The sequence below is a fragment of the Anomalospiza imberbis genome, chromosome 16 (assembly GCF_031753505.1).
Source record: "Anomalospiza imberbis isolate Cuckoo-Finch-1a 21T00152 chromosome 16, ASM3175350v1, whole genome shotgun sequence".
In the NCBI taxonomy this organism is placed as follows: Eukaryota; Metazoa; Chordata; class Aves; order Passeriformes; family Viduidae; genus Anomalospiza; species Anomalospiza imberbis.
This window is the reverse complement of record NC_089696.1, coordinates 1,351,888-1,595,414: the sequence shown is the minus strand read 5'-3', so window position 1 is coordinate 1,595,414 and position 243,527 is coordinate 1,351,888. Positions and strand designations below refer to the sequence as shown.

The following is a 243,527-nucleotide window of genomic DNA, read 5'->3' as shown; positions in this document are numbered from 1 at the left end:
GGTCCTGCACCCCAAACCCTGCACCAGCAGCTGGGCTGGGCAGGGGGTGCAGGGCTCTGCCCCTCTTTGTCCCCCAGGTATTGGGGGTGGCAGGGGGGGTGGGCTGCCCTGGCACCCTCCCAGCCCCCCCAGCTGGGGCTGCTGAGCCAAGCTTTGTCTGTACTTCTGTTTGTTGATCTGTTTTCTCTCTTTCCAGCTCCTTCCTCCTTGGGATGATTTGTCCTTCACTTTTTTTCTCCTCTCTCTTTCTGTCTTTCTGAGCTGTGAATATTTTTAACCCTGTAAATACTGTCCAGCTCTTCAGAATCATAGGATATTTTATCAATTGTAAATCAGATCAGTAATCCCTGTATGATATGAATTATCCATGGGTGGTTTTCAAACTCAGGTTCTGATGGACCAAATAAAGTTTTGTTTTTTACTGAAGCTGCCTGGTTTTGCTGTGGAAGAGACAAAAAAGATGAGTGGGCTGGTTTGGGGGTCAAAGCAATGAGTCTTGAAGGCATTTCTGTGGAGCAGTGACGGTGCTGGGGGGAGAGCTGAGCACCAATAAAAGGGGAATTTGAAGTTTTCCCGCACTTGGGGGTGCGGGAGCGCAGAAAGGGGCGGAAATAAAGCAAAACAAGCAAAATCCAGAAATTCCCATAAAATGAGCGGTGTTCTCCCGCAGGGCCGAGCAAGGCTGTGCCGTGGCCGGGAGAGGGCACCCACAATCCGCCTGGATGCTCTCCCGCTCGTGCCTCAGTTTCCCCACCCGTTCCATACCGGGCGGCGCGCTGGCCGTGCCCGCTGCATGCCCGGCACCGTGCCCAGGCTGGGGGTGCAGGAGCAGCTCCCTCCTCGCAGCACCCAGGGCAGCACCCCTGCTCCCTGCCGTGCCTTTGTCCGGCGGCGGGGCCGCCTGGCGCGGGGAGAACTTTCCGGCTGAGCGGAGGCGGCCGGCTGCCAGCCCGCTCTCGCCCGGGGTGGGCACCTTGAGACCAGTAGGGAGAGACAGAAGGAGAGGATTTCGCTCTTTCTTACAGCAACTTGTAATAGATTTTTCCGGGCGAAACATCTTTGCATTCAGGAGGCCCTGTCAAAAGCCATCAGCCTCAGCCAGGGAGAAACAGATGGAGAGTTAATTTTGGCGGGGAGGGCACTGCCACGCTCCCTCCTCTCCCTCAGTCTGTTCAGGGAGAGGAGCCGGGTTTAACCCTCGCGGCCGTGCAGCCCCTCGCTGTCGCCTCCTGGCGATCCCGGGGGGTTGTGGGGCCACCACGGGTCCCCCCCTCCCCGTTCTGTGCTGCTCAGTGCCAAGGACACGCCGGGACATCTCAGCGCAGTGGCCTGGTGGTGGCTCTTGTCGTGATGACCAGCCCAGGTGGGTGATCGTGTCCTGCCTTCCCACGGCCACGGCTCCACGTCCTGGCGAGCCCCGCGCCTGCCAACGCCCTGGGAGCAAATCCTGCCCTGCCAGGAGCTTGGCACGGCAGTGCCCGGTGCAGCCGGGGACACTCGGGTGGGCTGGTGGCGGAGGGGACGCCATCTCCCAGGAGAAGGGCGATGATTCTGTCTGGACACTGGGAGCCCTCAGAACACCCCCAACATCACAGATCGGGCTGAGAGCTGCGGTGTAGCCATGGAAGGAGTGGAGGTGAAATCAAACCCTAATTGTGCCCAATTCCCAAGGGCTGAGGCAGCATTAACTGCTTTATAATTACAAATAATCGTGTGGCAAAAGATAAAATTGTGTTTGACACATCAGCTCTGGAGGAGGGTGTTGCTTCATCAGGAAATTTGTCATCCCCTGGCTCTGTCAGTCTTAAGCCTGAGGTCTGAAGGGGGAGATGGAGATGGGCAGAGGGAGCAACGGGTCAAGGGAAGGATGGACGGAAGGGAAGGATGGAGAGCAGGACACTGTGGAGGGGAGATGGAGGAGGAGTGCTGTGGTACCAAGCCGTGTGAAGAGCAGAGGCACACGTGTGACAGCTGAGGCAGGGGCTGTCCCACTGCCCTGGCACGGCTGTGACTCCTCACCCAAGGGGCTGTGGCTGCAAAAATGGCAGGACAAGTCACCCCAGGGGTGTCCACACACCAGCTCACCTGGTGGGACAGCATGAGCACGGCAGGCTGCCAGGGCCGTGTGAGCCCACCCCACTGCTGCTGCCGTCCCACTGGTCCCCTCCAGCCGCAGGGCTGGTGCTGCTCCTCCCTGGGCACACACGAGGGTGCTCAGGCAGATGAAGGTGAAGGGTGGTCAGGCCCTGGCACAAGGTGCCCAGAGAAGCTGTGGCTGCCCCTGGATCCCTGGAAGTGTCCAAGGCCAGGCTGGACGGAGCTTGGAGCGGCCTGGGATACTGGAGGGTGTCCCTGCCCATAGCAGGGGGTGGAATGGGATGGGCTTTGATGTTCCTTCCATCCCAAACCAGTCTGGGATTCTCTGAGGCAGCCGCCGTCTCATCAGCACGGTCACCACCGCTTGACCTGCTGAGCCCGGGGAAATCCCGCGGAGGCAGAGGTGGGAACGGGGTCCTTGCTGAGGGATCCGGCCGGGCTCTGGCCGCCCGTCAGGCCCTGCTCGGGAGGGGGCATGTCAGGGAGCGAGGGCTCCAGCGCTCTCTGTGATTCACTCTGACTATAATGGGAGCTGCTGGTGAATATTTTATGGCTCCCACAGGGCAGATAGAACATATTGTGCATTTTACGCCACAAATCTCCGCCTGGAGACAGAGGGATGCTTAAAAAAGAGCAGCACCAGCGCTGCGCTGGGTTGAGGGGGGCAGAGCTGCAGCGCCGGTGCCAGCGTGAGCATCGCAAGGGTGTTGTCGCCCACCTCCATCGCCCTCCCGGGGGTGCCGGTGGGTGTCCTGAGCCCAGCACTGGCCCGGGCACGGGGGATGCTTTGCGGCCGCAGGACCGGGCTGCGGTGGGTGGCTGCGGCGGCTGCGGCCGCTGCCCCGGGCCAGGCCCGGCAGCTCTGCGGCTCTGCGGCGCAGGCGAAGTGCTTTGCCCGGGGCTGAGCCCTGCAGGAGGGTCCCTGCCTGCGCCCCGGCCTGCCTTCCCCTTCGTCAATAATGCAGCCGCTGCCCCGGGCGCCCGCCGGCGCTGCCCGCAATAATGGATCGGCATGCGAGCGGCCCCCTCCTCATCCTCCGCTGCGTCCCGCGCTCTGCAGGAGCTGCCGAGCCACGGAGGAGCGCTCACCTTCACCGGCACCAGCCGCTGCTGCTGGCCGGCCGGCAGGCCCAGGGACGGGGGGTCCCTGCAGGCAGCCCCATCCCCACGCCGGTGCCCCCGGAGGGAGCGGGCGCCGCTGGGGCCGGAGCTCCCTCCCAGAGGGACACAGGGCACGGTCACCACTGGCACCGTGTGCCAGCAGGGAGGCTCGGGCTGGGACCCCCAGCCTTGCTGAAGAGCCGGGCGTGCACGGGTGAGATCTGGGTGCCAGGGTGCTCATCCCGCTCCCCTCGAGCACGCCCCATGGCAGGCAGGGAAGAATTACGGATCCTGCAGCTGCCTGCACCCACCTGGGCTGGGCTGGAGCGGGGGGAGATGCCTCGGACCACGGCAGCAGCGGGAAAGAGGAGGAGGAGGAGGATACAGGCACAGGCACCAGTGGGGCAGGGCCAGCCCACGGCTGCTGCTGCAGGTGGTGAGCGGCCCTTTATCCTCCCACCCCAGAGACCCCCAGCTCCCCCCCAGCCACCAGCCAGTGGGATGACGACCTGATGCTTGGGGTCAGTTTCTTCCTCCTTCAGATGAGGGAGAAAGCCTCCGAGATCTGTGTCAAACCCAGGCTGCCTAGAGAGCAGTCCCCAGTCCCCCGACACGACCGTGCAGGCTGGGAGGGCACAAGCAGCCACCAGAGGGGACCAGCCTGTGCCTCAGCGGCACCACGGACCCACCACCTCCCACGTCCCCAGCTCCGATGGGTGAGCAGAGCCCTCCAACATCCCCCGCTTCCGAATGGAGACACGGCAGAGCTGCAGAGGGCGGGGTGGAGCTGCTCTGGGGTGCTCACCTCGGGCTCACGGTGGCACATGGCTGGGTGACTTCACAGCAGGGCTGCCATGGCATCCTAGGGTGCCACGCTGTCCCTCGGCTGGGCTTCCCCAGGGATGAGACTCAGGGGGTCACCCAGACAGACAGGAGGAAGGAGAAGACTTTGCCGGGATGAAGAGGAAGACCCCATCCCAGGGCGGCTCCTCTCCTCCTCCTCCTCCTCCTCCTCCTCCTCCTCCTCCTCCTCGCGGGCTCCATCCGAGGGCAGCGGGCGCGGGGCCGCGCAGGGTCCGGGCCGGCACAGCTGGGGCCACCCGGCCGGGCTGTCACGGGCTGGGCTATCGAATCTGAAAGCAATTAAAGCCATCACCAGCGCTCGCTCGGGGCTGGCTCCAGGCTGCAGGGAACCTGCCACAACAGATCATGTGCTCGATGCTGCTGGCCCGAGGACCTGCTCCCACCCGCGCCCCGACACGCTCCGGTGCCGGCCCCGCGCGGGGGAGGACGGGCCCGGGCAGGGCGTGAGGCCACCGCGAGGGGCCACGAGGTAGCCCCGGCAGCCACCTCGCTCCGCTTCCTCTCCATGGGGTTCTGCTGCACGGGGGCTCGGCACCAGCCACCAGCTTTGGCCGCCGGCTTTGGCCACGGCCGCTCGTGGTGGCGAGGGGCTGGAGGTGCTGCGGCGCCTCGGGGGGTTCCCGTGGGTCCCAGGGAGGGTTTACACCCTGCTGCTCTCCCGTGGGCACAGTGGGGCTGGGGTGGGCACGGCTGGCAGCTGCCTGCACCCATGGATTTTCCTGGCAGAGTGGCCATAGCTCGTGACCCACGGCTTGTCCCACATGGTGACAGTGGGGACAGCCCCAGCAGGTCGTGTCCTGGGCTGGGGGCAAAAAGCAGCAGAGCCTAATCTCGGCAGCTGCTGGAAGCAGGGCGGGTGACAGAGGGGTGCCGTGGAGGGGCAGCACCGCTCTACCGTGGGGTGAGGAGGGGGCTCTCACCAAGCCCCTTCCACCCTGTCATTCCCTTTCCCTTTTCCCGATGGGAAACGGTGCTAGGATCTCCTGCCATCCCCCCCCCCGCCCATTTTGGAGAACCTGCGGCCTCCTGCCCCCCTCCCACGGCTCAGGGCCTGATCCAGCCTTCCAGGAGCATCTCCCGGGGCTAAACCCACCCCGGTGCTCCCGGCGGGGTGCGGCGGGGCGGGGGGTCCCCCCTCCTCGGGCACCGCACAGTTAAGCAGAAGTTTGCTGGTACGGAAGTTGCACATTGTCTTGAGGCACATTTTCTGTTTTTTCACTTGTGAAATATTTCTGTCAGAACCAGTTAATGTACAAATTAGCAGCGGTGGTCTCTCTTACGTCTTCTGACTCACTAATTTGACAGGGGGTGTTTCGGTGGCGGAGCTCGCTCTTGACAGGCAAACGGGAGGTCAGGGACCCGCAGGGGGAGGAGGCACCGAGCCGCAGCTTCCCGGGGGTCTTCTCCTTCCTAGCCCACCCCACCGCTCCCGTTCGCTCAGCCCTGGCTGGAGAAGTTAAGCTTGGGTTTGGTGTTTTTTCCCCTCAAACAAAATTTTTCCCAAAAAGGCTCTTGGGGTAGGTGGGGAGTCCAGGGGTGGGGGTTATGCTTTTGGTGCCCTACCGGCAAACCCGAGGGATCCAGCATGAGGAGGGAGCACAGACATGGAAAAAGTTCCCTGCGCCGCAGCCGCGTCCTTCACCTCCTCCAGCCTGGGAATTCAGCTCTGCGTTTCAGGACGCCCCCCAACCCCTCAAGAGCCCCCATCCTCCTCCTGTCATTAGAGAAAAACCAGCTGATGTTCCTCTTCTCTGTGCACATCACAATCCTTCCAGGCCGGGCTATGGATGAGCCGAGGGGCTGCACAGCCCCCTTTTACTGCTCCATCTGTATCCCTGGGATATTGGTCAGAATATCGGCACCGGCTGTGGGGGGAGCACCCCGAGCCGGCCGTGCCCGGGGACGCGGCTCCGGCGTTGAGCAATGCTCTGACCGTGGCGTGCAAGCTGTCCCTGGGCCAGCGGCTGCTGCGGCAGATGGGCCCCGCGCCGCGCCCGGAGCTCAGCGGCTCCCGGGGCCCTGTGCGGAAAACCAGCAGCCTCTGCCCGTGCCACCCTCCTCTGGCATGCAGGCACTGCAGCCACTTGGCCCAGGATGGAGCTGGATGGAGATGGGCACCTCCTGGAGCAGGGGAAGGAGCTCCACCAGCCCTGCTGTCCGCAGCCCTGCTGTCCCCACTGTGTGGCTGCAGGGAGCTGGAAACGAGCCTGGGGAAGTGACCCTGGCTGTGGCAAGGGCACGTGGGTGCAGCCCTGTTCTCCTCATGTCTGCGTTTCTACTGGTGTTTGCTGAGGTCTCCTGCTCATGGAGTTTAGTCCTAAAGAAATAACCTTCCCTGGATGTTGGTGTTGCTTCCTGTGACCAGCAGGCCCCTGTGTCAAGCAGACCCCTGCAAAATCCTCCCTCTTTGGGTCAAGCAGGGTGCCTGGGTGACCAGATTTGATATTTTATCCCGAAGAGTTCTGAGCTGAGGTCTCAAACCAGCCTGACCACAGTCCCCACCTCCCACAAAGCTCAGCTCTGTTTTCAGAGATTCTGTACCCAAACCAAACCCCAGAGACATTGCCCTGTACCAGTGAGACAGCAGCAATAGTGACAAAACTGGTTTTATATCCCACTGTGTAGAAACAGTGCCCAGCCTCTTCCCAGGAGCCCCTAGGCAGCAGCAGCAGATCTGGAAAGGAGCTGGAAACTCCCACTTCCTCTTTCTCAATGAAAAATGGAAGTTTGCTTTCCAGGGATGAATCCATGCCCAGCTGGCAGAGGAACCAGTCTGTGGTAATGCTGGCAAGGATGCCCAGGTGGTTCCTACACAGCCCTGCACCACAACATGGAGGGGACTGTGACCCTTGAAGGAGCTCAGCTCCAGCATCGGACCCTCCTTGCCACAACAAGGCCAAGATCAGCACGATTCACCCACCCCAACACCTGTGGGCAGCTCCATGGAGATATCCCACTTCTTCCCATACCTGAGAAATCCCCACTGGCCATGAACTGGCATGGAAACCACCATGCTTCCAACAGGGAGAACTGCCTGCTGCCTCTACGGCTTCCTGGCTCACTTTTGGCAAGAGGATTTGGACAGAGGATGGACTGGGAGAAAGCTTTGGAGTGAGGCAGCAGCTTTCCCTCTCAGCCAGATCCTGGCCACCTTGGGGCCACCTGAAAGGCCACATCATGCCAGGGTGTCAGTGCATTGGAGACACTCTGAGAGCAGGGTTAGACTGCATAGTAGACAAAAATTCATCCCTATGGTTTGGGCAGGCCCTGGCACAGGGTGCCCAGAGAAGCTGTGGCTGCCCCTGGATCCCTGGAAGTGTCCCAGGCCAAGCTAAACAGGACTTGGAGCATCCTGGGACAGTGGAAGGTGGCCCTGGACATGGCATGGGTGGAACAAGATGGGCTTTGAAGCCTTTCCAACCAAAGCCATTCCAGGACCCTACAGATGGCTGCCCACACACCGTGGCTCAGGAAGGCTCTGTACAGGACCTGTGGTGGCCTGGAAGCTCCAGTGGGGAATAGCCCACCTTCAGGAAAGCCTGGTGAGGCTGGAAAGCAGAGACAGCTCAGAGCTGATGGATAACCCAGGGCTGCTGCAGAGACCTCCCCAAACCCAGCCCCTGCCAGGGTGGATGTCCTGCTCTGCCCAGGGTTCCTCAGGGCTTCTCCATCCCGAGGTGCCCCAAACTCATCCATCGCAGCACCCCTGGCACATCCAGCTCCCACCGCCGCCCAGCACCGCGCTGGCCGCTTCCCAGCAGGGACAGGGAGCGGGACCGCGGCTGCCGCAGCCCGCGGAGCCGGGAACGCGGCCCCGGCACGAGGAACTGCGGGAGCAGCGGGCACCGAGCACCAGCCCCGCCGCCGCCCGCGAGGGAGCCGCCGGATGCAGAGGCGGCCGGGGCGAAACAGCTCAGGCAGCACAAATCGACTGTGACAGCCCCAGAAAGGCTGAGCCCGGGGGTGCGGAAAAATACAAGTTAGTTTCCTTTTCCTTACCATATGCTCCCCTTCAGCTGTGGGCGGCACGATAATTACTGCCATCCACCATGCTGGTCTGGCTTGTCACACAGGCTGCCGCCTGCTCCGCGCCGAGGGCTGAGCCCGGCACCGCCTCCCGGCCGCTCGTGTGAGAGGCGCTGGGATCTGGCTTCCTCGGCCGCACGTTTGGTTCTCCCCGGCTCCAGGGACATCAGTTTGAAAGCAGCGGAAGTGGGGAGAGAGATGCAGCCCCTCTCCTCTCAGCTGTGTCACCTTGCTGTTGGCTTTGGTGTTAGTTCCTCGTCTCCACCAGTGACCCGCAGCTGGAGCGAGGTGAGGACACCTCTGTCCCTCTTCACAGGATGCTGCTGGGGCTGTCCCGGGCTAGATTCCCTGCCTGGGTGCCAGGAGACCTCTGGGGACAGCCACTTCTTGGGCAGATTGGAAGACAAGCTCTGCGGGGCACCCCAAGTGTCAGGGAGGGGGTAAGGCTGCGAGCAGGAGCAGAACGTCTCCAGAGGCCCTTCCAAGTCCCTGGAGTGCTGGGGCTCTGTGGGGGGCAGCTGAAGCCGTGCAGGGGGAGCACCATGGGCCGAGGGATGTGCTGTCACCCTGGCAGGTGCAGGGCACCCTCCTCCAGGGCACCCTTCTGGCCAGCAGGAGCAGCTGGGGGCTGGCAGGGGGCAGCTCTGGGCCTGGACAGCCCCCGGAACATGAGGTCCATAAAAATGTGATGGAGCTCTGCTACAGTCCCTGTACAAGCACCCGTGGCTGTGTCCTCCAGGACGGTGTAGACCAGAAACCTCGCATCATGGCTGGTTCCTGGTACCCTCAGAGATGTCTCTCTGGGTCAGGGACAGGTTTGTCTTGGTCATCATCACCCTCCCTGGGCATGGGTCAAAGTGGATCTTCATTTCCCAGTGAATGCCTGGCTTGAACACAAACTGCTTCAGTGTCTTCATTCAGGAAGAGAAGGGCGAAGCTGTGGCTGCCCTGGATCCCTGTAACTGTTCAGGATCAGTTTGGACAGGGCCCGGAGCCACCTGATCAACTGGAAAGTGTCCCTGCCCATGGCAGGGGGTGGAACAAGATGAGCTTTGAGATCCCTTCCAAACTGTTCCAAGATTCTTTGAGGGGCCTTGGCACACGCTCAGCATCTTCAGGACTTGTTTCTCACTATGGACAACGGACCTGGATGGGGACACGGTGCCACAAATCGGTGTGGTCCTTCCAGACTGCCACAGCAACCACAGGCTGTGCTTCCACCCCTGCAGCAGCTCCTTCTGTGGCTCCTCTGGTGCCAACAGCATCACAGCCCCAGTCCTGAGCCCCGTCCATCATGTCTTTGGACAGCATGTGTACTCAAGCACCTGGCCCCAGCCTCAGTTTCCCCATCTCCTCAGATCCCTCTCCCTGGCCACAGCAGCGTCCCAAAGAAGCTGGACAACTGCAGCTGAAACTCTGGGAGATGCAACAGCTGAAAAAACCAATCCATGCCCTGGCAACTTCCCAGGGATCCCCTTGGAGGCTGTGCTGGAGAGCAGAATGGATCTGGCCCCTGGCTGAACCCTCCTTTCCCAGTGCCCCTGGGGCTCAGATTTGCCGGGAATACACCCGGTAAAGCAAAATGTAGATCTGAGGTCCCGCGGGCTCGGCACCTCCTGGACAGGTGACATGGAAGACAAACTTTCCCACACACCGAGCAGGGCTCTCACTTCCCTTCCACATCTGAGAAGGCAAACTCCCGAAGCCCATCTCCCCGCCCTGCCCATCCCTGGGAGGTGCCCGTGCCCGGCGGTGCCCGGCCACCCCTGGCTCTGCCAGCCGCTTGAGTGACTCGCTGACTCTTTAACCGGTTCTGCGGCAAAGGACCTTAACCGAGTCACCGCGCGGGGCCGGGAGCTGATGCGATGTGACAGCCGGCCGCACACCTCCCGAGCGCGGCGCTCGGGGCGCGGCCAGCGCGGCACCCGCTGCCGGGGCTCCGGGCAGCGCCGGGGCGGGGGCACCCACCCGGGGAGGGCTGGGGGGCTCGGGGCCGAGGGGGGCTGGGGAATCCTTCGCCATCACCCAAGCGACCCCTGACGTCACTGGAAGGCGGTTTAATATCCGTCAATCGCACGGAAAATCGCATGTTTGGCCCCAGAGCCCTCCTCCCCACGCCCCCCCCCCAGCCGCCTGTCCTATTTTGAAGGGCTCATTTTCCCGGCGCTAATGAAAGCGACAGCCGTGCAGGACTGGTATTTGGGGCTATCAGTGAGAATATTAATGGTGCTGCTCGGCGTTAACTCTTTGAGAGGCCGGAGCTGGGCAGCCGCCGCCACTGAGCCCGGCCACAGCAGAGCCTGGACTCCTCAGCACCACATCCGGGACTGGGGGTGGGATGGAAACCCCACTTCCACGAGGGTTTAATTGATTTAATCATTTTTGAGCCCCGAGGAGGGGACTGACCCAGCTGCCTCCTGCTGAGGAGGCTGGGGGAGCCGAGGTGGAGGTGAAGGGATGGTGGTGTGTGCTGTTACCTGGAGCAGCAGCGAGGTTTGGGGCAGGAGGGGAGGGTGGGGACACTAAGGGACCTCCCCGGGGGAAAGGCAGGTGCCAGAGGTGACCTGTCATAGCCAGGACGTGGGCAGGGAGAAGGGATGAACTCACCTTGCACAGAAGACTCTGGCAGTCTGAGTGTGTCCGTGTTTGGCTGGAGATGTTCATGGTTGACTGGAATGCAGAGTTACCCACGAGGGCTTTGCAAACAGCTGTGCGCAGATGTTAGAAAACAAACACATCCCAGAAAACATCCTATAACACTCATGGTACAGAGATGAGCCTTTCAGCAGGGCCTGTTGTGATAGGATGAAGGGTGGTGGTTTTAAACCAAAAGAGGGGAGATTTAGGTAGGATATAAATAAGTTTTTTACAATGAGGGTGGTGAGGCCCTGGCACAGGTTGCCCAGAGAAGCTGGGGTTGCCCCATTCCTGGAAGTGTTCAAGGCCAGGTTGGAGGGAGCTTGAAGGAGCCTGTTCTAGTAGAAGGTGTCCCCGCCCCTTCCAGGGAGGGGTGGAACTGGATGGGCTTTAAAGATCCTTTCCAACCCAAACCTTTGTGTGGTTTTGTGATTCACATCCTCACTCCACTCGCGTCTCGCTTGGTTTCAAGGTAATTCAGGTCACTGCCATGCCAGTGGAGGTTCTGTGTGAAGTCCCCAAGCCACTGCCCCTCAGTGGCACCTCAGGGTGGCTTCTCCTTGTGGACCCCATTGGGCATGAGCTCGTTGGAGTGGTGAGGGGTGCTTGTGGTGGCACCCCTCAGTCACAGCCTGCAGAGGAATTCTTGTGCCCATGGAGGGCATGAATGTGCTTCCTTAGACTCCCTAAGGTTCCACCCTAAGGAATAAAGGATCTCCTTGGGCTGGACCTCAGAAAGAGATTATCAAAGAACCATAGACTATCCTGAGCTGGGAGGAACCAATTTAGTACAAAGATCACCAAGCCCAACTCCTTGATTGTGGTCACGGTGAGAACTGGCACATCAGCCAATGTGTGATACCCATTCAGAACCTGACAGCAGAACCCCACAGTGGGGAAGGGACAGGGGAGTTGTGCTGTGTCCAAAGACTCCGGGCAGCAGCTCCCTTGGAGATCCAGGGCTGCTGAAAACTGGAGCAAACACTGACTGATTTCATCCCAGAATCTACCCAAGCTTTGAGTACAACCGCATTCACTGGCAGGTTTCTGGGAGAAAAACCAGGCAGGATGCTGTGAATGCCACCAGGGCCACAGCAATGACAGGTCCCACCGAGGAGAGACTGGTGTTTGCCAGGGGGAGAGCAACTCAGCCCCAGCCTCCAGTGAGGACACGAGGTCTCACAGCAGCCCCTGCACTCAGGAGCTGCTGGCTCGTCCCTGAAGCCCCTCTAATTGGATGCATTTAAAGATGCCTCCTGAGCTGTCTGTGTCTCCAGCAGGACACACATCCCTAAAATGACACCAGCTAATTAAGTCTGTGGAAGCCCAAGGACTCTTCTGTGCCTTGTTTGTTATCCAGGAGCCTGAGGCAACGCTGAGGCCAGTAGGACCCTGACAGGCAGCTGGAGAAACCTGGTAATGACAGGGCCACCAAACCGGTCAGGGAGAAAGAGGCAGGAGAGCACAGAAATCAGCAACGACAATAACAACCAGCCATGCTGACGGTGCTGAGACACCTCCTGTGCCTTGGAGAGGTGGGATCAATGAACCAGAGAGCTCCTCACCCTCTTCCAGGCACCTCCAGGCCAAACAGGATGGAGTGTGGGGGCAGTGGTGGTGCACTGGGAATGGAGTTTGCTGCTTGAAGGTCAAGAGACAAGTCTCTTATCAGACTGTTCTCGTGATTTCTGGGAAAACATAGCAGCACCCCTCTAGTTTGGCTGGAGAACTGTCCGACTGCCCAGCTGCCCAGGGTGATAACCTGGAAACCCCTTCCTGCTGACCTTCAGGATCCAGAAACCAGGGCAGAAGGTTTAACATGGACAACTGCAAGGCTGGACCTGGGAGAGCTGGTTGTGAGAGGACATCACCTGCCTCCCTTGCTTTCAGCATCTCCTCCTGCTATTCTTCACTCTCTGCTTCTGTATTCTGGGACAAAACCCCTCCTGCAGCAACCTGGAGCCCATTCCCACCTCCCTCACCCTGCACTGCTCACAAAACGTTGGACCAGGATTCCCATTGGACCAGGATTCCTCTCCTCATTGCTGGAAGGGTGAAAAAAGCCATACAGGTGTGGCACTTGGGGATGGTGCTGGGTTAGTGGTGGTACCCAATGACCTCAGAGGGCTTTTCCAGCCTAAGAGACTCTGTGATTCTGTGAGATCTCCTTTACAGGGTGTGTGTCCACTCCACCGCTCCCTTTTCTCTGACATTACCATCCGGGAGAGAAAAAGAGATGATTCACGTGTCTGCCATGGCTGCAGCAGCTGGGCAGACACCAGGAGTGCAGCACCACACCACGGCTAATGGTTCATGGCTCATGGCTGATGGTTTTGGTTAAGGGCCTGCTCGTCCCTCTGGCCCTGTTCTGGTGCCACAGGAGCTGCTGAGGAGATTCCAGATTTTGTTTTGAATTATTCTGAAACCAAACCAGGGAGAGGTGTCTGGAGGGGGCTTTTAGCCTTTCAAACAAGGTTTCCCCAGCAGCATCTCATGGTCAAGAGAAGCCCATACAATTCCACGATTTTTATGTTACTCCTCCATCTTTTGATCTTCTCAGGTCTCCTTTATACAGGTGATGGATGCAATGGTGAGTGAGACAGTGCCTGGAGCAAAGGTACCTGGTAAGCATTTTGGGGGACAAGAAAGCTTCAGAGCAAGAGCAAAATTCATTTTACCCTATTTCAGATGCCTGGATGGTGCTCACAGTCCCATGATTTAGCTCTAGGTGGTTCTGAGAGGAGCAGGGAGCTGCACTTGGTGATCTTTGTGGGTCCCTCTCCAGCTGGAGATGCTCTACAATTCTGTGTCTGAAGGTGGGAGGAGGTGCAGAGTTCTGGGTGTACCCAGCATTTTCCCTGTCTGTGGTCAGGGCAAGGAGCAGCCCCAAACCTGGTATTGCTGTCAAGAACTGTTTCCAGTGAGGGCTGTTTGTCCCAGTTTCTCTGGTGTGAATGATTATTTGTGTCCACGGAGGGACCTCCAAATTCAGCACTGAGCAGTAACAGAAATACACAGATTGCACCTGAGTGGGGTGACCTTGAAATAAAGGAGACAAACAAGGACCAAAGAACACCAAGGATCTGAACCAGCAGAGAACTCTTTTGCCATGAAATCCATACATTTGTTATAATTTAAAAAAACCCCTCAATTTTGGCTGTAATGATGACTTTTTTCCCCGGCAATAAGCACGTGGGAGGAATTGGATGTGCTCAGCTGAGGAGGGGTCAGAGGTTGTCTCAGCTCTGCGTGTGAGTGCAGTGTTCTCAGAGAGGCTCTGGGGAGCCTGCAGCTCTCCAAGGAACCACGTTACATTTCTTCTTCATTCTTCCAGTTACTGATGACTCCCTGAACATCCAAAGCCTGCAGTTTACAATATATGACAGAGCAAAAATGTCCTATGGGCAAGGGTCTAGGGAATCACACAAATAGCAATTTACTGATTTCATGCTGCCCGTAGAAATCTTAAAGGCCTGGGGGCCTGGGGGTGGCATGTGAAGATTTCTATTTTGGGGCAATTAGTTTCAATCCAACCTTTCTAATGACTGAAGGTTCCTGCTTGCCTGAAGGGACTTCAGAGGCCTGAAGGAAAAGGGTCAGGGTCTCTGTGTAGCTCAGGTCTCCAGACCATCAAACCCACCTCTACACACTGGGCTGTCATGGGCCAAGTCAATGAGATTTCACCCTTTAAGATGGTGAAAAGATTCCTAATAAAGGTGTGGAGAAGCCTCAGCTTTCCACATTTCCATGGAAATTGTGGTCCCGAGTGACACTGCACAGAAAACTCCTGCCTTGGCTGCAGGGTCTCTACAAAGAATTTTTGTCTAGTCTTGGCCAGACACAACCAGACTCCACATCCCATTCCACAACCACAGCAGCAGTGACTCGCCAGATGCAGGAGCAGGTTTCTGCTCTGAGCTGGAGCCCCCAGGGTGCTGAGCTCCCCTGCCCAGAGCCTGGGAGCAGGACCTTGTTGCTCCCCTGGATTTTGCTGAGGAAGGCAAGCAGCAGGTCCCAGCCTGCTGTGTGTTTTGTTCCTAAGGAGGTGGCATTCATGGGATGTCGTTTGGAGTCTATATTTTATCCTGTGCCAGTGATAGATGAATGTTTTCCTGAGTAAAGGAATGGTAAGGACTCCAGGATCCTCAGAGAAGATTTGGAGTGTTTTGGGGGGTTGTCTGACATGGGATTTTTGGCCAGGGAGCCATTCCCACGTGAAACTGAGAATAGACCCTTGGGAAAGGCAGTTGGAACCAAAAGACCCTTAAGGTCCCTTCCAACCCAAACTATTCCGTGATTTTGTGAATCTTTTAAAGAGAAGATCTGATATGGGACAGAAGGGCCTTCTTTCCCTTGCCTCAACATCTCCCATCTCAGCACTAGTCTGAGCAGAAAAGGCCATTTTCTGGGGATCATTTCAACTGGCAGTGCCCCAGCACAGGACCTTTCCCGCAGGGAGCAGGAGTGACCGCGTTCCTGTGGCAGTCACAGGACAATCCCCCAGCCCATCACTCCCAGCTCCATGGCTGCACTTTCGCCGTGTTGGTTCCTGCAGGTATTTTCCCTGTGGCCTCTCCAGGGGCTGGGGGTGCTGCAGGGGTGCTCTGAGCAGCCCAGCTCAGCTCCAGTTGCAGCAAAGCAGCCCCAGCTCTGGCTCGCAGCTGCAGAGAGCTGTTCCCATCTGTTGCTGTCCCCAGCCGCTGGCTGCCCTCCCCCGCACTGTCACAGCACTGACACTGAGCTGAGGGCAAGAGGGAGGATCTCACCCACTGAGACGGGATTTTAGCTTCTTTCCTGGCTGGGGTTGCTAGGAGGCTGAGCCGTGCCTTTAGCGAATCTGCCGACCGGCAGGCTTGGCTCCTTACAGCTGGGAGCATCTCTTGTCTGGGAGCGCTCGGCCCAGACAAAGCAGGTGGTTGGAATGAGAAGAGGAATGGTCTGAGTGTGGGACACCGGGAGAGCCCAGCTGTCCAGAGGAGACACAGACTTTGGGGGGCTGTGGCTGGTGCCAGGAGACAAGCATCCATCCAGGCCAAGAGTGTGGGATGCTGCCCATCCCCATCCCACACTCCCAGGGACACAGACCCTGCTGGCTCTGCCTCACCTCCTCCTCCTCCTCCTCAAAGCCGCTCTTGGTTTACCTCTTATCCAACCACCGCTGCGGGAAACACAAACGCGGGGCACATCCCCTGCCCCCAGGGACCCTGTCCCAGCCCCACGCGTGACGAGGAGCCAGGACCCTCCCCTCCAGCCCTGTCTCCCCCGCGCCGCCGCCGCTCCCCCCGTGCCCGTCAGCGCTGATGGGCCCTGACAGCGCTGCTCTTTTTCTCACGCCCCGCCGGGTGCTGCGAGCGGGGGGACCCGGCCCGGGGGAGGTCGCGTTGCACCGAGCAGCTGTTCCCCATCACATCGCGTCGCGCTGCCCGCGCCGATGGGACGCGGCTGTCGCAGCGCCGACGCCTCCCGGGAGCGGCGGAGCGCGGCGGCGTGGGATCGGGCCGGGCAGGATGGACACACTGGGGATGGATCAGTTGGGGCAGGATGGACACACTGGGGATGGATCGGTTGGGGCAGGATGGACAAAATTGGGATGGATCAGTTGGGGCAGGATGGACACACTGGGGATGGATCGGGCCGGGCAGGATGGACACACTGGGGATGGATCAGGGCAGGCAGGATGGACACACTGGGGATGGATCGGACTGCGCAGGATGGACAAAATTGGGATGGATCGGGCCGGGCAGGATGGACAAAATTGGGATGGATCAGTTGGGGCAGGATGGACACACTGGGGATGGATCAGTTGGGGCAGGATGGACACACTGGGGATGGATCGGGCTGTGCAGGATGGACACACTGGGGATGGATCAGTTGGGGCAGGATGGACAAAATTGGGATGGATCAGTTGGGGCAGGATGGACACACTGGGGATGGATCAGTTGGGGCAGGATGGACAAAATTGGGACGGATCGGGCCAGGCAGGATGGACACACTGGGGATGGATCGGTTGGGGCAGGATGGACACACTGGGGATGGATCAGTTGGGGCAGGATGGATACACTGGGGATGGATCAGTTGGGGCAGGATGGACACACTGGGGATGGATCGGGCCGGGCAGGATGGACACACTGGGGATGGATCAGGCTGTGCAGGATGGACACGGTGGGTATGGATTGGGCCGGGCAGGATGGACACACTGGGGATGGATCAGTCCGGGCAGGATGGACACACTTGGGATGGATCAGTTGGGGCAGGATGGACACACTGGGGATGGATCGGGCCGGGCAGGATGGACACACTGGGGATGGATCAGTTGGGGCAGGATGGACACACTGGGGATGGATCGGTTGGGGCAGGATGGACACACTGGGGATGGATCGGTTGGGGCAGGATGGACACACTGGGGATGGATCGGTTGGGGCAGGATGGACACACTGGGGATGGATCGGTTGGGGCAGGATGGACACACTGGGGATGGATCTGGCTGCCCGGGGCCTGGGGCGTGCAGGTGCGGGAGCGGGCAGGGCTCTGCCCAGCACAGCAGGGTTCACCCTCGTTGTGCTGACCCAATGCACTGTTCCCACCTGTCTGCAATCCCTCATCCATGCCCTACAAAACTCTCCTCTCTCCTCTTTATCTGCCTCCTCCAGAGCTGCATCCGAGCAGATTGTACCTTGTCTTTGCTATTCCTGGCTCGTCCAGCCTACGGTCAGCTCTGGTCAGGAGCATTTTGCTGCTGAAGACGGAGGGTGCCCTCTGCTCCTCCACTTTGCATCCAAGCCTACTCCTTTTCCCTGAGGACAGCAGCAAGGTTTGCAAAGCTGCTAGTGGGTTCAGCTTGGAAACAGCAGCCCCTAAAATGTGTGGGGCACAAGCCTGGTGTCTGGAGCTACTCCAGCTCCTGCAGAAAGGAGGTAGAAGATGAGGGGAGAGATCCCTTCCAGTCCAGATCCTGAATATAAATAAGGCAGAGCAATGGGACTCGTGCAGGTCCTGCAGCCCAGTGTGGCTGCACAGCAGTGATGTCCACGCTGCTTCCCCGAGCTCAGTCTCGCTCCTCCCGGCCTTCCTTGGGCAGCAGAAGTTCCCATTCCTGGTGCTTGCAGGAATTCTGCAGCCTCACTGCACAGCTTATCAATTTTTAACAAGCCCACCTCATAAATACTTTGTAAAGCACCTTCTAGCCAAAGTGCTTTTTTTGATTATTTTTTCTTCCCTGGCTGCTTGAAAGAGCTGCTCACCCTCCCATTTCTCTCTGGTCTGTGGCTCCTGCTGTTGTCTTGCACACATTTGCTACACTGAAGTTACAAGGCTCTGCCTCCAACGCCTGTGGTGGGTCACAGTGAAGGATCACAGTGCTCCCCTTTGCTCCCTACACCCGTCCCAGCACACTGCAGGCACCCTGGTGCCTCCATCGACCCTACTGAGCGCTGGGAGCAGCCCAGGTGGGCTCCTTCAGACTCTCACCCAGACCTTCCCCACCGTTTCTGTCCCCCAGGGGCTCCTGCCCTGCTGTCCACCCTGGGCTCTGGGCAGGACTAGAGAGCAGGACCTGCCCTCTTCCTTCCCCATGGCTCTCACATCTTCCCAGTTGCCTCCAGCTCTGCCATTTTCCCCTGAATTTCCATGGTAGGTTAAGAAGCAGGTTGTGTGGTGGAGCAGGAGAAATGACAACCCAAACACAACTTGCCAGAGCTGACTCCCTGCCTGGGAGATGTTCCCAAGCCAGGGCCTGGCTTGTTCAACGTGCAGCAGGTTATTTTTATCTTTCCCTCTTTTCTGAATCAATGTGCTGCATGGATCAGACCAGTGCTTCCAAGGCAACTGGCCACAGAGCTGTTCTGTCACTGGCCAAGCTTCATCCTCTCCAAAAACCTGTCAGAGCAGCTGAAGGAAGCCAGGTTGTGTCAACTGACATGGACTTGTCTCTAATTCCTCATTATATGGCTCCAGCAAGCCTTGACTTTGCCGGGTGCTGGTGTCCAGTGTGCAGCCCAGTCCATCCCTGTTTCCTGCTCCCAGCTCCTGCCTGTCCTGGTCCCTGTCACAGCTTAAATGTAGTGCTGTGAGTGCAGCTTGCTGGACGAGGTTCACGTGGCCGTGCTGGCTGCCCCAGCCTTCCCCCTCCCTAAATGTTTGGCCCCGTTTCAACTGAATTGGACAACATAGTCAAAATCTGAAAAGAGGTAAGAATTTTTGTGAGGTTTCTTGGGATTTGTCCAGTAAGAGACCCAAATTTCCAAGGAAATGCTGCCATGTGAAGTCACCAGGACCTCCTAGAAGCACCACCAGGCCGCTCAGTGTGTGCATGGCCACTCAACCAGCACCAGGACTCCAGGAGATCCTGCTTCAGGTCCTGCAGGATAGGATATGACAAGGGACAGGAACAGGAAGGTCTCATTACAGCTGGGGAAGTGTGTGAATGCAGTATGTCACAGGACAGAGAGCACAAAAGTGAGGTGGGAAGAGACTGGGATGTAAATCCAGGAAAGCAGCTGCTCCCACCGTGGCTTTTCCCACCCTTTAGAACCTCTTTTGCTGGCCTCTGAACCTGATTTCCTCTTCCCTGGGTGGCAAAAGCATCCCAGACAGGTTGCAGGGGCTTTTGCCATTTTTCTTCCGCTGATTTTTAATTTTGTACTTATTTTTCAGCAGTGAGAGCCTCACTCTTGCCCAACACCTGTCTTCCGCAGGTTTTGCCCCCCCCCCCCCCCCACAACCGGCTGAGGACTTTCCCAGGCAGGAAAGGGACAACTTCAGAGCCTTTTGCTGCTGTTCTCTCCCTGCCTTGGTGTTAATGGCTCGTGAAGGCAGCCGGAGCCCATCAGGCAGCGCAGAGTAACCCGAGCATCGAGCGGACACCGCCGCCCCGGGCGGCCCCGCCTGCGCGGGCTGCGCTCCGCTCCCGTCACTGCCAGAGCCCGCGGGGACGAGGGGGCTGTGCTGGGGGCACAGGGCTCGCCTGTGCTTCTGCCTCGCTGCTGAGCCGTCCGTGGTGCCCTTGGGCGGGTGGTGGAGTTCTGGGTGGAGATCCTGCATCCTGCGGGTGCCAGGCACCGCCAGGAAACCGGGACTGGGGCAGGGGACACAGGCTTGAGTCTGCAGCTGGCAGGCGGCACAGATCTTCCCCACTCGGCTGGGTGAAGGGGTGACAGAGGTGCAAACCCTCATTTGGCTTCTCTTGTGGCTTTGAGGTTGTTATAAACGCCAATCACTTGGTTTTTAAAATTTTAAAAGTTTAATAATAATAAAATAGTTATAAAAATAGTAATACAATTAGAGTAATGAAAATTTAGAGTTAGGACAATTACAAGACAATAAAAAGCAAAGAATTACGGACGTCCGGATGCTCTCGGGCACTTAAGCCCGATAAGCATGCCTTGTGAACAAAGGAATAACCTTTAAAAGCAGTAGCCTGTTGCATATTCAGACATCTCATACATGATGCATAAATTCCTTGCAAATTAAGAACTTTTCTGGTTTTTGTCAACTTCTTCCCCTTAATCCTGGTGGTTCCATAAATACGGAGAGAAGGTGGAAGAATGTTTGTCTTTTCCGATAAGGAGGCAGTAATTCTTTATGGGCCCCCATCATTGTCATCTCTGTGTGAAGAGTTTCTTCATTATCTCATCTCTTGCTTGAGCTAGTAAAAAAAAAAACCCACATACATAGGTTCTATTTTAACTACAAAACTACATTTACCATACTATTAAAATGTTAATACAGCACTTCTAATCAATATAACATAATACATATAGTATTCAATTTAATATTTGCGAAAAGCCAATCATAAAATATGCATTTTTCACAGAGGTTGACAAGCCCCTGCAAGGGGCTGGAAACCAGCACATGGAATAGGTCCCTGTGTGTGACTTGGGGACCCAGCAAGGACTCTGTCTGCAAAGAAGGGAGATGACATCCCTGCCTGGTCCCACATTAGAAAACCAAGCTGTGAGATCCAAACACAGAGAGGGAAAGCAGGGTGAAGGAGATCAGTTTTCAAAGGAGTCTGGGTATTTACTGGGCTGAGGAAAAGCATTTTTCCAAAAGATCAAGCGTGGTGAGACCCATGAGGCAGGAGTTTGTCCATGACAGCTGCTCTTCAGGGTAAACAGTGGGAACATCCCACCAGGAAAACAGCAGGATCAGCTCTGTCTGCAGCCACAGTCCTGCAGACTGGTGGCTCCACTGAATCATGGAATTGTTTGGGCTGGAAGAGATGTTAAAGCTCATCACATTCCATCCCCTGCCATGGGCAGGGACACCTTCCACTGTCCCAGGATGCTCCAAGCCCCGTCCAACCTGGCCTTGGACACTGCCAGGGGTTCAGGGGTAACCACAGCTTCTCTGGGCACCCTGTGCCAGGGCCTCCCCATCCTCACAGGGAAGAATTTCTCCCTATTAATTAATATAATCCTGCCCTCTGTCAGTTTAAATCTCTCCCAGCTGCCAAGAAAATGGCCAGGCCACCAAACACAGACCGCAGCTCAGTCCTGGGAGTGTTTTGAGGAGAAAGGATTGTAAGCAGTGGAAGGACCTGCCAAGGGGAGCCTTATTGGTATGCAAGTCACATGTCCCCATGAAATGCTGCCAACCAAAGACCTGTGGCAACGAGGACATCTGTGAAAGCATTTCACAGTGATGAAACAGAAGATCAGATGGGTAAAAAAGCTCCCAATGTCTCTGTCCAGCCTAATCTTTCGGAAGACATGGCACAAGGGATGATGCACCAGGTGAGCGGGATGGTGAAGGTGCTGACTGGGTCCTGTGCAAAGCCTCTCACAGCTCCTGTACTCCTGGAGGGGTTTAGAGATCAATCCCTGAAAAAAAAGGCAAAGCCAGTTCCTCTCTCTGGGCCACTGAGCATTTCTTTACCCATCCTGTTACTGCATTTTCTGGACAAGTGCACGTTCTCTGGTGGTCTCAGTTGCCCAGATTTAATATGAAATACCTCTGGGTATGTGCTTAATGCAGGCACAAGATAGAGGAACTTCACACTAACAGAATGGAGACTTCAGCTTTCCATTTTGTCTTACTCAGATTGTTGTTTCAGCCACCTTTGCTCAATTTGGAATTGAGGACACCTTGATCAGAGCAGTTCTTGCTTTATTGAATTACTGGAATTACTTTCCCCTTGAACGCTGCTGTGCTCCTTCTTCCCCTCTGTTCTTCAGGGTTCCACACCCAAATTAAGATGCCACTTGCTGCTGTTTTGAGAGCCCCTCACAGATCTGCACATCTGTTCTTTGGAGTTCCTTTGGAAGCCACCTGAAGAGCAGGAGACTCCTGCTGCTCTGACCCAGCGTCCCTGTGCTTTGTCCCTCATGTGATCATCCCTATGTGTTCAGAACAAACACGGGCTGGGCATGAAGGGCTCAGGTCCCAGTGCCAGCAAGGCCATCAGAGAAGCTGCAATTTTAATGATATGGAGGAAATCTCTCTTTTAGAGCCTGGTTCGTGAGGCTCAATTACTCGTGACAGCTGATGCTGCGACTATATTTGCTTCTGCTCTCACCTTCCCACGTTTCTGGGATAATTTTTATTCCACAGATTACTTTAACTCATCTGTCCTGATTCCCAGTGGTCCTTACTTGGTTGAGAAATACAGAATTAATCCTTCTATAAATTGTTTCACATTTTCAACAGTTTTATCCCCTGTGTTCATAAGCAGAGAACTCACCTCTGCCAGACCAACGTGGCTTTTGGTAACCCAATCACTGAACTTTCTCATTTACTTTTTTCTGTACTTTTTCTGGAGCTCTCCCTCCAACCACCCTGGGTGTTGGAAACCAGCTGGGAATTACCTGCATGTCTTTTCCATGTTTTCCCTGTGGAAACACCTTTCACTGGCTTTGTTGGCTGACAGGTTCCTGTCTCCCAGACAGGGTTTTAGCTGTGTTCACTGCTCAGTTTGGTGCTAAGTGGTGTTATAAATAAGCACTACTAGAGGGATTATCATTCAAACCCAACGGGAGGAGGAATGTGTTGCTTATTCTGGGATTTAAACTGTAATTAGCTCTGATTGCATAGAGTTTTTGGCATGAAAAATGGTTTAGATCACTGATCTTCCACATGACGCTCCCTTTTCCCAGCTGGTGGACTCGTCTCCCAGCCCCCTCCTCCCTGCCCCACTGGCTCCACTCCTCTGCTCCCATGAACATTCCCAGCCCCCTGCTCAGAGCTGCCAACGTGGAAATGTCACTGCCTGTGCTTTGGGGATTCCTCAGCAGTGCTGTGGCAGTGAGGGAAATGTCCAGCTTGGCCTAGCCAGTGCCAGGGATTTCATGCTTCCTTTGTTGGAAAGTTTTCCTTGCAACTCCAGTGGATTCAGCAGAAATGAGAGCTTTGTCTTGCTGTAATTCCCAGCTTCGGATGTTAAATGTTTGAAAGGACTTCAGCTGGACTAGATGGCCACTGTTGGTCTCTTCCAACGGAACTATCCCATCCCATCCCATCCCATCCCATGCCATCCCATCCCATCCCATCCCATGCCATCCCATCCCAATTTCCTTCTATACTGGAGAATGGACAAAGCTCTTCACAGTCATTGCAGCAGCACTCTGGGCCAGGAAATGCCCCCAGGTTTGTGGAGATGTCTGGCCCAAGTTTGGGATCTGGGGCAGGAAACTGGTGTTTTGTCATTACAGAACCCATACACCGGTGTTGGCCAAGTTTCCTCTCTGCAGTGGGTGTGTCCTGCTGGAAAACTTAAGGCTGGAAGTTAAATTGTTCCTGTGGCCCCACCTGTGACCAGAAACAGCCCAGTTTACCATTGTCAACTGGAATCTGGAGTTCAGCTGAGCCATAAAGCAGAAATATCTACAGAGAAAGACCCAGGTCTTGACCTCCTATGCACCTCCTTTTAATTCTTTCCTCCAACCTCCACAGGAGCAAGGGAAGGCTCTCCCCCTTCCAAACAGCCCTGAAGGTGCCTACACAGTGCTTTAGTCCAAGAATGAAGTCGGGATTTTGGCTGCTGGAAGACTCAAGCTGTTGTTCGCTGTCAGGGTTGAGCTGGTGACAAGGTGTGTGTGCCACCGATGGCTGCTGGCCTGGAGCGTCCAGCTCCTTGGTCTCTGGGAGTACCTGGATGATACTCCAAGCAGCTTTCCATTGGGAAGGCTCCAGTTCATAATTTAGTAGGTAGCTCCCCAGAGCTGGTACAACAGTTCCAAGGTTTTTTGTGCTGATGATAAATTTGTGGTAGAGGATCTCAAAAGGTATTTTTGGAAAAGCATCAAAAACACAGGCCAAGTGAGAAGATTGAAATTTTTGGGTATCATCTGAAGAAGGACCGAGTGGTTTGCAAGTACCAAGTTTGTTCCAACACAAGAAATCCTCTCTTCAAGCACATTTGAACAGGATGAGTGAAGAAATTCAAAGGAAGAGCGTCTCCATCAGCTTTGCTCTGTTAACCATATGGACCTGCTTCAGAAGCATGGTAAAACAAATGCTGTTCCCCTGGCTGTGATGTCCCACAGCACCAAATTCAGCCAGGATGAAGAATTCGGTGTGGTGGAAAGAACAGGAGGAGAGAGGAGAGAAAGGGGAGGTGATACCTATCAGAGGAGAAGAGACAAGTTGTCCCACCATGGCCCCAGTGCCCAACCCTTTCCTTGGTCCTGAGCAGCATCAGCAGCTGGGGTGGTGCTGGGACTGCTGCATCCTCTCCCAGGCCTGCTGCACCTCCAGCTGTCCTCCTCCCTCCACTGTGGCAGCGGTGACTCCACCTTGTGTGACAGCTTTGTGGCATCATCAGTGTTTATGGTTTGGAGCTTCCTGGGTTGGGAGAGCAAAGGGCTGTTGTTTAATGGACATCTCCACTGAGCACCGGAGGTGCCACCACACAACAGCCCTTTGTTCTCTCTTCCAAGACCACCCAGGACCCTTGGCCTTGATGGTTTAATATGTTGCTGGTCGTAGCCCCTGTTGCTGCCACGTTTTCACCCCTCTCCCTTGCCCTCACTCCCCCTCTCTCTCTCCTCCTCCTCTCCCAGCTCCGTAGCAGTTTCCTCGGGAGTGTTCAGCTAGCTGACACATTTGCCACAGATGGATGGTGCACACGGAGACAGCTGTCACTCCCGATTTGTGGTCCACTGCGTGACAGCAGGGCTGATGCCTTCTGAAAGGCCGTCTCGCGGAGCACATGCACTCTGACATTCTTCGAGATGAGCCCTACAGACACCTCTCAGTGGACCTCAGGAGAAGCTGGCAAGCGAGCCCTTCCCGCTCCCCCTCCCCGGAGCAGCCTGCAGGCTGGAAGAAAGCAGCCACTCTGGTGTGCACACACACACAGGCACGGCCAACCTCCTTGGGTAGTTCTGTGCCACTACTGGTCTGCCAGGTCCCAGCCCGGCTGTTTGCTCCTGATGCTGGTGTATGAAGTGAGGCGGGCTGAGATTTGCAGGAGGGAAAGGTCACCAGCGAAGCTGCTCTTTTCCCCTTTTCTGCCTTTTTAATTGCAGGAGGGAGGGATATGGGCTCCAGATTCATTCTGTCACAGCAGCTGCCTCCAGCCTCTTGAGCTCCTCTGTCACAGCAAAAGCTGATGGACTTTGCAGCCACAGCCCCTTTAGGCCTCTCTGTCTTCATCACCTACGATGGTCTCCATCACCTCTGAAGCACACAGAAAAATGGAAGTCCCCCGTCTTGGCAGGGGTTTCCTCCCACCCTCCCACCTCAGCATTGTACAGGGCAATGGGGCAGCTGCCCCAACAGGACCCCAAAAGCTCCCAGGAGTTCCTCTGACCAGCTCCAGGCCAGCTGCAGAGGCAAGGCTGACTTAGGCAAGGCTGGCTCCTTGGAGGACAAGGCTCTCCCCTCTTAACCAGGCTCAGGCTCATAATTTCAGGCCCCAATCACAGATACCTGTCCCAGGCACTGATGTGTAGACACCTGAGTTTTCAATTCTGAGACCTTCTGGTGGGACTTTCAGCTGAATAGACAAAGCAGAACAGCGGGAACTGTCTTTAGTTCTGGGCAGAAGAACAAAACCCTCCAGATTCAAGATTCCATGGGAATGGGAATTGGTCGTTCCTTTGGTCCTCAGGGAAATAAATTCCTTCCAGAAAACAGAAACTCCCAGCTGTTAATTGTCCATTTAATTTGTAAAAAGATTATAATCAAGGGAACAGGTCTGCCTAAAAGGGAAAACTTTAACTAATTCTAGAGAACATCATCTGGGTCTCTCTGGAACTGGCCTGAGATTTCCCCACCTTCTCCAGTGTCTGAACCCACCACAGGGGACACCTTGGCTGCACAAGGTCATGACAAAAATCCTTCTAGCAAGGTCACTGGTGGTGCTCAGCAGTGGAAAGGGGAGAGGACACAGGCAGAGCAAACTCACAGGAGACTTTTCTTGGGCACTTTCCAAGTTTCCAGCTGGTCAGAGCTGGGGAGTTTATGAACCAGGTGTGATTTGTCCATATTCAGTGACTCCTGCTGGAGCTCCCACCTCAGCAGTGCCTGGCTAGGTCTGCCCATCCCTCCCATTCCAAAGTCCTCAGCTTCTGAAGATTCACAAGTACGGAACCACAAGGACATCAGTTATCCGGGTTGTTTCATCCCTTGACTCCTGTTCCCATCCCCTGGGAGCAGCCTGAGCCTGCTCAGCAAGGAGAAGGTGTGATTTACACCAGGACTCAGATTCCCTGGATCCTGCAGCAACAGGAACAGCGTCTCCCACCAGGGTCTGAGCTGTGCTGCCTTTGAGCTTCCCAGCTGGATGCAGCTCTGTTATCTGAGCAGGGACACCTCCAGCCTGGTGGGAGGTCATGTCAAAGTGGCATCAGCATGAGAGGAAGGTGTTCAGTGGGATGGGGATCCTGGCAGGGGGGATGAGGCCATTACCCAGCCCCAAAGCTGGGAAAGCATGTTTGTGAATGGCAAAATACTAGGATAAGTGTGGATCCAGTAAGAATTTCCACAATCAGAACTGTGAGTTCAAGATTGCTGAAAGTCACTGAGAACCTCGGGAAGAGGCTGGAGTGGAAGCCAAGTGAAGTTCAAACTGAAGAGAAAGGAGCAGTGCCATTCCCCTCCTGATGAGAGCACACAGGAAGAGAGAGCACCTGCTCTGTCTCCAGAATGACTTCCCTGTACCATTCCATCAGGCCATCCCTAAAGAAGGTGGGACTGCCCTGCTCTGAGATCACAGCTGTGGCTGAGAGGAAGAGCCCCAACAGGGGACTGACTGTGCTCCTCAGCTGGAAAGGACTCACAAAGCCTCAACAGGTTCTGGCCTGACGCACAGCAGCGCATCCCTGGAGATGGAGATCCAGGGAAACATCCTTTGCTCTGACACAGATATTTTAACTGAGGTTGGGAAGACCAGACCTCCTGGCATTGCCATGGGCCCCCATACAACACCACCACAAAGCTCCAGAGCACACAGAGACACCAGCAGCAATTATGCTGTGAGAATGTGGCACTCTGAGGAAATCCTGGTCCATGTGGACAAAGCATGCTCAGACCAAGCACTGGCCTCTCCATGGCTTTGCCTCTGGGATCCTCAGAATGATGAGAACTGGTGAGGCTGAGCTGTAGCAGGATGGAGGTGTGAGCTCCAAGGGAGGAGAGCTGAGCTCAGCCCAGCTTTGATGAACCAAAGGCAGTAGACACAACCCCAGCTGGAGTTCTGGGGGCAGTTTTGGGGACCACAACATTAAAAAGATCTAAACCTAATAAAGAGCCACCAGAAGAGGGCCACGAGGATGGTATAGAGGGGAATAAAGGCAGGTGAGGAGTGGCTGAAGTTGCTTGGTTTGAAAAGAGGAGACTGAGGGGAGATTCACTGGGGGCTGCAGCTCCTCCTGAGGGGCAGCTCTGATCTCTGCTCTGTGACCAGGAACAGGACCAGGGAATGGTGGAGCTGTGTCAGGGGTGGGTCAGGCTGGATATTAGGAAAAGCTCCTTCCCCCAGAGAGTGCTGGGCACTGCCCAGGTTCCCCAGGGAATGGGCACGGCCCCGAGGCTGCCAGAGCTCCAGGAGTGCTTGGACAATGATCTCAGGGATGCCCAGGGTGGGATTGCTGGGGTGTCTGTGCAGGGCCTGGAGCTGGGCTCATGTTTCTTTTGAGTCCATTCCAGCTGAGGATATTCCGTGGTTCTATGATTCCAGATGCCTTCTGCCCAGAAAGACCCTTCAGTGTAGCCTGACCCTTGGCCCTTCAGCTCCTAAGGTGGCATAAGGAAATCTTTGCTCATGATCTCGTGGGGCTCCGCTCCAGATGCCCTGTATTTGGAGGTCCTATCAGACACCACCTCAAATTCCCCATGTCTGTGCCACCTGAAGATGGGAATCCCTCACCCAGGGTCAGCTGTGAGTGTGCCCAAGGTTCCAGAATTGCTTCAATTAAATGGTGTAACACAAAATTCTTTTTCCCCCACTATTTCTGAAGAAGGTAGAAATGCAGTTCAGAAGAAGATGCAGGTTTGTGGGCAGGGTCTGGGACCTTGGGAGCACACTGTCAGCTCAGCCAAGGCTGGGATGTTTGGGAAGGGAACAAATGAAAATTTTGATGAAGTATTCTTAGGTTTTGAACCTTAACAAAATACAAATGAAAACATTACATAAAACCCCCACCATATTTGAAATTAAAACAGGAACCCATCATCACAGACAGAGAAATGACCCATCCGTGCTCTATGTGACCAAGTGCACCAGAGGACATCAGGCCCCAAGGATGACTCTGGGTTTGGGAGGGACATCATCACCCCATGTTCCCTTTCTGAGGACAGGGAGGCCAAGGCTTTCCCAGGGAAGCTCCAGCCAGGAATGCCCTGCCCACAACAGGAGAGTGATGTGGCCTGCTTGGCTCCCAGCCTAGAGACACAGGAGGCAAGCGGGAGGCAGGACCTGCACATTGCCCTGGGGAGCTGGTGGGGTGGTGGCAGTGATGCCAAGGACTGAGAAGACACCAGGTAAGATTTGGTGCAGAAGATGATGAAACTGAGATTTCTGCAGCCTCTGCTCTGCGCAACCAGCTGTGCACTCCTGCTGGGGAGGTGAGACAGGGGAAAGGGAGGAAACTCCTGCTTCTTCTGGAGAAATGTCCTCAGACCCTTAGGACATCTGGCAGGACAGTAGGTGCAGCAGCCTCCCGCCTGCCCTTCCTGTCCCCACCACGGTGGTGTCCAGGACACTCACGCCTGACTGTGCCAGGAGCTTCCCACCAGCCCCTTTCCCTTGGATGGGTGAGGGAAGCAGCCCCCATTCCAAGCACCACACAGAGCTTTCCTGGCCAGCCCCCCACTCCAGGAGATGCCACCTCAGTAACATTTCCCCTGTGTGGTGGCCCGGATGCCCCAGGATGTTGAGTGTGTTTGGGGCAGAATGGTTGGGAAGCCTTGGGAGTGCCCCATCCCTGCCCTGCCTGGCAGCACGGGGGGCATGGCTGGGGAGGGATAAATATTTAGTGCTGGAGAGCTGCGGGTGGACGGCAGCACTCGGCAGAAGCTGCAGCCCCTCACCTGCTCGGAGGCGAGGCAGGAGAGTGATCAAGGTGAAGGCACCTTCACATCTCCCTGGCCTTGAACAGCAGATGAAAGGGGCACTGGGAGCCAGGGATAACAAAAGGAGAGCAGGGAAAGTTCAGGTCAGGCAGGGATTTCTGGCTGGTGGGTTTTCCACTGAGAAATTCTCCCTGCCTCTTTCATGGTGATGAAGATCCTTTTAATTTTTTTTTTCTTCCCCCTTTCTCCTCTCCTTCTTCTTTCCCTCTTTCGCCAGGCGGATAGCTGGGAGCCGCGGAGCATGTGATGCATCTTCCATATAGGGGCAGGAGCAAAGCAAGACCAACTGATGGACGCCCTAGGGCCAGACTTGCAGACAATATATAACCTACTGCATGATCTAAAACGCTTCCCACTTCCACAGAGCGAACATCAGGCAGAGCGGAGCCGCAGCGAGGGCAGAGGACTCCTGTGTGCAGGTAAGTGCCCCTCGCCTCCTTCTCCCAGAGAGGGTCCCAGGGAGGGGGAAGGTGCGAGGGACCCGCTCCGTGGCCGGCTGCCGTGCAGGCAGGTGGGATGGGGGCAGTTATTGCTGTTATCAGCGGGGATTTTTAAAGCATTTTTGGTGCCAGCGGAGTTCAGGACAGTGGTGGAGAGATTGGCAGATGGACTCTGGCAGAGCCCATCCTCAGCCTCTGTCCCCTGCAAATACGGACACCACGAGTGGGAGAGCATCCCGGGCCAGCCGACGTTCCTTTACTCGCATTAATTGCTGTCGAGGTCCGCCTGGGCTGCGGGAAGCGCCTGGCTCCTGCCGGGCTGCTCTCCGGCATCTCCCGCCCATCACTGTCCCATCCCACCCGGCCCCCTTGGGGTCCCTTTGCCTTTGACAAAGCAGAAAAAGGAATCATCAAACAACTTTAAAAAGCACTTCTGCTCAGCCCGCCGCCTCCAGCGCCTGCCTGGCTGCCTTCACCTTCCTGCACTGGAATTTCTTTTGCAAGGGAAACCGTTCCCAGCTGGGACTACGGGGGGGACGTGGGTTGGAGGCGACGAGGTGGCGAAACACGAGCCGAAGTGTGCCAGCGAGGGTTTGTGTGGGTGCGGGGGGTCTGTGCAGCCCAGCTGCTGCGGCGTCCCCGTACCACACGCGGCCCCACGGAGGGGGAGCAGGCTCTGTGCCGGGGACAGTTTGTGTCCTGCTGAATGGAAAATCATCCTAGCAACAGCTCCGCGCTCCGCGGGGCCTCGCCGAGTTTATGGCAGGGAGGGCTTTGTTTGCTTTGGGGCATCGGCTGCGCCTGGTGGGGATGTGGGGGTTGAGGAGCCCTGGCTGTGTTTGGGGCTGGGGAACCTCCACAAATTGCCAGTCTTGGATAAGCCCTGGCAGTCCCAGGCTAAAGGGACTTGGTAATTGTAATCGGGATAAAGATGGACAAAATCATTAAAATGAATGTTTGAGCATTTGAGCTTATACACCCCCAGCAAGTTCAGAGATGATAAAACTGCTCTGCGGGTGCGAGGCTGAGGACGTTCCCTTGCTCTGTGCCTCAGTTTCCTCCTCTCTGGGTCCCTGGGTCAGCCCCGTGCAGGGGCAGCGCTCGGTGCAGTGCCCCAGTACACGTAGGAAGGGTCAACCCAGGGGAGCATCAGAACTCAGCCACTGGGTGTAATTCAGATTGTATTTAGATAAGGGGACTCAGAGAACCTGCAGCAGTCAGAGGCACGTCTGTGAGAAGAGCCAGCCCCGTGGCTGCCACGGGCGGGAGGGGACGGCTGTGTCCCCAGCACCCAGACTGGGACAGGCTCACCCCGGCAGCACCCGGGGCGCTGGGGAAGAAGAGGTGTTCTCTCCTCTCATCTGCTGTGGTCCGAGCCAAGGGCAGGGAACTCCCCGAGCCCCAAGGCCCTGTGCTGCCTGATCCCAGCCCTGCTGAGCTACTGTGAGCCCTCAGATTTCCACCCCTCACTCAGGAAAAGCTCATGGCAGCAGAGGGACACCTTGGCCCAAATCACCCACCCCACGCCTGGCACAGACCCTCGACTCCCTACCAGCCCTCAGCACATCTCTGGCCACACGTGGCAGACCCCGGGTCCATAACCCAACTTGAGCACACCTGATTGCCTTCAGGATGGGCATCTCCAGCCGTGCCCGCAGCCCCGGTGCGCACAGCAGGGTGCGCATCTTGGTGCCACTGGTAAAGCAGGAGGTCCCCAATGCCATACACTAGTGCCCAGCCAGAGGGAGAAGCAAAGATGTCAGGATTTTTCCCCCCTCATGGGATCAGATAACCCCTTTCTCCCATCTCTTTTCCCCTCATTGTTTTTCTCCTCTCCCACCCTACCTAAATCTCACATATGAGACAAATTTTGGGGCACTTTCAGCCAAGGTGATGCCTAAAATCAGCCCTTCTGGTTCTCCCAGGCTCCAGACTGGTTTTGGCTAGCAGTGTTTAGCTTAGTGGGGGAGACACTGATAGCATGAAGCATCTACTCCAGCACCTTTTCTTGATGTTCCCATCTCAATGAGCATGATCTGGAGAAGGTTTTACTCCTGCACTGCCTTACCCTGATACAGGGATTGTAGCCTGGGTTTCTCAGGGACACAGCTGTGAGGGCACTGCCTGTAGGAACCACCAGCCCTGCTAGGAGCACCAGCTTTGCACCAGACACAGCTCCTAAGCCGAGAGCAGGACTTGCGTCCCTGATCTCCTGCCAGCACCAGCTCTTGCTGGATCTGGAGGTGCCTCAGCTTGCTCTTCTTGGTGTGGGAAATGGGCTGGGTTACCCATCTTCGTGCTTAGTTGCCTGCCTTGGAGCCCACCCTCGAACTTGGGCTGTGTCCCTGTTTGCATCAGGCTCAGGATCATTATTATTTGCAATTATTATAATTATTTCTGATTAGAGTGGTACAGAGGTGTGGGGCAGGCAAGAGGGTTGATGGGCACAGAGGGCAGAGCTGTTGCTGTTCCCCAGATCCTCCTTATGGTTCTGTGGAGCTTGGGAGGAGAATCCCTTGGATCTGGGGGAAAAGGGACCGGCCCCATTTCTGACATGCCGTACAGCAAGGAGCGAGCTGCAAGGCTGGATGGAGGGAGCCGCACACAGGGCGGGGATCGCAGAGGATCCGATCGCTCTGCGGGATCCAGGGCGGCTCCCTGACACTGAATCCCAAACCCGGCAGTGCAGGCACTGAGCCTGGCACTGGCACTGCTGGAAAGGGCTGGCAGAGGCATCTGCAGCACGGGCTCCTCTCCGGGAGCCAGGGGGCTTTCCTGGGCACAACATCAGGCGTCCCATCCCAAAGGTAGGGCAGGCACCGAGCCCGGCACCGGGAGCGCCGGGAAGGGCTGGCAGAGGCAGCGGGGCTGGCACAGCTGCGTGGCTTTCAGAGATACTTGATCGATAGCTCCTTCCTCCCACTGCCCCCGCTCCCCCAATCCCCACATGCATTTTTCATGCTAACCCCTCCTGGGCAAAGACTGTCTGCGTAGGAAAAGAAACAGAAAAAAACCACAAAACACAACAAACCGCAACCAAAATCTACGTTTGTTTCTCTGCTCCCCGGAGATGGTTGTAGTTTAAGGGCCAATCTATAGATTCAGGGCTGGGAATATCTTTGCTCCATGAACAAAGAGGGATGAAAAACCTCCCCGGGGCTTTTCTTAACCTTCTGCAGGTTGGCCCAGAGCTGGAAAAGCCTCTGTACTATGAGGGGTGCAACTGCCTGGGCAAACTGGGGAGGCTGGGAAGGGGAGCTGGGCTCCTCTGCAGCTCCTCCTGGGTTCACAACCCTCCCAGGACACGCTGGGATGCTGTGAGCAGTAACGGGGGTCCCCCTCTGGGGTACAAAGGGTCTCCAGGGCTCCTTGTGCGGCTGAAAGTCAACCCCTGCATGCAGAGCTGGGTCCAGGGTGATCCCAGGCCACAGCGGCTGGGAAGGCTGGTAGATCCCTGGGCTGATCCTGCCTGGCCCCCAGGAAGAGCTCAGATGAAGGTTTTGGTATTTCTCAGAGTTAGGAAAAACCTGCAAGGTTTGAGCAAAGGGCAGTTTTCAGGGTGAATCCCTTTTTTCGGTCTCCTGTTGTCAGCGAGGGGTGTTCCCTTTTCGCTCCTCACTTTGGGGTGGCAGCAGTAAAACCCGGGAGCATTGCACAGCCCATCTTTCCCCAGTGCTGGAATGCTCCCGTGACTCTCCCTCCCATCACCGGTGCCTGCCAGCCTGTGCAGGGCAGCTGAGAGCTGCCCCTGTGTCAGTGCTGAAGGACCGACCCTGGGCGAGGATCCCGCGATCCCTCCCGACCCACACTGCCCGCTGCACCCCTGGCACCCCGCCCCAGGCACAGCACCGACTGCTGCAGCCCCGGTGCCTCGGGAGCGTGTCAGTGCCTGTGACACCCGGAGCCAGACCCACCTCGTCCGGCTTTGGAGCACGGTGATTCCTGCAGCACCCCCAAATTCCCATTATTTCCCGTGAAGCCGATGGCACACGGCTCCCCCCGCCCTGCAGCGGTTTCTCTGCACCCTGAACAGCCCGGGCGGCGTGGGCAGGCACAGAGCATCATGCCCGTAGCGCTCCCACCGCCCCCGGGACCAGGCGCCGGGGACGCGGCCGCACCGAGACGGCGCGTCCGGGGTCCAGAGCACGGGAGCGCTTCCCGTCTGACGGCGAAAGGGCACGGGCCAGAAATAGAAGAGGGAGGAGGACGCCGTGACCTTTCCAGCAGCCGGTGACGAATAAAACTTTCCGGCTACCTGTAGGAAGGCGCAGGGCAGGCTCTGTTATCGGCTCATCAAAGGACGACGTCCCCTGTGAGCAGGACAGGCACAGCCACGGCGCCCGGGGGGATGCTGGGGTGAGCCTGCCGGTGCCTGGCTCCAGCGGCTGTAGGGCTCCAGACACGCGATGGGCTCCGGCCGCAGCCGGGAGCTCTCAGGATGCTCCTGGAGCTGAGCAGGGAGGGAGGAGAGGATGGTGGCTGCCACCAGCGTGAGCGGGAGGGCAGAGACATCTCTCTGCCAACAGGGTCCTGTGGCTGCTCCCCTTGGGACATCCTTGGGCAGGAGGGGACGGGATGTCCCCATGCTCAGCCACGTGCTCAGTGCAAGGGGGTTCGGATTCAAGGCAACCCCAAAGACCCACCCGGGATCCACCTCTGCGTCCCTGCACCAGGGGACACCCAGAGGCGGCAGGGAGTGGACGCTGCAGCCAGCCGGCGCAGCCGGGGTGCCCACTGTCCCCACTAAAGGGCTCAGAAATGTCCTCGCAAGCCCCACGGCAGCAGATCCCAGGAGGAACCTGCGGGGGGGCTGCTCCCATCCCCTCCTCTTCCCCGCTCCGGGATGCAGTGGCATCCACCCGGACGGAGCGAGGCAGCCGTGCTGCCCCCAGCCCAGTTGTCCCCTGCTCGCTGACCCGGGCGGGGGGATGGCAGCCGCCCCCCGGCCCGCCCCTCGCAGATGGCGTGGGCAGCCAGCACAGGTGGCCCCGCGCCACGGCAGATTGGGGCCGGCTGCCTGCGGAGAGCCCGGCAAGGGCTGTGTCCCTGCCACGCTCCGGGGACAGAGCAGGGCCAGGGCCCCCTCATGCACAGGGGGTGCGGAGCCGGGGGGGTCCCCAAAATGCTGTGACCACTGCTGGATCCAGCACTTCAGCACCGACACCAGAGCCCTGTGAAATAATCAACCGAGGACATGGAGCTGGTGGGCCAAGTGTGAGGGGGGACACAGGGTGTCCTCTCTTGGCCCCGAAGAGATCAGCTGGCCCAGAGCATCAGGAGGTTTTGGAAGGGTCTGATTTTAAGGAATTGCGTTAAACCATGCCATGCAGGGATAGCACAATGCAGATGTCTGGACTGGATCTAATATCTTGTGAGAAGATTCTTGGGATACCGCTTCCCACAGTCCTTCCAGCCAGGGCAAACACCCTGGTGGGTGCCAGACACCCCAACTGGATGGTCTGGGACTCACTTCTAGGAGAAAAAGACCTGCAAGGGGAGAAGGGAAGCACCCAGGCTCTGAACCACCCCCACGTGGGGCTTCTGTCTCTCTCCATGGGTGATGGTGCTCAGCCCACACAGGGCACGAGGATGGGCACGACGTGGCAGTGACGGTATCGGCTCCAGGGTGGGGATGGTGGTGGGACTGTCCCAGCTCCAGAGGACCCATCTCGTGGCACAGAGGGGGATCTTGAGCCGGAGATGTGGTGCAGGAGATGTCAGGGCAAGGGTGGTGGTGGGAGCAGGTAAATCATTAATTCCGGAGAAAACCAGGCTGGCATCCTGCCCATCATTTGTCGATAGGAAAAGTTGATGTTGGAAGGGGAATTTTTACATGTAACCTTCCCTTCCCTTCTCTGCCTTCCCTCCGGGGGCAGAGGGCTGGAGCAAGGAGCCAGCCCGGAGCCACGCACGCACCCAGCCCCAAACCAGCCTCTTGCCGAGCACGTCCTCTTCCAGCCCAGCTGGTTTTGCTTCCAGCCTGCTCCGTCTGTGCACATTAAAGCTTTTTCTAGGTCTGAACTGCTTTTGGCAAGCCAGGCTCCTGTTGGTCCCCACCACCCTCCCCATGGCTGCTCCCCCCGATCCGCTCCCCGTCTGGCTCCCGCTCCCCCTCCCCGGTCGAAGCCCTGCCAGGGACATGGCAAATCAGCGCGAAGCCTGCGGGGCAAATCGGTACAAATGAGACCAAGCAAGAGGGTGGGGAGGGACGGCGGGGGCGATGACTCCTGGGCTGGAGCTTCTGTTCCCGAGTTTGATGTTTCCTGCAAACAACCCTGTAAATGCTCAGGAGTGGCTTCGGACATCACCTGCCCCCTGCCTCGGCGGGGTTTGGGGACGCTGGGTCCCAGACGGGGGGGAAAGCCCTCACCCTGCTCCCACAGCCTCCCCGCAGCCTCCCGGCCCTGAGCAGGGACCCAGCCGGGACGGGGGCCGAGCTGTAAGTCCTGACATTTCAATCTCTTTTGGGGAGGGATGGGGTGGGCGGAGGGCGGACGGTGCTGGAGGCAGCAGAGGGACTCACTGCGGGTCTGGGCAGGGAACAAAACCCACCGAGGACCTGGAGCGGAAAACAACCCCCTGTTAAAAGCTGCCTGCTCCTGCCAGTTTTGCACTCTCCCAGATAAATTTCCGGGCATCTGGCGGTGCCCAGGGGAGCCCTGTGCCACGCCACAGGCAGGGGCTCTGCCGGGAGAAGGAGCCGGTACCCGGAGCAGGGATGCGCAAACCCGCTGGGAGCAGGGAGCCGACTGTTCCCAAGTGATGCTCTTTGATCCCGCTCTCCGGTCTCTTTGCAAGCCGTGTAACTCCTGATTATTAAAGGCACTCGGCACCGGAGAGGTCATATGGGGCCTTTCTGCTTGGGTTGCTCTCCTAATGACACGTCCGACTGCCTTCACCGGGGATCTGCTCACGCGAGTCCCTGACAATAGAAAGTTTGTGGAGGATTTTGGATGCTTTCCCCGTGACCGTGTGGTGACTGCAGAGGTCTGACCGGTTTCCCCACTGAAAAATGAAAGGATATATCAGGAAAAGGGGACAGAGGGAGGGCAGGTTGGGAGGGCACAGAGGGCAGGTGAATTTTAATATATTTATCTCTCCACGTTTGGGTAATAATCAAAAAGATCAATGGTTTGGAGATGTAATGTGTATTTGCAATTGTGAAAAAATACAAACCAGGGGAAGGGGGAAATTTAACAGTAAGACATTATTATACTTGTTATCCATATTTTTTTCCCTCTAAATCTTTCTTAAAGGAAATAAAAACTAAACTGAACTGTTGAATTGCCAGAGGAGGTGAGTTACTGAGATGCTTAATGGTGTCAACTAGGAATATACTTCCTCACGCCAGGGAATGGGTGTTTGTAGGAATTTTGGCAATTAAATCAAAAGGTCACATAACAAGGAACAGTCCACAGCAGTCAGGGGCTTCTTGAAAAAAAGGGAAGGAAATCATGCCAGTGAGGTCCAGCTGTGCATCAGGGTGGTGGGAAACCCTGGGACTGGCACGGGGAGAAGTTTCTGGTGCCCACTGGATGCTGCTGCCTGCTCTCACTCCTCCTCCATGACGAGGATTTAGGTTCTCCTCCGTGAAGGTCTGGGACAGGAGGTTTTGGATGTGTCACCCCCCATTCCCTTAGGTCTTCTCACCCTTTCCTGGAGATCCCAAGGAATTTCAGAGCGCTGCCCTACCCAGAGGCAGTGGGGGGACCCCTGTGTGGAAGGGGGTTGAAGACAGACCCGTTTCCTGCACAGGCATCCCGGGGACTGTCACAGCGGCACTCCCGGCGCCGTGCGGGCACCCGGGACCCGCAGCAATGCGGCTGCACGGCCATTCCACCTCGTCCTGCGGCACAGCACAGGTTAACGAGCTGCACTCCCGCTTCCCGCACCAGCTAATAACATCCCTGCCTCCTCCCGGTGGCTTTGCCTCGGGCCCTCGTTACTCCTCCGGTCATCCCTTGGCCAGTACAGACCTCGCTGGGCAATTTGGTGGCCAAGTGCAACCCGCCCGCTCGGCGTCCCTGCCTCCACTTCCAGCAACATCCCTCGGCTCCCGTCCCCACGCTGCAGCCCGGGCACTTCCTACGGTGTGGGGCAAGGGGCTGAGCAGCTCAGCCCATTTTTGGGGTGCAACGGAGCTGGAAACACAGGGAGGACCCCAGCAGGCAGCCCCACCCTTAATCTGCATTAAAAGCCCAACTAACCACCACCACCAAGTACCAGGCAGAAGGTAGAGAGGTGCCTGCTGCCCATGGGTCAGCCCACAGCACTGCAGGGGCTCCTGACCAAGAATACATATGTATATAATAATAAAAATAAACAGGAATAAAGACATGATTTGGAGAGAAATCTGCTTGCAAAGTGGCTGCAGAGAGATATGATGAGCTCAGGGTGTGATGTGCTGCCTGATGTGCTCTGTGTCCCTGTGGAACAGCCTCCTCCCTCCTCTCTGCTGGGAGCAGGGTATCCCCCAGGAGCAATCTGAGCTCCTCTCCTGAAGGGTTTATGGGTGTCCTTGTGTACTGGCCCTGTGCCAGGGCGTCCCATCCCTGTGAGAAGGCTTCTGCCTGGCAGAGCTCCCCCACATTCCCTGGGGCCCATCCCAACCAGCTTTTCTGCTCTGCAATTTCCCTGCTGTTCCCAAGCTCTCCCAACCAGAGTTGAACCATTTCCCCTTTAGATTTTTATTTAGCAGGTGGAATTGTTAGTGCTCCCCTAAGGATGGGGAGGGAGAAGCAGGGGATGTTCCTATTTAGGACAATTTTGTAATGGATTTTACAGTGGGCTGGATTTCATGGATGTGATCACAAAACTGCACACAGCATATCAAGCCCTCCCTTCCCAGTTTATTTTATTGGCTTTAACCTTAAACATAACAAGTCTTTCCCAGGTGGCAGTTCCTTGGTAGCTCATTGGACCTTGCCATGACTTAAATGCCTCCATCCCAAAACAGCTGGCTGGAGCCAGTGCTAGGAGCTAGCAGAAGGAGCAGCATAAGCCCATGTCCTCCTGGGAGAGGCCCCAGCATTGCAACAGCATTGCAGCCCCCCTTTCCCAGGAGTGGCTGGAGTCATGGCCCCATCTCGGCCATGCTTTGGCTAAAAAGAGACCTGTCCAGTGACTTAGGGGAAGGAGGACCTCTGGAGATTACCCTGGGAGAACAACATCCCAGCCAAGAGAACAAAGGGGTGTACTGGGCAAGGTCTGTTCCCTGTGACCTGTGGTCCCCTTTCCTGCCCTCCCCTGCCCACCTGAGCTGGCAGGAGAGTCCATCAGGAGGGAGGCAGTGACTGAGTGACTGAAGGGAGCTGGCAGGTCTGTAGCGAGGGTGTAACTGAGCAGAGTTGTTTGGCTGTGTGGGGTGACCCCAAATGAGGGCTGGGTGGCTGTCACCAGCAATGCTGTGCTTTGCAAGCCCCTGGGGACACACCCAAGTGAGAAAGCCCCAAGAGGACCAGTTGCAGGCACTGCTAGCTCCATCCCAGTCTCTGCTGAGATGTGCAGAGATCCCTGCAGGGACACAACGGCCTCTGGCCCTGCAGCACACACAGCTCAGACCCATCAGGGAGCACCCAGAGTGAGCCAGATGTAATCTTGGTCTCTGGGACAGCTTTGAGCTCTCCTTGAAGTCCTTTCCATCTTTAAGGATGGCAAGAAGGTGCCAGGGTGAATTTACTGGGGGCAAATCTTGCCAGGGCAGCACAACTGCCCACTGTGAGGAGAGGACTGGCTGCCAAAACAGGGGAGGGAGAGAGAGATCGTGTTTAAGTGACCTTAGCATGGCCCCTGACGTGGTCTCCCACAGTGTCCTCATGGCCAAACTGGAAATGTAAAGACAAGGTGGGTCAAAAACTGGCTGGACTGCCAGGCTCAATGAGCTGTTCAAGGTGCAGCTCCCAGCTGGAGAAAGGGAATGGCAAAGTCCTGCATTTGGGATGCAGTAGCCCCCTGCAGCGGGCTTGTCCTGGGAAATGAGCTAAAAAGCAGCTTTAGAGGAAAACGAGACACATCCAAGACACAAGGAGAGCCAGAATCTTGACTGCCAGGAACTGGACCAATAGAAGAGAGGATGGGAAAGGCTCTGAAGACAGCAGAAAGAACGGGACAGGGAAGGGTGAGGGAAATGCCTGGGATGTCCTTGTGTGAAGCTCCTCTCCTGCAGCAAAGGGTGAGGACACAGCAGTGGACACATCCAGGAGCAGGAGAGGGCTGGGCTGCAAGGCAGGAGGGGGACAGGCAGAGGAGGGTTGAAGACTCCCTGTTCCTGTCCCCAGAGGATATGGGGTAGATCTGAACTGCAAGAAGGTGCATCTTCTTGCAGCTGCAAGACCTGCACCTTCTGGTGGGAAGATGGAGAGTGATTTGGTGGAGCAGGACACCTGAGCAGCAAATACAAGAGCAGCAGGTGGGAGAGAGCTCGGGGTGTGAGCAAGGTTGTGTCAATATGGGAACCTTTGGCCATCTTTGGTGTGTCTTAGGAGACACAAAAAGAGCTGGGCTCTGCCAAGCCAGGAGAAGCAAAGCAGAGGACATCTCCTTCCCTTTTTATCATTCCCATCCGCAGGGCATTTATGGAACGTGAACTGTCCAAGGATAGATGTAAAGTGGATGAGAACATTTCTAGTATGGGGAACTGGGCTGTAGAAGTTTGGGGAGTCTCAGGGAGCCTTTGAGTTGGACAAGGGGTGACTAAATGCACCTCAGTGTATGACAGAGCTCGTTGTTTTGCAGGGGAGGTGGCAGAGGAGGTGGAATCTTGTCCATACCCAGACTGGGGATCTGTGCTCGTGTGGGCAGAGAGCTGATCTAACCTCTGTGTCCACACTGAGGACACTCATGTGGTTTGGTCTGTGGTGGGTGGGAGAAGTGGATTTTGGTAATCAGAGCAGAGTTGAGCCCCACATTGCCTGTCTTTGCTGTTGGTGTGCCACAGCATAGAGAGGGGACAGGTGTCAGTGACCAGAATGGGCTTCTGGAGATTGCCACCATCCCCAGAGGTCCTCCAGATGGAGGGCTGAAAGGGAATCTCCCTGTGCAGGTGGTCACAGGCAGTGGGATCCATCCTTGGCTCCATCTCCTTCTCCAGCAGGAGAAGGAGAAACTTCTAAGTGGGGAAAGGAATTTCAGAGGTCATAGAAACTGGAAGAAGCTATGGAATTTTCTTCTGGATACAGGAAATTCCTGCACATTACATGCATGACACAGAGCTTAGCACAAAGGATGGCTGGACCTGCATTCCTCTTCCAGCTGCACACACTTCTTAAGCCCCCCAGGTTCTCTCCAGCTGTCCATCATTTTCCCATTCTCACCATGGCAACCTGGACACCACCTCCTCTGCACATCCCTGCATGCCAACCACACTGTTGATCCTCCTGAGTTGCACAGACACCTTTCCCTCTATCCAGCTGCACATTTTCATTCAGACACTGATGATGTCTTCACAAGTTTGGAGATCATTTTCCCAATGAGCTGCTGACTCCATGGCTGGAAGCCTGCGGTCTCCTGAGGCTCCATTAGCAGGTAGAGTGGAGGTGGAGGAAGATGTAGGAAGCTCCCACAGTGGGGCCGAGGCAGAAGCTTTGCGGGTGGTTGATATAATGTGGAGAGACAGTCTGATATCTCCTCACCAGGACCTGCCTCTTCCCTGAAGGGCTCGCAGCAGGAAAGGCTGTGGGAGGAAAGCCTTTTGCGGTGGAGGGCCCTCAGGTCTCTGGAGAGTAGCCTGGAGGCTGTGATGCCCTGATCTCATCTCTCAAGGAGCCTGTGAGTTGTGCTGTGAGTGTCACAGGCAGACGATGATGACTCCAGCCCATTGCCACTTGGTTGAATGCTTTTCACGGGGTGTTGGGGTTGCCACAGGGAACCTTCAGGCCAACTTTTTGTAGATGGAGGCTGGAGGAGAGGTCAGAGACATAGCAACACTTGTTGAGGACGTGCATAAATGGGAGAAGATTTGACATAAAATGAGGGAAAACTTTACATGTGGAGGTGCTGTGACTACAGGGAGTATGTTCATCATCTGGCTGAAGGACACTCCAAGGCCAGGCAGGAGATGCCAGACAATCTGCACATCCAAAGGCAGCAATGCTCACAAAGATGGACCCACTCCATGTCTGGGCTGGGGTTTGGGTCTCATCAAAATCCACCTGTGAAGAGAGCTAAGCTTCCCCAACCAGAAACTCCAGATTCTCCCAAACGCTGGAAACCCAAAGGCTGGGAATCCAAATGCTGTCAGATTTGTAGACCATGACTCTGACTTTGTCTTGCCCCTGCGGTGTGAAGCACATGGTTTGGTCAGCCCACATATGGAGACACAGCAGTGGTGATGAAGAACCCTCTGAGCAGCAGAGCCACGCTGAGCTACAGGACATGGGCCACATCCTCTGGCCTTGGACATGAAGATGTGGTGGGTGGGCAGCCATGGAAAGATTGACTGTTTGGAGGAGACAGGAAACCTCAGCCCTTCTGAAGATGTAGTTTTGGGAAGAGAAGAGATTTTGGTGCAATAATCGAGATCAAGCTGGAGAAAGGCACAGCTCGAGGTGGGAATAGTTTCAAAGCTGCTGATGTAGGGAGACAGAGGCAGAGGTGGTGGGATGGCCCCAGTCACTCACACAGTGGCTGTACAGGGTGAGGCTGGGGAGGGGCAGAGCTCCCAGCCCCACCAGCCACGCTTCCCTCCTCTTGCCGAGTGCCCGCTGCTTTGCCATGGCCAATTGCCTTCTTCCCAGCCCCGATAAACGTTTAAAAGCTCAAATCGCACCACTCCAGGCTATGAAAACGAAAAGGGACCCGATAGCCGCTAATAGCGGAGCAGCCCCTGCGGCAAAAGCTGTAGTGTAGGGAAAGTGGCTTGCATTGATCAGTGGCTCCCGCCCCAGCCGCTCCCCTCCCGCGGCGCTGCCTGGCTGCTCCAGCCCCGGCGCTGGGGAAAACGGGATAAAACCCACGGGAATTTCCAGAAAGGCAGAGTCCAGGTAATGGCAGGAGCAGGAAGGTTTGTGGGGTTGGTGTGAGATCCCATCAAAGGGCCGTCCTTCTGCTCCACACTGTCCTGTCCTGGCATAGTCACCAGGGCAATGCATCCCTGGATGACAAACAGCAATGCCAGGGCCACACAGGCTGGAGTGATGCTGAGCCCTGGGAAATGAGTGGCCTGGACAGCCTGAAAGGAAGCACCTGGTGGATGTAGGAGCAGGGAAGAATTGTCCTGTGGTTGGTACTGGGTGTGCAGGGCACCACCAATGAAGTCCCGCCTGTGGAGGGTAGGACCAGCTTGCAGGAGACCCCAGGAATCCTCAGCTGCAGGACAAGGTGCAAAGCAGGAGGTTCATCATAACAACAATGACTGGAGAAGAACTTCAGTGCCTTTCCTCAGCTCATTCCTCCATGCTATGTTCTACAGACATCTGGGAAAGGTTGAGGGCAGCCAATTTCCATGGGAGTGTTGCAGCTCCCTGGCAGCCTCCCCGTCAGCACTGGAGCACTTGGAGGTCAGCAGCAAAGAAAAGACATCAGTTTGAGAGATGGGGTCTTCGTCTCAGTCAGAAAAGCTCTTAGGAGTCTGCAAAAGCAGATCAGGGTAAGTTCCCATGCCCACCTATGGATGGAGAGGGTTTGTATTGGTGCAGGAAATCCACTGGACTGAGCCCCTTCCTGCAAGTGGCTGCCACACACCAGAAGCAGGCTCAGGGAAAGGGATGGGATCTGGCAGGGTTTGGTCCTGGGTCCAGCCTGGAAAGGAGATGGTGAAGCAGGAGTGTGGTGGTGAACCATGTGTCTGGAGGGTGGACAGGGACTGTGGTTGCTGCTTCTACTGGTGAAAGAATTGGGGGGCATTAAATGAGACTTGTGGAGACAAGTTGGAGGATGAAGCTCTGCGTGGTGTGCCAAGAACTCCCTGCTGCTGCATGCTTCAAACATTTCCACAGCTTCCAGAGAAGCTCCTGCAGATTCAGAGTGGGGATGTGCATTCTTTGTGCTTCATCCAGTGGCACCTGGTCTGGTGGGACGGCTGATGGGTTAGGAAAATTGGAACATCCTGGAAATTGAGTTTTGTCTGTTACTCGAGATGTGAGCTGGATGGATAACTGAGGTGCTGTGGCTCAGCTGCCCCAATGGCTGTGTGCCCTTTCCCCCGCATCCCTGTCCCTGGGGATCAGGCTGGCATTTTTTAAATACCGGAGCACCAGGGACTGCAGATCTCTTTCGAGGGCATCTCTCCCTTCTTTCTTCCCTTTGTCTCCCCTTCTCTTTCTTCTCCCCTTGCCGCTTGGCTCCCTCCATCGGAGCGTGCCCCTCTCCCCTCGGCAGTCCCGGGGAGGAGAGCGGGGATGCTGAGCGGGGATGCTGCAATTCCCAGGCACAGGTGCGCGGTCCCCGCCGTGCGCTGCCCCCAGGCACGGCCCCCGCCGCCGCAGCTGACAGCCCACTGGAAGTAATGTGTTGTGGCAGAGAGAGACTCAGCAGACCACGAAGATCTGCTGGTGCGGGAACTGCTCAGCAACCAGGAGCCACAACGCCTGTCTCCCGGCTCCGCAGGGCCTGAGCCGGCTCTGGGGATGCCTCCGCTCTGCCGGAGCCTGCCTGGCTCACACGCAGGGCATTTCCCCACTCTCTCCCGTTCTTTCTTTTTGCTCTTTCCCCTTTTCCTCCCTTGCTGTTCCTCTCCTCAGCGTTAAGGATGTGGAAGCAGCCAAGCTGCCTGTCCCTACACGGGACATCTCTCTGCCATCCTCTGCACCACCGGGCACAGGAGGGGAACAAACAGCTCTCGCAGCAGCCTTGGAGGAGGAGGATCAGGTGTGCAGGAATGGAACAACCAGTTCCAGTCTTCCAGCAAAGATTTAATCTGCCTCTGGCATATAAACAGCAAATGTTTGTTCAACTGACCTGCAAGCAGGCGACGTGCATCGCAGCAGGGCCAAGGCGCCCCGCTTCCCGCTCCGCCACTCTTGGTTTCTTGCCCTCTAGCAGGGTGACAAGGGGCAGGGGACCAGGGACAAGCAGGTCCAGGATGCTCAGGGCACCCCAAGCTCAGTGGCTGGAGGCAGGCAGTGATGCTCGGAGGGGCCCCATCCTGCCCAGCTGCTGCTGCATCCCTTCTGCTCCCCCGGGCAGCGCAGCGTGTGTGCAGCTCTCACTGCTCACAGGCGTGACGCACACACAGCGTGGCTGAGGGCTGAAGGACAAGCGTGTCACCGCGGGCAGGCTGTGAGTGCTGAGGTGAACCTGCAGGCGGGAGGCCCCAGGCTCTGCCCGCACATCCCACGGTGATGGGAGAAATCAGCCTGGGCTGCTGCATGTCAGGCGGGCACCCCCGGGGCTCCCCTCCGCATCCCAGGGGACGCGGGTTCGTTACAAGGGGACGTTTTTGCCTATTTTCTGCATGAGCAGATCTTCGTGTCAGAGTCAAGTACCAGCTCAGCCCACAACGTGGGCATACAGGGGTTGTCCCCCAGCTCTGCCTGCAGCTCAGTCTGCCCCTGAGAAAGCCATAGTATGGCTCATTCCCTGTCCCCATGGCAGGTGGGAGATACTCCACTGTTTGATGTCAAACCTGAGAAAGAAATTTGAAAGGGTTCTATGCTGGTAATTCTATCACACAAACACTCTCATCATGCTCCCAGGGGAAGGGGATGTCCCTGGGTGCCCCTGGTGAGGAGAGTGGGTACCAGAGCATGGGAGCATCCTTCAGCCCAGCACAGCCACTGCCTGGGCATGGGGCTGGTGGGACTGTCCCCACAGGACTGTCCCCCCCAGGGCCACCGGTATTGCAGGCTGCAGCCAGAGCATCCCTGTGTACCAGGAGCAAGATGATTAGGGAAAAAAGCACGGGGTCGTGGGGCTGCAGGGCAAGAGGCCAGCCCCAAGATGTGGGCTCACCAAGGGGAGCAGCAGGAATGCCATCCAGCCGTGGGAGGTGGATGGCACTACCATAGGGCCACATGGCAATCCATCTTCTGGTGTGGTGCTGCTGCAGGAGCGCCTTCCCTGCCCATCCCACTCTGATCCCAGCCCCTTGGCACTGCTGTGCCGATCCCCCTGCCCTGGGAACTGCAATGGTGCCCCCAGCCCCCCAGACCACATGCAGAAGGATGTGGGCTACGGCTGGCTAGGCACACTCCAGGCCCCTGGGGAGCAGGGCCCGTACAGGGGCTGTCAGGTTCTTGAGCCACTGCCTGGGCCTGCCCCCAGACAACTCCCCATCCCAGCTGCCCAAAGTTGCAGAGACACACACTGTTTCCCTTCTCATCCTCCAAATCTTGTCTCCTTCTTCCCAGAAGCCAGGGAGCAGATTTTTTCCCCAAATGGCTCCAGCTGCCACATTGGTGCCAATATGGAGCTGCTTCTGGCCTTTTCCTTGCTGGGTGCTGCATTCGTACACCAGCCTGGCTGCAGGGTCTCTGGGGCAGAGCTCTGCCCTGGCACCTGATACATGGAGGAAGGGATTGGCCCCTGAGAAATGAGCCCCAGACACACAGAATGAGCCCTCAAGTTCGCTGCTCTCCCCAGGAGAAGATGACAAATCCCTCCAGAGCAAAGAAGTGTCTGGAGGGGTGACACAGGCATTTGCATCAGTGTTGGGTGTCCCGTGACTGCTTGGCCATGTGTGAAGGAGCCCAATTTCATGCCTGTGGCGCCTCTGCAGTCTGGCTCCTCTGTGAGATGAGGAGTGGGGGAGCTGTGGCCCCTGCCCATCTCAGAGCTGGTGGGGGCCGGGCTCTGGGAGAGGCATGACACTGCTGTCCCCAGGGAGGTTGTGGTGGGAAGCACAGAGGGGGCAGCCCAGGGTCAGTGTCCTGCAGGGAATATTGCCTGGACATTTTTATCTTGGCACCACCTGGAAATGGGGGACGTGTAGTTTAGCCTGGATTGGTTTTCCAGGCCAGGTTATCCCTGTTCTGTCACAGGACAGTGTCAGTCCCATGGGGACTGGGAGGCTGGACTGCTTTTCCAGCAGTAACACCAGGTTTCGGGCAGTCAGTGTGCAACCTCTCCCATCCAGTCCATCCATCCCACTGCCCTCTTTGCTCCTGGGTCACACATTCACGTGCAGGGTTGCAGGTATCAAATGTATCAGTTTGGTGCCAGAGCTTTGGAACACCTTGGTAGGCTCTGGCACTGCCGTACCCCAGGAGATGGCAAAGCCAAATGAGTCCGTGACCAGCATGGTATTGGGGCTGCTGAATGTTTTCTTTTTTATCCCCTGCTTTCAGCAGGGAAATGGTCCCTGACCTGGGCTGGGGCTGCCCCAGAGAGGCTCTGGCTGGCCAAGCAGGTCACCTGGGCACCTCAATGTCAGTTTGAGGTGGTTTAGCTCCAACGCCTTTAATAGTGTTTGTTTTCCTTTTCCTCTGGGGTGGTTTGAAAGTAGAGGGTTGATAATGGGATCAGTGTATACAGGCATACCTGCAGGGTTTGGGCAAAAATTCCATCAAAAATTCCATCCAGCCTGGGTTTAAATCTCAAACCTGGGAGCTCCATACTGATCTCCCAGAAGCTGCACTCTCTGAGGCTCCACTCTCTGGGTCCAGAAGTTGCCCACAGAGCAGAGCCATCTCCCTGGGAGCTACAGGCACCGCTCACCACCTCCATGCTGTCCCTCTTCCAGGGCACATTGTGCTTCCCAGAGAAGCGTGGGAAGATTCACCTGCCGTGCCCCTCCATTCCCACCAAGAGCCATCTCCAGGCAGCCTCCACCATGTCCAAGGACGACGGGGGCTGCAAGCTGACCTCAGTCTACAAGCACAAGGAGAGGAAGCCGAAGAAACCTCACTACATCCCAAGGCCATGGGGCAAACCCTACAATTACAAATGCTTCCAGTGTCCCTTCACCTGCATGGAGAAGTCCCATCTCTACAACCACATGAAGTACAGCCTGTGCAAGAACTCCCTGTCCCTCCTCATCGAGTCTGACTGGCCCTACAAAAAGGGCAACCTGCTCCACCCGGAGCTGCGGCTGCTGCACACGGAGAGCTCCCGCCTGCGCGGGCGGCGGGACGAGCAGGACACCTGCGACCCCGCGGCCACCCCAGGAGGCTCCATCCGGGCCAAGCAGGTCCCCAGCAGGGATGGCCACGAGGAGAAGCCCATGACAGGGGTGGAGATCCTGCCTGCTGAAGGGGCTGCTGAGGAAGGTGGCCAGTTCCAGGAGGAGGAGGAGGATGTTGCTGGCCTGCTGAGGGAGATGGATGCGGGGGAGAAGAAAGAGAGAAACGAAGAGCCAGGTTGCCAAGGTGACCCCGCTGAACCAGAAGTGAACACTTTGGTCTTTGGCTTCAAGAACAAGAGGGACAACAAGCCTTGCAAGGAGGTGGAGCCCGACTTCATCATCACAGATGTCTTCTCCCTCAAGAACCATGTCATGAAGAGCAGGGAAATGGCCTCCCCTGACCTAGATGCAAAGCCAAAGCATTGCAAAGTGCCAAAGAAATGCCTGGCCAGCGGTGGGATCTTGATGGAGCAGTGGAAACTGGTGGCAAATGGGCAAAGGAGGAACACACCTGAGGTCTCCCCAACTTGTACCGACAGCAACATTATCCCGTGCTACCCCCCTCCAGCCTACAGTGACTACCACGAACCTCAGGGACTGAACCTCTCACTGCTGGGTATTAACTACCCTTTGAACCCCAGTCTCTTCTCCTACCTGAGCCCCACCATGGCCAACAGCACGACAACACACCCTCACTTGGCTCAGCTGCCCTTCCTGGCCTCCACAGCCCAGCTGATGCACCCCCATGCCTCCCACTTCCAGCCTCTGCAGAGCCCCGAGCGCTCAGCCTTCCTCCCCCGCTTCTACTACCCCCTGCTCTTTGAGCACACCTTTGGCTCCACAGAGAGCAAGATGTCCTCCAGCAAGCCAGACTCCCAGCAGCTGGTGGGCTCGGTCATGGCCACGCCACCCCAAACAAAACCTTCCAGTGAGCCAAACAAACCCGGGCTGCTGAAAGTTCCCGTGCTGAAGACAGGTTTTCCTTGGCCTAAAGGTGTCCGGGAGGAGCCAGGCTCTGAACTCGGCCACTCTGCCATGGTGGGGCAGGAAGAAGAAGAGAAATGGCTGTCCCAGGAGAAGGAGAGCAACCCAGCTTTGGGCCTCAACAACCTACGCAAGAAGTCAGCCACTGACATCTACCAAACCGTGCTGGGGATGAAGGATGGTGCTTTCACTCACAGCAGTGTCAGGAAGACAGAATTGCCAGTGGGGACCTGTCTGGAAACCAGCAGCCCTCCAAGAAACCTGCTGAAGAGGAAGTTCCCTGCCAATGGGCTGGATTTGATAGGACCCGAAAGGATGATGCCTGGGAAGCTCAGCTACCAGAGCAGGTAAGGTGCCTGAGATCTCTCTGCCTCTTCCTCACTTCAGGTTGTTATTGTTTATCTCCATATCCTGTTGTTTCTCTGTTCCCCCCACTAATCCATGGGATGAGTCCCAGGGAGCTGAGCACTCCTCAGGCTGGTGGTCCACACCAGTGCTCACCCAAGCAGAGTTCCCTGCCCTCCAGGGCCTCAAAAGCGCCCAAGTGCAGCCAAGCACCTGGGCTATGTCACACTTGCTGTCCCTTGCCTTCCCCTGATCGATATGGAGCCAGAGGTGATGTGGTGTCTGTGTGGGGTGGACCTGTGCTTCCCAGGCACCAGGAAAGCACCTCTTGTGTCCCCAGATATCCCAGGTTTGCTGGAGCAATCGTTGTCTATTTTTAAACATATGCATTTGCATTCCTTTGATTCACCTTCTGGTTTCAAAGCCCAGAAGGAGGGTCACATTCCCAAACATTTCCTTTTACCTGGGGCTAGAAATGTGCACAGCTCCTTTAAACAGAATTTCAGTTCCTCCCCTGGTTGTGCAAGTCCAGCTGTGACTCCAAGACAAATGTCACAATAAACCCACTGCTTTGACACCCAGAGGAGCTTTCTGTGGAGAAGATCTCTGTCGTTTTCTATCTCCACTTGCCCCTTCCATGCCCTCAGGCTGGCTGGACAGATTCCCTGCAATTGGGCCTTCAGGACCGTGGGGCAGTAATTTCCATCAACATTCTCCAGTGCTCCAAGAAGAGGGGGAATTCAGGTTGGGCTAGTGGAGGTGGGATCAGCACCATTTCCCCAGGTTGGCCTCTCCCTTTGTCGGTGCCATGAAATAGTGTGTGTCAGGATCCAACTTCCTCTGGGAGAACTGTACCAGGAGCAGGTCCAGCCAGGGCTCTGCCTGCTCTGACCAAAGCCCTTCCTGGAAGGGTCTCACGCTGGCAGCAGCCAGTGGAGGAAACCTGGCTAATCTGGTAATGCTGGCCCTGGGCATAAGCGCGAGGATTTTCCTGTCTTTTCCCCTACTGATTGTATCCACTTCTTCTCTGCAGTGGTCCAAGGGCCAACCCTGGCCACATCCCCAAGGCCCTGGACCACTGGCACTCAGATGTCCTCACAGGCCAGCCTGAGGAACCAGAGAGGGGCATTGACACTGAAGCCCTTCCGTCCGTGGGTGCTGCCCTGGACCATGGCCTCTACAAGCAGAGCCGACCCCAAGAGACTTCTGCCATGACAGGCCCTGAGGCCACAACCGTGCTTATCGGAGACCTGTCCAAAACCTTGGAGGAGTACCAAGAGGTGGAGAAGAAACTGTCTGATCTGGCAAAGGAGGACACCCCTGGGCAAAAAGAGCTGCGGGACCAGCTGGTCAAAATCCGAAGAGAGCTCTACCACATCCACCAGGCACTGGAGAAAGCCACTAAACCCCACGAGGGGCCACTGGACCTGTCACTGAAGAGATCCTCCGAAGGTCTGGAGAAGGTCCAGCAGACCAAGAAGGAGCCTTGCAACATGAGCCTAGGAAGCGAGAAGCTTCATGGCAAAGACCAAGGGCCCCTCAGCAAATGTCCGGCCACTGGGGAGGCTGGAGACGAGGAGGGGCTGCCCAACTGCCTCCTTGAGGCTGAGAACAAAACCATTGACCTGCTGATCAAGATGAGCCGCTCCGAGAGCCTGCGGGTGGCCTCCTCCGAGGCTCCTCTGGGTGCTGTGATCAAGGCAGAGGTGCTACCCCTTACCGTGCCCCTGGAGCTGCACCACGTCATGGAGCCCTACTACAGCCGGACCACCAAGTGCGAGGCAGACTCCAGCGTGCTGCTCTGCTCCGACGGCAGATCCGGCAGCACGCAGGGCCCGCAGCTCCCGGTCAGCGCCGAGGATGGGCCCCTGGGCTGCCGGGCCATGCAGCGCTCCCTGTCCTGCAGCCTCCCCAGCGACACCGACACCGTGTGTGTCCACAGCCCTCTGCACGCTGACCCCTAAGTTCACCTTGCTCAAATGGTGCAAGGATCTCACTGACCACCTCATGCTTCACCTTCCCAGTGTCCCACCTCTCCACTCCTCCTCTTCGCCATGAATGGAAACTCCACCATTGCCTGGCTGGGACCACGTTGTGTGGGGTTCCAGCAGCTGCCCCGGCTGAATCCCCCAGGTGTAAAAATCCAGTCCCTGTGCTCCCCAAAATGTCACGGACAGTGCTGCTGGGCTCTGCATGCTCCCAGCCTCAGCACCCCAGTCCTGGAACTCCCTTAGAAAGGGGAGTCACCAGCAGGCACCGAGAGAAAACTGCTAAAAGCACCAAGAGAAAACTGGCAAAAGCACCAAGCTTTCATCAAAAGGCTCACCCAGCCCTCTCATCAGGGACACTCAGGGACATTTGCAACCCAGTTCCCACAATCTGTAGACAGGGGAAGGACTAGAGAGGGCCAAGCCTTGGTCCAGGTTGTGCTCAAACAGACCATGGCTGTCACCTTGTACAGAGCAAAGACACAGTAGCTTTGTCCCACAGAGGCTGGAGAATCACAGACAGGAAGCTGATGGCCAGCTGGATTGGCCCAGAGGCCAAGAGTTTTCTGCACTGTGGAGACAGGAACATCCTGCCAGTCACAATGACAAGTGCAACACAGGAGCCACCTTGCCAGCTCCACACCTGGCTCCTGAGCTCTCTTGCCCGGGCCATTTGCCACTGCTAGGCTGTGGGGACTCGTTCCTGTCTACTGACCATCCAGTGTCCTGGTCCTCCTTTTGCCTTCACACAGAAAGGACCTTCCCTCCCTCTCTCCCCATGCAGATGTGATACATGTTCCTCACCAAGACCCCGATCCTGCAGAGTTCAGCTCCCAGGAGCTTCTGCCCACTAGTCCTAATTCCCCAAATGCTGACACGTGGGACAGTGAAATGGGTGAGAAGGATGCTGCTGTGAACCCCAGGCCTCAAGGGACACAAACCCTCAAAACAACTGTGAAGGGACAAACTTGACCTGTCCCAAGCTGGAACAATTCTGAGCAACCACTCCGGAGTCAGAGCACTGGAGATCAAACCACTCATGCAGGTGCCTACTGCTGGTGGGATCAGCAGTGTGTTCACTGGGGACTCCTGACTCTGTTGGGCAGACTGGGACCCACTGCAGGGCAGTCACACGTCCCTGTCCCCACCACCCTCGTGAGAAACACCTGTTCTGGCTCAGGATGCCCTGGGCCAGGAACTCCTGGAGTCCCTGCCTGCAGTGCTCTCCTGGAAAAGCATTTCCTCTCCCATCCACACTTTGTATTCAGGACATGGTGGGGTGTTCTGTTAGCACCCAGGGCCTTCACCAGCTTGGTGGCTTGTTCCTTAAAATGGGAAATGCCGGGATGGGCGCCAGGAAGGCAGGATAAAGAGGACAGTGGAAAAGCCACAAATAAGGGACGTACACAGCACATCCCAGGAGCTTTACACACTCTGGGCCCAAAGAGGACAATTCCACTGTGGTGGCTGAAGAAGGCAAGGCCCCATGTGGGACCTGGGACTCCCAGGTGCTTTGGTGGACCCAGACAACATGAAGAGATGGCTCTTCTCACCTGATTGCTCTCTGGACAAAGCTTCCACATCACTAAAAGGGTTTATTTCTCACTGCAAGAATTTGCTTAGGACACAGGGCCCTTGTGGGGTTATTGGTCTTTTCTCTCTGGAGGAAAGTGTGGGGTGGGGGGAGGGAGACATTCAGAAGGAGAGATGCTTAGCTCAGCAGTGTAGCCCTTTTGAGCCAGCTCCAGATCTTCCTGAAGGGCAGTGTCCTGCTGCTTGCCAGCATGGCCTTGGCTCCACAAGAGAAGGTGAGAAGACCCCACCAGAACAGACCCCAGAACCTGGATGGAAGTTCCTCAATCCCAGAGCCCAGGGAGGTGGCATTGCCAGCCTTTCTGGGTGTGAATTGTGCTGTCATCTCTGGATGCCAGAACACCATCAGCACAACAGACCCTCCACACGTAAACACCTTGCTTACATTACCCTCCCCCAACAGCCTCCCAGTCTCTCTCCAGCCTCTTCTGCCATCCTGTGTCCCTCTGTCACACCATGCCCTGCTGTCACCTCCTCGCCCCAGCTCCCTCACTACCCTGGCAGTCCATACTCCCCCTGCCAGCACCTCCCTGTTCCCATATCTCAGGGGCAAGATACTCTCCTACTCTCCCCAGTCACCTCCTCTTCTTCCATGCCTGGACCTTCACCCCAATCACAGCAGGAAACCCACAGGCACAGCCAGGAAGTTGGAATCCCGTTTTCCCAGGACATCCTTCTCTGCCTCTACCTCCTCTGAGGAACAAGTCATGTACGTTTCTCTGCCTACCTGGAAACCACATCTCCTCCCAGTTCCAAGCAACATCCCGTATTTTTTAGCAGATCCCCATCTGAACGTGGGCACCTTGGAGGTCCAGGACACCAGAGGGGTTGCTGAGCTCTGGGACCATCAGCCCTGAGCTTCAGCAGGAGATCCACATCCAGATCACCAGGCCGTGCTGCCTTTCACCCCTTTTTAGCTGAGATGTTGCCTGCACACTGTCACCTCTCTGTCCCCAAACCCTGACTCGATCCTGCTGCCAGAGCTGGGATTCTGCCTTGCTCTGTGGTGCCCATGGTGTGAGCTGGGCACTTCCCATGAGTAGAGCAGCCCTCTCTGTGTCACTCACTCTGTCCCTCACCTCTGCAGAAAGCTGGGGGGAAAGTGGAAGCTGGGGGCCGATCACAAAGTATTTATTGTTCACAGTTTTACGAATGTACAAAACAAAAACCAAACCATTAAAGAGAAAACCTCTGAGTGGGAGTTGCTGCTGGCTGCTTTGTTCTTTCCTGGGAGTTCTGCCTGCTCTGGCTGGATCCTGCAGCAGTCTCATGCCACAGCTCCTATCACAGAGCCTCTGTTTTTGAGGTGCCAGGTGAGCCACCAGCAAGATGTGGCCAGATGTTGACACTGGCTGAGTGTGGTCTGTGTTTACATGGGTGGGCTTTGACTCTTTCGTTCTGCTGGATCAACACCAGGATCCCACTGGCTTGTCCTGTGCTACGGAGAGGGGCTGCCCATTATGTCTGACAGCAGAAATCAGCCTGAGACACGTCCTCACAGAAGCCATGAGTGTCCTAATTCATAGAATCCCAACATTCCAGAGTGGTTTGAGTTGGAAGGAACCTCAAACCTCATCTCTTTCCACCCCCTGCCATGAACAGGGACACCTTCCACTATTCCAGGTTGCTCCAAGCCCTGTCCAACCTGGCCTTAGACACTTCCAGGGACGGGGCAACCTGTAGCCAGATTCTCTGGGCTCTGAGTTCTGGTGCAGGGAAGAGCAGAGAGAGGGTGCACTGTCATACCCCGTGTCCCCAGTTCCACCCTGTCCATCAGCCTTTGCACCCCAGGGGTGCTGGTAGCACCCTCACAGAGGGGATGGCTCCCTTCTCTGCCCTGCCATGGCTATCCAAGCAGTCCCCTCCCCAGGGACTCTTTCCTGCAGGCCACCGGGGAGGTGGCTGAGCTGGTGGCACCATTCCAGTTGAAAAGATGAAAGCATTTACCCTTGCATTTAAATAATGGATGGGAGTTGAACTACAAGGGTGGCTTATCCATGTTGCAATCTGCACCCCCAGGGCCCTCAGCCCACTCCAGCACAGGACCCATTACACGGCTATTTGGTCACCCTAAAGGCATCTGATAGCGAGCCATCACCCACCGTTTACACGCAGGCCCGCCCGATAGCCATCTTTCCTGGCCATGGTTGGCCACACTCCCCCTACTTGCATGTGCCCCCCATTTTCCTACCATCCAAGCCCACTCCCAGTCAACAGATGGAGGACCCAGCCAAATCCCTCCCCTGCCCTGATAAGGCAGCAGCCCCCCCTGCTCCTTGGGCTGGGGGGATAAGGGGTCACAGCAGGTGCCTGGCACAGCTCAGAGCCCAGCAGCTCTTGGTCAATGGAGCTGCACAACTTTTATGGGTTTCTAACCCCAGGTGGGTACAGCTGCTCCTGCTCAAGTATTCCTTCTCCTCCAGCTTCAAGAGCAACAGAAAGCTCGGGGATGGGGAAGGAGGGAGGTTTCCTAATAAACAAACCCTGAGGGAAGGCTTATCTCAGGCAAGGCAGTGGAAGGAACCAGATTCCAAGGTTCCTTGTAAAAGAGGAGTTTGTTATGCTCCCCATCCCACTGGCACAAGGATATGGCCCCAGGGAAGTTGGGAGTGGAGGAGGGTGGGTTTGCTGCCTCCCCAGCCAGATTTCCAGCCACACTGGTGTGACTGTGAGCTCTGGCTGGATGCCCTGCCAGGGTCAACAGCAACGGGAGAGAGTGCAGGGGCAAAGCAGACACCCAGGGACACAGGGATGGGACCAGAGCTCCTGGGGAAGGATGGCAGGACATCATGTCAAGCTGCTTATTGTGAGCAGGACAGCCCCGAGCATGAGGTGGGAGCATCCCAGAGACCCCTGAAAATGCTGTGTCCCCAGATTTACCTGGCTTGGTGACAAAATTTGGGGAGGGGATCCCATGCTGGAAGTACAGTCAGCAGGAGTCTCAGGAGTCATCCACCTGCATGGAGGATGGCTGGGGCTGTGGTGGGCATCACCTCTTCCCACTGCACTCCAGCCTGGCAGGGAAAACATAGTCCAAGGGATGGAGCTGCAAACTGCCTTGGGTTTGCCCACAAGTAAAAGATGTGGTAGACCCAATGCCATCTCCAGAGTTAGATGCTGCCAAGCATCAGCAGGATGCTGGGTGTGACACCAAGAAATGGGGACACATTTATTGCCAGGTGGAGTTCATCCCTTGCACAGAGCAATGTGCAGCTGGGTGGGGGAGATCCAAGTGATTTGGGACCACACAAATCCAGAGGCTGTGACTGAGATGACCTGGAGGGTGAGTGCTGAGGTGCCCCACCCTGCTGTGCCAAGGCACCCAGGACCCACCTGCGGCAGGCTAGGGAGCTGGGCACTCACTCGGAACTGTGGGCTACCAGGTGGAACCAGCTGGGGACAAGAAGTGGTTCCTGCCCAGCACAACCAGTTTTCTCTTACCCCAACGTGGGCAGGCCAGAGCTTGGAGCAGTGGAAAGTTACCAAACGTGGGCTCAAGAAGGGCCAAGGTCGGCCAGGAGATTTCTGAGCAGACATGCGAAGCTGCAAAGACAACCTAGAGCAGAATTGCTCCGTCTCAGGCAGGAGGGAGGCAATGACCTGGCCTTGCAGCGGTGACAAGGCAACTTTAACTGTGAGCCGAGGGCAGGGAAAGATACCAGGCTGAGAGGACTCTGGAGCTGGGAAGATAAATCAGGAATTGACCCCAAAGGGGCCTCATCACTCCAGAGGGCCTGTCCCAATCCACCTTGCACTTCCTACTGGGGGAAAGGCTGGGAAGGTTTTCTTTCTGCCAAATGACTGCATGTTGGGGGGTAGTTTCCCCATGAACTTAAGTAAGGACCGGTGTTGTTCTTGGGAGCTCCAAGTAAAGTGTCCTGGAAGATACTAACAGTGCCAGGAGAACGCCATTCCGTCTCTTCCCCACATTTCTTCTCAACATTGCTCCTCCTTGGAAACTTTAGCACAGTAGGAGTAGGCTACTGTGGGAGGCTGTGAGTCCCCTTGAGGCACAAATGTTGCCCCCAGGGCTGGTAGCACAGCAGGGAAGCCGCACAGATGTGCTGAGACCTGGCAGGAGCTGATCTGCCAGAGCAATGCAGATCAGAGGGACAGCCCAGCCCGGCCTCCGCCTGCTCTCACCCAGGCTGCAGCTCCTGGGGAAGAACAGCAAGCCCTGCTGATCCTCCTGGGAGCTTCTCTGCGGGAGGAAGAGGAGCAGAGGCAGCCAGAAGCATCAATCCACACATTGCCTGTGGCTTATCTTGGATCCTCTGCTCCCAGCTGTTTGTGGAAGCAGCACTACTGTTCCTCACCACTCTCCCCACCATAACCACTCTGGTGGCATGTGTGCCTCAAGCCATCTCGCTGTGCCCTGGTGACTGTCCCCTGGCTCTGATGGGAACACTGCTGCACTGCTGGTGTATTTCAGGGCTCACATGAACTCTTCAACCCCCCTCAGCCACGAACAGTGAAGTGCAGAGCAGTCCCTGAGACTGCAGCTCCAGATCTGCTCTGGCAGCAGCCGTGTTCTCCAACCCTCCATAGCATGTAACCAGTGTGGAGGAGTAGCTATCCCACCTCCTCAGCTTTACATGAGGAAAAACAGTACAAAAGGCTACAAAATTTCCCTGCTCAGTTTTCCCATCTGTTGTTGCAATTGGAGGTTTCCTTTCCCTGCTCTAGATGCTTCCGAATGGATCATTTCCCTGGGTATTTGCCCAGGGCAGAACCTTTCTAGCTTTGGAGCTGGATCAAAGGCCCATGGAGGGAAGCAGTGAGGGTTTAAGTACTTAAAAGAGCTGGGGCGGGTGAGAGCAGTGCTCTGGCTCTCACCAGGGCCAATGCTTCCAAAGGCAGCCAAGCTGAGCAGAGAGAAGGTTTCCCTCAGGCTTTGCAGGCTAAGGCAGGGTGAGATCCTGGCCGCTGCTGCTGCTGTTTGAGCAGCTCCTGCCTTCCTACCCAGTTCCCTGCCTGGAAGGGGCCCATGCCTGCTGGGACTGGGGCAGCACAGGAGATGCCAAGTAGTGCCCGGGCACTGTGGCTGAGTGTTCCCCACTGCTGCTGGGATGCAGAAGATGCTGAGGGTCAAATGGTTGAGAGAGAAGGAGCAAACATTCCTGCAAGGCAGAAGCTTCCTGAAGACCCAGGAGCACCTACATGGCCAGGTACTGTGTCTGGGCAGCCCTGGCTTCCCCATCCGAGGCAGCAGCTGCTGCAAAACCAAAGCATCCACATAATTTTCCCTGATCCAGGGCTCAGGGAGTAAAAGCACTCAGCCACTTTTATTTCCTCCCTGATTTTAGGTGCAGGGTACCCAAGGATGTTTACAGTTTGTGTTTTGGGTGGAAAGTGGGAACAGAAAGTGGAGGTGCAAGTGCATCCTTGCTCAGTTGTAGCCAATGGCCACAAGCCTGTGACACACCAGCAATGCCAGCCTGCACCCTTCCTCTCCAGAGGAAGAACCGGAGCAATTCCTCATGGAAGACCAATTGGCTCAGTATCATCCATAAGGGAATGCTTCCAGCACATCACTTTGCTCCAGTAATAGCCATGCCCCTGGGATTCTACAGAGCTCCTGGATGTCCAGAGCTCTCCTCAGCAGGCTGAGCATGGAGCTGTGTTTGCAGAAAGCTTTTGTTTGTTTCCCACCTCCTGCATGGCCTTGGGATGCTGTTCCCTGCCAAGACAGGAAGATGTTTCTCTTTTCTCCCATCACCACCCTTCCAGACCAGGTGGAGAGGCCAGAATGGGGTGGAGGGAGACAGCCTGGGACCTGTCCAGCTCCCATGGCCCTGGGGACAGCCTTGTGCTCCAGCTGGGTGGAGAAGGGGGTGGCAGCAATGGAGAGGCTGCCACCAGGACAGGGATTCATCCACAGGGCTGCTCCTGGCATGAAAGGGGCTTTGTGGCAGTGCCCCACCGTGCTTCACAGCTTCTGGCCCTTCCCAGAAGTCTTAACAGGGAGCTTGATGTCCCAAAGAGGATTAACTCCCTAATCCTCTGTGAGCCTTGTGAGCAAGGGAGGTTGCAGAGGAGGACGGAGAAAGGCAGAAGCTGAGGTGTCGGCTGAGCCCTTATCAGACTCGGGAGAAACTTTTCCATTGGTTATCTAACCAGCAGCAGGGATTCCGGGGTGTCCATGCTGGTCAGAGGACAGGGCCAAGTCAGTTTTATGGACCAGAGTAGTTACAGCTTTACTTTCTGGAGGGATTTCTGTGATGCCGAAAGAGGAGCTGAATTCTTGCTCTCACCTCCATGGAACCAAGTTTAGGAAGCCCCAGCCCAGTCTCAGTCTGTGTGGGGGATCAGATTCCAAGAGATGTGTCCCCCAGTGTCCCCAAGTCCCTGCATGTCCCCAGCTGGACACTGCAAGCATTCCATGAACAGTGGGGGGTGCAGCCAGGACAGAGGCTCTGCTCAGGCTGGGGATCGTGTTTTCTGTGTGTAGATGTGCAGCAGATGCTCCAGCTTCCCACGGAAACCTCTTGCACCGTCCTGGGATACGACTTTCCCTCGCACACACACGGACACAGATAGGGTGCATTCCAGCTGTTGGATGATCAGTGCCAATCACTCCCGGTTGTTCGGACAGACGGGGCCGCCTGGTGTCCGCACAAAGCAATGACCAGCCCGTGTCCAGCCCGACACCCGCCCGTTGCCATCCTGCTTCCTCATCGTCCCTTCAAAACTTCAGTCCCAGCAAACCACCGCAGCCCTTGGCCGCAACCTTCTTGTGCTGACAGTGGTGTGGAGCAAGCTGGGGACTGCGGGGATCCTCGGGACCGGAGTGCTCTGGTGTCCAGCAGGGACGTTTTGCCTTCTTCACAAGTGACACCGGACTGACACTGTGGACTTTCGAGTCCCCCCACTCTCCCCAGTCACAGAGCTGCGCTCTAGGTGGGGAAATATCCTCAGTGGATGGGTTTGGGTTGTATTCCCTCAAGTCTGTGAGTGGTAGCAATGACCTTGACTCCTCCTGTGGGATCTCCTGCTGGCTCCCTGCACACTTGTAGTGTGCCAGGCAAGCATCATGCCTGTCTCCCGAGGCACAGGGACTGGCAGAGAGCCAGGGCTTGTGCGTTCCTTGTGGACACACAACCAAGAGCTGCTGCCCCTGCACCAGGGGAGGAAAAGCCACAAGGGGTGAGGTTTGCCACATATACCTGCAAGGAATGTGCCCCAGGAAAGCCTGAACTGAACACGACCTCTCTTTCCCTTGGTCCATCTCTGGCAGCAGCAGGCTGACCATGCCCATGTCCTTGACTCCTGCAGTTCCCGGTGCTGGCGTGGGCAAGGGCTGTGCCAGGGCTCTGCCATGACACGGACCTCTCCTGGGGTCCGGGGTGGCTTCCGAACAGGTTGTGACAGAACCACGGTCCTGGAAAGGTGAACGGGAGCCCCAGGGCCAGGCTGTGTTTGTTTATCCTGGTGATGGAGCACACAACAGCAAAACAAAAGGTCAGACCCTGTTGCCCTGGGAGATGGTTTTTGAAGCTGCCTCCCATCCTGCTGGGGCTCGGATGGAGCGGCCCCAGCACTTGTCATGTCAAGTTAGTTTTGTAATTTTGGCTAGTAATAGGTCTGAGGCAGGCAGTGTGAGCTTCAGGGATACATTGATCCAGGACCAGAAGGGCCCTAAACACCTGCTGAGGAGAGCACCCAGCCCTGAGACTTTGGAGGCAGATCCCCAGCCCACATCTCCTGCAGCCAGACAGACTCAACCCGCTTCCTTACTCCTAAGGGAGGCACACGCAGCTCCTCCAAGCATCCCAAAACACGGCTGAGTCTGACCAAAACTTTGCTCACATTTAGCCCATCTGATTAATCAACAGAGACAAACTTCTTCACGTCTTGGCCGGGTTTAAGGTGGTTGTTTTGATCTCACTGTGGGCAAAGGTGGGGAGGGGACTCTCAGGAATCACTGTCAGGAATCACTGCCAGGAAGGGAGGGCAGGTTTTGAGCAGCCCCTTGTAGGCGGCTCCTTGCTAACTCTGCTTTTACTCCGGACCCTCTCTGTTGGGGCAGAACTAATAAATGCCACCATCAACTCCAAGCATGGTTTTGTGCAGTTGTGGGGAGCCTGGGTTGAGCAGTGTGGAGATGGAAAGCGGGGCTGTTCCAGCAGTCCTGGCTGATCTGCCTCTTCTAGAAATGCTTCTTCATCACTGAACCTCAAAGCCTGACATGCCAAAATTCACCAGTGTCCTTTTTGTAAGCTGGGAAACTGAAGTACACAGCTGCACTGTGCCCAGGCTGGGGCACACAGGGAGGCAGTGGTGAAGTCATGAGGAGCCCTGATTCACCGTGTGAGCATCCCTGTCCCACCCCAGCAGCTGCCAAGGGTGAGGAACAGCAAATCAGCCCTTTTGCCTCTACCTAACAGCCCCAAATCCCCTGCGCAGCTGGGTACCTCCCTCTGGCAGGAGCAGGCAGGTGGGACACAGACTTATCCTGGGAGAAAGGCACCTTGTCTCTGGGCAGGAGACCAGCAGGGAGTAAAAACCACGTGGAACAGCCCTTGTCTTGCTGCTTCTGGTTGTCAGCACAAGGAGTTCTTGTGTTTACCCAGACTTCAGGGCAATCGCCCGTCACTAACAACACAACGTCCCTTGGTCCCACTGCTCTGAGCCCGGCGAGGGAGCAGGACAGAGCCGGTGGGAGGCCAGCACTGCCAGGGAAGGACAGGCAGCCGCCAGGACAGCAGAACTAAGGTACAGGATCTGGGGTGCTGAGCTTGTATCCACAGGTGGTTGGCCTGAGATCTGTGGGGGTCAGTGTCAGAGCCCTCTTCTTGGGTTTGGACCCCAAAGTAGTTCAAACTAGGCTCAGGACACAGCATCAAGGGTCTGATGGCAGCTTTGGGTGTCCAGTGCCCAGGAAGTGAGGTGGATGCTCCTGATGAGGGGTGTGTGGCAGCTGGCACATCATGTCCCTGGCAGTGACTCAGCTTCCCCATCTGTAAAATCCAGCTTCTTGGACTGAGGACTCAGTCCAGCTCTGAAGGAGAACCCTGACAAGCAGTCCTGGGATATGGAGGGCTTGTTTCCACCCAGAAACAAGCAGCAGATCTCTGCTGCTGGAGACACAGGGCATAACCACCGTGGAGAAGAAAAAGCTGTTCCCAGGCCCCAAAACAGCAGAAATTGGATTTCCATCTGTATTCTCTCATCCCCACCATTGCGTATTTGCATTTGGTAACTCTGCAATTATTCAGGGATGGCTTTTAGATAGTTGAAGTATTTGCACATGAGAAGGACCATTTGGCACTGTATGTCTTAGCTTTCTTCAGCTGTGGTCTGGGGAAATGTCACTTTTGTGAGCAGCATAAGGCACATGATCCAGGCAATCATGGGACATGAGGCAATAAAAGTGGAGTGATGGATTGCAAACAAATCAAAACAGTCAAGTGTGCCCATTATAATTTTAATTATAATCACATTCAAAGCAAAGTAAAGCTATGTCTCTCCAGGAGCTTTAATGAGGTCATATTTCTCTTAACATTTCACTTGCCAGCTCCCAGCTGTGTGTTGTAAGCCATGCTCCAGCCAGGCCTGGGGAGAACATAGCAAAGCTGGGCTCCCATCACTGCCTACTTTTAAGACTGAGGAAGAGTGTGCAAAAGAAAAATTTGGGTTCTTACAGTGGCTCTCTTGCCTGAAAAAAATGGTGAAGATTGAATGTATGTTTCAGAGCAGAATCTCCCCTTTTCTTCCTGATAAGTTGTTGGCTACTTCAGAAATAACTTGATCGGCAGGTGCAAATCTCTGCTCCCTGTGACAGGGACAGAACCCACGGAATGGCTGGAGCTGTGCCAGGGGAGGTTTAGGTTGGAGATCAGGAAAGGTTCTTCCCCAGAGGGTGCTGGGCACTGCCCAGGCTCCCCAGGGAATGGGCACGGCCCCGAGGCTGCCAGAGCTCCAGGAGTGCTTGGACAATGATCTCAGGCATGCCCAGGGTGGGATTGTTGGGGTGTCTGTGCGGGGCCTGGAGCTGGGCCGGATGATCCTGATGTGTCCCTTCCTCCTCAGGATATTCTGTGATTCTGTGAAATTATTTGGATGGGAAAGGGGCTGCCCTGAGCGAAGACATGCACTGGCCACGTTTGACATCTGACATGTGGGAGTCAAGGAATGGTCACCCTGAGTGACTCAAGTGTTATCATGGATTGAGCTTGGTTTGGAGAGATAAGGCTCACAGAAAATAGGGGTAACAAGTGTTAAAGACCTGAAAGAAGTCACTGTCTCAGGAACTGGGGAGTCTGAGGTCCCATTCAATAAGTTCACACACAGGGCTCATCTTTACACATAAATCTTCAGGCCACATCTGACACCAGTTGAGCTGTTGGAGCTGTTGGACCTTTTTGGGTTGCTCCTCCAGCTGCAGTTCCAGTTTGCTGACATTTTAATTTCTATGCCATGGTCCTTGTTTGTCTTTATTTCATAATTAGCTGGCAATAAAGTGACGTGGTCTCTCTGGCATGAAGTGAATCCAGACTAGCACCAACACCTTGACCCTGGGTAGATCGTAAGCACCATAGCATGGCCTCAGAGATGGCAGCAGGCAGGGACAGTCATGGTCCTAACTGCTTCCCCCAAACAGGGACAAGAGATTTGTCATGGACTACACGCTGGAGACCAGCCAGCTAAAGCAAAAGCTTCTGAAAACCATCTACAGCCTCCAGCTGAAGTCATTTACCACACTGCAGTCAGCCAGCCCAGTGCTGCACAGCCAGCGTGGCATGGGCATGGTGACCCAGCACCAGGTCCACCAGCTGGCAGATAAGGCCAAAAGCCTGTGTGGAGATCTGGACAACATCAAGAACCTCCTCCACTATTGCCAGGATCACTTGGTCCGGCAGATTCCCAATCCCACTGGCAGCCGCTACGGGGGTGTCAGAGGAATCCATTGCTCCCTGGATGGCTCCATCTACGTGACAGCTGAGAGTGCTCCCTGGGTCCACGTGCTCAGCAGCACAGGTCACACACTGCAGTCCTTGCCCTGCCAACAAACGGGCAAGGGAGGCAGCATTTTCTTGCCGGAAGATGTGACTGTGACTAGGATGGGAATGGTGGCTGTAGCTGACATGGTGAATGAAGCCATCTGGGTCTTCAACCCTTACACCAACCTCTCCAAGGGGGAATGGATAAAGATCAGGAAGGTTGGTTCCCCCAGGGGTATTGGAGTAGATTCCATGGGCAAGATCCTGGTAGCAGACTATGCACAAGGCCAAGTGGACAGCTTTGCACTGGACCATACCTTCAGGACACTCAATGTCCACTCTGTCCCAAATCTGCAGGGACCTCGCTACGTCAGTCCAGTGCCCAGTGGAGGCTTTGTGGTGAGCGAGGAGTGTGGAGACGTCAAGGTCTTCATGAGCAGCTGTAAGCTCCTCTGCTCCCTCAGCAGCAAATATGGACACCAGTTTGGCAACCCTGCTGGGGTCTGCGTGGACAAGGATGGCAGCATCCTGGTGGCAGACGAGCAGCGCCGTACAGTCCACTTGTTCCCAGAGCATGGAGCTCCCATCTGCCTGGTGTCCACAGGGCTGCGGAGGCCTGCTGGCATGGCTTGCTCCTCCTCTGGGCACCTCCTTGTGGCAGACACAGTGGAGAACTGTGTCAAAGTCTTTAAGTACTGTGTGAGGCCCCCGTACAGACCCACCAATGCTGGGGCATCATGTGCCGATCCCAACCAAACGCACAGGTGGGGAGGGGGGGTCGTTCCCCTGCAGCCCCACTGAGCTGTGCATCTGCTGGTGCGCTGAGAGCTCCACTGCTCTCACAGATTCCTGTAATGGAATCATGGAATGGTTTGGGTTGGGAGGGACTGTAAAGACCATTTCACAGCAGGGACACCTTCTACTAGCCCAGGTTGCTTCAAACCCTGTCCAACCGCCTTGGACATTTCTAGGGATGGGACATTGCCCCAGACCTGATTGCCTGATGGCCCCCAGCTTCTCCGGGACTAGACCAGCTCTGGACCCACCAGAGTGTATAAAGGATGACCCAGCTACTCAGAAATGGCCTTGCATTGGTGCCTTGGCAAACTTATCACCACATCCTTGATTCCTTGTGTGTTTTCCAAAGCTGATATAAATATTTCTCCTCTCTCCATGTGATTTTGATGTGCCATGGTCCCATCTTCCTGATGCCAGAGCATGACTGGAGGGGTAAGATCACGCTAGAAGTCTATGCTCCATCACAGAATCATGGAATCACACAATGGTTTGGACTGGGTCCTTAAAGATCAATCACCTAGATCTACACCCTGCCATAACTAGGGACACCTTCCTCTAGATCGGGTTGCTCCAGGCCCTGTCCAGCCTGGCACGATTGAACCAACTGGTCTGTCCTAATTCGTTCCCAGGCTGTTAGTGTGGGTTTTGCAATCAGAGAACAGCACACTGGATCTGCAGCAGACTTCAGGAAAAGGGTAAGATGAAGGTAACTCCTTCTGTGCTGCATTCCTGACCTCTACAGGGAAACAACAACCACTACACGGAGTAAAGTCCATATGGAATCGTGGAACTCCTTACACTGCCTCACATCCTGGGGTGGACAACATCTTCTTGTCCTCTGGAGAGGAGGGCTCAGTGCCACTTCTGCTGCCTTTATCGGCAGGGGCCAGGGGAAGGCGGGCAGGGTGTGCCGGCACAGGGACGGGCGTTTTCCTCTCCCTGCTCCAGCACTCGGTGTGGGCACGGAGCTTAATGACTCCTCCGTTTCTGCTGATGTCCCAGACCCAAGTCACCGCCTCTCATCCCAAATGATCCCTGGAGAGGGCCTTGCTCCCTCCTGGCCCTGGAACAGGCATTGGACACAACAGACACCCCGTGGGGTTCTCCAGGAGCCCTCTCCCTGCAGAGTGAGGCAAGCAGCAGGGAGTGGGGCTGCATGGTCTGCAGGAGCGGGGGGATCAGCCTGTCCCATTGCAGGAAGCTGAGCTCCCTCCCACAAGACCTAATGTCCCCCATCTTCTTTCCAATTCTGTGGCATCCAACAACAAAACTAAAACCCCAAATCTTCTATCTAGCCCACCCCCACTTCTGCACCTGCTCTCTCTTTCCATGTGGGACCTCCTCATGCTGCCCAGCATCTTCCCAAGCTCACTGGCCCAAGCCCACTGCCCGATCACAGGACAAAGCTCTTGGGTGCCCGTGGGCTCCCGTGGGTCTCTGCTGGGCCAGGCATCCACTGAGGCGGTCAAGATGGGGGTCAAGAGGGTCCCATCAGCACAGCCGAGTCCCTCGCCAGTGGGAAGGGGGACAACGGGGTTCCCTGAGGAAAGGTGAGTCCTTGGACTTTGGGGATGAGGGACAACGGGGTCCCACATGGAAAGGTGCCTGGCCTGTGGGATGAGCGACAGCAGGGTCCTGTGAGAACAGCGGGACCCCTCGATTTTGGTAACAGAGGACAGCGGGGTCCTGTGAGGACAGGTGAGCCCCTGGCCTGTGGGGATGGAGCCAACAGCGTCCCGTGAGCACAGCCGAGACCCTGGCCCCGCTCCAGCCCGGGCGGTGGCAGGGCAGGCGGGGGGCACTGCCGCTCCTTATCGCGCGGCTCAGGCGGCCCCGCCGCACTCGGGGCCCGCGGGAAGGCGCTGGGACGAGCAGGGGAGCGGCGCTGCCGGGAGCGGGGCCGGCGGAGCCCGACAGGCCGGGAGCGGGGAGCCGGGGCACCACGGAACGCGGGCGGCGGGTGGCGGCGCCGGCCGGGCCCGTCCGGCTGCACGACCCGGCGGCAGCGGCGTCTCCGAGCAACCGCGGGCGGAAGCGGCGGCGCGGAGCGGGCGGTAGGAGCGGGCCGGGCCGGGCCGGGCCGGGCCGGGCACCGGGCACCGGGCAGCCCCCGCAGGGCCGGGGGCAGCGCCGGGCCCCTCGCGACACTGAGGGGCGGGAGCGTGTCCAGGGAAGGGAACGGAGCTGGGAAGGGGCTGGAGCACCAGGAGCGGCTGAGGGAGCTGTGAAAGGGGCTCAGCCTGGAGAAAAGGAGGCTCAGGGGGGACCTTGTGGCTCTGCACAGCTCCTGACAGGAGGGGACAGCCGGGGGGGTCGGGCTCTGCTCCCAGGGAACGGGGACAGGACAAGGGGAAATGCCTTTATGTTGTGCCAAGAAAGGTTTAATTTATATATAGATAGTATAGATGGGGAATTTTTTTCACGCAAAGCATGCTCAGGCACTGTCACAGGCTGCCTGGGGCAGTGATGGAATGCCAGCCCTGGAAGTGTTCAAAAAGCCGTGTGCATGTGGCACTTGAGGGCATGGTTTAATAGTGGTGCTGGTGGTGCTGGTGGTGCTGGGGGAATGACTGGACTTGATGGTCTTAGAGGGCTTTTCCAACCTTTACAATGCCACGGTTCTGTGATTCTTTATATCCTGGCCCTAGCCCCCCTGCAAGGATCGTGGGATGCTCAAGTGTGGGTCTGCTATGGGATCAGTCCCCCTTGGCACCCTGTGGCCACAGGACAGCCTCTGGGGTGAGACCATGGCCACATCCCACCATTCACCTTTGCTTTTCTAACAAAAGTTCTGGAATTAATCAGTCCTGGGGTCCTGTATTCATGTGTTGGTTGCATTAACACATTTCAGGTGGTGTTTATTTTGTTCATTTTGGTGACCTGAGGTCACTGCATTGGTGCTCTCAAGAAAAGGTGGATGTTTTCAGCAGAAATAGGTGGATCTCAAAGATTTTAGGCACTTGATGAACAGGGACTGCATGAGCATTGGTAAGATTTTTCTGTTAAAATTAGCAGCAGTGAAGCAGTTGACTGTGATGACATTTGATATGTCACTCTATTGAAATGAATGAGGTAGATGCATGGCAAGTCGTGGATTTGGGAATATGAGAACATTAGCATAACAATAGTTGATCAGCCAGGTTTTCAACTATCAAGATATTTTGTGCAGCCTTAAAATCATACCAGAATCTTCTCTGCCATGTCTCAAGCAGTCAAAGGGCAGATTATTTGACCTGAGCTATAGCCAGAGTAGTTGGGTGCATAAAACTATATTAATTTTAAAAGCTGGGGAAGGTATAAGAGGAAAAACTCACAAACTAGAGAGGATAAGGATGACAAGTGTTTCTGCTCCATGAGAGGTTTTCCCAGAAGATTGTGGCTATCTTTAAAAACAATTTCAGTGAAAAATAAGTGTGTGCATGAAGAGTCAGTTGACAATTCCTCTCTGAAATGTCCAGTGGATAGACAGACATTTCAAGACAGCTGTGCATAGACACTGATAGTCTCTTGTAGCAATACTCACAACAACTCTCTCTGTTTCGATGGGAAAAACATCACGGTGCTGTCTTTGATGTTTTTCCTTGGACTGAATTTTCCCTTTTACTGCAAAACTGCAAAGTACATCCCAAGACTTCCCTCTCCTGAGGAATTTTGTTGGCAGTGTGGTGCTGGAAGCACAGTGTTTACAGGTCCTGAATGCACCCAGCACTGGCCCTTGCTGCTCCAGAGATCCTCCAACCCCCAGCAAGATCTAGAGGCCACAGAGGGACTTCATTTATCCCTCTTTGACCAGAAGGATAACCTCAGAGACCTGGAGTCTGTGAGGAAGCAGGATCTCAGAAGAATCATAGATCATAGATCACAGAATGGTTTGACATGGAAAGGACCTCATAGACCATCTCGCTCCACTCCCTGCCATGGGCAGGGACCTTCCACTGTCCCAGGTTGCTCCAAGCCCCATCCAGCCTGGCCTTGGACACTGCCAGGGATGGGGAGTCCACAGCTCCCCAGAGTACCCCGCTGGGAGTGATTAACTCCAGAGGTTAATCACTCCCTATAACTGCTCCTCCATCCCTCCGTGCTGTAGGAAATTCCCAGGTGCTGAGCTTTACTGGCTCTCCTAAGGGAGAGGAAAAAGCCACCAGGCCCTTCCCGCTGTGCATCCTCTCTCCGTGTTGTAAATACCCTCTGTGTTCCCTTTCCAACTGACTGGTCCCTCGCAGAGGAGCAGCCTCGGGGCCCTGTGGAGTTTCACACCCCTAACAAAGCACTGAAGGACGGGAAAGGACAGCGGGCGCCGGATGCTGCCTGTTCTGCGCCAGCGCCCTCCTTACTGCAATTATATTCCTGTTAGAAACCTCCACCTTATTTAAAGAGACACTGTCAACTGCCTCAAAGCTCCTTTCTGGAAAAGTCTCCCAAGGCCACTGAGATGTGTTCTTAGTGATGGGGAGAAAAGCACTAAAGATAAAGAGCGCTGATAAAGTAGAGGTGCTTCTCATTTTTTAGGTTGTTGAATCTAATGAATTAAAACTACTTCAATTAATCACTATAGTCCCTTCTGACAAAATTATTATCTCAGTTTCCAGATGAGAGGAATGAGGCAGGAGGAGCTGAGTGATGGGATCAAGGTTTCTCTGTGAGTTTGCTGCAGAGCTCTGGGTTGTAAGGTGGTAAAGGAGACTGAATGGCATGAACCAGCGTTTGATTGTTGGTAGCAGCAGGAAATACTCCCCAGAGGCACCACGGTGAGCTATGATGTAGTCCCTTCTCTAGGAGGTGCTCCAGCACATCCAGCATGGGATCCAAGATCTAAGGCTGGGTGAATGCCAGATCTTGGCTGGTCTGATGGGCTGTGCTTATCTGGCTACCACCATGAGAGACCTTTCCAGGACTGGGAGAAGGGCTTTACTGGGAAACTCCAGGCTCACCTTCCCTCACTTCAAAGACTGCAGATCATCAGGAACTTCCTGAATGTGTGTATGGCTGTTGGCTGTCACTAATGGCATTACTCAAGTGGTTGGGCTTCGTGTTTTCAAGCATGCTTAATTCTCCTCTCTGGTGGCTTTGGCCAGCTCAGATTTTCCTTACGTTTACTCGCCATCCTCAAGTTTAATTTTTGTGTTTATTGGCAGGTGTACGTCCCTGCAGGGTCACTGCCATGGTACTGAAGGTGTTCTTTCCATCGTGCTGCTCCTCAGCAGACAGCGGCATTTTGATCGGCCGCTGGATCTCCGAGCAGAACTCTGCTGTCATCCTTGCTGTGGTACACTTCCCCTTTATTCCTGTCCAGGTGAAGCAGTACCTTGGGGAAGTTCAGCGCGTGACTAAAGTCACTGTTTCTGTGCTTGGTTCATGGAGCAATAGCAAACAGGAGAAAGAAGAGAGTCTCAGTGAGTTCTTGGAAGACCTTGGGACCATATTCTGCCATGAGCCATGGATCCAGCTAAGCAAAGAAGGAGACAGCAAATTCTGGAGCTGTTCTATCCTTCAGAAACGCTCAAAGAACCCTCAGGAGGATGAAATCATCTTGGTATACTATGACCAGCGCAAGGTCATGCTTTCCCATCTGCACCCCCCTTTGGACACAGCTGGCCAGAGGGCAGAGGATGCCTCAAAGCTCTCGGCCATCTTTGACACAGTGGCCAGGAGCCAGGTCCTGTTCATGACGGACAGGTACGACGAGGGGCCCATCAAGCTGACCCACTGGCAGTCGGATGGGGTGGAGGCCAGTATCATCGTGGAGCTGCTGAAGCAGGCCTCCGTGCCTGCCTGCATGCTGCTGACATTCCTGCTTTCAGTGGTCTCTGGGATCTGCAGGAGCAGGTAGGTGATGTGACATCACCCAGCTTGTTTTGCCTGGAAATGTAATTCATGTTTAGGCATTGCAGGACTACTGCTCAACCCCAGTGAGAAATGTGATACAAAATTGTTCTGTTGGAAACAGGCTGCTGCAAGAGGTCCTGTTAGAGCTCCACTCCAGCAGAAAAACACAAGGCCAAAGGCTCCCTGAGAACTCTTCGTGGAGCTGGGAGGTTTTCTGGGGAGGCATTCATGTCCTCCCCATTTGCAGCAGGGATAGTTCAGCCCTGCTTCAGTTTCATCACAGCTGAAACAGTGGATTTCCAGGTATTCTGTGGCTGACAGAATGACATGAGGCTCTCCTTAATGGCTCCATAGCTGGGGACTCCCTCCTCCCTGTTTGCTGTAAGTTCCTTTGCAGCTGTGAACCATCAGCATATACTGTTTCTAAATCCATCCTCTCTCCAAGAGACTGTGGTGCTGCAACCTTGGCACTTTACAGAAGTTTAGAGGGATTGCTGCTCAGCCTGAAACTTTGGTGAAATCCTGTTCTCACAACTGTGAGCCTGAATAGGATGCTCCAAATGTAACACGTGGCAAGTGCTTGGACTGAAAGCTAATTCTGAGCAGATTTGCAAGGAAGAAACTTAGAATCATGGAATAATTTACCTTGGAAAGGCCCTCTAAGAGTCCAACCATTAACCCAGTACTGCCAATACCACCACTAACCCGTGTTTCCAAGTGCCACGTGTTTTTTGAATACTTGCAGGGATGGTGATTTCACCACTGCAGCTGCCTGGAGAGGTTGTGACAGAGAGGAGTAGAGTTCTGGTTCTAAGCTGCAAGGGGACACTGTAATTGATGAAATTTTGATAACAGCTACTACTGTATTCATGGATAAATCTTTTTAAGCACAGCCTAAAGGAATGGAGGTATTTCACAGATTCCCAATTGTGTGATACAGTTGTAAAATAATTACAGTGAAACTCTTCCCATGCAAAGATTTTCTGAGCAGTTGGGTAACACGGTCTGGTACACAAAGGAAAAACTGTCCAGTTTTGGGTTATTGGAAGAGATTGAGATTCAAACCTGATATCATCAAGGACCCGTGTCCTGGGACTGCTCTGTAGATACTGTGTGTTACTGGTTCTTAATGGTGATTAAGTCACAACTTTGTGGTTGGGCAGAAGATCTGGAGTCAGCTCCAAGGGTCCTTTTTCTGTCTGTGTGCCACCACCAACAGACAGGATGATTCTTTTCTGCACAGGCATTTGGTCTCACTTGGTCCCACCTCAATTGGTGCCAGGATTCAGGCCAGGCTTGGAGTCAGGTTAAGCCCAGGCCTTGCCAGCATCCAGTCGCAGTCTGCAGTCTAAACATAAGTTGGGAGCTCAAGCTCAGCTGGCAGGTTGGGCCCAGATAGCTGCTACCAAGCTTCTCAGGAATTCTGACTTCAGCTTTTCCTAGGGCCAGGATGTTTTGAGGTAGAGCAGCAGCCAGCTGTACCTGGGGCAGCAGGCAGAATGCAAGGCTTGCTGTGCATAAACCTACACTGAGCCTGTCCTTAGCCTTGGGAGGCAGAGCTTTCTCTCTCCCTTGTTTTACTCACCCACAGTATCAACTTTATATTTACTTATCTCATATGTGTTTTTTAACAGTCTTGGAGAACAGAGTACCTGGCTTTATAACAAGTCTCCTGCTTGACCTTCTAAGTCATTTCAAGGAATTTGGTTCCATTTTGTATCACATGATGTGTGGTACAACCTCCTTCATGCCAGCATACTCAAGGCAGGGAGGGTTCAAGACGTCACGTACAGGTGTCCTTCCAGTCCCCTCCTCCCCATGCTGGGACAGGACATTCCATAAAATAAGATTCACTGGTTTTTTTCTCCTTCAGGTCACAGGACTTCTTACTTTCTGTTTTTTGTGATGTTAAGGGATAGTCAGCTTCGAAAGGCTAAAGAAAGAGATCAGCAATGTCCTCTCAGGCTGGGGAGGTTTGGGCATTTTTGGATATGCCCCTGTTGTGTTTGTGTATTTGCATGAGAGAAGCAGGGCAGCAGTGTTGGCAATCTCAGGGAGTGAGTCGCTGCCATCCCTCCAAGCTCATCCCGTGTTCCCAAGTCCTGCACATCCTGAATTAAGGCATTTCTTCAGCACCACCGTGTGCTAAGGGGTGGCCATTGCGATTCTGCTTCATAGGAACTTGGGGGCAGCATTCCCATTGTCCCTGAAGATCTCTGCTCTTGGGGACATTCGGATGTTTTAGTCTTAAGGCAATAAATTCCATGTGCTTGTTTTAAAAAAAGTCTGTTTGTAAGCACCTCCAATTCCTCATCCAAAAGAAGGCACTGCTCCTGCAGTTTCTAGCACACGCAGGAGTTCTGGTTAATGAAGCTTAATATTTGCATGTGATCCAGATTTGGAAAGATTGCTTTTCATCTGGTATCTGAAAATTCCCCTCTCACTCTTGGGAAAAAACTGAATTGGAAAATCAAGACTTACTCATGGAGGCTATGTTAATTTATTGCTAAAATTCCATATATTTGGAAATACCCCAAAGATCTCCTGCTGCTTAAACAATGCAATGACACAACGTCACTGGATTTTTGTTGAGGTTTTCTATCTGGTTGGTTTTCCGTTGAAGTTCTGAAAATGGTTCTGTATACTGTGTTGTAAACAAGTGGGAGTATTTCTAGCAATGCACAGTCGATGTGCAAAGGAGTAGGAGACCACACAAGGAATATTTTTTTACTTTCTTCCTCAGTCCTCACAGAGAGGAGAGTTCCCATAGCACACCTTGCAGCTGCTCTATTGAGCTTTTTGCAGTGTTTGTATTTTTATTTCAATAAGTATGTGTATGTATTTCCAAAGAAAGTATGTGAGTGGAATAGAGGTTGTTCTTGTGCTGGTGAGTGAAAAGAGAGTCAGTTGTAGCACAGACAAGGACATCCCTGTGATGTGTTTTTGGCCCCATGGTGTCCAGTTGAGGAGCTGAACCATTGCAGGCTGCACAATGTTGTGGTGCTCTGGGGATGAGGCTGCTTTGGGAATCATTCCCACTTGTGCAAGACATTGCTCAGGCAGAAAACAGCAGCCTGTCCTTTCTCGTGGCCAGGGGTGTCAGACTGGGGGTGGCCCAGGGACTGGCTGCCTCCACCTTGAGGAGCAGCCATGGATGGTGAGAGACACCCACTGCTGAGAGAGGATGAGACTATCACCCAGTGAGTGTGTAGTGTAGCACAGGGCCCCAGAGCTGCTGCTTTCTGCCTGAGCTGACAGGATCTGGCAGCTGGTGTTTGACCCATAATTCTTCACCTTCAGCCATCTGTACATAATCCCACAGGTAGAGCTTCCCCTTCTTTACATTTCAAGTACAATCTCTGCTCTAGTCAAGTTTTGCCACACCAGAGTTTGTAACCACTGAGCTGGGGCATAATTGGAAGGGAAAACGCGTCTGCTCTCGTGCCTTGGTGAATCTGTGAGCGCAGGTGTGTGTGATCAGTGGCCAGAGCAGTCACCCCCTCTCCCTCCCCTGCACGGTGCTCTTTTCTCCACCGCCTCAGCTCCCTCCTCCTGACAAGTCAGCTGAGGAACAGTGCATTCATTTGTCTCCAAGGTGGGAGGCTGTAGCGCAGAGCTGAGTAACTTGGAGACCTCAAATTAAGAATGATTCACAGTACACTGCGTGTGTTTCAAACCCAATGTGTCTGAAATTTGAATGGGAAGGGAGGGGGAAGAGGGGGATTTCAACACTCTGGTCCTTAAGCTGACAAATGATGCACAAAGTGGGGTTCAAAGGGCTCAGGAGGGTGCGGGGAGGAAAGGGACAGCAGCCCCAGGGAACTGAGCAGGGTTTGGAGGAACCATACCCTTGTGATTGGTGTGAATTATATAAATAGCAGTGGCACCCCAGTGTGCCCATCATGGGCAGTCATGGAGGCATCTGCTGCTGGGCATGGGCTGGCATGCTCCGGGTGAAAACCGTGGAAGGCACGCACAGTTTGCAGGGACATCCATCTCCAGGCCATGCTCAGTAATGATCCAAGCAGCAAGAAGCTGTGCAATTTCCAGGGTGAAGCAGGATATAAGGAATAATGGTATTGTGTGAAATGAATGTAACCTGAAAAATTGTGCCAAAGCAGCACAGGAGAGTAGACAAAGTGACTAAAAGTGACTGTGGATTCCTGGACCTGTAACAAAAAACAGTAAAACACTGTGAAAGTAGTGAAACAACTGCACTGGCTGGTGGAGTGTACTCCTGTGTACAGGAGAGAAGTGATCCAAATTACATCCACATTAGAATTTATCCCCCAAACCAAACCTGGTGCCATGTGTTGCTGTGGTTTCTGTGACCAGCTTGTTCCCAGTACTGTGTCACTTCAGCCTGCACAAATCACCAACTGTCCTTGCTTTATAGGTTGTGTGGTAATAAAAGTAACTCCCCAAAATAATTGAGCATCATTTTGTACTTTTCTTCTGAGTCATAAGAAAAGAACCTTGTGACTGTTTCCTCCCCTACAGGCCTAATGTGGATGTTCACTTTGAAACCTGATTAAATGCTAAATGTTGTGTTATCTACATAATGCTGGTCACTGCAAGGCACTGGAGAGAAAGTAGAAGTGAAGACCCTGAAAAAAAATTTGGAAGTAATGAAGAAAAAAAATAAGGGAAGGGTCAAGTGGAAAAAAAAGAAAAGAGGTGGGGGAAGGGACATAAACTGCATGTAGGGCACAGCTGTTTGTTATATGAGGCTCACACCACACAGAGACTTGTGATCACCTCTACTCTGGAGCCAGGCTGGGAGAGCTGGAGGGGTTCACCTGGGGAGCTGCAGGCTCTTGGGGGACCTTAGAGTCCCTTCCAGTGCCTAAAGGGTCTCCAGGAGAGCTGGAGAGGGACTTTGAACAAGGGATGGAGGGACAGGACACAGGGAATGGCTTCCCACTGCCAGAGGGCAGGGCTAGATGGGGTATTGGGAAGGAATTGTTCCCTGGCAGGGTGGGCAGGCCCTGGCACAGGGTGCCCAGAGCAGCTGTGGCTGTCCCTGGATCCCTGGAAGTGTCCAAGGCCAGGCTGGACAGGGCTTGGAGCACCCTGGGCTGGTGGAAGGTGTCCCTGCCCGTGGCAGGGGGGTGGAATGAGATGAGCATTAAGGTCCCTTCCAACCCAAACCATTCCATGATCCGTGATGCATAGCGCTGGGGTTTGTGCAGCAGTTACACCGTGTTGTATTGTTGCACTGAACACAACTTGACTCTGCTCTGCTGGAGATTGGAGCATTGTGCAAGCCCAGTGATGCATCCAAAAGCAGAGGTTGGAATCAGGATTGCCTTGTGGCTTCCTTGGAAGAGTGAGACATGGTTTGGCAGAGTGCAAATGAGAGCTTGGTTTGTCTGCATGTCTTGATCTGGCAAGGCTGCCTTAATTCTGTTAACCTTTCAGAGAGTCATTAACATCTAATCACCAGCTCTGGTTGCACAACCTTAACTTCACACTGACTGTTTTGCATGGATGCTGGCCTGCCTGCTGCATGGCAAAGGCAAGAGGAGACATTCCCATGTGTTTCTGCAGGGTGCTGAAGTTTTGGCCTTTGTCTTTCTTGTGGAGCAAACTCTCAACTTGTGAGCAGCTGGGACATCGCCTGCAGCACCTCCAGGTCATCAGCAGCAACAAGAAGGCTCAAAACCAAAATCAGCTGATGAGGTATGGAGTACATGTAAAGTTGGGTGTGTCTTGGCTCTATTCTTATCTCCTGTGGGGAACCCAAACCACGGATCCCATGCCTGGACAGTACTAGGTCCTCACTGCACCCTATCATGTTGCTCTATTCCCTGTTAGTTTGCATATTTTTACTCTGCGCTGTATTCATATGCATATATATTTGTATTTTTATGTGTTAATCATGCCTTTTGCCAGATACCTGCCTTTTTCCCTAGCCCAGGAAAGGCAACTGGGATATTGCACCCCAAAAGCTTGTACTGCACTCATGTGTGAGTGCTTTCCTGTCACTACTCCCACAGGCTCATTGCTTTCACATGTGCTGCTGTCAACCACGGCCATCCATCAGTGTTCAGTGGCACTTTCCATAAGAGCAGAAAGGTTTAAATGCTCCCCTTTTTCACCCACTCTTTTGGGGAAGCTTTTTGTGCAGAAACTGCAGACCAGAGACTCCACTTACACTGATAGAACAGTAACAAAGTGTAAGAGAAAAAGCAAACATGCAGCACAGTGAGAGGAACAGAGCAGAGATCTGAGACAGATACTGGATGCCCTACGGCTCTTCCACAGCCAGCCTTGTTCTGTGTGGTTCTCTGATCCTGCAGTAATAGACTCCCAGGGAACACTTAAAATAGATTAACAGATTTGAAGGCCAAAAGTAACTGTGGTTGTTCAGTCTGATTCCTGAGTAGCTCACGTAATGGAATTCCATTCAGAAACTCTAGCAAGGAAGGGGCAGCTCAGCAGCCCTTCTGGGTTTGTGTATGAACCCAAACCCACTATTTATTGCCTTGTCTGGGAAAGCCATCTGATCTCAATGTGGATGTGCCAAGTGCTGCTGCCCTTGGTACTGGTAGTTGGTAAATCCCCCCTGAGTTTTCTGTCTAACATTCCTCTTTGTAGCTTCAATCCCCTCTTTGCTCCCTACTAAGAAAGGTTTTGTGATGCGGCAGGCTCTGAGTGGCTCTGAGTTTAGAATCATGGAATCACAGAATATCCTGAGTGGGAAGGGAGCCACAGGGATCATCCAGCCCAGCTCCAGGCCTTGCACAGACACCCCAACAATCCCACCCTGGGCATGCCTGAGAGTGTTGTCCAAGCACTCCTGGAGCTCTGGCAGGCTCGGGGCCGTGCCCATTCCCTGGGGAGCCTGGGCAGTGCCCAGCACCCTCTGGGGGAAGACCCTTTTCCTAAAATCCAGCCTAAACCTCCCCTGCCACAGCTCCAGCTGTCCCATTGGGTCCTGTCCCTGGTCACAGATCAGAGCTGCTCCTCAGGAGAGAGCTGTAAACAGCTGTGAGGTCTCCCTTCAGTCTTCCCTTCTCCAGGCTGAACAAACCTCTCCTGTGCTTGGCTACATAAGGGGCAGCACACCAGTGGAAGTGAAAAGATTCCAAAATTGTTCCTCTTCCGTGAGTTGTCCTGGTGTCCCTGGGACATTAAAGGTGCTACATAAGCGAAGCAAACAACTGTCATTGAAACATTAAACACTTTTTCTCTAACTCTGTTTCTCTCTACCCTGCCTGCAGGAAAGCCAACATCTTTGTGTCTCTGCTGATTGATGTGGCCCTGGGGATACTGCTGATGTCGTGGCTGTACAGGAAGAACCGCATTGGTCACCTTGCTGATACTCTCATCCCTGTGGCTGACGTAAGTCTGGCCAAATCTGATCCCCTTTCACCTGCTCTGGGTTGGTTGTTAAGGAGGCAATGCCTCACACACAAGCTTTCAGAGAAACCTGTCTGAAATCATGCAAATTAGGTCTCCTCGAGAACAGTGAAATCTTCAAATCAAGCCTGTTGGGGCTGCTCAAAAGAAACTCAGCTCTGCTTTGCATGTGCTGTGAATAGTAATTAGATGTTTATGGGAGGGCTCCTCCAGCTTCTAAAGACCAATTATGGCTTGGACAGAGCTCTGCAGCTGCAGGTTGGGTGGTTATGGAGCCATAGTGCTTTTATTTTTTTTCTGGAGTCAACAGAAAGTGTCCTCAGGTTGTTACTATATGGGTTGTTCGTGGTGAAAAAAAAGCCATAACCTGGGTTGAGTCTGATAAACTGCTGGAAAGTCAAATATGATAAGCAGTGCAGCTGTGCTTGTGGAAGGAGTTTCATGGGGAAGTCCAAAGGCTTTGCTGGTCAGGGTACAAACACCTGAAATCCTGCCTAAGAGCTCTGGGATATGGCCAGACTAGGAAAACCTGCTGTGTGTTGTGATTTTCTTAAACATAACTCCTCTTGCCCACTGAAGTCCCTCAACATCATCAGAAATTCACAGATAGCGGGTGATTCACACTGTCCTGTTCTTCTGGTGGTTCATTTTAGGTGCAGAGCTCCAGTGTATCTGTTTAGTGGCAGTAAGGAGCATACTTCAGAGGCTGGAGACCAGACCACTAATCTGAGGTCAGGGTCAGCTCTCTTTTAAGAGCTTCCGTGTCTTGGGATTACATGTGCAGCCAATTTTGAGCCCTGCCATGCAGCTGCACAGCCTAATCATTTATCTGCCCACTTTTCTTTCATTTCTGAAGGGATCTTTCCATTGGTTTCTTTCTAGCAGCTGGAGAATGTCTTCTCTCTGCTCTTTCTCCAGCTTCTTGGTTGGGAAGAATTTGATTTTGATCAGAGAATTCCAGCAGCGGTTTCTTTTTCTTACTTATGCTGCATTTCCTGGGAAGACCATTTCCCTTGACGATGATCTTTTTGGTTCATGTCTAACTCCTTAATTATTGCAAGGTCTCTGATCATTCTTGTACATGCTGGACTTTCAGAAAGCATGCATGGATTGTTCACCATAGCTGTGGATCAGAATTATTGCTGTTTTTTTTTATCTTTCATAGTCAAACTTTTAAGGACAGCATGTGTGCTGTAGACACTACTCAGCAGCAGTGGTGGGTGGGGAGAGCCACATCTATTGCAGGACACTTGGTCTTGTGTTTGAGCTATACACTGCAAATATTCTTCTAAGCCTTATTCCTACATCTTTTCCCTTACAGATATTTCAGCTGGAGGAGTTTTAAGTTCTCTAGAGCTTTCCCTTTGGGATTACTGGAAGTGCCCAGCTCTCAGAAATCTGATTTCTTAACAAGTCTGTAGGGAAGTGGCTTTGGCTGCATTCCTGGTTGCACAGGTGGCTCTGGGAGGGATTCCATCTGCCCAGTGTCTTTGGCAGATGGACACTCTCTGTGCTCAAGGTGTGTTCAACCCCAGCACCTGTCCTGGACAGGCTTTCTTGTGAGAGTTGCTTGTTTGTTCCTCTTCCAGTAATTTAGCTCATCTTTCACTCAACTTTTGCATCACAGTGACAGCTATCTTCACCAAGTCTCCTCCATGTTGGACTCTGTTACCTGGCTATCACCAAGAGCTGTTTGCTTTCTTTCCTGGAAGTGCTGACTCCTCCATGTCTGGGGGGGGGCTGATAGCCAGTCAGTGCCTTTCTTCCCTGTTTTTCCAGGCTTATCAGTTCAGGCCAGTCACAGTTCTTCTTTTTTCCAGCCTTACTTTCTTCTTTCAGGCATATGAGATTGTGGACATAAAATCATTTGGAGTCTTTTTACACCCTTTGCTGGGCATTGATTTATATGCATTACGTGCAGGCCTTGAAAAATGCAGATCTGAGTGATCCCAAAATATACCAATGACTTTAGCATGTGGTGTGCAAGCCAGCACCACTTCTTTTCCAGTATGACAGCAAAATCTCCCCTCAGCCATTCAGCAGTAGGTTTCCTCTCTGCTGCTGAGTGTCCATCTGGTCTGCATTATTCCCATCACTGGGCTTTCTCAAGTGCTTGTGTGTTGCCAAGTTCAGTAACTCAGCATTCCCTGTGTGCAGAGAGCCCCTGTTCCTTCCCTAACACTCTTCTGCTTTGAGCTGTGCCCAGATACGCTGATAGCATTGACCCTACACCTCTGTGTCTGTTGGTAAATAGAACATTGGCTATCTCACTTGCCCCAGAGGGAGCTGGGCACTGCCCAGGCTCCCCAGGGAATGGGCACAGCCCCGAGGCTGCCAGAGCTCCAGGAGTGTTTGGACAATGATCTCAGGCATGCCCAGCGTGGGATTGTAGGGGTGTCTGTGCAGGGGGGCCAGGAGCTGGGCTGGATGATCCCTGTGGGCCCCTTCCAACTCAGGATATTCTGTGTTGCTACTATAATAAGATTGTTATGTATAATAAGGCTATATACATAACCTCACTTTAACCTTATTGATTTTAATATTGACAGGCTGCCTTTATATAACACAAAACCTTATTGGTTTGATTGATTGATTTTAACATTGACAAAATCCCAGCTGTGTGGGGTCTGGATACAGTGCTTGGGTTTTTTCCAACCAACATCTCTCTGGAAGGAAGCAGTGCAGGTTGTTTATTTTGACTGTCAGCACTGCCAGGGTCACAAGCTCAACCTGCTGCCAGGAGTTCAAGCTGTGTTCCCTAGCCATCCCTTGTCATCCTCTGATAAAATGGATCTCAAATCAGCACTTGGGTGGCAATTGTTGATGCTGCACAAGACATCCTTGAGTGCAGCTCCCACTTTCCCAGCATGGTGAGCTGTATTGTGCTGGCTGTAATAACAAGCTGCTTTTGTCACTCAGTGAGGCAGATGTGATTCAGAGACACCCAGGGAGTAACTGGCAAGGAGCTGTTAGGAAAGACTGATTTTTGAAGCAGACTTTCAAATCCAAAATGGAAAACTTGAATAATCTCTCTGTAGATGCCCTCACAACTCCTACCTTCCTCCTTCTCTTGATCCCACCAGGCTTCCCAATGGTTGTCCTTGCTTTTGCCTTCCACAAGACAGCCTTCTTTCAGAAATACCTGACTCAAAGCTCTGCACTGGTTTTAAACAGAACTGCTTATAAATTATCTCCTTTTTTTTTCTTTCCCCTTTATCTCTTTTATCCATGCTGATGCCTCTTTTTCCTAAGTTGCAATCTGTTTGAAACAGTTACATATTTATCATAGATTGTGCCTGCAAAAGCTTTACTGGGGCTTGGAGATAATTGGATGTATGCTCCTAGTCAGTCTTGTTCCACTGATCTATAAACAAAGCAAGCAGAGAGAGCACTTCCTGAAAAATATATAAAATAGTGTATCTTAGAGGCCCAACCACCTGCAACAGACACAGGGCAGGTGTGTCTGACATGGAGAGCTCTGGCTCTGCATGCTCTGACTTGCACCAGATAGAACCCTTAAAGCTGGAAAAGACCTCTAGGATCACCAAGTTCAACCATCAGCCCAGCACCACTGTGTTCACCACTAACCCCTGTCCACAAGGGCCCCCAGGGATGGTGACTCCACCACTGCCCCAGGCAGCTGTGCCAGTGCCTGACCACCCTTTCAGTGAAGAAATTTTCTCAATGTCCAATGTAAACCTCTGCTAGTGCAACTTGAAGCCGTTTCCCCTTGTGCTGTCCCTATTCCCTGGGAGCAGAGCCCGACCCCCATGGCTGTCCCCACCTGTCAGGAGTTGTGCAGAGCCACAAGGTTGCCCCTGAGCCTCCTTTTCTCCAGGCTGAGCCCCTTTCCCAGCTCCCTCAGCCCCTCCTGGTGCTCCTGACCCTTCCCCAGCTCCATTCTCTGGAGTATCACAGTGCCCTGTGTGTCCTTCTCCAGCCATGTCACATCAGCATTAGTCCTCTGCACATGGAAACTAGGAGGAAGAGCATGACAGGAAAGAGAATATTTCCACAGTGAGCTCATCTAACCCTCGTTAGCACCAGTCTCTCTCCAGCTGGGTCATGTCCCAGTACCCTGTTATGAAACACTTCCAAACCACTGTATCTGATTTATTAATATGCCCACATTCAGTATTCATGACTGAAGGAGGAGAATCGGACTCACTGTCACCTTTCCTGAGTCTACCTGCTATTGATCACTCCTAAAATATCTGTCTGGAAAACAACCTGCAAGGTTATGCCTCAGGACTCTGTTTTGAGATGTCTTGCCCAGCTAAATAACAGCAAGGTAGGGCACCTTCTCAGGGCTACGTGCCCCTGTCAGGGTTTAGCAGCACCTCTGGGACTGGCAGCCTCCAGAAATACTCCATGCTAAAACTCAGCCTTGCTGAAGGACTGCTTTCAAGCATTTAAATATTTCATTAAAATCCCCAAATGCTTTTTCTAAGTTACCAATCCAACACTTTAAATATTAAAACCAGTCTATTTATAAAGCAGCAAATGCTTTTCAGCCACAGAGGTGAGCTCCATGGGATCCAATCAGTCCTGACTTGCAGTGAGACAGATGGAAAAGGAAGGGAATAGAAAGACAAACCTTTTGGAGAAGTTGAAAATGGAACCATTAATTTTGCCACTGCACTAAAAGTAAATGTTTACAAACTCATTCTGCCAGGATCTGTTGGTTAATAAAGAAAATGGAACCATTCCTTGGAAATATGTTTTCCATAGGGAAGTTATACATGTGAATGATAAGGAAAGTTGGCTACAGTGTATCAGCTTTAGGGAGTGAGACTTGGTGGTTCTGCACGTGGGCAGTTTTCAGTGCATGAAAACTTTCATTTCACTTGAAATGAAAACATGCATTTCACTTGCATGGGCTGTAAGTGGAGAAAGAGGGCTTTTCCTCACAGTCTCTGTCCATGTGGGACAGTGTAAGAGGTCACTTCTTCCAGACATTTTCCCCACCTGTTTGCTGAAGGTTATCAACTCCTCAGTTCAGAGCTTGGTAACTGGACCTCAGCAATGGTTTCAGCTCAGGGGAGCAGGGCAGGTGTGAAGTTCTGAGAAGAAAAATCACCCAACTGCAAGGGAAGTGTGGAGTAGTGGAGTGGAGAGAGAAAATCAATAACACCAGCCTGGGCTAAAATCACCAGAAGCAGTGAATAACAGCCCCCAGTGAAGGGTTTGGAGCCCACGTTTGAGGTAGGGAAGAACAAGCCCAAAGCTGGGATTTGGTTTGTTCTGCAGCAGTGAAGTGACAGCACATGGGCCCGGAGCAGGTCCAGAGAAGGGAACAGATCTGGGAAGGGGCTGGAGCACCAGGAGGGGCTGAGAAAGGGGCTCAGCCTGGAGAAAAGGAGGCTCAGGGAGGACCTTGTGGCTCTGCACAACTCCTGACAGGAGGGGACAGCCAGGTAACAAGGGACAAGACAAGAGAAAACAGCTTCAAGTTGCATCAGGGGAGGTTTAAATTGGATATTGGGAAAATTCCTTTATGAAGAGGGTGGTCAGGCATTGTAACAGGTTGCCCAGGACAGTGGTGGAGTCACTGGAAGTGTTCAAAAAGCCATATGGATGTGGCTCTTGGGGATGTAGGTTAGTGGTGCACCTGGCAGTATTAGGTTCATAGGACTTGTTGTTGGAGGGCTTTTCCAAACACAATGATGTCCTCATTCAGTGATGTGGGGAGGACCCCCAGTAGTGTTTTTCTTCAGTGATTCCAAGGCTGCTTTGTTGCTGGGATGCCATGAGTACCTGTCCATGAAGCCTGCAGAGAGTGATAAGCAAGATCAGGGCTATTGCCTAGTACACCACTAAGTATCAAGAGAGTTTGTGCATGAAATACATTTATGTAATTGTGTTTTCTACCCTGCTCCAAACAAACACAGATTGTTTATAAAAATTAACTCTCTTTTGCCCATTAGTGCACTGCCATCTTCCCCCCCTTTTAAAATCCTAACAGTCTTCCCCAAACTCAGCTCTGACTTTTCACCTGACTGTCCCCAGAAGTGGATATGTGCACCAGCATTTGCCATCTATTCCCAGAACCCTCATTACCCCAATAAATCCCAATGTGCAAGCCTTCCAGAGGTGGCCAGAGGTGACATAGTTCCATGGTCCCAGCACAGAGACCCCTGAAGCAATTCAGGTTCCTCTCAGTTGTCGTGTTTGATTCAGTAAGGAGTTAATAAAAGTGCATTTCTGATTTAGGTAGTTGTCTGTAAAGCAGTTGTTTGGATTTTTTCGCATTGGTTTGAAGGTTGTGGTGGAATAGTTGAGGGGGCAGCAGTTACAGTGCACTGGTCCTGTTCAGCGTGATTGCAGTCTTTTCTCTCCATGGCCTGGCTTCCTTGTGTTTGCAGCATGTGGCTGAAGAGCTGCAGGACCTGCTCCAGTGGCTGATGGGAGCACCAGCTGGACTGAAAATGAACCGAGCCTTGGATCAAGTTTTGGGGCGCTTCTTCCTTTATCACATCCATCTTTGGATCAGTAAGTGAAATTGTTTAACTCTCCAGCCTCCCTTTTCATCTCTTTCCTCTGAGTGTTTAATGTTTGCCTAGAGGTGAGTAATGAATCAAAAAGCACTTCTGCAAGTACAGACTTGTCTGGGAGTCTTCCTGCTGTGGGAACTGAAGCCAAAGTTGGATTCCCACACAAGGAATTCATGCATATTAAATAAAGTGCTGGTTTTGATGCTCTGCAAGCAGTGTGGATGCTTCTGGGGCTTAAGTTCCTTGGTGTCACTGGTGGTGAGTGTCCAAGGCAAGGCACTGCTGTGAGGTCGTTTGTAGGGTTTCGTGGTCTTTGCCATGTGAGAGTGTGAGAGGCAGCTCTAGGGATGAGAAATGTGCAAGGATGCAAGTGCCTGCCCTGTGCTATCACCAATTTCAGCTTAGTGCAATTTTATTATTTCATTTTTTTCTTAAAATAACACACTCTTGTTTTCCTTGATGGAGGGGTACAGGCATGATGGACATGAACTCCATAGTTATTTTCCTGATTTACTTTGCTCACCAGTCAAGTATGGTCTTGTTTCTGTGACTTCACCCCACTTTGGTAATGAAAGAGACTGTTTGTCCATACTGCTGTATTTTACAAAAGCCATATGAGGTGGCTTTTGTGGGAAGAGCAGTAAAACAGGAATGGTTGCAGTAAAGGTTGATGTGTGCAGTTAAAATTGTACTTAAGAACGTGGACACAAATGTAGAAAATCAAATGTTACATCCCTGGAAGTGTTTAAGGCCAGACTGGGGAGGGATTGAAACAACCTGGTCTGGTGGAAGGTGTCCCTGCCCATGGCAGGGGGGTGGCACTAAATTATCTTTAAGGTGCCTTGCAACCCAAACCATGCCATGCTAATTCCATGAAATCCCATGGAGAAAGGTGACTGCTGTGTTCAAGCTGTGCACACTCCTCCCCATTCTCCCAGTGCTGCCCCACCTTGGGGCAGAAACTTGGGCAGAAGGAGAGATTTTTTTTTTGGCCCTCCTAAAGAGAAGATGGCATCTAAAAGAGTTTTCCAGCTTCACTCCCATGTTTCCATGGCTCTGATTTCTGGAGCAGTGTTCTAGGGCGAGGGGAATCAGCCTTTTGAGGGGGTCAGGAGGGAGATGACCCAGTCAAACACTGACCCTCTGCCATGTCCACCAGGCTACATCCACCTGCTGTCCCCCTTCATTGAGATGATCCTGTGGTACGTGGGGCTGTCGGCTTGTCTGGGCCTGACTGTGGCTCTCTGCATCCTCTCCGACATCATTGCGCTCCTGACCTTCCACATATACTGCTTCTATGTCTACGGGGCCAGGTGAGTCCCCCTCCCTCTCTGGGCTTTGTTTGGAAACACCTCAGGCTGTGGTGAAGCATTCAGTCCTGGTGTAGTTCTCCTGAGCTCACAGTTTAATAATTTCTTGCAGTCTTTTAAGCCTGTAGAAATGATGGCCACGCTAGTACAAGCAACCCATCTTTCATTTCTCCTCCATTTAGATATTTATCTGTCATAGTAGTGACCTGGAAAAATGAAACTACATGACAGGCAGAGGACAAGGAAGCAGCTCACCCCATCCCTCTGATTCAGACTCATAGCACTCTCCTCCATTGCACCCTGCTAGAGATTTGGAGGGGAACTGGAGAACAGGAGAAGGAGAGGGGCACCCCTGTAGTTTTGGAGAAGCCCCAAAATCCCTGTCTCTGCCCTGCTTCAGAGGTCTTTGCCTGCACTGTGGAGCACAGGTGGCAGGTTTGGGGTTACAGGGGTTCTGTGACACTGTCCTGGTGTCATTGTCTGGAGGGTCTGTGGCCTGAGAGCTGGGCAGAGGCTCTGAATGAGTGCAAGGGGCTTTGGGGCACATCTGGGGCATGTTGGGCTTCCTGTGCAAGAGGTGGCCATCACTGTGCTCTGTTCCTGCTCTCCTCTAACTTGTGCTGCACCAAGGAGTCCCAAAGGCCACAGGATGTGCTTGCCAGGGAGATGGAGGACAAGAGATAAAGGACCTTTTGCCTTATAAAGTACAGAATGGCCATCATCCCTCCTCAGACTTTACATAGGAAACAACACAAGAAATAGTAAATCTTTAGATATGGGTAGTTTAGGGAATGGTTGGAAATATTGAGACATGATTTATGAGCCAGGTCTGTTGTGAGCATAGGCCTTACATCCAGAATCAGTAGTCAGGAGTGGGAGGTCTCTTCCCAACACCTCTTATTACTGGAATTTCTGTGTTGGTCTGGGAAGAATGGCCTTGCTCATCCTAGTTGTGCGGAGTGATAGTAGGAAGTAGGAAAAGCATTTTGTCAGCTGACTGCTCTTCCCTGGAGTTGCAGGGAGACAGCCAACCTGTCTTGTGTTTGTCAGAAGTACAGAGTGTGTACAGCTGTGTGCTGTCCCCATGGAGAGCCAGGAAGAGTCAGCAGTCACCCACAGCCAGCACAGCCCCTTGAATTCCTGCAGCTGGCAGGAGGAAGAATTTGCTGGTTCGGGTGCTGGTGAAGCCTGAGACCCCCTTGTGGAGCAAACCACAGAGTGAAACGAGGTCAGGTCTGTGTGTGCAGGCAGCAGGGCAGGTGGGGCAGGTGCCACTGCAGCAACACCCGCTGGGTGTCATGTCAGGGGGTGCAGGGAGAGCATGGCCTTAGTCAGAGCCATGGGCAGGTGTGTGCCAGAACCTGGAGGAGTTGTCGTGGGCTCCCTCCCTCCTGCCTAGGGATTAGTGCACCAAGCTGTGCCAGCCAGTCTGGAGGCACCCTGCCAATTCCTTGAAGCAGTTGGTGTTCCTCAAACCAGATTCTTCTCTTGGATGAGACTCTTTGCCTCTGCTTTCACATTGCTGCTGTGAAATCCGAGCAGCCTCCACACCTTAACTGGCCTGGTTTGCCAGTCGGGCTTTTGTAGCTCAGGCATTCTCAGACTCTGTTCTACCCCACACATTGGCCATGTACCCTTTCTTTACATCCCTGTATGTTGGCACTGCTGCCCAGGGCTCTTTGTGCCTCCTCTCCATCCCAAGGGCTCTTTCTTCCTTGATGTTATTCTATAGAGGTGTCTGTTTCCTGCCCCTTGTCACCCCATGTCTCATAGCACCAAGTTCTGAAAGCCTAAGGAAGGGGTGCAGTAGGGGCCACCACATATTTCACTGGTCTCTTCCCACTCTTAAGGATTTTTAGAGCTGTGGGTTACTAGAGAAGCTTCAGGGGCTCCACTCCTCTCCCTTGTATCTCTGCTGGAGAGGCACGGTTGCATTGCATTGATTCAGGTGTGGGGGTAAGACCTTGGCCAGCCCTGTCTAGAAGGGTTTGAAGAAGGCAGGGGAAGGGACAGATCTGAACTGGGGAGACACAGGTGAGCTTGGGGAAATAGGATTGCTGGTTCTTTTCATAGAATCATGGAATGGTTTGGGTTGGAAGAAGCCTTAAAGCTCATCTCATTCCAGCTCCTGCCATGGGCAGGGACACCTTCCACTATCCCAGATAGCTCCAAGTTCCATCCATCCTGGTCTGGGCCACTTCCAGGGATCCAGGGGCAGCCATAGCTTCTGTGGGCACCCTGTGCCAGGGCATCAGCACCCTTTTGCTGCAGGGAAGGTGTTGCCATGAGGCTGGTGATTGCTGCAGCTCCAGGGCATGGCCTGGCCATTGCCCTCCAGTGGCCCAAAGCTAGCTGCAGTAGCCCCCATGCCAGGGACCAGCCCAGACAGGGTTGACTGAGCCGTGAGTATTTATCTGCATAATTCCCAGTGTATTTCTTTTGCCACTCCTGGCTCTGCAGGTGGGTGAGTAGGCGTGGGGCTGTGCTGGTGACAGCTGGGTGGTGCTGGAGCTGGGAGCTGCCAGCTGTGCTGCAGAGTCTTCTCTTTGCTCAGGCTCTACTGCCTGAAGATCTATGGCCTGTCCTCTCTGTGGCGCCTGTTCCGGGGCAAGAAGTGGAACGTGCTGCGGCAGCGGGTGGATTCCTGCTCCTATGACCTGGACCAGGTAGTGCCACAGCCCTGGGCACACCCCAGGGCACTGCCCTTGATGATGCCCTCCCATCCTGCTCTGACTGATACTGGGACACAGACACCGGAGCCTTTGTGGTGCCCATAACAAGGACATACCCCAACACTCTGAGCCCATGGCTCTTCTGCTGCCTTACAGCACTCCTTGACTGCCCTGCAGCACCCCTTCATTGCCCTGGACTCCTTCCCTGCCCTCCAACACCCCTTCTTTACCTGCAGCAGTCCTTCCCTTCCCTATACCACTTCCATTCCCTGCACCCCTCCCCTTCCCTGCAGCGCCTCTTCCCTGCCCTCACCCCTTCCTTGCACCCCTTCCCTACCCTGCACTCTATCCATGCTCTCCAGCATCTCATCCCATCCCATCCCATCCCATCCCATCCCATCCCATCCCTTCCTTTCCCTTTGCCCTTCCATGCCCTCCAGCACCCCTTCCCTTGCTCAGAGGGCCAAACTGTGACAAGTGCAGAGCCGCCCTGAGCGCGTGCCAGGCACCCGGCGAGCTGCAGTGGGTGCTGCAGATGCCGGAGCTCCCGAGCCTGGAGTGGGAATGGGGGAGGGATGGAGGCAGTTGGAAATGTGGTGCCCAGCAGTGTTGCCACAGTAACAGCCGTGGCAGCGTTTCTATTAAAAGGCCCCGTTTCATTCACGTTGTGCTGGAGCCTGGCCCACACACTCTCACTCAGGCAGAGGCAATTTTTTGTGAAGTGCTGTAAGCTCTTTTTAATTTCTGAAATGCCATGCAAAAGTCCAACAGAGCCTGGACTGCTGCAGGCCAGCAGCTGCAAACATCACTGAAATAATACAATAATATTTGGAAACTTGCAGGGTCAGCACTTCTCTCTATTACAACAGATAACCTTGAGCTTCTTGCACCACAGCTGAGAGCTGGTTTTCTGTTTCTTGGGTGATTAAAAGCCTCCGTGCCAGGTTTGCATCAGGGCTCATTCCCTGTGTACTTTGAGGACAATTGGTTTGGCACTTGAGGCTTCATCCTGCTGCTCTGGAGACCAGTGGGAATTGTGTCGCTGGCTGGGTAGGAAGAGACATTCAAAGCAGACCTTAAAAGACTTTTGGAGGTTTAAACAACTGCAGTGGCGTGACAGGAGAAGAGAGAAATAACTGCTGCAAGGAGAATGGATTGGGTTGTGATCTATTCCTGGTTACATCCCAAAAGCTGTGATGATGATCCACCTCCGTGCCGTGGCTGCTGGGTTGTTTTCTTTCATGATATCCCGCAGCCGTGGTCCCTTTTTGCAGAGGTTGCAGTGCCCTATGCTCCTGTGGTCTCTCTGATCTGGAAGTGGTGACTGGAAATAGAAGAGTCAGGTCCCTGTTTGCTATAAATCTGAATTCTCCCACTTGGAATTATTTAGACCTATGCCAACTGGGCTGGCCCAGAATAAAAATAACTTTTTCTGTGGGCAGTGAAGCTAATGACACCTGCTTCCTTAGGGATTTTTCTCCTTCATCCTCTAGATATTGCTCCCCAACTCCAGCTTCTTTGTCTCTCCCACCTTCCCACTGAGCAAGAGACAGAATTCCTGTGTCTGGACAGCTCAGCCATTTGCTGCCTTGGGGAATGTTTATGACCCAAATTCTGTCAGGTTTGCACCAGGTGCCTGCACTGCTAAAACAAGGAGAAACAGAAGTACTTCTCAATTCCTTCTAGAATTACCATTCAAATTACCACTTCTTTGTTATTTTCAACATTTTTCTGATAAAATCTGATCAATGGCTCTAAAACTTTTGGGAACAGAGAGTGGAAAAAGTGCAAGATCACATAAGTCTAGTTTCCTAAGCAAGCTGGCCTGAGATGGAAAATCTTGAATACTGTCTGTAAAGGAAAAATACTGTCAGGATCCAGCTTTTATTTATCCTTCCAAATGTACACCCATAATAAGGAGATTTGAAGAAGGCCCAGTGAGAGGAGAAATACTGAAAATATCCAAGGTAACAGCATTATTCACATAGGCAAGATAAAAACACATTAAGGAGTCCTGTAAACTTCCATTGCCTTGGAGTCTCCTATTTTTTTATTTGTAATGTATTTTATTTTGCCATTGCTCTGCTCATGATTGTGTTTCCTTTTTCCCTAGTTATTTATTGGCACTTTGCTGTTCACAATCCTGCTGTTCCTGCTGCCTACAACTGCACTGTATTATTTGGTGTTTACCCTGGTAAGATTTAACCCTTGAAACAAGTCAAACACTCTAAAACACTTCTGAGGTAGTAAAAAGTGGTATCGTAGACATTTGTGGTCATCCATAAAGAAAATAAAAATGTGGGTGTCTTACAATGGATTCTGACACAGCTCATGCTTGTGTTTTTCCGAAGGGAATTCCCAGCAAATCCTGGCCAGCAGGACAAACTTTCCTTCTCTCAGAAGTTTATATGTTTCCATCCACATCTGCAGCGATGGCCTCTCTAGTCTGATCCAGAACTTTTTTTCAGGGAATTAACTTGCTGTATTAAATGTTTTCAGCAAAGCTTTCCTCAGAGGTTTGGACTTCTTTATTTTTCTTTTCTTCCCCCAGTATGACCAGTCCTCTCCGTGGTCTGCCTGGAACCAAATTTTCCACAGACAGTGGCCATCACATGCTTTCAGCATCTTTTTTGAGCCCACTCTTTTCAGATGAGCTTGGCAGCAGAAAATAACTGCAGTGTGACAAAAGGAGGTGCTTTAGTTAGGGGCAGAAAGCACAGAGCAGGAAGCTCATTTCTGCCTGCTCTGTTCTTGCTTAAACTCTACAAGGGGTTTCTTCAGGCTGAAATGAGCTGTTGCAGCTCACTGTTGGAGAGAGAATTTACATTCATTGGTAGACAGTGATGGAATTGACTTGAAGTGGGGGAACTTGGGCTTCCTTTTCAACTGTGGCTGTTGAAAGTGGAATAGTTCTCATGTCCTTGCTGGTCACAGCATCTCCAGCTATAGGAGCTTCATTCCAGTTACCCCTTGAACCCAGATTGCTGAGGACCCTTACGCAGGGTCTGGATGCTCAGCACTTCCAGACATCACACCCACTTTGGGAGGTCTTAGCTTAGCAGACAGCAGTGTTAGATCCAAGCTCAGCTCAGGAATTTGCAAGTGTTTAATCTCCTGTTTCCTGAGATGTTCTGTTAAACTGGTTTTTGTAGCTCCGGATGCTGGTGGTGATTGTGCAGGGCCTCATACACTTGCTGGTGGACCTGATTGACTCCCTGCCTCTTTATTCCCTCATCCTTCGCCTCTGCAGATCCTACAGGCTTGCAGGTGAGTGCCTCATCTCTGCCCCTGCAGCACTTCAAGCATTTTGCATTATGTGCTTGATTTTGGTGCACTGGGTCACTCCTGAATGGAGGATGCAGTGGGGGCAGGAAATACCCCAAGGCTCGAGTTGTGCAGGTGTCCCTGCTGTGAACCAGTTCCTGCAAGGAGCAGGATGAGGATGTCAATGGAGAGAAATCTGAATCTGAAGCAGAATCAGGAGCACCTTTACAAAGTCCTTGGCCACTAAAAATTACATCCAAACAAGCACCATTTAAACGAGGTCATCTTTTATTCCAATTCCAGACTACCAGGTCAGGTAAAACTTCTGAGAGTCAAACATGGCATGGAGCTGTGCCAAGGGAGGTTTAGGTTGGAGATCAGGAAAGGCTCTTCCCCCAGAGGGTGCTGGGCACTGCCCAGGCTCCCCAGGGAATGGGCACAGCCCCGAGGCTGCCAGAGCTCCAGGAGTGTTTGGACAATGATCTCAGGCATGCCCAGGGTGGGATTGTTGGGGTGTCTGTGCGGGGCCTGGAGCTGGGCTGGATGATCCCTGTGAGACTCTTCCCACTCAGGATATTCCATGATTCTCTGAAACAGGCTCATAACTTTGGGTGTTTGGGCTCTTAAACAAGCCAAATCACAAAAATACTTGGAATATCAGCTGTTTCAAAGGGTTGGATCTGCAGTGGTTGCAAATCAATGGAGCTCTTTCAATTCTATGCTGACTTTGACTGACTGAAGCCCTGGTGTTTGGATGAATTTCAAAGCTCTGGGCAGAGTTCAGATAATCATTCCCTTTTTGAGACTAATCTGTCACCATTTTGAAACCAGTCATTGTTTTTTCACTTTGGGTAACCATAAACCATGGCTGGCACCAGACTCAGGACTCATTTTGGAATGCCTTTGACTGTCCACAGCTATGGTTGATCTAGTTACAGTCAAGCACATCTAAATTATTATCTCCCATCCTTTTAAAGAGCATGCAGCAGGAATTTAGCATAGAAGAAAGAGCTTGATCATTAGTAAACCAAGGCCAGTCATCAAAGGCAGAGGAAGCTCGAGGCAACCTCAGCAGCTTTGTCTGCTGGAGCACTGCCAAGCTCAACTTTGGGAAGGTAGAGCTGAGCTGTGTTACCAACTCTGTTGCTTTTCCATGGGAGCCTTCAGCCTATGAATCTCCTGGCAGAAACACCTTAAACCCTTCAGGGCTGTCTTTGGGAACAGGAGATGCTGCTGAAGAAAACTGACCCAGTAATGGGCAGGAGGTAGGGCAGGAGGAAGTCTTGATGCCACTGAGAGGTTTAAGACCATGAATTCCTTTAGGTTATGTAAGGCCACAGGTTACTTCTCCTCATTCCTGTTCAGCCAGGTCTCTGCTGCAGGAAACAAGCCCCCACCCGAGCAGGGGATTGACTTCTCAGTATGTTCCTTAACTGGCTCTGCAGTGCCCTGGTGGCTGTGAGAGGAAGAGGCATCTCTGAGCATTTCTACAACCTTTGTTCCTGCCCCAGCACAAAACCATGGCATGGCAACAGGAACCGATGGAGCAGTTGAATCAAACTCAAAGGACTTGAGAGAGTACAAATCACATGGTGTCCTCACTGCTGAGGTGCTGCCTGCCTTGTCAGACTCTGAACTTGGAGAAGACATCGTCTGGCAGGTGTTAGGGCAGCTGATTTTACAGGCACCATCAGGATGGTTCTACCAACATGAATGGATAGTTTTTGCTGGTAGGAAGGGGGTTGAGTTCAACTCAGTTCAGTTGTGGCATGTGGTCTCCAAGTTCTTTGACTCAGTGTCTGAATTGAGAAAATACTCCACTGATGAAGCCCACGCCAGGGGTAGTGAGTGATCCATCCACACACCAGAAACTAAATGCATTTTTTCTTTCCAGACATCCAGAGTGAAATATTTATGACTTCTAAAAACCTTTTTTATCCAGATCACAGCTGATGTCCTCTGTGCAAGAGTTCTGTGCACCAGCTCAAGGGGTGCCACCTTGGCTGGGATGTGGATTCACAGCACAAAGAAAGGAACAGCAGGGGTTTCAAGGGTTTCAGACTGCCCACACACAAGTTACCAGCATTGTTTGATTGTGAACAGGCCAGCTTGTTTTTCCTGTACTTCCCTTTCCCAACATTCACAGTGGAAATGTTGGAGCAGGTTTTGTCATAGTCCTGTAGGACCTGCCACAATTGCTGGAGTACAAACCCTCACTTGAGTGTGCTGTCATGTGAAACAAAGCAAATGAATTCATGTCCTGACCTCCCCTGTGCCATTGCTGATGCCTTTGTACAGGAAAAGCAGACCCCTGGTCTGGAGCTGGCTGGAAGTCATGCAATAGTTTGGGATTCTTCTGTGCTGGAGTGATCTGCAGGAGCTGGAGCCTTCCTGCTCTTCCCATGAGAAGGGAACTGCTCAGAGTCCTGTAGTCATCTGCAGGTCATTCTAAAATGAATTTATAGCCTTTTTGTGCTCATATTTTCTTAGAAGTTTAAGACTCTTGAGCAATTAAATAATCTAATTAAGAAAGCGTTGGCTTGCAGCTTTAGAAGGGAGGTGTGTGGCCAGGACCTACAGAAGCAGCATTTGCTGGGATAATGGACTGTTCATGGGGTAAGACTCCAGAGTGCCTGACCACATATCTGAACCTTCAGTGCCTGGTTTTTTTTCTGTCTCTCTCTCTGACAAAGTCTGCCAGAAAAGTAGTTCCTGGAATGGCTTAGACACTTCCTCATAGCCAAAGCTCTGTGAATCACATTGAGCACTTTGGTCATCCAGCACATTTGCTTGTTGAGGCCCAGGGTACTCAAACATCTATTTCAAGCCACTGGGGAAGTCCCTCTATCAATATAATCCAGCAAAATGCAGATAAATCCCTCCTGTCCTGGACAGAAAAAGTTTTATGATCTGGGGAGAGAGTTTAAAGCAGAGCTGTGTGCTAGAGAAGAGCATTCTATCCCAGGAGTGAACTCTATGATTTTAATTAATTCAAAGCTTGAGGAAAAATAGAAAACATTTTGGTTTTTCAGTGTTCAAGAGTCATAGAGATACTGCAGCAATGGCACTTACAATGGTGAGGAGTTTTATTCTGTTTGTGCTCCTGTCAGTGTTTGATCTGTGCCTTAGTCTTCCCTCATCTTCTTACCTGCAGGAAAGAATAACAGGGCGTGCTTGGCTGGAACAGGTTTGCAGAGATGGATTGGTGATTTTATTTCTGTGAAGTAATTTAACATCTTTGTAAGAAAAATGCCTCTCTGGTCCAAGCAGTTACCTTTGAAACATTGTATTAGATCTGTGTGTGCACTGTGTTACCCTTGGCATCCAAAATCTTTCCTATTTATCTTTACAGTATTGGCAATGAGGCAAATCCAAGAGGAAATAGGAAAGTGGCAGGTTTGATGGGGTCAGTCTCTTAAAAACATGTGGATGCTGGGATTAATGGTCAGGGATTGCTTTGAAATGTTTTAGTGCCTCCAGGTCAGCCACTTCCCTCCCTCAGCCTGAAAGAGGGACAGATTTGCACATGTGCTCTGGTCCACATGAGCACAAATTAAAGACAGGCTCTCTGTCTGCTGCTAACACGGAGTTCCCATTCTGATAGAAATTTGGGAAAATTGGAAGGTTTTTCCAGTCCTTCTATCATCTTCAGGTCTGGCTGGCTGATTTCTAGGCTTTGTGCTTGCTCTAGGACTGAGTTTTCAAGCTGGAGGTGAGAGGGATTACTTTTAATGGAGCTGTGTCATTAGGCTTAAAGCATTTTACAGACAATCCATCTTCCAGTTGAAAATGGGGAGTGTTCCCAAATCCAGAAAGGTTGAAGACAGTTTCTAGGGAATCAGTGCTCAGCTAACAGCACTGGGCAGCAAATTCATGGTCTGTGCTCCAGGCATTGAACCATGGAACATCCTGAGTGGGAAAGGACCACAGGGATCATCGAGTCCAACTCCTGGCCCTGCACAGGACACCCCCAACAATCCCACCATGGGTTTGCTTTCCTTGTTTTGTGTCTTTGCAGCTGGAGTAAAGTTCAGAGTCCTTGAGCAGCAGGATGGAAAACCTTTACGTCTCCTTATGCAGGTAAGGCCCCCGTGCCTTCCCCCAGAGTGACCCCAGCCCATCTGTGCTGCTCCCACTGAAAGGCTCCACTTCAACATTATCAGCTGTAAAATGCTGAAACAAGGGAAATAATCTCGTGTTGCTGTGGCTGGCTACTGCTTTCTGTGCTTTTTGGTGCCCTGCTTGTGTCCTGTGTTTGGAGGAAGTGCAGTGCCCTGGATGGTGTGAAGAGAAATGTAGAAGAAACACAGAGCTGTGTTACTTCTGAGATTAAGGCCTCATGCCATTATCACCTCCTGGCTCTGTGCAGCTTCATGTGATAATTGCTGAACACTGGGAGAAGCAATAGAAGGCAGTTAAATGATCCAGAATGAAGCAGCAGGGAAAGCTCTTCCCCTGCAGTGGTGCTAGAAAGCCTTGGCTGCTCCCTGAGGCCAGCAGGATGAGAGCCTGGGCAAGATGAGAGAGGAAAGGGCCTCCTGCTTTTCTCCAGGATTGCCCTGGTGAGGGGTATGGGCAAAGCTTACCTGTGCTTTTGTAACCCCCCATACCCATGCTCTAGCATCAAAGATACTAAAGGAAATTATCTTCTGAAAAGAAATGAGGTGTTGGCAGCAGGGAAGTTCTCCTTACTCTTTCACCCCGCAGAAACACAGCCATGTCCCAGGGAGGCTTTTCTTGCTCTCTGCATCCTAAAGAGGAGAGGCTGCCAGTAGTGTATAACTCTTATAAAAGCACTTGGACACTGGGGGAGTGTGTGGGAAGGATTTAACTGCAGCTTCACAGTCCTTTTGCTTTTTCCACCACCAGTCCCACTCTATTTCAGCAAAGGTCAGGCTAGCAGGGAACCAGCAAACCAGCTAGCAGCAATTCCAGAGGGAATCCCTTCTACAGATGTCTTCTAGGGCAAACCTAGCATTCTCTAAGCAAGCTGTCTTCGCAGCTCCTGCCTTTCAGTAGGATAGTGGTGTAAGAACCAAATCTGCCATTCTCTGTGGCCAGGAGATTCCAGAAAAAGGAAACCAGACACCAGAGATGAGGCATAGGAGCTGCTAAGCAGAGGCTTTGGCATCAGTATGTGTGAGAGATGAGGTGGATGGAGTCTGCAGAGAGAAAAGACCATGACTTAAAGAGCAAAGCCAATGAGTCATATGACTGTGATGAATTTTCCTTGGACCACTGCAGGAAGATCCATTTTCTATCTGAAATATAGCACAAGTCATCACCTCAAGAGGTGGATGTGCTGCTGTAGATGTCTGGTCCAGCCTTCTGTTCCAATAATAATGAGCAGACAGTCAGAAAAGGCACTTTTTTGCTCTCTTTGTGCTGGTGGAAATGAAAAATGGGCTTCTGTCAGAAATCCTGCTGAATATCCCACTTTCTGATAGGCTTTTGGAGAAGGTAATCTAAAAAACCTATTTTTAAGTGAAATTCTTATTTATTGTACACAGTGATGTGCCTTTCTTGAGAATCTGCAGTGGTTTTCCCTCTCTCTGTGTGGAAGCCCTCTTGGAGCAGTGCCTGGTGGAAGCCAGGCTGGATGCATGGACCTACACCCAAAATAATTGCAGCTGTAGGTGATGGTCTGAGCTGTCCTGTGGGGCACTGGGAATGGATTAGAAATCAATAATGCTGGCTTTGAGCATTGCCAAGCAGCTCCTGGTTCAGCCAAGGGATTATTTTTGATTTTTAAGATAGTGCCTCTGGAATGCAAAGTCCAGACCTTGGAGGGGGGCAGAGGATGGGGGATGAGCTTTCCATCTCAAATGCTACTTAATATTCTTCAGGAAGTCTTACATAGGTCAGTATTTTCATTAGTGTTTAAAGTAATTTCTTTTGGTGCACAAGAAGAAATATTTCTGGCAGTGTGGCTCAACAGAACTGATAGCCCATGGAGAAAACTGGCTTTAAGCTGAAGGAGGGCAGGTCTGGAGTAGATATTAGGAAAAAATTCTTCCCTGGGAGGGTGCTGAGGCCCTGGCACAGGGTGCCCAGAGCAGCTGTGGCTGCCCCTGGATCCCTGGCAGTGTCCAAGGCCAGGCTGGACAGGGCTTGGAGCAGCCTGGGGTAGTGGGAGGTGTCCCTGCCCATGACAGGGGTGGAACAAGATGGGCTTTAAGGTTCCTTCCAGCCCAAACAGTCTGAGATTCTGGGATTCTAGATCACGATGAGTTTGATCCATTCATGTACCTTCTGCTGAAAGTCTTCTCCAGCAATTGCTTTGGAAAGGGAATTTGGAAAGGAATTGCAGAGGAAGGGAAAAGGGAACAGCTCCATCAGGATGGATATTCTAGCAGGGTTTATTATATCTTTGACCTACAGAACTTTCATAAGGGGAACAAATATTGCCTCTTCACTAATAATGAGTTTTGCCTGTTTGCTTCCATTTATACCAGGAGAGGCAGGGACATGAATTGCTCTGAGTATAAGAAGCCCTGGTTATTACAGTGGCCAGGGTATCACCACTCTACCCAGAGGTGCTTCTCAACCAGAAATGTTTTGTGCAGACCTTCCAGCCCACACAGCTAATAGCCAAAGGAGCACACGCTGTGTCTCTCCCTTGTAGAGCAGCAGTTCCTGTCCTCCTCCCCAGCATGTTTGCATTTCAGACACTCTGCTTTGCCTACAGCTGAGGAAAAGGGGCAGAAATTAGTTACACAGGTTTTACAGCTGTTAGTGCTGGGGATAGGTTTCTTTGGCCTTCACACCCTCCCTCCCCACCCTGCTTTATTCTATTTTATAATTTTCCCTGCAAGCAGCTGCCCTGACCTTTTTCCTAAACTTCCTATGGATGCTTCTGTATATAGGCATTTCCCCCTTCTGCTTGAGCAAATTTGTACTTTGAAACTAATTTGACAAAGATCTCTAAGATTAGTTCTAATGAACTCTTACTTCAACCCTGCTTTCCAAGAGCTCCATTTCTGTAAGCACTGGGGGTTCTTCCCTCACCACTCCATGAGCTCCATAAAATATTCAACTTTGACCAAGTAGTGACTCTGTGCATGGGTTTACTGTCTCTATTTCCCTTTGTGGCTGGATTCTGTGCTTTGAATTACAGTCTCGTTTCCCAGAGCTGCTTGGTTGGTTCCAGCAGAGCTGAGCCCTTGTATTAGAGAAGGCTGTCCTTCCATTTCTCTCCACTGACCAAGCTTTCCCTGCCTCTGTAAGTCCCCACCCCTGGGCATCTCTCATGGTCTGTGCTCTGAGCCCCAACATTTCTGTGCCATCTTTTTTGGTCCTTTGGAGGCTGTGCTGTGCATCCTTTTCATGCATCAGGTCTTGGCCACACTGGATCCATCCTGTGGACTTCACCTGTGTCCCTACCCTGAATGCTTCACTGGGATGAGCATTTCCAAGGTCTGACATGCTTCTGTCACCCTTTGTGCAGTAAATGTGTCTGTTCACATCCCTGTCTTCAAAAGGTCAATGCAGCAATTGGGGACCATGAGCAGAACTTCTGTAGGCACAGACTTGGGGTGGTGATTGAAGTCAAATTAAAAAAGATTAACTCAGCCAAGAAGACTTAATTGAAAATGGTAATGAGGAGCTCTGTGGTGTGATCCTGTCGTGCTGGGATTTGGTTCCACTGGGTGGTTTTGGGTGATACCAGGTTTAACTTAACACAGCTGTGGGCTGAGGGCTCGTAACAAGTACAGCTAAACTGGTCTAGTCCAGAGGAGTTCCTGGTGTCCCAGTGCATCCCCAGTGCAGTACTAGATGTAGATTTAAATTGGATATTAGGAAACATTTCTTCACAGGAAGGGTGGTGTGATGCTGGCACTGCTGCCCAGGGCGGTGGTGGAATCACCATCCCTGGAGATGTTCACAAGCTGTGTGGATGTGGGGACATGGGTTAGTGGTGGCTTTGGCAGTGCTGGGTTAAGGCTTGGACTCAATGATCTTAAAGGTCTTTTCCAAACTAAAAAATTCCATGACTCTGTGATTCTGTTGCTGTCTGCTGTCTCTCCAGCCACTGTCCCCTCCACTCTGGTGTGTAACACGCTCCCCTCTCATTCCCCCAGCTCTCGTGCTGGTTCTTGTCTGCCCCTCTGCTTGGGAATGATTCTAGTAACACCCCTTGCCAAGCTCAATTTGTTCATGTTGGGGGATGTTGAAGAAGGATAAACAGCCTTAGCAAACCAGGGGGGATTCTAATGCTGTGTGAGGAGCAGGACTGATGCTTCCCTTGCTGCTGTCCCTCTTTCTCCACACAGATCAACCCCCTCTCCTACGGAGGTGTGGTCCAGACATACAGACTGCCCACCTACAGCTGCTATCCCAGGGACTCCTGGGCATCTCTCTGCAAGAAACTGTTCCTTGGAGAGCTCATCTACCCTTGGAAACACAAAGGAGACAAGCAGAACTAAAGACAGTGAAAGAACTTAGGAACTTGAGCTGAAAAACATACCGACTCCTAATGCTTTGGGACCAAAGGCTGCTCAGAGCCAGCAACTGCTCCTTCCCTTTAAATAGATTTTGGTAACATAGGAAGGGCTGAATTTTTAAAGGCAAGTATTTTTAAACATTATTTTTCAACTTTCTCTTCCCCTACACTGTGTTTGTATATTATGCTAATGATTATTTTGGAAGCAAAAGGTTAAACCAAGTCAGTGCCTCATGAAACCAGCGCTCAGTGTCGTGGAGGGAGCAGCTCCCGAATGGTTTGGTGATGAATTTCTCCTTCCGTGTCACAGCAAGGATGAATGGTGATGAATTTCTCCTCCCAGCTCGTAGGGCCATAGCAAATCGGCCCCTCAGGTGGTTCAGAGCCACAATGCTGTGGTGCCTTCAGCCAGAGCATGTTTTGGACCTTTTATGCTTCAGCCTTCAAGACAGCTGATCAAAACCATGTGGAGAATCAGCTCGTGGAGTCCTACACTGAAAATGGAACAGCTGGGTGTCTGAGTTCATGGGCTATCTGTTAATTTCTTTTGAGGAGGGCTTGCACTCACTCTCACTGCAGCACCAGAGGAGGTGTTGTAAGAGCAAGGCTGAAGGCCCAGAAGCACAGACTGTTTTATCATGATTCTGTGATTTCTCTTAGGAGAGTAGTTTGCTTTGGATACATTTCCAAAGTGCATGAGTGCTTGGCCTTCCATGTCCTGGTCTCATTTTGGTGTGTCTCCTATTCTCTCTCTTGGAAAGGGTGCCTGTGCACTGGAGGATGTCCCACTAGGCATGCAGTGGTGTCAAATTTAAATACAGTCCTTACTCAAAATACACTTCCTTCAGCTCTGCTCATTCCTCTGCCCCAGCTCAAACAAGGAGTCAGTGTCACTGTATCCTGCTTTTTGCACTGGCAGGTGAGGGCTGTGCTGGATCTGTTCCCTTTTCCCCTGGCTGGCCAAGGAACCAAGGATGGAGGAGGAAGAGGAGAAGGTGCAGTGGCTGCAATGCCCAGCCCTTCTCTGGATGGCTGCCTCTGTATTCCAGTGGGCATTGGCAGGGCAAGGTGCCCTGGGGCTTTAGGAGCCTTCAGTCAGCACTCCCAGCAAGAAGGTCAGAGTTTCCTACCCCAGCCCTGTGTCTCATCCATGTGCTAGCAGCTGTCACAGAAGAGAAGGATTATGCCCCCACTGCTTTAGGACATCCCTGGCCAGATGTATTTAGGTTGTCTGGAGCTGCTAAAAGCCCCTCATTGTGCAGTCACTGCCTCTACAGGCATAGCCTGAGCAGGAGAAAAAGAAGCTCTGCAGGCAGGTGCATGGTCCAGACATTCCTTAGCAGGCAAAGCTCCAAGGCCTTTGAGTTTCTTAGGGACATGTGAGGGAGGCAGGACTACATGAGCACTACATGATGCCCTGTCACCTTGAGCCAGGGCAAATCACTGGGGAAAGCCAGTGTGGCAAAGCTCCCCTCACCATCTGCCATTGCAGGCTCTGGCTGGGACATCCCTGCCTGCAGAAACTGCAGAGAGCTTGTTCATTGATGATCCATGCTTAAAACTCCTGTGCAGCATCGTCTTGTCTTGGAACAATCACTACCTGAGGAAATCTCTGCACTCCAGGTGGGAATAACTGCAGGCTGTGATGCATTTAGTGGATGAATGGTCAAAATAACATTTTCACTTCAGCTCAGAGTCAGAAGTCAGAGTCATGAGCCCCATCCTCACCTGGCACTGAGCCGAGCAGGTTTACGCCTTACCTCCCTCTCATCTTTCCCGTGGAGCTCCTAAATGATATCCCCTGGTTCCTCCCACGCCTGCACAGTTCAGTTTGCTGACTGCTGTGAGAAACTTTGTTATTTTTGGTCTTGTGAAAGTGATGTTTCTAATATCCTGCCTTTTAAAATCTTCCTGTGGGACCAGACAGTTCATGATGGTCCTAATCGTGGTCCTTTGGGTTCGAATGCCATGATAGCCCCAGCGACAGCACAGAGCCATGAAAACCAGCAACTCTGACCTTCCTATTGGGAACCTGCCAGATATATCAGATGTTCCAGTGTTGGGTTTGTTTACTAAGGGCTGATACTGACTCTGGGGTGGGGAAATACCAAACCAAGGAAAAGCTCCTCCTCAAACCTGAGATCCTGAGTCTTCTGCAACAGAGAACCTTGAGCAGCCCAGCTGGGCAGTGTCAGCTCCTTGTGGCTGCAGTTCCCCTGTGTCACCCAGAGCTGGTTCCTGAGCTGCCTCTCTGCTCCTTGCACTGGCTGTTCTCCTTGCCTGCAGTGGTGTCTGAGCATCTGAGTTGCTTCTGCTGGATGTTTGCCACGTCTCTCCTCTTCCTTTCCAGACCCTGCTGTGAAAGAGTCTTCCCCCACCCTTTTCCGACTCTGTGCAGAGACATTACAACAGTGTAGCAGACATCCTGCTCAAGAGCACTTGACCTTATGTCATCTCTTTAATTAGAAGTCAGGATCAGCCTCATCTTCCACAGCAGCGCAGACTGGCCCAGTGCTGGCATTTCCTCAGGGAAGAGGCTGTTGGTAAGGCTCTGGCTCTGATTTATCCTCAGATCCATATTATCCAGAGCAGCCCTTGGACGAGAAGTAGTTAAAAATTCCAGATCTCCCATTCCTACCACACATCCCTTATAGCAGGCAGCAAGCAGGCTTTGCCAGCCATCAGTCAAAGACTCTAGTCTTACAGACTCTTTTAAATACTGCATTTCCTTATTATTATTTCTCCCACTTTTTGGTTCCCAGTGCTGCCACAAACCCCCTCTTTACTTAGGCAGGGGGTTTGTGAAGGAAAATGTGATTCACTGTGTGAAAAACTCTGTCCTTGAGAGAAATTCTGCCTTGGAGAAATACTTTCTTCCCCTAACCAGGACAACATGTGACGATGCTGAAAGGAAACCTCAGTAATTACACTGCACTGAAGGCACTGGTTATGGGTTTGGGAGTTTTCCCTGATGCTGCAGCTGGACTATGCCCTGTTCAGACCCACACAAAGACTCTTGCACAAATGTACAACCCATATGTTGACTTCCAGTAGTGTAAGGCAAGAAAATCTGCATTTCACCCTGCAGAGAGCAAGCTGCTTTCCTTCTGCCTCATGCTGCCTCTTCCTGCTGCTCCAACACCATCTTCTTGCTTAACTAGCCCTCAGTGATTTACCCTTTACGCTTAGACCTGCTGGTGACACCATCACAGGAAACTGGTGGAGGTTGTGATCGTCTGGTCCAGCTCCTGCTCATGCAGGGTCACCCAAGGCTGGTTGCCCAGGACTGTGTCCAGATGGCTTTGGGATATCTCCAAGGATGGCAATTCCAACCCCTCCCTGGACAACCTGTGCCAGTGGTAGATCACCCCCAGGGTGAAAAGGTGTTCCCTGCTCTCAGGCAGGGTTTGATGTGTTTCAGTTCATGTCCCTTGTCCTTGTGTTGGGCAGAGCTCAGCAACACCGTAACTCAGATTGCCTCAGTGGATGTGAGCATTAGCAGTCCTGTGTCACTTCTGCTCCTGTTCCCCCTCTTCAGGCACTGCTCAGCAGCCCCTTTGCCTTTTGGGGGGTAAAGCCTTGGTTAGGGGGGTGCCTGTGCATTGACTCAGATCCCTTATCTGCTCCTTGGTCCTTTTCTGGACTTGGTGGCAGAGAGCACTTTCTCTCCAGCCACACTCCAGCCTGTGCTGAGCTCACAGTGGGAGCTCTGGGGGCCTGAGCAGCAGAACCCCAAACCTGGCAGTGTCCAGGTCTGCAGGGTTAGGGAACAGCCTAGTGTGTGGAGCCCTGGGGCTCTGCAGGGTGAGTGTGCTGTGCACACACAGGGGACAGGTCTGGATCTCAGCTGATCTTCCACATGACAGGAGGCCACAGGGCTTCCCAGCTGGATTGGGAGTTTTGGGTGCAGGATAAACATGTTCAGAGCAATCCAAGCCCCATGTGGGCAGCTGATCTGCCTTCCTGGATGAGAATAGAGTGCCCACCACTTTTGCCTCTGGCTCACCATTTTGCATTAGGAGTTGCTGCAAGAGTCTGTTGCCTTTGGCTCCAGCCCTTATCCACGCCTGGGCCTCAAACCAGGAATGCTCAGATTCCCCGTTTACCATCTCAGCAAGCTAAACATGAGGTGTGTTCCTGCACTGATGAGTGCTGCAGGTGACAGAACACCCCCCTGCATTCCCAGGCAGGTACTGGGGCTGGGAGCAGTGGAGGTGTTTGGGGGAAGCTGCAGAACCCAGGCCCAGCTCGGGGCAGAGACACACTGCAGCTCCTCTGCCATCCACTGTTATTTAACATCTGGAACTGGGGAAGTTCGTGAGAACTTCACAGTTCTTGTAATCAATCCTCCTCACTGTGTTTTCTGGTTTTGAGTAAAGTATTATAAAAAAGCACTGACTCATTGAGAGTTTCATTAAGAGTGTGTGAGTGTTTGTGAGTGAGGTTTGGCAAGGAAGTTAAAACCCACTGTGCATTTCTCCTTCCCTCACGTGAGCCACCAGGCGTTCAGCAGGAGCAAAGTGCTCCCACAGCAGTGACACAGTGTTTGTTTTAAATGTCACCACTAACCCCAGCTGAAGGTGACTTCCTTCCCACTGCAGCCCTGATGTGAAACACAGCCTGGTGATGTGAAACACAGGCCAGTCCCATGCACCAGTCCAGGAACAAGCCCTGGCTCAGGAGCCACACTGGTTCAGGCTCACCAGAGCTCCAGTTCTGCAGGCAGGAGTGCTGGGCAGAGCAGTGGCAGCCAGCAGGACAGTGACAGTGCCAGCAGAGCCAGTTGCAGCAGGGATGAGGGATGCTGCACATTCCAGTGCTTGTGTGCAAATTTAGGGATGGAGAGCTTTGTTCTACTGATAGGTTTTACTGGTTAATTCAACCTTTTAATCAGAACTTAAATGGATTTTGATTGCTCCAGAATGAAGATGTTGGAAGGAAAATCCAGCCCTTACCTCCAGTTTGACTTGCTGCTGAGCACGGTGTGGCTGTCAGCAGCACAGGGACGGGGCAGGGTGGCTGCTGGAGGCTCAGCTGATCCAGGCAGGCTGTTCATCCCCATCCCAGGGCCTGGCTGGGCAGTTCCCAAACCTCTGCTCTCACACGTGGGTATTTCAGCATTTGTCCAGCTATAATTGTTCTGCCAAGGCCAAACCACAAAGCTTGTGCAAGGAGGATCCAACGAATGCCACCTCAGGCCTGGGAGATGGTTGAAGTGATGCTCCTCCAGCTCTGGGTGTCCCTGTGATTCAGAGAGGGGTTCCTTGGTGTCCCATGCGCCTGCCCATGTGGTGTGTTCAGCGTGAGGGGGCAGGTCCGGGGACAATCCTCTGCAGCACAGCACAGTCCGAGCAGGAGCCCAAGCTGGGCCTGGGAATGACGAGTCCTTCTGGCCACTCCTTCCCTCCTCACAGCAGAGAAGTCACTCCCTTGAATTCCATTCCTTTCTCCTTTTCCCTCGTCCAGCTGAATGCACGGCTGTGACTAAGTCCCCACATTGCATCAAGGCCCTGCCAAGGTCACCCTTCTGCCAGGAGACTCTACCAGGATTGCCCCTCTCGCCACAATTCCCACCTGTCTGGGCTCTGTTTGGTTTCCACCATCCCACCAAAGACAGGAGAAATCCCTGGAATGAGCAAGCCATAAACAGAGCTTTGGCTGGCCCTGTGGAGTGGCAGGACTGAGACCTAGAGGCTGAGAAAAGAGAGATAAAATTGAGGAGATTCCTGCCTATCCTCCTCCTGTCCACTTGTACTGCTTTGGATCCATTGGACTGTTGGACAGAAGTGGACAGAAATGAGGCTTTTCTCCCCTCCCGAGGAAAACAAACATCCCCAGGTCCCCCCTCTCCCCTTCCCCTGCCCCGCTCACCAGCCTGTGCCCTGGAGTGGATGTTTCTCCACAGGCTTTACCTCCAAGCCCCTCTACCCTGGGAATGCAGTGGCTGCAGGAGGACATCTGCTCTTTGGGTTTGCTTTAGCTGCTCTTTGGGTTTGCTTTAGTTGCTCTTGGGTTTGCTTTAGTTGCTATTTTGTTTTCCTCTGCCAGTGCTCTCACTGAGCTTTGGCAGCAGCCATGGGAGCTGGGAGAGGGCACAGAGCAGGGGCTGTGTTTGGCCCCTGCCAGTGGAGAAGCCAAACTGAGCAGCTGAGGGTGAGGATCCCCTTGGCCCACAGGACACAAACTCCTCACCAGAAGAGGCCCCCAAAGGGATCACAGCTCGTGGCTCCAGGGCAGCACAGGAGCTCAAGCCCTCAGGCTGCGGGAGAGGAGAGGAGCCAGGCTGAGACCACCAAAAAGGGGGCAGACCCCCCCTCCCTGTGAGTGTGGAGGGAACAACTCTGGAGCAAGTCCAGGGAGGCCACGGAGATGCTCCAAGGGCTGGAGCCCCTCTGCTCTGGAGCCAGGCTGGGAGAGCTGGGAGTGCTCGCCTGGAGAGGAGAAGGCTCCAGGGAGAGCGCAGAGCCCCTTCTAGGGGCTAAAGGGGCTCCAGGAGAGCTGGAGAGGGACTGGGGACAAGGGATGGAGGGACAGGACACAGGGAATGGCTTCCCACTGCCAGAGGACAGGGATGGATGGGATACTGGGAAGGAATTGTTCCCTGGCAGGGTGGGCAGGCCCTGGCACAGGGTGCCCAGAGCAGCTGTGGCTGCCCCTGGATCCCTGGCAGTGCCCAAGGTCAGGTTGGACAGGGCTTGGAGCAGCCTGGGATGGTGGAAGGTGTCCCTGCCATGGCAGGGGTGGGACTGCATGGTCTTTGAGGTCCCTTCCAACACAAACATCCCCCTTCAATCCATCCCCTCTCCCTCTCCATCCATGGTTGACCCTGCCCTGCCCTTCAGTCCTCCCCAGGGCTCTCTGGCATGAGCAGCCAGCCGAGCTCCCCGAGGAGCTGCAGGATCCTTGCAGGCTGAGGGACATCCGTGGTGCTGGCAGGGCAGGGGAACGTGGAGGCTGGGAACATGGATGGAGTGCCCAGCTCTGGAAAGATGAGCAAGATGCTTTGTTCAGCCCAGGGATTTGTCAGCAATGGCAGCAGGGAGAGGATCCTCCACACCTTCCCATTGGGAACCCCCTGTGACTGGGTTTGGGAGTGTTTCCTCAGGGATGTCAGGCCAATGCCAAGGGATTCCAGTAGAGAACATCCAGGAATCCTGGCTACAGGCTCAGCCTGGCACCCACAGCCCCACTGCTGTCCCCATTCCCTGGGGACATGCTGGATGTCACCATGGCTGCCCCCTGCCCCACCGACAATGGAGTGCACACACTTCCCACCCCAAGAACCCGCTGCCTGCCATAAAATGGATGATCACCACCCAGAGGCCCCCAAATTGTGGGCGCCCCTCTTTCTGGATGTCCACCCCAGACCTAGAGGAGGACATCTGTATGCCCTCCCTCCCACGTACCCACCCACCTGGACATCTCTCACACGTGGATGTCCCCGAATCCTGGGTGCCGCCTCTTCTTTGATGCCCCACACATCTGGATGCCATCTATGTGCCCCTCCCATCTGGATGCCTAGCTCATATGTGGATGCCCCCCGTTCCTGGATGACCCCTGGGTGCCCCGCACCCACGGATGTTCCCCAGTCCCGGGGCCCAACCCCGGTTCTGCAATCCCGGTCCCCAGTCCCGGGTCCCCAGTCCCGGGTGCCTCTCCCCACGCCGGGTGCTCCCCGGCCCGACTCGCTATCCCATCATGCCTCACTTCCCGCAAGGCACGCCGGGAGCTGTAGTCCCCAGCCGTCCGCTGGCCCTGCCCCCTGAGCTCTCAGGGGCAGCGGGGCGGGGCGCTTCTGATTGACGTGTGACTAAGCCTATGGAAGCGGCGGATTTGTGGAGGAGGCGGGGCTATCTCTGATTGACGCACATCTTAGCCTATGGAAGCGGCGAGAGCGGGGCCGAGGCGCCGCCTGGGCCCGGGCGGACGCGGCGGGTCCGTGAGGCGGGGGCGGCCCTGCCCGGCTGAGGTGGGTGGCGGGACCGGAGCTGGGGCTGACCTGGCGCGGTGCTGCGGCCCGGCGGGGCGGAGCGGGCTCGGGGCCCGGTGGGGCGGCGGCGCTTTGTGCGAGTGGGAGGGCGGAGCGGAGCCGTGTCAGCGGCGGGGGCGCTGCGGGGCCGGGCCGGGCCGGGCCCTTCCTCCGCCTCCTCCTTCTCCTCCTCCGCCGCAGGTCCCAGCGCGGCCCCGGCGGAAGATGCGCGGCCGGCGGTGAGCGGCGGCGGGGCAGAGGCCGCAGCCCGAGGCTGGCGGGCGGAGGATGCGGGCCGGGCCGCCCCGCCGATGAGAGGCAGGATGGGCACCCAGGGCAGCCCGGTGAAGAGCTACGATTACCTGCTCAAGTTCCTGCTGGTGGGCGACAGCGACGTGGGGAAGGGGGAGATCCTGGAGAGCCTGCAGGACGGCGCCTCCGAGTCCCCCTACGCCTACAGCAACGGTAAGAGGGGCTGGGGGGAGCCGGGCCGCAGGACCCCCGTCGCTGTCACAACCCTATCGCTGTCACCTCCCCCCCATTGCATCCCGCGGGGACCCCTGAGGGCCGTCACCCAGCGCCGAGCTGGCGGGCAGGGAGGGCTTGTTTTGCTTTTTCCTTTGTTTTTTTTTTTTTTTTGGGTTTTTTTTTTCGTTAACTGGGAGCGCAGCGCGTGGCAGGCAGCTCAGAGGCCTCCTCAGCTCCTTGAAATGCCCGAAATCTGGAGGAGAATGTGGGCAGAGGGGCTGGTGTGTGATGCAATCCCTGGATGCGCAGCCGGACCCTTCCCCAGCGGTCCCGCTCGCAGGGCAGGGCTCCCCTGCCTCTCCCCGGCTGCCGCAAGGACCGAGCCGTTCCCAGAGGAAGCAGGGGCTGTAACAAAAGAGCTGGAGCCTAATTCCCAGCCCAGAGCCGCTCTGGCTCGGTGGCTGTACCGGGAGCGGCCGCGTTGGCTGATCCACCTCCTGCCAGCGTCGAGGTTCCTAATGGAGCCCATGACAGACCATTAACTACGGTATCACAAGACCGTAATTAAGAGCCAAGGAGTAGCGCTGTGCATTTCCTGCAGTTAGCGTGTAGCACGGCTTAGCGGGGTGCGGGTCCTCCAGTGGGTTTCAATCTGTCATCCTTCCCCCTCCTCCGTGCACAGTAACATCCCCAAGGGCTCAGATCCTGCATCATCGCTGCAGCCCAGGGCAGGAGCAGGTAGTGCTGAGTTTTGCCTGTATCAGGAACCCGAGGGAATCGGGAGCTCCTTGGTGCTCTGCCCTGGCCAAATTTGGAGCATGCAGGGTGGCTCCGACCACACTCGGTCCTTGGAGCCACCAACCAGCTCCCCAGGAGCTGATCTAAGAGCACACCTGCTCCACGGAGATTTACGGGGAGGTGGTGACTCAGAAGCGGAGTTGCCTGTGAAATGGGAGCAGCGCTTCAGGAAGGAGAAGGCTTTGCTATCGTTCATCTCCTCGGGTGTCTGGGCTGGGCTGGTGTGGTTTGCCTTTGAGTAGGTGCTGGGCACTTTAGAGCTTCCCTGAAGAGAGTTTGTGTTTCTGGAGAACCTGCCTCACCTGGGAGCTGTGGAACTGCTCCTTGGGATTGGTCTTTACTATGCAGAGTGTAGCGGGGTGGCTGTTTTAAGTGAAGTGTTACAGTTGGAATTGTCTCCTGATCGAAGTGGGTTTGAAGCAGACGGGGTAGGAATAATGAGTGAGATAAGTGGGGTCTTTGGTATAGGCATGAGACCCAAAGAACAGGGATTTTGGCTATGGCTGTAGACCTTTTGTCTCAGAACCTGCTGTTTTGTAGCAGCTAAATACCAGCATCTTTTTGTTGGAAAAAGAAATCTCAGTGAATAATTTCAGAACCTTCCCTTGTCCTCCATGAGCAATTGAGCCCATTCCTAATTAGAGAATTAGGTCACATACTGTTGTTTCACAGTAATACATGCTCTGATAGTCTCTGATTCTGTTGATTCTGGGAAGCGATGCACCTTTAGGATAATCAGCTGGAGTGGCTTTGATATCCTAGTGAATTTGATCCTGCTGATGCTGCTGACAGCCTTGGCAGTGGAACTCCCTGTGCCTCTGGCACAGCTGGGACGTGCTGACAGGGCATGCTGCTCCCCTGCCCTGACAGAGACCGTCCCCTGAGCAAAGGCTCTTGGATTTTGGGAACAGCTCGAGCCTGGCATCCTGTTTCACACGTACCTAATGTCATCCCAAAACAGCAATGCCGGAATGTTATGTGGAGGTTCTGTTTGTAGATCTACTTGTAAGCACGTTGTCCTCGTCCTCATCCCCTCCCAGATCCCACATCCCAGTTTTAAAATGAGTGTTGTGTCATCTACCACTATTTTGGTCAGTGCAGAAAGCACAACTTGTGTGTGCTTTGGGCTGCTCTTGTGATGGGGACATCTCGTGTAGAGCTCAGGTCCCTGACCTTGGCAGGAAGGGGAGAGAGAACAGTTGCCTTCTCTGTCTGGTTGGGGTCTGCTGCTTTTACTCTGTTGTGTGGAAACAGTTGTAAGCAGCCAGGTTTTGTGATGCAGTGTGGAATGGATTGTCCTTCCAGCTTGAGGAAGGCACACCCTTAGAAGTGAAGCTCTGTAAATGTAGCTCTGTATTTTAGCTGCTCTTACCCAGCCTATTAGAAAAGGGATAGAGGGATTCCTCTCTGCTCCGGGGGCATCTGGGCGTTGGATCAGCACACAACTGAGAGATGAAAAGCCCTTTTTCTGTTGGATTTTAGGTGCAGTAAGCAGCCTCTGCCTGCCTGTGTCCAGTATCCGAGAGCCTGGGATGCAGTGGGAGCTGTGTCTGTCATACAGCACCATAGGTGCTTCTGTCCATCCTTTTCCAGGATCCCTGAACAGCAGTGTTACTTCTCAGCACAGCCTTGGAGCTTGGCACCTCGTTCTAAATTGGGCACATCTTATATTAGCCCCTGCCGTTCCTGTAGTGCATAGCAAGGCCTCAGCAATGTCCTTTCTTTAAATTGCTGACAAAATAAATCTGCTCTGTGGGAGCAGAGGTGATTGCTACCCCTGGTACAGGAGGACGTGTGAGCGATGCCCTGACCATTGCTGCACCAAGCTGTGAGGGCACTGAGTATGGAACTTCTAGTGACAAAAAAGTGGCATTTTGAGGAGGAAACTGACGTCCAGTTGTCACTTGAGTGTTCCTTACTAGGTTCGTGCTGGAGCTATGGAGTGTATCAGTCTCCAGGAGCATCAGCCAAGCATGCTCCCTGTGAAGAGCAGGGAGTGTTGTTTTTGTCCTGTGGCTGGATATTATAACTGATTTGGACTTAGCTTTTGCTTTTTCTTGGCCATCCACAGAAGACCCTGAATTAAGCCTTCCTACTCTTGTTTTGACAGGGAGAACATTAATGCTCTTCTGGGCTTCCAATGTTGTCCCTCTTCCCAGCTTTCATCTTCCCTTTCCCAAATCTGTAGTTGTGGAGGCAGGATGCTGTTCTTAGAGCCTTACTGCTGCTCTGGACAGCTGGAGGATCTCACCTGGGAACCTAAAATCCTGCATTTTCCCTGAATGCCCTCTGCACTGTCAGCTTCTCCCCAGGTGCAGGGAGGGGCTGCTCTCTGCCATGAGCCACAGGGTTACACCAGACTCGAGTGAAACTGTGCTTTACTTGTGGATATGAGTCCCCTACACAGATCACTTTGGTCTTTGAACAGCTCACTTGGGGTCTGTCCTCATCCATCCCCAAGTACTGAAGCAGGACAGAAATGTGTTGGTCATGGGGTGATTTGGGACATGGATGTAGTGGAGCTGCACATGAAATTAGGGGCGGTGTGCGTGCTGTGCATTAGAGGCACGAGGCTGCTCCTCACCTGAGGGACCCGTGGCTTTGTCACCACCGTGTCACACATCCACTCTCAAATAGCTGGTTATTCATATGGTGAAATGATCTCACCCAGCAGGTTTGTTGGCTTGCTGGAGCAGCCAGCCCTGAGCTGAGCCCTGGCTGAGTCAGGGCAGCTCTCTGTGCTCGGCAGGCAAGAGGGCTGGCACTGCCCTATGAGGCAGTGCTGCTGCCCCAGGAGCAGGGCCAGGGCTGGGCTCACCACACAGACGTGAGGGTGATGTGCTCCCTCCTTACATGACGGAGGGCTTTTTCTGTGGCTGCCTTCCCCCTCACCTGCTGCTGTTCCCACAGGAAAGCAGAAATGTGTGTTAGGGAGAGAGTAGAGCATGTTTTAGAGCAGATGGCTTTGACTGGAAAGGGGGTGGATTTTTATTTTTATTTTCCCTGTCCTCAGCTTGTATTAAGACAGTGATGAGGATGCAGCCAATGTCCTCAGTCTGATCTTGCAATGAGCATACAAAAGCTGAAACGAGAGCCCTGCTCTGCACAGAGTTGGTGCTGACACCAGCCCTAATGCACTGAACCCCAGCACCTCCTTTCAACCCTGTCCCTTGGCCGGCCTTTAGTGCCTTTATTCAGGCACCATCCTTAGGTGCTCTGTATCCCACTGCTATCCAGGCCCAAGGCAATGTCAGGGAAAGACTCCTGAAGTGCTCAATGCAATAGTTGCTAACAGGTTTTATGGTTCAGGTGAAAACTGGCTCTTCCCCAGTAGCAGAAGTGCAGGAATTCAGCTCCTGGGCAGCAGCAGCAGCAAGCCCACTAGCGCTGGGCTTCCCTGCCAGGAGGGCTGGGGCAGTGGAGATTCCTGCCCTTTCCCTGGCCAGAAGGAGCGGGAGAGGCAGCTGAAGACACTGCCCAGCCCTCGGAGCTGCCACTGTTTGCCGGGGGACTGCTGTTAATTACTAGGTTATTTATTTGACTGATCCACAGCTTTGGATGTCTTTTCCCTCTGGTTATTTCTGTGCAACCGTCTGAATCTAGAGATCCCTAAGATGTCTCTTTCAAGTCTTCCTTTACAGCAGCTGCTCTCCTGGTATATCCTGTGACCCCTCAGGCACCAGTGTGCAACCAGAAACTGCCTTGGTAGTTCCAGGAGATAACCTGTCCCACAGCAGCGTGCGCATGCAGGGAGTGAAGAGACACTTTGTATCATCCTCCTTGCTGCCATGGAGGGCATGCGAAGGGATGTTTCCCTGTGCCGCTGCTCCTTGCCTGCTGAGTTTCCAAGACTGACCATGGAGATGGTCTCTCACTTCTGATCTGCAGCCTCGGTGGTGCTGCCGTGTTTGGCTGGAGGTCCTGCTGCACGGGTTCACTTTTCACAGCCTTAAAAAGTGTGTAGCTGAGCAGCTCTGCTCTAAACTTGAACTCGTGTAAGCACAGGACCTCTCCTCATACTGGCTCACCCTCCTGAGCAGACAAGAGTTGCTGGGTGACCCTGTGTGCAGGAGAACTTCAAACAGGGCCAGCAGTGATGTAGTGGCACCTTCCAGGCATAGGCATGAGAGTTGCAGGTGTTGAGCCCAGGTTTCTGATGGCAGCTGAGTTCTCATCTTAGTGCTGCTGCACTGTCAGGGCTCTCTTTGGCATCAGCTGGGAGGGAAGCCTTGGTTCTGGTGCTGCTTTGCTGCCTCCTTCTCCTCACCTGGCCCAGTCCCACCTGAGTGTCCTGCTCTGCTGGAGCAGCACTGTCCCTGTTGATGGTAGACATGTGCTGGCTGCTCCACTGCTTCATCTGCGCACATCCGTGGAAACTGCTCTTTGTTTTCTGGCAGGACTGTATTCTTTGGAATAATCTTTGGAATAATGTTTCCGTTTGAGGCTTTAGCACTCTGGTGCAAGGAGGATTGAGGCAAAGTGTTCCAAGTGCAGCCCAGCCATCACGTTCCTCTAGTGGCTGCACAACTGTTGTGCAGGAAATGTTTGAGCTGGACTGTGCTGGTTGAGCTGCTGGAAACCTCTTTGGATGGCTTGCAGAGTGGTTGTTGCAGCAATTCCTACTGTCTGCCAGCACTTGCATCAGTGTCCTTCAGGGATGTTCACTTCCCTGTCATCAGAGATGCAGAGCTGATCTCATCAGAGCAGGCAACTCAGAAACAGCTCTAGCATCTCTTATTTCTCCATTGTTTACTACATAACCTTTGTGTGGAAAATAGTTCCAAAGATGCAGTGCTGAACCTCCAGCTCTGCTTGTTGTGGGACTAACCAGCTGCAATTTAAACTTAAATTCCAAAACAAAACCAACAAACAAAAAAATCCCCATCAAGCCAAAGCCCAACCCCCAAACCCAGCGTCTGGCAGGTTTGGTATCTCTCTCTAGTCAGGATTAGAGGTACACAACAGTGTAGGTTGTTATGTGTGCAGAATTTTGAGGAGGGTTGTGTTTTTGTTGGGGTTTTATAAAGCTGGGGACCTACTCTGCAAAGTTCTGGATTGCACTGCAGAGTTCTCACCACCTCTAATCCCTCTATAAAAGCTGTGCCTTTATGGCTGTTAACGTGTTCCAGAGCCCTGAGTGCACAAAGGTGATGTGAGCTGAGCAGTACAAAGCTGAAATGGGTGGAATGTTCTTCTAATAACTGGGATTAAAAGTTTCTCTGTGATTTTTGTTTGTAAAAAGCAGGCAGGTTTTGCTCTCTCCAGATTCCACACCAACATTGTGCACACCTCTCTTGGTGTGGGGGTTTTTGGTTGGTTCAGTATTTAAGCTGCAAAGGAAAGTCCATGGAAATTAGTCTCCTCCTCCTCCTCCTCCAGCTTTTGTTTCCAGCTGTTCCCTGGCATGTTTTCCTCTGCAGCCTCACTCTCTCAGAACAGCAGAGCATCTTTCCATTGCACTTGAGAATAGTTATGCTCTGAGCTGAGGCTTTGAGCTGTGATTTTATAACCTTGCTGGTTAAAATCTGGTTTTCTTTCCCTTTGCCCCTCACCGTCCCCTGGCACTCCAGCTTGAGCTCTAGAGGAGCATTATGTCATTTCAATTCCTGTGTGATTGCAGGCACTGGAGGAGGAAGGAAGCTCCAATGTGAAAACCTTCAGCTTTGTTTTGCTAAAGGCTTTGCTGTAAGGTGAGACTCACCTGAAAGAAAATTACCCTGGGGTGCACAGGGTGGTAGCTCAAGGCAAGAAACCTCCATCAAAGAGTCTGTTTGCTTCTGCACAAAGTTGTTGTAAATAGTAAGGTTGCAACATAGCTTGGAGATTGTTTGTTCCTATAGAGCTTCTATTTGCTGAAAGTATTTTACGTAGCCACAGCTTTTTAGATTTTCTTCCTCTTTTCTACTTCATCTTTGTTTCATTTCCATTGGCCTATTCTAGACAGTGTTAGATCATTTTAAAACTTTGACACCTGCTCTCCTATAAATATAACACCTGAAATTCTTCATGTCCTGTATGTTCTGTGCAGGATCGGGCATTGAATTGGGAAAAAAGTCCTCAGGCAATTAAAATATAATATTTTGCTGCTTAAACCATCAGTGGTTAAGGAGGAGACAGGCAGAAAGGGGACACTGAAAGGCTGTACTTAAATGGCAGTTTAACAGAAGGTTCTGAGCATCTTTGGGGTAACCTTTTAAATAAAATGCAGAGTTGGAAAAAAAAGTCTTTTTTTAGGGATTTCAACTTGTTTCCAGCCCAAGTGCTGAGTTCCTGGGCCCATCAGAGGGTTTTACTGTACCATTTGCCTTTCTGTGCAGGTGATTGGCTCTGCTCCCTGCTCAGTCCTGGACACAGAAATTACCCTGCCTTGTTTCCTTTGGTACCAGCTGTAACAGCCCCTGTAACAGGCCTTTTGCCCATGGTTCTGGAGTGGAGGCCAAGTGGACTGGAGACAGAACCTGATGGAAAAAACCCCAACCAAGCAATGAACAAAGAAAATGCAACGACCCACCCCCTCACCCCATTTTGCCCGTCATTTATTTAATCTTAAATCCTCTCTTGTTCCAAGAATTGTTATTTTTCTTACATTGTCAAACTGCCTGAGTAACTTGGTGGTAAAATCCGTCCAGGAAACTGCAGGCCTGTGCTGTGGCACAAGGAGATAAAACTCTGCGGGGTAGGTCTTACCTGAGGGCCTTACCTGTGCTGCTCACCCTGCCAGCAAACGTGTTTTCTTTGGAACACCTCTGTGGGTTGAGACACACTTGTGTTCTTGTCAAGCTCGTCTGTATTAAAAGGCTGAAATTCAATACTTCCTTCTATTTTAAAAATGTCAAATGCTGGCTTTTCCCTGGTGGCAGCAAAAGTACTCCAGAGAGGCTGCCAGGGTAGCTGGAGTGAGATCTTTGTCCTGTATATCAGGAGGGGACCTGGGAGGCTCCAATTTGGGTTTGGAAAACCTGGTTTCAGGCTGGTGAGAGCTGCTGTGAGGCAGCAGAGTTTGTACAGGTGTGTAGTGAGGTGCTTGCTGTGCCAACAGGGTCAGTCCATCCTTCAAGGACAAGGAGGGAGAACTGAGCACACCTGCCATGCACTGTAAGTCAGGTCCCTGGAGATTTATTGTCATTGGAAACAGCACACAGAAAGGTGAAACCAATGTTAGCAGCCATCCTGGTGCTTCCAACATGCAGCAGCCCTTTCCTGGCTGTGGTTGGTGCAGCGAGACCAAACATGGGAGCCAGAGAAATTCCTGGGGAGTGGAATCTCTGTAGCTGTTCCGGGAACTCTGCAAGTGTCTGCTTAACCTGTCTACACCCAGTTCAAGGGCTGCAGCTCTCTTTTGGTGTGGAGCATGGGTCTGGAGATGCTGTTTTGTTGCTGGCAAAACCTGGAGATGCCAGCGGGGTGTGGATGGGGGTCCCAGGGATCAGAGCCAGCCTCTGCAGGATCCCTGAGCTGGTATGCACCTGAGCCTGGCATGCACCATGCAGGCTGCCCAGGCATGGTGTTGGGATTCCAGAGGGTCTGATGCTACAGAGCAGCATTTCCCTGCACAGTGTCCACAGAAGTGTAACTATGGAGGGATAGGATATTCAAAGTATTTTGAACAAATACTTGGATTTTTTTGAGCGTTAGGGATTTTTTCTCTCCAAGCATATCTTGATGTTTGTACGGTCATCCAGCAACAATGCAGACTGTTATGGTGCCCTCTGATTTCCCTCACAGGCTGCCTTTGTTTCTGCATGCAGCTGTGTAGTTTTTATGGAGATCTGAATTGCAAGGCATGAAGAAACTCTTTTGTTTGTTGTCACTTCTGTGCATAAAATCATTCTTGATTTTCTTCTAAAGCACAAATCCACTTCACATCCCTGATTCTGGACTGACTTTGGACTGTTTCTAGGATTTCCCGGGTGTCTGCTGAAATTGTTGGAGCTTTAGGAACAGATTTGCTCCTGGCTTCAAATGCTGTTTTCTGGTGCAATTGTCCCCCTTAAGTGCACCCAGAACAGAGTTCCTCTGTGTGAGGACCATATAGCTGCTGAAACAGTGCTGGGCTTGCAGCAGGCAGTGGACAAGTGAAATCTGCAAATCCGGGCTTCTTAGAGGTCTCCAAATCAATGTTTTCCTTTTGGCTGGTTACAAAACGAAACAAGCAATTATTTGCAGGAGATCCCCACCTCCCAGCCCTCTCAGCTGGAGATGAAGATGCCTGGGAACTGATGTGAGCAGAATTCCTGTGAAGGGCTTCCAGGCTAAATGGAAATCCCTCCCAGTTGAAATGAGGCGTCTGTGAATGGAGGATGGAGTATGTTTTTCAGGAGAAAATCTACAAATCTGGGTAACTACAGATAACTGAAAGGCGTTGGTTCTCTCTCTGTTTCTCTGTGTGTCTGTACGAGGTGCTTGGCAGCCCGTTGGGTTCCTCACAGAGCTGCCAAGCGCCGCAGCAGCTCCCCGGGGCTGGAGGAGCTGGGGGCTCCCCTCCTGCCCAAAGCAGCTCCCGCTCATCTGCTGCACACCGAAATAACGGGAAGCTCTTGTTGCCTGCAGCGAGCGGTGCAGTGAGCGTGGATTGTGTGTGAGCCGCCGTGAGCAGGAGGGGACGAAGGCAGGAGCAGGGGGCAGGCGCGGTCTGCTCTCCTTCATGCCCAGTGGCAACCGAGACCTCTTGATCCTGTTCCCAAAGTTTCCCAAAGTTCAGCTACGGTGCAGGACAGGATCACAGAAGTAAAATCACGTGCTTGCTGACTTTCAGTCCCAGCTCTGCAGGAAGCGACTGGGCTGTTTTGCTGTGATGCTGTTGGGGAACATCTATCATCCTGCTCAAAACCGAGTAGTGATACTGTGAGGTAAACTGTGACACTGAAAGGCACCTTTCAGTGAGACCTGAGATCAATCCACCTATGTTTGGTTGACCCCTGTTGTTGGTGATGATAATTTGTTTCTCTCTCTAAAGAGTAGGTAATTGAATGCATGACTCAAAGGGATGAGCTCATGTGTTTGGAAGGGATTTTTCCCGTGGCTCACAGCTCTGAGCTGACTAGTTAAATTGCTGCTGTTAATGTGCTGCTGTACACACTTTTTAAGGTTGGGTGACTTCATCAGTTGCTATTTGAATAGCTTGAATTCTCTTTTTTCATCTGTTATGTTGATGCCACATTTTGCAACATCTGTTATTTTGTGCCTCATACCACATTTTTTCTGAACAATTTAGTATCACTTACAGATGACAGAGACAGTAACTACTCCTCTAAGTTGGGTGGAAGATAATGCACCTGTGGTATCTTCTTACAGATGTCTGTTTTTGAAATGCTTGTGAAATTAGAGGATCTCAAACCTGCGTCTGTGGGTGCATGCATAATCTGGGTGCTGGCCCCAGCAGCTGCCTTCTGCCTGGGAGTGGGTTTGGAGTTGGATTAATACACTTGGTTAAACCTGTTTGCTCTGAACATGCTTTCAGCAGCTCCTGGCCACCTGTGATTTCCATGCCCATCTGCCTTGTTTGACTAGAAGTGAAGCAACAAGTCTTCCTCTATCAGCTTTTGCCCACGAATAACCAATTCTGATAGGTGAATTCTGCCTTTTTACTCACAGGCTGGTGAGGGCTTGTAAAAAAAAACCCAAACAACCAAAACAAAACCCGACAAAACCCCAAAATAAGACATTTTAATCTACACTTACAATCTGTCCTGGCTTTGTATTCTGCTCTTGGAGCAATGTCCTGGGTTGGCTGTACAATGCTTGGTCACTGGCCTCAGTTGCTATAGGTGACATTTCATGACCATTCCCAGCATAAGCAGTTCTTAAACAAAAAGGTGCAGGATGTGGGGTGTGGTGAGAGGGAGCAGTGAACCTGAACATGGCATGTGGGGTGTTCCACTGTTGTCTTGTGGAATATGGTTCTGCCAGAAAATGAGTCCCAGGAGGTCATTGCCCACTTTGGTGTGAGGGAGAGCCTGTGGAGAAGCCAGTGAGGTTGTGTGGCCCTGGCTGTGTGGCAGGAACATGCTGTGGAGCTGCTCTGGAGCAGCTCTGTCACTCCAGGCTTCACCTTGTGTAATGCTCCCAGCACACCCCCAAAGCTGGGCACTGGAGAGGCTCTGCTGGAAACTCTGCCTGCGGGTAACACCCTGTGGCTGGGGGGCTGTTTCACCCTGAAATAACCTCACCAGGAGGGTGTTGGTTCAGAGCCGCTCTGAGCTCTGCTGCCAATGTCTGTGCTGTCCAGATTCCTGCTGTGAGTCCCATGTTTGAGTGTGGTTTGCTTGTGGAGGTGGTCTGGAGGCTTTGCCTTGGTTTTGGGGTGAGGTTTTTGCATGCTGAGGACTGGAAGTGGCAGTGATGTTCTTACTCCATAGCTGATCTGCCAGCAGACCTGGAGCTATTGCGCTCAACTTTTGGCCTCAATTTTGTGACATCCCAGCACTTCTCCTCCCTCCTTTATTCTCTTGGACTTGTTGAGGATGGGACTTAGCTGCCTGTTGCTGCTTCTACCTTTCCTCATACTCGGCAGGGATGGGGGTGTCTGGCCACTGGCTACTCTCCCCCCACAGTGGTTCCAGCTTTCAGGAGGATCTGGGCAGCCCCAGGTGATGCCTGCACACACAGGGCAAGGATTTCTATGCCCCAGCCACATCAGTCATGACTTGGAAAGGCGTGGGTCATCTTGGGAAAAGACTAGTAACATCTTGGAAATGTCTGGTAACATCTGTGACACCCGGGGACTTGGTAGAATAAACAAGTAGCCTTTGGACACTGCTCGGGTATCACTGGCATTTGGGATAAATGAATTTCTGTATTAATGGCCTTAGGCTGGACTTAGCAGAGCACAGAAGGGCTCCAGTTCCAGCACTGGAGAAGGGACAGCCTCTGCACTGTGTGCAGCACAGATTATTTTTTCCTTTTTTAATCCAGAGGAAGGTTGGCACAGGCCCTTTGGAGGGAGAGGGAGGAACCTTTCAGCAGCTCATGTCTTGCATACACAGCAGTAAGATGACAACTGGTTTATGTGACATAAAACATGCTGGTATGTTCCCAAAGGTGTGGCAGGGGGAGCCTGAGTGACACCCAGCTAAGCTCTGCCTGCCCTGCAAGAGGGCTCAGAGGAGGGGACACCCTGACCGGACCCCTCATGGGGACCCCTGGCTGGAAGGGACAATGCTGTCTTGCATAGTTTATGTTCTCACAAAAATTCACAATTTCTGTGGTGTTTTTGGCATTAACTAAACTGTTGATAAGGTTTAAAACCGAATTTACCCATCCCTGCTTAGTCACAGCTCCTGGGGTCCTTGGTGCTGAGAAGCTTCACCACAGATTCATCATTGATGTTTTCCTTTTGCAAACACACAATAAAGGATTTGCAGTCCATTGACCCACTCTAAAGTGTTCCTAGGTGCTTATCTACCTTTGTGGCAGTGAGAACATGCCTTTAAGCCCAGCTGCACACTGAGTGATTGTGGCTTTGATCCTTCCCTGTGAGTAAGGAAGGATTGTCACAACACGAGTTACAAATTCCTGGCTGGATACTCTTGGTGTTGGCCTGTTTTATAATCATGGCATGTCTTTGAATCTGTCAGCTCCTTGCTGTCAGAGCTCTGCATCCCTTTCTCCCAAGGCTCCTCTCTGGTGCCACGAAGCACAACCAGCCCTTCACAGCTGGTTACTCAAGTTCACTGTGAAATCTCAGCAAATTAAGTATTTTGATGTGTGTTCTCTATGTTTTCATTCCAGCCCTTTGCTCTCCCCTCTTCCCAGTGGTCAGTGTGGCACTAAACCTACAAACCTTTAGCAAGGCCTTTTAAGAGCCCCAGACCTTCTGCACTCAGCAGAGCTGGTGACCTGTGAGCAAACAGAGGAGGCTGAGGGTGTTTGGGGGGAAATGCAACTTTTTCAGTTAGACATTCGTGGTGTGGTGGCTTCAGCTGCACTAATGACAATCACAAATCAAAGCCCATCACCAGGCTGGCTGGGTGAGGCACTGTGGTGACACAGTGAGTCTTTCTGGTGGCTTCTGGGCCAGTAGGAAGATTTCCCAGTTGAGCATTTCTGTAGGGCTGCAACTGACCAGGCACAGCTCACCTTTAGCCCTCTTCTGAATGCTCAGATGCCATCAAGAGTTGCATAATGCAGCCACTTTGACTTAATTATGTCTCTAGATAAAGGAACAATCCACTGAATTGCAGCATTAGTCAGGTAACAAAAGTCCACTCAGTTTATCTTATTTCTTATTTATATGATGCATTGAATAAAGGTTTGGCCTTGGTTCGTCATCGTTGTACACCTCCAATTTTGCCTGTTGACATTATGTATCACTTTGCAAGCAGGCTGGTTATCTTCTTTTGAATTATAAATAAATGAAACCAAATTTAATTTTTAAAAGGAGGAAAAAAGCTGAGGTTGCATTATATAGCACGTGTCTGTGAGCTGGGGGAACTGAGTTTTAATGAAGTTAAAATAATGTGCACTGATTTTTTTTTTTTTGTGGGTGGACTAACAGCGAGGTGGATTTCAAGGCTCCCACAAGCAGAAACATTCATGTAAGAAATGAGGTGGAAAAAGCATCTTTGGCCAATCTGACTCACTCAAACTAGAAATGACTGCAAGTGACAAGGAGTCTCTCTCGGAAGGAAAGCAAGCTTTAAGTCTTAAAACTATATCAATGTTTCACTTGAGTATATTGATTTAGTTTTGCTACTTTTTAATTTTTTTTTCCTTTGGAAAGAGATTTTTGAGCATCACCTGGAATGTCTTCTGGCCCAGATTTGTGAACAAATTATGTTCTTCCTAGAGACACTGCATATGCACACTGGAGATGGTGCTGGCAGCTTTTGGGGAAGGTCTCAGGAAAACCTGCTGATGGCTTGGTGAATGTGGGATGAGCCCTTCATCCCTGTCATGAGGCGAGTCCTGATTATGCCTTTGTGATGTCTGGGTAGGTACAGGAATTGTTAGTTGGGCCTTGGATCATTAGAGCATCCCTGGAGGAGGACACTTGATTTGGACCAATAACCAAAGAAGCAGTGTTGGCTCTGGCATTACCCCGGGAGCTGGAATCACCCTCCCCCATGCAGTGGGGATCACCTGGGAAAGCTAAAGGAGGAAAGAGGCACATGCTACTCTTAGGTTCTGCTCAAACCTGCCTTTTTAAGGGGAGGTGCCCTTCTGGTCCCCACCCAGGTGTTAGGGCAGAGTTACCTGGTGAGTGTGCAACTGCAAACTTGTCTCCTTTTCTCTGAAACAAAGACCTACACAAAACCCAGAGGCCACTGTGTTTCAGTAGTAAATATTTATAGAGCTTTGTTCTCTTGAGCTATTTAAAACAATTTTCCTAAGAGATCAAGCTGTTTAAAGGGAGAGCATGAAATGCACATCTCCCTTGTGTTTCTCTCTTTTCCAGTGGGACTTCCAGATCCATGTACCCACTTGGCTGCTGCCTCCTCCTTTGCGTTTTTGCTGCTCATGCAGGTGCAGAGCAGAAGCTTGACAGACTGGACACGCACCCGTGTCTAAGCCATTAATTCCCAGGGGGAAAGGAAAGAGCCTGATACAAAGTAGTATCCAGTGCTGGGAAAAAGTTACCATTTCTCTTGGAGGAGTTTTACCTTTCCTATTCACATCAAGAGTCATGGTTTGAGTGTAAGCTCAGGTTGGGTGTGGAGTTTTCAGGTGATACTGATGCAAAGTGTGTTGTGCTTGGCATGAGTAATTTGGAAGAGATCAGAGTTTCCTATAACACATCCCGTGGGTTCCCATGGGAAAATGACTTGCTTTCTTAGGTTTTCCTTATAGCAACTGGCAAAAGAAAGAAAGAAAAGTTTGGGATTCCCCGGAGCCTTGCCCAGGAGCACGAAACCCAGCTCTGTGGAGGAGAATCAGGTGTCTGACATCAGGCTTGGTACAGCAGATCCCTCTGTGCCAGGTTGGCTCTCTGCTCCGGGAATGGGGCTGGGATGGCATCAGCGTAAGCAGGAGTCTAAAGCAGGGCTGGAAAAATAACACAGGAGTCGGCCTGAATGCTAAATCCCAGAGAACAGCCCAGACTTGTTCTCTGAGCCTCATCTGCTTTGTTGCATCGTGGTAATATTGGTCCAGAAAGAGATCAGTTGATCTAAAATAGGCTTTAAACAAGAGTGTTTTCTTTTTCCCCAGCACTGCTGCTGCAGGGCCAGGCAGGGCCAGTTCTCTGGGCTGTGTGTGCTGCAGGAGGGGATTGGCTGCAGGGGCACCCCGTGGTGGGCTTGATCCCTGCCTGTCAGGGCATGGGATCAGAGCCACTCAAGCAGAGCAATGTCCATCCTGAAATAAGCTGTGCTTGGCTGTGAGCAGAGGTGATGCTCAGGTAGGGGAAACCCTGTCACCTGCAGAAAGGAAGTTCTAAAAACTTCCCTTAGCTTGTATCTGAACTGCCTGAAATGTAAAGGTGGAGGGGCAGCCCTGGTATGGCCATTGCTATGCACTGCCACATTGCCAGCAGCCTCACTGCAGAGGTGGCATCTAGTGGCTGCTGTGACCCTCTGTCCCCAGATCCCTGGAGACAGAGGGGAGCCAAGGCTGAGTTTGAGCTGTAGGCTGGGCCTGGGAAAGAGAGCTTGGCTGCTCAGCTTCCCTGTGAGCTGTAAATGGGTGAGTGCCTTGGGCTGCAGCTCAGGACATGGCTGTGTGTTACTGGGACTGAAATATAAGGGGCCAGTACTGGTGTTCACCACCATGGTGAGTCCCAGATTTTGAGGGCACCTCTAAATTGATGAAGATTTTGTCTCACCAGTGAGCCATGGGAGAGCTGTGCTTGTGAACTGCAGCCTACTCAGTGCCAAACAGCTAAAATAGCAGGCCAAATCCAGGGAGTGCCTTTGAGCTGTCCTGATGCACTGAGCATTTATGGAGAAAGGAAGCTGAAATTTTCTCCAAAATATTGCAGTTGTGCAGGTTTTTATCTTTTCATTAATGAGCTTGTAGGCAGAGTTTGCTGCAAAACCTTTTGTAAATTCTCCTAGTCTCAGTTTGGGTGTTTGCATGTTAAAACGTGCAGCACTTTCCTCAGCCCATTACCAGATATCAGCTTGCTTTTAACTGGAGTGGGTGTGACCTCCTTGGGCCAGTGTATGTAATGCCCAAAGACTCGTGTCCCTCTGGATTAAAGTGTGTGCTGTAGTTTCAGATGAACATGGATTATTTAAAGCATTTCTCTGGTCACCAAGTCATGAGTTTTGAGGACAGGGAGCCCATGTTCCTCTGGAGATGTAGGCTGGGCAGTTAGTGGGCGAGGAGCAGAATGAAGACATCTGCATATTTGACATTTCCATTAACAAGTTTCCTTCTCTTCCCAGTTAAGCTGAACCTCTCTCACTTTTAAAAGCTGTAATCAAGCAATTTGTTTCAGCTCAGCATTTTTGGAAGTATGTGGCCTCCGTGCCCTGAAAACTGTCCCTGTCCCCGCTCCGGGGTGCTTTCATGCAGCTGCTCCACCCGTGCGTGCTCTGCTGGCACTGGGGGTGATCGGCACTCACTGCTGACCCGGAGCTCCTGTGCCTAAGGAGGGGCCAGAGTCTCTGGGGATTTTGCATCTGAAACAGGACAATGGGCTTAATTAGCCCATTCCCTAACAGCCCATCAGATCCTGGTTCAGGAACGGGCAGAGGAAGATGTCTGGGTGCTCCCTTCTGGTAGCAGAGCAGCCGTACTCCCACTGTTCCTCACCATCCCTAGGGATGAGGGAGATTTATATCTGCCTGGAAATAAATACAGATCATTCACTTGTCTCTGGAGGAAGATAAAATGTAAACTGCCTATTTTCTGTGATAAAGCACTGGAAATAGTTGGAATTTAAGATAATTATCTTTATTGCTTTTTATAGCACCTTATGAAGGCTGAAATCTAATTTGTTTTTCACTAACAGGGAACTCCTGCGGATGACTCAGAAAAATCCATTTGCTTTATTGACAAACTTGTCTGTTTGGTTGTCAGGGCAGTGTTCTCCTTGCAGGAAAAGGGAAATGCAGGTCATAACACAACAGTGTGGGGTTTTAATAGAGATTCAAAGTTTGAGATCTGTTGGCAAGAAGAAAAACTAAAGTTGATGTAATTAGAGTGAAGTGACTCTGCTTTATTAAAAGGTTGTAAATTAATTGATGCTTCAGTGGGTGTGCAGTAATGGTGCTCTGTGCTTTGTTTATGCAATTTCACTACACTTGAAGCTTATTAACAAGAGCAAGCTTTTCCTGGGCACCTGGTGTCCCTTGGCTTTGGGAAGGAGGTGGGAGGTGCAGTTGTGCCTCTTGCCCTGTGCCTGGGGTGCAGGGAATGCTGTGTTCCGTGTGGTTTGAGGCTGTTGCTTGCAAAGGGAGTTGGTTTTTTTCAAACTTTTCAGTCTGACTGTGAGACAGGCTCCCAGTTTTAACAAATTTCTTATGTATCTGCAGATAGTGGACACCCCTTGTGTGAGTGAGTTGCATGCCAGCACAGCTGGGTGTTGTGGTTTGGGGGTTTCTGCTGCTCCAGTGCTGGAGCTCTGTGAAAAGCAAAAGCAGATGTCTGTGCTGCTTCTCAGCCCTTCACAAGGGAGGAGTGTGTCCTGCCTTTACCTGGCCCCCTGTGATCCGCACCACAGAGCTGCTCAGAAGAAGAGACAGCAATCTTTGGACAGCTTTCCTGTAACTTCTCCCAAAATACCCTGTGGCTGCAGGCAGTGGTGTTTGAGAAATGCTGGGACTGCAGGCTGATGTAGCTGAGATGTATCTAAATGTTTCTGTCTGTGGCTCAGCCTCCAAAAGTCTAATTTATCACTGCCATATGGGATAATGCTACAAATCACTGAATCTCAGAGAATCATGGAGTGACTTGGGTTAGAAGGAGCCCTAAAGCTCACCTTGTTCCATCCCCTGTGCCATGGTCAGGGCACAGGGGTTGTCCTAGGTTGCTCTAAGACCCATCCAGCTTCTCCTACAGCTCAAGTTCTGAGAGGTTTAAAAGCACAATGAAGAAGTTAGAAGCAATGTAGGGGTTAACTGTGTTTTCAGGGAGGAGGGATAGAGCTCCACAGAGCAGTCTTTGCCATGGAGAAGACAGAAGTCTGTTCCTGTCAGGTCTCTGTAGCTCTCCTCAAAGAGGCAGCAGAACAAGGAGGAGAAAACATCCCTTAAGGAAACATGAAATGAGAGCTCCATGTGGGCAGAGCAAGATTCTTCTGCATCTCTGAAGATGTTCTCAGGGTTTGCTCAGCTTTTCATTGCTTTTCTTTCAGGAATTGACTACAAGACCACTACTATCTTGTTGGACGGCAGAAGGGTCAAACTGGAGCTCTGGTGAGTGTTTCTGAGCCTTTCTAACCCAAACCCTGGGAGCTCAGGCCAGGTGAGCAGGGACACAGGGCTTGGGGGATGCTGTACCGGGCTGTGGAGAGCGTGGACAGTCCCTGGGGGTGTGTGGGATTTCCTGGCTGTTCTTACCAGAAAGTTATTCTGGCACACAAGATTCCTTTCTGTCAGTCAAGTAGCACAAACACCATGCTGCTCTTTGCTGGAATAGTCTGAATTCAGTCATTGTCTGTCATAACTGACCATTTTCACCATTACTCTGCACTTGAGACCCCACCTCCTGTGGTTCTGTTGTCCAGAGCTCCTGGCACAAGAAACACGTGGATATGTTAGAACAGGTTCAGAGGAGGCCATGAAGATGCCCCAAGGGCTGGAGCCCCTCTGCCCTGGAGCCAGGCTGGGAGAGCTGGGGGTGCTCACCTGGAGAAGAGAAGGCACCAGGGACACCTCAGAGCCCCTTCCAGAGCCTAAAGGGGCTCCAGGAGAGCTGGAGAGGGACTGGGGACAAGGGATGGAGGGACAGGACACAGGGAATGGCTTCCCACTGCCAGAGGGCAGGATTAGATTGGGAAGGAATTGTTCCCTGGGAGAGTGGACAGGCTCTGGCACAGGGTGCCCAGAGAAGCTGTGGCTGTCCCTGGATCCCTGGAAATGTCCAAGGCCAGGTTGGACGGGGCTTGGAACACCCTGGGATAGTGGAAGGTGTCCCTGCCCATGGCATGGGGTTGGAACTGGTTGGTGTATAACATCCCTTCTAACCAAACTATATCATCATTCTATGTTCCCATACTGCTCTTGATCACTGAGGGACTAGTATTGTTTTGGGAGCAATACTGGATTTTCCTGATATCCAAGGATGAGAAATAGAAACAAGAGAAGGAAAGCAGAAGAATAAAACAGGTGAAACCCTTGGTCCCTCAGCAGCTGGATATTTCTCAATGCCTTGAGTAGAAAATTAAAACGAGCAGTGAACTGGCATCACCACGTCAGGGCAGGGTGAGCCCCTGGAGAGCAGGACTGACTGGAGTGACCAGAGCCTGGGACAGAGATGGGAGAACACTGCATAGGAGGAGTAACCCCTGCCTTATCTGTCAGCACCAGAGGGACAGCTGGAGTCTGCTGGCTGAGCTTTGTCCGACTTGCTGAGAAGCTGACACAGCAGTCTGTGGAGATGAAAAAGGAAGGGAAGGACAGAACAGGTAGTCTGTCCCTACCCTGGTTTTCACACAGATCCGGGAATTAGGGAATGACACAGGTCCTAAAACATGGAGTTAAATATGCCCTTACAAATGCTTGGGTCAAGTAACAGGAATATTAGTAACATGTGTGAATTGTTAAATAGGAATGAACTCCATCTTCTTAGCCCCAGTGACTGACTCTAGCAGTGTGTAGTTTGGTGGTTTAATTACACCCCTGCTCTCTGAAGCTGCATGTCCTAATTTTTCTTACAAAAAAGAACAAAAGCTGCTAATTTATCTCTTCGAGCCTCCATGTTTTTATGTGCCACTTGCATTCTTGTCTCTCTTGTAAGATACCTATTTTAGCATTTCAGCCCCAAGTGTATAGTAACTTAGTGCTTCCCTCTTGAAACCATCTTTTTATAATGTAATTCTTGAGCTGGAGAGCCGCACAGAAACTGAAAAGCTGATAACACTGATTGATGATGCCTTAGTGTAATCTTTTAGCATTACTTATTCAGTATTTGATTGCCAAAGGAGAAGGACATGTAAACACAGGCTGTTAGATTGATGTCCAGGATCCCACAAAGCTTTAGATCTGAAAAAATTACTGTTCTGCATGTGAGGTCAGTATGTTTTTTCCAGAGCTGCAAATCTGGGGCTGAGGGATTCCTCAGCCTTCTCAGAGGTCATTAAAGTGTCTTTTATCCTGGCCCAGGGAATAGATTTGAGAAATGCCATAATGTGTCTCTGATTAGCCTGACACATTTCAGTATATCTTGGTTAAATCAGAGTGCTGGACTCTGGTGTCTTGTTCCAGAAGGGCACTGAGAGGTGCTGGCAGTGTTGTCAAACTTAGTTGCATCTTGTCCGGACAGGACAAATTCTAAGGACTGAAAAGCCCCTTATTGTCACAGTGGTCTAGAAACACTGTACCCCTCTTCTGATCCTCAGCTTTCTGTAGGGTATTATAGCCCAGGTCTGTCAGGGATCTGGGTATAAAGAGAATTCCCTTTATTTTGGTTAAAATGTATTGGAAAAACAGGTGAAGCCTAGTGCAAGGCAATTTCTTCTCCTGTGACTAGTCATATTTAGGTTGGCTGTTCTCCATGGCTGGGACATGGCTGGCTCTGCAGACTCACTCTGACTTTGAACTCCTGTGGACTGAAGGGAACTAGGCAGAAAATCCTTTGCCCAGGGGAGTAAAATGACTTAAACCCTCACCCATCATCAGGCAGTGCTGCAGCCAAGTAGTTTGGGCTTGTACTTTCTCCATGGGAAGCACGATGACAGTGACAACCTGTACCCAAAGGTAGAGATGTACCCAGCAGTTCCTCCCTAGAAGAACCCATCATGCAGAGGACTCTGGGTACCATGCACAACCTAAAGATCTGACAAGATCAACCCTGATTTTTATTTTATTTCTTTATGGCCAGTAGGAAATGTGCAGTATGGGAGTCAGTTCTCCACATCTCATAGCTGTAACTTTTCTGTGTTTTAGGGACACCTCAGGGCAAGGAAGATTTTGCACTATTTTCAGATCCTACTCCAGGGGAGCCCAGGTAAGTGCTGCTCTCAGGGCTTTGATGGGACACATTTGCTTTAACTTTAGGCTGTGTAAGTCTTTCCTGCCATAGTAAAGAGCTCTGAAGAGGAATGCACTGATCACCAAAAGGACCTCTGTAGATGACAAGAGACACTCGATGTTGTCATGTTGCCTGGGATTCTGTTCTTATGAAGTGGTGGGAGAGAAGGCAGTGAATGGCAGACTTTGCTAAACTCCTACAGAAAAGGTCTGTGCAGACAATATTCAGTCTTAATTTCTAGAGGAGGGCTGAGAGGTCATTAGAGAGGATGAGGCAATTCTCACCCTAGATCTGCCTCAGCTTTAATGTGGGAGCTCTACTTTCTGAGGTTTTTAAAATTTGTTTAAATATGGCACTGGCTTTCCCAGTGGAGTTCTTCCAGTCTGTGTCGCTTTCGAGTCAGTTCCAAAAATAGGGGTGGCTCCTCCTTGGGTGTTTGAGGCAGACTTGAAACTAGAGCAGCTCAATTGGAACGTAAAGTATGTGTGCTCCTCAAAACATGAGGCAGAGTGTTACATTTTGAGTTTCTCCTTTGGGCCCTGCTCCAGAATAGCATCAAGATCCTCAACAGCACAAAAATCTTGTGGTCCTCTGGAAAATTGCTGTTTAATAGTGCTTTCTCACAGTTCTGCTGTTGTCCTATTAGTAACATGGCAAGGTCCCTCCAGGATAAAGTTTACCTAAGTTAAATGAGTTACTTTATTTTCCTTATTGTTTTCAAGTTGGAAAGCTTTGGAGAAAATTCCTCCTCTGTTACACACTAGGAGTCAGAAGCTGTGTATCAGCCTCCTAAGCGGGCCAGTGTCCTTGGAGATTGCCAGCCTTTGGGAAACGTTGTACTTCTACTCAAGCTCTTACCACTCTTGGCTTTTTGCTCCTTGTATCTGTAGACCTTTGCTCTGCTAACTGGCAAAATCCACGTTGTTCTCTTTCTCTGACTTCCTGCAAAATCACTTGTGCTGTAGTTACAGGAGCACCTCACCTGCGGTGTGCTGTTGAGATCTCCCCCTGTGTCCTGTTCATTCATGTTAGTGCACATCTCTGGTGGTCTGGATGCTTTCAGGCAGCTCCTTTGAAGCAGTGGCCAATTTCCTGGTGCTTGCAGAAAAGTGTAAGGGGAGGAGAGTTGGAGTTCTGCAGTGGGAGAGTGCAGATCTCCTGTTCACATGTTCAGTCCTGTGTCCGAGTTTCTTTCAGCTTCTACATTTCCTTTTCTTTCAGCCTTTACTACATTTCAGAAAAATATGGAACCTCAATCACATAATCACAGTTTGTGTTGGAAGGGAGCTTAAGGCTCATCTCATTCCAACCCTCCTCCCATCTGCAGGGACACCCTCCACTAGACCAGTGTGCTCCAAGCCCCATCTAGCCTGGCCTCGAACACTTCAGGGATCAGGAATCCACAACCTCCTCACGGAACCTGTGGGCTTGAGGCCATGTTGCTTCCCTCACCAGTTAGAAGTGAACAGTGGTCAGTGTGGTTTTCTGGTGACCACAGAACTTAGCTTTGGTCAGGCTGTTTCTAAGCCCTTGCTGTGTCAGATGCTCAGATGAAACTGGGAATGGAAAGTAGCAGCTACTATGTCCAGGAACGCCACCTGGGAGCTTTTAGCCCTGTGTGCAGCTACTGTGCACAGTGGTTACTCCCCTTGGTGTGACCTGGGAGCTCCTCAGAACAAGTGCTGTGTCTTGGCAGGGCTGCACCCTCAAAGCCTGAGCCCGTGCACCAGACCTTGTACCTGCTGCTGCCACGGGGCAAACTGGGGCACAGGGCAAAGCTGAAATGAGCAGTGATGAGAACACTCCAATTGGATGGAGAGAAAGACACACGTCTGTCTGGAACCTGCATGGAGCTGTGAGGCACTGGCACAGCACCTCCATGTGATTCCTGCAGCCTGTTCTCCCTGGACACTACATTTGGGTGCCCCAAAGTGTCATGTACCTGGTTGCCCGCAGGCTTGAAAGGGATTGATTTTCTCTTCCTTCCTCAAAGTGAAGCTCTTGAACTTCTTCAGCTGTATTTATCATTACTGCTGGAGGAGCTCTCACCTGGACATCAGCAAGGTTTGCCTCATCCATCTCACTGCCTACACCTCCCAAGGAGTGAGTCTGAGAGACAGTGAACCTCATCAGCCAGGCAGGGGGACTTCTAATGGGAATGCTTTATAGAATCATGGGATCACTAAGGTTGAAAAAGCCCTCTGAGGTCATCGAGTCAAACCAGGAACCCAACCAAGGCCCCAGCTAAACTGTGTCTCTGAGCACCACATTCTACGTGGATTTTTTTAACATCTCCAGGGATGTGACTCCACCAGTGCACCTGCCAGCCTGTGCCAATGCCTGACCACCCTTTTGGTGAAGAAATTACCCCAAAATGCAATCTAAACCTCCCTTAACACAACTTGAGGTTGCTTCTTCTCACCCTGTCACTTGTTACCTGGGAGAAGAGACCAATCACCACCTGACTCCCACCTTCTTTCAGGAAGTTGTAGAGAGCAGTTCACTGCTGAATGCTGGGGAATGGAGCTCACTTGCGCAGCAAGGTGTACCTCACACCTTTGCCTCAAGACTGCCCTCTGCTTATGCAACAAATGCCTTTTCCAGAGTGCTGTTGTGATGCCTTAATCCTGGTCTGCCCAAACAGTCAATACTTAAAAGCAGCAAATCAGCCCTAAGGAGCAAGCCTGCCTAGGATGAGGAGGGTTAATTCCCAAGGGAGGACTGTCCTTCTAATCTCCCAGGAGATGAGCACAGGGAAAGTGCCTCTTGAAAATGACTGGAGTCCTTGTACAGTCTTCTCCAGGTGGCTTGGAGTAAAACTCAGATTGTTTTCAGCACCAAGTCGTTGGCTCCCATATGATGTTCCAGTGTTATTCCTGTATTAACAAGAATACAGATACCGTGTCTCTTAAATAACTCACCACAACTTTAAGTGGAAGAGGAACGTATCTAAATTTATACTCTGAATGGTTAACCAAAGCAAGAGGACTGATTGTTTTGAATAACAAATGCCTGTGTGATTGCAAAGATGGACTTCCAACACCTCCAGTTATTTTCAGTATGCATAAGCTGACTTCTTCTGGCATGGCCTTAGCATAAATACAGCATAACCTATGTGGTCTCAGCAGAGAAACACAGAAATGCTTCTGAGTTCTCTGATTTAGAATTATGGAATGGTTTGGGTTGGAAGGAACCTTAAAGCCAATCCAGTTCCACCCCCTGCCATGTCCAGGTAGGGACACCTTCCACTATCCCAGGTTGCTCCAAGCCCTGTCCATCCTGGCCTTGGGCACTGCCAGGGCTCCAGGGGCAGCCACAGCTGCTCTGGGCACCCTGTGCCAGGGCCTGCCCACCCTCCCAGGGAACAATTCCTTCCCAATATCCCATCTAACCATGTCCTCTGGCAGTGGGAAGCCATTCCCTGTGCCCTGTGATTTTATACCCTTATCCAAAGTCTCTCTCCAGCTCTCCTGGAGCCCCTTTAGGCCCTGGAAAGGGCTCTGAAATCTCCCTGAAGCCTTCTTTTCTCCAGCTGAGCATCCCCAGCTCTCCCAGCCTGGCTCCAGAGCAGAGGGGCTCCAGCCCTTGGAGCATCTTCATGGCCTCCTCTGGACTGTTACAAGATGTCCACATCCCTCTCATGTTGGAGGCCCCAGAGCTGGATGCAGTACTCCAGGTGTGGTCTGGAGGATGTATTCAGGACTGTGAGCTGTAGTGGCTTCTTAGCTGCAGCTGTTTGCTTTCCTTTCTGCTGTCTTGGAATCATCAGACTTCAAGACTTCTGCTGTAGGAAGGTTGACACAAATCCTCTTGGAGGCAAGAGAAACAGCTTATTGAAACTAAAAGCCAAAAGCTCAGGCAGAACAAATCCAGCAGAGAGGTGCCAGCATGGGAAGAGTTCTGTTTGAAGTTCAGTGTGATATTTGTACAAGAACAGAGTGGTGTAAACTGGCCTTGAGCACCTTCACGCTGAGAACTAGTGGAAGGTTCTCACTGAGCAGAGGACTAAAGAGCTCAAGGGGAGCTTGAAGAAGGAGGTTCCAGAGAGGACTTGTACAGGTTGGCTGTGAGAGCAGGAGGCTGGCTCAGCAACCTGGCAGCCCTTACCCTGGTCTGAATAGCCAGTGCTTACGAGAATACTTGGTATGAAAAGGGCCTCCAAGCCAGGGAAGCCTGGCTTTCCCACACACTCTTTATTGTTTCTCAAGTGTAGTGATAAAGTTCAATTTTCTGAAGTAGACCCTGGAGAGGTTGCAACATGGAAAAACAGTCTCTAGACAGTGAGCAGACCTTCTTGGGAGTTCTTTTTTCCCCTCATTGCACAGCCTGGTGCAGTTTTCAGGCTGAACTTCTGGCTGGTCTCTCCCCAGGGAAAGGACTTGAGTACCTTGATGCCTTCCCCAGTTTCAGCTCCACACCACTGGCCTGGGTCCTGAGCCATGTGACTTTCATATTCAGCAGGAACTTCTTCTTCTTCCTCTTGAAATTATCTGCAGTAAATCATCCTTGCTGCCCCTGATGAGCTGGCTCTGAACAAGAACCAGCCCCTTTTTCCAGCATGATTGCCTCAAGGTTTGCTGTAAAGATCACAGGTCTCTTGTTTTCCTCCCTGCCCTGTGTTAGCAGATCTGATCTTGTCAGGGACACAAGGAGTTCTTGGGCTCCAGGTGGAGGTTTTTGGTGCTGGTGTGCCTGGGACCCCTCTCCTCTTCTCTTACTTCCCTAGGTGTTGAGTTTCCACTTCATCCCTTTCTCTGTTGGGGTCTGATGGGCCAGCAAGTCCTGAGCACATCACTTCAGGATCTCCTTTTAGGCAAAAGAGGAGCATTTGTGTCTGGGATAGCAGAGCACTGGCCTCCAGACACTGATGGGGCAGGGGGAGTGTGCAGCCAGTCATAGTGACTGCAGGGCCAGGGAGGAGAAGGAGGTGGAAACCAAGTAGTGTTGTGCCCTGCAGAGCCACCTTGGGCAGTCTGGAGCTTGCTGTGTTGCAGAAGGATTTTTATGTGAATTGTCACAGCATGGGGTACAGTGAAAACTATTTTGTGTACTTAAAGGTGCTGCAGAAATCTTTTTTGCTCTTGGACTCCTGTTCCTTTTCCGCTTGCTTCTAGGTCTCGGTCATTCCAGCAGAGCTGGCTCGCTGATCTCGGCTGTTTGAGCAGCTGGGACTGTGCTGGCTGCTGTGAGCAAATGCAAACTATACCAAGAGTGAACACAGAGGGGAGAAAGAGCTGTGGTGGTGCTTCCTGATCTAGCCAGGAAATAGCAGTGTTAGGATTGTTCCTGATGTCCTCATATGCCAGTGATTTAAACTGTTTCTGAAAATGTGGCTTGCCAAACCCTTCCCAGTCAGTGTGATAAAATGCTCCCATCTTGCAGCAAAGCTGCAGCCCTAAAGAAAGGATGGATATTGTGGAGTTCTGCTTAGGCAGGTGGTTTGTGGAGCTGCTGTTTATCCTGTTCAGGGCTTCTTAGTGTGCAGGAAGGTGGTGGATTTTTGGCAGCTCAGCTGAGTCAGGTGTAGATTCAGCCCTCCCTTAGGGCTTTTTTGGTTGCCATAACTACTTCACCTGCCTTGGGTCATTTGGACAGGATTGTCCAGCTGCTGGAGAAGCCTGCCCTGCCTGCCAAAATCCTCATCAAAAGCTTAGTGATAAATACCCCCCAATGTTGGGAAGAGGTTTGGCAGCAGGATGTCACTGCCCATGAGCCAAGGTCCAAATTGCCAGCTGGAAAGCCACGATCAAATGGAGATGTGAAAGAGTAGGCAGGAGACAGAGTGTTCTGGTTCCTGTCAGCACTGGACCTTCTGTTTAAGGTTTATTTCATCCTGTGGGACAGAAAATTCACTCTGAGGGGCTCTTCAGCCTTCTTCAGCAACAGCTTTTTTCCATCAGTGGAGAATATCAGCAAGTGACTCTTTCCTGGCCACCCTGTCACCTGCCTGCATTGGGCTGAGGTCCTTGGCAGTTGTGCAAGCGTTCCTAGCAGCTTCTTGTGTGCCGGGAGCCCCTAAAGCATCTGGGAAGCCTTTTTAGACAAGCCTGCTTTGCAATGAGAGTGTGCAAGCTGATTTTCTCTTACCTCTAAAAGCTTTTTGATTATAAAGCTGGTCAAAATCTGCTGCTAGCAGGCAGAGATGATATTTCCCCACCACCACCTCAGTTACATGGACAGATCTTTGTGTAAGCTCCTGCTGGAAGCAAATTTGGGTTTTGGCAGAGTAAGTGTTCACATGTGCTGCTGGATACAATAACTGCTGGTCTGTCTGTGTTCCTTGTTCACTATGTGAGGCACTCATGTGGAAATTTCTGTCACTGGCTGCTGAGGGTTGTGCCAATCCCAGTAGTGTGGAACAAAACCAGAGTGGGAATGAACTCTGAAAATTCAACTGTGAAAAGACCCCAGATGGATCTGGGGATGAGTCCAGTCAGCTTCTACTTACACAGAAGCTGTAGGCAGACTGAGGAGGAAAAGAAGGAAGGCTGTTGGAGGGTTGTGAGGGGTCCAGGTCTCCTTGGTCTGAGAAGCTGAGCGTGGAGCCTTGCACTCCATACTGTGGGAACCTGGGCTACATAATGGTACAAAAGAGCTTTGTGAAACTAAAAATTGAAAGCTGTGAAGATAATAGGGTGTTGACAACCATCTAAGCACTTAGAGAACAAATTAGGCTGCAAATGGGAAACTGTTCATTTGTTGAGTTGAGGAAATTAAAATTCTGTGCATGTCATTCCAAAGGAGACTTTAAAAAAGCCTGACAGATCTTACTTGGAACTGTCTGCAGAGATGGAGCCAGCTCCCTCCCTGTGCATGGCTGAGTGCTGTTCTCTCTGGGGCAGAAATGGCAATGACAGAGTGGATTTGGGATGCGTGCTCTGGAGATGGGGTGTCTGCAGCATGCCAGTGCTACTTGGAAGCAGTGTGAGGTTATCTGGCAGCACCAGGAGCTGGCCAGGGGTTGAGCAGCCTTCTTCCTGCCTCTGCTGAGCTGCAACACAGCTGGGCTCCATAGCCAGCTGGGCAGCCCAGGGATGGAGCAAGGGCAACTTGGCCTCGGTGTCTTCTGACCTCTGAGAAGCTTTCCTGGACAATCTAAACGTGGGTGCTGGAACTATGGTGTGGCTTGGAGGCTCAGCTGGCAGACACAGGATCATATTTTGCATTTAGAAATCATGGTCTTGACCTTCCACCCTGCTGAGAACACTAGGGGTGTGTTTTTGCTGAAGTTTTCTCCTTATTCCTATTCAAAGAAGATCCAGGCAGAAGCCGCCAGCAAGCTTAAAAACTGTCTCCTCCTCAGGCATATTCCTGGCAGAAATAATCGTCACAAACTAGGTCTTGGGTCTGTTTTTCTTGGCTGAAGGAACTTGTCAATCCAGAAATGAAGCAAGTAGACTTTATTTATCTTTCTGGCCATTTGTGTGAAGGGGCTCATCACACCCTTTGCTTTGTTATTTCCTCTCATTAATTCTCACACACAACTTTGGAAGCTGGAAAACAAAACAAATAGAGGAAAAATTAAAAGAAAGCTCAGGGTATTTTTTTTTTATTTCAATATGCAATTAAAATGTGATGTATCCTGCTAGGAGGTATTTCCAGATTGGGTCCTTGAGAAGCAATATCTTTGGTTTTGTGGGATTTTTTAATTATGGAAAATCATTACTTCCTTCTTATTTTTCCTCTCTTAATCTAGGAGAAACTGATCCTTTTCTCCTCCAAAACAGAAACCACCTCCATTTCTTTTGATTATGAAGTTTTTGGACTGTCCTAGAAATAAGACTACAAAAAATTATGGACTTTAGGTAGGAGCTTTATACTTTCCTAGAAGGAAACTGAAGATGCTTCCCCACCCCACAGATGCTTCTGCCATTATGTAAACTCACCTTCAGGTCCTACAGAACAGCCTCAAATCCAGACTTTGAAGGGCTTGCTCTTTGTATTGGGCTGTCAAACGTGAAGCCAGCCCACCTGGCTTGCCTTTTGTGCCCTCTGCCCTTCTATTTCTGTGCATTTGAGCCTTTCTGTGGGGTACAAATGCAGATGTGTAGATGTTGGAGGGCCAGCGAGGACAGAAAAAACAAACTTCACCTGGAGAGTGAGGTGGAAGCCGGGGGTGGAAGCAGCAGGCAGTGAGGCTGGGGGTACAGCTCAAGAGTCAGAATTGTTCTACAAGGAAGAACCTGAGTTGTTATTAAATTATAAAATCGGTCAAGCTTTGAGAGCTGCTTATTCCAGAAGAGCTGAGAGAAAGGCAGACAAGGTCGAGGCACACCCAGTGCATTCCGAGAACGGCTGCTGTTCCATGAGGGGGGGAGCAGTGCTAGTGCCAGCTCCAGATGTGACTTTATTATGAGGATTCAGGTGCCTTTGTGGCACAGATGTCACTTTATCATTCCTGTGTGCTCCACATTTCATGTTAATGATTTTTTTTCTAAATTAGAGGTATATCATACACAAAGCTTCTGCACAGGCTTCTCTCAGTTCACCACAGGGGTTGGCAGCAGCAAGGACTGTAAAGCTGGGGTCTGGGAGGACTGGGTAGCTTGTGTTTCCCATCTGTGTAGCACACCTTCCATTTCAGCAGGCAAAGGAGCAACTCCAGGGGTAGATGAGGGTGCTTCATGGTCCCTGACCAAAGCAGATGCTGGGAGTGTCTCAGCTCTCTCCTTCCCTGTGCTCAATCCAGGCCTCTCATAGAGACCTTCCTGAAAGCTGAGACCTTCCTTTGCCAGTTTAAGATCTCTGCTTATGCTGGGGCTTTGCTATAGGGGATGGCTGTTCCTGGAGGATACCCCTGATTCAGGCAAGGCTGATTCTGCAGAACCTGGTCCTCAATGGTCTGGTTTGGTTTGCACTTAGTCTTGCTGTTGCTGGGTTCCCTTTTGTCCAGCGCTGCCTTCCCAGCTGGGTTCCTCCTCTCTCAGCACAGCATCATCTCCTTCTCCCTGGTTCCCATTCCAGGCATCTTGTACTGTGGTTCTGCCAAGTCAGCTTGGAGTGCCTGTTGTCACTTGGAATGTCCTTGATTGCAAAGAAGTGTGACAGGAAGTCAGAAAAATAATGGGAGAGTTGCAGAAAGGCTCTGCTGAGGACAGTTCCATAAATGCTGTTTGTGCCCAACTGGTACCGAGCAGCAGCTCCTGTCTTGTGTGCCTGCAGGGCCAGGCACAGCCTACTTTCCTTGTGTCTGTCCTCAGAAAGACTCAGATTCTAGAAAAGCTCACTTGCTGGGCGATGCTGTGGACCTGAGTGGTGGCCAGCAGTCTGGCCATGCTCCTGGCTCCTGCCAGCCCAGCTTGGGGTGAGATGGAGACTCCTCAGAGCTGCTCCTTGTCTTTCCTGCCTTGAGTCATGCCTGTGCTGCTGCCAGCACCATGTGCTGCACCTCAGGAGGTGACTGGGAAGCAAGTCATGGATGTGGGTGGTGTTGAGGGACAGTGGATGTGAACCTGAGGATGCTGTAGGTATCTCTGGCCTGAAGAAAGCCAGGTACCAGATTCTGTGCCAGTGTGGCAGTGACAGTGAGAAACACCTTCAGTGAAGTCTGGATGGATCCTAGTCCTGAGAGCTCAGTCCGTGGAGGTACTGTGGTGCTTATCAGCATTATTCATCTTCTTCCTTGTCAGCAAAGGGCTCACAGTGACACAGGTTCTGGAGAAGAGGGGTATGCTTGAAAATTCCCTCCTGTCCTGCTGCCACCTCACCACTGACTGCAGCTGTTCTGTGTAAGGGAATAGGAAAAAAAAAAGATGTGTTTGTGCCTTAGCAAGTTTGTATCAGAGTTGTGACAGGAGAAGGGTGTGTTTTGCTCCTCCAGATACAGCCACCAAGACAGTTCATCCTCCTGTGTAGAGACTGCAGCTTTAGAGATTATTTGGGGGATACCAGAGCCAAAACAGGAGTAAAACCTTCCCTAATCACCTGGGACTGCATTAGCACAGCCCTGTTGTCTCAATTTTTGCCATATCAGCACACAAACGGTGTGGCTGGAGCAATGTTCTGTCCCTTTGCTTTTTGGTTTCTGCATGTGGGGTTCTGTCAGGGGTGTCCTGCCCCTTTTACTTGCCTACTGTGAAACTTCCTGATTGCTTCTGATTGCCTTCCACCAGGGAATTCTCTTGGTGTACGACATCACTAATCGCTGGTCCTTTGATGGGATAGACCGATGGATAAAGGAAATAGATGAGGTAAGTGAATGGAGGAACATATGGAGTGATCTATAGCAGACATGGGGAGCTGTCACCCAAGGTGTTGCCTGTTATGGGCACAGGAACGGCTCTGCTGTGGAGGGGACATGATGGCAGTGCAGTCATGGAGCAAAGCAGCAAGTGTCTGCCCTCCACCTCTGTGTAAATCTGGAGTAGTAGGAAATGGCTCAGGAATGGTCAAGAAAGACAGGAAAGTTCCCTCAGAACTGAATGGACCGGGAGGTGACAAATTAGTTGTCCCCACCACACAGAGGTGCTGCTGGGCAGTCTCTCGGCCGCAGAGCAGCTTCTTCTTTTCCCTTCGCTGCTATTGCAGCTAGGCAGAATGCTGGGTGTAGCCATGATTCCTTCACTTCTTTCCTTGTTCCAGCACGCCCCAGGTGTCCCTCGGATCCTGGTGGGAAACAGGCTGCACCTGGCCTTCAAGCGGCAGGTGCCGACAGAGCAGGCGCGCGCCTACGCCGAGAAGAACTGCATGACCTTCTTCGAGGTGAGCCCCCTGTGCAACTTCAACGTCATCGAGTCCTTCACGGAGCTGTCCCGCATCGTCCTCATGCGGCACGGCATGGAGAAGATCTGGAGACCCAACCGAGGTCAGCGGGCAGGAGGGTGCTCTGGGTGGGAAGTTTGGGCTCGCAGGGAGCTGTGGGGCCGTGGCTGCCCAGGTGGGAGGTGTGGAGCTGTGGGAGCTGCATCCACCAGACGCGGAGAAGTGCCTTGAGCCAGACAAGCTGAAGCTGAGCCAGAAGCTGCCTGTGCTGGCATAGGGATGGGCAGCTCCAGAAGGCAGTTCAGCATGTCAGGGACCTGAAGCGCTCTAGGGCATCCTCTGCTTTTCCAGTCTGGATGAGACTGAGGGCAAATAAGCTCCCACACTGAAAGTACTTCAATCAAACGACTATGTGGGATAAATCCAAGTGTAAGCACCTCACTCCTTGCCCTTGCCTGAGCCTGTCTTTGTTTTGGAGGGAAGCAGAATGTGCCCAAGGAGCTGAAAGGGACTAAATCTCATCCCTGCTGTCAGCATGCAGCAGTGGGCTGGGTTATTCCATATATCCAAGCATGTATGCCACAGGGAGGGAAACCACAAGCAGATTCCATGTTACGTCTCAGCCTGTTGAGTTTGAAGCAGAATAATCTCACTTCCCACATTATTCCTGGCTGGAGTCTGAGCATTATTCCCACTGCAGTCTGAGCAGCAGCAGATCTGTGTTCCTGGAGTGACCTGCTCTCATATGGACCTTCAGCCCCTGCTCACCGGGTTGAGAAAATCCTGTTTGCCAGCCCCAGTCACCAGATTTTCTGCCTGGGCTCCTGTCCCCAACCTGGCTGCTTTGCCATGGCCTGCAGGTCACGGAGGGATGGTGGGCAGGGACAGGGCTGAATGCACAGATCTTTCCTGAATCTTTTCCCTAAGATTTGTGACTGCAGACTGCCTGCTTGGGAATGGAAAGGGCAAAAGGAAACGGCCTCAAATTGTGCCAGAGGAGGTTTAGATTAGACATTAGGGAAAATTTCCTCAAAAAAAGGTGGTCAGGCACTTAAACAGGCTGCCCAGGGCAGCAGTGGAGTCACCATCCCTGGGAGTGTTCAAAAAAGATGCAGATGTGGCACTTGGGGACATGGTTTAGTGGAGGCATTGGCAGTGCTGCGGGAACGGTTGGACTCGATGGTCTTAGAAAGCCTTTCTAACCTAAATAGTTCTGTGATTCCACGAACGGGGGCTCCCTAGCAGGGAGTGGGGATCTGCCTGCTCGGGAATGGCAGCGTGGCTTTGGCAACAGGCAGGCAGGAAGATAACGAGTGCCCTCGTGTGGCCCCTGCCTGGGAATTCCCCGGCAAGGAAAGGGACTTCCCAAGGCAAGCTCACCTGGTGCAGGCTGGGCTGGGAGAATGCTGGGAAACTGGAACGGGCAGAGTGGTGTTCTGGGTGTTTTGGCTTGTTGGTATCTCTGTGGCCTGGAGGCTCTACAGAGAGCTGCCCCCTGAGCAGATCCCAGCTGTCACTGTCCTGTTTCAGGATTTGCTGACCCTGTTGCCTCTTTCCCAGGCATGTCCTGGTTGCCAGAGGATGGGTTGAGAAGTCAAGTGTCTGTCAGGAATGTGAGCCAGGCCCTGCCAGCCCTGGGTGCTGAGCAGGGCAGGGCTGGCAGTGCCTAACCCTGTGTTCACACCAAAGCTGGTGTCTGGCAAAGCACAAACCTCCAACAGCAAAGCCCACCTTGATTTCCCAAGCTTCTCTCCTAAATATCCCGCTCCCTACTCCCAGCTCCTGTGCAGTCATTACTGACTTATCTCCCTGAGGAGCTGAAGCTGTGCAGCGTAAGGAATAGCTGTGGGGGAAGGGCAGCCCAGGAGATCTCCTGGCCCTTGACTGTGTGCTCCCTTCTCCCCGCAGTGTTCAGCTTACAGGACCTGTGCTGCCGAGCCATCGTGTCCTGCACCCCGGTGCACCTCATCGACAAGCTCCCCTTGCCCGTCACCATCAAGAGCCACCTGAAATCCTTCTCCATGGCCAACGGGATGAACGCCGTGATGATGCACGGCCGCTCCTATTCCCTGGCCAGCAGCGGGGGCGGGAGCAGCAGCAAAGGGAACAGCTTGAAGAGATCCAAATCCATCCGGCCGCCCCAGAGCCCCCCACAGAACTGCTCACGCAACAACTGCAAGATCTCTTAGCAGGATGGGCACCCTGAGCTTCTGTCGGATCCACACCCACCCGCCGATGTACAGCTGTTTGCACACTGAACCCTTCTCCACTGGATCCTTTCAGATGGGCCACGGTTGCTTTTCCAATGGCACGCACAAGCGTTAGGAATGTGCTCACGTTTTGGCTTGGCATAGGAAGAAGCATGGTGCCGGCTGGATCCCGCAGTGCTGGCGGGGAGAGGATCTGCCAAGTGACCCTCCAAGAATGCTTTGGGCTTTGCCTCTAGGCCTGGGGTGGAAAATTCAGCAGCTGCCGGGTTAGGGAGGGGGGAAGGGGGAAAAAAGCTCATCCAGTCTCAATGGAGCAATGGATTTAATGGAAGATTGAGAGGCTTAAGGGAGTAGGCAAGGAGAGTCTGTGCTGCAACTTTAACTCTTGGCCTCCTGAATAGATTGCTGGTGCAATAGTGATCATTGGATGTAGACAAAAAGAAACAGGGATAGGGGACTAATGACAGTTTTCACCAGGATGTTAACCTGCTGTTGCCAAAAAAAAAACCAGAAAAAAAGGCAAGAGTTGGCCAATTGGAAAGGGGAAGGCAGCGCTTCGTTCCAGCGCCTTCACTTATTTATGTAAATATTATACATATATATAAATATCTCTTGTTTTTTAAGGGTTTTTTTAAGAAGCAGTCAGGGAAAATTTTATGCAGCCTTGTAAATACAAGCACTGGATTGACTTTCCCAGTGTCAGCAAAGGGGACAAGTGGAGGATTTTCCAATGAAAACACATAAATGCTTTAAGAGACTTTCCCTCACCTCTGGGCTCGTGCTGGTGTTTTTACTACATGTGCAGAAGGAAAGGACAATTGGTGTGGAACATGCCCCAAGCTGCTCTATTCCTATCATTCCCTAGAACCTGTGAGTGCTGAAGGCAGGGTGGGATGGCAGTGCCTGGAGAAGCAGAGTGGCAAGGCCAGGGTCCTGAGGGGTTGGAGTGTTTTGGCAGGCAGGAGGAAGAGGCAGCTCTGGGGTCAGACTGAGGCCTTGCTCACTTTGTGCTTTCTCATAGGGGATTTGGGAGCAGGGGGTGGAAGCATTGTGCCTAAAGCAGAGGAAAAATGCTGAATTTTGTCCCTTATTGTTGCAAAGTGTCATCCATCGCTTCTAGTGCCCTCCATCCATGACAGCACATGTGACGGCTCCTGGATCCTGGCTGCTTCCAGCTTTGCTTTCCCAAAGATGCTGCCTGAGCTCATGCTGCTGTGGCTCCTCCTGGATGAAAGTGGGAAAGGACAGAAGTGGCTTTTCCCACTGGAGCATGAAGGAGCAGGGACTGGGAAGGTGGAAGGCTGGGGCGGGGAAATGGCGATCTCCAGGTCCCTCAGTGGCAAAATCACTTGGCTCTTGGAGCAATCCCAGGAGACTGGGAGTGCAAACTGCTTTGCTCCATGGGATGGCTCCTGGATCTTGGAGGGGCAATAGCTTGGGATGGATCTTCTGTCAAGCAAGTGCACCTGCCTCTCTGGCTTTGTTCCACAGCTGATATGTGCTGGAATCACCTGCAAACTGAGAAATAGCACCCAGCCCTTATCCCAAAAGCTAAGGGAGCCTGCCGGGGGGCTGGGCTATGATGGCAGGTTCTCATAGGTGGCCAGGGGGTGTAGACTGTGAGTAGCGTGGTAGCAAGTGAAGTGTACGGTGCTGCCATCTCCTCCTGGGATCAGCTTGCTCCGCTCCCCCTTTCCAGGCAGCCTGGGGCACTGCATGGGCAGAATGAAGCCGCTGCAGCTCCTGCATGGCCGATGGACCCACTGTGTCCAGGCAGCAGGGACAGGAGGGACACGTCCCCCTGTGGAGACATCGCTTCCCTTGCTCCCAAGCCGACCTGGGAGGTGCCAGAGGCTTCCCCCTCCCCTCCCTGCAGAGCACAGCACGGGCAGGTCTCTTGGCTCGGCTCTCTCGTGCTTTATCACCCAGCTCAAGTGAGCGAGGACAGAATTAAACCCCAGGCGGGTGGAGGGGAAGAGGAATCCTTTGAAGGGGTGCTTTGGCTCAAGAGCAAAGCCGCAGCCGGGCCGTCCCGGTGGCACGAAGGCCAAGGGATTTGGAGAACCTGTCTGGGTGGCTGGCACCTGTTTCCCATCACTTAACACACAGCAGAAGACAATCGCTGGCTCAGCAGCACAGGGATATACAGCCAACAGGTGACCGGCACCACCAAGGGCGGCTCCTCCCAGGAATCACCCCGGGCCCGGCGCCGGTGCGTGGGACGAAGAGGGAGAAAGGGATCCTTCCTGAAATCACCAAGCTGCTGCATGTCTCAGAACTCGCTGTACCTCTGCTTTGGTTTGGCTGTGCCACGTGTGCCACCTCCCCATGCTGTTTCCCTGTGGTTGGTTTAGGTTTTGTCACCCTGTAAAGTCTCACAGATCCTGTCTGGAGTGGGGATGGAAGATTTCCCTGGAGTGATTGCCCAGCAACAAACTTTTTTTATTTTTTAATTTAAAAGGAAATGATTCTTGCATCTGATGTCAACACTAGTCTGTAGCTGCTCTCCAACACTTGTACCATTCCTGAGTTGGGTTTTTTTGGACTATCCTTTTATTTTTTTATTCCTTTGTACAGTCAGTGTTGTTTAACTGATTCTACATGGTTTTGTTTTGTATAAATTAAAGTCTTTTTGTTTGTTTTGAACTACCAATTGAAAAGAGGAGAAGTTGTATCAGTTTTTGTGTGGGCTGGGAAGAGGTTGAGGGGAAAAAGGTGGTGGTTTTGCCCGTGCCTGGGGATTTGGGACTGTTTGTGCCACAGGTGTATATTCCCATTTCCAGGTCATCCACAAAATAACTTGAATTACATTTTCTGGGGAGCCACGATTCCTTTCCTGTAGATGCAGAAGATAAATCTGCTCTTGATTCTCACAGAACCACTGATTTGAGGTAGTGGAGCCCTAAGAAAACACAAACTCATCTCCAACAGTGTTGGTCCCATAGGTGGCCGGACGAAGCCACGCTCCCCAGCAGTTTGCCAGGACTTGTGCCCAGTCCCTGCTCCACAGGCTCGGGACAAGTACAGTCAAACCCTAAATCCCTTCTTTGGGTCTGGGTGGTCCTGGAGGAGCAGCAAGTGCTGTGGCAGCCCAGACTGGAGCGAGCTGGAAGCCATCCTGAAACAAATGGGACTGAAAGGGAGAGGATGCTGCAGGGAGCTCGGAGCACCAGTGTCACACCAGAGTGGCCTTTGGAGGTACCAGGAGCCCCAGAGAAGGGGGATTTTTATCCGAGGGTGGAGGGAGACTTCTTGTCTGATCCACTTCTCCCAGCCCACCTCCCCTTGACCTCCCTTTTCCCCTGCCTTCTCACTTCCCTAGGATCAGATTTTCCACTTCGTACCAGACTGGCCACGCTTGTTTTAACAGCTTAAGTAGTAATTGCTGGGGCTGGGAGGGGGCAGGGGGAAATGAGATCGTGTCTGCAGCCTGGAAAACCCTGGAGCTAAGGTGAAAGCCTGGTCAGGGAAGAGTCACACAGCCCTTTTTTTCCCTCTTTTTCTTCAGGGGGTTCTGGAAGTGTCTGTTCCCTCTCCCAGGGCCGAAACAAAGGCTGTGTGTGGTTTCAGGTGGGGTCGGGACAGCCGGAGCCCATTACGGCGGAGCAGCGGGGGCTGCGGGGCCGCAGCTGTCTGCTTGGGAAGAGCCGGGCAGGAAAACGCTGCACAGCCCGAGCGGGGTGGGAAGGCTGGGAGAGCTTCAAGGCTCTCTGCTCCTCCGAGAAAAGAGGGAGCAGGTTGCTCTGGGATGATTCAGGTCTCTGGTCACTGAGTGTGTTTCTCCGCACTCACCTTTCTCGTGTGAGGTTTCTTGGCGTGGTCCCACTGTCCCACACAGTCCAGGAAGAGGTGGTGACCTTCATGCAACTGCAAGATCCTTGAAAATGAGGGTGAAGCTGCCCATGGGTGCATTGGAGGGGTGGGAGCCTGTAGGGTGCAGCAGGTTCTGGGAGCAGGGACACGTGGCATGGCACCCTTCCCTTCAGGACATGGTGCTGAGCCGCCTCCTTGTCTTGGAGGGAGAAGATGGACTGTAAAACCCTCATCTATGTCTGGGATCTTTGAAAGTGACCCAAAGATACGGGTATGGGCAGAAGCTGGTCTTGTTCCTCCTTCCCTCCTGCACCAGCCTCCCTGGAAGAACCCTGGGGCACCCCAAAGTGGCCCTATGCCTCTGGGCTGCATCCCTCGAGACCAAGGTGCCGTGCATCTGCCACGTTGCTTCCCAGCTGGAGTTTGTGGGTTTGTGGATCGGGGATCTCCAGGCAGTGGGTGCCTGGGGCCAGCTGGGTTGGTCTGGGGGTTTCAGGCTGCCAGGGCAGGCAGGGTACAGGCCCTGGCAGCTCCTGGCTGGGCTAGCCTGATGCAATTCCCTGTTTGCAGAATATCAGCCTCCCCATGAGTGTCAGCATCTGCAGCTGGATGGACCCTTGGGTGCCTGCTTGGCTGTGGAACGGGATTCAGGGCACAGCCATGGGACACGCTCCAGCCCTCCATGCATGGTCATGGCCAGCTGGTGACAGACCTGACTGTGCTTTGGGGTTTTGGGCCCTGGGGTGCCCCAGAATCACCATGGGCCACCCAGAGCCAGGAGCAGTGCAGCTGTGTGCTGGCCCAGGGCAGGGAAGGGGCAGGGGTGGCTGGTCACAGCACTGTGTCTGTGCTACTGGCTGGAGGTCACCGTGCCAGAGCATTGTGGTTGCACCCTGCTCACACCAGCGTGGGGATGCTGAGGGTCCCCCAAATCACCTGGTCTGGGGCAAAAGGGCTTCCACAAGGAGCCACAGACTGGAGGAGCACCAAACCATTACATGTGAAAGCAGCTCTGGAGTGGGGGTGGGTTGGATCCCCCCATCCCAATTAAAAAAAAAAAAAAAAAAAAAAAAAAAAAAAAAAAAAAAACCAAAGAGAGAAGGAAAGGGTTCCCACTTTTTTTTGTCCCCTCCACCACGTGCTCCCCAAGAGGGAAGACTGGAGGTGCTGAGCTGCTCCCTGGGTTTGCTGTTTCACAAGGGCTGCAACCCCCCCTCAGGGCTGAGGCTCTCACCAGAGCCAGAAGAGTTAATGCTCCCAAAATGCCATGAAATGTTCCTGCTGCAGGTCAGTCTCCATCGGGGATTAGGGGGATCTGGCCGGGGAGCCGGGGCCGGCTCCTGCCAGCTCTGGGCTGGTGCGGGACGTGCTGGTTGAGCCCAAGCACAATGTGCCGGCGTCTGGTGTGGCTCAGGAAACACCCTGGCTGTAAATCATCGGGGAGGGAGGGCTGGGGGAGCCCCTCCAGGGGGGCTGGGTGGGCACCCACCCCGCCAGGCGAGACACGGTCCTGTGCCAGCAGCACGGCACTCGTGGGATGCGGGCTGGAAAGCAGGGATGGACCCGTGCCGGTGTCCCGCTCCCGGGCACCTTCGGCTGCGGTGCGGGTGGGTGCCCAGAGATGCGGTGCGGGGTGAGGGACGCCCGGGCCAGCCGGGTCCCGGCCGCCCGCAGCGCGGCCTCCGTGGGCTCCGCGCACCTCCCGCCGGCCGCCCGTCCGAGGGGACCGCAGGCTCCGGCTGTTTTCTCATTCTGCAGGAATTCGGCTCCGTGGGCCGGGCGGGTTTTTGTGTGTGCGCCCCCCCCCACCCCCACCCCCACCCCGCCCCTCCTTTCACTCTCCCTCTTTGGAGACTTTCTGCATTCTGCCTTTGATCTCCCCCCGTGTTTGCCCAGGGATCGCCGGGCTCGCCGGGGTTAGAGGCTGAGGTCAGCGCCTTTCCCATTCCAAACACCCAGAAACATCAGTGGGAAGGGAGGGGATTCAGATTACAACCTTCCCGTCCTCCCCTTCCACCCCACTCGCCCCGCTGGCCGTGCCGGGGATGGACTGAGCCCCGAGAGCCGCCCGCCACTGCCGCCGTGTCCCCGGCGCCCCGAGAGCCGAGCGGCGGCGATGGATGGAGGCGGCGGGCGGCATCGCCGGTGGTCCGGCGGGCGCCGGGTGTGCTGAAGGACAGAGGTTTGGTCCTCTCCTCCTACTCTTTGTCCCCCCGCCCGCCTTCTCCCTCATCCCGTCCGTCCTGAATGTGATTTATCCCGAGCCCTCGCCAGTGAGCCAGGCCGGCGGCGCAGGGTGGCCCGATGGCTCCTCGTGGGAGAGGCGGGCGCGGGGGCCGGGGCCAGCGTGCGGGGCGGCAGCGGGTCCCCGTGGGCATCGCGCTGCTCCTGCCCGTGCTGGCGGCGGCGGCCGGGCTGAGCCTGCAGCCGGGCAGGATGCGGCACCTGGGCGTCTGCCCCAACCAGCTGAACCCCAACCTGTGGGTGGACGCCCAGAGCACCTGCGAGCGGGAGTGCCAGGCCGACCAGGTGAGCGAGGGGGCTGCGGGGGCGGCGGGCGCTAACAGGGTTTGGGAGGGCGTCCCCAGGAGCCCGAAGGAGTTGATTCGGGGTGCGGGTCCCGTGCTGGGTGGCACAGCCGGTTCAGTTGTTTCAGAGCAACGGGCTCAGCCCTGCTGCAGCTTTGCCCCCTAAGCCCCTCCTGTCTGCTGGGCTCCCCAGTCCCCCACAGGCAGAGAAACTGCTTGTTGCCTCCTCAAGTCACCCCCTGAGACGGTGTCCCACGGTCAGAACACCCTCCTCGTGCACCCCCAGGATGCTTCCACCCTGTCAAAGGGCTGGCTGGGATGAAGGGAATGGGTGTGCTGGGACACGGACACCATTAGGCCGAGGACAGAATCGTCTCCCAACTTTTCCCTGAGGGCCGGAGCCCACCCACGGACCGGGTTGTCCAGCCCAGAGAGCCCTGGCTCTGAGCTCCACCAGGCTGAGCAGAGGCAACCCCACCCCGGTTAGGGCTGTCTGAACCCCGAGGGGAGACTCCTTCACAATTCATCTGTATGCGTTCTGCCTCCCCTTGGCCAGCAAAAGCTGAGAAGGGCAAGTTGCACTCTGCTGTAGGGGAAAAGGGACCGTCATCACTGCGGTGCACCCCCAAACATCCTGGGGGTGCTGAGGGTGGGCTGGGGCTGGTGCAGATGTGCCGGGGAGGTCTGGCTCTTAGCCGGAGCCCAGCGATGCTGAAGGTGCACAGAGCTGTGCGGGGGACACCTGCCCAACCCGAAAGTCCCCCAGGGCTGGGAACAGCACGCACAGCCACAGCGGTGAGCTCCACGTCCCCCTCGCAATCTCTTCTCCCTCCCCGACCAGGACTGTGAAGACTTTGAGAAATGCTGCACCAACGTGTGTGGGCTGCGGAGCTGCGTGGCCGCGCGCTTTGCCGACGGCAGCGTTCCGGCGCTGGCGGTGGCGCCCGCCGCCTCCTGCGAGAGCTTCGTGTGCGCGCAGCAGGGCTCCGACTGCGACATCTGGGACGGGCAGCCCGTCTGCAAGTGCAAGGACCGCTGCGAGAAGGAGCCCAACTTCACTTGCGCCTCCGACGGCCTCACCTACTACAACAAGTGCTACATGGACGCCGAGGCGTGTCTGCGCGGCACCCGCCTCACCACCGTGCCCTGCAAGCACATCTTCACCTGGCCCGACACCAGCCCCGTGCCGCAGGAGACCACGGCGCGACCCACGCCGGGCGCCGGCCCCGAGGTGCCGGTGCCCCCCGCCCTCTACACCAACCCCTTCCACCAGTCCGTGCGCGCCGGCGGCACCGTCAGCTTCCGCTGCGACGTGAGCGGGCGCCCGCAGCCCGACATCACCTGGGAGAAGCAGAGCGAGCGGGAGGAGAACTTCATCATGCGGCCGGACCAGATGTACGGCAACGTGGTGGTCACCAACATCGGCCAGCTGGTCATCTACAACGCCCGCCACGAGGACGCCGGCATCTACACCTGCACGGCCCGGAACGCCGCCGGGCTGCTCCGCGCCGACTTCCCGCTGTCGGTGCTCAGGCGGGAGCCGGGGGGGACCCCGCGGACCGGCAGCCCCCAGCCCTTCCCCAGCGCCGAGTGCCTGAAGGAGCCGGACCGGCGGCGGTGCGAGACCACGGAGGTGCGCTGGCATTTTGATGCCAAGCAGGGCTCCTGCCTGACCTTCCGCTACGGCGGCTGCGGGGCCAACAGGAACCACTTCGAGACGTACGAGGAGTGCCGAGCCGCCTGCCTGGGCAGCGCCCGCCCCACCTGCCTCCTGCCCATGGTGCAGGGGCCCTGCCAGAACTGGGAGCCGCGCTGGGCGTACAACCACCTGCTGAAGCAGTGCCACTCCTTCGTCTACGGCGGCTGCGAGGGCAACACCAATAACTTTGAGAGCAAGGAGACCTGCGAGGACGTGTGCCCCTTCCCCAAGAGCCTGCAGTGCAAGGCCTGCCGCCTGAAGAGCAAGATGGTGCTGAGCCTCTGCCGCAGCGACTTCGCCATCGTGGGGCGGCTCATGGAGATCGTGGAGGACCAGGACTCCGGCATAGCCCGCTTCGCTCTCGAGGATGTCCTCAAGGATGAGAAGATGGGCCTCAAGTTCTTCAACATCAAGTACCTGGAGGTGACCTTGACCGACATGGACTGGAGCTGCCCCTGCCCCAACATGACGGCGGAGGACGGGCCCCTGATCATCATGGGCGAGGTGCACGACGGAATGGCCACGCTGGACCCCAGCAGCTACGTCCGGGCAGCCAACGACAAACGGGTGAAGAAGATCTATGAGCTGATGGAGAAGAAAACCTGCGACCTCCTGAACCGCTTCCAGGACTAGGGGAGAGTGAGGATGTGCCGACGGGGGGGAGCTGCACACACAGCACGGAGGGGACAGCCTGAGGGAGCCCCTGCACCAGCGCCTGTGTCTAGAGGTTACCACTGTCATGTAGTTCCCCCCAACCCCATGCTGAGCCCCAGACCAGCTCCCACCTCCACTGTAATTTATCTGCTGCATGTTCCCCCCGTGTGACCCCCCCACCAGACTGTCCAGCAACAATTGAGAGCGGGGTTGGGTCGCAGAGGGGTGGGAGATCTGCCGGGACCACCCCACTCATGAAATCTTCCCACTTCACCAAAGCCTCTGGGCCCAGTGTAACAGCCCTGGGTGCTGGACCTGGCCCTTTCATTGGTGCTGGAGATGGAACTGGGGACACCCTCAACCCCAGTGTTTGTGCTGAAAACATCAGGGAGCTGCTGGGCCGTGGGGGGCAAAGCCACAGAGTTTATTGGGGGTCAGCAGCACAATTCTGGGGAGGGGGGGAAGGGGGACACCATCAGCACAGAATCCTCTGAGGAAATGGAGCAAGGAGTCTCCCCCATGCCCACGGGTGTTGTGTCCCCTCACACACACCTGTGCCCCCCACGGCAGCTGTGCTGGCTCTTGTGGTCCAGGCTGGGGCACCCCACTGCAAAGGGAGCTCCAAAGGCACTAGGGGAGATGGACCCCCCCTCCAGCCAAGTCAGCCCCAGCTGGGGTGAGTGGGGCTCTGTCCCATCACTGCTGTCCCCAGCCCCGGTGGCAGCCGTGGTGGCACAGTGACACTCTGCAGGAGGCATCAGCGGGGACAGCAGTGCTGGGAGGCGCTGGAAGTGCTGTCAGGGCAGGTTACAGCTTGCGGAAGATCAGGCTCTTGTTGTTGGCCGGCATGTCCACCTGGAGGCACAGAGCCGGGCTCAGGGGTGCACACCGGCACGGGCAGCCCCCAGGGCCCATCACCTACCATCCTCTCCAGGCACAGCCCGTTGGCCTCAGCCAGCTCCCGCAGCAGCGCCGTGTCCCGCAGCCCCCAGGCGGGATTGCTGCGGGGAGGAAGGCGTGGGTCGCCCCGGGGCCACCCCGCCCCAGAGCAGCCCCATCTCCCAGGGCCACCCCCGGCTGGGGGGCTGCCCTCAGGCGTGGCTTATCTTGAAGGACCACGCCGGGAGGGAGCTTCCTGCAGCTGCAGGGGCGGACAGAGAGGACAGGATGGGCCCCCAGGAGCCTGAGCTCCCCAGCCCCCTCCTACCTCTGCCTCAGGCTGCGGTCAAAGTCCACGTTGCTCTGGGGGCTGATCTGACCGTCCACGGCGTAGGGCTGGGGGGACACAGCTGGAGCTGCAGGCAGGAGCCACCCTGTGCACCCCAGCCCCGGTTCCACGGACTGCTGTCCCCGCCAAGCACAGAAGCCAAGCGGGAAGAGACACAGCCCCCAAGGAGTCCCATCACCCACTGTGAGTCCTGTCACCCACTGCAGGCACCCCCAGACCCTGCTTTGGATAAGGTGAGGGAGGACAGGACCTGTCTCCTCCAAAACTGCTCCTTCCAGTGCTCAGCATGTGCCCTAAAAGGCAGAGACCCCCCAAAAGCCAAGCCCCTGCATTTCCCAGCTCCCTCCCTAAGCCATGACTGGAGCTGCCCTCCCACCTGCCCCCCCAGTAACCACTCTGACACCCTGCACCCCCCAGGATGCTCCTGCACCAGGACAGGTGACCCACCCCATAGGTGAAGAGCACACCTCCGGGCTTCAGCAGCACCCCGGCACCCTTGAACAGGCCCTGGGGAACGAGAGAGGTGGGGACGGGGTCAGGGGGCTGGGGACACCCCCTGGGAGCCCCCCCTCGGCCCTGGCAGGGGACAGGGGCTGTCGAGGGCTGCTCACCTCGGTGCACCGCAGCTCTGCGATGTGCATCATGTTGATGCTGACAAGGAGGTCGAGGGTGGCGGGCTGGGTGCCCCCCCAGGTCTCCCAGCCCTGTGACACGTCCAGCAGGATGGGGGGCAGCAGGTTGGGCACCCCTGCGGCCTCCACGTAGGCAGCGATGCTGTGGGCACCAAACCCCACCTCAAGCCCAGCCGGGTCCCCCGGGCACCCCCCAGCAGGCGCTGCAGGCAGGGACAAAGCCCTGCGTGGACTCTCAGAAGTGGAAAAACACCCACAGAGGGATGTGGGTGCAGCACAGCCTGGGGGCTCCTTGCCCAGCCCTTTGCTTACAGCTGCCAGATGGAGAACTGGAAGCGTCTGGACAACCAGCAGCATGTGGATGCAGAGGCCCCGGGGCCTAACCTCCCCCATTCTGGAGCACCGTCCCCTCGTGGGGCACCCCACTGGCACCACTGCACCAGCACCTCCTGATTTTGGTGTTATTTACATCCTTTTTGGCACATTCGCCACCTAGGTCTCAGCTCCTGCAGCCTCCCAGCCTGGAGATTATTTTTACCCAGGGTGGTGGGTGCTGCTGGGTGGGCAGCACAAAACTCCTCCTGGACAGGGGCTGGTTCCAGCACCTCCCCACCAGGCTAATTATTTTTCTACGGTGGAAAGCTGAATTTTGGGAGTTTTCTGGGAAAAATAAAGTCCTGAGCTGGGGAGCATGAGTTGTTTGGGAGTTGGATATTGGGGATTTATTGAAGAAAAATATAGTGGGTATTGACCTGGGGAGCCTGGGCTGGGTAAGACTTGAATATTGTGTTTTGCCTGGAAAAAAATAAAGCATCAAGCCAGAGAGTCTGGGCTGTCCAAGGGGGTCTTTGCTGGGAAAAAAATACACACAAAGCTCATCTGAGAGCAGGATATTGGGGTTTTCCTGGAAAGAATACAGTACTGAGCAGGGGAGCCTGGGCTGCTGGAGAGTTGGCTGTTGGGTTTTTCCTGAAGAAAGAAAAAAAATTGTGGAGCCTGGGCCCATTGCTGAGTGGGTCTTTTCTGGGAAAAAATGCGCATCCAGTTCATCCAAGAGCTGGATATCGGGGTTCTCCCGGAGGGAACAAAGCACCAAGCAGGAGAGCCTGGGCTGCAGGAGAGTTGGACACTGGTGTTTTCCCAAAATTCCCCCAAAGAAATAAAATAAATAAAGAAAAAAATAAAACGGGGAGCAGAGAACGGGGGCCGCGGGTCCATGGGTCCGCGGGAAGGGGCTGCAGGTGATGCCCCCCGGGGTCCCCCGTCCCCCCGGGACCCCCGGCCCCGCTCACCTGCGCAGCGCCCGGGGGTCGATGTCCGAGGGCTGCCAGCGCGTCTGCGGCAGGGCCCGCGCGAAGTGCGCGGCGTGGAGCCCCGCGCCCGCGCCCACCTCCAGCACCCGCAGCGCGGCCGGCGCCGCGCCCGCGCCGCCCCCCGCGTACTCCCGCAGCACCGCCAGGATCGGGCCCTTGTTGCGCTCCGCGGCCGCCGGGACCTGCATGGCCGGGGCGGGCGGGGGAACTACAGCTCCCGGCACCGCCGGCACCGCCCCGCGCCGCGGGTGGAGCTTCCCACGGCGGGAGGGGAAAAGGCGGAGGGAAGGAAAAAGAAAGAACTGCGCCGCCCGGGAATCGAACCCGGGTCGCAAGAATGGGAATCTTGCATGATACCACTACACCAGCGGCGCGGCCGGGAGCGCCTCTGCCGCGCCGCCCCTCGGACCCGCCGCTCCCGCGGGACCCCGGCCCGGGCGCTGCCGCTCCTCCGGCACCCCCTAAAAGGGGCAAAGTGAGGCTTTGCGCCGACACCCCAGGAAAACGGAGGCGAGGGGGGACCCCCACCCGCCCTTTCCGCGACAGCAGTCACTGGTGATGGAGGTCCGGAGGGATCCATCTAGAGCACAAGGATTGGGGGTTCAGCCCTTCCAAGCGTGGAAAAGCTCAGGGATGTGCCAACAGGCACTTAGAAACCACGGGCAGAAACCACGGAGGGAAACTGAGGCACAGTCCCCAGCACGTTTCAGGGCGGGTGACAGCCAGTAGTGACATCCCGTGGGTCAGGGTTATTTTTTGGCACAATAACAGGGTTGGGGGTGACAGCAGTGGATGCACATCCGCGAAGGGTCTACGCATGCCTGGCACCCACCAGGGTCAGGCGCTGCTGGGCTTTTATGGGAAGTACCCTCCTACAGCCCTCCCTCCCTGGCCACTACCGGGGCAACGTGGCGGAAGGCAAAGGTCACCCTCGTGTTTATCACACGATCTCTCCCCAAAACCCTGCGGGTGCTGTCGCCAGCCACAGGCGCGGCCGGTGGACACTGCGGGGTGGCCGGGGTCCAGCTCGGGGTCGTGTCCTGGGTCCGCACCTCGTGCCACGTGCGGACACCTTGGCGGGACGTCCCCGCTCCAAAGGTTACCGTGCTGGCCGGGACGCGGCTGCCCCCATCCCTGCGCTGGTCATGGGATGTGCAGCTCGGGACTATTCACAGCGCTGTCCCCGTGGGGGTGGCACCTCAGCCCCTGCCTCTGCACCCCTTCACTTTTCCCTGCCTGGGTCCTTTGTCCTGGCTCCAGGGATGACACCTGTCTGTCCCGTGTGTGTGCCGTGGCTCCAGTGTCCTGTCTCCTGTATGTCCCCGTGCAGGTCCCCGCCGAGTTTCCCGTGACTCCCGTGTCCCCTGCGCCTCTGTGCCATCTTGTGTCCCACGTGCCTGCTGTGCCCTTTCCCCTACTTGAGCCCCACACGGTCCAGTGTCCCTCGAGTGCATTCTGTGTGTCCTGTGCGAGTCCCGTGTCTCCCACACGTCCCCTCTGTGTGCCACGGACGTCCCCACATGTGCTCCCAGCATGTGCCCTGCTTGTCTCCAGTGTGTGTTCCTGCATCCTGTGCGTCCCCATTAATCCCCACGCGCGCCCCCGATGCGTCCCCTATGTGTGCCCACAACCTAGGCATGTCCCTTACACGGCACACATGTCGCATGTGTCCCTGCACGCCTCCCACGTGTCCCCCGCGGCCCCCGAGGGCCGTGCGCTGTGGCCGTGTCCCACTCGCTTCCTCGCGGTCCCTTTAATCTAAGCGGAGGCGTGTCAGGGGGGTGGCGCCGGCCCGGCTCGCTGCCGCCCCGGTGAGGGGCACCTGAGGCACTCGGGCGGGGGCGGCAGGGCCGTGGGCCGGGGCCCGCAGGATGTACACGCTGACGCGCGGCCCCAGCAAGCTCGCCACGCAGCGCCGCACAGGTACCGGGGGGCGCGGGGCCGGGGGGCGCGGGGGCTCTGTGCCAGCCTCGCCGCCCCCCTGACGCCCCGCGCTCCCCGCAGGTCCCACGCAGCAGGCGGTGGACAGCAGCAAACTGGGCGAGCTGCGGGGGCGACCGCAGCCCGGCCCGTGGCCCCCCGCCAGGTGAGCCCCGCGGGCCGCTTGACCTTGGGAAGGGACCGGCACTAGGGCGGCCGGGCCGTGACCTTGGGAAGGGGAACGGGACGGCTGGGCCGCCTGGCAGGACGCGGGAGGGGGAGCCGGGGTCTCCGCTCGGTGCCGCTCGCCCCCTCAGACCCCCTCCCAGCGCTGCTTGTGCCGCACGCGTCCCGCGGAGCTCCGTGCACGCGTGCCGTGGGCCGCCCCGCCTCGGGCACACACCGGAGTGGCGGTGCCCCCTGCTCCCCACGGGCCATCCCCAGAAATCGCGGGGAGTGGGACCAGCGGGGTCACGCCAAGGAGGGGCGCGGGGGGGTCCCGGTGCGGGGCAGAGCCGGGGCCGGGCTCGTCCAACCCCCACCCCGCGGACGGCCCCGATTGCACAAAGCGGGCGGCGGGGCCAGCGCCGGTCCCGCCCGCTTGGCCGCGCCGCGCACCCACCGGGCCCGCGGAGCCCACGCGGAGCTGGCGATCCCCTCTGCCCCAAAAGCCAGGGCGACACTTTCTGGTTGAATTCGTGTCCCGCAGCAATCCCTGGAGCTGTTGGCTGGATGCTGTGGGCTATTCCAGTGGGCTGGGAGGTGGTGATGGGACCCCTAAGGAGACTTTTTCCCGACTGGAGGGCTGGAGTCCCAGCACACCCAGACAGGATAGTGGGACCCCGCTGGTTCTGCCCCTCCTCTCCAGCGCCAAAAAATGGATGAGCACACCCCCCCCGCCCCACAAGTCCCTCTCCTTTGCGGGATCCCTGGAATTCACTGGAGTGGCTTCTGCCATGCTTGCCCTCCTCCTGTCTGCCCAGAGCCCCTGGATGTGGGGGCTTCAGCGTCATTGCCCTCCCCAGCCCCTGCCTGCAGATCTGCAGGAGCTGCCTGCTCCCAGTCTCTTCTGCCCTCCAAACCCACTCCTAGGGCCTCTTAGACTTTGTCCCATGAGGAACGTGGCTGTTGCAGACGTGTCCTGCCCTAGAGCTGGGCAGAAAAGCCAAAATACTGGAGTTTTGCACTGAACATGCTCCCAAGTCTCATCCCAAGTTTTTCCTTTAGTTCTGGTGGGGGTTGCTGCATCCAGGCAGGGAGTGGTTGAAGTGCCCCTCACAGGAGGGGATGCCAGCTCTGAGGAAGCCTGACCTGCTCCTACTTTTCAGAGTGTAACATCCCAGTCCTGGGGCACTTTGTGTGCCCCATGCTGGGGCCAGAGCTGTTCCAGTGAACCTCAGTGCTTAATCTGCAGAAGATGGCACATCCCCTGTCCAGTACCTGACTGGATTTCACTTCAATTTCCTGATATTCCTGCAATTTTAGTGGCAGATTCTTTATCTTAGGGACTGCACAGGGTGCTAGGTTAGAGGATGGGTGGGAGATGGGCAGCTGGTGCTTTTCCCCAGGGAGCTCCCCTTGCACCCCTCCTGTGTCAGAATTCCCTGTCCCTCGGGGCTGGGTCCCTTTCCATCCCAGTCCTTGGGGACAAGGCTGGGTGACTGCAGCTGTGGGTGAGTGTGTGCGCCGTGGGGCAGCCCAGGACACCTGAACAGCCCCAGTTCTTGCTGGGGTGGGCAGAGCTGCCTGTGCCCTCACCCCCCCCTTGCTTCCTTCCCTCCACAGCCCAGCACAGAAACTCGTCTTCAACAGAGTGAATGGCAAGAGGCCCCCACTGCTGCTGCAGCAGATCTCAGCCCCTGAAGAATGTTACACCCTGGCCCACGAGGAGAATGTCCGCTTTGTCTATGAAGGTGAGGGCAGAGGGTCCCTGGGGCAGCACCCAGGGGAGCTGGAGCAGATGGAGTCCCTCCCCAGCACCTACACCATGCTGGGGACATCGGCGGCAGGCATGGAGTCCCCAGCCTGGGTACTTGCCCTCCTTTGCTCCACCTCCTGCTCCTGTCCCACAGCCCCCCACACTGGGAACCCCCATCCCAAACCCACCCAGCGCTTGTTCCTCCTCCCCAGCCTGGCAGCAGGTAGAGCAGCAGCTGGACGGCAGCCGGAGCGGGGAGAGCACCTGCGGGCCCGTGCAGTATGTGGAGAAAACCCCCAACCCCGGACTCAAAAGTAAGTGGGCAGTGCTCGTGGCACTTGGGGTGCATCAGGCTCGGGGTCCAGTGAGTGGCTGTGGGCTCAGCCTGCATCTGAACAGGGCTGTGGTGGAAGGAGGAGAAGAATTCCAGTGCTGGATGTGCCAGAGGGGCTGGTTGGGTCTCTCCTGCTGGTGCTGAGGTCACTCTGGGGGTGCTGGGGGGAGACAGCTGGCCCCAGGCACTGTGGTGGGGGTATCACACTGCAACCCTTGGATGTTCCACGGTGTTGCTGACTCCTCTGGGATTCAGGCCTTCTCCTGCCACCAAGGGGTCCAGCATCATGCTGGAGAGAGAGGAGCCTGTGGGAACCCGCTTCTCCTGGGGCCAGCAGGACCAATCGGGCATGGGGACAACACTTGGCTGGTGGCACCTGGAGTCAGCAGCCTGCAGGTTCTTGCAGTGGCTGAGAGCTCCCCAAGGAAGAGAAGGTTCCTGTAGACCCTGTAGTCTGGCCTTTTGGGGACATGGCACAGGGGTGGAGGAGACCTGGGGGTGTCATTAGATTGGATATCAGGGAAAGGTTCTTTCCCCAGAGGGTGCTGGGCACTGAACAGACACTCCAGGGAATGGGCACAGCCCCAAGGCTGCCAGAGCTCCAGGAGCATTTAGACAAAGATGTCAGGCCCAGGGTGGGATTGTTGGGGTGTCTGTGCAGGGCCAGGAGCTGGACTCGATGATCCCTGTGGGTCCCTTCCAGCTCAGGATATTCTGTGATTCCATGGTTATTTTTTCTGGGGTTTGGAAGAGAGCACCCAGAGCTCTGCTCCTGCTCCAGCTGTTCCTCTCTCCCCCTCCCCTCTTTTTCAGACTTTGTTCCCATCGACCTGGAGGAGTGGTGGGCACAGCAATTTCTGGCCAAAATCGAGAACGGCTCATAAAAGGGAAGAAAAGGTTGCGTTTGGTTTCTTTATAAGAGAAACAAAGCTGCGAGCAGCTGGTGACAGCCCAGCATCGGTGGCGTTCTTGAACCACGTTTTTAAAAGATGCCCAAAGTGGAGTGAGCCAGCCCAGAGGGACCGGACCACAGCCATGCCCGGCCACGCACCCTCCCCGTGCCCGGCAGAGGAGCAGCGTGCAGCCCCAGCCAGGATTCCTTAAGTGCCAGTTCTCGGACTGCTGCAGCTCCTGCAGCCTCCAGCTCCAGGGACACTGCAGTGCCACGCTGGGGACAAGGGAGCGGCTCCCCCCTGCAGCCACGGGCACGTGCTGTAGCAGGGGGTGCTGTAGCAGGACCGCCAGACAATAAAGCGCTGAAACTGCCCGTGGAGACGCGCTTGTGGGATGGGGAGGAGGGGAAGCAGGGGCTGCAGCATCACGTCCCCTGGAGAGGGGATGCGCCCAGCTGACTCGTGGCTCAGTGGGAACCTGGCTTCTGTGGAGTCAAGGGGTTGGAGCTCCTCTCCTTGCAGCTGCATCCTTGCCCCAGTGCTGCCTCATGTCCTGGGGCTCAGCCAGGCGCTGGTGCTGTCTTAGGTGATGTTTTGGATTGGAGGGGGCGGCATATGGGCATCTGCAAGGGGGGCTGAGCACCCTGGCTGTGCTCCAGAGCTGGGCTGCAGCATCTAGGTGGGCAAAGCTGCAGGAATGGGAGTGCCAGGGCCAGCTGCCAACTGCCATGGAGGCCAAAAGGCATTTTGAGTACCAGGCTCGAGGTCTCACCCTCACCTGTGGCTGTTTGGGAGAGCTGAGAGAGGATAGTTGTGGCTGCCTGAGGTAAAAAGAATGGGGACCCCAACTTCTGCTTCTACAAAAAAACTCCTCAGCTGCTGGGCTTTTCCAAGCCAGACTGAGCTTTTCTAGTTCTGGTTTTGTAGGACACCCCTTTATCCCCATGTCTTTCTGCCCAAGCAGGGAGCAGGAGGCCAGCACAGGCTGAATAGAGTCTGAATCCAAAGGAGGCCAGGAAACACCCATTGGAAAAAAAAATCATCTTTATTATTCCTATGATGGGAACAAAAACCACACTGCAGCCAGTGGGGAGTAGAAGCTGCCCAGGAGCTGTGTTGCTTCTCCCAGCTGGGAGGCTAGAGAGTGCCAGCAGCAGCTGTGCCCCTGGCACCTGCCCACGGAGCACTCCTGGTCCCGCTCCCTGCCCCGGGCTGGCACACCTGGCACTGCGGCTGTGACTGAAATCAGGAGCAGCACCATGCACAGCCTGCAGTGCCTGCCTCGCTGACAGGCAGGGCGTTACAGCCCCCTGGGACAGGGAAATGCTGCTTCCATAACACTTCCTTCATTCAGGCCAGGGTGGCCCCAGAGTGATGGAGGGCTGGGGCCAGGGACTCTCCCACCAGCTCTGCCATGGCATCGTGGGCAGTGTGGGGGTTACGCTGCCTCCGTGTCCCCACCCAGCACCAAGCCTTGCAGGGGGCACCAGAGCCAACAGGACATGGACTGTTGCTGTGCTCAGGGCACTGCCAGCCTGTGGCAATTTTGCATCTCACCCCGAAACTTCCACGTTCCCACTGTACCCCATCCCAGGAAAAGCCTGTGAGGATCTACTACATCCTGCTGGCCTTCCCTTTCCAGAAAACAGTTACTGGGAGTTTCAGCACTTCAGCCACCCTCCCAGCAAGAAGCATCTCCCCTTTTTCTTCCCTTGCTGGGAAAGTTACTGGTGCTGGGATTCCCCCCTGCATGGTGCCCTGGCAGTGGCTGGCTCTGCTGCCCACCAGGATGCTCCCAGGGTGCAATCCGTCCCTGCCAGCAACTCCAAAGGACTCCAAGGTGTCTAAGGAGGCCATTCACCTGCTGGCTGCTGACTAATAAAAACACACATCTTTAAGATCCGGGGAAATTCTTAGTAACATGATGCACCATTGTTCTGAACAACAACATTAGGCAAAGGGAAGAAATGGAACAGGAATAAATGAGTCAGTCACAAGGAAAAAAATTAAAACCCAACCCAAAAATATAACCCAACCCCTGACAATGCAATCACTGGGAGGGAATCAGCCCCCCTTGCCATAAATATTAATTATGTGCAATTGTGTGTAGTACTATAGTGCAAATAGCTCTGCATTGATCATGGGGCAGCTTCCAAGGGGCTGCCCCAGGTGACACAGGGACTAGTTAAGGACAGACAAGAATCAACACAGATTTCCAACAAACAAACAAAAAAACCCCCAACCCAGTCACTGGGAAACTCCAAAAAGGAATTGCCTCCTCCAACTGGGCCCAGGCAAGACTGGGCAATGCTGGTGACCAGCAGCATCCTGGAGCCAGGCAGGGGCAGGACAGGGCCTTTGCTCCCTGCCTGCTGCTGGCACAGCCTGGTCAGGGGCAGAGGGGATGAGGAGGGGGATGCAGGACAGATATGGTCAGGTTGGAGCTGTGTGGGGTGTAAGAGGTGAGCTCAGCAGGACACGGGCACAGCGAGGGCGTCGCTGGCTTCAAACTGGTCCTGTGGCTGCACTGCACAGTGTGGGGCGGTGCTGCTGGCAGAGCCCCTGCATGGGCACCACACCGAGGCCAGCAGCATCCCTGGGCACCCTGTGACACTTCATACCCGTCCTCCAGAGCACAGCCAAGACCCTGCAGCACCTCTCACTCAACCCACAGCGTCCCCAGGGACTTGTGGCACTTCTCACCCATCCCTGCAGCGTCCCTGGGCACCCCTCACTGCCTCCAGCTCTGGCTCCCCAGCCATGCCCATCACGTGCTGTTCCTGGGGCCGAGTTCTGGGCATTGCTCCATTGCTACCTCTCACCCAGTGCCAGCTCCTGGCACCACAGCTCCCTTTGCACAGCTGGGGCCAGAGCCAGCTCCTCGGGCCAGGCTTGGCAAGCAGGCAGGAGGAGACAGTTTTCCCAAGCACTTAAAGGAGACAGAGCCTCCTCTTTCCCATGCCAGACAGGAGCTGAGCCGTCCCCTCCTGGCTGGATACAAAGTGCTTCCAGGGGCAATCCCAGCACATCCTGCTGCCCCAAGGACGGTTTGGATCTGAGCTACGCGACAGCCTCCTGCTAAAACCACGAGCAACACACGGACATGCGGGTGAGGAGCACGGGGCAGCGTCCCGCTGGGTGTGAGCGATGGGCAGGGGAGAGGGGAGCAGAGGGGATCCCTCTCCTCCTCTGCCAGCCCACGTCCAACACCCCTCTCCACCCACCCAGGCTCTCCAGGCTTTTTTGGGTGGATTTTTTTTGCTGTACGGATGGAAGAAGGCTGGAGAGTGGCAGTGTCACATGCACACACACACGCGCACCCACGCACGCCCAGAGCCGGTGGCAGCGGCAGGAGCGCTGCCATCCTCTCACCCCTCGGCGGTAAGTTTTACATTTATACAGTATTTAAGACACGCCAATATATAAATTACTGTCTCTATATATACTATGTATAGGCTGAGGGCCAGTCCGTGACGAAGAGCACTGGGGGGCTCATTTCCCTCTGTCCTCTGTGTAGTGCTGGAAGCGAGTGAAGCTCATGAAGACCTGCTCCAGGGAGATCTGGCTCACCGAGTAGTCCTCCAAGCGATACTTCTCTTTGGCTTTCTCCAGGGCCCCAAAGACCTGCAAGGGAAGGCAGGGACACGAGGCAGCGTGACTCGGTGTGAGGAGACTCCCAGGACCACAGGGGGAGCCCCAGGCTGTGACAGGGAACCTCCAGGCCGGGGCAGGGAAAGCAGAGGAAGCTTTTTTCTCCAGGGAGACCCAGGCAAATGACACCTTCCCTGGTAGGAGAGTGGGGGGAAGCCAGGAGGATCTGACACCATCTAAAAACATATGCTATGGATATGATTGTTTTACACATTTATATGTGATAAATGCATACCTATATAGAAATACGTACATATATATATGACTATATATGTATTTATATACACACACACATATCTGGGTTTGAATTCCTGCCCAAGGTTTCTGCTAACACATTATATATACAAAATATTTATATAATATAGAAATAACACGTAGGATACTATATACACTATACATAACTATCTGTATCTAGCATACACATCGTTTTTATATTGAGCTACATATAATATACATATTTATAAACTCACTCTCTAGTTTTTATATTATCCTATACATAGTTTTATTATAATCTGTATACTATGTACTCTCTCTATATATACTCTACAGACTGTACTACATACTTGATGTAAAGAGTATATACTCCAGAGTGTATCATCTGTATAGAGTATTACCAATACCATATAACCTATGGAGTATATGTCATATCCTGTATATTTACAATATACAGTATATGATATACACTACATCCAGTGCATGTAATGTACAGATAAATAAATATATGTATACTTAGATATTGCATATGAGAACTATCTGTACACTGTGAATTTCTCTATAGTGTACATGTATTTACATATAGATAATGTACATGTAGACAGTATATACAGAGAGATATAGTAGGTATACTCTATACATAACTCTGTATACTGTATGCAGAGGGTTACATACTGTACCTGTACTGTGGGTTTGTATGGATTTGTGTCCCTGAGCTGAGACCCCTCAGGATCAGTGGCTGGGGAAAGCCACCACCCACAGCCCCAGTGGGACCACATGGTGCCTACGTGGCACCATCTGAAGCCACTGCCAGGGGGTTCCTGGAGCTGAGGGGCAGGAGCAGGGAGGTGTCAGCACAGGGAAGTCATGCCCGCCCATGCCACATTCCCACAGTGTAACGCAACGTGGGGAGGACACACCACTGAGAGCAAAGCACCAAGAACATGGGAAGGGGCAGGAGAAGGGTTCCCAGTGCCCCCTTACCTGTGCCCAGCTGAGGTTCTTGTTGGTCAAGTGGTAATGCACCATGCCCTGGTGCTCGTGCTTCAGGACACTGCCTGGGGAGTTGAGCAGGGAGAGGCTCTGTGTTAGGGAAGGTGCTGAAGTTCACACCCAGCACCCTGCCCCTGCTCCGGGAGCAACCACTCCAGCAGCCCACGGTACCTGGGAAAGTCTTCTCCACAAAGGCCTTGAAGGCCTGCAGCTCACCCTCCTCCTCAGTCCGGGTTTTAGCCAGCAGGGTGTATCCACTACCAAACTTGCTTTTGAGGTGCTGGGGGCTGCCCAGGCACTTGAACTGCCCGTTCACCATGATGGCCAATCGTGTGCACAGCGCCTCGCACTCCTCCATGCTGCAGGAAGGAGAGGACTCGTTCAGAGAATCCCAGGATGGTTTGGGATGGAAGGAACCTTAAAGCTCATCTTGTTCCACCCCCTGCCATGGGCACGGACACCTTCCACTAGAACAGGCTGCTCCAAGCCCAGTCCAGCACGCCTTGAACACTTCCAGGAATGGGGCAGCCACAGCTTCTCTGGGCACGTAAGCACCAGGACACAAGCAGAAGCTTCCGGGAAGTGGCTGGAGGTGCATTCCCTTCTCGCTGGACTCTTCGAGGAGGGAGATTTGGGTAAAGCCAGCCACTGGCTGCAGGCAGTGTATGCCCACCCACCAGGCCCTGGAGGTGTGTCCCATCCCTTGGATCCCACCACTCTCCCTGATTTCTCACGCTAAGACCTGTCCTGGTAAGTGTCACCTGTGGGAGGTGAAGATGATGGATTTGCCACACTCCCGTGTCCGTGTCACTGCGTCCCAGAGCAAGCGCCGGGCCACGGGGTCCATGCCAGTGGAGGGCTCATCCAGGAAGATCACAGGGGGACCACCGATGAGGGCAATGCCAGCACTGAGCTTCCGCTTGTTCCCACCGCTGCAAAGGAATCACAGAATCATTAAGGTTGGAAACGACTTGTGAGATCATCAAGTTGAACCTTCAGCTGAAAACGGGAGAGAGGAATGGGGACAGAGAGCCAGTAAGAGCACAGGGAGCACCATGCAAGAGGAGGGGCAGCGGTTTGCCCACGCCTGCTCTCACCTGTAGGTCCTGACGAGCTTGTCGGCGTGCGGCTCCAGGAGCAGTCCCCGCAGCATGTTCTCCACGCAGCTGCCGATGTAGCGCTCGGGGATGCCGCGCAGCCGCGCGTACATGCTCAGCGTCTCACGCCCCGTCATGTGCTCCAGGAGGGCGTCGAACTGCGGGCAGTACCCGATCCGCTGCTGCACCTTGGGCCGAGAGGAGCGCACGGCAATCAGCCCACGGGCAGGTCTCTGAGCCCGACGCACCTGGGCACCCACAGGCCTTGCTGCTTCTCTCTGAGGTTTTGCTCAGAGTGATGGCAGCTCTGAAACCATGGGTGGGATAAGAGGGAAATGCCCCCTGGAACATTTCAGCTGGGCTGACATGGATGGACACATGTGTCTCTGGACAGCAACTGGGTGGGCTCACAAGGCCTCTGCCAAGCTGGTTCCTCACTGTGAGGGACCATTTTGGGGTGCCCAGGCTCTCAGGAGAAGGAAAGTGCTGGAGGCTGGTACTTCTCCTATGTCCTGACTGTTTCCAGGGACAAGAGCATGAGAGAAGGCAGTTTCAGGGAAGGAAGCAATTTGGGGTATGCTCTCAAGGAATGTTCTTCATGTCTGACCTTGTCTGGGATCCCCATTCACTTAAGAGTTGGACTTGATGGTCCTTGTGGGTCCCTCCCAAATCAGAATATTCTGTGAAATCTGGGACAGTGGTAGAGGAAGGACTGGACTGAAAGCCTAACCCCTGCTCATCTCTTCCTCTTCCAAAGGGAGTGGGCAATTCCCAGCAAGGACACCCCTAGCAGAGGTCTGGAAAGGTTTGATACAATCATTTTAGACACTATCCTTCAATATTTTCCACATTTCCAATTATGGAGGTAAAAACCCTTTGATGAAGGGTTTGCTACCCTCACCAGGTTTGGCCTCCATTTGTATGACATCTGTAATCCCAGTGGAGAGGAGACTGCTTCCACATGGCCAGATAACAGAGAGCTGAGCCAGCCAAGGACACAGTGTCCCCAGGATATTGTCTCTGCCTCTGGAACTGCAGCCATGTCCTCCTGGAGGCACCTGCAAGGTGGCTCAGCCCAGCCAAACACAGGATGGTCTGCAACACCACCCTTGCCCCTGCAGCCTTGAGTACCTTCTTGATGTTGGCCAGAATGCTGTGGCCATCCACAAAGGCGTCCCCTGATGTGATGCTTTCGTCACCCGTCAGCATCTTGAAGGTGGTGGTTTTGCCTGCTCCGTTGAAGCCAAGGAGACCAAAGCATTCCCCTTTGCTGACGGCCAAGGAGATCCTGTCCACTGCCAGCAGGGACTCCCGGCTGTCATAGACCTGGAGGAGACCACACACGAGCCACATGTCACTGCCCGATGGCACGGCAAGGCAGGCGGTGGCTTTGCCAGCCCCGAGAGGACACGGCTCAGATGGCAGCAGGATGCTCAGGTCATCTCGCCTCACCTTGGTGAGCTCCTTGATGACCAGAGGGCTGCTGAGAGACGACAGCAGTTCTGGTGGCGACTCCAAAACCTTCTTCCTCTCATCTGCCACGTCCCTGTCCTCTGGCAGCACAGACACCCTGTTCAGCAGGGCCACCTGAACACAGGGGGAAGACACACTCTGCGTCACCTGGCTGCTGGGGGATGAATGGGTTCCTCCAGTGTCCCCAGTCGTGGCAGGGGATGTCTCACTCCCTTTGCCAATCCATACACTTAACAGGATTGGCTCCTCCAAGCTCCAGGGATGCTCCCTGGGAAGATGGTTTAGGGGATGAGGGCCCATCTCCAGCTCACAGGGACTCCTGGGCTGGGCTGGGAGGGCACAGCTCCCTCCCCCGTGCTTCACTTACCCATTTCCGCCGCCTGCAGATGCCACAGACCAGAGTTCTCAGTCTCCAGAGAAGGTTTGCCTCAATGAGGAAGAGGAGGAAGAGGAAGGAGAAACCCTGGATGGCCAAGGAGGTCAGGTACCGCCCAATCCCAGGGGTCTCCCAGGAAAAGTAGTTCATCTGATAACTGATATCTGAGAAAGATGGAACAAAATCAACTCCAGGATCAATTCACACTTTGGGGAGGGGCAGATAAACTCCAGAGGAAGCTGTGAGCCCAAAGCTTTGCCACACTGGCTCCCTGCCCACAGCTCTTTTCCAATGCTTCCCACAGGAGGATTTGGGTCCAGAGGGGATCTGGCAGAAGACGCCCAGTGGAGGCAGGCAGAGGACACAAATCTTGGCATTGGGATTTCTTTACTCATCTGTGAAACTTCCCCTAGCACACATTTTTCCTCTAAATCATGAGAAAGGTGGTCCAGTTAAGGAACTTTTTCCGATGTATGTCCTAATATGCTGCCCAGTTTTTGCTCTAAAATGATACCTGCAGCTACTGCCCAGGCAGAGGCCCCATGACACTGCCCAGTTCCACCACCCACCCCACACAACCCCCCAGTGATGCTGTGGAGGTTGGCCAGGTGAGGATGAAGAGACTCACTGAAGGCCTTGCAGATGAAGATGGCTTCAACAGAGGAGGTGCAGAACTGAATGAACTCGTAGTTCTGGTAGAAGTCACTGATGCACTGGCCCAAGCAGTAATTGGGTAAGACGAGAAAAACTTTATCCAGGGTTTTGGAGAGGTCCACTAAGCCCAGCTCTGAAAGAGAACAGGTGGATCAATGGATTAGAGACTGATGGTTTGGGAGAAAAAACCCTGATACTGCCAAGTTTAGAGGGAAACCAAACATTTAGTCACATTTAATGAGTGAGAATGGACTGTTGTAGTGTTTTATGGCTATTGTGGGACCAGCCCTGGGGTCAGAGAGCCCCCCTGGGGGCTGGATCTTGTTGGTGATGGCTGGGCAGGTACGGAGGGCGGTGACCCACCTGGGATGCTCATGATGGTGACGGCGAGGAAGGTGGCGGTGCCGGAGAGGATGTTGAAGATGGTGAGACGGGTGTAGGCTGTGGCTGCTACCGAGAAGAAGAAGCTGAGGAGGTACATGAGGGGGATGATGGCCCAGCCATAAAGGAGGAAGATCAGCATCACATCAACGAGGTGGCTGTCTTGGGTGAAGGCTTGCACGTTGAAGGCTTGGAATATCACCTGGGGCACAGCAATGTGGGGAGAAGGCACATTTGGCTTGACCTCAGGCGATGTCTCCTTGTCCCAGTGGCCCAGGGTAATATCAGCACTGGACTGATCCAGAGAGCCCCTCATGGGTGGGTCCTACCAGCAGCCCATGGCTGTCCCCAGGGGAGGCCCTTTCTGTACACTGAGATGCAGAAGGGCAGATCTGGGGAATTCCTCTCCAAGATCCCATGGATTTAACATTTTCTAGTCCCAACAGCAAAATGTTCAGCTGCCAGAGGACACTGCCCCAGCTGGTTGGCCATGGTCCAGCTCCCAGCAGGACCAAGGCACAGCTTTCTTGTGGGTCCTTTCTACAGAGACAATGCCAGCAGCCTTGTCCTTCTCCCTGCACCCACACATGTCCCAGAGGAGCAGCGCCCAGCACTCCCACCAATGAGGAGGGCACTGGGGTGCCAGGGGTGACTCACCAACATCAGAGCACAAGGGATGAGGAAGTTGATGATGTCCCAGAGCAGGGCAGAAAGCCAGAAGTTGACCACGTAAACGCCGCTGACGAACTGGACGTGCTTGGCCTTGATGGCGCGTTCGCTGACCAGCAGCAGCGCGAAGGTGCTGGCGAGTGAGGCCATTCCATACAGCAGGTTGATAGCAATGGCAAACCCAGTCTGGCCTCTGTGGGGACAGGGGGACACATAAGGGCAGGGACACCTCAGCAAACCAATGCTGAGGGTACACAGGGACAGCACAGAATCATAGAATAGTCTCAGTTAGACAGGACCCACAGGGATCACCCAGCCCAGCTCCTGGCCCTGCACAGACATCCCAACAATCCCACCCTGTGCACCTCTGAGAGCATTGTCCAAATGCTCCTGGAGCTCTGGCAGCCTTGAGACCATGACCATTCCCTGGGGAGCCTGGGCAGTGCCCCAGCATTCTCTGGGGGAAGAACCTTTTCTTTATATCCAGCCTGACCCACCCCTGACACAGCTTCAGCCATTCCTTTGGGTCCTGTCTCTGGTCACAGAGAGCAGAGCCCCTCTGCTGCCACTCTTGAGAAAGCTGTGGCCAGCACACCCACACGGGGCTTCTTGAAGAGGCTACACTTTGCCAACAGGCTGAAGAAACACTCAAGGGAGACAACCATCCCCACCCTGCACACCACAAACCTCCAGCCTGCCTTGGTGAGGTCCCAGACATGGCCCCTCTGGTCTAGGTGAGGTTCAGAGGCCCTGGATGTGGGGTTTTGTGAAGAGCATGGCCACATGGCCTCCCCTGCTACGAGCACCCAGAGAAACTAACCCCATCCAGTATCTTGAGGGGAACAGCCAACCTGAGATGTGGATGGAGTGACGTGGCTGACAGGCTCAGCAGGGAAGTCATCTCCACAGCTTTGCTACACTGACTTCCTGAGTGCCATCACAGCTACATTTGGGTCTGAGAAGCTCCAGCCTGGCTTCTCCACTGACCCCAGCACAACCAAGCCAACCTGCACCCGTGGGAGCCCTAGCAGGAAAGCGAGCCCTGTGCCATCACCACACGTACTCCATGAGCTGGTCCTTGGCCTTCTCGGTGATGTTGCGGGGCTGGGGGTAGTTGGTGACGGTGATGGAGGCGTTGGGGCCTGCCAGCACCCTGAGGACAGCGTTGTCGGCCAGCATCAGGGCGGTGGCCGGGGAGTGGTAGGCCTGGTTGTTGAAGAGCGCCGTGACCAGCGTGCGGTTCCCAGCGCCCTCGAAGGAGGCGGCTGCGATGTAGTGCTCATTGAAGGCTCCTCCTTCCTCCGAGGCTCGGGAGATGAGGTACTCCTCCAGCCCACCTGCCAAACACCAGGGCTGTTACGGGCGGGCTCCGTCACACCAGAGCTAACTGAGGCCAACTGGAAAAGATCCCAAACAGACTCAGCCCTGGTGGCCCACCCTAGTCCTGATCACAGAAACACAGATCCATAGAATTTCCTGAGTTGAAAAGGACCCACAAGCATCATCACATTCAACTCCTGGCCCTGCACAGGACACCACAACAATCCCACCCTGTGCCTGAGAGCATTGTCCAAAGCTCCTTGAGCTCTGGGAGCACTGGGGCCATGACCGTTCCCTGGGGAGCCTGTTCCAGTGGCCACAAACATGGGGTTATGGAGAAGACAGCTCTGCTCAGGTGAGGAGAGGTCCGGCCAATGATGCAACGCTCTCAAGCAGGACAGAGTCAGATATGCCGCACCTGGGACCTAAACCACCCACACCAGTGGCCTTTGGACATCCTGTCAGGCACCACCTGCACCAGGGGTGCTCCCTGAGCCCTCACCCAGCACCTCCAGCGGCGACTGACGCTGGGCATCCAGCAGCTCCGTGTACTGCTCCGCCAGCCTCTGCGGCAGCCCCGCGGCGCCCGACACCGAGAAAGGCACGATGGTCTGCCCGTAGGGCTCCAGCGTCAGCCGCAGCTGGGACGAGTCCCGCGGGCCCGGGAAGGTCTTGGCCACGATGAGGGCAAAGGCAGTGAAGATCAGAGGCACGAGGAACTGCGCCGCCACCATCTTCCAGTTGCGCCAGCTGTACATGGCCCGCTTCATGAACATGGCGTAGAACTGCTGGCAGCACAGGTAGAACTGCAAGGGGAAAGGCCCGGTGATGGTGAGCCCTGCCAGCTGTGGACATGTCACCCCATGCAGCTGATGTGGAAGATGACCCCAAACCACCGTCATCCTTGGTGCACCTGCCAGCCCGCAGCAGAGCCTGCTCTCCAGCTAAGCCTATAAAGGGATTAGCAGGGCGGCTGCCCAGCTCCAGCTCATCCAACTCCATGGCTTTTGAGCAAGTCACAAGCACTTTGAGATCTCAGGTGTCAAAAGCAGCTTTAGCCATGATCTTTACCTTCCTCCACCTCCCAGCAGCTGAGGCTCCCAAACGGGATTACTACAGGGCAGGTGTCGGCCAGGGCAACCGGGTGAGCACCTGCGAGTGCCCAGCCCAGCCCCTGCAAACACCCTCTGTGCTTTTCAAACCCGGAGACATCCTCCTCCCCCTCTGCCTTTGAGACATGCCCTTGAGAAGACACGGGATATTGATCACAGGCACTGAGGCAGCGGGGCATGAAGGGCTGCCAGGAAACTGGAACACGAGCCTAGTGAGGGAAGGAAGATGGATTTTCTCATCTTCCTTCTGGAAAACATCAACAATGGAACAACGGCAGGTGGAAAACCACATTAGATCACCTCGAAGAGCAACTCGGATCCCAAGATTGACATGAAGAGTAACCAACCCTAAAAATCCTTTGTCCTAACGATCCAGATTCCAACTTGAACTTTCAATTCGATGTTCCAAACCACACGCAACAAGAGCAACCCTGGGGGAGGCTCCACCAGGTAACCCTACTTCAAACCCCTCCCTTCACACGTCCCCTCCCTGTTCCTGCTGCACTGACCCCCCAGCACTCACCCCGGTGTTGAGCTTGATGCTGGAGCAGTCCTCGGTAATGAGCGCCCCGCTGTCATCCGTCATGTCCGTCATGCCACTCAGGCTGCTGGAGTCATCCATGGCCCAGTCGTTGGAGCGTCTCTCATGCTGGTACTGCAGAGCAGGCAGCTGGATGGCCTGGATATCCATGCTGGAGTCTACGAGCTTCCCAACCCTGTGCCAGGAGGGAAAGTGGGTGATGAAACAGATCCAGGCAGGATACAGCTGTTCTGAGCTGGGGAAGGCAAAGCCAAGAGACCAAAGCCAACAAGTGCCCCAGAGAGCAGTGCTGGACATCACCAAAGCACACGGGCACTGGTCACCCCTCTACCTACCTGAGGAACACCTCCTCCATGGTGGTGACCGAGGCGCCGTAGCTGGCGATGCCCAGCTCCTCCCGCCTCTGCTCCAGCTCCGTGAACAGGGCCTCAAACCTGAGCAGAGAAGGGAGACATCACACACGGACACTCGTGCGAGGGGGCACTCAGGGGTAAAGACCCTCTGGGCATCAGTCCTGCAGCTGGCTGGAGTCTTGCATCCAACCCTAGGGTGACCTGTGGCATTGAGCACACCCCTGTCCCCAAGGGCAGACTTTGGCCTCCACTGGCTGTTCGCTCTTGCCTCAGCTACCACACAATCATGGAAACATACAAGGGTTTGAGTTTGGAATGGACCTTACTGACCATCTCATCACACCCCCTACCATGGGCAGGGACACCTTCCACTAGCCCAGGGTGCTCCAAACCACATTCAGTTTGGTCTTGGCCACTTCCAGGGATCCAGGGACAGGCACAGCTTCTGTGGGCACCCTATGCCAGGGCCTCTCCACCCCCACAGGGAACAATTCCTTCCCAATATCCTATCTAGCCCTGCCCTCTGCCAGTGGGAAGCCATTCCCCCTTGTCCTGTCCCAAGTCCCTCCCCTGCTCTCCTGGAGCCCCTTTAGGCCCTGGAAGGGGATCTGAGATGTCCCCAGAGCCTTCTTTTCTCCAGGTGAGCACACCCAGCTCTCCCAGCCTGGGTCCAAAACAGAGAGGTTCCAGTCCTTAGCCTCCATGGACTTGTTCCAGGAGCTCCACATCCTCCTGCTGGTGCCTCCAGACCGGGAGGGAGCACGGCAGGAAGGGTCTCAAGAGAACAGAGCAGATGGAGACAATGAGCTCCCCTGACCTCCTGGGTGTATAGATCTGATTTCAGAGCCAGAACATCCTGCCCCATGTGTGCCACCCTCAGCACTACAGGAGGAACTGAATCCCATTTTCCATGACCAGCTCTGATGCAGGGAGCAGCTCCCCTTTCCAGCAAGCCTGTGAGACAGTGTGTGAAGACAAGGGGATCCCCCCAGGGAGGGGCAGCAGAGGACAATGTCATTACCTGTGTGTGCTCTCCTTGGGCAGGATGAAGGACAGCTCTGCCCCGGCATTGCTCTCCATGGTGGCGTTGGGCACATACTGGCAGATGAGGCGGGAGATCTCCCCCAGGTTGCAGTAGGGCTCCTTCACCATCACCATGTGATATCCTGCCCCTGGGGGGAGCCACGAGAGAAGGGAGAGGAGGGTCAATCCCAGTCCAGCCCAGCCTGGGCAGGGGGCTGGAACACAGAGGGATGCACAGGCACCGCTTTGCACCAGACACGGACACGATGCAAGAGCAAATATGGGGATGGGCCCCAGGAGAGACTGAACAGCAGGATGGGGAGAAACCAGCCATCAGGCAAGGAGCAATGGATCCCCTCCCTGCTCTCTATACCCCTCCTGCTCCTCCCTGGCCAGGAAAAGACACGGAGCACAGCCTGCTCTGCTACCGTACCGTATTTGCGCTTGAGGAAGAGCGAGGAGCCGCAGCACTGCAGCTCGCCCTTGGCCATGATGGCTATGCGGTCCCCCAGCAGGTCTGCCTCGTCCATGAAGTGAGTGGTCAGCAGGATGGTTCTGTTGCTCTTCTGCTGCTGCAGAAGATCCCACGTGGCTCTGCGGGAGGCTGGGTCCATCCCCGACGTCGGCTCATCTAGCATCACCACCTGCACTCAGGAGATGGGAGCAGGTGAGAAAGGGCTGAGGGAGGCCCAGCAGCACAGGAGGGGACAACCTCAGGGCCCAGGAGGAGCCTTGGCCTCACAGCAATGATCTTGGGGAGCAGCTACCAGACAGCAGAGCCTCAGGGCATGACCCTCAGAGCGGGGGTGCTCCTGCTCGCTCCCTGCTGTCCTTGCTTCTCCCACTGGCTCACCACAGACGAGGAACAGCCTCAGGGCCACTCCAAGGACCTGAACTGATCCCAGGTGTGAGGTGAGTCCAGCAAAGCCACCTGCCTTGGAGTCCCCGATGAGGGCAATGCCGATGGACAGCTTGCGCTTCATGCCCCCGGAGAGAGCCTTGGTCAGGGAGCGGCGCTTGTCCTCCAGGCTGAGGATCCTCAGGATGTGGTTGATCTCCTCAGGACACTTGGAGGCTGGGTATCCCTTCAGCTGCCAGACAGGGGAAGGGAGGGATGAGCCCACCTGCAGGGCTGCCAAGCCCCACCACACTGCCTGCTCCATACAGACAGGAAAGTGGGGAAGCAGAGATGGGCTCCTGCCCACCCCTGCAGGAGCTGGCACAGCTGGCAGGAGTGGTTCCATGGAGCTGTGCTATCTGAGACTCTCCATTCCACCAGCCTGCACATGAGGTGGGAAGAGGATGCAAGGGCTGTTCTGCTTATCATGGAATCACGGAATAGTTTCGGTTGGAAGGGTCCTTTAAGATCATTTAGGCCAACTGCCCTGCCATGGGCAGGGACACCCTCCAGTATCCCAGGCTGCTCCAAGACCTGTCCAACCCGGCCTTAGACACGTCCAGGGATCCAGAGGCAGCCACAGCTTCTCCAGGTGACCTGTGCCAGGGCCTCATCACCCTCACAAGGACGAATATCTTCTGTATATCCCATTTTAACCCTGCCTTCTCTCAGTGTGAAACCATTCCCTGTTGTCTTGTCATTCCAGGCCCTTATCCAAAATCCCTCTCCTGGAACCCCTGTAGTCACTCCAGGTCACCCTGGAGCCTTCTCTTCTCCAGGTGAACACCCCCAGCTCTCCCATCCTGGCTCTAGAGCAGAGGTGTTCCACCCTCTGACCATTTTTGGACCCACTTGATTTATCTCGCCACACTTCCCCACGTCCAGGGGCCCAGGTGCCTCCCCCAGGGCTGTCTCCCTGCACAGTGCCAGGCTCACCCCTGCATAGAAGTGGAGGTGCTCTTCCACTGTCATGTTGTCGAAGAGGACGTCGTGCTGGGGACACAGCCCCAGGCTGCGGCGGATCAGGACCATGTCCTGGGAGATCTCGTAGCCATTGATGTAGGCCTGCCCGCCTGTCGGGGAGTGCAGACCTGTGGGGAGCGGGACACAGCAGCTCAGGGTGACCTCAGTGGCAAAGAGCCAGTGGAAATGTGGAGGGTCCTGATGAGCATCCCCCCACCAGCTTTCTGCCAAAAAGCAGAGCAAGTTTGTCTCGTGCTCAGGCTGGGATACAACAGCTTCCATCTGCCCACAGGACAGGCTGCAGGGCACCCATAGGTGGGAACCGGGCCACCAGTGCAGAAAGGAGAGGAACAGGCAGGTCAAACATGGTTCTGAGCCTTGCAGAGAGCCAGGCAGGGCCAGGGCAGAGTCCCAGGAATGTCCCATGAGCCCCCTGAGTTGCCAGGAGCAGCTCAGAGCAATAGAGAACAGAAGAGGACCATAAGGGGTCACTGTGACCATCCTGCCAAAACAGGTATCCTGGCGCCCAGTAGATCAAGAATGACAAACACCAGTTCCACCTTATCTGCGTTACCATGGCAAAGCCTACAGAGAGCAACCCTACAGCAGGTCCAGTCTCTTCTCACAGCTCTCCAGCACAAAACCTGGCTGTCATTTCAGCCACTGGCTGATCCCACTCATGTGGAGGGCTGAGCAGGGACCCCCCCATGCTCCTTCCATCTCCCTCTCACAACCCTGGCACTCCTAGCCAATAGCTCAGGAAACAAGGTGCTCCAACGAAGATCAAAAACCCCTCCCTGCCCTCAGAGACAGGGTCTTGCTCTTCTTTGAGGGTAAAGCCATCAGTTCCTGCAGCAGGATACTCCTACCTGTGAGCATGGACAGAGTGGTGGTCTTCCCAGCACCATTGTGTCCCAACAGGACGGTGATCTGCCCTTCGTACATGTTCACTGTCAGGTCCTTGACTGCCTCTTTTGTCTTGTTTCCCACTTTGAAGACCTGTGGAGATCAAGTCCATGAGTTGGTTCTGTGCTTCAGGCAAGTGCCTCAGCTCTATCCAGCAGGCAAAGCCTGGGATGCTCATGGGGTGTTACCAGGAGACAACAGGTCTAATTCAGGTTAAATTCAGATATCAACAAGTTAAATACAGATGTCACTGCACCTCTAAGTATGCAGCACTTCATCCCACCACAAAATGCAGCCAGCTCTGGGGAAGAGCCATTCTCAGCCCCAGGGCAGCACAAGGATACAGAAGCTGCCTGCAGGCAACAGATTTTACAAAACCAACATTATGGTGTGTTTGTGCTCTGCTGAGCAGTCAGTACCTTGGACAGGTGCTTTATTTTGATGCCTGACACGAGGTCAGCTGGTTCCTCCTCAATGTACTGACTCTTCAGGGCTTTCTCAGGGTCCTCCTCCTCCTCCTTCTCTTTCCCCACAACAGTCCTGGGCCGCCCGCACCAGTACGAGGGCTGATGGAGGAAGGCAGAGACAGAAATCAGGCACAGGCAGAGCCCATCTCTTCATCCCAGCCTTGGCCACTCTCCTCCTCCCACAGACACCTCCCAAGGATCTCCCAGACTGCTCTCCTTGGCCTGGGAATTACCAACCAGAACATCTTCAGCAGGCAAGGCTGACACAGCTCCTCCTGCCCTCCTGCCTTCCCCCATCTCTCCCTTACAGCAGGACTGCCTGTGCTTACACAGCAGATTTTCCCCTTCTTCATTGCCATGGAAGAAATTCCACTGAGAAGTAAAATCACTCAGGCAGAATCATCCTGCCCCTGAGAGCCCACAGAAGACCACCCCCTCCAAAACCCCTGAGAAACACTAAATACAACCTGTCGTCCAGCTGCTGCAGTTACAGCCCCTTTTTTTTGACATGGCTCTCTAGGAATGAAACTAAGTGTTTGGGACCTTAAATCCTGGTGGGAATAACAATTCAGTAACTCCTGGATGCAAAATCAGCTTTTGTCAATGGCTGCATCTCTGTTTCCCTGCTCTGACTGCAAGAGGGAGTGAGATGCTGGAGTGAAACCACTCTGAGATGAGGAATTTGGAAGGGAGAAGGAAAAGCCTCTCCATCAAATAACAAAGGATCCATCTCCAGTATCCAAACAGAACATATTCTGTCTGCAGCCATGTAGCCGCAGTGCCCACTGCAGCTGCAGAGGGTGATGCCAAGTGTTTGGCTTGGCAGAGCGAGGGTGGCTCAGCTGATGGGGTGACAGTTGTCACCCACCCCTGGCACGTGGTGGCTGGCAGTGGGACACAGGTCACCCGTGCCCTCCTGCATGGCAGTGCTCACGGGTGTCAAATAGCTGGATCTGGTTGCTCCCACCTGGGTTTCTCTCCAATGCCTTTGCTTGGGCCTGGAGACATTTAAGAACACCCCGCATGCCAGGAAGTGCTGGGAGAGAGCTTTAAAGCCAAGACGACCTTCATCCACAGTAAAAATCTACAGCTGCATCAGCCTTTAGTGAGGACATGCTGCGGACCCCACGATTTTGGAGGCCAGATGGTGCCACCCTCACCCCTCAGACTGGCCTACTGCACGGCACAGAAGTGGTGACTGTCCCAAGTGACGCCCCCTCAAGCCCAGGGAAGGGGTACAAGCAGTGCTCACCGTGAGGAAGAAGTACCAGGGCTGTGGCACACCGTACTCCCCGGGGAACACGGCCTCCACGTACCAGGCCACCACGCCATACAGCACCGAGTCCAGGAGCAGCATCCCCAGCACCTGGGCCAAGGTGAAGTTGTCATCCACGCTGATGGGCTTCATGAGGTCCCTCCACTGGATGCCAGTCCCTGCAAGGCACATGGGACACTGCTGCCTCTGCATCCCCAGGAGGACCATCTTCTCCAGGACTGGCAGAGAGCAGCCCCTCTGCCAGCTCACCGCTCCCTAACCAGGAGCACCTGCACAGCTCTGTGGTCCTCTGCAGATGGAGGGAAAAGAGGCACTGACACCTCGAGCCTCCCCACCCCACCATGCTCCCTCCATGCCATTCTCTGCCACTGCCTGGGAAGAAACAACCCCTTCTCCAGCATCACCCCAGCCACCGAGCTACTGCCACACCTGGTAAACGCATGGTTCTGCATGGAACCAACAACAGCCTCTTTTAAATTAAAGAAATTAAGGATATATATCGTGAAGGAGGAAATGCAATGGTTCCCATCCATTAGAACAGATTGCTTTTGGTAATTAAAGTGAGGATGGCATTTTGCACAGCCCAGGGGCACGGGCACAAGTTCGGAGAGCCCTGGTATGGGAGCAATCAGCTCTAGTAAGAAGAAGGAAATTGCTTCTTCTCTCCAATATCTCTCCACCAAGACAGTCCCACCCCAGCACAAAATCAGGCTGCCAGGAAGGGGATGCTCCTCTCCCAGGAACAGAGGGCCCTGCTCACCTTTCCCTTCAAACATGCCGATGAGCTGCGCCCCCATGGCCATGGCCACGTTGGAGATGAGGCAGGATGCCAGCTTCTGGCTGTGGGACATCAGGTCGTAGCGGGGCGAGATGAAGAAGTAGGGGATGTAGGAGAAGAAGTAGAGGAAGCCACCAGCGGCAGCCGCGACGTTTGCTGCCAGCACAGGGAAAAGCAGGAGGGAAAACGTCAGGGTGATGCCACCCAGCACTTCTCACCAGCTTCCCATCCAGGGCCATTCCAGATTTGTGCACAAAGCGCGGTTATGTGGGGGCAGGACAAGGACACGCCCACATCCCACAGCAAGGCAGAAGCCTGACCCCGACCCCAACCCCATGGAGGGCAGCTGCAGAAGCCCCCTGCCCATCCCAGAGCAGAATCTGGGGCCAAGCCAGCCAGATGAGGCCCTAAGAAAGGAGCTGGTCATAGTACCAGGGAATGGTCTGGGTTGGAAGGGACATTAAAGATCACCTCGTCCCACACCCTGCCAAGGGAAGGACACCTTCCACTAACCCAAATTGCTCCAAACCCCATCCAGCCTGGTCTTGAACACTACCAGGGATGGGGCAGCCACAGCTTCTGTGGGCACCCTGTGCCAGGGCCTCCCCACCCTCCCAGGGAACAATTCCTTCCCAACATCCCATCCATCCCTGCCCTCTGGCAGTGGGAAGCCATTCCCTGTGTCCTGTCCCTCCAGGCCCTTGTCTCAAGTCCCTGCCCAGCTCTCATGGAGCCCCTTTAGGCCCTAGAAGGGGCCCTGAGGTGTCCCTGGAGCCTTCTCCAGGTGAACACCTCCAGCTCTTGCAGCCTGGCTCCAGAGTAGAGGGGCTCCAGCCCTTGGACCTGCTCTGGTTTGGGAAGCAACAATACCCACATCCCTTTCCACACACTGTGCAGAGAATGCAGCCAAAATGGGAAGAAATGCCCCCTCCACAAGTCGAAGTGGTCAGTAACAAAAGGAGGCAGCATGGGGGGACTCACCTCGTGAGAAGAAGGTGCTCACCATGAAGTTGAAGGAGATGGAGGAGATGGAGAAGATGGCGAGGAAGGTGAACACCAGAGTGGGGTCACTGTTGGTGAGCACTGCTCCCTGTTCGCTCACCTGCCAAGAAAATCTTGTGAAGCCCAGAGCTGCTGGAGCCAGCTGTGGCTTTAGCAGCACAGACCTGATGTTCTCCAAGTGCTTGAGACAAACTGAGACAGGTGAACTCCCAGACCACTCCAGAGGGAGGAAATACAGATTGCCCTCATGTGATGCAGGCTACAGGGCAGGGGACACCCTGGCCAACACCCAGACAGCCCCCTCCTGCTTCCCCTGGTGTGGGCACATGCAGAAGGGAGAGCTCAGGTCCCTCCAGAGGCTGTGGGAGCAGGGTGGTCCTGCTCGGCATGCTGTGTCCCTGGGGCTCCAATCCCCACCTTCCTCCGGGGGGAGTCATCCCTGCCATGGATGCAACTGTGGGGCAGCACTGCCCATTTCAGTCTGGGAAACCCAAATTCCAGTCTTTGGAGGAGTCCTGGGACACCAGGACAGTCCCAGGCAGAGTGGCCCTGTCATCCCAGTGCCTTGCCAGCACAGAGTTCATGGCCTGGGGACAGACGCTCACCTTGACACAGAAGAGCACAGTGACGAAGAACACAGACACCAGGAGGAAGAGGAAGAACATGAGGAACCAGGCGCTCCAGTGCAACCAGTTGCTGAGGCCCATCATGTGCATGTACTCCTGTGGGAGGTCACAGTGTCACCCACGGCTGCACCCACACTCTCCAGGCACAGCTGGGGCAAGGCACAGGTGCCTTTGCCTCGTGGCACAAGCAAAGAGGTGGCAGCTCCTGGTACCACCAGAGTGGTCCTGCACGGCCACCAGCATGGCATCGTGTCCCCACCTCCCCAAACAAGGGGTGCCACCACTGCAGGAGTCCCCAGAGAGCGGAGCTGTGCCCAAACCCAGAGCAGGGTGCCAGTGGTGCCACGGGGGCCACTCAGCACAGGGCAGGACACCCAACGCCTGGGGGAAGCCAAGCCCTGCTGCTGTAACCACGTGGCCAAGCTCCAGCCGCCCCCACAGCACATGCACAACGGGTCTCTACACACAAAAGGCAAAAACCTTCCTTCAAACAGGTTGAACTCTTGAATCCACAAACTCTGGGACCCAGACATGTTGCCCTCTCTCCTAGCCCAGGAGAAACACCATCCCTGTGGTCCAGCACCCCGGGTTGCACAGCAAGGAGAGCCCAGCCTCCTCATGGCAGCAGGATTAGCAACATTCTTCCCTGGGGCTTGCTAATCCACTGCCTTCTCCCCCTCCTGCTCACCGGCTCTACACCCAGCAGGGATTTTGTTCCTGATCTAAAGACATCATCCATTGGGAAAAGCTGCAGAGGGAGGGGAGCACATCCCAGCTCTCACCTTCAGCTTCTTCTCCTTCTCGTGGACGACGGCGCGGACGATGTTGAGCGAGGTGTAGGTGAAGCTGAGCATGAGCAGCAGGGGCAGCTGGTTCTGGATGGCCAGGAGGAAGAGGTCGTTGACGTAGGCCGGGAAGGGGAAGCGCTGCACCACCACGGTGATGTTCTCCAGCAGGCTGGCAGAGCTGGCACTGGCGTGGTACTGCATGATGGCCCTGTCCACCGCGTGCTGCACCGCCAGGAATCCCTCCCGGAGATAACCTGCACGGCAAGAACCACACCGGGAATAGAGACGGGGCCAGGGTTTGGAGGGACAAACAGCCTTTGTGGGAAGAGCAACAGGGACTAAAACTGGAGTGCAGAGGAAAAGCAATACAAGCATCACTGTGACACAGGAGACGAGGAAGGACTGATACCACAGCAAATTCATGGAATTGCTGGTTTGGGTTGGAAGGGACCTTAAAACTTGTTCCACATCCTGCCACGCGCAGGGTAACCTTCCACTACACCAAACCAGGATCTTGCATAACCATCATTCAGAAGGAGCTGCCAGGAAAACTCTTCAATGGGGAGATTCTCTGTCACCATCAACCACCACAAGTCACTGGGCTTGTGTTTCACCCCTTTTTCTTTTTGTAAACCAGAAGAATAAACACTACTACACAGGCCACAGTCAGAAAAAGTATATCCTGTGACTCACATGCGTGGTGTAAACTTTTGTGCATTAGAAAACACTGAAAATATTTTAATTTCACAACAGCATCTCTCCAGTGGGAAGGGATCCATAAGGATGGATCACTGACTCCAACTTCTGGCCCAGACACCCCAGCAATCCCACCCTGGGCGTCCCTGGCAGCGCTGTCCAAACCCTCCTGCAGCTCTGGCAGCCTCGGGGCTGTGCCCATTCCCTGGGGAACCTGGGCAGTGCCCAGCACCCTCTGGGGAAAGAGCCTTTTCCTAATATTCAATCTAAACCTCTCCTGACACAGCTTTAAAGAACAAAATAAACTTAAAATAGTTTATTTTTAAGTGGAATTGCTGTCAAATGTTACCTGAACAGGAACTTAAATCCTCTTACAAAACCCCAAATGAACGTTTTGAAAGTCAGTTGGCTAAAATGACCCATAGAGAGAGAAGATCACAGCAGAATTATGAGATTGGGAACTTTGATATTAACTCGTGTACTGAGCAAACACTCTGGGGCTCTGCTTTATTTACACACTGTGAGCAAAACCTGTTTGCCCACTTCCTCACCCGCACTCTCCCTGGACACTGCAATCGAATACAGTGGGGGAAATCCCACTGAGGGAAATATTCTCTTTGCCACCACAGGAGGAGTTCCCAAAAATCCAGCCCTAAGCCAGCACCAGCTCCAACAATGTCCCTGCTGGCTCATGCTCTGCCAGTGGTTTGGCTGCCCTTAAACACCGCAAACCATACAACTGCTCTATTTACTTTTCAAGTACTTAAGCAGTACAATAAACATGGGGCAGTTTGGAAAGTGAAATGAAATTTCCATTAAAAATTGAAATGGGAAAAAAATTAAATTTTAAAATGATTCATGCACATTAAAATTTATTCTTATCCAACCCTGCTCAGCAGAAGCACCCAGAGGCCAAGCAGTGCCCATAAAGTCACAGGATAAAATTTAAATAAAGGATAGCTATAATGAATATAACAAAATTGTAAATATAATCCAATTACATCTAAGTAATGAATAATAATTCAACAAAATAAAGACATATTAATATATAAATAAAAATGATTTATAATTAATATATAAATAAATATTAAGAAGCTCAATAGTTAATAATTAGTATTTAAATAGTAATTTTAAATTGTGTCATTATTTGATGAATTGTTTATATATGCACAAAACTGAATATAAACATCTATAGAAAAGCATAACCATTTAACTATTTATATATTATTAAAGATTTACATGCAAATTTTAAAAATTATATATATATATAAATATTTAATTGCTTATATTTATTTAAAATAAATATATGCTTATAATAAACAAATATTTAATTGTTCACCTTACACAGATATAAATTTCATGCTGGTATAAATATAAATCAATACTTCATTATAATTAAGTGAATTTAATAATTCCTTTTAAATGAACCTATTTCCTAAAAAGCTGAGCGCCTGTCAGGTGCTGTAGGGAGGTGACCCCAGGTCCTCGGCCGTGCTCACCTGGTGTGCCCCCATCAGCAAACTTGGCCTCGCGGGGCCCGGGCAGCTGGAAGAGCGGGAAGAGGTAACTGGTGTGCCAGTCCCGGTCCAGGTTGGGGTTCAGCCCCGTCTGCTCGCTCCGCGGAGCGTTCCTCGGGCTGTACTTGAAGCGCAGCTCATACTCCACCTGCAGGGAGGGTGGGAGGTGGGTGGGAGGGATGGCGGTGACACCTGGGTGGGGGATGCTGTCCCACCTGCCCCTGGCTCACCTGGAGGGGCAGCGGGGCCGAGCCCTGCGGGAAGCAGTGCCGGAACACGACGGCGGCCAGGACGCTGCCCGAGCGGTTGTCCAGCCTGACGTACTCCTCGAAGTCCCGCTCCGAGGGGAAGCCCTGAGCTGCGGAGGGGGAAACAGGGAGATGCAGGGACAGGGCACAGCACTGCACCGTGCACTGCTGCCCAGCCATCCCCAGGAGCATCGCTGGGTCCAGGACAGGAGGGATGCGCCACGCCTGCAGTCACACACGGGGGAGTACCGCAGGATGCTGCCCTGTATCCTGGGCATGCAGACATTCCTCCTCCTTGAGAGCAGGAGTCAGCTTTCCCACAGGAAATCCTAACAGTTTTGAACACCAAGTGCTAAAATTTTCTCTGCCAAAAGATTTCCAAAAATACTCTCTCACAGGGAAGTGCTGCCACCTTCTTTTAACTGTTTTAGGGTGATATTTTTCTAGATGGAAACTGCAATAAAATGAGACCAAAAAGCAAACCCAAATCCTGTCATTTTAGTGAAAAAACCCCCAAAACCATCAAATTATAGCCTTGAAGTTCAGGAAAAAAAATGGTGTTCCAAGAGCATGAGGACTCAGAATGGTTTGGGTTGGAAGGGACATGAAAGATCATCCAGTTCCAAGACACTGCCCTGTGCAGGGACACCTTCCACTGGACCAGGCTGCGCAGAGTAAAGAATTTCTGGGGTGGAAGGGGCAGCCCCAGCCCTGCTCACCTCTGATGTTGATGGGCAGAGCTCTCTCCACCGCCTCGGCGATGCTGCGGACGGCACTGCTGTTGGAGGGGACATAGGCCAGCTCCCAGGGGTTGCTGGCATGCTGGGAGGAGAAGAAGCTGGGCAGGTCATCCACAGACTCAGTGGGGTAGAGGGTGGCGTTGGGGTGGCTGACGGAGTGCACGCGGTGCCGCAGCGCGATCAGGATGGCGGCGAAGAGCAGCGGCAGGCACACCTCGATCAGCGTCACCAGGATCTGCCGCTTCTGCAGGCCAGGGGAAAGATACAAATGTGGGCTAAGGATATAAAATATATCATGTATCTGTATATACACTGACATCTAGATATCTACCATAAGTATGCATCAATACACAGATACGTACCCATGTATAGTACATACTCCCTCCCTCTCTCTCTCTCTCAAGAGATAAAATACAAGATGCAAACACAGAAGGTAGATGAGCATAGTCACGAGGTTCAGGGCATGAGAACACCAAGGAGCAGCAGCATTCTTGCATTCCACAAGGTTTCACAACCTGGGTTTTTCCAGAGGCCAGGAATGACACTGTGCTGGTTCCCACATCCTTCAGGACACTCCAGCCAAGGGGTTCCCTACCCTAAGCACTGCTCCAGCTCCAACCAGCCTCCACCAGAGCCTTCCTCACCACGATGCTGGGCTGAATGACCCAGGCTTGTCCTTTGCTCCTTCCCTGTGCCCTGGGGCTCTGCCATGTGCAGCAACATTGCTGGAACCAGTGCGACTTTTCCTGCTGGAGCTGAGTTGCTCCAGGCAGCTGGACATGGGATCTGCATCCCAGGACGGGCCCAGCAGAGCCTCTGGCTACAGGAGGACTACAGCATGGCAAGCACACCCTACTGCACTGCACACAGTGGCTCTTTTTTTTTTTTTTTAATTGAGATTCAAGCAACTGGAGAATGAACTCAAGCCCTGCACTCTGGACCTTCATCCATCAATTCCCCCACGGCTACCTCTCCTGCACAACGTCCCCTAGCTAGTAACACCCCCCACCAACACAGGTTCATTAGCATCCAACCTAGGTCAATTAGCATTTCAAACGTGTGTCCCAGGGGAACTATGGTCATCTGAGCGACCTGGTCTAGTGGGAAGTGTCCTTGCCCACGGCAGGGCAGTGAGATGGATAGTCCTTTCCAATCCAAACCATTCTGGGATTCTGTGATTTCCTCCTGCAAAGCGAGCTGCCTTCACCCCAGGCCAGGCTCAAGAGCAGCACAGCACACTCAGCCTCAGCCACAGCAGTGACAGCTCAGAGATGTCCCTGGCCACAGGGGTTCATGGCTGCTCAGAGCACGTGCCTGGAGCAGCAGCATCTGCATTAACCTTTGCTGAGGCCTCTGGCTAATTTGGGCTTCACAAGACATGGGGATTTTGCACCCTCCCCTTTGCCAGGCTGGAAAGAGGAGGAACCACTAGGAAAGAGGAGCACCGAGAGCTTTAGTCTCACAACTTTGCTGTCTCAGCAACTGGATTTTATGCAGCAGCCAGTGGGCAGGCTCAGGTGGGCAGAGTCTCCAGTGGGACAGGTAGGGAGCCCTGAGCACAGCCTGGACATCGTGGCAAGGCACAGCCCTGCAGGAGCCAGGGTGAACGGGATCTTGGGCAGTTTGTCAGGAGATGAGAGGGGACTACGGTTACCCTGGCTCTCAGCACCCACTGCCAAAGCCCAAAGCACCTCCTGGGACTTCCCCCAGGAGGAACAGTCTGCACCAGCCCCAGCCAGCCCCAGCAGCACAGGCAGGAGGCAGAATCTTCAGGCAGGCAGGGAAAAAGGAGTTTTCCCAAAGCCATGCTCATAAAAGCGAACGCTGCAGATGTCTGATGGGTTTATAATGCAGCCCTGGCAGCCCAGCTGCCTCCTGCTGATTTACTATGGTGCTAAACCTCTCCCTGTCTCCTCAGCTGCCTTCAGAACAGCTCTCTGCTTCCCTGAACTCACAGGCTCATACACATTCACCAGCTCTGCAGCAGAAGTCGTTCAAGCGCTGTATTCCAGAGGTGACAGGGATACTCATCCATAACCAACACCTCCACCGGGCCCAAGCAGCTCTGGAGAGCCACATGTGCCAGCATCCATCCTCTCAGTGGGGTGGGGGTGACTTAAGAGCTCTGTTTCTTTATCAGGAACAGGACTTTTAGCTGTATCCTGGCACAGTAGACCTGAGTCAGCTTGTGGCCTTGGAAAACACACTGAGATGCATCCCCACCCTGGAGCACACCCAGAAAACAATGCTTTCCCCCTCCAGAGAGGATGGGGGATGCTTCTGGCTGCAAATCAGCCCTGCTGCCAGTCCCTTTCATCCCCTCAAAGCCCAGTTCCCTGTTCTGTGCCTGTCAGAAGGCCGGGTGCAGCCAGCACTTCCCTCTTCCTTTGGTTTATTTTTACAGTAACGCTGTGCTGAGCTGCAGACGGGTAATTGAAAGCATAAAGCCAGGCTGCAGCCATCCCTGCTCCCTCCTCTTCCCCTGCACGCTGCCAGGGCTGGCTCCAGGTCCCAGAGGAGCCACAGAATCCACCCAGGAACACTTAAAGGGGCTGCAGCTTGGGCCAGCACCAGGCGGGACCTGCCAGCCCTGAGGTCCCCAAATTCCTCAGTACCACCCAGCTGCCATGGTGGGAGGTGGGCTGGCAGTGGGTGCCAATAGTTTAATATTTTTAGGACCCCTAAAAGCTGCTCCTGAGAATAGTAGAAAGGAATGGAGGAAAAAAAAAAAAACCAGGGCTCCGGTGGGTTTTGGGAATTTTTGGGGGTTTTGGGAACTGGGACTTTCAGAGGAGGCTGAGCAATGAGACAGCTCAAAAAACCCCACTGTCACATGGATGGGGTGTGGGTTACCCCGTCCCAGGAGAAGGGAGCTGAGCTCATTGCCAGAAGGCAGACTGGGGACGCCGGGGACAAGGAAACTGAGTACATAGCACAGCCCATAAAGTCACACAGCCCAGCACAAAAGACACCACGTGCACAAATAACACAGTTTTCCTCCTAAAGACATCCCTCTGGCTGCCCCGGCTGTCTCGAGACCCTGGCAGGGGTTTCGGAGACCTTGGCAAGAAGTCAAAAACATCTGTGGCTTCGATTTTGGCCCTTGGAAAACTGCGAATCCTGGATGAGGAATTACAAGCCACAAGGGTTTCAGTAGTGTGATAGGTGAATTGACACAGGGTGGAAAAGTAGAATTTTGGGGTTTTTGGAATGTGATTCAGGGGTACAAGATGGAGGAATTTGGGCGTGTCCTAGCCTTCTCCTTCATCTTGTCCTCCATGTCTTGGTGTGATGGTGACACTTTTCTATTGATTTAAGGTAGAGAAACACTGTCTGACACAGGTGATAGTTATTGGCACATTACTGTAAACATACTACACGTAGTTTTGAGTATATAATGTGGGAGCCGCGTGAGGCAGACTGCCATGGCTTCTGTACTAGATGGACCTTAGCAGGTCAGAGAGAGAATGTCATAGATAAGGAAAAATAAACAACCTTGAAAACTTGACCTCACGAATTTCAGACTTCTTCTTTGGCTGCACGGGCTAGGGAACAAAAACTTTTACGATCTCGGGGTCATTCCAAAGCAAAGCAGACCCCATCAGGCAAGCTCTGACGTATCCCCACTTAGTGGTGCCAAAAGCAGCCCCTGGGTGCAGTGCCAGCCTACCTGCAGGATGTAGTTCTTCCAGAGCAGCAGCCTAAACTGCCTGAGCACAACCATCCTCCCATCCGAAGGGGCCCAGCGCCGCCACCACGGCTCCACAGGACCCTGGAGGAGAGAGGAGAGAGCCATGAGTGCCAGCTGCTGGTGGAGCCGGGCTAGGAGGGCAGCATCCCACACCCCACACAGCCCAGGGCAGCTCTCTGCCCCCAGCCTGGAGCCACAGCAGCTGGTTTGACCCCCAAAATAACCATTGTGTTTCCTCGCCTAAGAGTAAGAGCCCCTGGTTTCTGGCATGGCTGTTCCCAGAGATGGAAGCTGCTGCTTCAATATCCAACCCGAGTTCTTCCCAGCAGCACACAGAAACAGCTTTCCTCAAGCTGCAGGAGCACAGGGTTACAGAGCTGCAAACACCAGCCAAACTCCTGGCAGCCCATTATTTTGGGATGGGTGGAGATTCCAAGTTGTGCCTCCACCCCCTGCCGTGTGAAGGGTTGGTTCTGCAACACCGGGTGCTTTCCCAGCAGAAACTTTGCTGGGAGAGACGAGGATGAGAAAAGGGCAAGGGAAGCACAAGGAAAGGTCGGTGCTTGAGAATGATCCCCCGCTGCCTCCTCCCCCTCTCGGGAAGCATCGGCCATCCCTTCAAGTTGTTTGTGTCCCCATTTGCGGCGGCATTTCCTGTCGGAGCACTGCTATCCCACCAGGACGCCGGCTGGGATTTTGGGCTTGCAGAGCAGAAGGGGCAGCCCTGGCACCAGCAGAAGCTGCTGCTCGCACTCTGGGCAGCCCCCACCAAGCAGTGCCAGCCTCCGACCACAGCAAATCCCGACAGGATCACAGCAGAGTCAGCTCCAAGCCGGTGCTGCAAAGCCTGGCAGCACTGAAAGCTTCCACAGGGACACGGATGAGCACACAACCCACGAGCAACGCCCTGGCAGACGCTCCACAGCACGTTCTCCAGCCCTGGTTGGGATGGTATCAGCTCCCTGCATGCAGCTGGCACCCAGCAAGCTCAGCAGGGGTTTCAGGGTGCCACAGAGAGAGAAGGGGAGGTTGCTGACCCAGCCTGCCAACGCTGGCTCCCGGCCGGTGAACGCACACAGCGAGCACACCTCCAGTGGCAACAGAGCTGCAGCAACAGCAACCTGAGACGGGCACAGCAACAACACCCACCCGCCTCACCTGCTCTCTGCCACCAGCTCCTCGAGCTCTCCAGGAGCCTTCTCCAGCCCTGGCACACACCTTCACAGACTCAACCCTAAACCCAGGTGCCTTCTCCTGGCTTTGCAGACACCTTCCCAGCCCCAGTGCTAAACCCAGATGTGCTCTCAGAGCACAAAAAGCCCACCGTCTCTTTGCCGCTCCATGAACAGAAGACAGATTCCCACAACAGCAGGGATATCTGTGTTCAAGGATCTTTCTCCAGGCAGGAAAAAGCAGAAGAGATCTTATGCTTTAGCCCCAAATGTCCATCAGAACCCCCGCCCAGAGCAAGCAGGAAAGGAATAGCAATGGGGAATTGGCAAATGCACTTTCAAGCGCCTCACAAAGTGCCATGTCTCCAGCTGACCACTGGCCCACGTGTGGCCAAGCAGAACAGTCCATGCTGTGCCACAGGATCCCTTAGCAGGTGCCCCGGGCCCACACACACGTACTCCACACAGCAGCATCTGAAATGCCCCCAAATAGGCCCCCCCACCCCCAAGCAGAAACCTTTGTCATGCACCCCCTTGAAGGAATCCAGAGCAAACCAAGGGAATCAAAGCTGTGGCTCACTTTAAAGAGGACGAATGCTGCAGCTCAGGCAGGAGCAGCTGCTGCCCTCGCAGAGATCCCAAATCCTGCTCGCCCCGCCGCACCCTCGAACTCAAGCTGCCCCCCCGACCGCCCCCACGGGTCTTACAGCTGCTGCCGGGAAAATGTCAAGCAGCTCTTGGGTAACACAAACACTATACAAAGACTGAAAACTCCATTATTGCCAATAAATATTTTCCAAGTTTTCAAGTGTTCCAAGAAAACTCGTTCTGGACCTTTTGCTCGCTGGAGATGAGAGGAGGAAGAAGCTAAGTTACAAAAGTTCTTACTCGATTTGAGAGCAAAAATGGTTTTCCAGGCTCTGGTATCCAAAGCACGATTTTTTTTTTTTTCCCAGCCCAAGAGAGAAAACCTGTTTTGGGAGGTGCTGCCTGGATCAGCCCTGAGATGTCTATGATCAGAGGCATCTCAGGCAGGGCCCAGGTCCATCTTTGGCAGTAAGGGAGGGCTGAGTGCCACAGGTGGATGATGACCACGGAGGCAACAAGGTGCCTTGCTGGGCAGCACATTGGGTTGTCCCCGCTGGAGATGCTCCCGCCTGACCTCAAGCACTGCAAGATAAGACTGAATTTCCCACCAAGAGGCAGGGTCAAAGATCTGGGAGGAGAGAGAGGCAACCACCACCACTTCTGGGAAAATAACCCAGTTCTTCTCCCAGCTCTGTGCATCTGACCACAGCAGGAGGAAGGGTCTCCTGAATACGTGAGTGTTATACACACCCTGGCCATGCTCAGTGAGGTCGGTGAGGAAGGAGACACTCCTGCCCGCTCATAGCCTGCATGAGTGGATACAAGACTGGTCCTCACCACCTGGTCCCCACCAGCCCCTGCCGCACTACCAAGCTGTGCTGGATAACGTGGTGGCACCAGCTGCCAGCCTGGACCAGAGCTGTTCTGCCAGTGGATTTAGATGAGGACAGGCTGAGGATCGGCAGGGATCAAGGTCACAGCATCCCACCTCCTGACCCACTTCCACACCACCTCGTCACTGGGAGGTGGCTGTGCCCGGCCACCGCCTCAGCGGAAAGGGCCGAGCAAAGGCCACGTGCTCCCAGGAGCTTGCAGTTATTTTAGAGCACACACCACATTTCTGCTCTTCTGATGTCCCGTTCCCATAGAAACCAGCCCTGGAAATGGCAGACGTTGCCTTTTTTAATATAAACCCGGCATTTCTTCCTGCTGGTTGACAGAGACACCGTGTCACCCCTACAAGATGAACTGCCAGGTGCCTGCACCTCTGCAGCTGTGCCCAGGGTAGTGGCATCACACACCTGGCGAGGGCTGTCAGTCCCTGGGTACTTCCCACACTGTCACTGGAACAGGAAATTCCTCTCTGCTCCCCACAGTGTCTGTGTTGGAAATTATTCAGCCATAGCAGGGCAAGGACTTTTTATGACCACTGTTTACAGGAAGAGCGAGTGATTTCCGAGGCGGGTGCATCCAGAAAGTCCCAGGTCCTGCAAAGAGCAACCAGGGCCAGCAGCCACCAGACCAGCCATGAGTGTTCAGTGACACACAGCTCTTGCTGCTGGGGTGTTTTCACCTTCACACAGAGATCTGGGAGTCACGATAGAGCAAGACCATAAAAACCTCACCTTGGTTGTGCAAACAGTAATAAAACTTTCTAAGAGGCTGTAAGGCTGGTGGGGTGCTGGGTGGGGTGCTGCAGGGACCAGTGACCTAACAGCTCTCTACAAACCCAACACCCAGTGTCCGACAGATACATGAGTCTGGGTTTGACCCAGACAGGAACTTCAGGCCTTGAAATAAAGAAGAAAGCTGGGGCTGGATCCTGTTTGCAGAATGAGGGGTTGGCTTGTGCCCAGCTGCTGCCCTGCAGTGGGAGTGGGTCGGGGGGCATAGGGAGCCTGATGGGCTCTATGGTTGCATCTGTAACTGCCTTGGTGTTGGGGCAGCAGCAGGAGAGGGGGGACAAAACTGCTGCAAGAGCTGGTCAACCCCTTTGCCTTAAAAACAACATCGCTGGTTTGCCCAGTGAGTCTGCAGTTGCTCTTAAAGCCACTAACTCTGCAAACCACTGGCCTCACGAATTTAGCAAGAACAAGGTCTGGAGCCCAACACATGGGTTCCTCATGGACCCATGTACAACCCTGCTCCTGCCCTGCAGTTCTCAGTGGCTGGGCAAGACAGGCCACCCGGGCAGCTGTGAGCAGAGGACAGGGAGATTCCTTCTGCTTCTACTTGGTTTTGAACATTTCCAGGTATGGGGACTCCACCACTGTCCTGGGCAGCCTGTTCCAGTGTCTGACCACCTTTTCCGTGAAGAAATTTTCCCAATATCCAGCCTAAACTTGCCGTGGCACAACCTGAAGCTGTTTTCTCTTGTTCCATCACTTGCTCCCATGAAGCAGAGTCTGACCCCCACCTGGCTGCACTCTCCTGTCAGGGAGTTGTGGACTGAGAAGGTTTCCACTGAGCCTCCTTTTCTTTAGGCTGAGCCCCCCCCAGCTGCTTCTCATTAGACTTGTGCTCCAGACTGTTCCCCAGATCCGCTCCCTTCCCTCGACACGCTCCAGCCCATCAAGGTCTGTCTTGGCTAAGAGACTTTCTCATACCGAGCCAGGGCCCGGGGCGCACAGGGGCCGGCAGATGCCCCCTCGGTCCCCGCAGCCCCGTGGCCGTTCCCGGGCAGGGAGGGGTGGCCCGAGCTCCCCTAGGATGCGGCGGGTCCCAGGCAGGCGCAGCCCCCGAGCGCGGCCGAGCATCCCCGGCGGAGCCGCCTCCATCCGCCGCAGCCTAGGGGAAGCGATCCGCGCGGGCCCGCGCAGGAGGCACCGCGGGCATCGAGCCCGAGCCGCGCCGGAGCGCGGAGGCGGCAGCGGGAGGAGCCGGCCGAGGGCCCCGGCGCTGCCGCAGCTCCGGGCGGGGCCGCCCCGCCGAGTGGACAAGAGGCCCCACGCTTCCCCCGTCCGGCCCGATCCCCCGCTACCGCTACCATCACTCCCCGATGCTCGTCCCCCGCGGGCGCCCACCACCCCCCGTGCTGGTGCCGGTTCCGGCACCCATCGCCTCCCCGCTCACTCACCGGGCCGGGGGGCTCCGGCTGCGGCTCCGGCTCCGGCTGCGGCTCCGGCTCCGTCCGGCACCGCCCGCGCCCGCCGCGGGACCGCGGCACCGCGCACGCGCCGGGGGCGGCACCGGAGCGGGGCGGGACCGTGGGAGGGTGAGGAAGAGTGAGGAAGAGTGAGGAAGAGTGAGCGTGTGTGTCTGCGTGTACACACGTACACGTGTGTCTAAGTGCGCACGTGTGTGCCACTGCGGTCATTTGTGTGTGTCCGTGTCATCCTGGGTGTGCACGGCATGTGTGTGCTACCTGTCTGTGCGGTGTGTGTGTGCACACATCCCTCTGGCTGTCAGCTCTCAGTGCCTGCGCACACCCCGCGGGGCATTACATGCACCGGTGTGTGTGTGTGTGTGTGTGTGTGTGCGCAGGGCACTGTGCACCTGTGTGTGCCCCAGGCACTGCACCTGTGCCAGGTGGGCCTGGGTGTGGCTGTGTGTGCACCCATGCCGTTGTATGAGTGCACACCTGGGCGTTCCACAGCTGTGTGCACATGCACTGGGCATTGCACGTCTGCCAGGTGTGGGACACAACACGAATTCACATCTGCCCACTTGGACACCCGAGTGTGTGGAAGCGGCCGTGTGTGTAGGGTCTCTGTGTGTGTATGTGTGTGTGTAGGGCTCTGTGTGTGTGTGTAGGGGCTGTACATGTAGGGCTCTGTGTGTGTGTGTGTGTGTGTGTGTAGGGAGTCTCTGTGTGTGTAGGGCTCTGTGTGTGTGTGTGTGTGTAGGGAGTCTCTGTGTGTAGGGGCTCTGTGTGTGTATGTGTGTGTGTAGGGCTCTGTGTGTGTGTGTAGGGGCTGTACATGTAGGGCTCTGTGTGTGTGTGTGTGTGTGTGTGTAGGGCTCTGTGTGTGTGTGTGTGTGTGTAGGGAGTCTCTGTGTGTGTAGGGGTTCTGTGTGTGAGTGTGTGTGTGTGTGCACATGTCACGGCTCTGTGTGTGTGTGTGTCGGGGCTCTTTGTGTTTGTGTAGGGCTCTGTGTGTGTGTGTGTGTGTGTGTGTGTAGGGGCTGTACATGTAGGGCTCTGTGTGTGTGTGTAGGGGCGCTCTGTGTGTGTGCAAGGGGCTATACATGTAGGGCTCTGTGTGTGTGTGTGTGTGTGTGTGTGTGTGTAGGGGCTCTGTGTGTGTGTGTGTGTGTGTGTGTGTGTGTGTGTGTAGGGCTCCGTGTGTGTGTGTGTGTAGGGGCTCTGTGTGTGTGTGTGTGTGTGTGTGTGTGTGTGTGTGTAGGGCTCCGTGTGTGTGTGTGTAGGGGCTCTGTGTGTGTGCATATAGGGGCTCCGTGTGTGTGTGTAGGGGCTCTGTGTGTATGCATATAGGGGCTCTGTGTGTGTGTGCGTGTCGGGGCTCTGTGTGTGTGTAGGGCTCTGTGTGTGTGTGTGTGCAAGGGGCTGTACATGTAGGGCTCTGTGTGTGTGTGTAGGGGTTCTGTGTGCATGTATGTGCGTGTGTAGGGGCTCTGTGTGTATGTGTAGGGGCTCTGTGTGTGTGTGTAGGGGCTCTGTTTGTGTGTGTGTATGTGTAGGGGTTCTGTGTGTGTGTGTAGGGGTTCTCTGTGTGTGTGTGTGTAGGGGTTCTGTGTGTGTGTATGTAGGGGTTCTATATGTGTGTGTGTGTGTGTAGGGGTTCTCTGTGTGTGTGTGCAAGGGGCTGCGCATGTAGGGCTCTGTGTGTGTGTGTAGGGGCTCTGTATGTGTGTGTGCGCGTGTCGGGGCTCTGTGTGTGTGTGTAGGGGTTCTGTGTGTGTGTGTGTCAGGGCTCTGTGTGTGTGTGTGCAAGGGGCTGCGCATGTAGGGCTCTGTGTGTGTGTGTGTGTAGGGATTCTGTGTGTGTGTGTGTGTAGGGATTCTGTGTGTGTGTCTATGTGTGTGTGTAGGGGTTCTGTGTGTGTGTATGTAGGGGTTCTGTGTGTGTGTGTGTGTGTGTGTGTGTAGGGGTTCTCTGTGTGTGTGTGTGTGTAGGGGTTCTGTGTGTGTGTGTAGGGGTTCTGTGTGTGTGTGTAGGGGTTCTCTGTGTGTGTGTGTGTGTAGGGATTCTGTGTGTGTGTGTGTGTGTGTGTAGGGGTTCTCTGTGTGTGTGTGTGTGTAGGGGTTCTCTGTGTGTGTATGTAGGGGTTCTGTGTGTGTGTGTGTGTGTGTGTGTGTGTGTGTGTGCAAGGGGCTGCGCATGTAGGGCTCTGTGTGTGTGTGTGTAGGGCTCTGTGTGTGTGTAGGGGCTCTGTCTGTCTGTCTGTCCAGCCCGCTCCTGAACAGCAGCACTCCACACTGGGCCCTCCCCTGGTTTTTGGAAGCAGGTGCCAACTCCCGTGCGTGGGAATGTGGCACTCTCAGGCCACTCCAGGGGTCAGGTGGAATGCTCCAGATAAGGATGAAAGTGCCGGCAGTGGAGTGTGGTCACAGTTGCTGGTGTCTGGCTGCCCTGCCCGTCCTGCCTGCTGGCTGCCAAGTTGGCAGGAGAAGGTGCTGCTGGTGCTGAGAACACCAAAGTGGGGAAAGTTTGCACAGTGTGGGCAGAGGGAGCAGGAAGAGGAGGGTGGGGAAAGGGGACTGCGGTGGGGCTGAAGGCAGCTCTACTGAACAAGGGACATGGGGTATCTTGGGTGCTGTGACTGCTGGGGGGGATTTGGGGTGCCCCAGTGAACTCAACCCACCCCAGGCTATGACAGGCAGGAAGCAGGGCAGCCCCCAGCCACTGCCTTTTTCCACATGATAAAGAGAAGGAATTCAGGCATCAGAACAGGCTGCTGAGAGAAGTGTGGAGTTCCTGGAAGCGTTCAAAAATCATGTAGATGTGGCACTTGGGGACATGTTTTAGTGGTGGCCCTGGCAGTGCTGGAGGAACAGGTGGACTTGATCTTAAAGAGCTTTTTCAACTTAAATGATTCTGTAATTCTATGATTCTATAATTTTTTGGGGTCTCCATGTAGCTGAATGCCACAGACATGGCTTTGAGTATGACTGCTTTGGAAACTATGTTCCTCTCTAATACTGGGGATTTGTAGCCACTTTCTGGACCCTGGCTGGTCCTTGGGAGAGGAGGAAATGAACTGAGAACAAGAGCAAGGGTGAAGGTGTGTGGGTATGGGAGCGGGAATCAGCAGCATTGGTGTTAGATGAGGCCAAACAGAGAGTGGCACTCGTGACTGCACTGCCAGGACCCCCTGAGCTGGGAAACCCCACTCTCCACCTTGGTGCCTTTGATCCTGGTGATGGCCAAAGCTGAATTTTGACTCCCCGGGGCACCTGGAGCATGTCACAGCTGTGGGTCTGGCCCCAGATGGGGTGTTTGCAGTTGAAGTTCTGACTGGCCTGTGCCTAGATCCCATCTCCTGCTGGGCTGCAGTGGGAGAGGCCTGGATCCAATGCCCATCTTCAGAGCTGCAGCTGGGAGCCCTGTTCCTGCCCTCGCTCTGCTGGTTCCACAGACACCAGAGGAACTGAAGCTGTCTCCATGGGTGACTGAGCAGCCACCAGACCACAGCAAAGTTTCCCTGCTCACACTCACGTCCTTAGCAGCACACAGCAAACCTCATTACAGTGCTCAGAGGCAGGAAGGAACTGCCTGGCTCAGAGTGTTATCCCTCAGCAGAGTCACACGAGTGTTTTGAGATGATGCAGGCTGGCCAGGCGTGGGGATGGCATGTGCCTTCCCTCCAAGCATGGCCTGGCTGATGGCTCGTCCTCTCCCTGTTTGCTTTCCCCCATTGTGTGTCACCCTTATGCATGGCATCCTGCTGTGGCCACCTTGGGAACGGTGTGGTCTTGCCCAGCATCTTCGTCATCATGGGGCCACTGGCCCTGTCTCAGGTGATGCCAGCAGCCAGCTGAGTAGTCACAGGTAACTGTGGGCCTGGGGAGGATCTGGGACAGTCATTGCCTGCGGTGACATGCCAGAGCCTCATGCCAGCCCAGGCTGAGCCACCTGTCCACACCCCTGCTCAAGCCTGGGTTTGATCCTCCCCAATTACAGCTGCCTCACTTCTCCCCGTGACCTTCCCTGTTGCCTCACGCAGTGCCTCTCAGTGCCTGCCTCTGAAGGAAGCTGAGCAATTAGATCAAAACAAAAACCTTGCCAAAGAAAGTATTTACAGGCTCCTCATGGCGCCTAGAACAGAAGACAGGAGATGTTGCAATGAGGTGCAGTGGCATTGCAGTGACTCAGCTCACACCCAAAGCTGGGAGTGTGCAGGAGACTCAGCAGGGACACGGGAGAAACCCAGAAAAAGACAGGATTAGGCAGAGAGGAGGCAGCAGGGACAGCAGGGATTATGCAGTGGGGAAGCACTTGCCTGGGGGATGTCCCTGTCTGACCTCTCACATGAGCCTCTGGAAGGAAGAACCAGCCCCTATGCCAAACTTGCCAACCCTGTTCCAGCTGCCTGCTGCTGACACCTGTGTCCCTGAGATCATGGCTCAAGCTGTTCTCCACCACCTTTCCTTGTTGGCTGTTGTCACCCCCATTTCCCATGGTGTTATTCCCAAGGGGCAGCCACAGGGGCCATCCTGTCAGCAGTAGTGGGGACGTCCATCCTGCTGTTTCAGACCATCTGGGTTCAGAAAACCCCAGCCCTGCTCACCCCATACATGGTTTCAGGGTGCAGGACAGGTTGGGAGCAGGGTGTGTGCCAGTGAGTCCCCAGGGCAGCCATGCCAGCATGGGCCTGGCAGTGTGCTCTGGCCCCTCATCTCTCAGCCAGCAGCCAAATGCAGATGTTGGAAAGAAGAACGTGGTTAAGTAATTCCTCTTTCAGTTCCTCTGCTATCCCCATGGCCCTGCCACCCTAGACAGTATCTGGGTAAGGATTCACTACTGCTGTCCTTGTGTTAGCACATCTGCATTGCTCCTTGCCCTCCATCCCAGCCTCCTGCTGCTCTCTGTGAGGGAGGAAGGAGTGTGAGCAGAGTGCACACCCCATGATGCCCAGTGGCACCTTCCTCCAGAGCATCTGGTGGCTCAGGGACATGCAGCAAGGGCTTCCCTGGACACATCCTGGGAGTTGTGGTGCAAGGACAGACACACCGGCTTCTGTTGAGAGCATTTTCCATCTTGTCCTCATTTCCTCCCATCCTTAACTTTGCTGCAGTGCTGCATGGCGCAGCCCTGAGACTGGCACTTTTTACCCTGGAGTGCCATTGCCCAGGAGTAAAACGCCAGGATGGTGGTTCCGATTAAAGAGGGTGAGTGGATCCAACCCTTCTCTTGGTCCCCTCACACTTGCCAAGGACAGATGTCTTGGGCTTCTTTTCCCCAGGGTGGGGCCCCCATTCCCTTTCACCCCAAGGCATGCCAGCTTGCAGCCCCCCAGTCTTGGCTGCCAGGTTGAAGTTTCTTGGTGTGTTGCTTTGCCCTTTAAGTGCTGAGAAGATGCACAGTGAAACAGACTCCCCTTGGAGTGCTCAGACACAGGAAAATCTCCATGGGCTGGGAAGGATGACACAGGAGGAAGTTTTCCAGAATACCTGCTGCTCTTCTCAATCCCTCTTCTCCTCAAGTGTGATTTCCCTGGCAGTGTTCTGCAGGGAGCTGGCACAGTCTCTACCCACACTAGCCTCCAGCAAAGTGTCCGCAGGGTGTCCCTGTGTTCCTGCTGGGGGTTCAGAGCTCCAGGCCCTTGACAGACCCTGGAGCACCACCAGCACAGAGGAGATGTGGCAGGGAATTTCAGCAACCATTGCTCCTCTGTGCCTGGGTGAGCCTCCCACTGTGGTGGGACCTGGGGAGGCAGCATGGCCTGGGACAAATGGGCAGGCTCTGCCTGCACTGCCCAAAGGCAGCCTGGTTGTCCTTTCAGCCCAGAGAGGCAGCTGGTGTCCCCAGGGCCACTGCCCATGGGTGTGCCAACAGCCAAGACCTCTTAAAACTGCTGGATTGGACCTGGCAATTTGGAACTGAAAGAGTTCCAAGGCCTCTCCCAGGACTCTAGCATGGCTTCTCAAGAGGCATCACTTTAGGATCCAAGAGGTGTGTAAATGAAAAGGAACAGCCTCATTTCATTAAGAGGTTGAAGAACTGGCAGCTTTGGGCATTCTGTCAAGTTCAAAGATCTCTGCCAGCACCTAAATCCGATAAGTCACGTGTCTGGGTTGCTGGCAGTGTGCTGGGAAGCCAAGAGTGAGATAAGGGAGACACAACTGAGCTAGCACCAAGGAAACTCCTGCAGGGGGGAGACAGGTCTTTCTGTTGCCACCCCAGCTGTCTGCACTTTCCCACAGGGCACAGCAGCACAGACTTGCAGTTGGACTCAATGGTCCTTGTGGGTCCCTTTCAATTCAGGATATTCTGGGACTCTGTCAGACCATCCTCAACACAAAAAGGCCACAGGAAGACAGGTCTTCTCCTAAACATTTATACTTTTCCCTCTTCCGAGATCAAGGGAGAGTTAAAAATTCACCTAACCCAATGCTTTTGAGGAAGCTGGAACAGGGCAGGCAGTGCTGCAGGTTGCTACATATGGGGGAGGAATTTCAGCTTACAGATAAACCAGAGAAACTTAGGGGATAGAGGGGGCATCTCCATGAAAGACAAGCTCTGGCTAAAAGAGAACAAAACTGGGGTGCAAACCCTTGACATGAAACCCTGGGAGGGGTTTTAAATGATGGCTAATGGGTGAGATGGGTGGGCAGTGCAACAGGGAATCATCCAGAGGTAAATTCTTCCCTGTGAGGGTGGTGAGGCCCTGGCACTTCACCTGAGGACTTGAGAGCTGAAAGGTTCAAAGAACCAAAGCTTGACCTTGAGATCTGCTCTGTCCTGCTCTCCAGAGGCTCTCCAGGAGCCAGAGCCCTCTGTAGCCCAAAATCCAGACTGGTTTTCAATGCCCAAGGTAGGAAAGAAGGAGCAAATTCTTGCTGAGACCAGGCAAAAGGTGCAATGCTGCAGACACAGTCCCCTATGGAGTGACTGCAGGCACCCAGATTGCCTTGCTGATACAAATTACCAGTTATGAAATTGAGAAATTTGTTAATTATTTCCCTTTTCATCTATTTATTATGGGTTTCTTTTTTATTGTTAATTATTATAATTATTACTTTCAATACAGCACTAAGTAGGATGGAGGTTTCTCTTCTCTGATGCTGGCTTGGTGGCTCTTGAAATAAATCTTGAAGAATTGCCTTTTCCCACTATTTTCTGTCTGCCTTCCCCTATCACTGTTTTCTCAGTTTTGCTTGTGTTTTTGGGGTCTGACTTTTTAAAGCACCCTGTATTTCTGTTTACTGCATGGATTCTTCTCTCTCCAAATTGAATGTAATCAGGTCGTGATCACTGTTCCCTAGGTAACCACCAACAAAATTATAGACCAATGATCAAGAATTAACAGCTTAAGAAAGTTAAAAAATTAAAATGGTATTTGCAAGACTTCATAAATCTGCTGAACCAAGGCATTCCCAGCTGAGCCACTGTTACTATAGAGGGCTTGGGGACAATGATCTTGGTTCAGGAATTAGGGGAAACTAAACACCATCCACCAGCCTGCTAAGGCAAATTCAAACAAATCTGATAAAGGGCTCCTTCTTTTCTGTCAAAATTCTGAGGGGATGCTTCGGTTAACAAAGGAAATGAGGCCGTACCTGTATGGGATGTGGGAAGAGCTGGAACTGAAGTGGTTGTGCAGGGGGCTGGCAGTGGAGGTGAGGCAGTTCAATGTTCTGCTGCTGCCTGCAATGCCAGGGGAAATAACACAGTGATTGTGGAGTGCAGTGTCCTGATGGCCATGGTGGGCAGGAATGGGAGAAACCCTCCAGCCTGCCCTGTTGCTCCTCACAGTGTCCAGGTGCTTCAAAAAAATCCCAGCAACCAGCTGCAGAAACCGATTCAAGCACATGCCAAGCTTCCCAGAGTCATTTGGCAGAGTTCTGGCTTTGCTGGGACTTTTTGTGTGCTTAGTGAATATTAGGAAAACACCCTGGCGTTTGGAGCGATTGAGAAGGGGTGACCAGCCCATGGCAGAATGAGGTCTGTGCAGGACACCCGATCTGGAGATGCTTCTTCCAAGCCCTGCAGCCCCATGGTGGGCTCAGTCAGGGGCTTCATGCCCCGTGTGTTATTCCATGCTGCCTTCCACCACTGCTCTACCTGCCACCATCGGCACAAGGAGCTCACTCCTGCTTCATGCTAAGCTTTTGTGGGAGCAGCTGCTCCGCTCAGCTCTTCATGCAATGAGCAGATCTGCTTTGCTCCCGTTCGTGCCCAGTGGCTAGTGTTCCATGGCTCACTGGGATGGACTCTGAAAAACATCTTTACATGTGAGATGTTCTGTGGGACAAGAACCAGGTCCCTGCTGCCCCCACCTCACCCGCCTCTGCTACCCCTTGCTGCGGGGGCTCAGGGGCCAGGCACCTTCTCCAGGCAAACCCTGGCCTCAGCCCACCTGATGGGAAAGGTTTAAATCCACCTACATCTCTTTTATGGAAATGGTGCCTGCTTGAGGGGTAGGATGTACACAAGGGATGGGATACACAGGTGCGTATGCTGAACACACAGCCCTGTGCCACACATTAACTCCTGCACTCATTAACCTGCGAGCGCCTGTTCTGCAGTCCCAGCGTCCTTTCTGAGGAGTTTTCTGGTGTCTTTTATGAAGCAATGTGAAAACACTCGACCCCAGAAGGCATCGCTGGGAGCACAGCCTGAAGGGACCTCAAGGCTCCGCTGGCCTGTGAAAAATGCATATTTTATGATTGGCTTTTCGCAAATATTAAATTGAATACTATATGTATTATGTTATATTGATTAGAAGTGCTGTATAAACATTTTAATAGTATGGTAAATGTAGTTTTGTAGTTAAAATAGAGCCTATGTATGTGGGGTTTTTTTTTTTACTAGCTCAAGCAAGAGATGAGATAATGAAGAAACTCTTCGGACAGAGATGGCAGTGATGGGGCCCATAAAGAATTACTGCCTCCTTATCGGAAAAGACAAACATTCTTCCACCTTCTCTCCGTCTGTATGGAACCACCAGGATTAAGGGGAAGAAGTTGACAAAAACCAGAAAAGTTCTTAATTTGCAAGGAATTTATGCATCATGTATGAGATGTATGAATATGCAACAGGCTACTGCTTTTAAAGGTTATTCCTTTGTTCACAAGGCATGCTTATCGGGCTTAAGTGCCCGAGAGCATCCGGACGTCCGTAATTCTTTGCTTTTTATTGTCTTGTAATTGTCCTAACTCTAAATTTTCATTACTCTAATTGTATTACTATTTTTATAACTATTTTATTATTATTAAACTTTTAAAATTTTAAAAACCAAGTGACTGGCGTTTATAACAGGCCCACATCGGGGCGGCCTGACCACCCGCGTCCCTGCCCGGCCGGGCCACGGGAGCCCACGGGCCGCGGGACCGCCGTGAGCCCCGGTGCTCTCTCACATCCCGGGTGTTCCCTCAGAAGGCTGCGTGTCCCCTCAGACCCCCGATATTCCCTCAGAGCCCCCGCATCCCCTCAGATCCCGAAGTGCCGTCAGCCCCGGTGCGCAGAGCAGCCCGCTGGCCGGCCGGGTCGAGGCGCAGCGCGGAGCGCGCCTGCGCCGGGGCGGTGGCGGCGCGGCGGGCGGGCCCGGGCCGCTCCGCCGGGGCCATGGCGGGCCGGAGGGTGCGCGGGCGGCGCGGGGCGGGGGCAGGGGCACGGACACGGACACGGACCCCGGAGCGGCCGCGGGCAGAGCTGTCCGGCGGCTCCCCAAGGTGCTGGGGGCGGCGGGAGCGGGGCGGTGGAAGCGGGGCGGCGGACGGGCTCTGACGCTGTCCGTGTCCCGCAGGCCCAGCCGGTTCTGCCCGCAGTGCGGGCTCGCCGTGGAGCCCGCGTTCCGCTTCTGCCCAGCCTGCGGCGGGAGGCTGCCCGCGCCGCCTGAGGAGCACACCGAGCCCGCAGCGCGGGCCCCGAGCCCGCCGCCAGCCCCCAGCCCCGCCGCCTCCCCCTCCCCGCGGGCGGCCGCGGCCCGGCTGGCACCCCGCTCGCCCCGCAAGCCCCGGCCCGGCCCGGCCGCGCCGCTCCCGGCGGACACGGTGCTCACGGACCAGGGAGGGCGGCGGTGGAGGCTGGTGCGGCTGCTGGAACAGGGCGGTTGCGGGCTGGTGTACGAAGGTACTGTGGGGCCCGCGGCGGGCAGAGGGGGCCGGGAGGCGAGAGGCGGGGGATCCCCGGCTCTGGCTTCCACGACAGCTGTGGGGACAGCCCGAAATCCCCAGAGCCCACGGAGTGGGTGACACTGCGATGTCCGCTGGGCTGGCGGTGACCCGCAGCCTTGCAGGATCCGTCATTCATACAATATTCTGAGCTGGAAGGGACCCCTAAGTACCCTGGAGTCCAGCCCCTGGCCCTGCACAGACACCCCAACAATCCCACCCTGGCCATCCCTGAGATCATTGTCCAAGCACTCCTGGAGCTCTGGCAGCCTCGGGGCTGTGCCCATTCCCTGGGGAGCCTGGGCAGTGCCCAGCTCCCTCTGGGGAAGAACTTTTCCTGATCTCCAACCTAAACCTGCCCTGGCACAGCTCCAGCCGTTCCTCACTGGGCATCTGTCAGCCACTCTGCCACCAGCATAATATCAAGCTGAGGCCAGGCTGTTCTGTTATTATAGAATGTCCATTGTTGAGGCCACACTTCCTCTTTCTGTTCTTTTAGGTCCAAAAACTATTTGCTGGCACTGTACAGGAGTTCCTGTGCTGTGAGTGGTGTCAATACCCACTAAATATCAATTCTCAGCATGTTTTGGGGCCAAAGAAAGCAACCACAGCACATAGGCTGCTTCTCAGCCATTTAGTAAGTGCAGATCTTTTCAGTCTAGTTGTAAACTTCCAAAGGGGAGTTTTTGATCTTCTCTCGTTAATTTGGAAACTGTCCAGGAGGAATTTTTTCCATTATCGAGTTTTGCCTGATATTTGGCTTTACTTTATTTTTTATTATTCAAGCTGTTGCATAACAAAGTCTGAGCATCCATCTATGTTTTTTAAAAATGTGGTAAAAAGGAAAATCAATAGTGGAGGGTGATTTTGTAGAAGTAGGTTTTAGGTGATGAGTAGCAGGTAACCTGTGGATAGCACTTGGTCTAAGAACACAAGAAGAGGAACTGTCCTGAGCCAAGTCATGGGTGCAAATCCTTTTGGAGAAGGGAAGCTACATACAACTCTTAACATCCATACAGAGCAGAGGGACTTGGCAACTCTTACAGACTTGTCAAACCATGGAGTGAGCTGGAGGGAGTGCTCAGCAAGCGAATCTGGGGATGCCTTTGAGATTCTGCTAATGATCTATTCTTTACATACCCCTCCAAGCTCCCCCATACTGTAGCCATGCCCAGATGCTTCTGTGACTTAAGCAGAACTGCACTGCATGTCAGGGTGCTGAGCTCCTGGAGCAAGGTAAGAATTACTTTGTAGTGATCTGGGAAGGTGCTGTCACAGAGGTTGCTTTGCAAAGCTCAAGGGAAAGAAGCAGAGGATGAGTTAATCCAGCTGCACAGGCTGCATTTAATGATGCACAACCTCTTTTTCCATGCTCCTGTAACCACATCTGTTCCATCTTTCCACAGCGCAGTCAGCATCTGGAACCTGTCCTCAAAAGCAAAGCTACTCCCTCAAACTTGTGAGTTTTGATCTGTTTGGGTAAGGAATAGTGCATAAAGTACTGTGTCCTGACCTGTTTGGCTGAGAGTATCTGAGGAATTGGGAGAGAGTGGTCACAGAGGCCCCTGCTAACTTAGGAGATGGATCTAACCTTGTGTTGTGCTGGGATTTCAGTTGGCTTTTCTGCTAAAGGTGTGAAGAAAATGGATATGAGGATTAAAAAAACCCAAAGCTTTAATAACAGAAGGTTGCTGCTTTGATTGACCAGGCTCAGGAACCTGCAGAACTGAACTTGGTGGTGTGAGGTGGAGATCTTGATTCAGGAATGTCAGACCAAACTTTTCTCCTCTCTGGCAGGTGTGCACACACCCTGCTGAAGTCTGGGGAAACTGGAGAGGTTGGAATTTGGTGCTGTGCTGAGGCTGTGTGAGAGCCAGCATGGAGACACTATGTAAAGCCAGAGCACACTTTTAAATCAAATAGGAATTATAGTTCAAGTTCCAAGCCAGCTTTCCAGGTACTTGTCAATATCTTGGGTTCTCCAGAAATGTGTTATTTCCAGTAATGGCTGTTCTGTCATGGAAATTCAGTCAATTGATTTTCAGTAGCTCACAAACCAGAGCTGAAAGACTGTTTTCTTATCTACTGTAGCTCTTGGGGATTGCTGGTCTGTAGGAGGGCCAGTGCTGACTGATGGCTCTGTGGGGCTCTTGCATGCACTTGGATAAGTGAATGCCTTTTGTCAGAGGAGACATGTAAGAGGATGGAGAAGGAATACAGTGTGGATGAGAAAAATCTGCTAAGTGCCACAAAACTAGAACCAGTTGGTGGGAAACTGTAATCACTTCTGTAGGCAAGACTCCCAACTTTGGTTTTCTTTTGGCTGCTTGGTGGTCTGCTGAGCACTGTGGAGTGTGATATGGCACATGAGAGCATTTTGGCTCTGGGGTTTGATGACCACATGGGCTTACAGGCAAGATGCAGAGTGAAATACCCTCTGGGACATGGTCTGTTGTCTGCAGCTTGCTGTTCCTCCAGCTGTCTTTGATACCAGTTTTGTATCAAACCAGGCAGAATAGAACACTGCTGCTTTCTCCCATGCAGGATAGCAGCTCAGGATAGCAGTCCTAACTCAGGATAACAGTCCTGAGTTAGTGTTGAGTAGGTATGTGTGTGTAGGCAAACACAGACATTCTGAGTGGGAACTGTGTGCAGTTGAGGTCACTCGATGACAGCAATACCTCAAATGTTACTAATAGAGACTTTCTTGTCTCACTTCCTGACAGCTAGAATAAATGTTACAGCTCTCTGTAGAGACTTGTGTGTTTGTAGAAATGCCCTCATCCCTGCTGTGGCTGAGGTCACCTCTGGTTCCCGTTAACGTAACAGCTGTGGGACCAGAGCTCTCCATGCTGTGCCTGGGCTGCACTGCCTTGTCTGCTGTTAACCCTCAGACAGCTGTAAATGGGCTGCTGGAAAGGCCCAACCTGACATGGCCCCTGCCCTGTTCTGTGCTGATACTCAGAGTTGATGTGGTTGTTAGGGGCAGCATTAAGTAGGGAACCAAGACACCTGAGCTCTGCTCTCAGTTCCGTTAGTTGATCTTTGCTTTCTTTAAAATGAGTAGTTAAAGTCTTATAGCAGTCTTACCCAAGTTTCCCTTTCCAGCAGGATGTGTGTGGCTGAAGTAATCCTCTTCCCTGTTCCCTTTAGGATGCCAAAGATGGGAGGATCTACAATGAACAGAATTTCTTCCAGCGAGCTGCAAAGGCAGCCACAGGTTGGTGCTTCTTGGGAGGGCAAGGACTAAGGATAACTGGCATTTCTGTCTCCTCAGGACTAGGCTAGGATAAATTAATCCCCTGCTCAGTTAGTGCCAGAGTGCTGAGGAGTTCAGTCAATGCCAATTCTCCCAGCAGTCTGTGTGCTGTAGGACAGTGCAGTGTGAGCACAGCTTTCTTGGGCTCCTCACTCTGTCTTGATGTGTCTGGGAGCTGTCCAGCCCTGCAGCCTGTCTCACCTTGGCTCACTCTCCTGTCCCTCTTCCATGGGTGGTTCTGTCAGCAGCTCTCTGGTATCAACTCCATTGATCCCAAAACTTGAGCAAGAACAAAGCTGCCCAGAGAATGTAGGCAGGGGGCATGGAATAATTTATGTCCAATCTACACTTCTGGGAGAAGTGTAAAAATCTGCTTGTCCCTCACCCTCTCTCTCTTGCCTCTCCTTGTTTTCCCCCGCCCTGTAGCAATGCCATACCATAGCCTGCTCTGGTATTCCCAGAATTTTCCCTATTCCATTCTTGCTCTACAGTGGTATATTCATTGACATGCCAGTGCACACATCAGACTGGAATTCTGGGGACAGAGTCAGGGTGAGAGGCCACTGTCAGCTCTCCAGGGCAGTGCAGACCTTCAGAGGAGGAGCATCCCTAACTCCTTCCTCCTGGAGCTCCTCAGCAGCATCTGCTGCACTGTCCTCTTCTCTTGTAGTGGAGAAGTGGAAGAAGTGGCATTCCGTGCCGCTGCTGGGCATCCCCAACTGTGTTGGCTTTGGACTGCATGCAGACAGCTACAGGTGAGGTGACTGAGCTCTTGGGCTGTCTGAGCATCTCTGGCTTTCTCTCTCCTCTGGTTGCTGTCCACTAGTCCTTTTGTCATTGTCCCCTGGGCTCCTGACCTTATGCACTGCTCCTATCATGTCTTAAATGGTTTGCCTCTCATTACTTTGTTTCCTTCAGTCCTTGTGTTGCTGGTGAAGTTACTGCTTTTGCTGCTGCTGCCCTTCAGGCCAGGGGACACCTTATTTTGGTCCTTGACACTTAACACAAAGGGGAGATTCAGGCTGTGTGTCTGCAACACATGATGAGCACACTTGTCTCCTTTATAAGAAGTTTTCTTTTGTCAAAAGTCAAGGAAGTGTTTGCCCAGGTCAGCTTGGAGTTGACGTGGGGTCCAGTGGATCACTTGGCAAGTGTCTGTTGCAGGGTCTCCAAACCAGGTAGGTACTGCAATGTGCAAAGCCCTTTTCTCTTGCAGGTTTTTGGTGTTCTCTGATTTGGGGCGATCTCTTCAGTCGGTCCTGAGCGATGGCCTGCACCTGCTGAGGGAGAAGGCAGCTTTTCAGATTGCAATTCGTGTGGTATGTGGAGAACCAATCCTTCCCAAGGGACTTTTTCAGAAAAGACTTCTAACGTCCTTCGGGATCTCCCAGAGATGTTTTAAAGCTGCTCCAGGGGCTTGGGTGAGGTCTCCAAACCTGCTGTAAACTTCACTAGCATCTTTTGAGCACTGTGTCACTTTGAAGGAATTTGGGATAAGAAGAAAGAAAAACCTGACCTTTGAACTTGAAGGCTGTGAGACGTGTTGTTTTTAGTGCTCATCCACATGGCTGCAGGGAGCTGGGGAAGGTCCAGCTCAGTGATAGCCAGGTTGCTGCAGGAGCCTGCATGGATCTGATATGCTCCCCCTGTTTGTTCCCAGCTAGACTGCCTGGAGTACATTCATGAGAATGAGTATGTGCATGGGGACATCACTGCTGAGAACATCTATTTGAACCCAGCGGACCTCACACAGGTAGGGAGCAGGAGCAGTGCTGCCAGGAAAGGGCACTGGAGATGGGATTGTGACTTGGGATAAGGCAGCCTCCAGGTCCTTGCCTTGGGCAGGGCAGCAGAGCAGGCTGGACAGTGCTCAAGCAGGGGCTGTGGGGAAGCCCTGGGGGCTGCTCTGCACTCAGGTGGGTGCTCTGTGCTGCCCTGCAGGTGACCCTCGCTGGCTATGGCTTCGCGTTCCGCTACTGCCCCGGGGGGAAGCACGTGGCTTGGCGCGAGGGCAGCAGGACCCCTCACGAGGGCACGGTGGAGTTCATCAGCCTGGACAGCCACAAGGGCACAGGTGGGTCTGGGTTTGTGACACATGCTGGGGCTGCTCCTGTGGTGGTGCTCCCTGGAGCTCGGGCTCCCTGCTGGCATTGCTGGCACTGCTGCTTTCCAGGCATTCACGTGCACCAGGAACCGGGTTCCTCTTTGGGCTGTTCACTCCTGCCTCCTCTCGGCTGCTGTGTTGGGACTTGCCAGGTCATTCAGTGATTCCAGCAGGGATGTTCCTGCTCCATCTGGAGCCTTGGCTGCTGCAGGCGTGTGGGGAATAGAAAACAGGGCCCTTCATGCTGGTTTAGCAGGGATCTGTTTCAAGGCAGACTGGATCCCTGCCCAAAACAGATTTGCAGCAGGCTCTGCTCTGACCTTGAAGCAATGAGAGCTGGAAAGGCATTTAAATCATAGAATCACTTTTGTTGGAAAAGACCTTTAAGATGTGCAGCTTTAAACCCAGCACTGCCAAGGTCACCAGTAACCCAAATTTCCAAGTGCCACATCTACATGACTTCTGAATCCCTCCAGGGATGGAGACTCCACGCTATCCTGGGCAGCCTGTGCCAAATTATATCCTTCTCCTTGTTGGGATGTGACTGCTCTTTCACAGTGTTCAGGAAATCTTCCTCCAGAGGCTGGGAGGTGATTCCTGAACTATGTTAGTGGGCTCCCAGGAGTATTGATATCCCAGAGCACATCCTCATGAAGCTCCTGAATTTCTTTACTTCTGCCCCTTCTTGAGTGACATGTGAATGTCTCATGCTTCCCATCAGGACCATCTCGACGGAGTGACTTGGAATCTCTGGGCTACTGTCTTCTGAAATGGCTCTGTGGCATTTTGCCTTGGTCTGATGAGCTGGACAAAGTAAAAGCTGTGGTGGAACAGAAAGAAAGGTAGGCGAAATCATCTATTCTTCTGGGAAATGCTCAGCAGAAAGCAGTGAGGGGGGTTTGTGACTGAAATCCCCAGGTCACACTGTTGGGATGTGGTAAATCCCACAACCAAGGCTGAGCCTGGCCCCAGTGTTTGGTGAACCCAAAGTTCTGCTTCATGCAGAACACGGCCAGCTGAATTCAGCCTTTTGGGGATTTTTTTTTTGTCCCTGTTGTCAAAGCCAGGTGCTCAGGTGCCTGCTCCATTGCTTCTCCTTCTGACAGGACTGTGCTGACTATTCCAGGTACAGAAAGGATGTGAGATGCCTTCTCCGACTGTGCTTCAGGCAGAGATCCATTCCAGGTATGGGCTTGCTCTCAGTGGCAATGCGACTCAGGGATGGAGGATTGACTGTACCTGAAGCCAGAACTTTCTCTGTGCTGGGGTGCTGGTCCAGAATAGCTTCTAGTGGTGATGGTGACCAAGCATTGCACGAACTGTCTGGCAGGCTGGGAACAAATCCCTTGTTTTCTGTACAGAAGAATGGGGGCTGCTTTCCATGATCTGCTTTCATGAACCTTGCTGAAGGGACAGCTGTGCTGGTGGGTTTAGAAATTAAGTATCTGGGGCTAGAGGACACTTACCCATCCCATTTTGTTGCCCAGAGATGCTGTGGCTGTCCCACATCTGAAAGGTGTTCAGGGGGTGGAAGGAGATGGGCTTCAAGGTCCCTTCCAACCCAAACCAGTTGGTGATTCTATTTTATTGTATAATTCAGTGATTTGAGCTTTGTATTAGCCTTGGTTTGGTTTTCCTCTCTGCAGCTGTCTGAGGGGATGGGTGAGCTGGCTGCAGGGCAAGCAGCCTGAAATGGCCACTTGGCAGCTGGAGTTTGTGCTGCTCCAATATGAGTCCCTTTCCTTGCAGATGCCCTGGAGAACTACCTGGAGCAGGTGGTGGGGCTGGAGTACGAGGAGAAGCCTGACTACGCAGCCCTGCGGCAGCTCTTTGGGAAGCCTCTGGAAAAGATGAAAGCTTCAGCTTATGACTCCGTGGATGTCCGAGTGGTGCCCTGAGGTGAGTGCTGGTACCTCCTCCGTGTGACCTGTGCTGCCACAGGCGGGTGAGGACAGAGCTGGCTGGGCTGTGACATCTCTCTAGCTGAAACCAACCTGCTCCTCCTGACATGTCATTCCCTATTGAAACCAGTCCAGTGCTACACAAAGCCAGGCTTAGCCTGTGTTTTCTCAAGTTTTTCTGGAAATACTTGCCCATGAAGGAATACAACAAGGGTTAATAAAGCAAATGCTGAAGGGGCTGCAGGGCTGTGAAGGTGATAACAAAATGCAGACTCAGGCCATCTGGTCATTTTTTCTTTTTTTTATATCTGAAGCTCTGGGCTGTAGTTTTTGCTTTTCTCTCTCAGAAAGCAGCCTGTAGTTCTGGTTTTAGTGCCCAGGTGCTATTTTAGCCATGAGGTACCTCAAAGAGTGAGGCTTGATACAGAGCCAGATCTGATTTTAGTGCAGGGCTGCATCAGCCGAGGCTCTTGCATCCAGCAGCAGGAGCACAGAGCCAGCTCTTCGTCTAATTTCCTCCTCCTGGGAAGGAATTAAACTGATTCATCTCCCCTTTTCTGCTTTTATTTTTTCAGATCAAGGAAGAGTTCAGAGCTTTCTGCAGTGAGGCCTTTCCCAGATATATTTTCACTTTTACCAGTTTTAGAATGAAAGAGGTTTTTATAAGTGTTTTCTTCCCATGTTAATGTGACCCAGTGCTGAAGTTTGAGCTGCTGCTGTACCAAATTAATGTGAAGAGACTCCTGCATGGCAGATCAGGGGAAGCAGTAGCTGGAGAACTGCAGCGGAGCCACCATAAGCCAGGAAACTAAATCAGGGATTTTTCTCTTTTGAATGAGAGTGGCAGTACATGGTTTTGTAATAAACTTTGTGGACAAGTACCCAAGACTGCTCTTGGTTATTTAGAAGATTCAAGGCCTTTCTGGAGCTGCTGTAGGGTTGTGAGGGTGATTTGAGCTCTGTGCTCCTTGTGAGATTTGTGTGAATAGCCTTCAGGCAGTGCCACTGCAACTTAACCATCAGAACTCAGCTCAGAGGCAAACCCTGACCTCATCCCAGCAGTTCTACAAGCCTCAGGCCAGGGAATGAAGGGAAGGAAGACTAGGATTCATCTCTACTAACAAAACAATTTTATAAAAAAACAGTCAATAAACACTCACTACACTGTGTGTAGCTGAACTGTTGCCAATGCCACAGTAAATTCTAAATAGTCCTGGAGTCCAGTTCCAGTGTTAGCTTCAAGTGACATCTTTTTGAAGTCTTGTACCTTGGTATTCCAATTCCTATGTATTAAGGCACAGGATTTTTCAGGTGAAGAAAACATGGCAACAAGAGAAGAGGCAAATGGAGTTTAAACCATGTGAGAGGTAGGTGAGAGAGCAGCTCAGACCTGCAGTGAGCCTTCATTTACCTCTGGGGTTTTTCAATAAAAACCTTGTGTCAGTGCAGCAAATGCCATAGACAAGAACAGGGGAGCTGAGGGAGACCTGGACAAAGTAAAAAGGCAGCACAATCTCAAAATAGGTCTTTCAAGTGGAAGAATCCAAGCATAGTGTTACATTCAGAAACTTGAGAACAAATGTCAAATAATTTCTTTCATAGTGCCAGGCCTCAGAGGAAGCAAGGGACAGGACAGTTCTTTTCTATCACTAAGAGGGATGATAAAACTGGGCTATGAATTTCAGAGAGAGCAGAACCTTAGCAGAGGATCAGGCAATAGGGGATACATTAAAAGGCAGCTGTGAATGGAGGAATAAGCTCAGATGTACAAGATAGACAAGGCTGAAGGGAAGGTATTTTGGAGGTGTTTACAATTATTCACTGTCATCCCTGTATGACTGCAACAGTTTCTGGGAATCCTGGTAAAGTTAAAAGCATGAAGAAATCAGAGACTTAAGAAGGCCAAGTTCAGCCTTTCTTCAGTGTGTTCTGCCATGTTTTTTCTCTTGACTTGCCTCCTGTGCAGGTAATGGGGCTGGCATGGCTCCCTGTTCATGGAATTGCTGTGGGGCAGTGCTGAGGTAGGTTTGGGAGCAGCTCCAGGGCTGCCTTCAACAGAAGATGTAGGACTGGCAGTGTTGACAGAAGAGTAGCCCGAGCTCCCCTCTGGGTTGGGATTCCTTGGGGTGAGATATGCCCCTGGCAGCTCCCCCTCCCTATGGGGTGCCCCAGAGCCATCCCACTCCCCGGGCAGGCTGTCCTCATCGCTGGAGTCCTGGCCACAGTGCTCTGCAGGGTCCAGGTACAGCACTGTCACATCCAGGATCCCACTGGGGCTGGTCACTGCAGGATGGGAAAAGAGAAACCTCAGTTTGTCCCCATCCAGAACCAAGCAGGCACTCAGCACAGAGTCAAGCAGAAAAAAGCCAAGCAAGATTCAACCTTCTATCTACTTACACCTGGAAGGCAGGGCACTAAGTTCACCCTCTATTCACACAGCATCCTTTCTTCCCTCAGACTATTTGAGCAGGTACTAAGAGCTGTTAGAAACTGAGCAGCCAGGCCCAGGGTCAGCAAAACCTAACATCTAATTAGTGTTTCTAAGACAGTGGCTCATTCTGCACATTTGGTGCACTGCAAACAGCCTTTGAAATGCTGAGCAAATGCAAAACCCCTCATCATGTTCTGAAGCAGTGCAGAGAAAGAACAGATAGATACCTCTGAGAGAGTTTAACAATTAGAACCACGGGGGAAGGGGAGGAATTTTTCCAACTGGTCTTCAGCTGAAAGTTTAGGCATCTGGTGCCTGAGAAACAGTTTTAAGCAAAAATGAAAAGACAGGTTTAATCCTCTTGGCTGCTGTTTATAAGAATAAACTGCTCACCATCTCCTTCTCGCTCGCCTTCGCTTTCCTGATCACCTTCATACCCAGAGCAGGAGTCTAAACTCCAGTCAAGGAAGTTGTCCAGCAGACTTTCTTCCTGGGAGGACAGCTCTGCTGTGGGCGTAGTCACAAAGCTGCCTCTGTCATCCTGAATGCTGTCTTCCCTCCTCCTGTAGCAAAACACCCCGGAAATCACATGTTAAAATCCAAGAATTTTCCAGCTCTTTTAATAGGTATGTCAAGATGGTGACAGGAAAATGGATTGTATTTAGGAATGAAACCTCAGGGTACCAGAGAGGAGGAAAGGCTCTGGCTGATCTTCAGAGCTGCTGACAGCCATGAGTTACACTCACCTTTTAGCTCTCTTTCCAGAGGGAGAGCTGAGGAAAGTCTGAATTTCCGCTACATTCCTGTGCAAGGGACTGGGCTCTGGGTCCTTCTGTTTCACACCCAACAATGAACAGAGCTGGCTGTAACTCATAACCTAAAATATTAAATAAATAGATTTTAAAAATCAAAGCACCTGTAAGAATTGGACCATGAGATTCTTATGAGAACTAAGTAGCCAGAAGGACACTATTTATTTTCTAGGAGAAATCTATCCCAGTGAGTTCTTCCCACAGGCACTCAAACATCAGTTAAGAGTACCTGCAACTCAATTTTTTAATTCCCACTTTATTCACACAGCCTGCCATGGGGCAGTAGCTCTGCTCTGGGTGTCAGCCAGCAGCAGATGCAGCCACAGCTCACCCACCTGTTCTTTGCCGATTTCTTCATAGCGCTCATCTTCAAATCGCTGTTTTACTGCCATTAGGGACACCTGCCTGTAATCCTTTGGGGCATCGTCGTGGAAGCTGGAAAGAAAGATTGAAACCCCTATCTTACAATGAATTCTATGAAACAGTATTAAGAAAACCTGCCAAGTTAGCTAATTTTCCTCTGTCCCTCAGTGCTGTGCTAAGGGAGCTGGTGTTTCAGCAGCTTCACCAGGACACCTGGTGGCTTCTAAGCATGTGAGCATCTAATTCCTTTTCTGTCCCTGTTTTCTGTGACCCAGGGCCAGACCAGCTGGCAGAAATAGAACAGCTGTCCCTGAACTGGACCTTAGTGCTTTGTGGCAGGGAGGCAAGGCAGTTAACCAAAGGCCCCTCCTTCACTGGGAAAGGCTAACTGTACATGTGCAGCACATTTGCAAGAGCTGCAATCCAAGTACTCGTGTGTCCCCTCAAAGAGTCCCAAAACCATTACCACTTTTGGTGGAGGCTCAGCACGCAGGGCAAGAGGTCTTCTTGAGAGAACCCAGTGCACTCAGACAGCTGGCTGGTCCAGGGGTGTGCTGGAGAAGAGAGTACATATTCATATATTGAATTACATATTCACGAAGTGTAGTAGCTCTGTAGTTAGTCAGTTTCTTTTTTAATAGGATAACGATAGTGATATTTGCAAGCTTATATCTGTCCATAGTTTGTTCAAGTTCACAACTGGCTTTAAGGATAGCTTTATCTGCCAAACTGATGTTATACCTAATGATAGAAATCTTCGGTGTCATTTAAATACAAAGCTTGCCTGATGCTGATGCTCTAGTTCATCACTGCTATTAAGAGGTAAAACAGAATCAGAGAATCATGGAATGATTTGGGTTGGAAGGGACTTCAAAGCCCATCTCATTCCACTCACTGCCATGGGCAGGGACACCTTCCACTAGCCCAGCTTGCTCCAAACCTTGTCTGACCTGGCCTTGGAGACTTCCAGAGATCTAGGGGCAGCCACAGCTTCACTGGACAACCTGTGCCAGGGCCACACCACCCTCAGAGGAAAAAATTCCTTCCCAATATGCCATCTAACCCTGTTCTCTGGCAGTGGGAAGCCATTTCCCCTTGTCCTGTCTCTCTAGGCCCTTGTAAATAGACTCTTGTCCATGTCTCCTGTCACCTCCATTCAGGTACTGGAAGGTCACAGTTAGGTCACCCTGAAGCTTTTCTTCTCCAGGCTGAACAATCCCAATTCTCCCAGCCTTTCCTCATAGCAGAGCTGTTCCAGCCCTCTAATCATCTGGGTTGCCCAATACAGCCAAACAAACTGAACTCAGCTCTTCATTCTAACTTCTTATACCTGTCCCCCTCTTCTCCACCCTTGTCTCCACCTCCCCCAGCCAAGTGATTGGGATATCATGTCTAAAGACAGTCTTACACCCAAAACCCCCAAAAAGTCTCCCTAGAAAGAGAAGGCAGACTGGCAGTCTGTGCTTGAGGCAAGATTGGTTACCTTGTCCATGCAGCATCTTGGCCAGCAGCAGTGCAGCAGCAGCCAGCTGGGCTGGGGAATACACGCTGAGGCTCGTGTTCAGGAGGGACAGCTCACAGATGAAGCTGTAAAGGTGAAGAGTTCTTCTCTCCAGCAAGACAATACTTGACAGAACTTCTTTGTAGTCCAAAATGGTGGGTGTCTAGTGCAGAAAGGAGAACAGAGATTGGAAATACAAGACCAGGACAAAGTGTTTAGAACAGCTGTTTCCAGGTGATGGTTTTTGTTTGTCTGGGGCTTTCTTGTTTAACTACTACATTGACATTGATGCGTTCTCCAGCAATGGAATAAATGGCCTCTTAAAACTGAAGTTTTAATCTCTACAGAAGGCAGAGGGTTCTGTATCTGCATGCTCTGACACATGCACAGGCTCCACAGTTGATTGAGAACACTGACCGAAACCCCCAACTCATTAGACAGGAGCTGCTACAGCCTGACTTGAAGAGCAGCCGGGGGGGTTGGGGAAATATTCCATCCACTTTCTAAACTCACCCTTATCTTTCCTTCTAAGGCAGAAATGATCTCGCCCATCATTCTGACCAACTCTTCATATTTGTAGGAGTTGTCTGTCAGCCACACAGCTTCCCGTATCGTCAGCATCTCTTTGCTGATGAAACTGTAATGTTAAATATTAAGTTAGCCCCAGCAGAAAGGGGATTTGTGCACTTACAGCAGATAACTGCACCCACAATGACTAGAGTTAAACAACTTCACAAGGTACTTTCCCAGGTAGACCAGCAAAGAAAGAATTGCAGCTCTTTATTTCACCTGTAAGATGGAACCACCTACTAGAACATTTCTAATTTGGAATGTTCTTCCTAATACAGAAGAAATTCTTGGCTGTGAGAATGGTGAGGCCCTGTCACAGGTTGCCAGCAGAAGCTGTGGCTGCCCCTGGATCCTTGGAAGTGTCCAAGGCCAGGCTGGACAAGGCTTGGAAGCATCCTGGGATAGTGGAAGGTGTCCCTGTCCATTGCAGGGAGTGGAATGACACAATCTTTAAGGTCACTTCTAACCCAATCCAGTCTGTGATTCTCTGATTCTAATTCTTCATCTATGAAGCCTCTCCTAGGTTAAGATGCAAGATATTAAGGAAATTGACACAGAAGTATAATCTTCCCCCACACCATGCAGTTCATCTGAGTGTACACAGGCTCAGCTATGGAACACTGCTGCTCTTATTCCTTTCCAGCTTGCTCATGCCAGTATGGTGTCAAAGACTCCAGTTGCTGATGGAATACATTTAGAGCAATCCACAACTATGACCATGTGTTTAAATAAGAAAAAAGCCTTCAAAGAACTACTTTTTCTGCCTCATTTACAGAGTCTGTGTTTGTATGTAAACACAGTTAAACAGCAGTCAAATAAGAGTAAAGTCAAAGAGCCTTTCCAGTATTACAAGCAAGGGGTGGGTTTGGGGAAGAAGTTTGAGCTGTAGAAAAGAATTTGGAAGATCATAATGGCCACCTCTGCTCACCAGCCAGAACCCTCACCGTGTGCAAATGACCATGCAGGCTATTCCCAAAAGCTGGAGCCGAGCACGAGGTACAGGTCTCAGCGTCAAATAACGGTCCACACATCCCACTGTCATGTGAAGGCACAGGCTAGAAAAGTCCTTCATGGTGGCCACTTCCACCAGCCAGTCCACCAGGATATACCTAGAACAGGAAGAGAGGCTTAAGGAAGAACTTGGGAAATGGCGTCCCATACCATGACATCCAACTGGAGAATGAGCCAGGCCAAGCAGAGCAGTGACAAGTGTTCCTGAGATGCCTCCCAAGAGAAGAGCCAACTCCCTCAAGTGGGGTTGTGGCTGCAGTGGATCCTCCTGCAGCCCTCCTGGAAAACCTGCCTGCTCCATCCCCTCCCTGCACACCAACACACAGTGTGGGGAATAAACAGGAGAAGCTGGAGATGTGTGTGTGGTCACAGAGCCATGATCCTATGGCCATTACAGAGCCACAGTGGGACACCCATGTGGCTGGAATGCTGCCATGGATGGTAATGTACTTTTTTTAGGAAAGCAATGCCAGCAAGGGGAAGTGGTGGAGCTGCCCTACATGTGAGAGAGCAACTGGAATGTATTGAGATCTGCCTAGGGAAGGATACGGAACTCATCCGTAAGGATTAAGGGGCAGGCTAACACAGGTGACACTGCTGCGGGTGTTTATTCAGGAAAAGGGAGTCAATAGGGACTTTGGACAAGGCCTGAAGTGGCAGGACAAGGGAGAATGGCTTCACACTCACAGATGGCAGGGCTAGATGGGATATTGGGAAGAAATTCTTCCCTGTGAGGGCCATGAGGCCCTGGCACAGGTTGCCTAGAGAAAATGTAGAAGGACTGTAGGGAAGTACAGGGAAGTGGGGAATAGTTTCTGCTGTGGGGCCTCACTCCTGGATCCAAGTTCCTACCTCATTATTTCATTCATTCCTTTCTGCACAGTGAAGATGCTTTGCTTGCTGATAGGAAGGGAAGCTTGAAAGATTTGAGAAACCATTTCCCTGGAAGATTTTGCTTCTAATCCTAGTTGGTTTCCATTCCCACAAGCTTTGGCTAAAGCTATCTGTAGTAGAGAGAACACAAAAGAAAGTATACTTATTTTACCAAATGCAAACTAAGGCAGCAGAGGATGGTCCTCTGTTTTTCCTGCTGAAAACACTGAACATGGCAAACTACTTCAACTGGTAGTTCTTAGTTTGGTTTAAATGTTGAGCACACAGATTATTTGGGGCCAGTCTTCTAAGTTCATCAAAAGATGCATCTTTACTCCGTTCTACCACTGGTGCGCTGCAATTTCCCAAAGAAGAGAATCTGCAGAGTAGATACAGATGTGCACATAAAGACATTACTCATCATTGCTGGTCCTGCTTCTAAAAAGAGCAATTTAAACAACGGCAGCACAAAAAGGACCAAATAAAGACTGTTTTCTTGGGAAAACTCAATCTTACCTGTGCTTCCCAGCAGCCCTTGGCTGCGTAGTCTCGTAGCTTCCTGAGACTTTGGAGGTATCTGCCAGGATCCGACATCTACAGAGAGGAACACAAACAGATGTAAAAACCCACAGCCTTTACACAACAAACAGAAGAACTGTAGCACCAGTATCCAGAGAAAAACACTGCCTGGAGGCACATCTATTATTTCAGCAACAAGTCTGTTTCTTATCATGACACCACTGTATTTACGAACCTTTTTTCAGTTCTTGCCCAAGGTCTCACAGAAAATGAGAGCATTACTCAGGAGTCCAAGGGGACAGCTTTGGCAGATTTATTAATGACAAGGCAGGAGCCTCCCCCTCCTGCTCCCCAGAGCCCTGGGATCACTGGCCAGCAGTGCCCAGACCTTCAGCAGTGTTGGAGCAAAGCAACTTCTGTGGCACCTTGGCTACAACTGCTCGTAGCCTCATTTCAAACACCCAGGCAGACACCAGAGCTCACTTCAGAGTTCTTAGCACCCTCCTCGTTTATGAAGGAGGTAAGCTCTGAGGAACAGCAATTCTTTTCTGAGGACATTCCTTGCACGTAACAGAGATCAGAAGTTAGTGTGAAAGTTGTTTGGAGACAAAAAATTACTACTTACAGCAGCTTTTCTGTTGTTTTCCCAAAGGAGGTAGGAGCTGATTAAACAACCCTGTTTTGATGATTCTTCAAGCATTTCAAGGGATTCTTTCTTTTTTCCTTCATCCTAAAAAGAAAAGGCATATATTGGTATTCTTTCTGTCTGGACAAGTGGATGCCTCAACATTTCAGAAGCTACAGAACACTGTGCTAAAGCTACAGAGCAGAATCCATCCCTTGGGAATGCCCTTCAGCCTCTGAGGAATGCTCCCCCATCCACTCAGTGCTGCCATTTGCAGATGCAGGCTCAGAGCAGTTAGTGCTTTTCCTCAGCCAGACAAATGCTTTTTTGGCTTGCTTGTCAGGGAAGGCTTTTTATTTTATTTTTTGTTTTGCTGAACATACTGCAAGCCCATGATTAAGCCAAAATTAATTTCACCATTTGTACAATTCAATAAAGTAAGTTAATAACGTTCCTTTAAACAACCAGTAAATTAAACTCATGAGAACAGAAACTCCTGGGACCCATGAGGAGTAAAAGAACATCTGGCTGATTTATGTTTTTAATCAAGGTAAACAGCATTAGCACCACCAGAAAAAAACCCAAATCCAAACCCATCGCATCAGAAATACTGCTCACCTCAAAGAAATTCAAAACCTTAGCCAAGCTGTGGAGAATAGATCCTTTCTGAGCCTGAAGAAAGCATCAAAATAAAGCATTGTCAAACCACAGCAATTCTTGCTAGTAATTTCAGACTACAGTTTTGGTTTGTCTTTCAATTACTCTTCCCCCTTGCTTTTCTCTATGTTTTGTTATCCCCAAAATAACACTGAACCTCTCCGAAGAGACAGTACAGGCCTCTAGCACTCTGAAGAGACGGTACAGGCCTCTAGCACTCTGTCATGTGCTGTTTGGCAATAAAGTCAATAAATGACTGAGCCACTGTCATTGAAACAAGAGCACAGGAGGCTCCTTGGGGAAACGAAAGTATTTTTTTCCAAAATAGCGAGATGCAGTTACTGACATAGGGTAAAGGCAAAGGCAGAAAGAAACCTGACCTTGTCAAGCTGACACTCTGCTTTCAGACTCTCATAGACCACAGCTTTACAGCAGCTTCCAGAGAAGGACCAGGGAGGACGGATGAAGAGCCAGATAAAGGGGACTGCACACACATTCAGATGCTCTGCCAAGCTGAAGTAGTGAGATGCCTTTATTCCGTTCACTTCTGCACGCCCGTGGCCCGTGATGGACACTGAACCAGAGAGAAAGCCAGGAATCAAGTGGAGTTTGTTCACAATGCCTGCTTGGCATTCGGTCAGGCCAATACAGACAAGATGAAACAATCAGGAAAAGGTTGAACTGTCTCTGTCATTTAGAGCCTTAGAAATCATGGAGGTTGCTAAAGAAGAAAAATCTTACTACAGTCAGGCTTTAGGAACACATAACCTAAGCTGGGGGGTTCATTCTGCAAATACCAACTGCCTTGCCAGGACCCTGTGAGAGGAGGCTCCTCCTATCACTTGTCAGGCCATTTGATACATTTATCCCACTACCAAAGTAGGTCCCAAGTTTGCAGTGGATAACTCCTAACCCTGAATTCCCAGGCTGTATCCTGCCCCATCACTGAACACATGGCAGCTTCGTGGCCAGTGCCTAAGCAGAGCAATGTAAAACTTCCTTGTGCTATGCCACGTTCCCCAAAGCCCCAGGAGAAGCTCCCACACTTACGGCCTTCGTTGTACAGGTACGCCAAGCTCAGCTTCACAGCAGCTTCAAAGTTACCGCTTTCAGCAGCCCTGAAGGGCAAACAGAAAAGGCACTGGAGGTTAAAATCCTTCCTTGCACCAGAATCTACAGTTTGGTCCTTGTGCCCTCAAGGACATGCATCAAAACATCAAGCCCTTGTGTTCCTCCCTCCCCAGCTGATGTGCACATACTGGTCTGCCTCAAAAAGTGACACTCAGAAGCAAAACCATTATCATGGCATTTAAATGTATTAAAGAAATCTCTGACACCAATGGATCCCCTTCAAATCAGATGGATAAAAAGATGCTCCCCATCTTTTTAAAGCAGATTTATTGTTACCATTTCAAACTTTGTTCCTGAAATTCACCTCTTTTCAATATACTGGTTTGTACAAGAAGTGACCAAGCCAACTTAGACTTAGAAACAGGGTTATTCTCTGGAGCCCCTAATCTCACTTGTTCATTCACATGGGAGCACCAGAAAGAGGTTTTAGGGAATGTGTTACATTCCAATCTGGAATATTATTGCCTGTGAAGAGAAATAACTTTGGTATATGCAATAGGCCCTGCTCTGGTTAAAAAGACAGCAGTGATCAGCTGCAGCTTAGACCTGAAATCAAACATTTTTGCATTCCCAAAGCAAATATTTTCCCTCTTTGTACAACTCAGATCCCTCAATTACACTGAGGACTGATTAGAACACTTAATCTTCCTTCAAACATCCTCTTCTAAAAAGCCAGACAAATTTGATACTTGAAACTTACCTTTCAAACATCCTCAAATGGTTTGGAGATGGCCACAAGTCTTGGAAACTTGCATGTGCCCAAACACTGGAATGATTATCCACAAGGTATTTAAGATATGAGTGCACCTGCATGGAGGGAACACAAAATATTGATTACCAAAATAAAAGGACCAACAGAAAAACAGGTCTTTGCAATCTTATTTTAGAGAAGTAACTAATTTGTCACAAGTTATGTTTAACTTGTTGCCTGCCTCATAACCAGTAAGGCAAGAGATGGCAAACCAAACCCATTTGTTCAGCCACAGTCATCTGGCAGGACAATTTCCACAGAAAAGGTACAAAGAGCAGTCAAATACTGCTGCTACTCTTAACTTGAGCAGTGAGAAATGAAACTCCCTGGGACAGCAAAAATCTCAACCTTGCAGGCACTCTTTGGGTTTCTTCAGGCTCTGTGACATGAGAAGCCTGTTCTGTGCGCAGTCCAGGCTCCTGGAGGCAGAGCTGAGCACTGAGCCTGGCAGAGGGGAAGCTGCAGCACTTACAGCTCTGACTGAGAGGATGTCTGCAGCAGGGAGGCCCTTCAGGATGTGAAACAGAACATCCTCGGGGAGGTTCAAGAATGTCAGGACTCGAGGCCGTTTTATTATCCTTCGCTTTGAAGGGAAAGAAAAACATCTGGAACATCTACAGTGAACCACTGGAAAAGAAAAACACAGGACACTTCAGTTAGTGATGGAACAGAAAAGGAAAAAAGGTACTACATAATATTACACACATACACAGGTGTTACTTGAGCACCTCTTCACTGCAGCACAGGACACTGCAAACACATTAACCAGGGATATATAGCTCATACCTCATTATGCCACAAGACTAAGCCATAGAGCAGAAAGGGCTTGTTCAAATTGGTTAATGAAGCCAAGAGAGTCAGAAGGGGTGGCTCAAGCTCAAGTGCTCTTCAACAAGAGCCCCTCTGAGCCCTGACTCCTGAGACAATGTTTAATAGCGGCAAACGGTTCAGCTGTCCCTGTTCAGTAGTAACAAATAGTTTAACTGTCACTACTGTCACTTCATTTACCTCCCCCATGCCCCAGCTTTTCCTTTTCAACTGACAGCAGTCCCTGGAACACAACCAGAGATATTAGGAAGACAACCAAACCTACTCAAGCCTATCTTTCCAAGCAGTTGCTGCCAGGGGTACTAATGGAAGATCCATTGCCTATATCTTCTGGAGTATTATTTCAGTGCAATATTTATATATACACACACACATACATGTATATGTATACAAAATGCATTATCCTCGGCGTATTATTGCCATGAAAATGAAATAGACACCCAAACTGGGATGCCAGTTCAGCCTATATGAGCATCCAATTAGGGACAAGGGGGTAGATGAGCAACTCAATGAAAACTCCATTTCTATAGACAGGAAGTGGCACAGGTTCATTTCCAATGTGTTGCTTCACAAAACCAGAGCGGTTTAGGCTGCAAGAGAACTCTGGGTATCACCCAGTGCAACCGTCCCGCCAAGCGGGGCAGGACCACATCCAGGTGGGTTTGAGCAACTCCAAGGATGTGGCTCCCACAGTCGCTCTGGGCAATCAAGTACCATCGTTTAGCCATCCTTACAGTAAAAGACCACTTTCTCTTACTTTTCAGTGGGGTTTCCTGCACAGTCCTGCGCACCCTGCAAACTCACAGAAGCCCGAGATGTTATCCCACGCGCAATACACATCTCGCCCCCTTGGCTTTGAGGCCAGGCGCGCTCAGGCACAGCCGCCAGCCACAGCCACGGAGCCCGTGGTCACGGAAGGGCTGAGGCACGGCCCCGGCGGGGAGCACTGCAGGGGCACAGCCGGTCCCGAGCACCGAGCACCGGGCCGGGCCGGGCCGCCCCCGCCGCGTTTGAATTTGGGCGCGCAGCCGTCGGCCCGGCCCCCCGCCCGCTGCCGGTCCTTCAGCCCGGGCTCGGAGTATCCCCTTAACCCCCGCCCTCAGATCTCCTCAGGAGGCGCCCGGCAGGCACAGCCCGCTCTGGAGCCGCCCCTCAGCGCAGGAGGGCCCGGGAAACAGCAGCACCCGCGGAACCCGCGGGCAGATCCGCACTCACCGCCCGCCTTCATCGTGGCGCGTCCGCGGGGACTGCGCGGACGGACACAGCGCCCTGCCCGGCTCCGAGAGAGCGGCACGGTCGTAGGAGGGGACGGACCGCAGTGCCGCGGGCGGGCGGGGACTGCGGGGCTGGCACGCCCCGCTCGCAGCGCGGGCGCGCCCAGTGGGCGCCGGGAGCGGCGGGAGCCCCGCCCGCCAGGCCCGCCCGCCAGGCCCGCCCGCCAGGCCCGCCCGCCAGCCCCGCCCGCCGCGCCGCCGCCCCGCCCTCCGCCCGCGCGCCCTTGTTTTAAACACAGCAGCCTCTGTCATTGGCCAGGAGGCCGATGGGGGCGGGGCCGTATCCGCCCCGCGCGCTGTGATTGGTCAGCGAGGATGCGAATTCGAATTGGGGCAGTTGGCGGTTCAAACCTGTGGCGCAGCGGCGCATGCGCGGGCGGCACGGCGCCCCCTGCCGTGCGGGGCGGTACAGGGACGCGGGGGCGCGGCCGTTCTTCCCCTCACGGTGCGGCCGCGGTTCTGTTCCCCTCACGGTGCGGCCGCCGTTCCCCTCACGGTGCGGCCGCGGTTCTGTTCCCCTCACGGTGCGGCCGCCGTTCCCCTCACGGTGCGGCCGCGGTTCTGTTCCCCTCACGGTGCGGCCGCCGTTCCCGCGGTCTCGTTATCCCGGCCGGCGGCGGGTGTGGGGCACAGCGGCGGCCCCGCTCCCCCGGGGGGCCAGGAGTCTCTTCTCCTCTCTCGGCCCCAGCCGGCAGCAGCCGTCCCTGCTGTGCTTTGTCGCCCACAGTCACCTGTGCTTAGCCGAGGCTGCCTGGCCAAGGGAGCTGTTGAGGGGAGCAGTGAGGGCTTATTACTGCCTAATGATCTCCACCTTGAACATGCAGCGCCTGAGGGTGTCTGTGCTGGAGCTAAAGCATCGGGGAGGTCGTTGCGTGTCCCAGCCCGGGCTGCGGGTGACCTGCTGGACAGCAGCTCTGCAGAGAAGGCTCTGGGGGTCACAACTGCCCTTGACCAGCCTCATGTCCTGGGGCAAGGTGGGGGATCCTGGGGTGGGAAGGGCATTGCCAGCAGGTCAGGGATGGGGGCCTGCCCATCTCTTCAGCCCTGGTGAGGCTCATCTGGAATGCTGTGTCCATTTCTGGGCTCCTCAGGACAGGATGGACATGAAGCTCCTGGAGTGGGTATAGAATCATAGAATGAAAGGGACCTGAAGGACCATCCAGTTCCACTCCCTGCCCTGGGCAAGGATGCCTTCCTCTATCCCAGGTTCCAACCCCTGTCCAACCTGGATGTGAACACTTGGAGAGATGGGGTGGCCACAGCTTCTCTGGCCGGGGCTCACCTCCTTGACAGCCAAGCATTTCTTCCTAATAAGCTAACCTTATCAGTGTGAAGCCATCCCCTCTTGTCCTCTCTTTCCAGGCCTGTGTCCCAAGTCCCTCTCCAGGTCTCTTGAAGGCCCCTTAAATACTGGAAGGGGCTCTAAGGTCACTGCAGCCTTCTCTTCTCCAGGCTGAACACCCCCAGCTCTCCCAGCCTGGCTCCAGGGCAAGAGAGTTCCAGCTCTTGCAGCATCTCCATTGCTTCCTCTGGACCTGTTCCAGCAGGTCCACAGAGGGAAGGTGATGATGGGACTGGAGCATCTCCTGCCGAGGAAAGGCTGAGGGAGCTGGGGCTGTTGGCCTCAAGAGGACACACAGCTGCGAGTGGCCCTTGTCTATATCTGTGAGTGTCTGCGGGGAGAGGTCAGAGCATACACCAGGATCTGCTCCGTGGGGCCCAGCACAAGAGGCAATGGGCAAAAAGTAAAATACAGGATACTCCACCTGAACACGAGAAAGAACTTTTCTGTGCACGTGACTGAGCACTGAAGAGACTTCCCAGAGAGGGGGTGGACTCTCCCTCAGTGGAGATAATCAAAATCCACCTGGACACAATCCTATGTCATGTGACCCTTCTTGAGCAGGGAGGTGGGACCATTTGATCCACCGTGGTCTTTTCCAGCCTGAACCATTGTGTGATTCCTGCTGGGGGAGGGAGCCAGGGTCTGCCTGGACAGAGTCTGTTTCTGATGTCCTGAGCTGCAGCCTTGCCCCATCCCTCCCCAGCACACTCCTGTTCCTGGCCTTGTGTGGGGGCGAGGGGGAATTAGGCAAACAATTGGGAGTCGAAGTTCAAACCTGAGTACAGGGTTCAGAGGAAAGCCCTGATCTTCACAAGGCAAAGGGCAGAGTGGGACAAGGAGGTGTATTGAAAAGACTGGCAGGCAAAGAAAACAATGTAGGGAAAAGCAGTTCCCTACATCGAGTTAGCTCGGCTGAAGACTTTTGTGAATTTTAAGACTCACAAGACTTAAAAGCAGTGAGAAAAGGAGTTCTTGTTTTGTAGGACAGGAAATGTCTGCACCCCAATTACTGGTGGCTGGAAACTTTCCCAGCATTGTACCTTGAATAAACATCATCAGTCCCAGCAGAGCTGAGCTTTCTTCGTGCTAGCGTGTATGAGATTTGTTTGAAGATTTTACGAGCGCTTCTCATTGTTAGAACATGAACTTCTGGATGCTTCTCTGCACCCGCACCCTCCCGCCTGCAAGGGGTTGGAATAGCTTTGAAATCTCAATAGAGATCTTATTTTATGATTGGGAAGGCTGAGCTTGAGTAGCCTGATGGCTTCTCTGAGCCCACCCCACAGCGCTGGCCAAGCTGGCCCTTTCACCTCGTGTGTTGTCCCCCCATCCCATGAGGTGACCCCAGAGGGAGGAGCAACTGTGGACAGTCTTTCTCCTGTGCAGCCCCACCTCCACCCCCATCTGCGAAACTGTGTCATGTTCCTGGGAGCACAGCAGCTGCCAGCATGGAAAAGTGACACCAGGAGCACAGGGAATATTTAGATTCTTTTAATTGAGAAGCAATTTGAGTTAAAAAGTTAATCATGCTGTCAGTTTCTGTTCCTCATTTTTTCTCCCCCTCACAGCTGTTTCTGTCAACTAAAAATAAATTGAACCAGCAAACAAAACATGAATAATCAGCTGCCTACGGAGAGCTCAGATCCCAGCAAGAGACGCTCCTTGGGTGATCTGCAGTGCAGAGTGCCCTCAGGCAGATCCCATTCTTCCTAAACATGGCAGCAGAAGAGGAAGGCAGGGCATGGAGAGGGTTATATTTGAGGGACAGGTATAACCAAAACCTGAGTGGGCACTGGGAGGTGGGAGGTGAGATTCTCAGCAGCAGTACATCTTGGCCTGATTTGTTCTTTCCTGAATAGGATGGCAGGACATGCAGGTGGTTTTATCACTGACAGACAAACCAGAGCAGAGGCTGACTGGTGTGAAGTGGGACTTGTGTTACCTGAACACGGCCATCTGACTTTGCCGAGCCTGTGGTTTGTAACCCCTGCCCAGAGGCGGCAGGCAGGGCAGGAGTGGGACCGCACATTCACCAACAGGCAGCCGATGCTGGGTGGGATACGCCATCCTAAACACACCTGCACCAACTGGGAAGCCACTACACATCGAAGAGTCAGTCACTACAGAGGAGAAGGTGGATTTGTGCATGTTTTAATCTGTATTGCCAAGTCTTGAGCTGGATTTCAGTTTAGAGAGCGACTTTTCACAACGGGGAATAGCCTTAAGCCATTCTTAAGCCTTGTCCTATCACTGTCCTGTCACTGTAGAGCAGGACGGGAACGAAAATGACTCCAAATCAAAGGCAAAGAGAATGAACTCCGATTTATTTCAAATGCACCACTCTATTTATAGAGAACATCGTGCGGACTAATTTCATTGGTCTTAGAGTAAAAACACTCACACCATTGGTGTGCAGTGAATGATGCACGGTGGCAGAACATATCTATAAACAATGTGAACAACAAGATAGATTAGAGAATTATTTACATCCTTTCCCAAATGTCTCCCAGGCTCTCGCCTGGTTAGAAAACCTTCTCTTTTTCTCTCTGACTGAACTGAGAATATCCACACTGTCCTTATCACACATCTTCGAGGGTGCTGAGGCCCTGGCACAGGTTGCCCAGAGCAGCTGTGGCTGCCCCATCCCTGGCAGTGTCCAAGGCCAGCTTGGAGAGATCTTGGGGCCACCTGAGATAGTGGAAGGTGTCCCTGCCTATGGAATGGGATGAGCTTTAAGGTCCCAAACCATTCTGGGATTCTATGATTTCCTATATATGCCTTTTCCTCCACTGAAGAGCCTGCAGAGGGTTGTGTTTCTCCTCAGTCCAAATGGCGCCTCATTTCCTTCTCTTCTGCTGGCTCTGGAACTGAAGGTAAATACAACAAAGACATTTTGTTTGCCTTGATTGCTGTGATTTAAGCAAAACTCAACACAGGTGTAACACTTACTCGAGGTTCCGCCAAACCTGGGATTCTCTGGAGACAAGAGTTGTTACCAGCTCCAGTTTCACTCAAGGTGTTGATCCCTCTTCTGAAGAGATCCAAGGGCCTGAGACCATGGCATCTAAGCAAGACATCCAACAGCAAAATTCTCCTAGGAAAACTGAAAATTTGTTGAAAATATCTCTTAGCCAGGAAATATCAGCTCCCACTTTCACAAATCCATGTGAGAAAGTGGTTCATTGCTACACAGATCATTGCTCACTTGCTGCCTCTGCCACTTCAGCCTTTAAACCCTCTTCAGATGGGCATGTGTGAAAATATCTCCTATTTTTCCACTCAATTTGTATATTGTGATCAGATTCAAATGTGCAGATTTTAAGGAAAGAGCAAAGATGAAGAATTTCGGTCAATTAGGTTTTTGAGAGTGATACAAGCAAAGATCAATGTAACACCCATTCTAAACTCTTCAGATAGTGAACAGCTTAACAAACAGCTGTATTTAGACATTTGGAGTGTTCAGTACGGTGAAAAAGATGCAGACAAGCACCTGAACACTGGAGATTGTGTTACACACCATTGCAAAAGTAATTTCATTTATATAGACAGTGAAATGGTATCTGTCTCTTTGCACGGCACAGCTGCGTGATTTGCAGAGGTTATCGGCCCAGATTAACACTGTCCAAGATAGTTCCAGAACTGAAAACAAAATGCCTACATAGAAGGGCTATGTAGTTATACACCATTGCAAAAGTAATCTCATTTATATAGACAGTGAAATGGTATCTGTCTCATTCATGGCAGAGCTGCGTGATTTGCAGAGGTTTTTCACCCAGATTAACACTGTCCAAGATAGTTCCAGAATTGAAAACAAAAGGGCTACAAGGAAGTTAATCAGCCAAGCTGAAACCTAATTAGCTCAGCTGCAGCAATGTCCCAGCTATGCTGTCTTCAGGATCCAGCACTTCTGCAGGGCCTGACATGATGCTGTCATGGCCTGAGAGTGCCTGAGGCTTGGGAAAAAGGCGAGGAACTAGGAGTTATTTCACTGCAATTTTTACATGGTCTGTGATTGCTCAATCAATGAACATGAGAGTTTTATATTAGAATGGCCCAAGAATGTGTTCCAACAGTTGTAAAGTGGTGTCTTTCCTGCAGGTCAGAGGACAAACAAAAGCAATCTGGGCCATTTGCTGCATGAAAGGCTCAAAAGCTCCATGAATGCACCTGGCAAATCACTCTCTGCTAGAGTGGTGAGAGGGGAGGAGGAACAATTTTCTTTTGAAAGAGTCAATTCTTGTGGAAATATTTCTACCAGTCCTAATAATTTCTGTTCTCCTTTTTAAAGGGTGAGATAATTCAGCTCTTTATTACACCTTTAGCACAACATAATGACAACTGGGCTGGAGAGGGAAGTTTCTCTTCAAGGGAGAAAAGAGCTCCTCCAAATTTGAAAATCTAATTGTGAATTCAGTAGAAGTGTTTGTCTTAGGTCCCAGTTTAGCAACTATGGCTGAAGTTTCATGTCAGGACATCTCAGCATATTCTGTGATGGCCACATCCATATCCTTACAGAATAATGTGCAATCCCTCTGTTTTACAATCATGCTTTTTTTATTAACAGTGCTGTGGAGCTGCAAATCAGCAGTAAAGAGCTGGACATCTGTCTATCTTCATCTTTTCTCCAAACTGTTTCTCTCTTGGAAGGAAGCTGCTTGGGAAACATGCCACGAGTGAAACCTTTGCCTTGCCAATCAGGACATGGAACTACCACGAGGTGGCATCAAACCCATGTGATGGGACATAGAACTTTGAGTTTTGGGACATTTTTCCAGTTTCAGGACATCTCAGGGCAGGACTCCTAATCCAAAAGGGCTGCACTGATATTTTAGGAGGAGCTCTAGTTTCACGAGTCTTCTTTGTGCTTAGTGCTGCTGTGTGTAATTTGACTGCCTTCCATGAGTAGGACGTGAACAGGGATCAGGCAATCTGCATGAAGTAGGTTTAATGCAGTGCTTTCCAAAATCCAGGGCTGTCCCCACCAAGGAAGAGGCAAGGGTGAACATAGCTTTTAGGAGTAAATGATTTAGCAGAAGTGTCACACAGCAAGTTTCTTTTTCCCGAAAAGAGGGCTGTGGGTTCTGCTGGTGCTCTCTGCCACCTGCCACTGAAGGCTCAGCCCAGAAGGTGAAATCAGCACGTGGCACCCTGAGGCAGCTCACAGGTGTGTACTTGACCCGTGTGAAGTCCTCGTCCTGGCAGGGTTTGTGACAGGGTAGGGCCCCCGACCCGTGTGGGAGGTGGTGGATGACCCAGGAGGACTCCTGGGGGTACTGCAGGACCCAGCGTCACGCTGCACAACGCGCACACAGCCACGAGCAGCGATGGGGCACTGGGGGTGGGAAAAGTGCAGTGCTGCTGCAGGAAACCCATGGAAAAGGGAGCATGAGGAGTAATGCTAATGGCCCACAGGACCTGACAGCTTTGTGGCTGTGGTGGTGTGGGTGAAACCAGTGCCTTGACTCAGCTGAGATCCAGTGCCAACCCACCAGCTGTGATGGCCAGACACAGCCTGGGCAGCCCCAGGAAAGCTGTGGAGCAGTGACTGATCTCCAGAGGTTCTGAGGTGAATCCCAAAGGTTCTGAAGTAGGTTCTGGAGGTTCAGTGACTTCACTGTCAGCCCAGGCCTTTCCCATCCCCTAGCTGGTTCCATGTCTTCACTTTGGGGGTCTCTCAGCAGGGCAGCTTTTACTTTCACTCCATTCAAGTGGAAGTGCTTATCCCCTCGTCAGCCAGAGAACACGGAATTTGGCCAACTTCTAAACAATATCAGATTCTCTTTAAAACTTCACACTTTAAACATTTGAGAAGTATTACTTCCTAAATACCCCACACTTCTGTGGGAGCGAGGCGCCTGGAGCAGAGCCAGGGAGCTGTAATTCCGAGACAGGATTCCAGGAGGAAGGGAGGGGAAGCAGGGATTTATCTGCCAGACAAGCACTGGCTGTCATAGCACGGAGCCAACGGCTCTCACTGTCACCAGAGTTTCTCCTCCCAAGCTCTTCCTGATACGAGACATTCAGTTTATAACTTTTAATTTATTATTTTTTTTTTATTTATCTTTTTGTGCCATGTTTACTTGAGGCAGATCCTCAGAATCCTATAGGCTGAGGTGCCAGGAAGGAGCTGTTGGGCCCATGATAGCCAAAGCCACTGACACTACTGGGTAAGGTGAGCAATAAGTTGGCTCTTGTCTGTGTGAGCACTTCTGTCCTACAGGTCCTTAAATGCCACTAAAATGGACTGACCTCACAACTCCAGGACAAGTCTTCAGAATTAAAAGCCCCTGGATACCTCTATAGCCTTTTACATGTTATCCTCCTCTCAAAACAGAGGGATTGTGAGCTGGATCTTCCTTATCTTTCAAGGCTGAAAGCACAACTTCCCTTCTTGCATAAACCCATCCCGTGAGGACTTCTCACCTCCTCCCTTCCTTGGGAACCCCTCACTTTGTCCCTCCACCACAGGAGTTAGAGGCACCCCATCTTTCTATTTCCCCGTCATCCTCCAAAGGACTTATTTTCTTTTTGCTTTCTTTCCCCACAGTTAGGGAAGCACAGCCCTGGTTCCTGTTGGGATGGTGTGGGAACACAGGATAAGGGGGACACCTGGATCACTGAGCTCAGCTCCCAATGTACACAGCACCCATCTACTAGGTTTGCTTCAAGAGAGACCCTGCAGCTTCTTCACTGCACATCCTGTGGCACTATGGGCGATGGAGAAGTCTTCAGGATGTTACTGTGTGTTTTATAGGTACAGGTAGAAAATGAAAACTTAGAAAGTAAAAAACAGGTACTTAACTCCTGTATGCACAGGGGGCTTACAAGAGAGCTGGACAGGGACTTTGGACCAGGTCATGGATGGACAGGACAAGTGGGGAATGGTTCCCACTGCCAGAGGGCAGGGTTAGATGGGATATTGGGAAAGAATTCCTGGCTGTGAGGAGGGTGAGGCCCTGGCACAGGGTGCCCAGAGAAGCTGTGGCTGCCCCTGGATCCCCAGAAGTGTTTCAGGTCAGATTGGACAGGGCTTGGAATAACCTGGGCTAGTGGAAGGTGTCCCTGCCCATGGTGGGGGATGGGATGGGATGGGATGGGATGGGATGGGATGGGATGGGATGGGATGGGATGGGATGGGATGGGATGGGATGGGATGGGATGGGATGAACTTTAAGGTCCCTTCCAACCCAAACCATTCCATGATTCTGTGCCTGGTGTTTGCAGGCCACACCACAGCTCAGTGCTTCCCAGCAGCTCTGGGTCCTTGGGAAGCTCATGTGAAATCTTGGAATCAAGTAATGAATAACATCTTTCCAGCTGAAGCCGTTTGCCATGATGAGCTCCACACAAGTGACTGAAAGAGCTGGGCTCCAGCTCTCAGTGTGCACCACTCCTCAAGCTCAGCCTCCTTGTGCTGCTGACCCCTTACAGCCAAGAACTAATTCATGGCAGACTGTGGCATCTGTGTCACCCCAAGTTTTGGGACACGTCAAGGAATACTGTCCCAGTTCCATGGTTCCAATGCTAATTACATTTAATACTGGATGTAGGGTTGCTTTTATTTCCTGTAAAGAACAGAATGTTTGCAAAAGAGGAGAGTGAGAATGACAACTGTGTACACATTTCACATTTTTTCTAGTATTATTTCTCCTCCAGAGAAGAAGAGAGGTGTTATTAATAATTACCTTGCCAAGTTTCTGAATTGTTATTTTGAAATGAGCTGTGTATATAATTTAGGAACCACAGGCAAGGGAGAAAATGTGCTTTCAATTGAATTTGAAATGGGTGGAGAGTTGATGATGCAGTGAGATAAATGTTGGCAATTCTGGAGGGCTAAAGCTGAGTGAAGAAAGCTGTAAAACAGACATCTTGCAGATTTTGTGAAGTCAGAGGCAACTCAAGGACTTGGGAAGTAAAAGGAGGTGCAGGTGGGGGAGACAGAGGCAGAATCCATGCAGGTGAAGTCCTTAATCTGGAATGGAAAAAGCATTTATGTGGGCCTGAGCATCATGAGGTTGTGTCTCTGCACAAGCCAGACACAAGAGCTGAGGCCTGAGAGGTTTCAGGTTGGAAGGAGGGAAGGAGGCTGCAATGATTGAGATGCTTGGCAAGCCTGTTGTTGGTTAGGTAAAAGCAGAGCTTGCAAGGCACTGCAAGGAGTAAACCTTTGGAAACATGCATTCAGCATGTGAAGGATGTGAGGTGAATTTTGGGGTAGTAGAGGTACTGGGCAACTTTGTCAGTGTTCCCTCTCTTGTCACTCTGACCTCCTACAGAACTAAGCTCCTGTTTGCAAACAGAGGAAAAGAATTAGCTGTTGAGACATTACAATTCCAGCCTCTCCAGCCATGACTCAGTGTTGCAATGTCTGCGTGAGCCTCCCTCCACTCAACCCGAAACAAGGTCTCTGAAGGAGAAATTGTGTGGGGTTACTGCTTGCTCTCTGTAACTTAAGCAGCATTAAATCTCTTTCCTGCAACAGACAAAATCCCTTTAAAGCCCTGCCCATGTCTACCCTTACATTGGAGGTTTCTCTTCTTGCTTGTGTCCCAGCACAGACTGCTCAGTAGCAGGACTGGTATTCATTTATCACAGCAAACCCATCTCTGCCAGCCTTGGACCCAGTGCTGCAAATGTTCTTGAGTGTTTCCTGCCTCCTGGCTACCAACAGGCCCCTTGTCGAAGGACAGGCAACAAATGGGTGACAGAAACTCCTGGGTGTGCACTACAACTGCTGGCCAGCTGCAGTCACAGAAAAGCTTAATTGTCGTAGAGCAACCATTTAATAAAGACCAAATGCCACACATTAGGAAATGTGGCATTTCAGCCAGCAGACTCCCAGCCCTGGGGACCCCATGATCCCTCAGAGATGCCCATGGCTCCCCGAGCCTGAGTGGCCTATGTGTGAAGTGCACAGATCTCTGGAGCTGCCCGTGATGCCTTCCCTCCTGGCCTGCACCCATGGTTTTCATAACATATGGATCATTTTCCAGGATGTGGGTCTCCAAACAGAGCTGCCTCCCTTCCTCAGGGCTCACCTGCCTGGATCCAAGGCCAGCTCTGGTGTGGGTGTGCATATCCCAAATCTGGGACTGGGGTGCTGTGAGGGCAGGGCAGTGAGAAGCCTTGTGGGGTCTTCAGAGTTGCCTTTAGGCTCAGGCTTCTGTCCTTGGGACCACTGCACGAGCCACATCCCAGCCAAGGCCACACTCCAGTGTGTCTCTCTGGTTTGGTCCCTGGCCTCTGATGGACTTCTTGCCTTGACCTTGGGCCATGTCCTAGCGCATGAAGAGATGCTGTGCTCTCCCTTCTCCAACAGGCAGGGTTTTCTCTGCGGTAGCATCTATCAGCATGGAGTCTGGACGGTGATGAGAAGGCTGGAGCACAATCTCCCATGACCTGACTTGGATTAAACACAGCCCTGTCAGGCTGAGCCCTGTAAACAAGGCAGCTTCCAAGGAGCTCCCAGTGGTGCATCTGTACTTCTTGTGAAATCTAAGCCTCAAAGCCCTGCGCGCACATGGCATGGAAACGTCAGTCACTTCCCAGGCTCAGCTTCAGCAAAGAACAAATTTATGCAGAGCTACAATGGAAATTCATTTCCCTGAGATTTGCAGCGCCAGAATTTCACGGTGTCTCCTGTTACAGTTCAGTGGCAATTTTACAAAGTAGATCTTTAGAGACTTGGATTCTTAATATGAAAGAGAAGTGGAATATGAAAGGTTGAAGAGTATCTTCTAAGCTCTCTGCAGACTGAAAGAAGCTGCTTTCTCTCATGTTATTTGTGTCTTGCAAATAACTAATGACATGCATTAAATACAGGTCCAGATCCTCAAATGTATTTTCCCAAATGCCATCGATTTTCTTTATGAAATCATGACTGGTTTCTTTGTACTGTGCTTCTCTACACAGCAAACTTTGCAGAAGTGTAGTAAAGACTCTGGCTGCTGAATCTAATTGCATGAGAATGAATCATTAGCACATTTCTAAACAGTTTAACTAGAACAGAAAACAGAATCAAGCTATAAGACCATGATCTGATTAATTAGAAGGGCAAGGTTCAAGAATTAGGCTGGAAAAAGTTTCCCATATGAATTCTTTTGCAATGGAAAGTTAACGATTGTGAAGCAAAATCAGATTGGGCAAGCTCTGACAAAATTATTTTCAATTGCTTGGGTTTTGTTTTGTTGGTCTTTTTTCAATTTGGGACAAATTATCTGGTTTGTTCTTTTGAATGTAATAATTTTCAGACACAGCTGTAAGCAGGGGGAGAAATTGTAACTCCCCCTGTGTTCCACAAGGCAGCAAAAAGTCTGTGCCACAGTAGGACACTATACGTTTCTTTGCTGTTGGTTAATTACAACATAAAAAGTTGGAATTAATACAAAACCTTTCTCTCTTCATCCCAATTGCCTTTGTTTCAGTTTGCTTCCCAAATTGTCTCTGAGTGGATATAAGCAAAATGTCTGTGTCCTGCATTGAGAGGCACCACTGACTCTGTATCAACTACAGCTGTGGCTGGAATCTAGGACAGAAGGACTGGTTCAGTATTCAGTGGACATTTCTTAGTCTTCTCTAATGGATTAGTGTGGAGCTTCCCACATGTAGACTGAAAACACAAGGTGTGTACACCTGGGCAGCCTTTGGTGAGGATGTGAGACCCCACAAGGTGAGGGGATGGGTGCAGGGTGATGTTCTTCTGCCTTTGAGGCTTTTTAGCTTTTAAACAGCTGACCTGTGGCTGTAATGACATCTCCTACATTCCACCGGCTTGGAGCTTCTGTGCTCACAGAGGAAACTCTGGATTTGCCCTGCCTGAATCAATGCAGCAGAGCAAACCTCAGCCACGAGCAGAAAGTACATTGGAGCTCCTACTGGCACAGCCTCTCTGAAATACTGGTAGTCCCAAGGCTGGTGGGAGTGTGCTGGGGGCTTGTGTGAGCTCCTGCTTCCAGTGACACTTCTCTGAGAGCTGGCCTTTGTCACTCCCTGGCACAAACAGGTGGGAAGGCAGAGCTCCAAGAAGGAAAAACTTCTTAGCAATTCTTTCTTCAACAACTATGATCTTCAGGAGCGGATGAACACTCATCTGTGAAGGAAAACACAGCCAGCAGAGCTGGTTGATGCTTGTCAGTCACCCAAGTCAGCTTTGGGTTTTCCAGCCTGTTCTTGGTCACGGGATTAGCTTGTGGTTCTGTGGTGCAGTACCTGAGCCACTCAGCTGTGCAGCTGAGGTGTCACTCACAAACCTGACAAAATCTCATGAGGTGGTAACGATGCTCAAGTTAGATGGCATCTGCTTTCTGCCACAAACAAAGCAGTGGAGGCCACCACAGAAGGCACAGACAATGTACAGAGGGCTGAGCAGAAGTCCCCAAACTCCCTGGTTGTTTGAAAACCAGCCTTGTAAAACTGCATTTTCCCTGCACAGCATCACAAAGCTGGGGAAGGGGCACAGCAAATGGGAAGGTGGGCACTGACTGCATGGATTGCATGAGTCTGAGCCCTGCAGGAGACTGCCTGTGGGTCAGGTATTTCCACTGCAAGGAGATGTGGATTTTCTAAACAAGAAATCTGTCATCCTGTGTGGATATTCTCAGTTCAGAGAGAAAAAGAGAAAGATTTCTGCCAGGCTAAGCCTGGGAAAAAGTCCGAGAGAATGTAAACCATCTATTATCTTGCTTTCCGTTCATATTGTTTATAGATCTGTTCTACCACACTGACCCAAGTCCAGTGCACCAATCAGGTGAAATGTTTTTACTTTAAGACCAATGGAATTAATGTTCATGATGCTCTCTATAAAAGAGAGAAGTGCTTTTGAATAAACACTCTTTTGCCTTCTGAAATCGTGCGAGTCATTTTGCCCGTCCCTGGCTCAACCGCGTCAGTCCTGCTTGTTTGTACTCAGGAAAGTAGGCTTTGGGTGTATTTTCTGTGCATACATCCTATCACACTGAGGAACTTACCTGACTAATCCTCACTCTCCCTCCAGCAGATCAAGCCACACCAAGTCCCATCTGTTCAGATGCCACAAAGGCTCAGGAGGAGGCCAAATTCCTCCTCCCAAATTCCCACTGAATAGGTGAGTGAAATTTTCACTTTGTTCCATGATGACCGTGATGAGAATGAAGAACTAACACTCATCCAGCCTACATTCAGACCTTAATTAAACCTAACCTGAGTCTTGGTGCCCACTGGTCCGGGTGGAGCCAGCAATGAAGGGTCTGGCATGGGGATCACTCACTGTGTGGGTGTATCACCAAGACAGACCCCATTTTTTAGGCTCTAAATGCATAAAGTGGGGTGAATTCAGGCAAAAGGGACATCCTTGATGTTGGAAATAAGATCTGCAGCAGGCAACCACAGGCTGGTAACTCAGCTATGGAACTGCCTTTCCTATTGCTCTGGTGTAAGTTAAATTTAAAGTTAAATTTTTGCTCCTGCAAAATCACACCCCTGCTGTATTTCTGTTGTTGGCATTACAGTAGCCCTGAGTGGTTGTTGCTGTGTGTGAGGCCCCTCATGTTTCAGGCTCTGCACAAGTACTGTGAACTGGCTCCTGCCAGAAGTGTGTGCTCATTTGGCACTGCATGGCAATGTGATAAATCCAGAAAAATTGCGTCCAGGTAGTCATAGACACCAAGTTTGAAGATAACGTTTTCCAGTTTCTGCTGTAAATCAAGATATTTTTTTACATCCTGTGAAATAAAACATTTGCAAGGGAGCCTTGGTGTGAGAAAAGGAAGTTACTGATATGCTTGTAATTGCATTTCTGGCTTTATGAGCTATAAAATTACCGGTGATTTCTGTAAGTGGGCTGAGGGTGTAACCGAAGAAGCTTGAACAAGCAGATCGGAAGAGACCAGCATGGCAATGTGTTCAAAGAGCTGCTGTGGGCTCAGCCTGGGTAATGTGTTACTGACAGCTGGCCAGGAATACACCAAGCGCGGTGCAAGGGCCAGGCTCCGTCCCAGGAATCTGCAACCCAACACCGCCAAACTCGGAGCCAGGACATCAGCAAGGAGGAAGGGGAGTGTGTCTGCAGCAGGAAGGAAGAGAAGAGCAATAAGCACAGTTGCAGAAGCAAAATGGTTGCTGGAAGACATTGGAAAACAGGGAGTGACTAGACAAGAGAGGACAGGATGGAAAAGAGGCAGCCTGCAGGACAGCAAGAGGAGACAGGAACAGCCAGTGAGAAGGAAAATAAGCTCTAAATCAATTTTTAGTACTATTCATTGTGAACTGGGGCATGCACCCACTGTGTCGAGGCCCACAAGACTCAGCCCACACCAGGTGTGGCACACTAGGAAAGCTCTGTACTGCTCCCAGCCAGCACAGCAGCACCTCTCTGTGATCCTGAACCCCTCCTGGTAGCACCAGGAGGGTAAAGAGTCAGGCCAAAACCTCTGAATGTGCCTTCCTGGCATTGCCCCAGTGCTCCAGCAGGTCCACAGTAAAACTAATACCCTCTGCTGGTATCTGTCCTCAATAATTACCAAATTTCATTTTCTTTGTGGTAATGCTGTAGCTGAGTGAGCTGGAAACATTCCCAGAGAGAGAAGTAAACTGTATTCTGCAGACATTTATTTTAATTGCTTTATGAGGCGCCCGCAGAAAATGACTCTAAGTTGTCTCTGAAGAGGCAGAGTTAAAGTGTGGGAGTTTCTCCTGCCAAAGAGGCACCTCATGCTGTATCTCTGACAGGTCCACTTTGCCTCTAATGGGCTTCTTCATGCTGCTGCACGCTCTTTGTGGATGACTGATGGTTTGATTTTCTGCTCTTCATCTCTGATGATGGTTAGTCAGCTTGACTTGGACTTCTCCAAATTGAGATAAGAGCAAAGTTGCCAGGAATCCAGGTGATCTCAGAGAAGGTCTCCAAGGGATAAAGCTTTCCTGATGGGGTTTCAAGATATCAACCTGAAACCATTTCCAAGAAGAAAACTGCAGGAAAAAATAATAATAAAAAAAAGAAACAGTGAAAGAACAAATAGTTAAGAAGGAAAGCTTCAAATGCTCTGGAGTGAGCACTGGACTGGCAGGACCCCTGTGAGGCTGTGGCAGTAGAACTTCTGGACTGTAATTACAAACTAAATATGGCTTTTCAGGCCAGTCTTAGGTCCCGGCTAGGTGGAGAAACCAGAGAATAAATTTCTGGAAGCTTTGGTTTGCCAGTGACCAAGTTGGGTGAAGGTGCCAGTGGCCTCTTTCAGTGCTCTGGGCTGTGCTGGGGGACCACAAGTGACCCACCCCAGGCTGTGAGAGGAGCCAGAAGTCATCAGTCTCCCAGGAGCCTTCCCCTGAGCATGACACAGACCCAAACTACCAAACCTCACATCCAGTGCCTCAGAGTCTGGTTTAAATACTCACAGGGAGCAGTAACTTTGTGAACCAGCTTTCCTTCACTGAACAGTCTCTCCATAACCACAGCCAGTACAGATTAAGTTCCAAAAAATATGTTAAAGTCATCAGCTGAAGACTGGGTGAGGAAGTTATCCAGTCTCTCGTGATTATCCATCAAAGCCCAGCACTACACTCCATTAGCCTGCATGAAACACGCAGGGTGTGTGTATGCAGAGAAGATGGTCATTATAATTTAATAATTATAATTTAATAAAAGCTTTAATTATAATTTTTTGACTGCCAATTTTTTATTCACTGTCAAGAAGGTTGCCTGCTCCTGCATTTGTGGAGAACAGTTTTAATCTTCTCCTTCCCAGGAGCATGTTTAGCATGAGGAACAACTGCTTGGATCTCTACAGCTCCTCTCTGCATCAGAGCACAAGGTGTTTGTGTGTGTCTGCATGAGGAGAACCATCAGATTTCAGTGTTTCCAGGCTCTCTGCACCACTCTGCACCTTCAGATGCACGGCACAGCTGTCTCAGGAGCCAGCAGGCACCTGCCTTCCTCCTGCCTCATCTGACCTCAGACGGGTTCATCGGTGTTGCTGCTGTCTTGCTTTGCTCAAATCTTGCAGTCCCGGAGGTGAGGTGAGCTGGCCCTGACTGGCAGCCAGGTGCCAACAAAGCCATCAGTCCCCTCCTCAGATGGACAGGGGAGAGGAAATACAATGACAGGCTCAGGAGAGATCACCAGCAACTACTGTCACAGGCAAAACAGACTCACCTTTTCAAATTAGTTTAATTTATTATGAATTAAATCAGAGTAGGATAATGAGAAATAAGACTAAGTCTTAAAATCTTTCTCTGAGTCCCCCATCCTCCCACCTTCTTCCTGGGCTCAACTTCTCTCCAAATTTTCTCCCTTTTTGCCATGCAAACCCAGTAGAAAAGGAGAACTGTTTTGATTGCAGAGCAAACTTGTATTTCCAGAGCTCACAACTGATAGGAAATATCATTTGAATGCATGGAATTAGTACAGAGGTTGGGATAGTGCTAAGCAGCATCTTGGAGATTGCAGGACCTGTGTGGAAGAAGACTGGCAAAGGCATGGGTGGCATTGGGGTGAAGGGAACAGATTTAATCACATCACAGAACTTCCTTGCATGTGCTGCTCCAACTCCGTCTTAAAACTTGAGGCTCTGCTCACTGAAAAGCTCTTCCAGAACCCTCTATTTCTAACAGTCACAAATCATATTCTGGTGTCCCCAGAAGGCTCTTGCAGGCCCATGGGGCAGCAGGGAAGGGGCAGGAGCATCCATGGGGCGCTGGAAGAGACAGCCAGAGGGGCCATCCTGGGGCGGAGTGTGTGGAAAGGCTCCCAGCAGGAAAGGTCCCAGGGCTTCTGGTGGACAGCAGCTGAAGCAGAGCCAGGTGTGCCCAGGTGGGCAAGCAGGCCAATGGCCCCTGGCCTGTGTAAGCCATGGTGTGGCTGGCAGGAGCAGGGCAGGGCTCGTGGCCCTGTGCTGGGCACTGGGGAGGCCACAGCTCCAGTGCTGTGTCCCGTTGTGGGCCCCTCAATGGTGGGGGGACATTGAGGGGCTGGAGTGGGTGCAGGGAAGGGAACAGAGCTGGGAAGGGTGTGGAGCTCATGTCCTCTGTGGAGGGGCTGAGGGAGCTGCAGGGCCTCAGGCTGGAGGAAAGGAGGCTCAGGTGGGATCTTCTGGCTCTGCACAACTCCCTGACAGAGGAGGCAGCCAGCTGGGGGTTAGGCTCTGCTCCCATGGAACAAGGGAAGGGAGGGACCCACAAGGATCACTGAAGTCCAACTGCTGGCCCTGCTCAGGACAGCACCAAGAATCCCACTGTGAGCCCGAGGGTGCTGTGCAAACACTCCTTGACCTCTGTCAGGCTGAGTGCTGTGACCAGTTCCCTAGGCTGCCCAACCACCCTCTAGGGTGGTTTTTCTAATATCCAACCTAAACCTCCCCTGACACAACTTCAGGCCATTCCCTCAGGTCCTGTCATTGGTCACTGGCAAGGAGAAGAGATGAGTGCCTGCCCTCCCTCTTCCCCTCATGAGGAAGTTGCAGACTGCAAGGAGGTCTCCCCTCAGTCTTCTCCAGCTGAACAGAGCAGGTGCCCTCTGCCAGTCCTCCGATGGCTTCCGCTTAAGGCCCTTCACCATCTTCATAGCCCTGCCCTGGACGCTCTCCAATCATTTTATATCTTTTTTCTATTTTGGCATCCAAAATTGCCCGCATTTCGCTGAGGTATGGGGTCACCATCATACTTTGGGTGCACCTGTGCATGCACCACCACAAGGCTGATGGTTTGCAATTTCTCTTTGCTCAAAGTCACCTGGGGACATTGTGCTGACATCAGGCTGGAAGGTGGTGTGTCTTCATCGAGGGCTCCAAGGCTACAGAGAGAGTAGATTCTGTTATCGAAGAAAAATGCCAGGGCATTGCCAGGGATGGACACTGGGAACAAGGCAGAAGGCATCTGTGATACTGCATTTACAAAACACATATAAAATATCAAAAAAGATGGGAACCCCTGCTGCAGCCAAGTAACAGTATCAGAGCAACCTGCGTAGGCAGAGCGTTCCTGTGTTGATTGAAATCAAGCCAGGTCAATGGGATTAACAGACTCCTCCTGGGAATGTAGCAAGGGAACTCTGCATGACTGCGGGCAGGCTGAGCCTCCTCTCTGCTGAGTTCCCTCAGCAGGGGGACAGCCTTGGGCACAGCCTCTGCCAGCAGAGGCAGGGTCATCCTGTGTCGGGACTGGAGCACTGCCAGTGCAGTTCTCTGATCCCCCAGAGAATCTCTCATCTAATCTTGGGCCAAAATTTGTGCTGTTTCAGCTTAAGATCTGGCAGAGATAGCATCCAGTTCAAGCAAGTGTTAGAACCCCAGTAAAAGCATTCACCTGAGCCATCCAGCTGGGAACTCCAGATCCAGCACCAACACCTGTGACTTGGGCAGGGGCAGGGCCTTGGCCACACCCTGGAGAACTCAATATATTCTGTATTTTGGGAGGGATTGCTTATGGGTGCCGTGCTGCCTGGCTAGCCTGAGTTTGCTACCACCACAAAGCAGTTTGTGGTGAGAAACATCAGGCACAAAGCTGCAGTTTGTGCCTCTGCTGCTGGGGTTCGCTCTCATCCGATCAGTAGCACTGCTCTGCAGCCCAGCGCTTCATGAACATTAAAGTGATGGCACAATACTCAATAAACATTCTCAAGGCTGCATTAAATACCAACTTGACATCTTCTTGTCAAGCAAAAGTGACAAACAGAAAACAAATACTGACAACGTGGGCATCAAGATGAAGATGAATAACATACAACAGCTCCTGTGATGTGCAGTGGGCTTATACTATACAATTTTTTAGACACAACTGAAGTTTCCTCAGGTGCCATTTGAGAGGGTAAAAAAGCCATTCCCAGCTCACCCACCTCACTTTCTTTCCCTGCTTTGATCAGCAGAGGCTTGGATAAACAGATGGGCAGTGGGGTCAGTCACTTGTCCCAGCATCTGAATTTACTCTGCTTAGTCAGGAACTGTGAGGCACATCACCTGTGCAGTCTGGAGACAGGATCTATTTACACTCTATTCCACATTTAAAGCTTTTTGTCTCGACAGCCTGAAGAATTGGAGATTAAGTGGTTTCATTTGGATGTCAGGCTGGAGCTTCACGGAGGAAGGCAGCCTCCAGAGCAGCAGGACGGGCTGAACTGCTACAAGCCTACCCTGGAGAGCATCGTGTGCGCAGCCCCATCCCTCCCCTCTCTCAGATGGAGCTGTCTCCAACTCTGCCAGACCTCAGGCAAAGTTAGGACCCACAGATTAAAAGTTTCCTGATACTGAACTTCTCTGAAGTTTGGGAGAGCCAGCAAGACACACTTAGGAGATAAACACTCAGCTGTCCTTACACAACAGGGAAGAGTGAGACAGGAGTAATGGGAAGCTTTTAGAGAGCTATTTTCAGCCTTTCCCAGCCAATTGCAAAGCTTTACAGATTGCAAGTGAGGGTTGTGCCACAAAAGCCTCCTGGTGTCAGTCCTGTCTCCCAGGAGAGCACAGGTTGGAGAGGTGCATTTCAAAGGGCAGCAGCTGTGCCAGCTGCCAAACAGAGATGGCTTCCATTTAGGATGAATCATCACCAGACCTTATCACAGCATCCAAGGGCTGCCTTTTAAATCATCATCTTCTGACACAAGGCACTGCAGTCTCTGGCCTAGTGCTCAGAGCTTCAGCAGGAGATGTCAAGATGAAAAGCAAAGGCTATGGAGATGTCACATGTGAGATCTACAGCAAAAATGGCAACCAGTTCCAGATGTCCAGTTCTAAAGGCAAAGCATCTGCTTTAAAGCCATCTTTTGTCTCCAACAGGAAAGTTCCTTACATTTACTGCCTTATCATCATGGAGAAATTGAACCCAACACCAGCTGCTAGCAACCAGAAGCAGAGTTTCTTAGAGAGCAAAATTTCCATGTCAGATCTTCAGATCTCTCTCTCATAGCCAAGGGCTGTTTTCCATCTGGTTATTGCACAATGCTAAAACAAGAGGATGGGAAGATTCCTGTTCTCAGGGAGAAACCAAGTGAAATGTCAAGAGGAATATGCCTGCATGTTTAGCATTAAATGTAAATATGCATGGAACCCCAAGGCTGAGTCCTTTCCTCTGAGATGTTAATAAAACTTTAGCCTTCAGCTCACAAGCCTGAAAACAGATGAATAACAGCCACATCCTGGTAAGCTCCAAAAAATTTCGTAACAGAAACAGAAAAACCTTCTGGGCACTCTTTCATTAAAACATGAAAGAAAAAAACAGTGTTTTTTTAGTAAGACTAGGAATGTCCTCCTCCATGAGTCTGGCTGCTCATGCTCTGTGCTCCGAGGAGTGGCAGCCTGGGA

The 243,527-nt window shown here is 53.0% G+C and overlaps 10 protein-coding genes, 1 long non-coding RNA gene and 1 other non-coding gene across 22 annotated transcripts in view; 7 read left to right on the top strand and 5 right to left on the bottom strand.

The window, feature by feature from the left end:
- Positions 1-35,705: 35,705 nt before the first annotated feature.
- PRR35 (proline rich 35) lies at positions 35,706-52,060 on the top strand. Its single transcript, XM_068206455.1, has 3 exons — positions 35,706-36,117; positions 47,296-49,007; positions 50,039-52,060. Exons 1-3 carry the CDS (start codon positions 35,899-35,901, stop codon positions 50,967-50,969), a joined length of 2,862 nt encoding a protein of 953 aa, XP_068062556.1. The 5' UTR covers positions 35,706-35,898; the 3' UTR covers positions 50,970-52,060.
- Positions 52,061-59,760: 7,700 nt separating this feature from the next.
- Positions 59,761-64,430, top strand: NHLRC4 (NHL repeat containing 4). The gene is made up of 2 exons (XM_068206454.1): positions 59,761-61,301; positions 63,190-64,430. The coding sequence occupies exon 2, from the start codon at positions 63,206-63,208 to the stop codon at positions 64,328-64,330; it is 1,125 nt and encodes a 374-aa protein (XP_068062555.1). The 5' UTR covers positions 59,761-61,301; positions 63,190-63,205; the 3' UTR covers positions 64,331-64,430.
- Positions 64,431-65,674: 1,244 nt separating this feature from the next.
- PIGQ (phosphatidylinositol glycan anchor biosynthesis class Q) lies at positions 65,675-103,801 on the top strand. 8 transcript variants are annotated; one of them, XM_068206447.1, is made up of 11 exons: positions 65,695-66,025; positions 69,463-70,153; positions 75,704-75,835; positions 77,380-77,500; positions 83,884-84,010; positions 85,172-85,325; positions 87,877-87,988; positions 90,108-90,188; positions 91,147-91,261; positions 95,277-95,338; positions 99,532-103,801. In XM_068206447.1, exons 1-11 carry the CDS (start codon positions 65,899-65,901, stop codon positions 99,682-99,684), a joined length of 1,875 nt encoding a protein of 624 aa, XP_068062548.1. In that variant the 5' UTR covers positions 65,695-65,898; the 3' UTR covers positions 99,685-103,801. The 8 variants fall into 8 exon arrangements, 7 of the variants coding, with proteins under 7 accessions (XP_068062554.1, XP_068062553.1, XP_068062550.1 ...); XM_068206450.1 differs by lacking the exon at positions 65,695-66,025 and adding an exon at positions 66,252-66,381; XM_068206451.1 differs by lacking the exon at positions 65,695-66,025 and adding an exon at positions 68,288-69,303.
- Positions 103,802-107,590: 3,789 nt separating this feature from the next.
- Positions 107,591-144,583, top strand: RAB40C (RAB40C, member RAS oncogene family). The gene is made up of 7 exons (XM_068206443.1): positions 107,591-107,670; positions 107,872-108,135; positions 126,176-126,236; positions 128,928-128,988; positions 139,125-139,202; positions 139,594-139,816; positions 141,622-144,583. Exons 2-7 carry the CDS (start codon positions 107,982-107,984, stop codon positions 141,900-141,902), a joined length of 858 nt encoding a protein of 285 aa, XP_068062544.1. The 5' UTR covers positions 107,591-107,670; positions 107,872-107,981; the 3' UTR covers positions 141,903-144,583.
- A 140-nt stretch (positions 144,584-144,723) lies between these two features.
- WFIKKN1 (WAP, follistatin/kazal, immunoglobulin, kunitz and netrin domain containing 1) lies at positions 144,724-150,881 on the top strand. Its single transcript, XM_068206446.1, is given in 3 exon segments — positions 144,724-147,918; positions 148,001-148,265; positions 149,106-150,881. Coding segments are annotated over 3 exon segments (1,818 nt in total). The 5' UTR covers positions 144,724-147,856; the 3' UTR covers positions 150,597-150,881.
- A 140-nt stretch (positions 150,882-151,021) lies between these two features.
- On the bottom strand, positions 151,022-154,008 carry METTL26 (methyltransferase like 26). Of its 2 annotated transcripts, XM_068206444.1 has the most exons (6): positions 153,770-154,007; positions 152,457-152,619; positions 152,293-152,352; positions 151,825-151,892; positions 151,540-151,618; positions 151,022-151,472 (listed from the first exon to the last, which is right to left on the bottom strand). In XM_068206444.1, the coding sequence occupies exons 1-6, from the start codon at positions 153,976-153,978 to the stop codon at positions 151,425-151,427; spliced, it is 627 nt and encodes a 208-aa protein (XP_068062545.1). In that variant the 5' UTR covers positions 153,979-154,007; the 3' UTR covers positions 151,022-151,424. The 2 variants fall into 2 exon arrangements, with proteins under 2 accessions (XP_068062545.1, XP_068062546.1); XM_068206445.1 differs by lacking the exon at positions 152,293-152,352 and having other exon boundaries at positions 153,770-154,008.
- An 85-nt stretch (positions 154,009-154,093) lies between these two features.
- Positions 154,094-154,164, bottom strand: TRNAG-CCC (transfer RNA glycine (anticodon CCC)). Its single transcript has one exon. It is a non-coding gene; the product is annotated as a tRNA-Gly (tRNA).
- Positions 154,165-155,628: 1,464 nt separating this feature from the next.
- On the top strand, positions 155,629-159,229 carry MCRIP2 (MAPK regulated corepressor interacting protein 2). Its single transcript, XM_068206441.1, has 5 exons — positions 155,629-155,713; positions 155,795-155,876; positions 157,496-157,623; positions 157,841-157,942; positions 158,776-159,229. Exons 1-5 carry the CDS (start codon positions 155,662-155,664, stop codon positions 158,844-158,846), a joined length of 435 nt encoding a protein of 144 aa, XP_068062542.1. The 5' UTR covers positions 155,629-155,661; the 3' UTR covers positions 158,847-159,229.
- A 1,519-nt stretch (positions 159,230-160,748) lies between these two features.
- On the bottom strand, positions 160,749-192,191 carry ABCA3 (ATP binding cassette subfamily A member 3). Its single transcript, XM_068206442.1, has 31 exons — positions 192,144-192,191; positions 187,287-187,388; positions 183,596-183,860; positions 182,859-182,986; positions 182,611-182,776; positions 180,410-180,669; positions 179,607-179,723; positions 178,981-179,101; positions 177,982-178,155; positions 177,198-177,379; positions 175,898-176,044; positions 175,442-175,571; positions 174,546-174,700; positions 173,647-173,802; positions 173,145-173,355; positions 172,710-172,860; positions 171,671-171,769; positions 171,318-171,510; positions 170,185-170,488; positions 169,426-169,699; positions 168,351-168,555; positions 167,676-167,895; positions 167,287-167,445; positions 166,650-166,822; positions 166,262-166,396; positions 165,941-166,135; positions 164,810-164,997; positions 164,474-164,644; positions 163,884-164,071; positions 163,704-163,777; positions 160,749-162,479 (listed from the first exon to the last, which is right to left on the bottom strand). The coding sequence occupies exons 2-31, from the start codon at positions 187,338-187,340 to the stop codon at positions 162,348-162,350; spliced, it is 5,127 nt and encodes a 1,708-aa protein (XP_068062543.1). The 5' UTR covers positions 187,341-187,388; positions 192,144-192,191; the 3' UTR covers positions 160,749-162,347.
- Positions 192,192-201,717: 9,526 nt separating this feature from the next.
- VRK3 (VRK serine/threonine kinase 3) lies at positions 201,718-210,452 on the top strand. The gene is made up of 12 exons (XM_068206440.1): positions 201,718-201,866; positions 201,941-202,266; positions 203,714-203,766; positions 205,461-205,527; positions 206,237-206,321; positions 206,783-206,885; positions 207,227-207,319; positions 207,508-207,640; positions 208,392-208,512; positions 208,797-208,855; positions 209,420-209,569; positions 210,147-210,452. The coding sequence occupies exons 1-11, from the start codon at positions 201,760-201,762 to the stop codon at positions 209,566-209,568; spliced, it is 1,296 nt and encodes a 431-aa protein (XP_068062541.1). The 5' UTR covers positions 201,718-201,759; the 3' UTR covers position 209,569; positions 210,147-210,452.
- Positions 210,453-210,686: 234 nt separating this feature from the next.
- On the bottom strand, positions 210,687-222,961 carry CCNF (cyclin F). 3 transcript variants are annotated; one of them, XM_068206438.1, is made up of 17 exons: positions 222,859-222,961; positions 221,288-221,442; positions 220,765-220,871; positions 219,984-220,051; positions 219,314-219,507; positions 218,895-218,948; positions 218,277-218,381; positions 217,649-217,726; positions 217,112-217,263; positions 216,193-216,357; positions 215,192-215,315; positions 214,661-214,841; positions 213,644-213,731; positions 213,150-213,249; positions 212,749-212,879; positions 212,396-212,565; positions 210,687-211,854 (listed from the first exon to the last, which is right to left on the bottom strand). In XM_068206438.1, the coding sequence occupies exons 1-17, from the start codon at positions 222,869-222,871 to the stop codon at positions 211,457-211,459; spliced, it is 2,283 nt and encodes a 760-aa protein (XP_068062539.1). In that variant the 5' UTR covers positions 222,872-222,961; the 3' UTR covers positions 210,687-211,456. The 3 variants fall into 3 exon arrangements, with proteins under 3 accessions (XP_068062539.1, XP_068062538.1, XP_068062540.1); XM_068206437.1 differs by lacking the exon at positions 222,859-222,961 and adding an exon at positions 222,435-222,570; XM_068206439.1 differs by lacking the exon at positions 222,859-222,961 and adding an exon at positions 222,401-222,424.
- Positions 222,962-240,947: 17,986 nt separating this feature from the next.
- LOC137483412 (uncharacterized) overlaps positions 240,948-243,527 on the bottom strand; it is a 3,548-nt gene continuing 968 nt past the window's right edge. Inside the window, exons 1-3 of the long non-coding RNA XR_011004462.1 lie at positions 242,779-243,527; positions 242,066-242,253; positions 240,948-241,024 (exon numbers count right to left, since the gene is read on the bottom strand). The exon at positions 242,779-243,527 is cut by the window's right edge and continues 968 nt beyond it. This is a non-coding gene — a long non-coding RNA (uncharacterized lncRNA). The remainder of the gene's footprint in view (positions 241,025-242,065; positions 242,254-242,778) is intronic.

What these genes read in the sequence shown, in the direction of transcription:
- RAB40C (XM_068206443.1), top strand. Translation starts at nt 107,982, where the DNA reads ATGAGAGGCAGGATGGGCACCCAGGGCAGCCCGGTGAAGAGCTACGAT. An exon ending in AGGGTCAAACTGGAGCTCTG is followed by an intron (nt 126,237 to 128,927) that starts GTGAGTGTTTCT and finishes TCTGTGTTTTAG; the next exon opens with GGACACCTCAGGGCAAGGAA. An exon ending in GGATAAAGGAAATAGATGAG is followed by an intron (nt 139,203 to 139,593) that starts GTAAGTGAATGG and finishes TCCTTGTTCCAG; the next exon opens with CACGCCCCAGGTGTCCCTCG.
- METTL26 (XM_068206444.1), bottom strand. Translation starts at nt 153,978, where the DNA reads ATGCAGGTCCCGGCGGCCGCGGAGCGCAACAAGGGCCCGATCCTGGCG. An exon ending in GTGTGCTCTTCACCTATGGG is followed by an intron (nt 151,893 to 152,292) that starts GTGGGTCACCTG and finishes GTGTCCCCCCAG; the next exon opens with CCCTACGCCGTGGACGGTCA. An exon ending in GGCTGTGCCTGGAGAGGATG is followed by an intron (nt 151,473 to 151,539) that starts GTAGGTGATGGG and finishes CTGTGCCTCCAG; the next exon opens with GTGGACATGCCGGCCAACAA.
- NHLRC4 (XM_068206454.1), top strand. Translation starts at nt 63,206, where the DNA reads ATGGACTACACGCTGGAGACCAGCCAGCTAAAGCAAAAGCTTCTGAAA.
- VRK3 (XM_068206440.1), top strand. Translation starts at nt 201,760, where the DNA reads ATGGCGGGCCGGAGGGTGCGCGGGCGGCGCGGGGCGGGGGCAGGGGCA. An exon ending in GGACAGCCACAAGGGCACAG is followed by an intron (nt 207,641 to 208,391) that starts GTGGGTCTGGGT and finishes GCTTCCCATCAG; the next exon opens with GACCATCTCGACGGAGTGAC. An exon ending in CAGGCAGAGATCCATTCCAG is followed by an intron (nt 208,856 to 209,419) that starts GTATGGGCTTGC and finishes CTTTCCTTGCAG; the next exon opens with ATGCCCTGGAGAACTACCTG.
- CCNF (XM_068206437.1), bottom strand. Translation starts at nt 222,483, where the DNA reads ATGTGTATTGCGCGTGGGATAACATCTCGGGCTTCTGTGAGTTTGCAG. An exon ending in CATTTGAGGATGTTTGAAAG is followed by an intron (nt 220,052 to 220,764) that starts GTAAGTTTCAAG and finishes TTTGCCCTTCAG; the next exon opens with GGCTGCTGAAAGCGGTAACT. An exon ending in CCTTAGAAGGAAAGATAAGG is followed by an intron (nt 214,842 to 215,191) that starts GTGAGTTTAGAA and finishes TTTCTGCACTAG; the next exon opens with ACACCCACCATTTTGGACTA.
- PRR35 (XM_068206455.1), top strand. Translation starts at nt 35,899, where the DNA reads ATGACTCCTGGGCTGGAGCTTCTGTTCCCGAGTTTGATGTTTCCTGCA. An exon ending in GCCGGGACGGGGGCCGAGCT is followed by an intron (nt 36,118 to 47,295) that starts GTAAGTCCTGAC and finishes TCCCTCTTCCAG; the next exon opens with GGCACATTGTGCTTCCCAGA. An exon ending in AAGCTCAGCTACCAGAGCAG is followed by an intron (nt 49,008 to 50,038) that starts GTAAGGTGCCTG and finishes TCTTCTCTGCAG; the next exon opens with TGGTCCAAGGGCCAACCCTG.
- ABCA3 (XM_068206442.1), bottom strand. Translation starts at nt 187,340, where the DNA reads ATGGTTGTGCTCAGGCAGTTTAGGCTGCTGCTCTGGAAGAACTACATC. An exon ending in GGAAGAACTACATCCTGCAG is followed by an intron (nt 183,861 to 187,286) that starts GTAGGCTGGCAC and finishes CCTGGCCTGCAG; the next exon opens with AAGCGGCAGATCCTGGTGAC. An exon ending in CTTCCTCAAGCGCAAATACG is followed by an intron (nt 172,861 to 173,144) that starts GTACGGTAGCAG and finishes GGCTCCCCCCAG; the next exon opens with GGGCAGGATATCACATGGTG.
- MCRIP2 (XM_068206441.1), top strand. Translation starts at nt 155,662, where the DNA reads ATGTACACGCTGACGCGCGGCCCCAGCAAGCTCGCCACGCAGCGCCGC. An exon ending in GGCCCGTGGCCCCCCGCCAG is followed by an intron (nt 155,877 to 157,495) that starts GTGAGCCCCGCG and finishes TTCCCTCCACAG; the next exon opens with CCCAGCACAGAAACTCGTCT. An exon ending in CCCCAACCCCGGACTCAAAA is followed by an intron (nt 157,943 to 158,775) that starts GTAAGTGGGCAG and finishes CCTCTTTTTCAG; the next exon opens with ACTTTGTTCCCATCGACCTG.
- PIGQ (XM_068206447.1), top strand. Translation starts at nt 65,899, where the DNA reads ATGAGGGACAACGGGGTCCCACATGGAAAGGTGCCTGGCCTGTGGGAT. An exon ending in CTCTCATCCCTGTGGCTGAC is followed by an intron (nt 77,501 to 83,883) that starts GTAAGTCTGGCC and finishes TTGTGTTTGCAG; the next exon opens with CATGTGGCTGAAGAGCTGCA. An exon ending in CAGATCCTACAGGCTTGCAG is followed by an intron (nt 91,262 to 95,276) that starts GTGAGTGCCTCA and finishes GTGTCTTTGCAG; the next exon opens with CTGGAGTAAAGTTCAGAGTC.